Source organism: Lampetra fluviatilis, chromosome 46, assembly GCF_964198595.1.
Source record: "Lampetra fluviatilis chromosome 46, kcLamFluv1.1, whole genome shotgun sequence".
NCBI classification, from domain to species: Eukaryota; Metazoa; Chordata; class Hyperoartia; order Petromyzontiformes; family Petromyzontidae; genus Lampetra; species Lampetra fluviatilis.
This window is the reverse complement of record NC_136320.1, coordinates 4553887-4815954: the sequence shown is the minus strand read 5'-3', so window position 1 is coordinate 4815954 and position 262068 is coordinate 4553887. Positions and strand designations below refer to the sequence as shown.

General features: G+C 48.8%; 6 protein-coding genes and 1 long non-coding RNA gene across 12 annotated transcripts; 4 read left to right on the top strand and 3 right to left on the bottom strand.

Moving 5' to 3' along the window:
- Nucleotides 1-3125: 3125 nt before the first annotated feature.
- On the top strand, nucleotides 3126-25084 carry LOC144947694 (bone morphogenetic protein receptor type-1B-like). 2 transcript variants are annotated; one of them, XM_078876991.1, is made up of 14 exons: nucleotides 3126-3381; nucleotides 4891-5012; nucleotides 5935-6028; nucleotides 7204-7282; nucleotides 11139-11223; nucleotides 12669-12723; nucleotides 13335-13391; nucleotides 14295-14481; nucleotides 14761-14882; nucleotides 17168-17343; nucleotides 18430-18611; nucleotides 20818-20951; nucleotides 21329-21427; nucleotides 22645-25084. In XM_078876991.1, the coding sequence occupies exons 1-14, from the start codon at nucleotides 3349-3351 to the stop codon at nucleotides 22789-22791; spliced, it is 1572 nt and encodes a 523-aa protein (XP_078733117.1). In that variant the 5' UTR covers nucleotides 3126-3348; the 3' UTR covers nucleotides 22792-25084. The 2 variants fall into 2 exon arrangements, with proteins under 2 accessions (XP_078733117.1, XP_078733118.1); XM_078876992.1 differs by lacking the exon at nucleotides 21329-21427 and having other exon boundaries at nucleotides 3130-3381.
- A 10409-nt stretch (nucleotides 25085-35493) lies between these two features.
- Nucleotides 35494-137395, top strand: LOC144947692 (nuclear factor 1 A-type-like). The gene is made up of 12 exons (XM_078876990.1): nucleotides 35494-36055; nucleotides 59313-59423; nucleotides 59856-60387; nucleotides 102339-102407; nucleotides 105204-105278; nucleotides 106689-106800; nucleotides 107736-107851; nucleotides 110084-110197; nucleotides 111913-112163; nucleotides 112606-112945; nucleotides 116117-116214; nucleotides 123935-137395. The coding sequence occupies exons 1-12, from the start codon at nucleotides 36053-36055 to the stop codon at nucleotides 123953-123955; spliced, it is 1842 nt and encodes a 613-aa protein (XP_078733116.1). The 5' UTR covers nucleotides 35494-36052; the 3' UTR covers nucleotides 123956-137395.
- On the bottom strand, nucleotides 105383-106346 carry LOC144947703 (uncharacterized). The gene is made up of 3 exons (XR_013640086.1): nucleotides 106278-106346; nucleotides 105554-105703; nucleotides 105383-105403 (listed from the first exon to the last, which is right to left on the bottom strand). It is a non-coding gene; the product is annotated as an uncharacterized LOC144947703 (long non-coding RNA).
- Nucleotides 137396-137989: 594 nt separating the features above from the next.
- Nucleotides 137990-148166, bottom strand: CLPP (caseinolytic mitochondrial matrix peptidase proteolytic subunit). The gene is made up of 7 exons (XM_078877005.1): nucleotides 148023-148166; nucleotides 146964-147065; nucleotides 146494-146565; nucleotides 145179-145275; nucleotides 142021-142208; nucleotides 141504-141609; nucleotides 137990-140884 (listed from the first exon to the last, which is right to left on the bottom strand). Exons 1-7 carry the CDS (start codon nucleotides 148050-148052, stop codon nucleotides 140733-140735), a joined length of 747 nt encoding a protein of 248 aa, XP_078733131.1. The 5' UTR covers nucleotides 148053-148166; the 3' UTR covers nucleotides 137990-140732.
- Nucleotides 148167-150184: 2018 nt separating this feature from the next.
- On the top strand, nucleotides 150185-163052 carry LOC144947702 (guanine nucleotide-binding protein G(I)/G(S)/G(O) subunit gamma-10-like). Its single transcript, XM_078877006.1, has 2 exons — nucleotides 150185-150448; nucleotides 156920-163052. Exons 1-2 carry the CDS (start codon nucleotides 150365-150367, stop codon nucleotides 157043-157045), a joined length of 210 nt encoding a protein of 69 aa, XP_078733132.1. The 5' UTR covers nucleotides 150185-150364; the 3' UTR covers nucleotides 157046-163052.
- Nucleotides 163053-167699: 4647 nt separating this feature from the next.
- Nucleotides 167700-194397, bottom strand: LOC144947695 (uncharacterized). Of its 3 annotated transcripts, XM_078876993.1 has the most exons (8): nucleotides 194266-194397; nucleotides 180984-181163; nucleotides 179466-179621; nucleotides 178433-179005; nucleotides 177869-178045; nucleotides 176559-176661; nucleotides 173268-173393; nucleotides 167700-170591 (listed from the first exon to the last, which is right to left on the bottom strand). In XM_078876993.1, exons 1-8 carry the CDS (start codon nucleotides 194297-194299, stop codon nucleotides 170555-170557), a joined length of 1386 nt encoding a protein of 461 aa, XP_078733119.1. In that variant the 5' UTR covers nucleotides 194300-194397; the 3' UTR covers nucleotides 167700-170554. The 3 variants fall into 3 exon arrangements, with proteins under 3 accessions (XP_078733119.1, XP_078733121.1, XP_078733120.1); XM_078876995.1 differs by lacking the exon at nucleotides 173268-173393; XM_078876994.1 differs by lacking the exons at nucleotides 167700-170591; nucleotides 173268-173393 and adding an exon at nucleotides 174138-175061.
- A 17124-nt stretch (nucleotides 194398-211521) lies between these two features.
- On the top strand, nucleotides 211522-261277 carry LOC144947687 (AP-3 complex subunit delta-1-like). 3 transcript variants are annotated; one of them, XM_078876964.1, is made up of 33 exons: nucleotides 211522-211762; nucleotides 215074-215169; nucleotides 215895-215975; nucleotides 221003-221083; nucleotides 221689-221796; nucleotides 223325-223454; nucleotides 224024-224163; nucleotides 224611-224684; nucleotides 225153-225202; nucleotides 226460-226509; nucleotides 226908-226956; nucleotides 227829-227974; nucleotides 229459-229607; nucleotides 230677-230907; nucleotides 232165-232480; nucleotides 233797-233942; nucleotides 234426-234573; nucleotides 235543-235614; nucleotides 236187-236259; nucleotides 236942-237165; nucleotides 238845-238924; nucleotides 240407-240605; nucleotides 241114-241230; nucleotides 243501-243560; nucleotides 243713-243796; nucleotides 245033-245200; nucleotides 246531-246578; nucleotides 247632-247821; nucleotides 248981-249069; nucleotides 250100-250185; nucleotides 250874-250995; nucleotides 251770-251852; nucleotides 252014-261277. In XM_078876964.1, the coding sequence occupies exons 1-33, from the start codon at nucleotides 211667-211669 to the stop codon at nucleotides 252107-252109; spliced, it is 3882 nt and encodes a 1293-aa protein (XP_078733090.1). In that variant the 5' UTR covers nucleotides 211522-211666; the 3' UTR covers nucleotides 252110-261277. The 3 variants fall into 3 exon arrangements, with proteins under 3 accessions (XP_078733090.1, XP_078733089.1, XP_078733091.1); XM_078876963.1 differs by having other exon boundaries at nucleotides 236927-237165; XM_078876965.1 differs by lacking the exon at nucleotides 243501-243560 and having other exon boundaries at nucleotides 236927-237165.
- Nucleotides 261278-262068: the final 791 nt, after the last annotated feature.

The following is a 262068-nucleotide window of genomic DNA, read 5'->3' as shown; positions in this document are numbered from 1 at the left end:
ATCTTGAAGGCTGCGTTCACCGCTCAACATCTGCCCAATGGAAACGTGTGTTCACGTGTGTGTTCACGTGTGTGTTCACGTGTGTGTTCACGTGTGTGTTCACGTGTTCGTGTGTGTGTTCAAATGTGTGTTCGCGTGTGTGTTCACGTATGTGTCCACGTGTGTGTGCTTGTGTGTGCAGGTGGGTGTTCACGTGTGTGTTCACGTGTGTGTTCACATGTGTGTGTCCACGTGTGTGTTCACGTGTGTTCACATGTGTGTGTCCACGTGTGTTCACGTGTGTGTTCACGTGTTCACGTGTGTGTTCACGTGTGTGTGCACGTGTGTGTCCACGTGTGTGTTCATGCACCGACCTTCCGTTGCTTCTCTCCGGTGGTTTCAAGTGAAAGGATCGTCAGGGTGGTCAAATCGTCAATCTCTCTTCGTCGTTGTTGTCTTTGCTTTTAAGAGGACGGCCACTCCCCAGAATGTTCGCCTGCTGCTGCTGCTGCTGCCCAGTATTCTGATGTAAGGCGGTGCAGACAAACATGCCTTCTAAGTGTCGGTTACTGGAAGATGCATGTAATAAACATTTTACTGTAAAAATAAAGACATTTATAACGTGACGTATGTGTCTGGATTACGTGTGTAGTGTGTTAGGCAATGGATAATCGTGTAAAGCAAGTATGAACCCATAAGCAAAATTGCTGTGGATTTATACTGAAGGTAAAGCTGAACACATTCGTCAATAACACTGCCTTCGAGTTTCAGTCGATTCCATTTGTTACACACGGAGTGGTCCCGTTGTGCATCGACACGACAACAACGAAAGCTCAAAAGGAAAACCTCGAAATCGTGCAGAATGAGTGCAAGGTCCTTCAGAAACGTCGCACAACGAACGAGGCATTCATCGAACTGTCGTCAAACGAAACACGATTGAGACAAAACAAAAAACGAGGTGCAAATGCAGTGAATTAGCAAGATGCGCCAGGAAGTGTGTTGGGTTCAGGCGCCAGGCAGCGCTGCGTGTTGGTCTCGTGGTGATGTAAAGAGGGGGGGTGAAGGGAGGCACCCAATGGGGAATTGCAGCAACGCGAAAACACCTTTTGACCAAAACAACGTTTTAGCTAATATAACTTTAGTAGGATTAAGGGGGGGGAATTAAAACAAGAATGGCACTTGCCAGCGTTTCTTGTAAGGCACTGGTGTTGTTGATGGATGGGTTGGAGTTCTATTTTTCGATTTAAAGCTTTCGTGACTGCAGGGATTCATCTTCTTGGTTCTTTCGGTAAAGTCACATAGAAGGGAAATAATAAAATAATAAAACATTTACATAATAAAATATAATTCTCACGACGTTTCGGCCACAACGCAAGCAGCCTTCCTCAGGTGAAGAACAGGTCTGTCGGAAAGACAGCGTCATTCAACCATATAACCCCATGTAGTATTAAAAATGTTGAGCTTACTTTCCCAAAGTTTTAGCTCTGAGAATTGAGAATGTGGCTTTTCGATGAGCACGGTTGGCTACGTACGGCGCGAAAGAAGTTCACCGTGCACACACAATGCAGGCGATGTTCTGTATTCAGAGTGCGTGGGGGCACGCTGCCGCCCGGGGTGTGGACGACAAGAGGGCTCTTGAAGAGCCGTCTCGGACATTATCTCATGACACCCACCGAGAACACAATTGGGGTAAAATTGTGGCACACGACAGAATCTATTGTTTCGTATCTCACGCATTCAATGAACGATTGAACAATAATTTTGTCTTCTTAATTTTACCAGGTGAGGCCCACTTGCCTATGTAGCTCTTATTTTTCAGAAGCGAGCTGGACATCACAGATGATGGCCCAACAAAGTGGCTTAGCAGCCAAATACTCTAACCGCGTGATGTTGATTCTAAATGTGGAGGGGCAAACCGTAGGACCCGGACACACGCGAGTTGAGTTCTTGTTTCACGTAGTGGGTCCTCACCAACGCCGAATGCGTCTCACGCACAAACACACACGCACATACAAAGATAAAGACAAAGATCCCCCATATAGCCCTAACAGACTGTAGGGGCAAGTGCTGTTAGCGAGCACCTATGAAGGCCGCAACGGTACACGATGGGTTGGGTGGCCAGCACCACGCCCGACCGCCTTTGTCTCCCTAGTGGTGATGTTTACACACCGCACCAGGTACTCATTTGACACACTCACACACGCAAGCACACACACACACGCAAGACAAAGATCCCCCGTATAGCCTGAACAGACTGTGGGGACAAGTGCTGTTATCACCTATGAAGTCCGGCACGGTACACGAGTGGGTGGGTGGCCAGCCCCACGCCCGACCGCCTTTGTCTTTCCAGTGACGATGTTTTTTACACACCGCACTAGGTACTCATTTGAGGCTGAGTCGACCTAGGGGAGGCCCAAGACCGGTTCAGATAACCGTCACCGGCGTTGGCCGTGAGCGGGAATCGAACTCGTGTGGCCGGGTTCATAGCGCAGCGTAGCGCTAACCGCTGCGCCACCGCTCCCAGACATCGTGACGTTCGTCTCGCGCACAACGCCACAGCCGAGGCGGTCGTGTGTTCACGTGTGTGTTCACGTGTGTGTTTTCATGTGTGTGGTGTTGGGCTGGGCCCTGCACCCCCCCCAACTCGCCGTAAGTTCACTCCCCCGAACGGTGCGAATCATCGTCACGGTGGCTTCCCACACGACTATCGCTCTACTGCCCACCCCCCCTCCCCCCCACTGTCTGAGAGGATTTGGAACAAAACATCGGTCGTGGGATTTGGCCAAATAACCTCCATGCAGAACAGTCCTGACAATGATTTGAGATAAATACATGACATAGCTATTGTTGTTCATGTTGTTGTTGATGCAACTTTGGGGGCAGTGCCAGGCTCGGTGCGCTGGCGTTGTTATAATTACATAGGGCTACGAATGATGAATTACTTGGACACTGATCTCTAGATTAATAATAAGTGTCTAAGCGAAGAGGCCGCAGTATCCCGGAGTTCCTGACAACTTACTCCTCCAACTTACTCCGAACAAAAATGTTGCCCGGACCCCGTGTTGCCCGGTCAAGAATGCACAACACTGCCTCCCCTTCCCTTGCAACCTTATCTGTCTCAACGCCCACACCACCACCACCACCTGCAGCACAAGCAGCAATTCAAGGCCACTTCGTGCTCAGCCACACAGCCGCACGGTTCGGCTTCTTCAGCATCGCAGCCGTCGTCTTTCCACCCCCCGAGTTCCTCCGCTGAGCCGCGGTTGGCCCACGTACGGTGCGATAGAAGTTCAACACGCGCGCGCGCGTAACGCGAGCAAGGTGGGGAGCGGCACCGCAGTCGAGACTGGAGCAGCGAGCGTCGTGGCGATGTCTGCTCCTCCTGGCGGCGCCATTCACAGGGTGAGCCGTCTTTGTGTCCGACCTGACCGCCTTTGTCTTCTTCTGATCGCGTGTTCGTGTGCTCATCACCGTCATCAGCCATGATATATCCACTGCAGGCTGGAGACCTCCCCAAGCCATCGCCCGTGTCTCATAGTCGTTCTTTGCGAATTCGGTACGAAAATAAAAAATCAATATTTCACGAGCAGCAATGTGAGACGGTGGCGGGCCTGAAAGAGCCGCGGGTTGTCGACCCCTGGTCTAGCCCCCTGCGTATTAGCCGATTCCATCGCTCCATCTCCACCGTGGACGTTCACTCGGGGCGTTTCCTTCTCCCTCGTTGTGCTGCCACTCCGGCGCTGGTCTCGACGATCTTCGCGTCTCGTCACGTGCCTTGACCCAGCCCGATCACCTCCCTTGACGCCCGGCAATTTAACGTCCAAATCAATGTCCACGTAGGATTTTCTCTGCGTGTAAATGTGTCCCTTCTGTTTGTCCCAAGGCCTCATTCCCAGTACACCTCCGATTAGCATGGTTGGGCTACGCACGGTGCGAAAGAAGTCAACACTTCATGCGTGCGTACAGGGTTGGCTACAAATACCCTTTGCATAAAAACAAAGAATCATGGGACCTCTAATGTCGCCATCCTCCACTCTCAGCACGCACGTGGATTCATGCCCAAGCTCTCCTCGGCAGATTATTCCAAATGGATGGCTTCAAAACCTCATTCCTCGTGCCTTTCACCACGCAGTTACACCAACAGGTTTCAATACAATCTGTAAAAGGTCTGAGAGAGAGAGAAATAAAAACAACCCCATCATCAGGCTGGGGAAAACCCCACAAAACGTTTCAAATAAAAAAAACACGCGGCCTCTGTGCATTGTGCAGCAAAGTCGAGGTCAGCGGTCCCTCTCCTGCCCTCGTCTTGTGTCACACGTCGACTTATATCTGAGCAAACCGGACTGAAGTTGTCCATCTCTGCATCGCCGCTGCCTGTGGCACCAGTCGGTCACATTGGCTCAGATGTCCCAATCAGAATATTGACGCAGCAGGACTGAGGCTCTTGTTCACTGATGCCCGGTAGTTTGATGGTGGCCTCCTGTGACGAGCGGACCGACAAACAAGGCGTGGGTCGCCGATGTGGCCACCGGTTTGATTTCAACTTGTTCTCGTAGATCACGACTCACCCACATCTCGAACACCACCATCACGAGCGTCCTCTCTCACCCCCACCCACTACCCCCCCACTACCCCCCCACCCCACCCCCCCCCCACTACCCCCCCCCACCCCACCCACTACCCCCCCCCACTACTCACCCACTACTCACCCACTACCCCCCCCACTACTCACCCACTACTCACCCACTACCCCCCCCCACTACTCACCCACTACCCACCCACTACCCCCCCCCACTACCCCCCACACCCCCACCCACTACTCACCCACTACCCCCCCCACACCCCCCCACTACCCCCCCCCCCCCACACCCCCCCACTACCGCCCCCCCCCTCTGCCTTTATCTCCACCAGTCCGGCGAGAAATCCTTGAGTCTCTTCGTCATCCAGCTGACTTTGTCCCTCGTCGGCGGCCTCAGACAAGTCGAACGGACGTGCAACTGCACCGTCGGCGGCTGCGTCAACAACGCGTGCCGGTACGTCACGTGACGGTACAACACGTGCCGGTACGACACGTGCCGGTACAGCACATTGCCTGTAGAACACGGGCCGGTACATCACGTGACGGTACAGCACGTGCCGGTACGACACGTGTCGGTACATCACGTGACAGTACAACACGTGCCGGTACGACACGTGCCGGTACAGCACGTGCCTGCAGAACACGTGCCGGTACATCACGTGCCAGTACGTCATGTGCCGGTACAGCACGTGCCGGTACGACACGTGCCGGTACGACACGTGACGGTACATCACGTGATGGTGCGGTCGGGTCCGGGGGCTCCTCTCGAGCGCGTGTGAATTTGCACGCAATGTTTGTGAATCCGCATACGGTGGTGAACTTGAGAATGTGTGGATCAATTGGAGCGCCGTTGCACCGCTGGTTACAAGAGAAACTCGATTTATATTTGGCTCAATAATAACACGATCGGTTCCTGCTGCTGCTGTTGGGGGTAAGCAGGAGTGGAATCAGAACGGACGGCTTCGCTCGCTGTGCTTTTGGCTCGGTGTGTCAGGGCGAGAGGGTTCGAATCCCAACCGGGGCGCATTTCCGTGTGAACTTTGTCGGTTCTCCCCCCTGTTATGTGTGGGTCTCCTCTGGGGTTCTACGATTTCATGGCATAGCTTACAAACAAATGTCGAAATATATACACACAATGTAATTGGTATTGGCCAAACATACCAATGCTGAGAGATGACATCGGAAATTGACTCCACTGGGATGACACAACGCGAAATCAACTTGGCACGACCCTCGTGAGAGCTGCGTCGAGTGGAGGCGGCTCTTGTACCCGCAGTGGCGTTTGCGAGCAGTTGCAGGGCTGCGCCTTCACCTTTGGACGTCACGCCTCCCCACCGCCCACCCACTCACTCCCTTTGTTCCCATCGCGATCGCAGCACCAACAACAGCTGCTACGCGTTCAAGAAATGGACCGATGACCAGTTGGATACAGAATTTGGATGCACAATGGACAACGAGATTCGCTGTTGGGTAAGGACGCCTCAAACGACTTCAACACACGACTTAACGACAACAAGATGGGATTACACATATATACACGGTGTATTAGGCGACGTTCTGGGCAATGGACCTTCTGCAGGAGGAGTGCCGTTGTCCTTCCCCCACGCAGTTCGGCACCACAACGTACTTGTACACGCGCAGCGTTTGACTTCTTTCGTGCGCGCGTGCCATCGCTGTTCCAGGAAGACGACGTCTTTAGCCACTTGGATCGGGTCAAGTCCACGAAAATGGAAATTCGTGCAAATTATTTGCCAATTGGCAGGTCACGTGCCGCACAATCGGACACATTGACAGGCCGTGAACTTGAGCACGGCACGGCAAACGTACAACTCGAACTCGTAGCAACGCTCTTCTTTTCACGCGTGATGCACAGCTGGCAAACGATGTTATCGCTCGTGCGTGTGTGTGGATGTAGGGGGCATTTGTCTCGGGGCTCTGTGCAAACTACCGCTGGTCTGCGATTACTGATTATAATCAAAGAGGACGACGACTTGCCTATATAAGGTGCTTCATTAATGAAGTTCCTCTACAATGCGAAGAGGCTTTGCATCACATCTCAACCGCCCTGGCTGCTGTCGAGCCTAGGGGCACCCCCGTTGGCAGCTGCAACTTGGCGGCACGAGGAGTGAACACAGCATGCCAAGCGGCGTTCTGGCCCCGTGCCCCTAGTGGACATCTGTGAGGAAAGAGCTTCACAAGTTCAAGTTCAAGTTAATTTATTTGGCTCATCACAGCTCATCGGATTCCTCCGGCTGCAGCATAAACACAGATTCGGATTTCGAAATCCGAATAAGGGGCGGTGCCGAAATTTGTCCGTGTTTTTTTCTGACTGACAGTGAATGTTTTAGTTTTTCTGATTGACAGTGAATATTTGTGTTTTTCTGACTGGCAGTGAATATTGTTAGTTTTTCTGATTGAGAGTGAGTTTTTTTTCTGATTGAGAGTGAATATTTTTAGTTTTTCTGACTGACAGTGAATATTTTTGTTTTTCTGGTTGACAGTGAATATTTTTAGTTTTTCTGAGTGACAGTGAATATTTTTAGTTTTTCTGACTGACAGTGAATATTTTGTATTTTTTTTCTGATTGGCAGTGAATATTTTTGTATTTTTTTCTGATTGACAGTGATTTTTTTTTGTTCTGGCAGAGTGGATCGTTCCTGTGCTGCTTTAATAGAGATTATTGCAATGAAGGGCTGAACCCAAAGGCCCCTAAACGTCCCACAGGTGAGACTTTTCAATCTCCAACGTTGCATCTTCACAGTGCACTGTCCTGCACCTTATACTTCTTTCACTCGCCGCACGTAGCCAACCGCGCCAATCGGAGGAAGGACAACAAACTAAAAACACAAATCAGTTCTAAAGAAATTCGTTTTCATTCTTGGAATAAATCCTCGTCTAAGAATGTGGTCACGCGCACGAAAGTACGGGACAGTAAAGGCAAAGGCCCAGCCATGAAATTGCTTGCTCACGCCCATGCTGGCAGAAGGGAATTACCACCAGACCCCTCTGGCGAGCCACCTTTACAAATGTAACTTTGGTCTACTCTTCCACGCTGGCCAGACATCTTGAGAGAGGCGGGAATGCCCGCAGCTTACCCCCCCCCACCCCCCACCGTCGTACATTTCCACCTGCCAGTCAACTTGACTCTTGTGGTGTGCCAAATCGAGGCCGACCGAAATTCAGTTTTGGTTTCGGCGCCGAAAGTTGGCAAATGGCCTCTTGCGGCATAGTTTCGGTTTCGGCCGAAAGTACATTTTTTACTTTCGGTTTCGGCTGAAACCAGAAATTCAGTTTCGGTCGGCCTCTAGTACCACATGTGTGCTGCTGGGTGGTAGGCAGAGGCAGTGGGGGGTGGATTTAACCAATTTACCCCCCTCCCCCCGTGTTTCAACTGCTGCGCCGTGTGAGCTGAAAACGACCTGTAGATTACTCCGTGAAGAAGGCCTCCATAGCTCATCGGATTCCTGCATTATGAATAAAGATCCTGATTGGGTCCAGCACGTTCGCCGTTTCACTACGGCCGGCATCCGCAGCAGGCGATCAACGGCAGCACTGCACCTTTACCGCTGCCTGCCGCACAGCTGTCAGCCCAGACGGTTCACCCCGTAGTCTTGTGCTGGGAAATCGAGTTTTTAGGTCCATTCAGCGTAAAGCCGTTTCAATACGGGCAAAAAAAGAGTCTATTTGTTTGTGTTTCTCTCCTTGTGGTGATACTTTGTAGGACGAACGTGAAGATTTATAAGGGCACGGGGTGACCAATACGGTCTGACTTGTAGAAGAATCGGTTTTACCCTTCCTGGCGATAAAACAGGAGGTGCTAGTGTTTTTGTTGTTTTTGTTATTTTCTTTGAACCTATCTCCGTGACTTTACCAAAAGACCCAAAGAATATGTGCTAAGATGTTCAAACACCAAACAGAAACCGTTTGCAATAAATCAAGTTACTGCATTAAGCACACACACGGTGCTTGTGATGAACATGCAAACAGAACACGCGCTGGTAACAGATTGCCAGACAGGGTGAGACCGATTCTTATCCTTTGATACTGGCATGAAAGGTCCCATGTTGAAGGTCTGAATTGGTCTGTAACAAAGTAGGGCACTGATAAGGGGTTGACAGGCATGTAGTAGTGTAATGTATAGTGTAGTGTATATTAGTGTAGTGTAAAATGTAATGTATAGTGTAGTGTATATTAGTGTAGTGTAAAATGTAGTGTATATTAGTGTAGTGTATAATGTAGTGTATATTAGTGTAGTGTATAGTGTAGTGTATATTAGTGTAGTGTAAAATGTAGTGTATATTAGTGTAGTATATAATGTAGTGTATATTAGTGTAGTGTATAATGTAGTGTATATTAGTGTAGTGTAAAATGTAGTGTATATTAGTGTAGTGTAAAATGTAGTGTATATTAGTGTAGTATATAATGTAGTGTATATTAGTGTAGTGTATAGTGTAGTGTATATTAGTGTAGTGTATAATGTAGTGTATATTAGTGTAGTGTATAGTGTAGTGTATATTAGTGTAGTGTATAATGTAGTGTATATTAGTGTAGTGTATAGTGTAGTGTATATTAGTGTAGTGTATAATGTAGTGTATATTAGTGTAGTGTATAGTGTAGTGTATATTAGTGTAGTATATAATGTAGTGTATATTAGTGTAGTGTATAATGTAGTGTATATTAGTGTAGTGTATAGTGTAGTGTATATTAGTGTAGTATATAATGTAGTGTATATTAGTGTAGTGTATAGTGTAGTGTATATTAGTGTAGTATAAAATGTAGTGTATATTAGTGTAGTATATAATGTAGTGTATATTAGTGTAGTGTATAGTGTAGTGTATATTAGTGTAGTGTAAAATGTAGTGTATATTAGTGTAGTATATAATGTAGTGTATATTAGTGTAGTGTATAATGTAGTGTATATTAGTGTAGTGTATAATGTAGTGTATATTAGTGTAGTGTAAAATGTAGTGTATATTAGTGTAGTATATAATGTATAGGATGAACGTTGAGATGTATAAGGGTCACGGGGTGACCAACAGGGTCTGAATTGGTCTGTAATAATGTAGGGTATACTGATAACAGGTTGATAGCTATGTAGTGGTGAGTGTAGTCGTGAGTGTACTAGTGGTGAGTGTACTAGTGGTGAGTGTACTGGTGGTGAATGTAGTGGTGAGTGTAGTGGTGAGTGTACTAGTGGTGAGTGTAGTGGTGAGTGTACTAGTGGTGAGTGTAGTGGTGAGTGTACTAGTGGTGAGTGTAGTGGTGAGTGGTGAGTGTAGTGGTGGTAAGTGTAGTGGTGAGTGTAGTGGTGAGTGTACTAGCGGTGAGTGTAGTGGTGAGTGTACTAGTGGTGAGTGTACTAGTGGTGAGTGTAGTGGTGAGTGTAGTGGTGAGTGTACTAGTGGTGAGTGTAGTGGTGAGTGTACTAGTGGTGAATGTAGTGGTGAGTGTACTAGTGGTGAGTGTAGTGGTGAGTGTACTAGTGGTGAGTGTAGTGGTGAGTGGTGAGTGTAGTGGTGGTAAGTGTAGTGGTGAGTGTAGTGGTGAGTGTACTAGCGGTGAGTGTAGTGGTGAGTGTACTAGTGGTGAGTGTACTAGTGGTGAGTGTAGTGGTGAGTGTAGTGGTGAGTGTACTAGTGGTGAGTGTAGTGGTGAGTGTAGTGGTGAGTGTACTAGTGGTGAGTGTAGTGGTGAGTGTACTAGTGGTGAGTGTAGTGGTGAGTGTACTAGTGGTGAGTGTAGTGGTGAGTGGTGAGTGTAGTGGTGGTAAGTGTAGTGGTGAGTGTAGTGGTGAGTGTACTAGCGGTGAGTGTAGTGGTGAGTGTACTAGTGGTGAGTGTACTAGTGGTGAGTGTAGTGGTGAGTGTAGTGGTGAGTGTACTAGTGGTGAGTGTAGTGGTGAGTGTAGTGGTGAGTGTACTAGTGGTGAATGTAGTGGTGAGTGTACTAGTGGTGAGTGTAGTGGTGAGTGTACTAGTGGTGAGTGTAGTGGTGAGTGGTGAGTGTAGTGGTGGTAAGTGTAGTGGTGAGTGTAGTGGTGAATGTACTAGCGGTGAGTGTAGTGGTGAGTGTACTAGTGGTGAGTGTACTAGTGGTGAGTGTAGTGGTGAGTGTAGTGGTGAGTGTACTAGTGGTGAGTGTAGTGGTGAGTGTAGTGGTGAGTGTACTAGTGGTGAGTGGTGAGTGTAGTGGTGAGTGTAGTGGTGTGTGTAGTGGTGAGTGGTGAGTGTAGTGGTGAGTGTAGTGGTGAGTGTTTGTGTTTTTCCTTGTGGTGATATGACTTTGTAGGATGAACGTTGCGATGTATAAGGGTCACGGGGTGACCAGCGAGGTCTGACTTGGTCTGTAGTAAGGTAGGGGGCACTGATCAAGTGTTGACGGCTGTGCTGCTGCGTGTTTATTCTCCGGGTGGCCAACGTAGCGAACGTTTTGAGTCTCGTCCGACGAAACCGGTTCGAATGCGCGCCGACACCTCGCGGGCAGACGCTGGAGTTCACGATCCGAGTGCGCCGTTCAAAGCAAAGTGCGCGCACGCGATCCGTCGACGCGCGCGATCCATCGACGCACACTTGTGTTGCAGACGGCGGCGAGCGCGGATCGACGATGAGATACGTCTTGATCACCATTATCCTGTTCACCATGGGACTCGTTGCGCTGTTGTGCAGGTACGGGTCATCATCATCATCGTGGGCATCTGCGTGGGTAGGGGTGCACTGTGGGGTGGGTGTGTGCTGGCCACCCACCCCCTCGTGCGCCGTGCCGGGCTGCACAGGTGCTGCTCGCTAACAGCACTTGCCCCAACAGTCTGTTACAGGCTACACGGGGGATCTTTGTCTTTGTGTGGCAGCTTTAAGCGACCGGCAGGGAGCCCAGGCCACAAGGAGGGGCACCCGAATCGGCAGATGAATGAAGTGCAAACATGTTCAGGAACATAATTCACAAACAAATGATTTGATTCCAACAAATGAACCATAAACGACAAAATATTTTTTATAAAACATTGCTGCAAATGAAAAAAAATATCTTTCCCAAAAATACGCAACAGCGTAAAATGCAGTATCCGCTCCCGGTGTGTGCGTGTGTCACTGAACAGCACCAGGCTGGTTTGATAACTGTCATGCGCATGAAAGCAACACGCACGATAACCTAATTGCGAGTAGTGTGCCTTTAAATGTTTTTGTTTTATTGCCACCGTCAATTACGCGGTGCAACCAAAATAACAGAAAACGTCGTTATAGCCGAACATGTTATTGTATGCAATGGCGGAGCCAGGATTGTCAGGTGGGGGGGGGCAACCCCTCCAGCAATGAAAAAATGATAGGAGTTGTTAGTAAGTAAGGAGTTGTTAGTTAGTAAGTAAGGAGTTGTTAGTAAGTAAAGAGTTGAAACTAACGATTTAAAACAGTCTGCCTCAGCAGCAGACCATGCTTTCCCACCTGATGATGGACGCTTGTGTTGCGCCCGAAACGTCGTGATTTATTTTATTTTATACCCACGTGACTTTACCGAAAAAACCAAAGAGTAAGGACTTGTCCCTTGCTTGTTATTCGTCGCGTGTGCGGCGATGGCGCCAGCCATCGATCGAGGGTCGAATTCGAACCGGATTGTGTGATTGGCATCGCGCTCTCTGAAGGTGCTGGATGACTTCAGGGAAGTCGTGTGCTGTATACGCAACTGCGCACAATTCTGTGAGTCACTTATAACCGCTTTGCCGTTACTTATTGCCAATTATGGACTCAGACTATTGTCCTATCATCTCATAGAGTCCCTTGCACGTAAAAAATATGCTACAAAGTGGCAGTGGGGGTCCCAAAATGCCGATGTATTACTAATAAACCCCAATGATCCGATCGAAATTAGGGATTTCGATCGGATCATTGGGGGGGGGGCACGTGCCCCCCACCCCCCACTGCTCGTCTGTGGTTCCTCCTCGCGCCTCTGAGCGTGAGCGTATCCCCTAACAAATCATCGTTAATTACCCCTTCCTATTACTATGTTATTAATGCAATGTAATAGGCCGTATGTGAATACTGCTTAGGCCACGCGTCTTTACGGTTTGTTTTCTTCATCATTTGTGTTGTTGTTTAATCAATTGTGTTGTTGTTTTCAGCCTGACATGGTCCAGACTCAGCAGCAACGACGTCCAGCGGTGTGGACGACAAATGGTGCTGAGAGACGCATTTCACCACTTTTACGCAATATCATTCACAATAGAGGTTTTTTTGGGTTAGATCGCGAAAAGATGTATAAATGTGTCGTTAAACCCGCCACCACCCGACACAGCCAACTAGTAAGGGTTGTCACGTAAACAGAACGTGCCACTTAGTCACTAGTACAGCACAGCGGTGTGTTTGAGAGCCAAGCCACAACATTTACAATTTGAGTACGACGTTTCAACAGTAATTGCAAACGAGCATCGTCAGGCGAACAGCCAAATCTGGCAACCCTTACTAGTTGGCTGTGTCGGGTGGTGGCGGGTTTAACGACACATTTATATATTTACGCGATCTAACCAAAAAAAAACCTACCAAATATATTACGGACGATATTGTTAAGTATCAGCAGCAGCAGCAGCGGCGGCAACAACAATCGTTGTTTGTTTTTAGCGATCGCGCCACACAAATCACGACGTTGGGTTGAAGCGCAACGCCGTCCGGCCGACTTCGCCTGCGAATGTCGTGAGATGAAAAAAAACCAAAAAATATTTCCGGATGAAATTTGTTGGCGTCTCGATGTTTTTTGTCTGTTGCTGTTGTCCCCTCTTCATCCGTTCAAGGAGCTCCTTCACATCGAGCAGCAATTCCCTAACGCGAATGAGAAGCACGCCGAGAGGGTGAGAGACAGTTTAACACGTGCGAGGCTTTCGCGACCAATATTGTTCATAATCAGCGATTTTTGGGTTTAGATCGCGTTATTTATAAATGTGTCGTAACCCTCCACCACCCGACACGGCCAATCAGTAAAAAAGTGTCACGTTGACAAAAGACAAATTAGTTCACTGCTTTAGTCCACCGGTGTGTTGAAGCGTGAAACCACAACATTTACAATTTGAGTACGACGTTTCGCTGGTAATTGCATCCAGCATCATCGGGCAATTCGCCAGAATGGTGAGGCTCTGCTGTGTCATCGCAGTCAAACTTTCCTCGTCCGCCACTCCTGTTACCCGCGGCTGTTGCCATTCGCGGCAGCTGCGAACAACTCTGATTATAATCATCATCATCCGCGAACATTTTTACTTTTTTATTTTATCCACGGTTATCCGCGATTTTCCCCGATGATGCGTAGCTAAGCAGCTTACCAATGCTCGCGACTGTTCTGTGGATAAGCTACTACTTATGTAGTAGCTACTACTACATAAGTAGTAGTAGCTACTTCTACACATGTAGTAGCTACGGGCTCCGCACTTTCAAGGGCCCCGCGCTAAATACTTTCAAGCTATCAATTCCGGTTCAGTGATTCCGCACTTGCTATATTACTATAGTACTATACCGCCTTCTACTTTTATGAACGACTGGGTGTTTAAGGTTAGCGAATTGTCGTATTATCTGGCTGTATAGCAAATTAAAAAATACAATTGACTATGCAAGTAAAAAAATGTGTGTTTTAGTATTTGTGTGTTTTTTATTTAGGGCCCCTTTATAACAACGCATGCTACAGGCCCCGCACTAGCTGAATCTTTGTGTGGAGCTTCGTCTCGGTTTGCAACGTTGCCCGTCCTGTCTCCCGCACGGCGCAGAAGTCGCTGCTGAACGAGGTGCAGCTGGGAACGAGGTTGGCCGTGGGCGGATTTGGCCAAGTGTCGCGCGCGGTGTGGAGGGACCGGGCGGTGGCCGCCAAGATGATCTTGAGCAAAGACGAAGCGAGCTTCCTGTGGGAGCTCGACATGTACAAGACCCACCTGCAGAGCCATCCCAACGTGCTGGGTGCGCGCGCGTGGATGTATAACCCCGCTCGCTTCAAATTGCTGTCGCGAAAATTCCCTGTTGATTTGGCGACGTTAAGGAATTGGAAACCCCTAAATTGGCACCACCTCAGTTAATGCCGACAAGCGAACATGTATATCGCCTGGGATCATGGGAACGAATTCCCGTAAGACTGTTTGCCTTCGTCTCTCCCACTGCCCACTCACCACCCACGTGTGCATGGTGTGTGCCGTCCTGTGCATATGTACTTGCGCGACTCTCCCCCCCCCCTACCGCCAGCGTGCCTGGGTTCAGACACGTACGGGTGGCCTGACTGCACAGCCCACTACATCATCACGGAGCTACATCCAGCCGGTTCCTTGTACGACTTTCTGCTCGCTCAGAGCGTCCAACTCTCCCAGGTAAGGAGATGTGCATCGCGTCGGCGCCATTAACGAGACACACACGTGGTTGCATTTTGCATCGGCCTTCACCGACGATATGGAGGGATACTCATACTTTTAGGTTTTTTTCGGTAAAGTCACGTAGGTAAAAAAAACAATTTAAATTAATAAAAGTACAATTAAAAATCACGACGTTTCGGAGGCAACACAAGCTTCCGTCATCAGGTGGAACCGTCACAGCACGATTGCTGTATCAAGTAAAGGGAAATTCCAGGAGACCCGACCTTGTATCGTGGCATCTCTTGAGGAAGGCCAGCGTCTCGAGGAGCTGTGACTTCTTGTCTCGTTGTCTGTTAAAAACTCTAACAGATCGGTGGAATTCCTCCCCGTAGTGGGTATTAATTCTAGATTTGAAGCTTTCGTGACTGCAAGGATTCATACTCTTAGGTTTTTTCGGTAAAGTCACGCACTTTTATTAATTTAAATTTAATTTTTTACCTACGTGACTTTACCGAAAAAACCTAAGAGTATGAATCCTTGCAGTCACGAAAGCTTCAAATCTAGAATTAGATATGGAGGGAGATGAAAATTAAAAAATGCACAAAGAAGTGTCGAGACGTGCACGCTAGGAATTAAACTGCGCACCTGTGCAGGCTCTAGGCACAATTCAAACTGCTGGGGAGAGAGTCAGAGAAGCCTGGGCAGGGATGGGTCGAAGCAAAAGATTCTTGGCGGCTGCTCAAGAATAAAAGTGGAGTGGCAGCCAAGAATCTGAACCAGAAACTTTGTTCAGACTGAAGGAATCCGATGAGCTATGAAGCTCTTTTTCGCACGTGTCCAGATGTCCAGTAGCCAGGGAGTGGCGTCATCTGGTCCAACACCATGTGAGACTAGGCTCTAAGAAAAGCTGTCTCGGGTGTGGACCAATCAATTTCAAGGACAGTGCATGCATTGTCAGAGTTGTCTTTTTGTTTGCATTTTGACCGCAAGTGTTGTGGTTAATGCAAACATGATCCCTTGTGTAAAGGTGTCAGTTGTGTTGCCAGGTAAAAGGGTAAAAAACCTACTACTACTGGGCCTTAACTTGTAAAATAAAAATAAAATAGTTGAGTTTATCGTCACAGAATCGCGAGAGATGGCCGTGGCTTTGAAAGACATTCATCCAGCAGTGGATTGCCCATGGCGGATGATAATGATGGTGACATCAAATCGGTGCCATGTAATGTATCAGGCTGGCAAGTTATGCGTTGATTTATAAAATCAAAGTTGTGTTTGAGCTACAACAATGCATAGATTAACTCTCCAACACACCGGTGGGCTGAAATAGTAACTAATTGGCGTTTTTTGTTTACGTGACAAATCCATTACTAATTGTTTTTAATATCCATTAAAATCGTACTAAAACATGTAGTTTTAGATTTTAAAGGCGTAACAAATAACAACATCCGGTAGGTCTCCGCATGATGTCCCCCCCACCCCCCACCAATTGGAAGCAATTTAAATTCAGCCCAACAAATCGTCGCCTCGAAGCACCCAATCGCGAGCGTGCGCGTCCAACACGATCCGCCGTCGATCTCCGTCGCCGCTCGGCGCCCCAGAAGCCACCGCGACGGCTCCGTTGAGCACGGCGGACACCGCACGCACGAGGGCTTTCACCTCTCAAGGTGCCCCCCATCATTCTCACGATGCGCACGGCACGGCGCAGTCGCACGCCACGAGTTTTCAAACGCCACGCCCGGGAGTTCGAACCGGCCACCTCCGGGTTTATGCTTTTGAATCCACAAATTTTCGAGTCGCAAAGGCAAAGAGTCAATGAAGAGGATGGCAGGGCCCAGCCTGGCCGGTGGTGGCGCGTGCGTGAAATCGAGCACTGTGGTGGGCAGTGGTGAGTCAAGACACACGTTTGTGAGACCCCCCCCCCCACCTCTGGTTCATTGAGGGTGCCACATACCCTAGCTTTCCTAGAGAAACAAAAGAAGTCAGCCCAACAAATATGTCGATTCCATCTGCTCCATCTGCTCCATCTGCACGCAACGAATTCCTCCGGTCGCTCCGGTTTCCTCCCACGCACACATATATATATAAGCAATAATCACTTGGTCGATAAGAACTTAATATACAGAGGACCGCAGAGCTTGGAGGTGGACAGAGGAGGGGAGGGGGGGGGTGTTTGTCTGCCTTCGTCCGCGTCATTCTCCCTCTTCGAGACGAGGCGAAGAAGTGTGTGGCGCGCTCCAAGTCGAAATGATGAAAGTGTTCACGTCTCGTCTTTGAGTTGCATTCCGTGTTGTTCCTGCGTGCAGGCGATGGTGCTCTCCCACTCGCTGTTGAACGGCCTGAGACACCTGCACACGAGCATCGCGGGACACATACCCAAACCTTCCGTCGCGCACCGAGACCTGAAGAGCAAGAACGTGTTGGTGAAGAGCAACGGGGAGTGCTGCGTGGCGGACTTTGGACTCTCTGCGTATCACGAGAGGTGACTTGAACGTTTAGCGTCCACCTACTTCTCTCTCGCCTCTCCCCAGCCCCCCCTCCTCCTCTCTCTTTCCTCCCCGTGTCTCTCGCTGCCATCACCAATGTGATGCTGACAGGAAGCAGCCGGAGCTATGCACCTTTGAATCTCGATTGAAATCTAGATTTCTTTAGAGCTGCTGCTTGTCGTCGTCGTGATTAGTTTTGTTGTGCTTACCCCCCGCACCTCCGATTAGCGCGCTTGGTCACGTACGGTGCGAAAGAAGCTCACCTTGACAGACATTGTCTGATTGACGTGCAACATTTAGACGAGCAGTGACAGGCGTTTGTCTATGCTGCTGCTGCTACTGCTGCTGTAGCACCATTCACGCAAACTTCATCTTGCCACGCTGCACATTAGGGCACGTACATAGATCAAGGCATGTGCAGACAATTAAGTGAATGTTTAATAAAAAAAAAACTAAACGTGCGGACAGATGGAGTCCACGTGATGCTGTGAGGTAGCGCTGCCTTCTGGCAAGCCACAGGAGATGGCTCACACAGGAGCGGAGTTCAGAATCTGAATATTTATTAATCCTGGAGAAACCCGATGAGCTGTGAAGCTCTTTTTCACAACATCTGTGTGGTGATCCACCGCCTTTGCAATGAACTAAAATGTGTTTTATTTCACCAGGTAAGGCCCACCGAGCTATGCAGATCGTTTTTTAGAAGCGACCTGGTCGCAAATCATAGCTCAACGAAGTGGCTTTTCATCACGTGGAAATGAATAGCAGACAAACACTCTCAACGAATGTTTCTAAATGTGGAGAGAGGACCCGAAGAAAAATCCACGCGATCACGGGGAGAGAGACACCGCAAACTCCAAATATACAGCAGTAGGCGTCAGGGTAGGGATCAAACCGACGACCTCCTGTGTACCAGGCGAGGTCGTCAACATCTCAGAGCCACCGTGGGTTGTAGTCGACGTGCAGCAGCATGCCCCGCCACTGTCTCCACAAGTTGCTGTCATCGTATTCTAGAATTGCTGCTGCTGTTGTTGTTCGTTTGTGTGTTCTGACATCAATCCATCCGCGTGAAACTGCGTTCGAAGTTCTGAACAGAGGGCGTTCATCCCGACGAAGAGCGAGCTGTCGGGAACGCGCCGGTACGCGCCTCCTGAACTCCTGAGCGGCGCGCTGAAGCACGGCGGCCCCATCGCGGCGTACACGCGCGGGGACATCTACAGCCTGGCTCTGGTGCTGTGGGAGATCGCGAGATGCACCGACCTGCCGGGTTTGTCGAAACACGCGCGCATGGCCTGCAGGCAGAGAAGCGCACGCACGCGCACGCACGCACGCGCGCGCACGCACGCGCACGCACGCGCCAAGATGCCCTCCACGTGAAACAGCGAGCACCCTCCCTGTCCACATTCCACTCCTCCCTCAAGAAGACCTCGGCCTCTTCTCTCTGGGCCCCATCCATCCCTCCATCCCTAGGCACCCACTGGAATTCCTGGACGCACTAAACCTCCCTCCCCCATACCACATCCCTCTCGTAAACTTTGTGAAGCGCCTTGGATAAAGGCGCTTTATAAATTTAAGATAAAAGAACTGGGAAAACATTTTCACACGGATGGATTGATTTTGCCAACTTTAACGTGACATTGCGGGCCAGAGGGATGTCCCAATACTCCGACACACAGCGCCAGCTTTCGTGCCATGCACGTGTGTAAACATGTGTAAACATGTGTAGTAAACATGTGTAAACCATGTGACGCACCGTCCAATTTGCACGGTTGGCTACGTGCGGTGCGAAAGAAGTTCAACATACACGAACATGCATGGCAGGCCCCGCAAACCCCACCGGGCCTGCAGTCCACGAGCGTGCACGTGATATTCTTCTGAGCCATGTTCCCGTCCGTATGCACGCACGGCTATTTGCAGAGTGTGTGGAAGTGTATGAGCACGTGTCCATGTTCTTTGGGTCTTTCGGTAAAGTCACGTAGATAGGTTGAAAATAATAAAAATAACGTGAAAATAATCATGATCGAAACGTCGTAGTTTTTTGTTAGTTTTATTTTATTTTTATTAATTTGAACCTATCTACGTGACTTTACCGAAAGACCCAAGGAGTATTATTTTGCTGTTAAATGTTCAAATCACCAAATTAATGAACTCTAACGCCATCTCCTGCACGGAAGATGGCGGTACACGCCGCGTCTGCAGAATGGTGACCACGTGGGGGCTTCTCCAGGTGACCTCACTGCCAAGTTAAAATTCTCCCACACACGTGGACTTGGGCAAACATCCCGATGCGTCGGGTGGAGGAGGGTATACGAAAATAACCGAGTGAATATTCACGTACGGTATCAATATACGTAAGCGACGACATGAATATCGTTGAATGTGAATACGCCTTGTATAAAGTTGACGCATTTGCTGTCTGGCATGACATCTGTCGTCAGATATCAGTCTCCACTAATACAGCACAATTAGCACGGTTGGCTACGTACGGTGCGAAAGAAGTTCTACGTACACACATCTAATCTATATTTATAGAGTGCCTTCAACGCTAGGCGCTCAGCATAGCTTACAAAGCGATGACAGAATAGAGTGATTTAGATGACAGGGGCGTGCTGCAAGGATAGGAATGAGTGACAGCGATAGAGGGGTGCTTAGGAATGACGAAGGGGTAGGGGAGGGATGGGAAGGAGTGGAGGGGCGAGGGGAGGAGAAGAGAATGGGCGAGAAATAAGAGGTGAGTCAAATTAAAATAAAATAATCGCATTTTCGAACTTGAAACATCGGTTTCCGTAGCCAATACAATGACCCATATTTATTTTTTTGGGTTGGGCCACGTGGTAGCTCTTTACCACAGGGAGTCTACTCGACTTCTGAGTTCACAACCTGATGAGGCTCAAAGTCGTCTTAGCTCAAACGCCGTCGCACTCTGATGTTAAATTACGTCATGAAAGGGTGGCACGGTGGCTAGGAGATGTTAACTACCTCGCCCGGTATACAGCAGGTCGTGGGTTCGATCTGAACCGTGCCGCCTGCTGTATATGTGGAGTCTGCAGTGTCTCTCTCCCAGTGGTCTCGTGCCTTTGTCTCCGAGTCCTCCGGGTTTTACCTCGACATTTAGAATCAACATCACGCGTTTAGAGTATTTGGCTGCTGTACATTTCCACGTGATAAGCCGCTTCGTTGGGCTATCATTTGTGTCCAGTTCGCTTCTGAAATAAAGAGTTACACAGCTCAGTGGGCCTTACCTGATAAAATAAAAAAAAATTGTTTCGTTTTAAGTTTAACTTCTTAAGTCACCAGTGTGGGGCTTTATTGGTCAGAACATGACCAATGCTGTACTTTGGCACGGTATAAATGATACCCCGGTAAACGTGACAATCTTGTCAGGTGGTGGAGGGTCCCTGACGCGACGATTGGCGTAGACCCTACGCTGTGGCCTCACTCATCGTGGCGTTGACTGCGCGTCGCGCGTGCAGGCCGCCCCGCAGACGGATACCAGGTGCCGTACGGCGGCCTCGTCTCAGAGATGCCCACGCTGGAGGAGATGGCTCAAGTGGTGCACGTGCAGGGACAGCGGCCCACCTTGAGTCCCCATTGGCTGTCGCACCCGGTGAGACACAGACTCCACATCGACACACAGCCACTGTGACGGGAGTGGGTGCTAGAAGAAGACCCGCTACTCCGATGAGGAGTCCCTGCCCCGCCAGGAGTGCATATTTGTTCCCCTTCCCAATATTTGTACCCTGTTACTTTTATTACAAGGTGATGTTTATGTTGCATTTCCCAAATACTGTAAAGCCTTCACTTTACGACCACCTTTATAACTTATCGTGTAGATTTTCGCAGACAGTATTTTGATTCATAATCGATTTCAGGGTTAAGCCATCCAATGATCTGGCCAAATTATTGTCGTAAGAACCTCCAATGCCCAACATAGCTGAACAGAATAAATTGCTGCCATGTACAAGTGTCTTGTTATCGTTTCAGCTCAACAGTGGAGAACGAATTTCACAACCGAAATGTAGCAAAGAGACACGCTACGTTGCACTTGAAGCTGCGTCAAGCATCTTCAGGAAAATCCAGGAAGTCAGGATAACTGTGTCACCTGACCCGGGCTTCTAACTTGTTTACGAAACAATTGATGAGTCTACTTTCAGTCTCCGTTTCACTTTGTCATCCCACTAGTTTGATCTTCACCACTTTGGCCGAACCAATGTAGTTTTATCTTCGTCCTTTCCTGGGCGGTAACTAACCATAGCCAACCCGAACCGTAACCCGAATGCTAAAGGGTTTCATAATGGTTGGAACAAATGTTCATTCCCATGGGGATAGGTGGGGGAGAACAAATGTTCATTGGTAGGAATGTATATCTATCTAGCTAGCTTTTTTGGAATTAGGAATGAGTTTTGCATGAAAAAAATTTTGGATATTGGATTTTGGGCCGAATTTTTTATTTATTTAATGTTTTCGGATTTAAATTAATTAACTGTAATCGTCGGTGCGCTAGATTTAATACTCATAATAATAATTTTTGTATAATATAAGTAATTATAATAGATTTTTTAACGTAAAGTTTCATATGTGAAAAATATATAATTTGTCTGTGTGTTCTGGCAATTCGCCCGATGATGCTGGATGTAATTACCAGCGAAACGTCGTACTACTCAAATAGTAAATGTTGTGGATTCACTCTCCAGCACACCGGTGGGCTGAAGTAGTAACTAATTGGCGTTTTGTTTACGTGACAAATCCCTTACTGATTGGCCGTGTCAGGTGGTGGAGGGTGACGACACGTTTATACTTACACGATCGAACCCAAAAACCTTTATTATGAAGAATATTGGTCGCGAAAGCCTACGTGTTAGATCCATTATATTTCGCATTTACATAGTGCCCTTTTGAGGGCGCTTTAAATTGCAATCCGACGGCGTTCGGCGAGGAAGGGGATGGAATGGATGGAGGGACAGCGGCTGGGAATGGAGCTGATGTTGGTGCAGCAGCTGGAGATGGATTCTCGCATCGTGAGACCATGATGAGGCCTTCACCCAGCAGTGAATAGACCATGGCTTATACAGATGATGACTTAGACGATGTGCCGTCCGGTACGTGTACTTTCAGATACAGCAGTGCGCGCTGTATTTTGTTTAATTATTACAAGGGCGAACTTAATCCGCGACAGGAAATATCATCATATTAGAGGTCATCCTAATGCCTCACTTTACAGAAGTCGTGGAAACTGCAATGACAAATCAGTGAGTGCCCTTAATATCTTGCCATTGTTGCGCGTGTGTGCACGCGCGCAGATTCTGATCGACTTTGCTCGCACCATGACCAAGTGCTGGACGGCCGCTGCGCATCTCAGGCCAAGTGCCAACGAGGCCCTCAGCGCCATAAACGTCTTGAAGCTCAGAAGCGGCGTGCAGTCGCCAGCGCCGAGCCCCTCCGCGTGACGAGCCGGTTGCGGAAAGAAAATGAAAAACAGCGGAACTCCGTTCCAATCCCCGTTGATGTTGAGCGCTTGCGCGCAGGCTTTGGATCGATTGCGCTGGCGCGGGGCACCCCCCGAACGATGGGAGGAAAGGGCCGCGTGGTTCCATTGATCTGCGCGGAAAAAATAATCGCGGATTTTGCAGGAGAATCGCGGCACGTGGCCAGCGGTCAAAGTAATCCACGGTAAATTCGCGGATTGCAAAGTTGCGGTTGTTTTTGTAACCACCAAACGGCGCAAATCTGTCGTGTAGGTCTATGGTAAAGGATGATTTAGACTTCAGATCAAAGTTTTTAAAAAATGTATCACCTGAACAAATTACGTGAGCACAGCTCGTCTGCTTTACGCAAACCAACAAAAAGATTGATCGTCGTAAACTTGACCTCTGCGGTCCCCCTGCAGCTCAACTCCTGCAGCTCCACATTCGGGATGCACACGTCTACGGATCGTGGTCTGTGCTCGACAGAATGTTCTTAATCTGCCGCGGCGTGCTGCGGATTGAGGGAGCGACAGAATGTGTGAATTGCAGGCTTTCGTGGATTATTAGAGCGAGGGTTCGTGGAGTTCTGCTGTGTAACGATATAAGTAACTGAAGCGAGTATTTGATTGTAAATGTCGTGACTTTGCTCTCCAAAACACCGGTTAGTGCTGTACTAGTGACGAATTGGCACGTTCTGTTTACGTGACAACCCTTACTAGTTGGCTGTGTCGGGTGGTGGTGGGTTTAACGACACATTTATATTTACGCGATCTAACCCAAAAAAAGCCTCTATTATGGATTAATATTTCACTGCGCAGGTTTTCACCATTTTGCTGTACACCTCTCCAATATTTCCCGGTTGTGCCGCGTGTTTTTCGGCGTGATATTCGATGCTTCATTCCACTTACTAGAAGCTTCTTCAAGAACATAATTCAGTTCCTGTAGAAGCTCCCCGTACATGGATTAAAACTGAATTAATTTCCTGAATAAACTCCCAGTGTGTGGAACAAATCGTCAGATATCATGCCGAACAGCGCTCGATACAACCAGAGAGCTTTAACTATTATTTAGAATTCTGTTATGGTATGCAGTCACATTACAAATGTAACACCTGTATAAACACGATATACATGCACACATTTACATAGCCGCATATCTGCACTGCCAGTGCATTATATGATAAACACAAGGACCGCACATGTTCATTTATATATGCTCTACGGCATTTACAAAATATGATATGTGCCAATTAAAACACACGTCCCTGCTATGTAGTCAGGGTGAGCTTTAGGTTATAGCCAAGATTATAGTGATAGCTGAGATTATGGTGAGAGCTGAGATGGAATCCAGGTCTGGTTGGTGTTAAACCGACTTTGGTCAGTGTTAAATCTGCAAATGGTCAGTGATAAAATCGAATATATAATTGTCTTATGATAATCTAGATGTGATCAACGGTACCTGTATCAATACAAATATTACATTACTATACACTACTGTACACTACACTATATACCACTACACGATACAATACTACACTAGACACGACTATATATTGCTATACACTACGACACTATACACTACTATACACTACTACACTATACACTACTACACTATACACTACTATAAACTACACTACTACACTACTAAATACTACTATACACGACTACACGATACACTGCACTATACACTACTATACACTACACTATACACTACTATACATTACTATACACTACTACACTATACACTACTACACTATACATTGCTATACACTACTACACTATATACTGCTATACACTACACTATACGCCACTATAAACTACACTATACACTACTATATATTACTATACACTATTACACGATACACTACACTATACACATCTATACACTACTATTCATTACTATACACTACTACACTATGCACTACACTATACACTACACAGACTCCAGCTCTTCCTGGGGAATTCGCAGTCGTTCCCAGGCCACCAGCGACATCGTCTCACCGCCAGCGGCGTGTCCTGGGCCAATACCGCACTCAGAAAACATTATTTAGGGGCAAACATTTTTACTTTTAGATTTGAAGCTTTCGTGACTGCAAGGATTCATATTCTTAGGTTTTTTCGGTAAAGTCACGTAGGTAAAACATCAAAATTAATAAAAAATAAAATAAAGATCACAACGTTTCGGAGGCAACACAAGTCTCCGTCATCAGGTGGGACCGTCACAGCCAGATTAGCTGCATCAAGTGAGGCAATGATTCAAGATGTAATCCCTTAAAAGCGAGTTGAGGGGGGAGGAGAGGGAGGGGGGAGCTCATCAGAATGTGGTAGCCAATGAATGGAACGTATCGGGAGGGAGGGGGGGGCGGGGCCAAAAGGGTGGGCGACGGCATGGACGCGGTTGTGCGCAAGCGACAAACTGCTGCACACGCCAACGCATTGGACAGAGAGGGGGGGAGGGGGAGGCCTGATACACATGATAGAAAAGAACGGAAATGCCCATGTTTATACCAATGCTGGCTGAACAATGAAGAGATTACTGTTAAACACTGGGGATGTTAACACTCGGTAAAGTAAAGTAAAATAGTGCCTGTCAGATAAGATGGTCCAAAAAAGTGTAATTAAGTCTTTTTTGCGTGGTTGATAACATCTTTCCAATGATTACTAAGTTTGTACCCATCATCACGGTTGAAATTATGTCTGTGTTTGTATATTTGTATGGCTTCGTGTACAAACCTTTGATGGTAGCCAGGAGGTTTGCAGAGAACCTTGGTCTCGGAAAAGACAATTTCATGTGAGCAACTCGGGTTGGGTTTTTTAACCCAACCCTGAGAAACAAATTGTCTCATATTCTTTGGTTCTTTCGGTAAAGTCACGTAGATAGAAAATAATAATAAAAAGGTAAAAAAAAAACCACGACATTTCGATCAAAACACAAGCGACCGTCCTCAGGTGAACAAACACAGCTGGTGGGGCCATTGAGAGAAACATCGCGAGAGAGCTGCTTGAGCCAAATGCAGAGCCACCGCAACTAAAGGGTTTATATCTGTGCCAAACACAACACAAATATTACATAACGCTGCAAATTCCCCCGGAAAATGTGTTATGTTGAAATGTATTCCCACAAAGAACACAACACAAACCCAATAAACATGCAGCGTGGGACGAACGTTGGCATGTGGTTGGAAGCAACGTTAGCCGAACGTTCAATATTTACTGGTGAAGGAGCTACACAGCTACCGGCACACATACTGCGTAGTCTAATTTGTGTACGTGCAACTAGACACATCTGAAAGCAATATTTTACAATTTGGGCACCCACTAACTGTGGAGGGCAAATTGTATTTGTTTTTTTTACATTTTAAACCTAGGCCTCATCACCCTTTATTTTGTGACGTTGGGATTTTTAGATGTAGTGCTTTAGATTGTTTTTTATTCTGTGGGGAGCCTGTTGAATCCTGATTGTGTTAAACGACATTTTGCTTGCTTGGTGGTCGTATGAGTGAATGCGACTGGTTGTTGTGAGTTTGTTCATGTTTTTTTTGGTAATGACATTGATTTGGGCTAAGCGATGTCAACTTGTGATGCAGCATCCTGTCATACTGCGTAATAGTGGTACATCCTTGATGGTTTCAGTCACCATGCATTCACGTCTCTGCAATTAGTGTATTGTAACTCTCACAGGTGTTGAGCCTCGTGTCAACTCACTTCATTCCACTCGACAAAGGTCACTATGAACATTGGAATGGTTACGTTGAATGACAATAGCCTGTAGCCCTAGTGTCATGGTGAGGTCATTCGAAGGAGGTTTAATTGAAGGAGGATAGCACTAAAGTCCTCGGTGTAAAATACACGACCTGCCACTGACTTGGAGTAGGGCCCCATTGTGCCTAGAAGGGTTAGGGTGATCGTCACATGACAGGTCACATAGCTGACATAATAAAATCATAAATGTAGCACGCGTTTTCTTGCTGATCGAACCTCGCATTTGTATCCGCTTGTGTTTGTGTTTATTGCTGCTTATAGTCTGAATAAACGTCACTTGAAAGCGCTTCATCTGCTGTTCAATCAACTCAAGTCTGCGCGAGTCTTCTAATCATTGCAGCTTTACACTCCGCACGTAACGCCTCTAACACACGTGCCAGCAGTAACCAGATCATTTCATATGACCATCTGTTGTTATTATTATTACTACGACAACGGCCCTTCTTCCTAGCACATGGCCATTGGGCTGCCTCCATCATGTGCTATGAAGGTCCATTGCCCGAAACGTCGCCTATTATATATTTTAACTTTTGAGTGTTTTTGTTGTTAATTGTGCTTGTGCACCGCTGTTAACCCAGCAGCAGCATCATATAATTAGTTTACAGTGTTGTGCCTGTTTACCCTGGAAAGCCTGAGACTCAAGACTCTTTTTCAGGAGGGTCCTGCCAAGTTTTAGCAGGAAGGGGGGGGGCGAAGTTGCAATGCATAATCCCAATTGAGTATTTTGGAGGTATGTAGTTTAGCATTGGGATGTTTGGCAAATATCTGAATGACTCTGTCTTCTCGACAGACCTGTTCTCCACCTGAGGACGGCTGCTTGCGTTGTGGCCGAAACGTCGTGAGAATTATTTTATTATGTTTTATTTTTTTTATTTATTTTTTTCCATTCTACGTGACTTTACCGAAAGAACCAAGAAGATCTTAACACCTCCTGTTTTATTGCCAGAAAGGGTAAAAATACTCTTTTTTTCATGAGAAATACTTGACGTGCGGAGAGACGAGTATGTTCATGTGCAGCAATACCCCGGCTCTCACGTCGGGGATGCGTTGCTGAATGGGGCGATTTACAGGTGGGGTAGGCGGTGGTGGTGGTGGTGGCGGTGGTGGTGGCGGTGGTGGTTGTGGTGGCGGTGGTGGTGGTGGTGGCGGTGGTGGTGGTGGCGGTGGTGGTGGGGTAGGTGGTGGTGGTGGCGGTGATGGTGGTGGTGGTGGTGGCGGTGATGGTGGTGGCGGTGGTGGTTGTTGTGGCGGTGGTGGTGGCGGTGGTGGCGGTGGCGGTGGTGGCGGCAGTGGTGGCGGTGATGGTGGCAGTGGTGGTGGTGGCGGTGATGGTGGCGGTGGTGGTGGTGGTGGCGGTGGTGGTGGGGTAGGTGGTGGCGGTGGTGGCGGTGGTGGTGGTGGTGGCGGTGGTGGTTGTGGTGGTGGTGGTGGTGGCGGTGGTGGTGGTGGCGGTGGTGGTGGGGTAGGTGGTGGTGGTGGCGGTGATGGTGGTGGTGGTGGCGGTGATGGTGGTGGCGGTGGTGGTTGTTGTGGCGGTGGTGGTGGTGGTGGCGGTGGCGGTGGTGGCGATGGCGGTGGTGGCGGTGGCGGTGGTGGCGGCGGTGGTGGCGGTGATGGTGGCAGTGGTGGTGTTGGCGGTGATGGTGGCGGTGGTGGTGGTGGTGGCGGTGGTGGTGGGGTAGGTGGTGGCGGTGGTGGCGGTGGTGGCGGTGGTGGTGGTGGTGGCGGTGGTGGTTGTGGTGGCGGTGGTGGTGGTGGTGGCGGTGGTGGTGGTGGCGGTGGTGGTGGGGTAGGTGGTGGTGGTGGCGGTGATGTGGGCGGTGGTGGTGGTGGCGGTGGTGGTGGCGGCGTAGGCTGAGAGGCGACAGATAATGAGGACGGACGGACGACGATGCCGTCAGCGACGTGAGCGTGGGGTTGAGGCGACGCAAATCACGAGCTAGTAGCGGTGATAACAATAACAGAGTAAGGACTTGTTTGTGAAACGATGTAAAAGGGGGGAGACGTATCGGGGTATTTCTGTACTTATAGGGTAGTTCCTCGGTTAACAGTGACATCGGTTCACGGTTCTTCGGTGAACGTTTTGCTTCCCCGATGGTTGACATTGTGACTAACGGTCACGTGTTCACGCTGTGCACGTGGTGGCGCCAATTTCGGCCAATCGGAGCGCTTGTAAAGCGGGGCTTGAGCTGCGCCCTCAGCCAATCAGCGTTTCGACCTCGACTGGCTTTGTCGAACATTATACAATTTATCTTTTGCCAGTGGAAACAGCTTTTCTGTTGTGCAGACTCAGTGATTTTGTTTATTTACTAATTGCTCCACTTATAAGTGAATTCGATCGACAGTTATTTCGCCTCACGGCAGTTTTCGTGGAATTATTTTTTTAAAGCAACGTGAACCCAAAGACTATTGTCCTGTACTTAATATATTCCCCACAAAAGATGCCGATTGATGACTTTGAGTTATCCCGACTCCCACCACAAGGCGGAGACCGCGGGCTTCAAGTTCACGGTCACGGGCATTACGAGATCAGAGCGAAAACGCGTTTATTTGTTCGTACAAGGCGATGAAATTGGTTGGTGAGGGTTGGGTTTTTATTGCCTGCAGATCGCACCAACCCAGCCGACTGCGTAATTACCTCGCCTGGTACGCAGGAGGTCTGTGTCTCTCTCTCTCTCATCATCATCACGATGGCTAGGAGATGTTGACTACCTCGCCTGGTACACAGGAGGTCTGTGTCTCTCTCATCATCATCACGGTCGCTAGGAGATGTTAACTACCTCGCCTGGTACACAGGAGGTCTGTGTCTCTTTCTCATCATCATCACGGTGGCTAGGAGATGTTAACTACCTCGCCTGGTACACAGGAAGTCTGTGTCTATCTCTCTCTCATCATCATCACGGTGGATATGAGATGTTAACTACCTCGCCTGGTATACAGGAGGTCTGTGTCTCTCTCTCTCTCATCATCATCACGGTGGATATGAGATGTTAACTACCTCGCCTGGTATACAGGAGGTCGTGAGTTCTATCTCGACCCTGACGCCTGCTGCTGTATATTTGGAGTTTGCGTGTCTCTCTCCCTACCCCTGGTTGTGTAGTTTTTTCTCCGCGTCCTCCGGGTTTTCCCCTCCACATTTAGAAGCGTGCCTTTAGAGTATTTGGCTGCTATAAGTTTCCACGTGATAAGCCACTTCGTTGAGCTATCATTTGTGGCCAAGTCACTTCTGAATAAGAGCTACATAACTTGGCAGGCCTCACCTGGATAACAAAAATAGCCATAGTAGCACCTAAACCTCAAGGTGTCTTACGTTAAAGTGTTGTGATAGTCGTGTTGTGTTTCTTGTGTATTTTCCGTAACAGTGGAATTCCGATAAATGTTAATTGGCCGTATAGGTACAGGGTGATCCATTAAACCGGCGACCCCGTCAATCTCTTAACGACCCATTTGAGAGATTTTTAGTCTCAGCCAGTGACTGCACGATTGTTCAAAGCTATTCTGGACGAAGTGTTACGTAGATTTGTTTTTTTGTTCAACACATTTCAAACGAGTGCATTCAGATTTGGTGGCTTTGCAATGAAGTGCTTCGTCCGTAAGTTTGTGATCATTACTTTAATGGGGGCTATCTATAACATGGCTCTCACCCTGCACAATAATTCATGTCCCTTTCCCCGCATCATGATGCACAACTCCGTGCAAACTCGGTGCAATCGATACTGCCCACGAAATCTCCCTGCCGGCATCTTGCGGCAACGTCCATTTACGCTAAGCGAGGCGCTTCGTGCGAATGACATTTTGGAGAAAGAAAGACAAACACATGCCCAGAGCTCGTGGGTTATGTAACGCTTTGCAACACGCGGTTTTATTCTTGGGGGTATTTAAATCTCGCAGTACCGGGCGAGCGACGGGAAAGCTGTCAACGCAACCCATTGGGTTGTTTATTTATATTTTAACCCGTAGTAGCCTTTCGCTAACAATATCCATAATATAGTTGTTGTTTTTTTTTGGGGGGGGGGGGGTTCAATCGCGTAAATATAAATGTGTCGTTAAACCCACACTGGTGTGTTGGAGAGCAAATCCATGGGTTTGCACTGGTAACGAATTGCCACGTTCAGTTTTCGCGACAAACCTCACTGATTGGCTGCGTCGGGTGGTTGGTGGGTTTAACGACACATTTAAATATTTACGCGATATAACACAAAAAACACACCTTTATATTGTGGATGTTTTGTTGTTGTTGCAAATACTGCGCCGTCCTCGTTTTGTCATCCCCAGACCTCCCAACTTATTTGGGGGGGGGGGGGCAATGCTTTTGTTTGATAAATGTGGCCGGCTCGATTCTCATTTCGGTAAGTTAATATCACCCGGGTCTACTCCACACCGCTGTACGTGTCTTCCAGCAAGTGTGATTGACTTGTTTGCACTGCGTGTATGTTTGAACACGACACACACACATTGGTCCATCACCGGTGCAGGCCACGCAGTATCTGTATGATGCAGTACAGCAAGTAGGTCGCGTTTAGAGTATTTGGCTACTATCAATTGTCCACTTGATAAGCCACTTCGTTGACCAATCGTTTGTGGCCGGGTCGCTTCTTAAAAAAAAAACAGCTAAGTAGCTCAGTGGGGCCTTACCTGGTAAAATCAAATTAAAATTTGAGTTTTTAGGGTTTTTCCCCGAGTCCGAAGCCTCACGCCGAATGTCCACATCACCCTGAGCGCGACTAATGTCTGCCACATCTCACAAGCTAAGCATGCGTTGAACCTGGCGAGTCCTTGGATGGGCTACCACCGTGCACGATGGACGGGTTCGTCACTGCCGTGCCACTCAGTGCCAGATTATCCTGATAGCAACAGTAGCAGCTACTACATATGTAATAACTACTACATGTGTAGTAGCTACTACTACATAAGTAGTAGTAGCTACTACGCTACTACATAGTAGCATAGAAGCTACTACAAGGGACCCGCGCTAAATGCTTTCAAGCTATAAATTCCGGTTCAGTAATTCTGCACTTGCTCTATTACTATAGTACTACACCGCCTTCAACTTTTTTGAACGAGTGGGTGTTTAAGGTTAGCGATTTGTCGTATTATCTGGCCGTATAGCAAATAAAACAAATACAATTACTTAACTATGCAATTAAAAACTATTTGTTTTAATATTTGTGTTTTTTTATTTAGGGCTCCTTTATAACATCACATGTTACAGGCCCCGCACTAGTTGAATCCGGCACTGGTGCTGTTCAGCAGCAGACGTGGGCACATTCCGTTATTGTTCTCACTGCAATGCACTTTGCCAGCGTGGTGAAGTATGGTCAATGTTGTTACCACCACCCCCACCAAGACCAGCCCTCGGCGGAGTAGCCAGATGACTTCAATCCACAAGTTGCTTGCTACTCGTGGCGTTACCAATGTTACACACAACCGTTGTCTCCAGGTTATAAGAAGTCTCAAGTTCAAGTTCATTTATTAGGTATAGCCATGTGAGCCATTTGGCTCTTGAATCGGGTGCAACCGCAACAAACAAAAAACATGAACAAAAAAACATCTTAAAGTGAATATGTGACTGAGTGCAAACAGAAAATCCAAAAAAAGACAGCAAAAGATTGCAGAAAAAGCACCGTACACCAACGCTGTGTGCAAAGATCCCAGTGGGATGCAAGTCAAACAACAACAACCACAAGACAACTTAGATTAAGGCCATCAGTCTAACTCTGTACTACAACAAACAAACATGGCCAAACCAAACAACTTTTCGAAAATCACCAAAATAAAGCCATAAAAGCAATGAAACAGTGGTCATAGGAACTGTGACCAAATTTTCACAATAAACGACGTAAAAACATGTACCACCAAACCCTGCAGCCATAGTTGGCTGCATGAGTCACTCCACAACAGTAGGAGCATCAGTCGGAGTATCAACATTTTTCAATGCACCTTTAAGATCAGCACACTAAATCAAAACACAGATCATACTTTGCAGCGATCATCCGGAGCGAAACATTGTATTTTAGGCCACTAAATTGCAGTGGCAGCTAAGGGTGTAAACTCCTCTAGAGCAGTTTTGAGTGAAGATCTCATAGGTAGTGATTCAAGTTGCAGTTTATTGGCAATAGCATTCCAGACCCTGGGGGCATCAATAGCAAAGGCCCTTCCTCCAGTATTTGTACGGCAATAGGGAATGTGAAGCGGTAAATGAGCGAAGACCTTAGGTCAAATTTGTTCTTTGAAACAGAGAGGAGATCCAGCAGGTAATCTGCGGATTTTTTTGTAAGTACATCATGAATAAATAAGATCTGATGCACAAGCCGTCGAACATTGAGAGATGTTCAGTTTGATCCAATGTAGAGATCACTGTGGAGAGTCCTATATGGGCAGTTCAATGCAAATCTTAAGGCCGAGTGATACATTGAGTCAAGCTTCTTCAGTACAGTACTTGGGGCTGATTTATACACAATGTCACAGTAATCAAGTAGAGGCAGTATGCTAGCTTTTATCAATTCCAAACGGAACATAGGGGGGAAGCAGTGCTTGTGTCGATACAGAAAACCAATTTTTATTTTTGTCTTTTTACCAATATAATCAATGTCTCATAGTATTTGTGTGAATTAAATTACACAAACATTATAAGACTCCCTCTCCTCCCCCAACCAACACTTGTTTACATTTAATTAAAGTGCTGAAGGGGCATTAAGTGCGTCCTAAAATCCGGAAAATACGTCGTAGCTTATTTACTCAACAACAACCCGGCAATGTTTCCTGGATGGAGTCTTGCAAAGTTGAGTGGTTGCTTCAATCTCATTCAGGATGCAATTGTTGAGTCGTCCCACTCTGCGGATTCTAGGGGGAGGGGGCGGGATGGGGGGGAGGGTGCGGGGGGATAGGGGAGGTGGGGGGGATGGGGGAGGGAGAGGGTGTGGGGGGGATGGGGGAGGGAGTGGGGGGATGGGGGAGGTGGGGGTGGGGGAGGGAGTGGGGGGATGGGGGAGGGATTGAGGGAGGGTGCGGGGGGATAGGGAAGGTGGGGGGGATGGGGGAGGGAATGGGGGGATGGGGGAGGTGGGGGGGATGGGGGAGGGAGTGGGGGGATGAGGGAGGGAGTGGGAGGGAAGGGGGAGGGTGTGGGGGGATGGGGGAGGGAGTGGGGGATGGGGGAGGGAGTGAGGGAGGGTGTGGGGGGGGTGAGGGAGGGAGGGAAGGGGGTGGGGAGGGGGTGGGGAGGGTGCGGCGGAGTAATCAATAATAGTAATTTATGTTCCCACTGTAGTGTGCAAGCTATGTGCGTGTCTGGGCTATTGAATCGGAAGCCCATTCATTGCGTCTGTGTTATACACAGTCTGTGTGTTATATACACACAGTCTGTGTGTGTGTTATACACACACACAGTCTGTGTGTTAGTGTGACTGTGTTATACACAGTGTGTGTGTGAGGGGGTGGGTGGCCAGCACCACGCCCAGCGGCGATGTTGACACACCGCACCAGGTACTCATTTGAGGCTGAGTCGACCTAGGGGATGCCCAGGACCGGTTCGAACTCGGGTCGCCAGGTTCGTAGCGCAGCGTAGCGCTGACCACTACACTACTGCTCCCCACTGGGTGAAACACACGGAGACACACAGGGTGTAAGACACACACACAGTGAGACACACTCAGGGTGAGACACACAGGGTGTGACACACAGGGTGTGACACACACACAGGGTGACACACACACACGCACAGTGAGACACACACACAGTGAGACACACGCACAGTGAGACACACACACAGTGAGACACACGCACAGTGAGACACACACACAGGGTGAGAGACACAGGGTGTGTGACACACACAAGATACTGTACACACACAAGGTACTGTACACACAATGTACTGTACGCACAAGGAACTGTACACACAAGGAACTGTACACACACAAGGTACTGTACACACACAAGGTACTATACACACAAAGTACTGTACACACAATGTACTGTACATACACACAAGGTACTGTACACACACAAGGTACTGCACACACAATACTGTACACACACTAGGTACTGTACATACACACAAGGTATTGTACACACAATACTGTACACACACTAGGTACTGTACATACACACTAGGTACTGTACACACAATACTGTACACACACTAGGTACTGTACATACACACTAGGTACTGTACACACAAGGTACTGTACACACACAAGGTATACAAAGGCAAAGATCCCCCGTGTAACCTTCACAGACTGTTGGGCCAAGAGCTGTCAGCGAGCACCTATTGAGGCCGGGCACGACACACGAGGGGGTGGGTGGCCAGCACCACGCCCGGCCGCCTTTGTCTCCCCAGTGACGATGTTTTAGACGCCACACCGGGTACTCGTTTGAGGCCGAGTCGACCTAGGGGGAGGGCTGCTGCCCGGGGTCCGTAGCGGCGCCGCAGTGCGGCAACCACTGCGCCACCGCTCCACCGAAGCAAAGACAAAGATCCCCCGTGTAGCCCTGACAGACTGCTGGGGCAAGTGCTGTTAGCGAGCAGCGGGACACGGACACACAGAGAGAGACACGTGGGGAGAGCGTGGGGGGTGGAGAGGGGAGAGGGGACAGAGAGAGAGAGAGTGTGTGAGAGTGTGTGAGAGAGAGTGTGTGGGCGAGTGTGTGTGAGTGTATGAGAGAGAGCGTGGGGGGGGGAGAGTGTGAGAGAGAGAGGGGAGAGAGTGTGGGGGGAGAGGGGATGGAGAGAGTGTGTGATAGAGAGAGAGTGAGTGTGTGGGGGAGTGTATGAGAGTGTGTGTATGATAGAGAGTGTGGGGGAGAGTGTATGTGGGGGGGGAGAGTGTGTGTGGGGGGGGAGAGAGTGTGATAGAGAGAGAGAGCGTGTGTGAGAGTGCGTGTATGATACAGAGTGTGGGGGAGAGAGTGTGAGAGAGAGAGAGTGTGTGTGAGAGAGTGTGTATGTATGAGAGAGTGTGGGGGAGAGGGGAGAGAGTGGAGGGGGGCGTGGCGTCAGCCTCAGCTTCGACAGCATTTGGGCACCGTCTCTGGCAGGGCTCCCACCCCCCCCAGTGTCACAGACACTGAGACACACACAGACAGCCACAGACACTGAGACACAGACACTGAGACCACTGCTGCTGCTCACGTCGTGATGGGCCACTGCTGCACGCTGACACACAACGTGGGCTACCACATACATGGCACACGCGTGTAGTCGTAGCTAACACACACACTGACACGCGTCGTGGGCTACTACATACATGACACAGCACGTGTAACAGCAGCACACACGTGTCACAGCAGCACACACGTGTCACAGCAGCACACACACGTGTCACAGCACACACACACGTGTGTAACAGCACACACACACACGTGTGTGTAACAACACTCGCACACGACGCATGTTTATAAAGTTGCACGCAACTTGCCAGCTGTCACGGGAGACTAAATGAAGTCAAGGGCGCAAGCTGTTCCCCAGGACTAACTACACGGCTATGGTACGTGCTGTGTGTGTGTGTACACTGGCTGTGTGTAGTGTGCTGTGTGTGTGTGTGTACACAGGCTGTGTATTGTGTGTAGTGTGTGTGTCAGCTATGCCGTGTGTTGGTGATGTGTGTACACGGGCTGTGTAGTGTGTGTAGTGTGTGTGTGATAGCTACCCCGTGTGATGATGATGTGTGTACACTGTATTGTGTGTAGTGTGCTGTGTGTGTGTGTGTCAGCTATGCCACGTGTTGGTGATGTGTGTACACAGGCTATGATTGTGTGTAGTGTGTGTGTGATAGCTACTCCGTGTGTTGATGCTGTGTGTACACGGGCTGTGTGTAATATGCTGTGTGTGTGTCAGCTCTGCCATGTGTTGATGATGTGTGTACACTGGCTGTGTGTAGTGTGTGCTGTGTGTGTGTGTCAGCTATGCCATGTGTTGGTGATGTGTGTACACAGGCTATGTATTGTGTAGTGTGCTGTGTGTGTGTCAGCTATGACATGTGTTGCTGATGTGTGTACACTGGCTGTATATTATGTGTGCTGTGTGTGTGTGTTAGCTATGCCATGTGTTGGTGATGTGTGTACACAGGCTATGTATTGTGTGTAGTGTGCTGTGTGTGTGTCAGCTATGCCGTGTGTTGGTGATGTGTGTACACAGGCTATGTATTGTGTATAGTGTGCTGTGTGTGTGTGTCAGCTATGCCGTGTGTTGGTGATGTGACTGCAGGCGGTGTGCTATGTATAGCAGCAGTATGTCTAGACTGGATTGCGTATTCTGTGCTGTGTCAGATATAAATTCCATGCCTTAATCATGTTTACGACTGGCTGTAGATAATGTATAATGTGCTGTGTGTGTCAGCTATGCCCTGTTAATACTATGGCTATACACAGGCTATTTATATTGTACTTTGATAGCTGCCCCGTGTGTTGATGATGTGTGTTAACTTTACAGTGTTACACGATACGTTCAGCTGTATTCTCTACCTATGTATTGTTGGGTGCTGGCTATGTGGTTAACTACACAACGTGTTGTTGTATTGTGTCCAGTTCACATTGATCAGCTGTGTACACGAGCCAGTGCTGTTATCTATCCTGTGTTAGTCCCCGTGTACCAGCTACGTGTGTTATACTATGTTAATCTGTGTGCTGCTATGTTCAGTATCCTGGTTATGTGGTGCTGTTGTTAGCTGTGTCACATTCAGATCTAGTTACCGGCTGCGTGCTATATATACACACTGTTTAGTGCGTTTCATTTGTTCTGGCTGTGTGTGTTATAGCTACAGTATACAGTGGCTGTGTGTGTTATAGCTACAGTATATAGTGGCTGTGTGTGTTATAGCTACAGTGTGTAGTAGCTGTGTGTGTTATAGCTACAGTATACAGTGGCTGTGTGTGTTATAGCTACAGTGTATAGTGGCTGTGTGTGTTATAGCTACAGTGTATAGTAGCTGTGTGTGTTATAGCTACAGTGTATAGTAGCTGTGTGTGTTATAGCTACAGTGTATAGTGGCTGTGTGTGTTATAGCTACAGTATATAGTGGCTGTGTGTGTTATAGCTACAGTATATAGTAGCTGTGTGTGTTATAGCTACAGTGTATAGTAGCTGTGTGTGTTATAGCTACAGTATATAGTGGCTGTGTGTGTTATAGCTACAGTATATAGTAGCTGTATGTGTTATAGCTACAGTGTATAGTAGCTGTGTGTGTTATAGCTACAGTATATAGTGGCTGTGTGTGTTATAGCTACAGTGTGTAGTAGCTGTGTGTGTTATAGCTACAGTATATAGTGGCTGTGTGTGTTATAGCTACAGTATATAGTGGCTGTGTGTGCTATAGCTACAGTGTATAGTAGCTGTGTGTGTTATAGCTACAGTATATAGTGGCTGTGTGTGTTATAGCTACAGTATATAGTGGCTGTGTGTGCTATAGCTACAGTGTATAGTAGCTGTGTGTGTTATAGCTACAGTATATAGTGGCTGTGTGTGTTATAGCTACAGTATATAGTGGCTGTGTGTGTTATAGCTACAGTGTGTAGTAGCTGTGTGTGTTATAGCTACAGTATATAGTGGCTGTGTGTGTTATAGCTACAGTATATAGTGGCTGTGTGTGCTATAGCTACAGTGTATAGTGGCTGTGTGTGTTATAGCTACAGTATACAGTGGCTGTGTGTGTTATAGCTACAGTGTGTAGTAGCTGTGTGTGTTATAGCTACAGTGTACAGTGGCTGTGTATGTTATAGTTATAGTGTATAGTGGCTGTGTGTGTTATAGCTACAGTATATAGTGGCTGTGTGTTATAGCTACAGTATATAGTGGCTGTGTGTGTTATAGCTACAGTATATAGGGGCTGTGTGTGTTATAGCTACAGTGTATAGTGGCTGTGTGTGTTATAGCTACAGTATATAGTGGCTGTGTGTGTTATAGCTACAGTATATAGGAGCTGTGTGTGTTATAGCTACAGTGTATAGTAGTTGTGTGTGTTATAGCTACAGTATATAGTAGCTCTGTGTGTTATAGCTACAGTATACAGTGGCTGTGTGTGTTATAGCTACAGTATATAGTGGCTGTGTGTGTTATAGCTACAGTGTATAGTGGCTGTGTGTGTTATAGCTACAGTATATAGTAGCTCTGTGTGTTATAGCTACAGTATACAGTGGCTGTGTGTGTTATAGCTACAGTATATAGTGGCTGTGTGTGTTATAGCTACAGTGTATAGTGGCTGTGTGTGTTATAGCTACAGTGTGTAGTAGCTGTGTGTGTTATAGCTACAGTATATAGTAGCTCTGTGTGTTATAGCTACAGTATACAGTGGCTGTGTGTGTTATAGCTACAGTATATAGTGGCTGTGTGTGTTATAGCTACAGTATATAGTAGCTCTGTGTGTTATAGCTACAGTATACAGTGGCTGTGTGTGTTATAGCTACAGTATATAGTGGCTGTGTGTGTTATAACTACAGTGTGTAGTAGCTGTGTGTGTTATAGCTACAGTATATAGTAGCTCTGTGTGTTATAGCTACAGTGTGTAGTAGCTGTGTGTGTTATAGCTACAGTGTATAGTGGCTGTGTGTGTTATAGCTACAGTGTGTAGTAGCTGTGTGTGTTATAGCTACAGTGTATAGTAGCTGTGTGTGTTATAACTACAGTGTGTAGTAGCTGTGTGTGTTATAGCTACAGTGTGTAGTAGCTGTGTGTGTTATAGCTACAGTGTGTAGTAGCTGTGTGTGTTATAGCTACAGTGTATAGTGGCTGTGTGTGTTATAACTACAGTGTGTAGTAGCTGTGTGTGTTATAGCTACAGTGTATAGTAGCTGTGTGTGTTATAGCTACAGTGTGTAGTAGCTGTGTGTGTTATAGCTACAGTGTATAGTGGCTGTGTGTGTTATAGCTACAGTGTGTAGTAGCTGTGTGTGTTATAGCTACAGTGTATAGTGGCTGTGTGTGTTATAACTACAGTGTGTAGTAGCTGTGTGTGTTATAGCTACAGTGTATAGTAGCTGTGTGTGTTATAGCTACAGTGTATAGTAGCTGTGTGTTTGACACCGAGACCTTCAGTGCTATCCTCCCACAATTAAACCGCCTACGAATAACCTCACCATGACACTAGGGCTACACGCTGTTGTCATTCAACGTAACCATTCCCATGTTCACAGTGAGAGTCACCTTTGTCGAGTGAAATAAAGTGATTTAACACGAGGCTCAACACCTGTGAGAGTTACAATACACTAATTGCAGAGGCATGAATACATGGTGCTGCTGTGTGTAGTGTTAACTGTGTGTAGTGTTAACTGTGTGTGTGTGCTGTGTGTAGTGTTAACTGTGTGTGCTGTGTGTAGTGTTAACTGTGTGTGTGTACTGTGTGTAGTGTTAACTGTGTGTGTGTACTGTGTGTAGTGTTAACTGTGTGTGTGTACTGTGTGTAGTGTTAACTGTGTGTGTGTGCTGTGTGTAGTGTTAACTGTGTGTGTGTGCTGTGTGTAGTGTTAACTGTGTGTGTGTACTGTGTGTAGTGTTAACTGTGTGTGTGTGCTGTGTGTAGTGTTAACTGTGTGTGTGTGCTGTGTGTAGTGGTAACTGTGTGTGTGTGCTGTGTGTAGTGGTAACTGTGTGTGTGTGCTGTGTGTAGTGGTAACTGTGTGTGTGTGCTGTGTGTAGTGTTAACTGTGTGTGTGCTGTGTGTAGTGTTAACTGTGTGTGTGTGCTGTGTGTAGTGGTAATTGTGTGTGTGTGCTGTGTGTAGTGGTAACTGTGTGTGTGTGCTGTGTGTAGTGGTAACTGTGTGTGTGTGCTGTGTGTAGTGGTAACTGTGTGTGTGTGCTGTGTGTAGTGGTAACTGTGTGTGTGTGCTGTGTGTAGTGTTAACTGTGTGTGTGCTGTGTGTAGTGTTAACTGTGTGTGTGTGTGCTGTGTGTACTGGTAACTGTGTGTGTGTGCTGTGTGTAGTGGTAACTGTGTGTGTGCTGTGTGTACTGTTAACTGTGTGTGTGCTGTGTGTAGTGTTAACTGTGTGTGTGCTGTGTGTAGTGTTAACTGTGTGTGTGCTATGTGTAGTGGTAACTGTGTGTGTGTGCTGTGTGTAGTGTTAACTGTGTGTGTGTGCTGTGTGTAGTGTTAACTGTGTGTGTACTGTGTGTAGTGTTAACTGTGTGTGTGCTATGTGTAGTGGTAACTGTGTGTGTGTGCTGTGTGTAGTGTTAACTGTGTGTGTGCTGTGTGTAGTGTTAACTGTGTGTGATGCTGTGTGTAGTGTTAACTGTGTGTGTGTGCTGTGTGTAGTGTTAACTGTGTGTGTGTACTGTGTGTAGTGTTAACTGTGTGTGTGTACTGTGTGTAGTGTTAACTGTGTGTAGTGTTAACTGTGTGTGTGTGTGCTGTGTGTAGTGGTAACTGTGTGTGTGTGCTGTGTGTAGTGTTAACTGTGTGTGTGCTGTGTGTAGTGTTAACTGTGTGTGTGTGCTGTGTGTAGTGGTAACTGTGTGTGTGTGCTGTGTGTAGTGTTAACTGTGTGTGTGTACTGTGTGTAGTGTTAACTGTGTGTGCACTGTGTGTAGTGTTAACTGTGTGTGTGCTGTGTGTAGTGCTAACTGTGTGTGATGCTGTGTGTAGTGTTAACTGTGTGTGTGCTGTGTGTAGTGTTAACTGTGTGTGATGCTGTGTGTAGTGTTAACTGTGTGTGTGTGCTGTGTGTAGTGTTAACTGTGTGTGTGTGCTGTGTGTAGTGTTAACTGTGTGTGTACTGTGTGTAGTGTTAACTGTGTGTGCTGTGTGTAGTGTTAATGTGTGTGTATTGTGTGTAGTGTTAACTGTGTGTGTACTGTGTGTAGTGTTAACTGTGTGTGTGCTGTGTGTAGTGTTAACTGTGTGTGTGTGCTGTGTGTAGTGTTAACTGTGTGTGTGCTGTGTGTAGTGTTAACTGTGTGTGTGCTGTGTGTAGTGTTAACTGTGTGTGTGTACTGTGTGTAGTGTTAACTGTGTGTGTGTGCTGTGTGTAGTGTTAACTGTGTGTGCTGTGTGTAGTGGTAACTGTGTGTGTGCTGTGTGTAGTGGTAACTGTGTGTGCTGTGTGTAGTGGTAACTGTGTGTGTGCTGTGTGTAGTGGTAACTGTGTGTGCTGTGTGTAGTGGTAACTGTGTGTGCTGTGTGTAGTGTTAACTGTGTGTGCTGTGTGTAGTGTTAACTGTGTGTGCTGTGTGTAATGTTAACTGTGTGTGTGCTGTGTGTAGTGTTAACTGTGTGTGTGCTGTGTGTAGTGTTAACTGTGTGTGTGCTGTGTGTAGTGTTAACTGTGTGTGTGCTGTGTGTAGTGTTAACTGTGTGTGTGTGCTGTGTGTAGTGTTAACTGTGTGTGCTGTGTGTAGTGTTAACTGTGTGTGTGCTGTGTGTAGTGTTAACTGTGTGTGTGCTGTGTGTAATGTTAACTGTGTGTGTGCTGTGTGTAGTGTTAACTGTGTGTGCTGTGTGTAGTGTTATGTGTGTGTGCTGTGTGTAGTGTTAACTGTGTGTGTGCTGTGTGTAGTGTTAACTGTGTGTGTGCTGTGTGTAGTGTTAACTGTGTGTGTGCTGTGTGTAGTGTTAACTGTGTGTGTGCTGTGTGTAGTGTTAACTGTGTGTGTGTGCTGTGTGTAGTGTTAACTGTGTGTACTGTGTGTAGTGTTAACTGTGTGCTGTGTGTAGTGTTAACTGTGTGTAGTGGTAACTGTGTGTGTGCTGTGTGTAGTGTTAACTGTGTGTGTGTGCTGTGTGTAGTGTTAACTGTGTGTGATGCTGTGTGTAGTGTTAACTGTGTGTGATGCTGTGTGTAGTGTTAACTGTGTGTGTGCTGTGTGTAGTGGTAACTGTGTGTGTGTGCTGTGTGTAGTGTTAACTGTGTGTGATGCTGTGTGTAGTGTTAACTGTGTGTGTGCTGTGTGTAGTGTTAACTGTGTGTGTGCTGTGTGTAGTGGTAACTGTGTGTGTGTGCTGTGTGTAGTGTTAACTGTGTGTGATGCTGTGTGTAGTGTTAACTGTGTGTGTGTGCTGTGTGTAGTGTTAACTGTGTGTGTGCTGTGTGTAGTGTTAACTGTGTGTGTGCTGTGTGTAGTGGTAACTGTGTGTGTGTGTGCTGTGTGTAGTGTTAACTGTGTGTGATGCTGTGTGTAGTGCTAACTGTGTGTGATGCTGTGTGTAGTGTTAACTGTGTGTGTGCTGTGTGTAGTGGTAACTGTGTGTGTGCTGTGTGTAGTGATAACTGTGTGTGATGCTGTGTGTAGTGCTAACTGTGTGTGATGCTGTGTGTAGTGTTAACTGTGTGTGTGCTGTGTGTAGTGTTAACTGTGTGTGTGCTGTGTGTAGTGCTAACTGTGTGTGTGCTGTGTGTAGTGCTAACTGTGTGTGATGCTGTGTGTAGTGTTAACTGTGTGTGTGCTGTGTGTAGTGTTAACTGTGTGTGTGCTGTGTGTAGTGTTAACTGTGTGTGTGCTGTGTGTAGTGCTAACTGTGTGTGTGCTGTGTGTAGTGCTAACTGTGTGTGTGCTGTGTGTAGTGTTAACTGTGTGTGTGCTGTGTGTAGTGTTAACTGTGTGTGTGCTGTGTGTAGTGCTAACTGTGTGTGTGCTGTGTGTAGTGTTAACTTTGTGCTGCTATTTGTCGTAAAGTTGTTGTGCTGGGAAGTTCAACACGCTGGCTGTACAGATTATGAATAGGAGCAGAATATATCCACTGAATGTCCACATACAGTTGTTCAGCATGCTATGCATTCATTGCAGTTAGCCTACAACGATACCTTTACAGTATCGTCATAGTCAGCCATGGGTTTTCCCTCCAGATTTAGACTCAACATCAAGCGCTTAGGGTATTTGGCTGCTATGATAAGCCACTTTGTTGAGCTATCATTTGTGGCTAGGTCACTTTTAAAAAAGAGCTATACAGCTCAGTGGAGCCATACCTAGTAAAATGAAAAATTGTAAAGTTTTATTTTGTTATATTTTTGTAGATGTCCCATGTTTCTGAAACTTTCCATAGCAGGTAGTAGTAGCGGAATGAGCTCAATAAACAACTTCTTCCTTGTGAACATTGGTTTGCTACTTTTCACAATCAAGTTGAACTTTTCCAAAGCACTCCCCGGTAAACATTGAATGTCGGGACCAACGTTGCTCCAACGTTCCCTACCACGTGAGAACGTTTGGCAAACGTCGATCTAACGATTTCAACCGCATGCCAACGCTGGGCAAACCTTTACCGAGTCCCAACCTGCCAGAGTCCACCAATTTATTGTCTTATCACCGCTGCCAGGACAGCCTTCAATTCGCTTGCTCAGGTTCACACTTTATCACTCTGATGAACACGTAGCCTTTCGCGACCAATATCACCCATGGGTTAGATTCATTATGAACACATTGCTCTCTCCGCTGTTGCATGCCGGGTTTGTGTTCCACCAAGATAGTCAAAACTCCGTTTGTTTTGCCAACTTGCTGTATGTGACCTCTTTGGCTTTTTAACCCCCCCATGATTTATCCCGAGCCCGACTTTTGATGAGGTTACAGGAGTATAGCTGGTTCATCACCGTTGCACGTTCGTACATCGTAGGGATTGTCACAAGCCAAATCTCGGGTGATTGGAGGTCTTCTCCATTCACACGTTGCGTGCATTTATTTCGCCCATCCAGTTTTGGGGAAAATGTTTTTTCATGCCGCTGCGCCAATAAGTTTGGCAAAAGCGTGCCACGTGGCTTCATCGACTTCCCCTTTTAATCTGCACGCCCGTGCTTCCTGCATGTAATCTTAGAGTCTACAGATACACTGTACGCATCTATCGCGATGTATATGTGAAGCGTATACCACCAAAAAACTTTATAAAAAAAAATAGAGGACATTTCCAGCAAAGTTGCTAAACAATTGAAGTGTCCATCTGTCGGAGGGAGAAATTGAAAACACAACAATTTATATGCACGTGTGTCTGTGCCAGTGTATATGAGTCTCTGTGTGAGTGTATGGGTCTATGTACGAGTGTACGGATCTCTGTTTCAGTTGATGGGTCTCTGTGAGTGTATGGGTCTCTGTTTGAGTGTATGGGTGGGTCTCTGTGTGAGTTGATGGGTCTCTGAGTGTATGGGTTTATGTACTAGTGTATATGAGTCTCTGTGCGAGTGTATGTGTCTTTGTGTGAGTTGATAGGTCTCTGTGAGTGTATGGGTCTCTGTTTGAGTGTATGGATTTCTGCGTGAGTTTATGGGCCTCTGTGAGTGTATGGGTTTAGGTACGAGTGTACGGATCTCTGTTTGAGTTTATGGGTCTCTTTGAGTTGATGGGTTTCTGTGCGAGTGCTATTAAAAGCAGACTGGCATCAATGTGATGGACTACCTCTTGAACATGGAGCGTTGGGCCACCGTTGTTCCAATGGTTCCCAACCAGCGTTGTGGCCCAATATTGACATGTGTTTACTGGGCAAAGAGGCAGACGGAGTTCCTGACGGAATAGCTGATCTTGATATTGAAAAGCAACGCAGCTTTGTGTCTAAAGAATAACGAGTTTAAATCGATGCGGTCCACCTTTCTATGGGAGACTGGTCAGAAATACTGAGATATGGATAACAAAGAAGATGGAACAGCAGCCGAACAAACGTGCGCACAGAGAGAAGTGCCGTGCAGGTACTGCGTGTAGGGATGCACGCTTTGGAATTTCGCTGAGATGAAGAGGAAATTCTAGATTTGAAGCTTTCGTGACTGCAAGGATTCATACTCTTAGTTCTTTCGGTAAAGTCACGTAGGTAAAAAATGAAATCAAAATTAATAAAATCAAAATCACATTTTTATTTTATTAATTTTGATTTCATTTTTTACCTACGTGACTTTACCGAAAGAACTAAGAGTATGAAGATGAACGCGTGGATTCGAGAAGGTTACTCGGGCGAGCGGTGAGTGGCAGGGAACGGCGTAGAGGAGAGTGATAGAGAGAACACGTCCGTCGGGGAGATGGAGCGATGAAATCAGGTGGCGTGGCGTCGGTGCCGGTTGGATTTGTTCACATCGCAGGATTGCGAGAGATGACAGCGGCGGATAGATCATGATTGATTATGATTGATCATGGTTGATCATGATTGATCATGACTGATTATGTATAGATTTATGTAGATGTATATATGTTTATGTAGCATGTGGCGTGCGCTACTACCCGTGCTCGCCCGTCTGTGTTGTGTTTGCTATGTCGAGTTTATGTTTCCACACAGGCTATGTGTGCATTGTACGCTACATAGGCATGGCACGTGCTGTGTGTTATAAGCTATGTTAAGTACATTGGCTGTGTACATGTAATTCCTCTACATAAAGTGCATTGGTTAGCACAGTACGCTTTCACTGGTCGTGTGCTATTTATGTGCTATGAAGTAGAACGTGCAAACAAGGTGCTTATTGTGTAATATATGCTATGCAAGTGATATGTATCGGCAATGCTCGATGGCCTGACTATATGCTGTAGACTATTTACTTCACGTTACTTTGTGCTGTGTGCGGTGCGCGTTGCCCATATGCTACGCGCTGGCTGTGTGTGCTTCACGCAGTTCGCTGTCCTGGATGTGCCGGCTGTGTACGAGGTGCACTGCTCGATACACACCGTCAGCTGTGCTCGTGGACAACCGTGTGCCGCTTGGTATAAGTGATACGACCTGGCTACGTTGATGCTGTCTGTTGTCCGTCTGAGGTGTGCTTCACGTTAGGCTCCGTCTACGTGTGCCGGCTGTGCCAGGTTGGCTTCGCAGCTCCAAGGTGTCACACGCTGCTGTGCTCTGACTTGGCTTGCACGCTCTTCGCGAGGACGCTTGAGTGGAGATCAACACGGCGGCGGCGTTCACGCGCTCCGCTAATTGGGGTTGCTCAAATCGGGTTTTATTTTGCATTGCCGCTAACCGATTTGAAAAACAACCCGGTTACCGGATTCCTGCTCGCGTACTAACGTCCACAGCGATGAACGCCGCGAGTTTACATTTGAGAACGACAAGTGAAGGGAGCCTCCGTAGTGGGGTTAACGGTTCGCGTCCTGGACCAGCAAATCGAAGGTCGCCGGTTCGATTCCATCTCCCCCGGCAGGACGGCTGAGACGATGGTGCAAGGTGGTTGTCTTCTTAGGTTTTTTCGGTAAAGTCACGTAGGTAAAAAAATTAAATTAATAAAATTAAAATAAAATAAAAATCACGACGTTTCGGTGGCAACACAAGCTTCCGTCTTCAGGTGGAACCATCACAGCACGATAGCTGTATCAAGTGAAGTAAAATAAAAAATAAATTAAAATCAAGTGACTCACTTGATACAGCTATCGTGCTGTGACGGTTCCACCTGAAGACGGAAGCTTGTGTTGCCTCCGAAACGTCGTGATTTTTATTTTACTTTTATTAATTTTAATTTTTTACCTACGTGACTTTACAGAAAAAACCTAAGAATATGAATCCTTGCAGTCACGAAAGCTTCAAATCTAGAATCAAGGTTGTCTTCTTTTAAATCCCCCACACGGCCTCCCGTCCACCCAGCCGTGTAATTGGGTGCACGGCGGTCAGCCGATCGGCAGGTCGTGTGCGGAGGAGTTCAGTGCGGCGGGCATCCCGCACCTCCGACTAGCACGGGTTTTAGTTTTATTTGGGTGCAATTGTGAACAATAGCCATGTCACACATCAGTACATCTGATCGGCATATCCTTTGGTCCGCTGCAGCGCAAAGACTCGGTTCCTACAAGGCGTGTGGCGAGGTTAGGAGATGCTCCTTGTGCGAGCTCGGCATTTGAGGGCCTGAAGACCAGAATCGGTGATCTCGCCGACAATGTGTTCAGGGAGGCAGTTACGTATCCCGACAGCAGAGTGAAGCGATCTTTTGGTTGGTTACGTACGGTGCGAAAGAAGTTTGACATACATCTATACGTACACGCCGCCTTCGACCGAGACGTCCAGTCAGCGTGGAAGAGTAGACCAAACACCCCCTATTATAATTCCCACGAGTGGAGGCTCTTCCGCCAGCAGTGATGCGAGTGAGCAATTGCAGGGCTGCGCCTTTTACCGTTAAACTGAGAAACGAAGATAAATGCACCACGCGGTGACGACGTGTACGTGTGTACGTTGAACTTTTTTGGCACCATACGTAGCTAACCGTGCTAATCGGAGGTGCAGAATTATCATCATGATTGTGTGCTGTACGTTGAACTTCTTTCGCACCGTACGTAGCTAACCGTGCTAATCGGAGGTGCAGAATTATCATCATGATTGTGTGCTGTACGTTGAACTTCTTTCGCACCGTACGTAGCTAACCGTGCTAATCGGAGGTGCCGCCGTGTCGTTTGTGCGATTGCGCGTGCCAATCGGTGCATTCCCGACGGAGGTGATTTGCGGCTCATGAACTTTATCTTAGAACCGGTAATCGATTCCGAGAACGGTTACTGGATTACCAGTTGTCGTGCGACAACACTGCTATTGTACGTATTGTTGTCTGGCCGCTTGCTGCTGCTGCTATGTTGGCAGTGATGCACAAGCACAGTTAACAACAACAATTAGGTGACAGCCAACGTTTCAGGCAATGGCTCTTCTTCATAGCGAAGACATTCACGAATGCCTCTTTTTCACCACTTGCTTTGCAGAGGGGACATTGCCCGTCATGTCGCCAGTTGTATATATATATTTTTTAACTCCGCACGCTGTTATTGGCGAATGCGTTGAGTTTTTTACTTTTTTGCATGTTGCTGATGTCGTATAAATCCAAACTGGAATTGTAAAAATTCGGACTTGCAAGCTGTGCGCTGCGTGAGGAAATGCGGGCCAGATATGTGCCGCAGATGAAGAGTTTTGTTTGTTAAAAACGGCTTTATGTCCGTAGTGTTACGCTCGTGCTGTTTACTACGTTGCAGTTGATGCTCCGTTAAATGTGGCTGTGTGATCAGCTATGTTTGCCGTGGGTGAGTCGCCCAATGTGGTTGGGTATTAAATACTGAAAGGGCATAATTTATGTTGAACCGATTGTAAGGTTCCTTCTAGATTTGAAGTTTTCGTGACTGCAAGGATCCATGTTCTTGGTTCTTTCGGTAAAGTCACATAGGTAAAAAAAATAAAAGATAAAAAAATTATAAATTTAAATCACGACGTTTCGGGCGCAACACAAGCGTCCGTCATCAGGTGGTGACAACCACAGCAAGAACATCGCTGAAGTAGGCAAAGATTGTAAGGTGTGACGGTTACCCACTCTTTACCCCACCAGCATAGAAAATGTTCTGTACGACCATTTTACCTTTGAGGAGTGTCTGGCGCATGCAGTATCTCAAAGTTTTGCTCACCCCGACTGGGAATCGAACCTAATTTAGCGAGTGTCCCTTCTCCCCTATTATCTTCTCTCGTAGTATAGTCGTAGCTTGTTGAAAAATAGCACGCTGGATTTGTGTGCACGAAGATAACGTTGTAATTTAGTGCATGCCACCATCTATGACCGTGGTCCCATCAAATATATGGACAGTTGATGAATAAAAAATGGAACAAAAAAAATCTGAGAAGTTCACAGAGAACGATCCCAGCAGACGTGAAACGTTGGGTCAGCGTTGCTCGTCTGCTGTGATGAAGGGAATCTCGCTCAGAATTACACTCATCACGCGGATTGGGGAACGAGTAGAAATGGGAGACGTTACGTTTACTGGCCGTAGCATACGTGTGCTCGGGCAGGGCTCCATTGTGGCTGGAATATGGGTCAGGGTGACAAGCACATGCCCAGCAACGGAAATGTAGCCCTAAGAGAGGAGGAATACCACGGGAATGGGTGTCCTCTGTTGGGGCATGCCTGTAATCCGTATCTGTGGGGGCCAGGCTCGGTGGATCACACAAACGTTGTGAATGTCCCTTGCCGCTGACATTGAGGTGGCATCCACCCCCGGCTTGCCAGGAGATGCCGGTCGAGATCGATGTGGACTCCACTTGTGTCGTCTGTGTGGGGTAGAGTGGTGTCCCCTTGCACGCGTGGCGTCTCTCCGGGCGCTCCGGTTTCCTAGCACACGCAAAACACTCATCAGTTGGCCGATAATGTCTTCTTATGTAGAGGATCGCAGAGATTGGGGGGAGAATTCGGTACCGGCTCACAGGCTGCCTGCCAATGCATGTGTGTTGAACTTCTTTCGCACCGTACGTAGCCAACCGTGCTAATTGGAGGTGCGGGGGAAGGACAACAAACTAAACACAACGAGCAGTTCTAAAGAAATGAGTTTGTCAATGTAGATGATTTAAAAGTGCGAAGCTCCAGTGGCTTCTTAATGTCTAAACGAAGAGCGTTCCAGACGGCCGCAGAAGCGCATTTGAAAGCGCGCGATGCAGTGAACGTTTTTGTTTGATGGTTAGCTAACAGACACTGCGAGGATGACTGGAGATCGCGTCGTGTTTATGCTGCTTCTTTGACGAGATCAGCAAGTTATCGTGGTTCATTTGTGGCAAGCACTTTGTGTGTAATGAGTGCAGCCTCATAATGTATTCGTTCGGCAAACCGAAATCCAATGCAGCTGAGCGAGCACTGGACGGACACATTCGGATCTCGCAGTACCCGTCGTCACGGTGCGTGCCAAATTATGTTTTTGTACACGCTGCAGCTTGCAAATGTTTTTTTCCGGACATCCCGTAGAGTAGCGAGTTGCAATAATCGAGCCTTGTCGATTTCGTGCTACACGCCACAGTGTTGGCTATGTCTCGACTCACTCGTGGTCGAATGCGTTGCCGAGCCCTGACGTGAAAATTGCAGGTCCTGACTATGTTGTGCGCGCGGTGATTAAACGACACATTCTGGTCGAGCGTGGTGCCGAGGCTCTTTAGATGAGTGGAAAAATGAATCGTTTCCCGGTTTGCCTGTGGTTCCACGCGTCTCCGAGCCCGGTCTCTCTCTCTTTTCGGGAGTGAGCGAGTAGTTGTGTGCGGTGCGTTGCGAGTCGATGCTACAGCTCCCGTGCAAGACATAAGATGGGTCAGTTTAACACGTAGGCCTTTCGCGACCAATATTCTTCATAGTAAAGGTTTTTGGGTTAGATCGCGTAAGTATAAATGTGTCGTAACCCTCCACCACCCGACACGGCCAATTAGCAGAGGTGTGGACTCGAGTCATGTGACTTGGACTCGAGTCAGACTCGAGTCATGAATTTGATGACTTGCGACTCGACTTGGACTTGCATAACAATGACTTTGTCCCACCTATGAGATGTGGACTCGAGTCATGTGACTTGGACTCGAGTCAGACTCGAGTCATGAATTTGATGACTTGCGACTCGACTTGGACTTGCATAACAATGACTTTGTCCCACCTCTGCCAATTAGTAAGGGATTTGCCACGTAAACAAAACGCCAATTAGTTTACTACTTCAGCCCACCGGTGTGTTCTGGCAAATCGCCCGATGATGCTGGATGTAATTACCAGCGAAACGTTACGGTACTCAAAATGTAAATGTTGTGGATTTACTCTCCAAAACACCGGTGGGTTGAAGTAGTAACTGGTCATCAGCAAAAGAAAATAACGCTTTCGTCAATAACGCTGTGATCTTAAAGGAGAACAAAATAAAATGTAGGTGAAGGGCAACGTTTCAGGCAATTGCCCTTCTTCATAGCACGTGATGAAGGCGACACAATGGCCATGCGCTAGGAATAAGGACCATTGTAATCATGGACACTCATATATTCATATTCTTTGGATCTTTCGGTAAAGCCACGTAGACAGAAAAAATAACAAAAGGCTTTTTCCTGAAGACGACCGCTTATTGAAACGTCGATAGTTTTTGTTATTTTTTCTGTCTACGTGGTTTTACCGAAAGACCCAAAGAATATGAATTCCTGCAGTCACGAAAGCTTTAATTAAAGATTTACTCATATATTCATTTACTGTGTGGCCGATTGCTGTGCTATGAAAAAGGGCCACTGCATGAAACGTCACCTCTCAAATGCTTTTATTAAAATGCTACAGTGTTATTGATTAATGTTGGGGATATTTATTTATTAATTGTGCTTGTGAACCACTGCCATACGTTTTTTTTGGGTTAGATCGTGTCACTATAAATGTGTCATATTCTTGGTTCTTTCGGTAAAGTCACGTAGAAAGGAAATAATAAAATAATACAAATATAAAACAATAAAATTATCACGACGTTTCGATTGCAACACAAGCAATCATCATCAGGTGTCAAATCCACAGCAAGAAAATTTGAAAAAAGTGGCGGTTTTTCAAATTCTTGCTGTGATTTCACACCTGATGATGATTGCTTGTGTTGCAGTCGAAACGTCGTGAGAATTTGTATTGTTTTATATTTGTATTATTTTATTATTTCCCTTCTACGTGACTTTACCGAAAGAACGAAGAATATGAATCCTTACAGTCACGAAAGCTTTAAATCAAAAAATATAAATGTATCGTTAAACCCTCCACCACCCGACACAGCCAGGTGTGCTGTACTAGTAACGAGTTGGCCACATTCTGTGTACGTGCCAACCCTCACTAGTTGGCTGCGTCGGGTGGTGGCGGGTTTAACGACACATTTATATTTACGCGATCCATCCCCCAAAAAAACTCTTATGGATTAATATTGCTCGCGAAAGCCACTACGCATTAAACTCACCACTGCCACCGCAGCATGAACCAAATCATTTGGTTATCGGTTCGGTCCTTGCATTTTAAACGATTCCACACGACTCCCGTGACTTACTGTAACACCGAATCGCCCTGAGCGCATCTGAAGCTAAGCATCATGTTGAGCCTGCTGGACTCGCTTGGAATGCGAGCCGCACAGCGACACCAACCAGGTGGCCCTCGGTTCGAGCTGTGATGATGCGGCCAGCAAAAGAGCAAAACATCGGCGGATTCCTGAATCTATCCGTGCGGCAGGCCAAGCGCACATCACTCGTATGCCGCTATTTTCTCCGGGTTCTCCAGTTTCCTCCGAAGCAAAACCGAACGCTCGTTCATTCAATACACCAAATATCCAAATTTAGGACTCATCTGAAAAAGTCTTGACGACTTTAGTGAGGCTTTCTTGGTGTAAATAAGAGCATTATACCATCACTGCAGCGCTGTACTACGTTCCAGTCTGCTGAGCTGATGAAGAGTGACCCTCCTGTTGCGTCGTGTGTGTGTGTTGTGCTATCGTGTACAGTACTGTACTGAATTCACATAAACTAGCGATGGGCGTTGTGCAGCGGTGTGTATTTGTGTATCTTGGGCTGCAGCACAGATTGGTGGAGCAGCAGGCCTCTAAATCATGAGATGGTGCGATGGGTTCAACTTTGCGCCACGATCATCATCATCATCACAACCACCACCGCCGTTATCCCTGTGGAGTCTGTGAAATGATCACCATCTGGTGAGGCTGCAACGTTCTGTGCGAGGACATCAATAGCGGTTGTCACGTGGAGAGATTTGTGTCCTGGCAAAAGGGATGTGGAGTCTCCACCACTGTTCCATTGGGCAATCAAAGGAGAAAAGCATCTCCCAGCACTCATTTGCACGTATGTACGTTGAACTTCTTTCGCGCGCTGTACGTTGCCAAACGTAGCTAATCGGGAGGTGCAGCATAGGGATACACTTTTGGCTGGACGTGAGTTCTAAAACATGTTACTTTGATAAGTCCCAGCTTGGCCATCAGTCATCATCTGCCGCTTCCGTCAGCTCATTAGCGACGATTGGGCTGAATTAATTTCCGCTGTGGTTCTTCTTTGTTGAAGCCAGTATCACCGCTTTTGTTCAATCTCAATACTTTATCTTTAAAGATATTTTACCCCTGCATCTATTCTTCCCATATTCATATTTTATCCTCTTCCAAGTGCAGCATCGCCATGTACGAGATCCCGTCCGAGCTCATTCTTGTAGCGTGTTCGAATCGACAGCAGTCTTCATTCCTTGACTTTGTCCAATAAGTTTGTGTTTACTTTTCATCAGTTTGTTATACAGAACCCCTGTTCTTTACGATGATGTGTGGGATATTGTTATCCGTTAGGCTATCTGCAATTGTACTCCTCTTAACCGTGGGATAAAATTATGTGGATAAATCCCCGGATAATGGGATGAATTTGTTATCCACGAAAACATTGTGAGTATTAGATAACCGCTTTGCTGTGCATTGTGGATAAAATTGCGGATAACTGCGGATGAAAGCAAGAAATGTGGACGTGGATAATAGGAGTTTTCGCAGACCATACATCTGTCACGGACAATAGGAGTTGTAGGTAATAGGGCCGTGGATTTGGGTTCTCCTGTATTTAAAATTCCTGTCCGGCCATCGATGATTAACACTTTCGTTAATGTCCAGCAGCTCAGCCAGAATACATTTTGTCAACAACAAAAAACACACGGCAGACTGACGCGGATTGCAACATCTTTCGTGGGGTCTGGTGATACGGCGCGAAATCCCGCGTGTAGCCGCACATCGTCGTTTGGGAGGGTGGCAGCTCAGGGAATTTGCGATGGCACGTCACTGAGCCATTATGTAATGTTGCAACGTGGGCTCTGCTTTCCGTAGGAGTTCCTGGACATGGTTTTGTTGAAAATAGTTTTGGCGGTGTGGCATTGAGCCAGTAGTGCAACGTGGTGGGGTGGGGGGGGTATGTGCTGTAATATGTGAAAATGTAAGCGTTGACGAAAATATGGTTTGACCGACAAATACAAGCAGGGGAGAACTGGAACTAAAAAAAGTCCTGTAATTTTTTTTCTCCCGAAATTGAAAATACTGGCCGAGAATGTATTGCAGAGCTGAAGCATATTTATTCGGTGATAACTTCGTTGGCAGTTGTGCAAAAAGCACAAATAATAAAATAAACACACTCGGCACATTTATCAATGACACTGGCCATAAAAAGAATAAGTGTAGAGCAGGCAATAATTAGGGGAATGGCTCTTCACAGCACAGAGGGAGAGGTAGGGTGGATAGGAGTTGAAGACACAACTTTTGCATACCAGGGTGCCCCGAGATAAGAATTAAATTATATTTCCTGGTATAAATTGCAGGAACTGACGGTCGCCTGTGAGTTTTTTTAAACAGAAAAAAATCTGTTTGAAACCTCTGGACGGCACCAGATCAAACCCCGACTGTGTGCTGGTTAAGTGCCGTTCAAGACCCCAAACCCTTGCAGAAAATCGTCCGCATTGTGAACTGGCGTCGAATGTCAAAAGTATGACTGCAGTAAAGTCAAGACGTCTGAACGACGCGGTTGTAAGCTCGCGACGAGTCTCGGGTCGAGTCTCGGGTCATGTCCCACGTGGTGGTTCTGAGACACAAGTTGGAAATTCCACGTTCCTATGGTGGAATCCGTATATTCATGGGACGACAACATGCGTCGACTGGCCATCAACTCGCTGTGCATCGGTGCTTGCTAAATCCCTGCCAGGGAGGTGGTAGGGGGATCACGACGACGATGATGATGATAGTGATCAGGTGAATCAACCCTGGCCGGAATATGAATTCACAATCTCGTGACTGTGAGCTTTGTGAGCTGAGCTAGAGTACAGTATATCCCGGCCATTAGCGTACACATTACACAGTATTCATTACGCATACTGTAAGCTCGCATGGTTTGTGCAGTGCTTTGTGCGCGTGCGTGCGTGTTGCATATCTGTGTCGCATCTGCGTGTGCTCCAGGGCGTTATGAAATGCAAGTTGTTACGTGTTTATGGAAATGTCTGAAGCTGGCACAACCAAACAAAGGCGACTCTTACGAAGACGCCGTTGCGACGGAGCTTTAAGACGCTGTACAACACCGTAGCCTGCCACAATGAGGAAATGATGAAAAGTAACTTTTTTTCTCCAAACTTTTGATCGATGGGCGAGAGTTGCACGGAACCGTCTAGAACATTCCCACGATTGCCCTGGGCACCGAACTTCATGGAATTGGCATTTTTTATTACGATCGGTTTTTACAAAAACAAAAAAAAATTCTACAAAATGGCGCCATGAGCATCATTTCTGCCTGTTGGGGGGGGGGGTAGCTTCGTGTAGTGGTGGTGTAACATCCTCTCCTGTGCTGTGATACTGCAATGATGGGAGTACAGTCATCGGCATCGATATTTAATATCTCGGCAAGCCCGAACGTTTGCTATCGCGCTCTCCGTTGAGTCTAGCCCATCACAAATACACGCTTACCAACAACATAGTTGGCTGCTTGGAACAACACCGGTTTCAATCCGTTTGCAAAATTGGCTCGGACTCGAGGAAACATCCAGCTGCTCTGTTCCTAAACATCTTTACCGATGTGGAATGCCCAATGCTGCAGCTCATTTGGAAAGGGTCTTTGGCTTCATTCGACATTAACGTGTCTCTTTCCTCCACCACCGTGTGAGTCATAAATCAGGAACATTAATAAAGAATTTTGAAGTGAAGTCTTGAAAAGAAAAGGTAGGAACGTGAATGGAAAAGTATTTTGGAATCTCAGATTTTTGCAAATGTGCAGTTGTTCATTGGATTGAGGAGGTTTTGGTCCAGATGAGAAAAACGAAAGTACATTTTTACGTTAAACTATTTTACTAACTGAAATCAATCGTCACGCACTTTGTTTGGCGAGACATTTAAATTCCAGCAAAATATGGTACATTATATATATACCTAATTATTGTTACAACAATGCTTGTTTACCCACGTAAGTGTCACCGAGCCTGACGATGATCTTTCAGCAGGGTCCTGCCAAGTTTGCATGGTCAGAGCCACTGATATCGCGGTCCGTCTTTCACTTGAGTCGTTTGCAGGACATTTATTTCTTCCAAATTTGACAAATGTGGCCAGTGATGGTCTACTATTGCAGAATGACTTCACGGGATCTTGGAACGTCCACTGTATATCAGGCGACGCATATTTTTGATATTGTGTTCGTTGAACTTCTTTCACGCCGTACGTAGCCATTTTACCGGTTAACATACCGGCAGGATTAATCGCGTGGGCAGACTAGGCCCGAGCACATGCATGTCCAGCTAGGCCCCACGCTAAAGCTTGAACACGTTCACGACCAACTAGGCCCGACTCAGGCCCTGCAGTGTGTGAGGTTAACTAGGCCCCGATGGCCATCCACACAGTTATCGTGAACTAACGTTATACTCTGTGTACAATGAAAAGTTAGCGAACGTGTATGTGCACCTAACAGTTTTCGACTAGTCATGACTAGGCCCACAGATAGAGCAACCTCCTTTGCCACTCAATAACTAAGGACCACAACCCACGTTGTGACTTTTGTACCGTTTTACATACTTGACATTACCATGATAAAATGTTGCTAATAATTACTATTCTATCTTTAACAAACGTAGATTCATGCTATACCTTAAAACCTCTTCATTCGTGGATTTATCTATTGCGAAATTTGAATTCTCTTGGCGATTGTGTATTTGTATACCAGTTTACATTTCACCCCTTTTTAAATCCTTTATATTAAGTTCGCTTGCTTGCGTGCTTGCTTGCTTGCGTGCTTGCTTGCTTAGGACCGTGCAAATCTTTCGCTCGTTTTTTAACCCACTTCCCGTGATCCAATCGAGCTGACATTTTCCACACAGACTCGTTGTGCGAGACAATGAATGTTCGTTAAATTTTTTAAAAAATTTTGTACACTTTTTAGGCAAAAAAAAATTATTTTACATTTATTCAAATACAACTCATTCATGGCTTTGGCTGAACGTCACAGTGTAGGAGCCCAGAGCGTAACCCCTCCACAGGCCGTGGCGGAGTAGCGCAGTTGGTAGCGCCCTCGCTTCCCATGCCAAAGGTCGTGGGATCGATCCCCGCGTCCTCCACAGGCGAATATATTTTTAAATCCTTTATATTAAGTTCGCTTGCTTGCTTAGGACCGTGCAAATCTTTCGCTCGTTTTTTAACCCACTTCTCGTGATCCAATCGAGCTGACATTTTCCACACAGACTCGTTGTGTGTGACAATTAATTTTCGTGAAATTTTTTTCCCAAAATTTGACACTGTTTAGGGAAAACAAATTAAATATTTAATTACCAATTGCTTAATACTGGCAATCATCTGACCCATAGGTGGCAGCCACACATATAAAGGATTTATAGTGAAAAACTTTGTTTTTACGGGTTTACTTGTTCCTTCCTACTTAGCGATTTGGCAGCGGCGCATCGTGGGGGGACGGCCACTTGCACAGTCCAGCAGTGGATTGTTGGCCACGGTGTGCGATCCACAATGGTGAAGGTTTTATTGTTCAAGTGCCACGGCCTTTTTGTGCTTTTTGTGCCTCGTGTTGTGTGCGGTGGGTTTTTACTCATTCATTTCGGTCATAGGGTTTAAGCGTCAGAAAGGGCAGTGATGAGTTTCAGATCAAAAAGAAGAGTTGTTGGATAGACTTGCTCGTGGCGGTCGTGCGTCCGCTGCTGGACCAACATTACCAGTCGACAGATTTATCAAGAAAAGCGAAGAGGTAAATTGGGAAAGTGTGGCGCGGGCGAGTGCACCGATGTCTGCCAAAGTAGCATCATCATTGTCACATCATCGTCATCATCCTCCAAGGTAAATCAAACTTCCTAATTTACGGTATAATCTGTTGATCTGTTCTGTTGTATTATTTGTGTTTTATTATATATATGTGTGTTGTTGTACAATTTAAATAACCATGTGGATGTTATTTATGTGTGTCATAACAGGACTAATGTTATGAAACATTTTCATTTTATCCCCGTATGTTCAGTCGGACACGGGAACCTAACCCCCTTGTTCCCACGTAAACACGGTACAGGTAGTCCCCGACTTACGACGGGGTCGTCGTAACGCATCTCGATCGTAAGTCGAGGACTACCTGTACCTCCTTTCGCGTATTCTCCTTCCGCGCAGACTTCCAGGAACAGAACCCCACCAGGATGTAGAGGACTTGCCGTACAAGCTAGACGTGTGATTTGCGTTACTCTGGAATTACGGACGGCTATAGATTAGAATTCAAATATCCAAGATCCTTTGTGCTCACAGTGTCACCTTCCACGTGACACTGATCTGTGGGTCACGTGACACCCTCGCGCACCACGTGACTCTGACCTGCAGGTCACCACGGTGGCGAGATGTTACAGCTGCCTCGCGGATTTTTCCCCGGGTCCGCCTGTTTTTCCCTCCACATTTAGAATCAACATCTTGAACTATGGCTTGTAGCCAGGTCGCTACTCAAAAAGGAGCCGTTATGTAGCCCAGTGGGCCTTACCTGGTAAAATACAATCTTTCATAGTTGGAGTCACATGTCCCCTCTCCACGTAGTGTGTCTGGAGGAAAGGATGGGCATTAAAGTACTGCTCCCTCTGCCTGAATGCAATCGTAACTCGGCGCTGTACACGCCCACTATAGTACGCTTACGCGAGTGATTATTGTAATTGATCCTGAGATCGACAACATATATTTGCGATCCATCTGTGGATCGGGGTCCACACATTGACCACATTTGCAAACGGTGCACGCTCCCTGCCATGACGTGGATAAAAAATGGGAATAATAAAAGGTGTGTGTGTTGAACTTCTTTCGCATCATACGTAGCCAACCGTGCTAATCGGAGGTGCGGGGGAAGGAAAAAAACAACACAAAAAGCAGTTCTAAAGAAATTAGTTTAGAATTTAGCTTTTAAAGTGCATAGCTCCAGTGGCTTCCTAATATCGGAAGGAAGAGCGTTCCAGACGGCCGCAGAAGCGCATTTGAAAGCGCGGCGTGATGCGGTGACCTTCGTCTTTGTTGGATGGCTGCTGTGGAGTTCGCGTGATGATGGTTCATGCTCCTTGATGAGATCAGCGAGGTGTTGTGGTTCATTTGTGGCGAGCAATTTGTGTGTAATTAGCGCGACCTTATCTATTCGTTCAGCAACTGGAAGCCAATGCAGCTCGGCGAGCACCGGACGGACATGGTCGGATCTTGCAGTACCCATCGCGGATCTTGCAGTACCCCTCTGGGGTTGTGATAGGCTGCTATAAGGTAAAGAGAATACAGTCTACAGCTGCAGCCTGGTAATTATTGCATGCTTGTGTGTTGGCAGATGTGCCTCCAATATAGAGAGTTCTAGAGAGCTGCTCTGGAAGGTATTTGGCCTACTCTTCCACACTGGCCATGTGTCTCGGGAGAGGTACGAGTACCCACATTGTACCCCACTACACAGGACCTGCCGATCGACTAACTGCACTGTTAACCGCTCATGCTGCTCGGGCGACCGATGCGTGGAGATTCAAGAAACCTTGACCGCTGTTCCAACAGCTGCGCCGGCAGATCGAACCGGCGACCGCCGCGTTGCAAAGTCCATCGTCCTCGACACTACACCGCCGCGGCCGCATCCCGACCCTCGCGTCGATCGCCCTAACTCGCCGTCCCCGGCACCCTTCTCCTCCCCTCCCCTCCCCCGCGCCGCCGCAGGACGAGTTCCACCCGTTCATCGAGGCGCTGCTGCCGCACGTGCGCGCCTTCTCCTACATCTGGTTCAACCTGCAGGCGCGCAAGCGCAAGTACTTCAAGAAGCACGAGAAGCGCATGTCGCGCGAGGAGGAGCGCGCCGCCAAGGAAGAGCTCCTCGCCGAGAAGGGCGACGTCAAGCAGAAGTGGGCCTCCCGCCTGCTCGCCAAGCTGCGCAAGGACATCCGTCCCGAGTGCCGCGAGGACTTCGTGCTCACCGTCACCGGCAAGAAGCCGCCCTGCTGCGTGCTCTCCAACCCCGACCAGAAGGGCAAGATCCGGCGCATCGACTGCCTGCGCCAGGCCGACAAGGTGTGGCGCCTCGACCTCGTCATGGTGATCCTCTTCCGCGGCGTGCCGCTCGAGAGCACGGACGGCGAGCGGCTCGTGCGCTCGCCGATGTGCGAGCACTCGGGGCTGTGCGTGCAGCCGCACCACATCGGCGTCTCGGTCAAGGAGCTCGACCTCTTCCTGGCATTCTACATGCGCGAGCAGGGTGAGAGGCGCGTGTGTGTGCGGTGCGTGCGTGCGTGTGTACGTGCGTGTGTGCGTGTGCGGGCGCACGTTGTCTGCGTGTGTGTGTGTGTGTGTTTGCAGGAGCGGTAGTGTCGCGGTTAGCGCGCTGCCCTACGAACCATTCCTGGGCCTCCCCTAAGTCGACTCAGCCTCAAATGAGTACCTGGTGTATTGTGTAAACATCGCCACTGGGGAGACAAATGCGGCCGGGCGTGGTGCCACCCACCCCCTCGTGTACACTGATGGCCTTCTTAGGTGCTTGCGAACAGCACTTACCCAAAACAGCCTGTTAAGGCTACATGATAGATCTTTGTCTTTGTGTGCAAGCGAGTGTACCCTTATTGGGTGTAGCAGTGGAATAGTGCTTATCTCACTGCGCTACAAACCAGGCGTTCCCTCATTGTTTGATTCCTGACCACAGCTTACTTCAGGAGTGTTCATTTGAACAGATTCTAGGCCCTCCCCGAGGTTGACCTGGTGTCGTCCCGGCCTTCACAGGCGCTCGCTAACAGCACTTGCCACAACAGCCAGAAATGGCTACATGGGAAATCTGTGTGCGTGACGTTTGTGGAACAGTGGGGGGGGGGGGCGCAGGTGCTGCATCTGCTAGTGATCTCGGGCGGTTAACCCGTAACACCTGGGCCTATTCTGTGACCTCCCGTCAGTGGGCCTTCCACACTTCACGTGATAGCCTCAAAGTGGCATGTGCTATGTAGTGATGTCACCTTCGCTTAGTGGCGAATGGCGGCTATTGTTGTTGCTGTTGCTGTGTGTATGCGTATACATGTTGTGGTTTGTAGAGAGAGATGGTGTTACATTTCTCGAATGGATCAACATCGGCATAATTTAATTTTGTCTTAGGCCTTCTCTAGGCTGACTCGATATCAGTTGAGGTATTGAGGTACCTTGTGTGGTGCTAAATCAGTAGCACTGGGAAAACAAAGGCGGCCAGGCATGGTGCTCGCCACACTACAACCTCATGCGCCATACCCGCCTTAATGTAGGAGCTAACCAACATCACCTTCCCCAAAGCGATCTGTGTCACTACACGGAGGCTCTTCGTCTAATTTGTGTGGTTGATTAGCGCATTGGGCTGCAAGACGCTCGCAACCTGCATTCACTTTGATTCCTTCTCGTGCACATCACGAGTGCCTGGTGTGGTGTGGTGTGGGCACCATCGCCTGGAGCGAGTGCCTGGTGTGGTGTGGGTACCATCACCTGGAGTGAGTATCTGGTGTGGTGTGGGTACCATCGCCTGGACCGAGTACCTGGTGTGGTGTGGTGTGGGCACCATCGCCTGGAGCGAGTGCCTGGTGTGGTGTGGGTACCATCGCCTGGAGTGAGTATCTGGTGTGGTGTGGTGTGACCACCATCACCTGGTGTGGTGTGGGCACCATCACCTGGTGTGGTGTGGGCACCATCGCCTGGAGTGAGTACCTGTTGTGGTGTGGTGTGACCACCATCACCTGGTGTGGTGTGTGCACCATTGCCTGGAGTGAGTACCTGGTGTGGTGTGACCACCATCACCTGGTGTGGTGTGTGCACCATCGCCTGGAGTGAGTGCCTGTTGTGGTGTGGCGTGGGCACCATCGCCTGGAGTGGTGTGTGCACCATTGCCTGGAGTGAGTACCTGATGTGGTGTGGGCACCATCGCCGCCAAGGAGATGAAAGCAGGCAGTTGTGCGTATGGTGCTGGCCCCATCTGTCTGCTGTTTCAACCTGAGTGGATGCTCGCCAACGGACGGCACTTGCAGCAGCAGCGCACGCCGGCTATCAGCGGTGGGATTCTTTGATCCCTGTGTGTGTGTGCACGTCTCCAACTTTCGCACGAACTTAAGACGCCCAGCGTCCTGTTTTGCCGTTGTAAACAATCGATCATTGTACCTTAACTCCGCTGCGTAATCCCAGAAAAAAACCCAGAAATGATTGCGTGACGGGTTTTAGTAATTATGTCGCTTAATTACAGCAATTACAGCCGTCGGTGAGAATACACGTGAAATGCATGCGAAGTCTGAAGCAATTTGAAATACGCTGGGACCCTTTTCAAACTTGACCGTGACACATTTAGCAGGGACTTTGGATGCGATTAACAGGCGGTAGACGGCCAGGGCTCCAACGACGCGTGAGCGCGAGCCGGTGCGTGCGTCTTCGACACGGGGGGCCGACCGTGTCGTGTTGCAGTCTCAACAAAGCTGCACTGCAACGCTGACCGCACGCAGCATGGGTTCGATCCCTAGTCTCGGGCAAACGAGCAACGCCAACCAGAAGGGCATCCGAAGCCAACCCGGCGGTCTCAGCTGCAATGACTCGTCCTAAAACGAGTAACGTAAACCGCGTTCGGTCCGTTGACGGCGGCGGAGTCTATTGTGGTGGTGGTGGTGATGCGAGGACTTTGTTCACCCCGGCTGGCGACTTGGACCCACAATCGCAGAGTGAGAGGCCCGACGTAGAGAGCAATGACCGAACCTTCATAAGTTACACCCAGCGCGGTTCACCGTTGTTCCAAGGCCGTAACCCCCACTCGCCAGGCGCAACTCCATGCGTCCCTCCTCGAAGCCGCGTGCCCCCCGCAAGGCGCGCGTCTCCCCCACGTCTCCTGCCAGCCATGGTGCGGGTCTCCCACGTAGCGCTCGAACGACCTCCCCGCGTGACCCCTCCTACAACGCGCGGATGAAAGGGGCCGAGTGGAAAAGTCTTCCTGTTATGTGCATTTCAAGCGTTTCATCGCAACTCGGGGAGAAGCGGAGTTAACTCCCCAGAAGTGTCGGCGCAGTGTTCTCCCGCCCACGTTTGTCCGAGGCTGTCCACGCCAACGAAAGGAGACATTTTCGGTCCGTGCCAAATTGCCAAACGGCACAGCGTGGTATTTGAGCAGCAGCTGTCCGAGACGGATGATCGGAATTGTCATGACGGGAAAAGATAAGCAGTCCGGAAGAGAATTTCTTGGCGAATGAGCGTTTGGGGGTACGGCGAGGCAGAGGGAGGGTTGTGCCAGGTAGGACGCGTTCGGTGCTGGAAGAGGTGGAAGGGGGGCAGTTAACGAGACGGCTGTTTGAGTGGTCCCAACGAGTCCGGCGACCAGGGCAAGAGCTAAGAGCACATGGTGGGAGACTTCTTCTTTGTTACGGCCGCCGACGTAGACGCAAAGCAACGACGACAATTTCACGTGGAGGTGGTCAAGCCGGGCGACCGCGTCGGCAGTGGGAGGAGGTTGTTGCCGCCGTGATGCGTCCTTCGTCAGAACTCATCTTGGAGTTCGCCGTTTGTCGATTGTGCGGCAGCTGCAGGGATGTGACGGAGGGGAGGACGCGTTGGGACCGATGGCGCGCGGTGCTGTGTCCATACGGCGACGTGTTTTATTATTGGGCGAATAATAGGATCCACACTTAGTATGTACGCGTGTTGAACTTCTTTTGCGCCGTACGTAGCCAATGCGCTAAACGGAGGTGCGGGGGAAGGACGGCAAACTGAACACAAGAAGCGGTTCTCAACAAAATTGAGTTTTCAATCTCGAGTTGAAAGTGCACGGCTCCAGTGGCTTCCTAATATCGGAACGGAGCTTCCCACATCCATCACGGACGCCGTCCCACGGGAATCTCCATCGAGCACACCGACTCTAAACGTTCGCACACACACGTGTGTGCCGTGAAGAAGGGCCAATTCACGAAACGTCGTCTGTTGTATTTTATTTATTCCTTTTGAAGGCTGCAACGTTACTGATGAACGTCTTGTGTTGCTTGTGCGTCGCTGCCAACGCAGCAGCAGCAAGATCACCGTATAATTTGTTTAACACGCTTACCTACTGTGCTGTGTGTTCGTGAGCCATATGCCAATTTTCACCCCGTAACTCTTCAGCCAATTAACGATCTCACTCGCCCACCCCCTCGTTCAACGGAATTCCCGCGTTTTGAATCTTTGTCTTACCGCAGGTTTTGTCTTACCGCAAGTTTTCGAGCAATTCTTGGGGGAGGTTATCGGGAGGTAAATAAATAAACAGCGAAATAATTATTGGAAATTTGTTTTCAGTTCTCTCAAACCCTTCAAACGGTCCCCATAACAACAACAAAAACCTCCCAAAAAACCGCGACTCCCTAATTGTAGTTAATTTAAAACAAGCAATTGAGCGCGCGCTGGCATCGACGGAGATCACGGTGATTATGCCGCCGCGTTGACGTGGAAGGGGCTGCTGCTGCATGGACGGGATTAGGGCACCCCGCTCCCATGTGCCCGGCCTAGTTCATCGCTTGCAAACAAAGACAAAGATGTCCCCCGTAGCCTTCACAGACTGTTGGGGGCAAGTGCCGTTAGCGAGCAGCACCTCCGAAGGCTGTGGCACACGAGGGGGTGGGGTGGCCAGCACCATTCGCCCGGCCGCCTTTGTCTCCCCAGTGGCGATGTTTTCTACACACCGCACGAGGTACTCGTTTGAGGCCGAGTCGATCTAGGGGCACACCCAAGACCGATCCAAATAATTGTCACCGGTGTTGTCAGGAATCGAACTCTGGTCACCGTCCTAACCGTTGCACCGCCACTCCCCGCACACGCACACACGCACCCTCGTGTTTTGACAATGCCAACTCGTTCCATTGCGGTTTCACGTGAACGCACGGCGCTTGCGTGCGCGAGGTTGGTGACGTAAAAAAAGACGAGCAAGGAACAATAATTAATCCCAAGTTTTATAAAAAATATATATTTTATTTCGCGCGTGGGCGTGCGCGCGCGTGTGTGCACTGCGGTTAATCACTCAGGGCCTGTGTGGGTGATGGTGGAATGTTTGACGGAGAGTGATGTGTAAACGCTTGGTTGCAGTATTTCCACGGTTATTATATCACTTTCAGCAGCGTTTAAATTCCTGTTCTGTTAACATGTAGGCTTTTGAGACCAATATCATCCATAATATAGAATTTTTTTTGGGTTAGATCACGTAAATATATAAATGTGTCGTTGAACCCGCCACCACCCAACACGGCCAATAGTAAGGGTTATCACGTGAATAGAACGTGCCAATTCGTCACTCGGACAGCGCACCGCGTGTTGGAGAACACATCCTCAACATTTACAATCTGAGCACGACGTAGTTACTGGCGAAGCGTCGTCCTCGGATTGTAAACGTCGTGGATTTGCCCTCCTGTTGTTCTGTCTGGCGTCGTACGCGGCAACGCGCACGAGATGAATCCACGCTCGATTCCGTGGCTCGTGGCAGACGTTCCCTCAAAGCCCGTTTGAAAAATCAGAAGCGCCGCGCTCGCGCGTGCGCACGTACACAACAGGCTCCGTGATTTCTTGGAATGAGGTCACACACGGCTTTGACAGCCACTGGTGATGTGGTGGGGTGGAAGGCCCTAAGCAGGAATGATGTTGGGGTTGGGAGGGAGGCCGGTGGGGGGGGGGGTACCGGTAGGCCGGCCAGCTCCTTCAATGGATAAACTCCTCGTGAGATGACTGAAGAGATGAAGGAAAAATAGATCGAGATGCAGTGAGATGAGATGAGAGCCACAGGGGTGTGGTGGAATGAGAGAGATGTGGGCGATGTGTGTGTGTGTGTACGGTTTGACGCGTAGTAGTCGTAGTAGTAGTACGTTTTCGCGACCAATATCCATCGTAATAAAGGTTTTTATGGGTGAGTATAAATGTGTCGTTAACTCACCACCACCGGACACTGCCAATCAGTAATGGTTGTCACGTCAACAAAACGTGCCAATTGGTTACTAGTACAGCCCACCGGTGTGTTGGAGAGTAAATCCACAATATTTACAATTTGAGTACTGTGACGTTTCGCTGGTAATTAGATCCAGCATCATCGGGCGAATATGCCAGACAATTCTGGCAAAATACATGCCGTATGTTAGTACGTCTTTCGCATCGTACGTAGCCAAACGTGCCAATCGGAGGTGCGGGGTGATATTATAGAGAGATGCGGACAACGTAGAGACGATGTTCACGTTAATTGGCACATAGTGGCTTGTTTTTATGTGTATTAGGTTCTGAGTTCGAGCTGATTTTTGGTTTTCGCCCTTTGAATCCGTGGGGCCCCTTGAGCTGCTTGGGGGGGGTCCGAAGCTTCGCTTCGTTCACTCATGGCGAGCGCAACTGCTGCTCGCAGCGTTGCCAAGGTCGGTGCTGTGCAATGCAACATTCTACGATGGCCAGCGTCCGGTTTCCCGTGGCAAAGGTGTGGACGGAGTCAACGATTGTAACCGATTTCAGCTGATAGTCCACCGTATTTGTCTTGCTCAGGTGGCCAGTCTGTCACCGTTAAATCGTTCGCATCCGCCGCTGGATGAAGACATTCCCACGCCGTTGATGTCTCGTGGTCCCAACGATCAGTCTCACTCGAGCGCTTGAACCCATCTCCGTCGTCGCGGCGATGGTCCGCTCGGGAGATGGTTCGCTCGGAGGATGGTCCGCTCGGAGGATGGTCCACTCGGGGGATGGTCCGCTCGGAGGATGGTCCACTCGGCCGATGGTCCGCTTGGGAGATGGTCCACTCGGGAGGTGGTCCACTCGGCCGATGGTCCGCTCGGGAGATGGTCCACTCGGGGGGTGGTCCGCCCGGAGGATGATCCACTCGGGAGATGGTCCACTCGGGAGGTGGTCCACTCGGAGGATGGTCCGCCCGGAGGATGGTCCACTCGGGAGGTGGTCCACTCGGGAGGTGGTCCGCTTGGGAGATGGTCCGCCCGGGGGATGGTCCACTCGGGGGGTGGTCCGCCCGGAGGATGATCCACTCGGGAGATGGTCCACTCGGGGGGTGGTCCACTCGGAGGATGGTCCGCCCGGAGGATGGTCCACTCGGGAGGTGGTCCACTCGGGAGGTGGTCCGCTTGGGAGATGGTCCGCCCGGGGGATGGTCCACTCGGGCTCATTGTTCTCCTTTGACCGCCGTCCCTTCGTCCTGGCGAGACGCGTCGCGTCCTGCCCAGGCACGCGAACTTCCTTTGCCAGTCGCCACGACGTCTCCTCTCACTTGCGTTTGTTCCCCTTGGTGCACGTGCTGCTCTGTGCCGTGTGGCACACGGCGGCACGTAGATGCGCGTACAATAACAAAAGCACTCGGGTCTTCGTGCATCGTGCAAAACAACCATCGTCAGTTCCAGAAGGAGTGCAATCGCGGTCCTCTTGTTCCAAAGGTCACCGTCAACATTTTTTTGAGCAGATGTGACCGAGCCGACAGGCAGCAGCGATCCGGTGATCGTCACCCGCGGACCGGTTTCGTCCTTATTAAGGCTCGTCAGCGTAGTCCGGTCACCAATGCTCACTGCTGCAAAGTCGGCCTCTGGGAAGCACATTGCGTGGAGTGCCCCGCATCCACGCCACGGGGCTCATGGGCTTTGGCTCCGTGTGCGTCTCGGCGTGATTCCGAGCGCGCACGTGCGCGCGTTTGCCCGTTGCGTGCGAGCCGATGTTTTGGGCTGGGGCGGCTGGGCGTGCAGGGAGAATGGGGGGGACAGGCTCCCGGGGCTCCACGCCGCCCGACGCTGAACTGCAGTCGCGGCGGCCGAAGCGAAACGCTGCGCGCGATCTTCTAGCCGTGTTGACCGGGTGTCCTCCCCCGCCGGCGATTCGACGGATTGTCACGGATTTGGCCGGAGATTCTAATCCAAGGATTGATGATGATTTTTTTTCCGTCTCATTACCCTCTCTCCTTGCGGGTTTTTTTTTACTTGCCGATTTTTTTTGTCCGCTCCGTCGAGTTTATTTTTTTGTGTGTGTTAAGTTCGCATGCAGATTCGCTTGAGGAGTCGCGCGTTGACACTCTCCGAAGCCGATTCGGTGATCCACGCGGGGCACGGGGCCTCGGCAGTCGATGTCGATCGATGGCCTGATGCGTCGCTACACTTCTGCCGTTTCCCTGCAGTGGTGTGCTGCGGCTCTGCGGCTAAACGCAAATCATCACCGGGCGGCCAGGGGTCAATCCACCGCTGGATGGAGGCCACCCCTAGCCGCCATCCGCCACGGTTCTGTCATTCAACAATCCGCCTTGCGTGTGCATGCGAGCCGATTTCAATGCTCCCGTCCGTTCGGTGGATGTGGTCTCGAACGCGGTCCATTCTTAGGCTCACGTCGCTATTCTTGAACCGTAGGGAATCGTCCCTTCTCGTGACGCTTCGTATCCAAGCCCGCTCGCTCTGCTCGATCGTTTGAATTCCTGTGTGTGTGTCGTTCACCTGCGTGTGTGTTCTATAATTCCTGTGTGCGTGCCGTTCACCTGCGTGTGTGTTCTATAACCCACGCGTTACGCTGCCCGTCCATCAGCATAGTCCCAAGCGTGTGCATCCCTCTGCGCGTGCTGCTTTGCGCAATTCTTTAGTTGATTAAACGGTCATCCCTCGTTGTACGGGAACTGGAACGTAACTTCGACGTAGGTTACGCTAGATTAGTTTTTTCCGGAATGTTGAATCTCCAAATTGTAATTTTTTGGAGGGGAAAAAAAAATCGAACGACGCACAGTCTTCGTCGTTATGACATTTCACGCCGCTCCACGCGGTCCGCAACTGTACACGCTGTTCAGACTGTCCACACACTCTCCTGGTTCCCCCATGCTCTCCGTGCAGCGCAAGCCGGGCTCAGTTTTGGTCCGGGTCCTTTGTGTTGCCCACTGCTGCTGCTGCTGCAGCAGCGTGCAGGATTCCACGACTTTTTCAACATTTTTACTGCAGTCAAAGTCAAGATGTCTGGAAGGATGCCATTAAGTGCAAGCGATAGCAGAAGTGCACATGGCGATCACCGGTGTCTGGCATGTATGGCGCAGTGTTTTTATGTCGCGACTTATTTTAGTGTTATTAAAATGTTAGCTTTCGCGACCAATATCATCCATAATGCAGGTGTATTGGGTTAGATTGCATAAATATATAACCGTGTCGTTAAACCCACCACCACCCGGCACAGCCAAATTAGTAAGGTTTGTCACGTCAACTAATTGGCATGTTCTGTTTACGTGGCAAACCGTACTGAATCACCTGCGTGATGCCGGCCTGAAGCGTGACGTGTCGCTGTCGCCAATTAAATACCCGGCGAAAGACAAAACTGCGCGTTTGGGAAGCGTTGTTACAGAGCACCATGCGTGTGCATGGTTGTTCTTCAACGCTTCGAGGGTTTCCCCTTCTGTGTTTAGTGCGGGGGGGGGGAGCGGTGGTGCAGCGGTTAGCGCGCTGCGCTACGGCAAGATGGGATTCTAATCCTGCTCACGGCCACCACCAACACCGGTGACGATTATCGGAGCCGGTGCTGGGCCTCCCCTAGGTTGACTCGGCCTTAAATGAGTACCTGGTGCGGTGTGTAGACATTGCCAGGAGGGAGACAAAGGCGGCCGGGCGTGGTGCTGGCCACCCCTTGCGCGCCACAGTGCCGGCCTTCATAGGTGCTGCTCGCTGACAGCACTTGCCCCGGAAGTCTGTTTAGGCTACACGAGGGATCTTTGTCTTTGGTTTGGCAAGGCGATGGGGGTTACGGATATTTTTATTTTTATTATTTATTAAACTTATAGATTTTTTTTTATTCCTGACCGCTCGTGTGCCCCTGGACGGGAGGTGAGGGGCAGCCTTTTGTTGATGTTCCTCGGCATTGTCAGCCTCGCCTCGTAGGGGGCTTCCTGCCTTCGGGGGAGGCAGGATGTGGAGGTGGGGAGGGGAAAGCAGCGAATTACAATTTGCAGGAGACGAGGTGGCTGCTTGATGGCCTCAAGCTCCGCGGCTTGATGTTGAAGCGAACGTGAAAGAGGCAGCGAGGCCTTTGTTGTCGCGGGCCCTGTCGAGGTGCGGAGGAGTGCCGTGTGGCGAGCGTCATTCAGGCCCCGATTGTTACAGCTCCTCGGGTTGTCGTCCTCCGGGAGAAAATAAAAAAAAACTGGAAAATGACGGAGGTGGCTAAGTGGCTTAGGAGCTCCTTAGCGGTTCGATGACCCGGAGTTTTTATTTACATCGTGGGAGGAGGCGGTGGCGGTGCAGTGGTTAATGCACTGCGCTCTCAACCCGGCGATCTTGGTCCAATTGGCGTTCACGGCTAACATCGGTGGCAAGTAGCGATACATGAACTGCCCCCCCCCCCCCCACCGGCTTCACCGACGTGTGCTAGCCGGCACGGTGAAGTATGGTCATACAACCCCCCGCGCCCCCCCGTGGCCAACTTGATGTGGGGAGGCGTTCATCCAGCAGCGGACAGACAGCTGGCTGCGATCTGTTATTTTGCATCACGCCCCTTGGTCGAGGTGTGATCTCCAAAACTTCGGCCTACGGTCTCCCGAGCATTGCTCGCACCTGTCGGTGCGCGTGGGGCAGCGGCAATACATTCCACGTTCCCATGGCAGGGTCTCAGTCCATCTGTAAGAGGGGCGACCGAGTGTTACGTTCCTGACGGGTGGCGCAGGTTCACCGGCTGCCGATAATGTTTTACTGATTCCAGTGTGAGGGGGAGGGGCAATGGATGTGCCGAGTCCCCAGCTCCCGGCAGGGATGTGAACTTGTGCTCGTGAGCGGGGAAGCCCCCCCCCCCCACATCTCTCCTCCAACCGAGGCTCTGCCCCTGCCAAGGGAGGCCGCTGGGAGAACGCACGGAAAAATCACAGCCACGAGGGGTATGGGAAATAACATTGGCACCAACAGCAGCTTGGTTAAATGTGCAAATGTACAAGGTAAATATGCACATTGCCAAATTCTAAATGGGTGTTTTATAATTGAATAACGCGGTGTACATTGCTGTACGAGTTAATTAATCTCCAAGACACCGTTGAACATCAACACGTGCGCATGTACAGCTGGATTCGTCGATTCGCTGCTGGATGAGGCCCTTCTCCGTCCGTGCCTTGCGGCGTGCTGTGCGAGACTTGGCCGACCGCACCCATCAACGCTGGTCAGGGCGGGTTGGCAAGGTCGGGGAGGCGATTCGATTGCTCGCACCGTTGAAGGCGGAAGGTCTTTCCACGTCGACCCGCCGTGTGCGGGGAGGGGGGTGGACGTACCCACACTTGACCCCACCGCGGGTGGGGTCAAGCCGTTCAGCGGCACTGGGGTGTCACTCGTCGATGCTGCTGCTGCTGCGTGGACAGAGGTGGTGGTGGGAGAATTCAGGAACCTGGCTCTCATTGTTTTCCACTGCCGTGCCAGGGCAGGGGATCGAACTCCGCGACCCGCTGGATTGCAAGTCCAGCATCCCGAACACGGTTGAGAGCTGAATAAGTTTGGAGCGGAATGTTTTATTTGGATGAACAGTTATTCTTGCCTGTGTATCAACAACTCCGAATGCAATAAAACATTTTTGTCAGTCATCGATTCTTCGCAGCAAAGTTAAACATTAATTTTTGTGCACGTGTATGCATGTTTGTGTGTAAGTATGTGTCAGTGTATGTATGTGCTGGTGTATTTCTGAGTACGTACACGCTATCTCTGCATGTATGATTGCGTGCGTATGCTTGCATGTGTATGTATCGGCGTGGGGAGTGGTGGTGTAGAGGTTAGCGCTACGCTGCGCTACGAACCCGGCGACACGGGTTCCATTTGCCGCTCACGGTCAACACCGGTGATGATGATCTGAACCGGTCCTGGGTCTCCCCTAGGTCGACTCAGCCTCAAATGAGTACCTGATGCAGTGTGTAAACATCGCCACTGGGGAGACAAAGGGGGCCGGGCGTGGTGCTGGCCACCTACCCCCTCGTGCGCAGTGCCGGCTATCATAGGTGCTGCTCGCTAACAGCACCTGCCCCAACAGTCTGTTCAGGATATATTGGAGATCTTTGTCTTTGTGTATTTATCAGTGCTAGTGTGTGCATACTTATGATTGTGTGTCTAAGTGTACATGTGTGTGTGTGCACGTGTGTCTGGATCCGTGTTGTTTATACACCGTCACGCGCACATACGCTTTACCCCGTCCCTGGAAAGCATTACTTGGCTATCCGCCAAAATCACTAAGCTCTTTCTGCAAGTTGGAAAAAAAATTAATAAAAATAAAACATAAAATGGGCCCTTACCGCAACTTAGCTCTTCATCTGCTAAATTAAACCATTCCTCTCTGGAAAATGTCAGGTTTTCGGATGCCAGATTTACACTTCAGATAACAAAATGTTAGACGCTTGGTTTCAGATGTTTTGTCCAGAGATGTCTGCATGTTATCTAACCAATCCCAAAATTCCAGATTTCAGATACAAGGCCCTCTGCCTGCGAGATGATCCACACCAGATGGCAGGTTTTGTTTCGTTGCAATAACAAGTTCCAGATTTCAATTTTCGAGGCACCGCACAGTACAGTAGATTGTTTGTAATATTGATAAAGTGTCTTGTTGATGAAACGTAGGAGCACCCATCTCGACTGCTGGTCCTCGACTATCTGGTGGGAGTTCCGTATTCCCATGATGTGGGTCAGGCTGCCCATGAAGGGGGCCTGCTGTTGACGTCCTACGTTGTCTACGTTATGGTATTCATTCCGTCTAACCTCGAGGAATGATGGGTAAAGTTGCCTGCCATCTCGTCACGGTGATAAAGTTCTATGATTGCAGTGCCACTCGGTGGCTCAATAGTTCAGTTTAGGGACGCGCTCGCGATAATCCAAAAATGTAGCCCTAGGCGTGAAATTTTGGGATGATCCGAATTGGCTTTTGATTGATCTGAAAAGAGGAAGTGATGTCACCGACGGGATGCCACTTCCGTGGCTTTTCCCGCCAGAAAGCGGTCACCTCCACGTGTGACGTCGCCGCCGTTAGCACGGAGACACTTCACATTCGTAGGCGATTTGGGGGACGTGCGGCAGCAATCGACTAAGAGGTGAAACCACCACTGTTGTCCTTGACAAACCTTCAATCCGAAAAGTTGAAAAGGCAAAACTCATCCCCCAGTCAGGCGTCGTTCGTCTCTCCGTGGCAGCGCCCCGCTCCCCGTTGTCTGTAACATGGCCATCGTCACCACTGCGGTGTTGAGTCGACCCCCGGCTTCTGAGAGACACCAAGAGGGCCCACAACCTCCCTCGCCCGGCTTTCGAGTGACACTCACCCCCCCCGCCTTGGCTCCCGCGTCTCAAAGTCACGGTCATTTGTGTCCGTGAAAAATATTGTGCGCATTGTAAACCGCACGATTATTATTAGTGTAATATCCAAATCCAGACGAAACATATATTTACTATAAGTTGTTTGTATGGATCTTGATTTGAAGCTTTCGTGACTGCAGGAATCCAGACGTTTCCATCGCAACGCAAGCAATCGTCATCAGGTGAGACCACTCCAGCAAGAGACGACTACTTCAGTAGTTGTTTTCTTGCGGTACCTGATGACGATTGCGTTGCGATGGAAACGTCGTGATCTATTGTTTTTTCTACCTACGTGACTTTACCGAACGAACCACAGAGTATGTTTGTATGGATGTGACGTTAAATTAATTTTGTACGGTACGTAGCCAACCGTGCTACTCGGAGGGGAAGGATAACAGACTAAACACAAAAAGCAAATGACTATATTCAAGCGTGGCCTTCAAATAATTCTGAATGTCGAATGTGACCGATGATGCAAACACAAGTGCTGCACGTTGACCTGTGGCCGGTAGCATTGCACATCGCTGAACAAAAGCCAGCCATCTTAAATAAACACGGCGCCTGTGGTTCTCCCTTGATATGAAACTAATTTCAAAATCTGGCGCAAACATGTTTCGATGTTGTCGGCATTCTATCGATCGTTCCGACATTGCACACACAATGCCGTCCTCTGAAAGTCGGCCAAGAGTGGGCGGACAAAGTAAAAACAAAAATTGAGAATTTAATTGAAACCGAAGCTGAGTGATTACTGGATTTAAAATCCAAACATTGGTGCGCCTCAAGGGTTAAGAGGACCCAAAGCTTTGCCACTACAGTAGAGACGGCATCTGACCGGGACCTCTGGAGGGCCCACAACATCCATTTAGCTCGACTTTACGTTTTCGCGGAATCGCGGAAGTGTTTGTTTTAGCGAAAATAAAAACCTTGGCTTTCTGCGCCACTGTACGCGTTCAAGGCGCTTCACGTATGTTACTGTGCCGTGTCTGGCCAGTTGGCCGTGTTGATGTTCGCGGCCATGGTTTTTTTTGTAAGTTTGATTACATTTGTACCGCGGTGTTTAATTTTGCACCTGCGTTTTTTTTTGGTGTGTGTGGCTTAAAAGACGATTGTTATTGTACGATTTCGCAAAAAGACTTTCCATGGAAAGCACGGCATTACAGATTCTCGCCATGAGACCTTTCAACCTAAATATTTCACATAGCAATGCACTGTACCGCAATATTTCATAATTTACTGCCCACAACGAGCTGCACTTCTGAAGTGGCTTTGCAGGCATAAAAGGCCGCTAACCGTTTAACCAAAAAGGTTATTCCATTTTTTAAACGATTTCCAACCAGAGTTGAAAGCGTTAATGCATCGGCTCTGTCCATTTGTCTGTAGCCATGGTGGCGGGGGGGGGGGGGGACGATGGAATATAAGTTAAATTTAATTCTGGAGTTGTCTTGCTATTGGGAACCTACGCTATATGTAACAACGGGCAAATCGATTTCGGGGTTGCTTAAAACCTGGCGATAAAAACCCAGCGATAATTAATGAAAAAGCCTTTACGGCCAAGGCGATGTTATCGCCTAATGCTCCATGACATCATGTGCCCTGCGATGTTGTCTCCTTGTGCCACGGTTATTGCCATTAGTATAATCACATCCGAGAACACGCGTTCGAAAGCGTTACGATATTCCACGCGCGTGCGTGAATTTTCCTCCTCGTCCAATACGCCTCGGCAACTTTTCGCTCTCTGGAAACGAAAGGGCACCACCGTGGAGCTGCGATGCGAGGACGTTGCCGACGGACAATTTTTATATTTCAAGGTCACAAGCGGAAGTTCCCGAACAATTCTCCGACCTAACGAGCGCCGGGACAACCCGATGCCAACACTGACCAGCTGACCAGCTGACCGGCCATTGTGGCCACGTGTGGTGCTGTGGACGGTGCCTTTGCAAAGCACTGCGTGTGCCAACGCTGCATCAAAGACATTCCCACCGCCCCTTCTGGTCGTGTTCCCCAACAAGGTGCTTCAAATTTACCGTGCAGAAGAACTCACATTATTCGCGACCCTATTACCTGCACCGGTGGAGCCAGTTGGGGGGGCGGGGTGGCACGTGCCCCCCCAATAATCCGATCGAAATCCCTAATTTCAATCGGATCATTGGGGTTTATTGGTATCAAATCGGCATTTTGCGACCCCCACTGCCACTGTGTAACATATTATTGCGTGCCAGGGACTCTATGAGATGATAGGACAATAGTCTGAGTCCATAATTGGCAATAAGTAACGGCAAAGCGGTTATAAGTGAATCAGAATTGTGCGCAGTTGCGTATACAGTACACGACTTCCCTGAAGGCATTCACCTTCAGCAAGAGCGATGCCAATCACACAATGCGGTTCGAATTCGACCCTCGATCGATGGCTGCGCCATCGCCGCACACGCGTCGAATAACAAGCAAGGGACAAGTCCTTACTTACTCACAACTCCTCTATCATTTTTTATTGCTGGAGGGGTTGCCCCCCCATCTGAAAATCCTGGCTCCGCCATTGATTACCTGTGACTCCTATTATCCACAGGGAGCTGTCGGTCCATAAAAACAACTGCTATTATCCACACCCTGTTTCTTCCTGTTAGCTGTGATTTATCCATGGGTTTTCCCATCCTGCTTTGCAGGAATGGCTTCCTATTATCCGCAAATGCTTCACTGGTTAGAGTCAACGTGGCAAATTCATCCTGTTACCCGCAGCCCTCTGTGATTAGTTTTTCATTCTTTCTCGCGGATTAATTATTGGAGTAAATTTGCCGGTAACATTGCGGATAATCGAATCTGCTCTGTTTGTCCCACACCATCACTGGGGTGTCTTTTAACGCACCGGAGTTGGAATATTTTGCTGTCACAGGAATTTCTATCCAGAGTCGCGTTTGAATGCGATTGAGTGGCCCAATTTGGCGCTGTGTGGATGTCGTTTTTCGTGTGGTTGGCTAGGCCGGTGCATGGTCCGGTTGTGGCGGCAATGTCTTCATCCCGGTAGATTCCTTGCGAGCGTTTGTTTTTGGTGAAGCTATGCTTTGATATAATTGTATTTCGATCCAGTATTATTATTTGTATCGTTATACAATGCTGCGAACGGAGTACTTTAGTCGCATGCTGAGCTTCCCGTAGCGGCAGTTCAAACAAAGGGGGGAAGTTTCTTAGAGCACCCACAGCCGCCTCTTGTCCAGCCAATGGCGCGAATGATGACACCACATTCATAATAAACGTTTTTTTGGGTGAGATCGCGTTATTTATAAATGTGTCGTAAACCCTCCACCACCCGACACAGCCAATCAGCAAAAAAGTGTCACGTTGACAAAAGACAAATAGTTCACTGCTTTAGCCCACCAGTGTGTTGAAGCGTGAAACCACAACATTTACAATTTTTGAGTAGCACGACGTTCCGCTGGTAATTGCATCCAGCATCATCGGGCAGGCAATTCGCCAGAATGGTGAGGCTCTACAATTATAAATAACGCGATCTAACCCGAAATAGTTTATTATGAATAATACTGGTCGCGAATGCCTCCGTGTTAAACTGATGACACCGCAGTTGGCACATCGGCAGGTCCAACGTGTTGGTGGGGTCGAGTGTGGGCACTCGCTTCTCTTCCGGGGCGGCCTGGGCAGCGTGGAAGTGTGGGGGTAAATTCCTTATAGAGGCATTCTCTCGCGCTCCATCTCGTTGAGGCTCTTGTGCCTGCAATGGCACGTCACAATCAGGATTTGTATGCATGCTGGGGGAATCCAATGAGCTCTTCTTCACAATTGCAGGGTTGCAACCTTTACCGTACCATCTACGCTGCATTCTTCACGACGGAGACGTACAGCGCGGCTGATCGTTTGTCATTAACACGTTTGTGTCGGGACATTAGCGCGCGTTTCAATTCGCTCATCCATTAACCCACCCCGAGCCGACCCGTAGACCACACTGGGAACCGTTGCCAACCTCGCAAATTCAGCGGAGGCGTCGGAGACGTCCTTTCTGCTACTCCCACGAAGCTCTCCGCTGGCTCTCGGACCTCGACATGGACAGAGGCCACGCGAGAGAAGCTATCAAGCCGAGCCCTCGCAAATCAGCGGTGCAGCGGTGATATTTCTCCCCGTGCCCGTACCATGATGATGATTATTATTATTGTTGCACATGCTTGGGGTCCCAAAGCGTCACCTGCGTTTGGTTAGCGCGCACCGCTATCAAGTTTGGGTTTTTTTTGCGAGCGTTTGATGTTCCCACCGGTGCACGTTCCATCGCTTGCAGGTGAATTTTTCGCATATTGAAGTCACCGGAGAGCTTTTTCCTCTGGGTTATGCGGCGCAGCATGCGCATGCAGTTGCGGTCGGGAGCATGTTGAGGCAATTACGACACAAACTTTACACTGTGTGTGTTTTTAGTAAATGTCTTAAACACACTTTTTCTGCCACGGTGGTGAGATGTTAACTACCTCGACCGGTATGCAGGACGTCGTGGAGTTTTTCTTCAGGTCCTCCGGTTTTTCCTTCCATATTTAGAGTCAACATCATGCGTATAGAGTATTTGGCTGCTATATATGTCCACCTGATAAGCCACTTCGTTGTCGAAGAGAGGCCAGTGAGATTGAGTGAATAAAGTACAACAGTAGTTGGAGATAGAAATGTAGATCATCGTCATCATCATCAGCCGTGATCGATCCACTAATGGTTGAAGGCCTCCCAAAGAAAGCCACCACAGTGTGCGATTCAACAATCTGTCTCGCTCGTTGTTCACACGCGAGCTGAGTAAACCTCGCTCCCATCTTCACGGCGCGCGTCCCACTTTGCGTCGGTGAAGAAAGGAAGAGCAACGCACGGATTTAGGGAGCGTAGAGTATCGTAAGTTACAAGAGACGTCATATCGAGCGTGAACACGAGCGAGTGCCCTTGGGCGGAGGGGCAACGCAGCATTACCAGTGGCGGCTAGCGGTTGAGACTAATGAGGGAGTGACAGTCAAAGGAAAGGAGCCACTCCCGAGAGGGCATCCAAAGTAAGATAGCGCTCCCCAATTAGCTCGCTCGAAAATAACATCAGATAAGCGTGTAACGAAGCATTGATCGATACGTTAAAATAGATTTGTATCCCCCCCACCCCCCCGGCCACCACCCCTCTTTCCCCTATTGTTCCTCTTCCCTTGCCTTCCTTTCGCCATGTCAAGACCGACGCTCCCGCCGCTGCTCGCAGTGCCGACGGCTCGAGGGGGGCAGTGAGCCACAATCAATCCTGTTCTCTTTCCCAGAGCGCCACTGAGTTCGGACTCTGATTCGTGGAATTTCAGTAGCTCCCCCCCACCCCGTCCCTTATTTACGGCTCGTGCCTTCTAACCGGGCTCTCGTTGAATACAAAAATAAACGAAGCTTGTTGTGCTCGCGATATGTGCATCATGGAATCAAGCGCTTAAGAATTGATCTTGGTACAGTTCTTAGAAATTATGGTAATTAAATGCAAATTGTATCGGAAGGTTATAGTTCGGCGAATGGAACAAATGAAACTGTACCGAGGTGATGAAAAGATGAAATCTAGCATTGGATATTTTCTCGACTGAATCTTTACAGGTCATGCAATCACTCGGGGTTCGAATCGTCACACGCCCGATATTTAGTAAGGAGTAACTGATGAAAGTATCACGGCGATATGTATAGTTTCGCGATAATGGCTTTCTGATCAGGTGTCACGGTTGTAAGATCTTTTTAATTGCTCTGCCACACTGGAGTTTCAATCACAGATGGGTGGGAGTTCAACTCGGCTCATCGTCCATCAAGGGTCCGCAAGCTGAGTACAGCTTTGAGGAAGGTCAGCGTTGTGGTCCTGTGGAGAGACCGACTCGCCTACTAGGCCCGACTGAACTCGTCCATATTCTTAGGTTTTTTCTGTAAAGTCACGTAGGTAAAAAATTAAAATTAATAAAAGTAAAATAAAAATAAAATAAAAATAACGACGTTTCGGAGGCAACACAAGCTTCCGTCGTCAGGTGGAACAGTCACAGCTATCGTGCTGTGACTGTTCCACCTGAAGACGTAAGCTTGTGTTGCCTCCGAAACGTCGTGATTTTTATTTTATTTTTATTTTACTTTTATTAATTTTAATTTTTTACCTACGTGACTTTACCGAAAAAACCTAAGAATATCAATCCTTGCAGTCACGAAAGCTTCAAATCTAGAATGAACTCGTCCAGTTCCACGCACCACTCTTTCTGGGCGTGTGCGCCCAGGATGCGGCAGAAATCTGTCAATCCCACATCGGTCTCCTCGGCCATCTTCGAACCCACAGATAACACTGGTCAACAAAAAAAAAAAATTCTGGCCTGGACTTTTGCAACTGTTTTAATCTGATTTCAGGGTGCTGATTCCAAATCTGATCTCAGATTTGCTCTATCACATCTCATTTTTATGCTATCGGCAAACCCCATTTTCATTGATTTTACCCGAAATTAACTCTGTCACTTATGATTGCAAGTTGTTGCGAGTCAGTGACTGCTTTAGTGTTAAAATATGGTGCTGTATTTTTAGGATAGTGTTTATAATATCATTTTATGTAGATATCCACATTTATTTAATATTTTTCTTCTGCAGTTTTTATTGAAAATGCAATATTTGATATCTCAAAAACCTGATGTGATAGACAAAAACGGATGCCAGATTTGGAATCAGCACCACAAAATTACCTTAAGACCGTTGGAATACCTTATGCCAGAAAAAGTGTGTTGACCAGTGTAATCGAACTTTCCTATGGTAGACAATCATACTCGATTGTGAAGGGTTAGCCTATGATATGATGGCTGAAAATTCAACTGGCTAAATCTTTGGTAAAAAAAAACGTTTCTGGAATCCCCTTGTCACTGATCCAGAACTTGATTCCCCTCCCTTCTCTCCCCCTCCTTATTTCCCTCTTCAATCAAGGCACAGAGCTTACTCGCACATGGACCTCACTTTGAGCTTTCTTGCTCTCTCATTATATTTGCAGTTTATTTTTTAAATTCACGTGTGTTTAGTTGACGACCGATAAAAAAACTGATGGGCCACTTTGTTGAGCTATCATTTGTGGCCAGGTCGCTTCTGAGAAACAAGTTGATACCTCAGTGGGCTTGGCCTGGTAGGATGGGAATGGTTTAGTTTTATTTTGTGTTTGTGTGATTTGTTTACCTTTCTTGTACTGTGCACTCCTGTTGTGTGTTTGTACTGCTCGTTGTGGTAACGTGCTTACCCCATGCCCCTACTGGACATCTGAAAAAGAGCTTCATAGCTTATCGGATTCCTCCTCCAGTATAAATACAGATTCTGATTCTGACCTCGTTTGTTTGTTATGCAATATTCCTTCAGAGGAGGGGGGGACCTCCGTTCTCTGCAATGTTGGTGTGTTTGTCTTCGTCGTTGTTTCTGTAGTCGCGCACCGCGGATCTGCCTCGTAAAATAGCCGGAGCGAGCGACTAAACGGGGATCATCCGTGTGTGTAACAAATGAAATCAACTCGTGAGAATGTGGAATTTCCACAGTTGGCTCACGGCTGTCGATTGAGATAAGCCACCACCCCACCGCTCGTCGTTTGCCACCGTGGCGAGCGCGAGAGAGAGACTTTCACAACTATCCCGGGGTGCACACCGAGGCGGGTTATGAATGGCCGTGTGTGACGGCCGCTCAAGAATGCGGCCGCTGCGTTCACGCCGCGCGGGGATTTCCTGCCGCCGTGTTGCCACGAGGCCGTGCGGACAAACTCGGCTCCCGTCGTACAGACGTGGCACCGGGATACGTTTTAAATAGCGGCGTCGGGGCCCCTTTCACACGCGGCAACACCAAAATAATTTCACCGTCGTTTCTCGTTTCCCTCTAGCGTGGGTGCCGCTGTGTGCTGTAACAGTACGCGCTGGGTTCTTTTACAGCAGCAGCAGCACGGAGTCCCGGGAGGGAGCGGCGGTGGCGCAGGGCGCATTCATCAGATAGAGAGGGAGCAGTCAGCACCACGGCCACTGTACACTCGGCCGAGTGTGCATTCTGTACACGCCGCGGGAACGCGCGTGCACACGGAGCGCACGCGTGTGGATCGTGTTGTTGTGTAAAGCGGCGGGCGGAGAAAACTGCCCGGCAAAAGGCGATCGCAGTTTTACCCTCATTCATAATTGCTCGTATTTTGGTTTAGGTCGTGTAAATAAAACGTGTGTCGTAAAACCCTCCTCCACCCGACGCGGCCAATTGACGAAAGTTATCGCGAGATTCAAACGTGCCGAAGGTATAAATCGCGTCAGTGTGCCGGTGTTGTGAAGATTTGTGCAAGTTCATCCTGTTTCCCACGTCTTGCATGACGGTTTTCTCCCCGGAAATTCCGTCAAAACCGCCGATTATCCGCTAATTTTTTCAGATCAAGGTTAATCGGCGTATTCATCCTCTTATCCGCAGTGTTGTCTCATGGTTCTAAAATTTGCGGATGAGAAGATCTGTGATGATCGTGTGCCCCGACATCGCCGTGGATAAGAGAGGTTCTACGAGAGGTTCTACGAGAGGTTCTACGAGAGGTTCTACGAGAGGTTCTACGAGAGGTTCTACGAGAGGTTCTACGAGAGGTTCTACGACTGCCTTGCCCGCCGCCGCTTACCCAGTAAACGTGGAACGTTGGGCCAAAGTCGGTCCCACAAGTTTCAACCACATGCCAACGTCGAGTCAACGTTGGCATGTTCACTGGCTATTTTATCACGGGTGGTGGGGGGGTGGAATTCTTCACTTTAATAACATTATTTACCATCACGTATGTCTAACTAAGCACGCACATACTTGTTCCAATGATTAAATCATCGATGCGCACTGCAATAATATCCCTGCGTTTTATGTTTGGGCAGTGAGAGGTCGTGCCGCATGCAGCGACTTGGAGAAGGGCTGGTCACAACATCGAGTTAATGGCTCGCGCAAGTCTTGGCGATGCCTACGGGCATTCCGTTTGTTTTTAAATCAAGTGACTAAAACAGGACAAAAGTTGGGAGCAATCCGACCAAGTGGAAATCTCAGACCTCCCGGGCTGTCGAGCTGTAGGGAGTTGGCGATGGTTTTTCGCCATTTACCAGCCACTACTCTTCACGTTGTAAATTCAAAGTTGTTCTCCGATGTGTGATGTAACAAACTAAATGGACGGGTAATATTTTACTTATTTCGTTTCTTAAATTCTCCACGACGACGCCGGTGATTGCCACCGTAGTGCAACGGAATTTATGTCTCCGTACGTAAATGCCGTGCTGTCCTCTAAATGCTGAAGTCCTCCGTCGTGGGTTGATGGACGTGAGCTGAATGATACCGTTTCTATTTCTACAAGTGACATGTTTATGGCTAGGAGCCATTTACCCAGTAGAGGAGAGCTCATAGCCATTGTAGGACTGTACTTTAGCAAATAAGACGCGGTCTTTTTGTTTAAACCGTAGGCCTATGAAATACTCTGTTCTGCCTATGCACACAGGCGTTTGATTCGATTTTACAGCCACTGACATTTGTGGTACATGTTTCAATGGGCGGTGATAGGGCCACACAGATGGCTTCTTCGTTCAACTGATGCCATCAACAGCAGTCCCCTTTCCCAGTAAACATGCCAACGTCGGCCCAACGTCGGCTCAACGTTGGTCTAACATTGGCCCAGCGTTGGCCAACTGGGTGTAATGTCCACTTCACGGCAGATGCGCCGCGACTTTGGTGATTTCCCAATGGGAATGTGCGTTGGGGTGGTAGGTTCATTGGCGGTGCATTGCGTCGTGAACTCCACAGCAAAGTGGCTCAGGTGACCGACAGAGATGACTCGGCAGCCCACTGAAGTCACTTCAGAAGCAAGGCACCCAGTCCGTTAAGACGCGCACGGCACATGCTGTACATTGCTGTGCATTGCTGTACTAGACAGCGCGAGTCGTTGTATTCTCTCATCACGGCACTTGGGTGGAAGTTTGCGATGCACACCTGGGCACACACACACGTGTATAGGGGAGCGGTGGTGCTACAAACCCGGCCACCCGGGTTCGATTCCCGCTCGCGGCCAACACCCGGTGACGATTATTATCTGAACCGGTCCTGGGCCTCCCCTAGGTCGACTCGGCCTCAAAATGGGTACCAGGTGCCGTGTGTAAACATCGCCGCTAGGGGAGACAAAGGCGGCCGGGCGTGGTGTCGGCCACCCATCCCCTCTTAGTGTGCCTTGCCGGCCTTCACAAGCGCCGCTCGCTAACAGCACTTGCTCCAACAGTTTCCAAAGGCTACACACATGCACACGTGTGTACACATGCACACGTACACATGCACACGTACACATGCACACGTACACACGTGTGCATGTGTACACGTGCAAGCCGGCTATGGGTGCGCGTGCTGGTCTACATCTGTGTGTGTGTTCGTTCTTGCACGTCCGTGGGCGCGTATGTGTGTGCGTGTGTGCGTGTATGTATGTGTGTGTGTATGTGTGTGTGTATGTGCGTGTGTCAAGTGTAGAACCGGGGGGGGGGGGGTGAACAAGGAAGGCCATTGTGAAGTGTCTTGGTGCCTCGGCCCTCCCCCCCTCCTGCCTCCGTCTGCTTTCCTCTCTGTGGCCCCACTACTGTACACAGCCCCCACCACTCCGCCCCCCCCCACCACTCCCCCCACCACTCCCCCCCACCACCACCACTCCCCCACCACTACTCCCCCCACTCCCCCCACCACCACTCTCCCACTACTCCCCCCACCACCACTCCCCCACCACTCCCCCCACCACCACTCCCCCACTACCACCACCACGTCTACTCCCCCACTACTCCCACCACTCCCCCACTACCACCACCACCACTACTCCCACCACCACCACTACTCCCCCACTACTCCCACCACTCCCCCCACCACCATTCCCCCACTACCACCACCACCACTACTCCCCCCACTACTCCCACCACCACCACTACTCCCACCACCACCTTTACCACTACTCCCCCCACTACTCCCACCACCACCACTACTCCCACCACCACCAACTTTGTGCTTCCCATAACCCTAACCCCACCCCTCTGCGCCTCCCTTCCCCCACCGCCAGCAGCAGGCCCGGCAACACACACAGGTGTCTGGCTGTCTCGCGCCAGTGATACATTGTGAGTCTGCTGCTGTAGGGCGGGCGAGTGTGTGTGTGTCGGTGTGTGTGTGTCAGTCTGTGTGTCAGTCTGTGTGTGTGTGTGTCTGTGTGTGTGTCTGTGTGTGTGTCAGAGTGTGTGTGTCAGTGTATGTTTGTCAATGTGTGTGTGTCAGTGTGTGTGTCAGTGTGTGTGTGTCAGTGTGTGCGTGTCAGTGTGTGCTTGTCAGTGTGTGCGTCAGTGTTTGTGTCTGTGTGTGTCATGTATGGGATTGTATTTACGCTTGCGGTTTTTTTTTCTCTCCCCTTCTTCAATAACTGTGTGTGTCTGTGTGTCTGTGTGTGTATGTGTCTTTGTATGTCTGTGTGTGTGTGTATGTGTGTGTGTCTGTGTGTGTGGGCAGCGGTAGTGTAGTGGTTAGCGCTACGCTGCGCTATGAACGCTCCGACCCAAGTTCAATTCTCACTCACGGCCAACATCGGTGACGATTATCTGAACCGGTCCTGGGCCCTCCTCCCCTAGGTCTACTCGGCCTCAAAAGAGTAGCTGGTGCGGCGGTGTGTAAAAATCGCCACTGGGGAGACAAAGGCGGCCGGGCGTGGTGCTGGTCCCACCCCTCGTGTGCCACAGCGCCTGCCTTCATAGGTGCCCGCTAACAGCACTTGCCCCGACATGTCTGCCCGAACTCTTTCGGGTGGATCTTTGTCTTTGTGTGCATGAAATGTGTTGGCGTGCGGTTTTTTTTTCGGTTTAATTTGCATTCTTTCGCCAGATGCGAGAGGAGAGCCCTCGATCGAGTCTCACGCAATTGGCTGTGCGTGTGTGTCTCACGCTGTCGCGAGAGACGACTTCCCACCGATCACTCCTCCTGTCTGTCCTCTCACTCGCTGGGGGAAGCTGGGGAGGAGGGGGGGGTGGAACGTTGTGGATGGAGGCTGCAATGCAGCAGAAATCCATTGTTGTTGTACCCTACTCAGGCGACACGCATCTATGGCCTCCCAGGACTTCAACTTCACCAACGACCCTCCAGTTCGGCACTGGCACAACCACCACGATTGCATCCCTGAGTAATCCCCGGTCAAGGTGAAACCCAGTAAAAAGTGGGCTACCTGTTTTTGTTTTCGGCCAACTCCGAGGATTTGTTGGGCTCGGTCATTCAGATGACCCGATTCGCCGTGCAACTTTTTATTTAGCCCCACGACTTGTTCGGATGAAAATGTGCTCTGAAGAAGGGTCATTTGCCGAAACGACGCCCGTCGTAATTTTTCGTCTCCCCTTTTAAAGGCCGCGTAGCGTTGTTGATGAATGCGTTCAGTTGCTTTGTCTCTCTCTTTTTTAAATCCGGAATAGGCTGAATGGGATCAAAGTCCCATAACCTTCACAGCAACGTTTGGTCTGCTTTCCTAGAATACACTTTGAAGACATTTCTCGTGAGAAAGTGGCATTGTGTGGGTTTTTTTGTCACGGACTTTTAACGTTTGCAGCTGTAATGCCTTCTAAATGCTCGGCACTGTAAATTGGTGGCTATTTTATTATAATGGGTTCCTCCTCTCGCTTCACCTTGGACAGAAGCCAAGCATTTGAAATTCAGAGAGAGAGAGTGGTAACCCGAGCAGAGCTTTTTCTAACCAAGAGAGTTTTCGAAGCCTTTGCTTAAAAGAATTCCACATATTTTACATCAGTGGGATTAACATAACAGCCTCGTTGGATTCAACCGAGGGCCCCATCTGTGCGCGACACTCGAATGTGCCGCTTGTGTTCGCGCCCCAATGTCACCACCAGTGGGATGCGGAGGGGGGAACTTCCGCCACATGGGTCGACCAGCGCATTAAAATCTGTTGTTGTTGCGTCGTATTTCTATGCTCCCCGAGTCTCTGCTGCAAAGTGGATTGACATCAGGAGGTGTAACAAACTCTTTGGTTCTTTCGGTAAAAGTCACGTGGGTATAAAATAAAATAAATTAAATCACGACGTTTCTGTCGCAACACAAGCAATCATCATCAGGTGGGAAAACCACAGCAAATCTAGATTTAGGTGTAACTGGTCCGGCAGTGTTCTCCAGGAGGAATCCTATTGTCCGCGTCGGTATGGGATTCTGTTATCTGTCATCTGCGGGGTTTTCCACAAATTTTACTCCACCGCTCGTCAGCGGGTGGCAAGGGGAGGGGGAACTGCCGAGGGATGTTTCTGGATGACAGGAATAAAGCGCCACGGGTAACGGGAGCTTTCGCGGACAGGCCGTACGGCTCGCTTGGATCTGCGGATAATCGGGGTGAGGCTTACGAGGAGTTCTTCTCCGCTCTCTCGTGATTGGCCTGCCACGCTGTCGTGGCAACGGGTGTCTTACCCGTGGCGATGTGGAGGGATGAACTCTGGCGTTCATGTGGTCCCCGCGGGTCATCGCGCGTGTGTCTGTGTTGCGTGTTGTTTTTTAATCCTCCACTTGTATGAGATACGAAAATACAAATTGTGGATGATAGGATGAATTTGCCTACTCGGCAGCGGGGACGCTGCGTTGCTTTAGCGTTGTCCAGGGCGGTGGTGGGGGGGACGTCTTGTGACCCCTAAATTAATTGACCCTTCACATGTCCCCCCCCTCCCTCCCCTTGCATGTTCATTTCTGTTTTAAATGAAGCTTACTTTGAAAATATTAATGAAATGGTGGGGGGGGGGAGAGTCACAAGACATCTGGACCACTCTATTTTAGCGTAACCATGACAGCATCACCATGCCAGTTTGAGTTGTGCACCGGGGGAGAAATGTTTGCCGACGGTACGCGGTCAGTCTACGATGCATTTCGTCTCTTCGGGGGGGCGGGGAATACAGATGATTAGAACCAAACAAGAGGTTATTCCGGATAAATGGATTTTCCCGTGGGCCATTTTTTGTTTGTTTGTTCGCGCGCCACAGCAGATAAGCGTGGCTCCATTGGTGGCTGAAAAGCCGTGACACCCGTAGAGACCAGGAGACAACGCATCATGCCGGACGGACAATCTGCAGTACTTGTGGATTGTGCGCATCGGTTCCATACAGACACCTTACCGCAGTGTCGTCAATACTGGTGTGGGGGGGTGAGACGCACAAATCCATCTCGGCGTTCGCTCGGACCTCCGCCAGGTCGCGGCGTGGACCTTCGCCAGGTCGCGGCGTGGACCTTCGCCAGGTCGCGGCGTGGACCTTGCAACAACAAAAAAGTGAAGCCACCGCTTGCGGAGAGCCGTTGTCATTGTAACCACAGCGCGGATCCTCCAGGAAAACAAACAAAAAGCGACGGACGAAAAGCTTGCGTTTACACCTCCGGTTGTTGTTGTTTTTCTTCTTCGAAGGCAAAAAAAATAGGATTGGGCCAAAGCGGAGCACGGGATGGGGAAACAAACCAGCGTCTTCCATCCTTCATACTCCACGGTGCTGTGGCGCTTTGAGCACCGGGGAGAGAGATTGGCTTCTGTTGTCCACTTGAATGCGGTGGGACAGCAGCAGCAGCAGCGGCTGCGGCAGCAGGAGCAGGAGTGCACATTGCCTCTTGCGTGTGTGTGTCTGTGTGTCTGTGGGTGTGTGTGGGGAGCGGTGGTGTAGTGGTTAGCGCTACGCCGTGCTACGAACCCGGCGACCCGGTTTCGATTCCCGCTCACGGCCAACACCCGTGACGATTATTTGAACCGGATCTGGGCCTCCCCTACGTCGACTCGGCCTCAAATGAGTACCTGGTGCGGTGTGTAAACATCGCACACTATGGAGACAAAGGCGGCCGGGCGTGGTGCTGGCCACTCACCACCGTGCTATTCGCTAACAGCACTTGCCCGGGTAGGCTGTGAAGGATACACGGGGGATCTTTGTCTTTGTTTTGTTTTGCTTTGCGTGCGTTTCCCCTCGTTGCTGCCCCCGGTCGAATTGAAAGCGGCGCGTCCACGCGCTTCGACTTTGGAAGTTCTCCGCGGGTTAGATCGCTTACATCCGGTTGTTTGGATCGGTGTAAGTGGTTTGGGAGGATAGCGATAGGGAGCGGGGGCATCTTGCGGAAGTTTTGGGGTGTAGGTGGTAAAGTGGGCCGCATTGTGCATTGCGGTAAATCACCTGGGTCCTGAGTAAATCGATTATAGGGAAGTGCTTCGTGGAAATTTATACCACGGGGAAAGGGAGAGAGTGGCCTTTGTGTGTGGGCATCGGGTAATTAGCGCTTTTAGTCGACTAAATATTTTAGAAACTGAGCATGTGTTGTACGTGTGTATGTTGAACTTCTTTCGCACAGTACGTAGCCAACCGTGCTAATCGTTGGTGTGGGGAAGCAAAAAAAACTCAACACAAAGAGGAGTTTGAAAGAAATGAGTTTTCAATCGAGATGATGATTCGAAAGCGCCACTCCACAATACCCGAAGCGTCTGACCCATTCCTCTTATCTGAAGACAATCGCCGTCAGGGGGAGTTGAGTGGCAAATTTATCGTATCATATTTTTATTGCGAGGCTATGAGTCACCCAGATGTGGTCTTCTGAAAGCCTGAAGTGGTGGAAAATGACTCCTATTTTCACATTGACACCTGGGTAGTCCCAATGCCGCCTGCTATTATCACATTTACCCCTGGGTATGCACAAAGGCCCATATCCTATTATCACGTTCACCCACGGGTATCCACCATGCCAACCATATCAACGCAGGTAAGAGGAATTCAGCTCTTATCTGCACATCATCATGAGCCTGTGTGCCAAGCACACGCATCACCTAAGCTATCTCGGCTTAAAATAAGCTGTACAGTGTCAAAAAACAGCAAAAATGGAAGGACAAAGGTGGTTGTGTGCATGATGCTGGCACCACCACCATCATTATCATTTCATCTGCCATGCTGGCTTTGATTCCAGCGAACAACAATTCAAGCATCAGTCTAAAATAAAAAAAATTAATTCGAGCCATTCTTAATTCACCAGGAGACAAAGGCGTCCCCACGTCTTCTCGCTCGTCCGGTTATTTGACCATACTTCACCCGTGTGGGTCATCGCCGGTTTTCAGGCGGTCCGGGGGATTATCGCTCGCTGTCGTCGGGAATCAAATTCAGGCCGTTGGGTTCCTAGCCGAGCGTGTGCTGACCACCGTACCACCGCTGTTGTGCCGTGGGAATGATTTTGATCGTGGTAGCAGCCAAGGTGGCCCATGACGGATATTCCATGCGGCGAAATTCTTCGCATTCGCCATCCACATTCCCCACTCTCCCTATTACCGGTGACTCCCCCCCCCGCCCGCCCCCAACGAATCAATCCGCTGACATTACTGTTATCCGTGAAAAAGTAATCCTATTATCCGCCCCGTGGGTTTTTTTACCCAACCCAAATTCACTCGGACATCATCACCACGTCATTCATCCTGTTGTCCACACTAGATCGCGGATTCACGGATCCTGTTATCCGCTAGGGTTGCACGCAATGTGACTCCCACTTATTGACGAGGAAAAAAGACTGCGGATATTATGAATTTCCCCATTTACTCGATTGACCCGTGAAACACTGCAGGGATAATGGGTCGCCGTTCACGCAGTGGACAAGGGGTAACAATCACGAATGACAATGAGAGCAAGAATGGGGGAGTGGACATTTTCGGTTCCTGAGGATAATCGGAGCCCCGCGGGGTAACACGACCGCGGTTGAGTGGCGGTCTCCTGGAATAGACTCCACTCGCCCTGCGGTGCTCCCCATCTCGGCGCTCCTGCGAGGGTTCACACTAAAGTCACTTCGCTTTTCACTCCGTCCTCCGTGTTCCAGCCGTGTCGACCGCACAAGGCTGGCTGCGTACGGTGCGAAAGAAGTTCAACGTACACACACGCAGTGGCGTATACAGAACTCCTTTTATCCGCGAGCCGGTTTCCCGGGACTCCGATTATAGGATCTGTGAAAGCTCTGATTAATTATACACCGCCCCGTTTCCTCCGACTGGAATGCACAGTGAAGTGGCTGCCGTGCGGTCGCGATTTTTTCCCGCGGATGGGAGGAGTCCCGTCGCAAATGCATCCTATGATTATTATTATCTGCAGGTCATCCCTTTGTTTTCCTTCTGAGATAAAGAGTGAAATCTCGGATGATAGGATCCGTGATATTGATCTCCCGTATCACCGCGGACAAGAGGGGAGTGCCTCTCCCGCACTGCGGCAGTGCAATGCGTGTTTAGATGAGACCCGAGAAAAAAAAGGCTTGTCAGTAACGCTGTGGCCTCAACTTCGACAAAAAATATGGGCGACGTTTTGGGTCATGTTCCTTTCATAGCACAGCAAAGGCTGTGGCCTGAAACGTCACCTGTTTTATATATTTTTCCTTTTTAAGGCCACGGTGTTCATTGAAGAACGTCTGGAGCGTGTTTGTACATTCATGAATATTGCAGCGCGTCGTAGATTATGGGCCCGGATCAATCCGTCGTTGTGTTGAAGAAGGCCTCCCCTGTCAGCGGCGACGGCGGCAATGGAAGTCCATTGACTCTGCACGGTGTGAGTTAGTGAAGGGGGATGCGCGCGGCCGATTCGCACAACGCCGGCCAGTGCTGTGGGTGGCTCTGTCCAGGAATTGAACTGTGGTTAATAGTGCAGGGCGTCAACCAATGCGCGCCACCGTTATGTTGAACTTCTTTCGCGCCGTACGTAGCCAACCGTGCGAAGCCAACCGTGCGAATCGGAAGTGCGGGAAATGATGTGTGGGTGTCCATGCGGTATTGGTGCTTTTTTTATAGAACAAGTGAGACATTTTATTTCTTTAAGCGCTGTCAAATTATATTACATTTGTTGTACATTGCAGCAGAGTATTTGTTTATTCTGGGCATGGCATATAATGCAGCACAGAAGCCGGATTTCACGTGTTTATCTGGTGGAGTGTTTGTCTTGTATGAGCCTCAGCGCACTGCGCTACGAACCCGGCGACCCCAGATCAGTTCCCAATGGCAGCGACGGATTTCTGTGCCGGTTCTCCGGGCCTCCGTTAGGTCGGCTCAGCCTCAAATGAGGACCTGGTGCGGCGTGTAAATATCAGCACTGGGGAGACGAAGGCGGCCGGGCGTGGTGCTGGCCACCCACCCCCTCGTGTGCCGTGCCGGCCCTCGTGGTTACGAACAACAGCAACAACAGCAGCCGCCATTCGCCGCTAAGTGGTGGTGACGTCACCACGGCGCCCGTGCCAGGCCAGGTGCACTTTGAGGCCACGTGAAGTGTCGAAGGCCTCGCTGACAGGAGGAGGTCACGGGACAGACCCAGCAGGTGCCGTGGGTTGGCTGATCGAGATGACTGGCAGAACAGCACTTGCCCCACGGTCTGGCAAGGCTGCACGGGGGGACCTTTGTCGTAGTGAGTTGTGCGCGTGTTGTTTACCTCCATCCACTACACTCCCAACAACTCGCTCTTGCTGTTGAACCACGACACTGGTACCGATCTGTCTGATGCTGGCGTGGACTCAAGGTTAACGACAACCCACACGTGAATCACTACGGGCTGCTGGAGGCTTGGCTTGTGAGATGGCAGTACTGCACAACAGCGGATTATTGAATCTACCCGTGCGGCACTCTTGCGAGTCGCACTCCTGGTGTCCAGTGTCCGTCGCACATGAAGCCGTGAGTGGCATTGCCCCGTCAACATAGGACGCTGGGCCGGTGTTGGTCCAGGTGCCAACGTTGACCAAACGTTGGCAGGTTTTACTGGGTGGCCAAACATGGCGATGCAGGACCCTGCTGCAAACATCTTGAGATTCGGTTCAGCGCGTCGTAGTAGTCGGCTTACGTGACCAATATTATCGGTAATAAAGGTTTTGTTTGGGTTCGATCACGTAAATATAAACGTGTCGTTAAACCCGCCACCGCCCGACATAGGCAATTTGTAAGGTTTGTCACGTAAAAAATGTGCACGTTCTGTTTACGTAACAACCCTTACTAATGGGCTGTGTTCGTGGTGCCAGCTAACGACGTATTTATGCGACCTAACCCAAAAACAACCTTTGTTGGGGTTCTTGAGATTCACACAAGTCAGACTTTCATCCTCACTGGTTGTGTGGACACTCGAGTGCCGAGCCGTGGCTGTGTGGTCCGCGTCAGCCTTGATCGCCGCTCGCTAATGTCCTGTGGCAAGAGCAAAGGCACGGGGACTTATTCAGGCGACACGGAAAATCGTGTCCCAGTAAATTTCCAACGTTGGGACGACATTGGGCCAACATTGGTAGCCCCCCCCCCCCCAACGTTGGTGCCCCCCCCCCCAACATTGGTGCCCCCCCCCCAACGTTGGTGCCCCCCCCAACGTTGGTGCCCCCCCCCAACGTTGGTGCCCCCCCCCAACGTTGGTGCCCCCCCCCCAACGTTGGTGCCCCCCCCCAACGTTGGTGCCCCCCCCCAACATTGGTGCTCCCCCCCCCCAACGTTGGTGCCCCCCCCCCCCAACGTTGGTGCCCCCCCCAACGTTGGTGCCCCCCCCCAACGTTGGTGCTCCCCCCCCCAACGTTGGTGCCCCCCCCCCAACGTTGGTGCCCCCCCCCAACGTTGGTGCCCCCCCCAACGTTGGTGCCCCCCCCCCAACGTTGGTGCCCCCCCCCCCAACGTTGGTGCCCCCCCCCCCAACGTTGGTGCCCCCCCCCAACGTTGGTGCCCCCCCCCCAACGTTGGTGCCCCCCCCCCCAACGTTGGTGCCCCCCCCCCAACGTTGGTGCCCCCCCCCCCCAACGTTGGTGCCCCCCCCCCCAACGTTGGTGCCCCCCCCAACGTTGGTGCCCCCCCCCCCCAACGTTGGTGCCCCCCCCCCAACGTTGGTGCCCCCCCCCAACGTTGGTGCCCCCCCCCCAACGTTGGTGCCCCCCCCCCAACGTTGGTGCCCCCCCCCAACGTTGGTGCCCCCCCCAACGTTGGTGCTCCCCCCCCCAACGTTGGTGCCCCCCCCCCCAACGTTGGTGCCCCCCCCCAACGTTGGTGCCCCCCCCCCCAACGTTGGTGCCCCCCCCCCAACGTTGGTGCCCCCCCCCCAACGTTGGTGCCCCCCCCCCCAACGTTGGTGCCCCCCCCCAACGTTGGTGCCCCCCCCCCAACGTTGGTGCCCCCCCCCCCAACGTTGGTGCCCCCCCCAACGTTGGTGCCCCCCCCCCCCAACGTTGGTGCCCCCCCCCCAACGTTGGTGCCCCCCCCCCCAACGTTGGTGCCCCCCCCCAACGTTGGTGCCCCCCCCCCCAACGTTGGTGCCCCCCCCAACGTTGGTGCCCCCCCCCCCAACGTTGGTGCCCCCCCCCAACGTTGGTGCCCCCCCCAACGTTGGTGCCCCCCCCCCAACGTTGTTGCTCCCCCCCCCAACGTTGGTGCCCCCCCCCCCAACGTTGGTGCCCCCCCCCCCAACGTTGGTGCCCCCCCCCCCAACGTTGGTGCCCCCCAACATGTTCCGTCTTTACCGGGGGGGGGGGGGGAGAATGCAAGAATAAGAAAACAAACGGCCCAGCAAGTGGAGTTGGTTCCACGCTCCTTGTAAACGTCGTCTACAAGTGCGTCCCGCCACGGGGCGAGACAATCAACAACGCTCGCCACGCTCGCTGTGCGCTTGTGGTTCAGATTTCCCGCTCGCGGCCAACATCGTCGAGCGATATATCCGAACCTGTCCTGGGCCCTCCCCTAGGTCGACTCGGCCTCAAATGAGAACCTGGTGCGGTGTGCGGTAAACATCGCCGCCGGGGAGACAAAGGCGGCCGGGCGTGGTGCTGGCCACCAATCCCTCTCGTGTGCCACAGTGCCGGCCTTCGTAGGTGCTCGCTGACAGCACTTGCCCCTGCAGTCTGTGAAGGCTGTACGGGGGATCTTTGTCAGATTGCATAGCAGACCTCACACTAACACTCGATGTATTCTCTGCATGTGTGTGTGTGCATGTATGTGAATTCTTGCGTTGGCGCGTGTGTTTGTATCTGGCATGGGGCCAGTGCATTCCATTTGTCAGAGTTATTTATTTGCCCCTATAGAATTTTATCCAGTAATTAAACATGTTGCCTTGCTTTGTGCAGGTATTTTAATGTTGTAAAACCTGAAGGAGCTCATAACATCACTGCTCTGTACAGTACACTTGACTCTTTCTGTGTGTGTGTGTGCGCATACACAAAACATTGTGTTTCATTTGTTGTGTTTTTACACGGTGGGTTTTGTTGTACGTGTTTGTTCTTGTGTATGTACGGCGAGGCAGTTGGATCGCGTTAAATGTTTATACTTTATATAAAAAGCGGTTATACTACCGTATAACTCGTTACAAAGGAGAACTCCTCTTATACGCAGAGTTATCCGCGATTTACTCATATCCGTGATTTTACTTTTCGTATTCGTGATGTAAACTAAAACTAAAAAACGCAACTATTTTTTATTTTACCGGGTAAGGCCCACTAAACTGTGTGGCTCTTGTTCAGAAGCTACCTGACTCACAAATTGTAGCTCAACGAAGTGGCTTATCACGTGCGAATTTATAGCAGCCAAATACTCTAAACGCGTGATGTCGATTCTTCACGTGGAGGGAAAAACCGGAGGATCCGGAGAAAAATCCACGCGATCACAGGGAGAGACATCAAAACTCCAAATATAAAGCAGGCGTCAGGGTCGGGATCGAATCCGCGACCTCCTGTATACCAGGCGAGGTAGTTAACATCTCTTAGCCACCGTGGTGATGATGAGAGAGAGACACGCAAACTCCAAATATACAGCAGCAGGCGTCAGGGTCGGGATCGAATCCGGCGATCTCCTGTATACCAGGCAAGTTAGTAAACATCTCACCACCGTGGCAACCCCCGCGGATAAGAGGATGAATTTGTTTCGCAACTTTCTCTTATCCGCGGAAAAATCGTGAGTATTAGAAAGCCGTTTCGCTGTGCATTGTGGGTAAAACAACGAATAACCACGGATAATCAGAAGAAATAATGTATTGCCCTACCCATAGTGCCTCACTTCATCTCTGCACCCACGAGGAGCAGCTGCGGAGTGGGTTTAAGCCAGGCTTCAAGTGGAAAAAATATATACAGGGACCAAATTGGTCAGTTCAAAGTTCGAGAATAGAGCAGTGTTACTACCGTCTAACTAGCATCTCACATTCAAGGACAAAGCTCTTCCGAGAACATCCATGGTTCAATGAAATGGCTCCTGGAGTTCATTATGTCCCACTTGTACCTGCGCGGCACGTCCACACGAGACTGGGAATTCTTCTGTGCGAGTCTCATGGCCTTCCGGCTACAATGGAGGCTGCTGTACTTCAGGGTCTGGTTTCTCATCTTCTTGATATGTTTCCTTCTCCATATATGTCATTATCTTCTCTCTTTCCATCTGAAATGAAGACTAGTGAATGGGGACTTTTATCCTGACGATCAGTGCCCTATTCACCTGGGTTTTTCATGAGATGGATGTCTGGGTTTGTTGGTGTTCATGCCGTGTGAACTAAACTATACCATAAACTATTTTTATTTTACCAGGTAAGGCCCACTGAGCCATATAACCCGGCCACAAATAATAGCTCCACGAAGTGGCTAATTACGTGGAAATGTATAGCAGCCAATACTCGTGATGTTGATTCTTCATGTGGAGGCAAAAACCGGAGGGCCCAGAGAAAAAGCTACACAAACACGGGGAAAACACGTACACTCCAAATCTACAGGCATCAGGGTCTGGATCGAACGCACGACCGCCTGCATACCAGGCGAGGGAGTTAACAGCTCGCCACTGTCGTGGCCCTGTATGAGTATGTCCCAACTGAATAGACCGACTCATTCATAGCTGGTTATTTTCATGGCCAGCTTCTGTGCAAGTGTCAAGGACTGCATCACTGAGCCGAACACACAATGACTTATTCCTCACACTGATCCAAAATGTAGTGCCCCCAATTTCGAATTTTAGACTTTTGATTCAAGAATTGGGGACTCAACCCAAATACACAAATACACACACGTGCATGCACATACACAAAGACAATGATGCTTCCCAATAGCCTTTAGCAGAGTAATTGGGCAGGTGCTGCTCACGTGCACCTATGAAGCCTGGCACGGCACACGAGGGGGTGGGTGGCTAACACCACGCCCGGCCGCCTTTGTCTCCCCGGTGCTGATGTATGTAAAAAGATGGTCAACACCAGTGACGTTTATCTGAACCGGTCATCGGCCTCCTCTAGGTCGACTGCCTCAAATGACTACCTGATGCGGTGTGTAAACATCGCCACTGGGGAGACAAAGGCGGCCGGGAGTGGTGCTGGCCCCCCACCCCCTCGTGTGCCATTGCCGGCCTTCATAGATGCTCGCTAACAGCACTTGCTCCTACAGTCTGTTTAGGCTATACGGGGGATCTTTGTCTTTGTTGTGTATCTACGTGCGTCTTTATGCGCGTGTGTGTGACTGTTTCGGTGTGGGTTCATCTGCTTGCGTGCCTGCGTGTTATTACATAATAGGCCGGTACCTCTTGCCAATGTTCACGCCTTGTTGTCAGTCAGCGCGAGTCAATACGTGGCAGGCATTACCATCATCATCATCGTCGTCTGCTCATCTTGCCGAGCCAGGGGATAGCCGATGTAACACGGAGTGGGCTTTCGCGACTAATCTTATCCATGGAGGTTTTTTCTGGGTTGGATCGCGTAAATGTAAATGTGTCGTTAACCCACCACCACCCGACACGGCCAATTCGTAAGTTTTGTCGCGTGAACAGAACGTGCCGATGAGTTACCGCTTCGGCACACCGGCTGTGTGTGTGTTGGAGAGTAAACCCACCGCAACGTTTACCATTCCAGTACTGTGACGTTTCGCCGGCGTTTACAACAACAGCGACCAGCCTCGTCAGGCGATCCGCCAGGCGATAAGCCCGCCTCATGAGCGGCGTGGAGCAACGGCCTTGACACCACAGTCTCCGAGTCCGGTCAGGGGACCACTCGTGAAAGATGGGCCACCACCGCGGCCTGCCACTGATCGCGACCCCGCGACATGTGGGTTGTTTGGTCACTTTAGCCCCGAGGTGCGGAGGAGGTTCGGCTGCAGGCATTCGGAAGCTCGCTTGCATGATCCATCTTGGCTTTAATCAGGCTGGATTGTGTGAGGGGCTCACACAGATGCTTGAAAGTTCTGGATGCAGTCCAATCGGCAAGTTCCTGCGGCTGGTGAGCATGGGACATGTAGCCCGGATACTGAGGAACGGCATGCCCAAACAGCTCCTGTTTGGCCAGATAGAGGGTTATAAATGGGCATGGCACAGATTGAAAATGAGATGTGCTAACCCGGGAGATGTGCGAACTTACTGACGACTTTCACGAGCATTGTCACGATTGGCCTCTGTGGAGGAGGCTCGTGATGGACGCTACTTGGGAGTTAGAGGCAATCGCCCTCCAGCAACAAAGGTGGATGGAGGAGCGACGCTCACCAATGAGTGGAGCCGCCGGGTGGCACCTAGGCATAACGGGTAGCGCAGGTGATACATCTGCCAGTTGTCTCAGTCAACCCATAACACGTGGCTCTGTCCTGTGACCTCCTGCCATCGAGCCTTTGACACTTCACGCGATTTTAAAGTAGACCCAACGCGGTACAAGTGGCGTGGTGAAGTCACCGCCACTTGGTGGCGAATGGCGTCTGTTATTGTCGGTGTTGTTGTTGGTGTGTGTTTGTCTTTGCTTTGTACGTCGGTGCGGTGGGTGGCAAGGCTGTAGCAGTCCCAAAATGTTTGGAGAGAGCAGATTCGAGGCGCGTTATCCGCGAGTAGCTCGCTCGCCCCGTAAGCACAGCGACGATGTTTAGGGTTAGGCGCACAAAGAAAATAAGATAACGATCAGCTCCCTTTTAGCGTGGGGTCAGTGGCAGGGTCAAGTGCCGCGCGCGAGCCCCAATCCCCCTGGCGGGTGAGAGGGCCGAGGAGTCAGCCGCACACCCTCACGGCCACTCGGGGAAAACCTCTCGCGACGTCCGCGCACCTTTGCTCGGAGCGCCCGGCCCCCGCTGAGTCAGTCTCGAGGAAGTCGTCGCTGGCTACTCGCGTCACTTCGAGCACCCAGCGGTGGTTGGGTCATCTTCCAAACGGGGGGGGGGGGGGGGGTTCTTAATGGCTGCGTCAGAGTCAGGCTTTTTAAAAGTTCAGTTCGTTGATGGCCCTCGGCCCGCTTACGCACCCACGGATGCGCAAACGCGTCGTAACGTTTTGGCTTTATGCTTATTTCTAACCTTGTTCAGCTCTTAAGATCCAATTCAGAACATTAGCGTGAAGTGAGCCCAGCTACGTGTCTGTACATTTATGCAGCTTCGTCGAGAACATATGGTAAGTTCGATCAATGCCCCAGGGGGGGTTGGGTGGAGGGGATACTGTACGTGCAACGTTTCTCGAATGGAGAAATGAGAGGAAAATGATGGAAAGGTAACGGAAGAACGGAACCGAGGGGGGTCGTGAGAGATGAGGGTGGGGGGGGGCTACATCAGGGCCTCGACGCTGCACGCAGCGGCGTCTGTTTTCACAGGGGGCGGCGGGGAGAGGGGAGGAGAAGCGGGTCAGAGTGGGGGTGGCTGCCACACGCAGAAGTCACGAGATTTAAGGGAGACTTGAGCTCATTTCCATGTAGAGGCCGCGGAGATTGTAGAGGTGAGAGGGGAGGGATTCCAAGTGGGGGTGGCCACACGCAGAAGTCACGAGATTTCCAGGCACCCTTGAGCTGATCTAGATTTAGAGATAATTCATAAACCTGGAATGTAATTTCTAGGTAGTGGAATTGGAATATGTGGGTGATGTCGACACGATTATGGGGGTGGGTGAGGAGTAGGGGACGCGGGGAGGTGAGGGAGGTGAGGGAGACGGGGAGGTGAGAGACACTGGGAGGGGGTCATCTGATAGTTTGCGTAACTACTGTCATGCCTATTGCTGGAAAATAAAATAAAAATCAGTTTCAAATATGGGCCTCCAAAAGTGACGGCAGAGGTTGATTGGTTTTACTCACAGGCCAGCTCAGCCTACGGTTCTAAATCGCGTCGAGTCTCATGGTAAATACTTACACATGCAGATAAAAACCCTCAATACATTAGCCATTAATACCGTGGCCTTAATAGGAGATATATGGCCCTTAATTTTAGCACAGTTATGTGAGATGAGGAAGGGGCATTGCCTGAAACGTTGACTATTCGATATTTAATTTTAGGGCTGAATATTTGACGAACGCATTTTGTGTTGATTAGTATTTGTGCTCGTGCACCACTGCCAACGCAGCAGCAGCAGCACTCACCAAATGATTTGTTACAAATATCCGATTGCCATCATCGTGAGTGTGCCACCACAGCCGGTGGAGAGCCGTCTGCGCGCACTGCAGAGGTCGCAAACGGGTTTTGATTCCTTACTCTACCCGTACCCCTACCCGGCCGGGTACAGGTAGGGTACGGGTATCGGGTACCTGATTGCGACCTCTGGGATGAAGCCATGTTGCAGGCGCGGGTGGGTTGATTCTAGGAACTTGAATTGTGAGAAGAGACAAGGCGTTGGGAAATGAGTGACAAACGGTGACTCACCAGTGACTCACGGTCTACCCGTACCCGTACCCGGCCGCACCAGGGTCGCAAACGGCTACCCGTACCCGGCCGGGTACGGGTAGCCGGGTATCGGGTAGGGTACGGGTATCGGGTACCCGGTTGCGACCTCTGACGCACTGATATGTGGGGCGTGGGGGGGGGACCTATGTCATGGATCCTATTATCCGCGATTTTACTTCGCTTATCCGCGGGCTTAATACATCACAGATGAGCCCAAGGGTCATAGGATTAGCTTGCCGTGTGGCTGCTCTCGTCCGTAGATGCATCGCGGATAATGGGAGTATCGACATACCGTCTCGTAGACGTGTTAGCAAGCCGAAACGCGATGCATTGTGGGTAAAATTGTGGACAATCACGGATAATGGGGAGAAATAGAGCGGAAGATAAGAGGAGTTTTTCAGACCCTTTATCAGCCACGGAGAATAGGAGTCGCGGGTTATAGGGCATGGATAAAAGGAGCTATCCTTTATACTGATGCTTATGCGTACACAAAGACAAAGCTTACCGTGTAGCCTTAACCGGCTGTTGGGGTAAGTGCTGTTAGCGAGCAGCACCTATGAAGGCCGGCACGGCACACGCGAGGGGGTGGGCGTCCAGCACCACGCTCGGCCGCCTTTGTCTCCCCAGTGGCGATGTTTACACACCGCACCAGGTACTCATTTGAGGCCTCGTCGACCTAGAAAAGGCCCAGGACCGGTTCAGATAATCATCAATGGTGTTGGCCGTGAATGGGAATCGAACTTAGGTCGCTGGGTTTGTAGTACAGCACGCTAACCGCTGCACCACCACTCGTGCACACACAGACACGCAGACACGCTAAGCCCTCGCTCCGATATCCCTTTGTCTGTTTTTATGAAATGCCTCTTGGTTGTGCCCAATGTACGAATGTTTCATTTTTCACCCAGTTTTTTTCAGTTATTTAATTGTGCGTGCATGCGTTTGTGGGGAGCGGTAGGGTAGAGTTGGCATACTCTTTGGATCTTTCGGTAAAGTCACGTAGGTCGAAAAATAATAGATCACGACGTTTCGCTCGCAGCACAGGCAATCGTCTTCAGGTGAGAGTTAGCAAACTTCGCTCTGAAGCCGGCCACCTGAGGTTCGATTCCTGCTCTTGACCAACAACAGTGGTGAATGTTTAAACCGGTCCTGGGCCTCTTCTAGATCGACTAAGAATTAAATGACGACAGTATCTGCTGTGGCCTGTAAATATTATCATGAGGAGACAAAGGCGGCCGGGCCTGCTGTTGGTCACCCGTCCCCTCATGTGCCTTGCTGGACTTAATAGGCGGTCGCTGACAGCGCTTGCCCCAACAGCAATATGTTTAGAACCTAAATGCCAATGTTGAGGTCTGCCAGCCACGACAGGGCTTCAGGAGAGAGTTTTTTTCTTCTTGGTTCTTTCGGTAAAGTCACGTAGAAGGGAAATACAAAAATAATAAAAGTAAAACATAATAAAATAATTCTTACGACGTTTCGGCCACAACGCAAGCAGCCGTCCTCAGGTGAAGAACAGGTCTGTCGGAAAGACAGCGTCTGAATGTCTTTCTGACAGACCTGTTCTTCACCTGAGGACGGCTGCTTGCGTTGTGGCCGAAACGTCGTAAGAATTATTTTATTATGTTTTATTTTTATTATTTTATTATTTCCCTTCTACGTGACTTTACCGAAAGAACCAAGAAGATGAATCCCTGCAGTCACGAAAGCTTTAAATCGAAAAAGAGAGAGTTTTTGTTTACTTTTTCTATTCTTCCATTGAAGGAGCCTTTCACAGCATTAAGTAAGGGGGCTGTACTTGGCGTGGTAATTAGTGCATTGCGCAATCAACCCAGCAACCTGAATTCGATTCCCAGTGGCGGCCTACATCTGAACTGGTCTTGGTCCTCCCCTAGGTCGACTCAGCCTTGAATGAGCGCCTGGTGCTGTGCGTGAACGTCAGCACTGTGGAGACAAAGGCGGCCGGGCGTGGTGCCGTCTATCCCACACCCTCTGCCATGACGATATCACGTGCCAGATGCGCGCGCCCCTCCTTCAGCCAGCAACGGGGAAACATTTTCACCAGGGAATAATCATGGTCACGACTCCCATCTAAACGTTTATGGTGTCTCCTCCGTGAATCTCTCTCTCACCCAGACGCCAGAGAGTAATTCCTGCAGTCACGAAAGCTCCAAATTAAGTTTTATCCCACACCCCTTCGCGTCCCACAGTGCCCGCCCTTCGTAGGTGCTGCTCGCTAACAGCGCTTGCCCCAACGGTCTGTTGAAGGCGATACGGGGGGCGGGGGGGAGCTTTTGTCTCTTTGTGCTTGTGTGTGTGCGTGACTCCATGTGTCTGGTTTGTGTCCGTCTAGCGGAGTCGCGGCACCTCGGAGCGAGTCCCGGAAGGAGGGAGGGCGACATGAAGGGCCCCATGGAAAACGGTAAATTGGTTTGCCCGTTTGAATAAGCGTAACAAACCCTTGTTAGTTGTCCTCGCCCCCCCCCGCACCTACGATTGGTACGGCGCGAAAGACGTTCGCCGCACGTGTACGTACGTGGGATGCTGCGGCGGCGTCAACGCGAGAACGCCGGACTCGCAATCCGGAGGTCCGCCCAGCAGCGGCGTAGACCTGCACGCCGCAGTTAGTCGAGCGGCGGGGCAAAGTGTGGGTGCTCACGCCTCCTTTCAAGACGTCCGGCCGGCGTGGATGAGTAGGCCAAAATACCCTCCTGAGCTCACTCGCTCGCGTGGGAGTTCTTCCGCCAGCAGGGGCACGTCGCAAAAAAGTGTGCGGGACTGCACCTTTACCTTCGCATTTATCGCAGTTGTGTGCCGTGACGATATCACGTGCCAGATGCGCGCGCCCCTCCTTCAGCCGGCAACGGGGAAACGTTTTCACCAGGGAATAATCATGGTCACGACTCCCATCTAGACGTTTATGGTGTCTCCTCCGTGGATCTCTCTCTCTCACCCGGATGCCAGACAGCGACTCCTTGCTGTGTGCGACTGCCACCTTATTCTAAGGCCATCAAAAGCTGTCGGCCCAAATTCGCCGAGGATTAAATTTCACGCTGTCTCGTATTTGTTTTGTGCCGTCAGTGGTGACCAGGCTGAGATCATTCAACTCGCCACAGTTGAGAACCCAGTTTAATCACGGGCGTCCGAAGCCCACTTTCAAAACCCAGGAGCTTGGCGGTCTTGGCCCAGTGTATCTGACGCAGCCATGACCATCCACCTAGCCGTGCTGCCGACTCTGATGCATCGCTGTAATATACTTACAGTCGCTTAAACCTTTTAGTTTCATAACCGAGTGAATAAGTCACGGTGGCAAGTCTGTTTTGGACAGAAACTTGTTAGCAAATGGTTTCACAAACGTTTGCAAACATGAACACGCGTACATTGCATAAAAACACGATGTGCTTGGAATCGCTCGTGATATCAGGAGTTGAGGGGGGGGGGGTGTTTTGACGCACTGCACTGTGAGCCAGGCAACCTGAGTTCAGTTCCTAATCTCACGGCTCACATCAGTGGCGAGTAATTGGGATCCTCGGATGGAGGAATGCGCATTATAAATTATTATATCTGAACCGGTCATGGTCCCGCCATTCTCCCCACTTCCACCAACCTGCACTGACCAGCGTGGTGAGGTCTGGTCCAACCACCGTCATGACGGACATGGGATGGGGAAGCTTTCAGCTTTCTATCATTCTTATCTGGAATGGCCCATACAGGATTTTATTTTTTTTAAAGCGGCTTTGATAAATCAGAATCTTTATTTAGACTGTAAGAATCCGATGAGCTATGAAGCTCTTTGTAGGTGCTGGTCAGAAAGTCACAACAACAAACATAACAAAAAAAACAATAGGAGTGCAAAGTATACGAAAGCTAAGCGAGTCACTAAATATTAAAAATATATATAAAGTGTCTCAGGAAGTTAATGTTTATGCCGCAGCTCTGAAAACCAACGCAGTTGAATTCCTGGGTGCCAGCAAGCGTTGCCACCTGTGAGCTTACACACAGAAACGGGGCACATCGTGAGAAGGAGACAAATCATCGCACGTGATGCATTTATTGTTATTGCTAGTATTATGATTGTGAACGACGCAAATGATAAAATCCACGAAAGGACGGAAAATATTCCCAGGACAGCAGCAACCTCTTATAACGATCCTGGGAAAACAGGTGGCAACGCCGGCCCGCCCGCCCGCCTTAGTCAATCCTCGAGTTGAAGAGGGTATTACATTTGCATGGCGAATAATGGTTTAGGGCCCCAGCCATCAACAATAGCACAAAGAAACTCATTGTATTGAGACAATGACCTTGGTTTTACACTCACTGTGGGCAAGCCCATCTTTGAGAGCTTAATAAGCACGGAGCAAAACACACAGCTCAGCTCAGCTGTGTGGTTTAGCATTTGGACAACCGGTTAGGGGTGTAATCCGTTCATCACAAACGTACAATTTAATAAATTGTCTTTTAAGGGGGTAGGCGCAATGTAAAGATATAAAAATAAACTGTAGCTAATATTTCAAAGGTTGTCGGTTCAATGCCATCTCTTGGCAGGGCAGGCAACAGAATAGTTTTTTTAATTACCCCCTCCGCCCGCCCCCTCCCCAACCCAAAACAATTTAATTGGTGGAGGAAAGTGTGGGTAGCTCGCTGCTTTTCCACGCCATGTGGCCAATGTGAACTAGTGGGTTGAATGATCCTTTGGGAGGTCTGTCTAGAGCTCCTTCCAGCGGGGGGCCCTTCCTGCAAGCAGTGGCGTGAGCGAGCAATTTCAGGGCTGCGCCTTCACCAAACCGCCCACAGTGCGCACACTGTCATGAAATCTCAGAAGCTAAGCCGGTTTCAGCCTGGATATTGCTATAAATGCTTAAAAATGTGTTAGAGGCTGCTGCTGCTGCCGGGCAGAAAAATCAATGGCTGAGCTGTATGATGCTGCAACGCCTATCTTACGCTTCCCATCTTCACCAACCCGCTCTGACCAGCGCGGTGAAGTACAGTCAAATAACCACCCCCCCCCCCACTTCCCGTGACTCGCGTGGATGTGGGGAGGCCTTCATCCAGCAGTGGATGGACACGGGGCCTCTTTGCGCGTGTAACGCCGCATTCCTTTAATCGACGTGTCGTAAAAAAAAGTTGAGAAATGGGGGGGAGGGAGGGAGGGGCAGGGAGGCAGGGATTTTTTTAATTTCTTGGCCGAGATCTAACGCCAGCTGTGTCGGATTTTCAGGGCACCTGGGCCTCAGCGATCTCTTCACGACATCTGGGGTCTTTGACGTCATGGAGCTCGTTCAAGTCTCCAAGAGTGAGTGTGTCGGTGATGGTGGCCGAGCCGTCCGTGTGCTGCTGCAGCCCCCGTTGCCGCCGGCGACCCCCGCCTGCCCGCCAGCCCGCCCGCCTGCCCGCCAGCCCGCCCTCCTGCCCCCGCCGCTGCGTTAAAAATTAATAACGGCAAAGACAAAGGGGGGTGTGCGACAATGGCGCGTAGTCATGGGGTCTCCACGGCCGACTGTGCAAAGTGTACGGGGTGTAAGCCTTTAATTATAGCGCGCGCGTGCGTGCGTGCGTGCGCGCGCATACATCACGGGGAGCGGGGAGCGCGCCGGGCGACGGCGGACGAACGCCGCGACCCCGAGTTCCCGTTGCCGGCCACGGCTGCCGACGTCGGGTGGCGGAGCGACGTCAAAAGCGATCCTCGTCCTACCCTGGGTCGGCTCGGCCTCAGTTGCGCTGCGAAGAAGCGTCGGGGAGACGAGAGATGCTCGCTCGCTCGCCCGCGGGACTGGCCCCCCACAGCGGTCTCGAGAGAGGTGGCCGTACGCGGGCGACGTTTTGTCTTTCCCGCATGTCCGTGTGCGTGCACGTTCGTACACGTTTGTGCCACAGTGCCCGTGCGCCTCAGCGCGTGCGCGTGTTCACGAGCGTGCGCTCCGGACCCGGCGGCACGAGTACGATTCCCGCTCACGGCCAACACCAGTTATGATTGTCTGAACCGGTCCTGGGTCTTCCCTAGGTCCACTCGGCCTCAAATGAGCACCTGGTGCGGTGTGTAAACATCGCGGCCTGGCGTGATGCTGGCCACCCACCCCTTCGTGCGCCGGCCTTCGTAGGTGCGACTCGCTAGCAGCACTTGCCCCAACAGTCTATTAAGGCTACACGGGGGAGCTTTGTCTTTGTATCGTGAGAGCCGTTGCACAGTGGTTAATTCACTGCATTATGATCCCATCATCGCGAGTTTCAACTCCCAGTCGCGTAAAAATATCAGCGGTTGTCACGGGCTGTCTGCGATTGTTCCGCACCTTACCTGTGTCGACAACGTGGCCTTTACGAGTACCCGGTGCAGTGTTTGTGTGTTTGAGCACCAACATCGCCAGACGTAGACACGAGCCACGCACTCCCATCGTGCGCCGCCATGCTGACCGTGACAGCTGCTTGCTGCCGGCGCTAGGGGCGAGCGCCGACCAACGAGGGGTCTCTCTCGACGTGCGCACGTGTTTCTGCGTCTTTCCGCATCTCCATTAAGCCTCTGTGTGTGCGTGTGTGTGGTTGCGTTGTCCATGATTTTGTCTCTTGTTGTGTTCTTCTCTTTGTGCCCGTCTCGTCTCTGTTTGACATTTGTGTCTCTTTCTCTGTGTATGTTTCTCTCTTCCTATCCACGTCTGTCCTTGTGCATGTCTGCCTGCTCCATGCGTCTCTCCCCACGCTCTCCACGCAGCTCCCATCGCGTCAGTCGGAGTGACTGGCTTCAGTCTGCCCACAGGCATGGAGGCCCCGTCCTTCCTGGCCTCCATGGCACAGGTCCGGCCAACGCACCTGGGTCCCAGCAGGTGCCTTCTTAACTCCCACACCTCACACCACACACACACCTACACACACCACACACCACACCTATACATACACACCACACACACACCTACACACACCACACCTATACATACACACTACACACACCTACACACATACCTACACACCACACACACCTACACACACCACACACACACCTCACACCACACACATACCTACACATACCAACACACACCTACACACACCACAAGCTCGCATGTGTTCGTGTGTGTGCACGCATTGTGGGGAGGAGCTGTGTAGTGGTTATCGCAATGCGCCACAAACTCGCACACCCGAGTTTGATTTATACTCACAGCCAACATCGGTGACGAATATTTGAACCAGTCCTGCGCTTCCTCTAGGTCGACTCAGCCTTGAATTAATACCTGGCGCAGTGTCTAAATGTCATCACCGGATCGACAAAGTCGGCCGGGCACGGTGCTGGCCACACGACTCAATTGTGTCCCGTGCCGGCCTCCGTAGCTGCTTGCTAGCGGCACTTGCCCCTCATAGTCCGTTAAAGGCTACACGAGGGAGCCATGACTTTACCTATGAGGCTGTGTGTGGAGGTGTGTTGCAGTGTGTAGAGGGGAGCGGTTCTGTAGCGTTCAGCGCTACGCTGCGCTACGCTGCACTACGAACCTGGCGACCCGAGTTTGATCCCCGCTCACGGCCAACGCCGGTGACGATCATTTGAACGGGTCCTGGGTCTACCTTAGGTCGACTCAGCCTCAAATGAGTCCCTGGTGCGATGTTTAAACATTGCCACGAAGGAGACAAAGGCGGCCGGGCGTGGTGCTGGCCACTCCCCCCCCACCCCTCGTATGCCGTGCCGGCCTTCATAGGTGCTGTTCGCTAACGGCACTTGCCCCAACAGTCTGTTAAGGCTACACGGGCGGGTCTTTGTCTTTGTATGCAGCGTGATGCAACACAAAGGCTCACCGATGGAGGAGATGGAGAGCCCCGGGGAGGAGTTCTACAGCCAGGAGCGCTCATCCACAGGCAGTGCCCACTCGGGGACGTGGCACAGCGAGGGTTCGTATCGGGAGCGGGATCCTGGGGCCTGAGATCGCGGGATGTCTGAAGCATGCTGGGGTTAGGGTGGTCTTGCGGTGCGAGGGCGAGCTGGGAAACGAACGGCTGGATCCATTTCTGCCGGATGGGAAGGCCGCGCTGTCAGTTGGTGGTCTCGGTAAATCGACCCGCGGCGTGTTCAACGTTCAGCCCTTTTTGAGCCGTTTGTCTGGACAGGGCTGACTGAGAGGACTCTGCGTCGTGCATTGTGGTGGTCGCATGGGCACGCATCCCACGCTGTCGTCCCGCTCTTCGTGAGCGTGTTCTTAAGTTCCGAGCAAAAACTCCCAGTTGTTGTGGGGGGGGGGGATCGGCTGCTCGGATCTTGTTCCTCCACGTGCTTATCTTATTTAATATTTTCATATTCATCTCATGTTTCGTCTTATTCTATCATATTTATCTTATTTTGTCAGATTCATCTTATTTAATCTTGTTTTATCACGTGCTCATCTTATTCCTCCACGTGCTTCCATTGTGTCTGCCTCTTGCCGAGTCACATCCACTCCTCTCGTGTCTCATTCCACCGCATCCTTCCCACCACACCCTCAGTTCTCCCTCAACTCCTTCTGCCTTGCGCCGGCATCTGCCCGGCCCCTTCTCCATTGCGTGGTTTTGGTTCAAAGAACCACAGCAATGGCTGCGCGAGTAATCGCTTTGTGATGTCCTCTGCAGAAGCAGGTGAAATCCATTTTGATATCCCGTTGTCTTTTTGGACAAGTGAGAGCATCTCTGATGTCCGTGGTGAAGCTGTGATTTGTTGAGCTGTCACTTGAGGTGGGCCAGGTCGCTTCTGAAAAACAAGTTGATACCTCAGTGGGCTTTGCCTGGTAGGATGGGGATGGTTTAGCGGTTGTATTTGTTTGTGTTTGGGTGATTTGTTTACCTTGCTTGTACTTGGCACTGCTATCGTGTTTTTGTACTGCTTGTTGTTGTAACGTTCTTACCCCAAGCCCCTACTGGACATCTGTTAAAAAGAGGTTTATAGCGCATCGGATTCCTCCAGTCTAAATAAATATTCTGATTCTGATAAAACGCCAGCATCGTCAGTGTTAAGAGTCCATCCAGAAAATCTGGGGCAGTGTTCATCTTCCATTTACAGCTTTGAACTAGTGAGGGGAATTCCACGTTCCTGTGGCGGGGGCGAGTTTGCCCATAGTATGACCCCTTATAGACTTCTCACAAAGCGTTGCTCGGTTTATTCACCCCAGAGGGGGTGGCGTTGACCCCCTGGCTGACGTTCGAACTCACAACCTTCCCCTTGCAAGGCGCAGACTCTTAACCACGGCACTACTCAGGCACTTGCACACAGAGAAAGAGAGAGACAGCTGTTATTGGTTTTTCATTTGACCCATGAAGAAGTGATGCTGCTGTCAGTGTTGTTTCTGCACTTATCTCTTTACTCGATGGGAGTCTAACTACAAGGTGTAACATTGTGAATGTGGCTCTAAATTACAGATGATGACAACTCACTGAGCCTCCTGGAACATCAAATTAATGTTTGCTAAATAGGTTTTAACAAAAACAGCTGTTTTCTGTACATCCCCTCGTGTGCCGTGCCGGCCTTAACATAGGTGCTCGCTAAAAGCACTTGCCCCAACAGTATGTTAAAGGCTACACGGGGGATCTTTGTTTTTTGTCTCTATGTGGACGAAAGTCGTGGCACTGCGATTAGCGCACTGCAACACACCTGGCAATGTGGCACCCCGAGTTCACATCCTGGCCACGGCTTAATATGAGCGATGAATATCAGAACTGCTCCTGGACCTCCTCGATGTTGACTCAGCCTTAAAACGAGTACCTGTTGCAGTGTGCGAAACATCACCACTCGGTAACACTGGCCACCCCTCACAGAACCATGCTAGCAATCAGCGATACTCGCCAACAGCATGCTGCCCCAACAAAATTCGAGCTGTGTTTGTGTGTGCATGTGTAGGGGGGGGGGCAGTAGTGTAGTGGTTAGGGTACTGCGCTACGAACCCGGCGACCAGGGTTCGATTCCCGCTCACGGCAAACATCAATGCTGAATATTGAAACTACTCGAATGAGTTCCTGGTGTGGTGTGTGAACATCAGCACTGGGGAGACAAAGACGGCTGGGCATGGTGTGGGGAACCCACCCATGCCGTGTCGGCCTTTGCAGGTGCAGGGGGGATCTTCGTACGTGGTAATAATCATGACACGTGTGTGGCTGCAGAAATGGGCTCCCCAAGCATGAAGAAAGCAGAGAAATGCACGTTCAGCCCCACCTCGCCTCAGCAGCCGTCGCTCTTCACCCAGCATCACAGGCCCGTCATCACCGCACCTCGCGGTGAGCCTCGGTTCAGTCTGTTGCTCCGTCTCCTGAAGTCCCAGCGTGTCCATTACCGTCACCACAAGTCATCAATTTAGTCTGGCAAATATTTGGTAGCGCTGCCGCCGCCGCTGTTACTTTGGCAGTGACTCAACACATTCATCAATAAAATAAGAGGTAATGATTCAGGTTCCTGGGACTTGTATAAGCGCTAAGCACTAATAAATGTGCGTTCCGAGTATTTGGCTGCTATACGTTTCCACGTGATAAGCAACTTGAGCTATAGTTTGTGGCCAGGTCGCTTCTGAAAAGGGCTACACAGTAGCTCAGTGTGCTTTACCTGGTAAAATAAATAAATAACAACCCCTCCTGAAAAAGAGTAATATGACTCATGGTGGCTGTCCTTGATAAATACGTTTTTAAAAGTTGAAATAAGCAATTCATAGCCGATCGCGTAGGGTCAATTCCCAAAATATCACGAGTGAGATTATCATGTGCAGCACGAGACTGTTACCCACAGGGATACGAGGCAGCACCCAAGCTAGCTGACCTGTCAAATCATTTTTATTGCAGTCCTTATTTATCTGTGGCTTTTATCTTTCGGTTCTCTGGTTTCCTCCTGTACGTCGGATTCTGTCCTTGCATATAGGCACATTTATTCAGGGGCTAAATGCCAATGTTGAAGCCTGCTGGTCACAATACGGCTTGCGTCGTGTTGCTATTCCTCCGTTAAAGGAGCATGGATGACAGTGGTTTACTGTAGGGCCCATGCTTTGGCTTGCCTGGCCACAATCCCACGAAATGTGGCCTGTCTTGAATGCCTCTCTGCATTTCTGCGTACCTCTGTGTCTCTTTGGGTTTCCTAAATGGTCCACAGTTTGGTGTGCATAGCCACAATCGCACCGTAGCCTGCCCTTACATTCACGAAGGAGACGTGCGTATCGGCCTGTCGATGTTATGATGCGGTTGGTGGTTACACCGCCCGTGTCTTCGAGGAAGATTGTCAAAGCGAGAGGAGGTGCGTTATTTGGGTTTCGAAGGAGGCGTTTATTCTGGACACGCAAGACGTGTGGTGACTGCTGGCGGGCGTAGCACCCCCATTCACCACCGCACCGGCTCGCTTTGTCTGACCCGCCCTGTGGTCCTCTCGTCGTCATGAGCGCCGCTTCTCCGCCGCACACACACACATACACGCTGTCTCTTACACACACGCACACGCTGTCTCTTACATACATACACACACTGTCTCTTACACACACACACGCACCGTCTCTTACACACACACATCGTCTCTTATACACACGCACACATGCTGCCTTTGACACACACTCACACACGCTGCCTTTGACACACACACACACGCTGTCTCTTACACACACACACACACACGTCGTCTCTTACACAGGCCATCTCTGACACACACACGCCCCGCAAACACACGCACACACACACCCCGCACACACACATACACACGCTGTCTCTTACACACACGCCGTCTCTTACACACACACATCGTTTCTCTTACACCCACAGGCCGTCTCTGACACACACACGCCCTGCAAACACACGCACACACACACCCCGCACACACACCCCGCACACACACATACACACGCTGTCTCTTACACACACACCGTCTCTTACACATACACCGTATCTTCCGCGCACACACACACAGTCTCTTACGCAAGCACGCGTCCTCTCGTCCGTGCCTCCCTCCCCCCTCCCGACAGCTGGCAGGCAGCACTCCCAGCCCCTCCACCTGGCGCCGCCGGCTCCCATGCAGCAGCAGATGAGCGCCCTCCCACCTGTACCGCCGGGGCCGCCCTACTTCTCGCACCCGGCTATCCGCTACTCCCCGCACGGCGGTGGCGGCGGCGGCTCCCACGCCCCGCACCCCACGCACGACATCCTCAAGGACTTCGGGCAGATGATCTGCGCGGAGGCGAGCGGGCAGCTCATGGGGCAAGGCCCCTACGGCGCCGTACGTAGCCGCCGGCTGGGGGGGAGTGCGCGTGCCCACGCGTGTTGAGATGCGCCCTCGTTTGGCTTAAGGGACAAACGCTCAACCTGTCCACATACATACCTACCTGAGCTGGCCTACCTGTCTGTTTACCTGCCTTCTGACCTGCTTAACTAAATACCTACCTGCCTGTTTGCCAACCTACATACCTCCCTGCCTGTTGTCTGCACACTTACGGACATTTCCCACATACGTACAACTTTTAACATTGCCAACGGCCAAATTGGTGTTCGTAACTGCCCCTCCACCCTACAATGCTTTCCCATGTCTCTCTTTAAAAAGGAGTAATAAATCTCGGTGGGCTTTCACTTGGTTACATAATGGCGACCGACCTAATTTGCATATAGATGTACACACAAAACCAGACAGCAGAACTGCAAAATGGCTTCTGTTTATCTTTCAGGCGAGCGGAGGTCTGGAGCTGCAAGGGCTAGGCCGCGTTTCCCCGGGCTCTCCCCATGGGCACAGCCCCACGGGGGGAGGGGCCGGTCACCATGGCTACCTGCCCCCCCACTCTGCCCTGCTGCCACCAATGCCCCCACCGGCAGGAGCCATGCCCCGGCCCGTGCCCCTCAATATATCTGGGCCCCCCGGAGTCGGCGGAGGAGGAGGGGGTGGCGGCGGCGGTGGCGGCGGCGGCGGTGGTGGCGGTGAGGGAGAAGATGGGGCAGCACAAAGCCCGGCTCGGTCGACGCATCAGGGGCACGGAGAGACTGGCCTCGGGTCGCCAACATCTCCCTCGGGTGAGCTGGGGACATCGGCAGGCAGGGATTTCATAATCAGAATCGTTATTGAGACTGCAGCAGGAATCCGAAGAGCTATGAAGCTCTTTTTCGCAGATGTCCAGTAGGGGCACGGAGTCAGAACGTTACAACAACAAGCAGTACAAAAACACGAGGGCAGATTATAGGAAAGGTTAACAAACCACTTTAAAAAATATACAAGTAAAACTAAGCTATTTTTATCTTACCAGGTAGAACCCACTTGGCTATTCGCTTATTTTTCAGAAGTGCTCTGGCCACAAATGTTCGCGCAACGAAGTGGCTTATCACGTTGGAAATGTATCGCAGCAAAATAATCTCAATGATCTAAATGCATGTTTCTAAAATGTTGAATTGGATGTTTGAACGGAAGAAAGATGGCAGCGTGAGATCTGGAAACTCCTCCTCCGCGAGCCAGTCTCATTTCCTGGGCAATAAGCGTTTTTGTTTTGTGAGAGAAATCTGTTAAAATTCTATCCACTCGGTTTTTATTTTTTAATAAGATTATATCTCCCTCATGAGTTATGGTTCAATCTCTCACCCGAAGGGATAGCATTGTGTATTACCAATCATTAACCTCCTGTTTGCTGCTATCATGCAAACCATTGCTTTTATGATATCAGCAATATATTTTTACGCTGTTTTTTATTCCAATTCTTTTTTTTCCTCACGAATCGAGTTATGCTAAACAGTACTCATCTTGTGAAAATCGTTCCATACAGGGCTTAGAGAATATTAGTAACAGCTGCTGCTGCGGCCACACAGAAGCACACACGGCGTCCACCTAAAACACTTCGCGTTTTTTTCCCCACCGCGTTTCAAAAGCGGGGGAGGGGGGAGTCTTCTTAGGTCCGACCTGCTCCAACCGCCACGTTCAACGCTTTTTTGGTGGCCAATCGCAGGCAGGCAGTCACAAGTAGCACGTGACCAGACACACACTCTCCAGTCACGTGGCTGTGAGAGGTGACATGGCTTCGTTGGAGCCACCTTGATGTCAGTCACAGAACACGTGCGATGGATGAGCAAAAGAATAATCTGCCATCGGTGAAGCGCCTACTTTTAGGCAAATGAAATGATATTTGACAATATACATTGTTTAGCTGCTAATTAAAACTACCCTAAAATAGTAGATAAGCAGACAACATGTCTCCCTCATATATGTCTCTCCACGTGTAAAAAACTTGATTTTTTTTGTTGCTTTGGCCATGTAATTATCTGCCAAAATGTATGTCACAAGACCATCCCACTACCTGACGCAGCCAAACAAATTAAATTGTCTCACGTGTGTGTATTTGACGTGCTATTCATTATTGTTTCAGCTCGGTTATATTAGAAGAACAATTCTCACAATCGAATTTAGCCATTTGATATGTTTTGCATGCAACTGCGTCAAGCATCTTCAGGACAAGATTCAGGAAGTCGGAAAAGAATCCAAATAATATTGGCTGGGAAAATCTATTTGTCTCGTTCATAAAGCTTCAGTGTTTTCAGACAGCACGGTGCACGCAGCTTATGTACGTAACAGGATGGTTGGGGGGGGGGTACACAGCCTAGGTATGTATTTGCAAGATACTAGATTAATTTTTCTTGGGTCGCGTTTTCCTCTTTGCTCAATGAATGAAGGTAGCAATTTGTATTTCTGGGCATGACGGCACATGTCTGTAAGTCAACACTTGGGAGGTGGAGTTTGCGGGTCGTGCAAATTCGCCATGGAGACATTCGGGACCTACTGGGCCGTGAGGTGGCCTGGAGATGTCAGTTCGCTAAGTCGGTTCGTGACCAGTCGATGTAGAGCTTAGCGTTACTGCGTCATGTGCGTGGGTGTATTCTGGGTTACCGTCGTATGCTCCCGCATGCAAAGCCCTCCTTACAAAGTAATGGGATAAACATATAAATGGAAAACGCCGCCTGAAAAAAGATATTGGACTGTGGCTTTTTTCAGACAAACAAATGGTTCGGCCAAATAACGGGGTTGTGTCAGCCCTAAGTGTTACCCATTCAAGTGGGCGTGACTCCCATCATGCAAAGCAATTCCGTATTCTTACTGATGGTGAAAATATTAATCACGAGGGTGTGAGGTTGATGATGTTATTTTTAATTGATGGTCATTATTCTTATTAATTATTGAAAACGAATATGTTATCTGGCTGGGTTTTGCTGTCGATAGATCGCTTGGGGTGCGGTGGGGAAGGGTACGTGTTCAAGTCCTGCCTGCGGCACGCTCGGCCCATCTGTCTAGGCTGGACAATCGATAGTCAATAAAAAAAAATCGGTGCCACGTGGTGATAAGTCAGCAGAGTGTTGTCCCACAGAGACACTGGTCCTGGGTTATAACAAATAATAATGTTCGGCTCTTTTTTAATCCACTGCTAGATGAAGGCCTCCCCGCATCAGGGGGGTTCTACCATACTTCACCATCCTGGTCAGAGCTGGTTGGTAAAGAGAGGGAGCTAAAGTTCGTGGAAATGACCATAGTCTGGAATTTAACTCGGGTGGCATGGGTACATGGTGAAGTACGTGAACCACTGTGCCACCACTCAACCGTCCCCCCCACACCTCCGGCCATATACGAATGTGGAATTTCAGCCACTGGCTTAAAACCACCAATGCAGATAAGCACTGCTCAGTGCTGTCTTGAGTTCACTGAGTTATTTAGCTTTTTTAATTGTTCAGGGTGATTCCGGTGGTGGTTATGTTCATGTTTTTTAAGGATGAAAATTCTGATAAGGATGATAATACTAATGATAGTCACATTGCTGTGTTTTTTAGGATTGCGATACTCTTTAATGATAGCGACCTTGATATTTTTAATACTGGTGTTACCAATGTTAGTGGTGATTGCGTTTTATATATGTTGAACTTCTTTCACACCATACATAGCCAGCCGTGCTAATCGAACGTGCGGGGGAAGGACAGGTAAACACAAAAAGCTGTTCTGAAGAAACGAGTTTTCAACTTAGACTTAAAAGGGCATAGCTCCAGTGGCTTCTTAATATCGGAAGAGCGTTCCAGACGGCCGCAGAAGCGCGTCTGAAGGCGCACGATGCAGTGACCCTCTTTGTTCGATGGTTAGCCAAAAGTCGCTGCGAGGATGACCGTAGATTGCATGATGGCGGAGATGTTACTAACGACGATGATGTGTTCACGCTGCAGGTTCCAGGGACCCGGGTAGTCCTCCTTCAAGTCGCTCCTTCGTCAACCTGGGGACAGGCCGTGAACCAACGTACATCAATCTGCAGCCGCAAACGCAGGTACATTCATCAGGCGACAATGCGTCTGTGCTTGCACGTGCGTCCATGTGTCCGTGTGTCTCGTGTTTTCGAGCGGCAGTGTAGCGGTTAGCACAGCGCTACGAACCTGGCGGCCCGAGTTCGATTTCCGCTCATGGCCAACATCGGTGACGAATATCGGAACCGGTCCTGGGCCTCCCCTAGGTCGACTCAGCCTCAAATGAGCACCTGGTGCAATGTGTAAACATCGCCATTAAGGGAGCCATAGGCGGCCGGGCGTGGTGCTGGCCACCCCACCCCCTCATGTGCCGTGTCGGCCTTCATAGGTGCTTGCTAACAGCGCTTGCCTCAACAGCCTAAGGCTATACGGGGAGGGTCTGTCTTTGTTTTTAAGCAGTGGTGTGGCAGCGATTAGTGCACTGCGCTACAAGCCTAGAGACATGAGTTAGATTCCTGCTAACGGCCAACTCCAGTGACGATTATCTGGAAGGGTCCTGGGCCTCTGTTAGGTCGACTGAGCCTCAAATGACTACCTGGTGGTGCAATGTGTAAAGATCGCTATTATGGAGGTGAAGGTGGTCATGCAAGGTACTGGCCACCCACCCCCTCGTGTGCAGTGCAGGCCTTCATCGGTGCTTGCTAAGAGCACTTGCCCCAACAGTCTGTTAAGGCTATATGGGGGATATTTATCTTTGCTCGTGTGTGCAGGTATGTGTTTGTAAGCGAGTGCATAATCACCTGATATATCTTCTGCTATATATGTCTGAAAGTCAGTTGAGAGTCTTATGTAAGTCGATGAAGATAAGGGTGACTTGAATTTCTCACGAAGGCTGTAAGGTCACAGTTATGTAATGGCTGTGTTTTTGTTAGGTTTAAAGTTTCCACTGCTCTGCAAGAGTTGCGCGTGGTACCTTCGACTCGTGACATGACACCAACACCGACAGCACAATCGGGATAACGTTGCGGGAAAAGTCACAGTTGATTTAATAAGTGTTAAGTTTGCATCCATACACAAATAACCCTTCTAAACTTGCTGTATTAGCAGCTCTGTCTGTGGCTTATTACTCTGCTAAGATATTGCGATCCTTGATTTTATACCTGGCCATGATGCATGCATTACACTGACATCTGATATCTGAACCTTTTCTGGGTTTCCCCAAGGTTTACTAAGCCCGAAATGTGTGGTATGTGTAGCCATGACCGCCAGCTTGATAGACTAGTAACTGGTTGTGACCCCATCACTACGCTGGATTTAATCGTTGCTCGCTAACAGCACTTGCTGTCTATCCAGGCTAAATGGATCTTTGCATGTGTCGTATTTGAGTCCTACATTACACAATGTGTGCGTGTACGTGTGTGCTGCACATGGTAGTGCAGCGGTTAGCATGCCGCGCTAGGAGCCTGGCGATCCGAGTTCGATACCCGCTCACGGCCAACACCGGTGACGATTATCTGAACCGGTCCTGGGCCTCCCCTAGGTCGACTCAGCCTCAAATGAGTACCTGGTGCGATGTGTATACATCGCCACTGGGGAGACAAAGGCGGCCGGACGTGGTGCTGGCCACCTACCCCCTCGTGTACCGTTTTGGCCTTCATAGGTGCTCACAAACAGCACTTGCCCCAACAGTCTGTTAATGCTATACGGGGGATCTTTGTCCTTGTGCTGCACATATTGTTGATGTAAATAAATAACGATAGTCTGATCAAATCAAGGCAGCCATCCAAGCTGACTGACTTTTGGTCATTTTGAGCCTCGGGAATTTCAGCTGCATCTTAAGGATGCTGTTTATGCTTCAGGCTTGCCTCTGAGTAGCCCGTGTTGACACTCGATTGCTGAATGCACAGAAAGGGAGGGAAATAAGCTTGTGGTTAACCGTACTTCATCTTCGCTTGTACAGCACTAAAACACAGGGGCATTTGGGATAATCACTTGGAAGGTACAGCCAGGAGGATTAACCGGCGTAACTTTAACATCTGACGTTTTCGAGTTCAAATGTTGAAATGAATATTGCTTTGTGGGACGTTAACGTCCATGGGAATCATATTCTTGGTTCTTTCGGTAAAGTCACGTAGAAGGGAAATAATAAAATAATATAAATATAAAACAATACAAATTCTCACGTTTCGACTGCAACACAAGCAATCATCGTCAGGTGTTAAATCCACAGCAATAATTTTTTCTTATTTCCCTTCTACGTGACTTTACCGAAAGAATCAAGAATATGAATCCCTGCAGTCACGAAAGCTTTAAATCAAAATTTAGCCATGGGAATGTGGAGTTTCCAAACACCGAGCAGATGCGAGTACCACGTGAGCTGTCAGTTTGGGCAGGGAGACACTTTGACCTCATCACGTGACACTGCTCGCGAGCAGGAGGCTGGCTGGCAATGCCACAATGTCTGGTGGCAATCATCGACGTGAAAAACAAAACCGGGGGGCAAATTTTGCCCACGTCTCAACAACAAATATATAACTGGCGACGTTTCGTGCAAGGACCCTTCTTCATAGAAGCATTCGATGAAGCCACTTGCGTGGAAGGAATGATCTGGAAGAATGATCTCGTTGAGCAGTGGATGAAATGCAATTTCCCTTTGGAGATGAAACCAAACCGCCCGTGCGTTTATTAATTGTCTCTATTGTATATTTAACACAACAAGAAGCAACAGCAAAGTCGTTGTTGTGTTGCTATCCACAGCTGCTGCCTGCACTGCACCCCAACAGGCGAGGCTTGTGGACTGCCCCTTGACAAAAAAAATCAAACAACTTTCAGAGACCGTACCATTGTCGACTTGGATGGGGGTGGGAATTACTCAAGCGCTGATACTATTAATGTACAGTATTAGCAGCGTTCCCTGTAAATACGCCGCGTTGCTTAATGTACGAAACATTTACGGCGGGGTTATTCCTCGTCGTGAGTAGCTCAGGGAGTTTTTTCTACGTGGAACTTGGTGTCAAGTGTCAAACAAAAACTTTGATGGGCGGGTTTCGTGGGGGCTGCGATTCGGATGATCCACATCCACGCACACACGGGGGGGGCAACCAGTGGGGGGGGGGGGGGTGCCAACCAGTGGGGGGGGGCAACCAGTGGGGGGGCAACCAGTGGAGGGGGGGCAACCAGTGGGGGGACAACCAGTGGGGGGGGGCAACCAATGGGGGGGGGCAACCAGTGGGGGGGCAACCAGTGGGGGGGGCAACCAGTGGGGGGGGCAACCAGTGGGGGGGGCAACCAGTGGGGGGGGGCAACCAGTGGGGGGGCAACCAGTGGGGGGGCAACCAGTGGGGGGGGGGGCAACCAGTGGGGGGGGCAACCAGTGGGGGGGCAACCAGTGGGGGGGGGGGGCAACCAGTGGGGGGGCAACCAGTGGGGGGGGGCAACCAGTGGCGGGGGCAACCAATGGGGGGGGCAACCAGTGGGGGGGGGGGCAACCAGTGGGGGGGGGGCAACCAGTGGGGGGATGATTCCCTCCCCCCAACCAACCCCCCCACACCGTTGGCCGAGTTGGTAGGCGCCACCACCACCATCAATAACGCGGCACAAGGGGGGAGTGAGCGCGCCTCTCGGCCATGCATCACCCGCTGTCACCGAGGGCTTTCTCCTCTCTCCCAGAGCCCTCCATACATTCATTATTTAGTTAGTTTGATGCGACTATTTAGCTACCCCCCCCCCCTTATTGTCTACAACATTCTAATTTGCTGTAATGCGTGTCTTCTCTGTCATTGTGTCGTCTTTCCAACCCCCTTCCAAGTAAGTTACAGTACATTCGTTGAGGTAGAATGTATTTGAAACGAAAGAATGTTGTAATAACCGCAAAACAACATTTCACTGACTAAACTTGTATCTTCAGCCAATGTTTTTGTTCGTGTATTTAAACAGGCGCAATAACTTATGTATGGTGAACTTCTTTCGCACCGTACGTAGTCAATCTGAGTTGCGGGAAAGGACATCAAAACTCTAAACACCACTTATAGGCATCTTTAAGCGCAATTTTTAATAAAAACCAATTCGGTTGTATAAATGTTTAACATCATCCAAATCTGCCCCTCACGAAGTACAAACTTTCGCAAACTTAACGTTGACTGCTACTGCTTGAGGGGAGGGGGGAGGGGCCTCGCGGGCGTTTTGGCGCGAGGCGGGGGGCGGGGCTCGCGGCAGTCACGTCCCTGCCGTCTCGTTGCCACGGGCAACCAGACGTGATGTCATCACCCCTTGAACTTGAACTTGCGTGGGGGTGGGTGAGTGGGTGGGGCCTCTGGCTCAGCACAGACCCGAGCAATCGCCCCTCCGCGGACGGAGAGAGCGCCGGTTGGTGGTGGCGGGAGTGAGGGTGGGGAGGGTGAGGGTGGGGGAGTGGGGGAGTGAGGGTGGGGAGAGTGAAGGGGGGGGGAGAGTGAGGGTGGGGGAGTGAGGGTGGGGGGAGTGAGGGTGGGGGAGTAAGGGTGGGGGTAGCGGGAGTGAGGGTGGGGGGAGTGAGGGAAGGGGGAGTGGGGGAGTGAGGGTGGGGGGAGTGGGGGAGAGTGAGAGTGGGGGGGAGAGTGAGGGTGGGGGAGTGAGGATGGGGGGAGTGAGGGTGGGGAGAGTGAGGGTGGAGGTAGCGGGAGTGAGGGTGGGGGGAGTGTGAGGGTAGGGGGAGTGGGGGAGTGAGGGTGGGGGGAGTGGGGGAGAGTGAGGGTGGGGGGGAGAGTGAGGGTGGGGGAGTGAGGATGGGGGGAGTGAGGGTGGGGAGAGTGAGGGTGGGGGTAGCGGGAGTGAGGGTGGGGGGAGTGTGAGGGTAGGGGGAGTGGGGGAGTGAGGGTGGGGGGAGTGAGGGTGGGGAGAGTGGGGGAGTGAGGGTGGGGGGAGTGAGGGTGGGGAGAGTGGGGGAGTGAGGGTGGGGGGAGTGAGGGGGGGGTAATGCTGCAGAGGGTGGAGGCACGCAAGACCGCAGACAAGAGTAGTCGCTGACCGAGCGAGATTTTTGGAGACTTGATTTTAATTGAAGAGAAAACGAATCGGGTTAACGCGTAAGTAGTCGGCTTTCGCGACCAATGTTAATCATAGTAAAGGCCTTTTTCGGGGGGTTAGATTGCGTACAAATAAATGTATCGTAAAACCTGCCACCAATTGGTAAGATAAACTGGCCAATCCCCTGATGAAGCTGGTTGTAATCACCACGCGAATTGTTTAAACGTTTGCTGAACTAGTAACGAATTGGCACGTTTTGTTTACTTGACAAACCTTACTAATTGGCTGTGTCGGGTGGTAGCGGATTTAACGACACATTTATATTTACGCGATCCAACACAAAAAAAACCCTCTTATGGAAAGAAAAAAAATTACATGATGCGTTGTATGTATGTTGAACTTCTTTTGCACCGTACGTAGCCAACCGTGCTAATCGGAGGTGCGTTGGAAGGACAACAAACTAAACACAAAAGCAGTTCTAAAGAAGGTAGTTTTCAATCGAGGAGAAATCACTTTTCAATCTATAGAAATCAGTTCTTCTCTTAGCTTTTGTTATTTTTGTGCAAGTCGTATCATGTTGATGCACTGCCATGCCATGGGAAACTTCACTTAGTTACATGGTTTTTTTCTTTGCTGCAGCCCGCTTTTATCAGGTGTAACCAGGTTACCAGGGCCTCGCAACGAAAATGATAATTTATTGCCCGGTGGGACTTACCTGTGGCCAAAATTAACCCTAAACTGATCCTCGTCTCTTTTTTAGAAGGCTGCGAGTGTGGTTGTGGTTGTGGGTGGCATAGGGGGGCGGTTTCCCTTGAGTTGGCCACTAGGCGAAAAGCAACCATTGACCCACTTTATTTGCATCTCTGATGTTTGCTTGAGGAATTTTAAGAACCGCGATGCCCTCTGGTGGCTGTCGTGTCGCATTTATATTTGTGGTGTCACGCCTGAAACCAGTTAGATTGTGAGTCGAACACGTTTTCTTTGGTCTATTTCATGCCACATGGCACCATAATTGGCTTAGAGTTGCGAATAATTAAAATTGGGTAACGCAGAATCTGGTGATTCTGCTGCTGGATTGGCAGCGGTACACAAATTACAACAACAAAACCCAACACATTCGTCAATAAAAATACTTAAAATTAAATATTTATTTATAATAGGCGACGTTTCGGGCAATGATCCTTCATAGCATATCAATTATATCCATCCATATTATTTGAGGGCACTGGTGTTGTGTTAAATAGTTGCCAAAATAATTCTACTTTAAATAAAATGGATGTTTACACTCAATGTATAGACATTTGTATACCCTGTGAGTAAGTAGAATGAGGTTTTTTAAAATAACCTATACTATTTTAAATAAAAAGTGAATTCGAAACCCCAGAATGTGTCACGATAGTTTTTTCCGACCTTTTTGGCTAAATGTTCAAATGCTTTTGTCATTATCTTCCCGAGGTAGCCTCATGGAGCAGAGCGTCCTCTCAGATTTGCGGGGCTTCTCCGAGCAATACACTTTACTCGCGCGAGCGGAACGACATTTCTAAACGGAGGTGGTCAAACGTCCCAAGCGGGTAAAGGTGCATGCCACTTCTGGCAGAAAGGCTTCCACTAGAACAAGCTCTCGAGCCCCTCTCGAGGGTATTTGGTCTACTACTCCATAGTCAGACGTCTTGGAAGAGAGTGGGGGAGTACCCACACTTTACCCCACCACACGCGGCCAGCCTTATAGACGGTGTGTGTACGTTGAACTTCTTTTTTTACTTCTTTCGCACCGTACGTAACCAATCGTGCTAATCGGAGGTGCGGATATACCACTGAGTATAAATAGACGATCACTCAAAAATGCTCTGGAGGAGTCGTACAACCATAGCTGCCACTGCTATCCTGTGGCCTGAAATAAAAAAACATAGCTATAGATGACCGACGTATGAACTTATTATGTATTTTGATTATAGTGCGCTGCTACTATTGTTAATCCGGCTGTTATGGATTGACTTATGCAGCTAGCGAAGGATGCTGGGTTTAGTGATGTGTGTTGTGTGTGTCGCTATTGTAAACTTTTAATCACATTTGTTGGGAAAACTGTTACGTTGTTTATATAGCATTGTTTTAATAAGTAAGGGGCTTGGTTTGGCCCGATTTTTTTATTTAGTATAGATTTATACTTAAAATTTTGATCTGTATTGTAATATGATTGTTATTGAGATAAAACATCGAAATGGAATTTTTTGCACTTTTTGTACGCAGCATGGACGGGTGGTGCTTTTTCTGTAGAAATGTTATTGTTTACGTATGTGATGTTTAGATTTGTGTACAATGAATTTTAGGTGTATCTTGTAATTGTATTGTTTGTTGCGGTTGAACCCAAATCAAAAGCCGAATGGCTCACAGGATAAATCCTAATAAATGAAACTGAAACTGAGATAACCAATTATATTGCTGCGTGGACAGACAAATGGGTGCCCTTTTACACCTCTGAGTGGACAGAGGCACGGAGAGGATTTTAGGGACGTGATTCATTGTTTCAACGACCGTGCCGGCAAATGGAATCTTGGGATTGTAAGTCCAGTGTTGTTGTATGGTTGTCCCATGGAAACAGCTCTCCACTATAGGAGAACATCTCTAGCTCATAACCAGCAATGAAACATATGGGGTGAACTTGCCCTCACTCCATCTCAGGCCTTCTTGGCTGAAGGCTTGAATGGCTCATAATAAATTGCGACGACGACGACGACGACGTGTAAATGTTTGGAGTAATGTTTTGTCAATGTTTATCTCGTCCTCCCTCTCCCGCTGCAGCAGTCCTGGTATTTAGGTTGAAGCCTTCATCATTTTCCTGTTACGAAGTCACGCAACTGCAAGTCGCCACTCACCCCAGACTTTGCGTTCGACTCGCAAAAGCGGTAAACGTAAAAGCTGGGCGTAGTTTTTTTTTTTCATTTGAAAATTTTATTCTTGTTATTTTAAATGTAACGTTCTTCCAGTCGGAGCGTTGGAATGGAGAACTGACCATCAAATAAGAACTGAGATCGACCGAGCTCTGTAACGGAGGTTTGGGTGTCGTACAGATCGTCAAGATTGTCCCGAGAGTGTGCCCACAATGGGTTGTTGGTGGCAGCCAGTGTTTCGCGAGAGAATTTGCTGACCACCCCCTCCCTCGCCCCCCCCCACCAAGTGAGTGAAAGAACGGCCTCTCAATGTCTCCACGGGCAGTCGTGGGGGGGGGGGGAGGCATCGTTCTGCAGAGCTGGCAGATTCGACAAGAGGATGAAGGAGAGACAAAGGTGGTGGTAGTGACAGAGAGGTCTGGTTTGTTGAATTTTCTTTTTTACTATACGTATAAGTGCGAGTTTGTAGAATTACCTTAGGATTTACGGTGGGAATTTTTTTTTTAAATCGATTTTATTTTGAATGACCAGAAATTAGATCAAATTGTGTTATTTTTTTGTTCCGCATTCGCACACACGTTCACGCACGCGCGCACACACATATACAAACGCACGAAACACCTAGTGCTTTCCATTGCACTTAACAAGTGTCCACACTTGCATGCACCTAGGAAATGGTAAAAGCTCAACAATTGTCAGAATTGTCCAATTACTATCATTATTCTCTTGAGCCTTTTTATATCTCGCAGCACTCACACTTGTACGAACGAGCATGAGAGCCTTTTATTAGCATGAGTTGTCAACGTGGCGTACAGGTAGCAGGTGTTAAAGGTAGAGTTTTAACAAAAAAGATTCGCAAAAAAACACGTTAGCCGACTAAATTATTTACTCTAACTCGCTGCGGAGCATTACAAAATGTAATACTGTACTACGTCAGAATTCCTCTGAGAATATACAGACTCTTCACGCATGCAATTCAGTGAATCGGGTCAAGTTGATGGGTCGCGTAAGCATGGGAGTCTTGATTCTCCGATTATAGCGAGAGCCGTGGTTATATACACGAGATACACCCCATTTCTGGGCAATATTCTGTCGTAGGCAGTACGCAGGCGTGTTCGCAATGGGCTGTCTCTGCAGAGTGCAAGTGTTTGTCTCATTTGCGAGGCTTTTCTCTCTCGGCACTCTGGACTTTTCTTACACACAAACAAAGATACTTTGCTTCGATATCCGAATAACAAGACAGCTCCGCAAAATTTGCCTTTGAGACTCGAGCACTCTGGAATTCAAATATTTCTAAATTTTCAATCTTCGTTTGCGATTTGTGCATCAGCCCGATTGCGAAAATACGCAGCCGCAAATCAAGTCTGTTGGCAGAATATACTGCTAATATTCAAAGGATCTATAAACGGTCGATGTAATGACCAGTTGCTGATTGGATGAACACATTTACTCGTATTTGATTGGTCGACTGCCGCGTGCTTTTACTACGCGATTGGTCCGTTGTTTTTCGTTTCTGGTTGGTTGGTTCCAGCTAGCTCGGCTTCAGTTTTTGCTGCCCTCTTGCTTGGGGCTGTCACGTGCCGATTGGCTGAATCTTCGCCGCTGCTGCTGCTGATTGGCTATCTCGCTCGTTGATAATGTGATCCGTGTTTGTGACCTTGGCTCCGCTAAAAATTATACACGAAATTGTTGCCTCCGACGCAACGGCACTATAGCGACCTTCTCATAATTATAGTGGCAGCAGTTTCATAGAAATGATCTTCGGAGACAAGTGCAATGAGGTTTAGCGTTTTGTTATGGTTATTATCATTCGTGAAAAAAGGTTCATAAAAATACTCGTGATAACATAACAACAAGCGAATGGTATACATTGAAATGTGGCCTGTTCATAGGTGGCAGAAAAAGTAGCAGGTTAAAAATGAAAACTATATATTTGTAAGTAGCGCGAAAAAAGTAATAATTTTTTAGCGCCAAAAGTGTTCAACAGTCCAAAAGCCCCTGGACTCTAAAACGGAGGTTTATTTATGATATAAAACAAATGTCATGGACATGGAGCTAAATATCGGTGAATTGATTTTCAAACAGAAATATAAAATTGTGAATTCTTCCCTCTAATGTAAAACACTATGCGCTCAGACCATTGTAACACCATGCTATAGAACGTGTATGTATATACGGTGCGTAGTGTGCGTGTCATTTTCACGGGGCAGTACATAATTGTGCACAAGAATACACTACAAGCAGTATAACAATAGCACTTATTAAGGATGATCTGAAAGTTTTAAACAAAAAAAATATATATACACAGTATAACTCTTTTTTTTTAACTATATTTAGCAACAGGTCTGTTTACATGTTGTGGAAATTTAAAAAAGAAAAGTGTAATGGGTAAAAATTACAACTTTTTCACGGTTTAATTCTGTTGCCCTGCATATGATTGAACCTAAATGCACTAATTTCTAATGCATATGTTATGGATGGGAAAACATTGCAGCTATGGATGGGAGTAGTGGATTGTCGCAGGTTCTGGTGTGACTCGCAGCTTAATTAAGTCAGTGTTTTGTCGTTAATGGGGCGACACGCTCCCAGTGTTGGCGTGATGGTAAGAGAGAGAGAGAGATTAGTGGTGCCAGTGGGGCGAATGGGACTCTGGCTGTTTTGTTGGCTGCTTCCAAGTGCTTTTATCTACGTAAAAATACCCCCCCCCTCCCCCCCCCATTTGCAAAAAATGGTCCGGTCCACTCGTAAAAACACTGAGCACCCGCAGTGCAGGAACGTACCACTTATCGAAAAGTTTTGAGAACGGGATGTTGAAAAGCTGCAACGACTGAGTGTGGGTTAATGTGTGTACGTGTGTTGAACTTCTTTCGCGCCGTACGTAACCAAACCGTGCTAATCGGCGGTGTCCACTCGTGGGAAGTCTAGGGAGTCCCTCTAGAGGGTATTTGGCCTACTCTTCTACACTTATATGAACAATATGCAAATGTGAGACATCCAAAGTGAAGACAACATCCGGCTGGGTCAGAGCACTTCACTTAAAATGAGAAGGTTGAGAATTTAAATACCGGTCAGGTTTCGGTTCGGCCCATTGGCCTTCTGGGGTCAATACAATTCGTACCATATTGCATTGTGGGTGTATGTTGACAGCAGAGGGCAGTGCAACAAAATCCACTGCTTTTTAATGTACCATGCTCCACTCTCTGTGCTCTTAATGTTCACCAAGCCGCAGCGTGGTGAAGTACGGTTAAGCAACCTCCACGACCCATGGCCATTCTGTGGACATACTGGTCCTCTCCATGGGAAGGTGGAATTTTCACCATTAACAGAAGACCACCCCGTTGCTTGTTTGAGGTGGGAGACACCTGCACTTGAGACTGAGGCAAACATCAGTTTCTGTGAAGCTCTTCCCACATCCCGATCTCAAATGGCTTTCCCTGCCCCCTAATACTGTAATCACGCAGCGCATGACTGCGCGCGCACACACGTGCCGTATGTGCGCACATTTACAACCGTAGTATGCACACGTGTGCACGCGTAAACCGGGCTCTGAAAATCGGGGTTCACGTGTGCTGATTTTGCAGGGATTCGCAGATTCAAAAGTGCGTTCTTACTTTGAGGTTGCTGGCGATTGCGGACCGTTGACAACCCGACGTAAACTGATCCCATCTTGAAACTGAACAATTTTTTACCCCATTGTCCACCCGGCGGCCATGCTCAGGGGTCGGCGACTTGCAGCTCTGAAGCCGCGCGCGGTGCCTCTTGTAAGGACTCCAGTGCGGCTCTTGAAATTCTAAAAGAATGGCTCTTCTTGTTTCTTTGGTGGCTGACCCCTGGCCATGTTGAACCACGTTGTTTTTCCACTGCAGAAGTCGAGCCGTGCCGCTGACGTCACGCGCAATGAACGCGATGTTAGCCCCGTCTCCCGGCGCCGCTTGGCCCCAAGCCAGATTCAGATGTCTCGTGAGGCCAGGCTTCCGCAGTTTGGAAAAACCACACATACCGTGAAGGCCCTGCGGTGGCTCAGCTCGGATGTTCCAGTGGAACAAGGGTGTTAGGTGCCGCTATGAATCAGTTGAATTCGCTTTGGAGAATTTAGTAAAAGTAACAAATGTACGGCTCAGGCATGAATCGAAAATGAGACCGAGCGTGTGAGTACCGATGCCTTGCTCCCATGTCCAAAAGAAACCTCTCACGTGGACATATAGTTTTCATCTTACTCGATACCCAGGATTGATTGAGCAGCTGAAGCTCTTGGCTGAGGGCTCAAGTCACAACTGGAAGGATGCGAGTTTGCATGTCAGGAGTGGGTCAACTGAAGCCCATCATCCCTACGGGGGTTGATGGGAACGAACACGAATTTGTCGGTTTGTTAACAGTGGTTGTATCATGGATAGACTGGTCCTCGGCATCAGAATGTGGAATTTCCACCTCGAATTCATTTAAATCAACAGAGATGAGTATTGCCCAGTGTGCATTGAAATACGAATACCCTTTAACCCTTTATCATAACTGCAAATTAAATCCTAATGTTTTTAACATAATCACTTGTAACTCTATCTGATAATGCTAACCATTAATTATGGAACACATTGGGATGAAGTTCGTCACCCACAATAACGAGTGGGTGACCTATTTCAATCTCCACATCTCTCAAGAGCGAAAGTGCGATCGTGAAAGAGTTTGTAACTATTTCCAGTCTACGTCGGGTTGCTGCACATGGAATCACCGTGCAGTTAGGTTGCACGCCCTGACCGTGACCCCGACGTGAACCCGGTTCAACCCCTGTGCCCACCTCCGTGGAGCTGCCCGTCTGCTCTGAACAAAGAGGCCTTGCGCTGTGGTTAGCGGAATTGTCATCGTCAAAATGTGTCCGAGAGTTTAAATCCCGATTGACTTTTGGCGGTTGTTGTTTGTGGCAGTGTTCTGTGGCCAGGCTTTCCCTTTTACTTTTTTAAAAATCTCCTTCTGTAATTCGCTCACACGTTTTGCCTGGCAACCTGGCAGTGATGTAACAAAAATTCGGTTCAATGCAAATCGTTCGTCCTTTATCTAACCAGCTGGAAGCTCTTTGAGATGCATTGTGTCCATTGGGACCTGCAAAGGGAAATCTGGGGAGGAAATCTCGTGATTAATATGGACGGAACAATTCTGCCCATTCCACACTACAGTTTGATGACTTGTCAAGATTTGGGGTCACGATTCCATTCACAAATGGGGTGGTTTTTCTTTAGCTCGCCATTGTGGTGCCTGTAGATTCTATAGTTCTATAAAAACGAGTGGCATACATGAATCACAAACAATTGATCATCACATGCACGATTCAACGCATGCATTGTGAGCGTAAAACATAATTTTAATTGGCATCGTTACCTAATAGTTTTTCATTTGAGAAAGCTATTAAGTTTCAATAATTTGGACGACGGTAACAATAATTTCTACCGCGCAATGACTGTATGAATATCAGAAACCACAGAATCTTTAACACCTGCTTTACAGCAGACAGAAATGCTTTGTTAACTCCGAAGTGAAATAAGCGGCCAGTTTTAACGTGAATAGAACCCTGAAGTCTGCGCAAATTGGCCCTATCAGCATGAATGTTAATGATCGTTTCCCTCGACTGCGATTGCGGTGTATTATTTCCTGGGCACGTTAGTCTCTCCCATTCGCAAAACTGCCAATGAAAGAAATTGGCCAAACATTTCTTAATCCTCGTGAAAGGGAGTCTTGAGACTCGGCAAGCCTTTCCTGGGTAGATAAAGGACTTATTATAGCATTTCTTTTTTTTTGCCTCGTACAACGTTTGGCCAAAACGCCTGCTAATCCCAATGAGCCTTTACTGTGACAGATGTGTAAAATGTGCCTTCAAGCCAACAGCAATAATGAGTAAGGTTTTCGCGGTTGTGCTCTATAGCTCTCCGATGTGTGTTTTGGGTTGGTCCGCACGCGTCAATGGGCACGACGTTCGCCGATTCGGTCCCTGAAGAGGCTGCTAGCACGCGGAGCGAAACGTCTGACATCAAATGCCGAAACGGCACGTGGCGTGACCTTGAAAAGCACTTCTGAGAGCGATGAGTCATCATTCTTCCGTAGCCCGTTAATAAAGTCACGAATTCATTCACAACTCATTCAGTTCTTCAAAGCTCTGCATCGCCAAGCGGTGTGGATTTTTTTTGTTTTTTGTTATTTTGCTTTTTAAAAAGAGCAACTTTGTCTTGTAAAAGAATTTTTTTTTATTTACAAAAAAATCAAACTTAGCGTGTTTGTCTCACCGTTATTACTGTTGTTATGCTTAATGTTCAAATCTGACACGCACCAAGGCAGCTTTATATTGAGCCTCCTTAAACTGTATATTCAGGTCTAATATATTCAGTTGAAAAGACCTTTGTCAGTAAATGTAGCTTATCTTTTGTGGCCTTAGCTTAATGCTTCTATGCGATTTGACAAGAGCAAAGTAAAAAGAGGATAGAGAGACACCACTGTGAATTGTGGGCTGTGCGTGTGTGTGTATCTCTTTGGCAAACCATCGCGACCATCATCATTATGCAGTGACGGTCTCACATCGCCTCGTGAAGAAGAAGAAGAACTCTTTCTTTATTTTCCATTGCAAACGGTCGGTTTTTTCTTTTTTGCGACAGAAATTGTTTTTGGCGCCTTAATACTTAACGCTGGGAAGTAACGCAAATTGTATTGACGTTCAACACGAGTAAACATAACAAGCCGGCGATTCTTAACAGCGGCTCGTCGAATTGTCGTCTTGCGTCAGTACTCTTTGTGCCTTGGTCAGCGAGCTAATCTAATATGCAAAAACTATACGGGTATAATGGATCCCTCGCTAATGTACGGTTTGAGGTTTACAGCGCTGTTGCTTTGTTAAAAAGAAGAAAGCTCGCAGTGTAAGTCTCGCGCGATCCACGCTCGCTCACGCATGATGCCCCCCCCCCCCCCGCTTCCCCGGTGATGCACCCCAACAGCGCCAGTGGTTTGTGGGGGGCTATCGCTCCTCCGTACCGCTTACCCCTGGGTTCACGCTCAACCAGGTCGCACGTTCAAACCGCTCGCAAATTCCTTGTCGCAGGGACGGGCAGTCCAAAGAGGTTTTGAGAACGGGATATTGAACTTTTGCAAACGTATATAGTTTTTTTTTCTTTCCAAAATGCTTACCAGTAACATCAGTGCGCTTTACTGTATTGTATGATGAGTACTTTAACATGGTGCTTATATGTGTTCATAACATGAGGTCAGTGTGATTGTTTTTATTTTATTTTAATATCTTCTTCTCAAAGTAGTTTTGACTGTCCGTTCATTTGTGCGTTTTGGCAGCGTTTTCCAAAAGCTGTGATGTGAAAAAATCGTAACGCAACGCGCAGAAGCTTCAACAGTTTATACAATTTAACACGGGCTTTCGCGACCAATATCATCCATAATAGAGGTTTTTTTTCGGTTAGATCGCGTAAATATATAAACGTGTCGTAAAAAGTTCACGTGACAACCCTTACTAGTTGGCTGTGCCGGTTGATGGTGGGTTTTAACGACACTTTTATATATTTACCCGATCTAACCCCAAAAAAACTCTAATTTGGAAGATTATACAATTACCGTATCTTCCAAAATGTAAAACCCAGGTTTATTGCTTATTATTTATGAACCTTTGATCGCACCAACTTATGAAAGAAAAAATAATTCAGCCAAATTTAGAGATAAAAGTACAGCTTGGCCTAAGTGTGTTTTGGCCACTTTAATTGGCAAATAAAACGTCTCACGTTTTATTTGTTTTAAGATGTATCTCAAGTCAGGATGTTAAATCTGATAGGACAGAAGTAAGCGTTTAACTTTATGCATTTCCCAAATGCAATTAATACAAACATGTTACTTTAACATTATATAATTGAATGGTAACTGCTATTGCTGGGTGATGCATGCTTATTGTCCAGCAACCTTTGAGGCAATGTCCGTGGATCATAGAAACGTGGAATTGTACGAGATGTCCAACTGAAGGGGAGAGCACGGTGATGTCTGTGTGAGACAGAGGTCGCAACCGGGTACCCGATACCCGTACCCTACCCGATACCCGGCTACCCGTACCCGGCCAGGTACGGCTACCCGTTTGCGACCCGTGAGTCACTGGTGAGTAACCGTTTGTCACTCATTTCGGGTAGGGTACGGGTACGGGTAGGGAACGGGTACCCGTACCCGGCCGGGTACGGGTACCCATTTGCGACCCTGGTGCGGCCGGGTACGGGTAAGGAATCAAAACCCGTTTGCGACCTCTGGTGTGAGACAGTACAGCAAGTGGGTGTCTGACAGACCATCTCTAAAGCAGAGTTGTGTGTTCTTCACACTCCGTATGAACTTCTCTGACCACTGCAGTTTCCACCCATGCACAAACCATACTCAAAAAACTAATTGGCCAAATTTTTTTCAAACAGGACGCTGTTTAAAAAAATAAAAGTGTATCGAGGCTTGTAATCCAGTGGTATCATTTATGCAGATAACCCTCACCGAATCTCGATATGCTTTTTTCAAAAGAGACATGCATATTTCATTGGGTTGTTCGGCCGATTTCGTTTTAGTGGAGTGTGTTTTTTAACGTGGAGGAAAAGGAGTGGCAAGAGACGACACGCACGCCAGAAGTGTTCCTGAATCCACTTGCTGTACTGCCATCTCCTCGTCGCTTCACGACCATGCTGGTTTGAGGGCTCTAAGAGGTCTGCGTGGTCCATCAGAGCCGCTGCCTTCGAGGCGGATGCCACCACTCCTGCCTTTGTGAGAATATCCCTCGGTACGCCACGAATGCGTGCTTCGCGTGAGCAAGCTAAACTGGGTTTTACGTTGTAAATTGGCTCAGACGCGGCGTCATGCTGAGTGGAGCGTGTGTCCTGCTTGTGTTGAATCTAGCGCCTGACCCCTAACCCCCCCTGGCACGTGTTATGTGCACGGTCAAAGCAATACAATAATATTATCCGCAAGTGCGCTGTGAACAATATCTTTGCAAGTGTCTTAAATAAAAGAAGAAGAAAAAAACTAAATACGAAACAAAAAAAAAGGAAAAAAATCCAACCGACAGCTGTATTCACCAAAGGACAAGATCAAAGATGTATAAATCGCGCAGTGCCTGAGTATTTCATTTACACAGCCCTTGACACGCGTTTGTTAAACAACTGTCAACTCGTGTGTACAACTCGAATGCTTTGTTTTAACCACAATGTTTTGCAATGACACTGGAAGGTGGGCAGCTGTTGATGACGCTCTCGCGGTGGATTTATGTTGTTGTTGTTTTTTGTTTTGTTTGAATGTTTCACACTGGAGCGGCGGAGAGGCGTGAGTGGCACTCGGGATAGACGCGCTGTCCTCTGCGTGTTTTTCCTACTGGACGTGGTTTGTACGCCCGATGCAATCTTCCAACCGTGAGGACAGGGCTAGGGGGAGCCACGTAACCACTGAACCACTCACGCGCGCAAGACACCAATCTGTAGGGCGACAACGTGCTTCTCCATGGGACAGTGCAGCAAGTTGGTAGCTAACCTATCCGTCTCACGTTGTGAGTTGACCTCCCCCTGGGTTTAGGTTCTCTTCTGCAGGCAGGGAATTGGCCAAACATCACAAGCCAGGGGCCTACTGAAAAATTGTTGTGGGACACGATGCAAATGTCCTCATGTACACAAAGGGCATTTATCGTTTACACAAATCTATATTTGGAATATCAAGTTAATCCAACGGTTTAAAGTTGGTATTTTCGCAATGGGGTTGACAGACAATGGGCAAGTCATGTTGCTAATCCTTGTGGCAAGCAGTGTTTAGTCAACACTTCGTGTGAGAAATTAGAAGTTAATAAAACAGTGTACACCATTGTCTCCTGGAATGCAACGTATGCCTCCCTACCACACTGCAGGTCATAATGTTATTTTCATAAGCTTGTTTAAATGTGTACAAAAACAATACAGCTTGCAAGCACTGCCCGGTTTTAGGAAATGTGTTTTTTGTTACGATCCAGGCGTCTCTCCCGGGTCTCTTCCGGCACTGGGAGGCTTGGTGGCGCCGCAAGAGAACACTTTCAAAGTTGGGGTGATCTGTGACGATCTAAACGATGAGTGTATCCTCGCTTTGCGAAGCAACGTGAGAATTGCCGTTTTGCATTTAAGCCACTTTTGCGAAATGTACCCTCCCCTTCATACAGCATGCACCCCAGACGCTGAGAGGGTCAGTGTTAAAAGGTCGCAGCTCTGAACATGGACAATGTGTGTTGTTTTAGTGACGTATTCAAACAAAATGTAAAACTATAATTTGTTTTCAAACTGTTTTTTCTTTTCTTTTTTTTTGCATACAAGTTTTACCATCGTGAACACAAAAAGCGATTGATGATGATGATGATGGCAATCGGTGTTTGCCATTGAGGTTCGGTATCTTCCTAATTCGCATGACGCGTGTAATTTGTAAGCTAACTGTATTGGCCCATTTTAATGCCGGGCCTCTTATGGCATGTGCTGCACTTTGCACACCTTAACAAATGGTAAAGCGTTCTTTTAGTTTCCTTTCAAAGGGCTGGCATATCGAGCGATGTGGCTCCTTTATAACGGCCTGATTGTGCAGGCCCCAATGATTACTTTATTAATAACGGCGGAGGGATATTGGTCTCTCCCGCCTCTTCCATCCACGCCATAACACACATGAGTGTATATTTACGCAACAAAACATAATCCTGGTAACCAGGGCACCAAACTTTTGCAATTTGAAATGCCTGCGTGTTGGTATCACTGAGGGTTGTTCCGGTGTTGTGTCCAGTAAACATTTTATAATTGGAGTAAGGGCATCAGAGAAAAATTGGCATTTAATTGATGTTTTATTTGAGCTATTCGTATTATTTTTAATTCTCAATATCCTCTTACACAACTGGCTATGGGCCACTTTAAATGAAATATTCTCAACATGATTGGAGACGACTGAAGGTAACTCCAGAAGCACAGGAGTTCCAGTTTCACCTCCCACAGATGTCCTCCGACATGCCAGGTAGCTGTGCTGGCCATGACTTCGATAGCGTGAAAAATTGGGATATAATTGGTGATTAAAATGCAAAACGATAAAAATCGAATTCCTCAAAGTTGGTTTAGCTTCAAGAACCTAAGCGTGCATTTTCCTGGCATTACAATTTGATCATCACTGCACCAGACAACATCTCTTATGTTTGCACATCATGTTTAATGGTGTTTCTTTTAGAATAAGAAAAATGTAGCACTTGCCTGTTGGGTCACATAATAATAAAAATAAGAGCTATGCACCAAGACATCTGTCCGGCGTGGAAGAGTAGGCCAAAACACCCTCTCCAGGGGTGGTTCTCTTAGAGTTCCGTCGAGTGGAGACCCTTCCATCAGAACTGCCGAGCTTGCTATTGCGGGGCTGCACTTTTACCTCTTTCATGCACCATTTGATCTCGCGGACCCCAATTGCTTTGGCGCTGTCTTGTCAGTAGAGCCAAAGCTTCTACAGAAGCAGTCACCCATTTAACTTGCTGCATTGTCAGTTCTTCGTAGCATGGATGATCATCAGGACCGTGGACTGACGGTAGTTACAACGCCGAATGTTTAGTTCAGGATCACACAAGCTTCATAGCAACATTATCTCATTTTTGTTACACATCTTGTCTGTTAACTGGATAATGGAGAAAGCTGCATCATGGAGGGAACTACAGACACGACAATTCGGAGTCTGTAGAACCCCCACAACACTTCCCGGACCGAGCAGCGAGTGGCTGCCACGTTCTTTCACAGTTACAAAAGTCACTCGCAGGAAAGCACTTTTCTACGGAAGATTAAATGATGTGCACTGAGCAAATAATTTGAGCAGCAAGAACGTGTGCTTTCGGAGATCAAATAGTCGGGACATTGATGAGGTGACCATGTAGAATACAAAGTTTCAAGATCAGTCGTTGCTTTGTCTTGTCAGGCTACATCATTTTGCAATTGCCCGGTTAAGTCTCAATGCAGGAAACATTCGAAAACAAGAGCGTGGCACTTAAAACACTTAAGGATTTCATATCTGAACATTAGCTTTTTGACAACTGTGTAAACATTTTTTGTATTACCATGTTTGATAAAAAAAAATAATGCATTGGCTTAACATTGTCGAACTTTTGAAGACAATACAAAGTATCATGTGCGTTGCTCTAATAATAAACACATTTGTAGATGTTGCATCGGTATCCATTTGAGAAACTAAAGTCAATCATTTTTGTTCAGTGGGTGTTTTGTTAAGGATATGATCACGAGCCGTATCAAAACCTAAATCATTGGCCCATTGAAGCTCAATTGAATCATGCAACTGGATACATCACTGGAAATAACCCTTTTAAAAAAATATATAAATTAATTTCAGCGGCAGATATCAAATTGTCAAAACAATGAGCCGTGTTTATTTTAAATCTTTTGATAGTATTCGTCATGTGTATGGAATGTTGCGTGCAAGTTTGTGTGTCTCTTAATGCACTGCAAATGCAGATTCCGCGGCCCCGATGTTAAGCACTTAAGGCGAAAATGCTATTTTTGTCAATGTTGTTTTTACGAGTGGACCGTCATATCTAATATGAAGCCACTTTGGTGTTTCTCATCCCACGCGTCACAGACGCATCGTGGGCACGCGGCAGCGCGCGCTTTCAGCACATTTTAGTGTGGCCTGGGTTGTCGGGCCCAAAATTTACAACGGATAAAATACATAGAAAGTACTATTAATGTGTGCGCTAATGTTTTTAATTATATTTTTTGCGCTAATATGTTTAATGCTGCAGTCCATTACGTGTATAATTAACATAAAATGATTTTTTTTGAGAATTAAAAGTTTAAGGTAATGGATTTTTTTCCTGCCCAGCTTATTTGTTAAAATATTTTATTTTGCCGGTATTATTCGTATATACACGTGTTTGTCTTTGAAATATTGAAAAACATTGCCTAAAATGTCACCTTATGCTATCGCAAGTCAGTACCGTTCGGTGCCACTAAGGCTATTTTAAACGCAAACATAACCGAGTAATTGCACATTCATTTTAGGTTATTTAATTTGGGCAGAAGTCAGTTCGCCGATATTGAGCCAATTTTTAATTAAATTTAAACATTGCGTGGCACTGCAAAAAATAATAATTCTTAATTGTAATTTCCACTTATGACACGAGCAATCACACACTGGTTGATTTAAACATTTTCTGAATGTTGTATTCAATGTTTTGCTCTATTACCATTTTTATTCTCGATTATATTTTCACCTTGTATTCCTTACGTGGTTTTTTTTTCCTGCTGTACGTCGCATTTTTTTGCGTTGTATTTGGGAACATTGTTTGAGTTAAACTCTCTGTTTCTACAATTTGTGCAAATAAAAGGCACTATATTTCCATCGTGGCCGCACTCGTGTTTGCGAATGTGCTAGGGGGGATGTCCAGCGTTGGGAAGGGCCACAAGGGGGGGGGGGGGGGGCGACCCCTCTCCCCCTGTTCGTTCGGAATCACGAGAATCCTCGCAGGGAAACTCCATTCCATGGCTGGTTCCGTCACCAGGATGAGTCGACCCCGCTATCGACGAACACGGACCTCGTTTGACTGATAAAGGCGCTTCAAGTTGGACAATTTGGAAAACAGATTCGGTTTTTGGGTCACATCACGTCCGTGTCGTCAACCCTCCACCACCCAACACAGCCAATTAGTGCTCACCTGTAAGAGTTATAAACACCAACTTTTTATGAATTGGAGGGTTTACGATCTGACCAAAAGGTGTATCATAACCGGACTATGTCCCGCAAAAGCCTGCATGTTAAATTTGGAGAGAAACGACTTAAACGCGTTTTAAATCTCACTGGATTATGCAGTGTTGATTTGTTTTGCTGTACGTACATTGCTGTATCGTGCAGTATAAATTGCAAATGCATTGTCCTGGATTGTCATGTTTTATTGCTTGAAGAAGTGATCGTCAGCGGGCTTACCAAAAGTTCTGAGTTCCATTTGCTACATTTTTCACATTTCATGATTTGTATACATATCGACCGATTAGCATGTTTATGTATCTGCACAATACCCACCTAATAATTGCGTGTGCGAAAACTCCTACACTTTGCCGATCCCAATGATCGAGTTATAAACTTGCAGAGTTTTTGTGAGCCAAGTTTGATGACAACAGAGCCACGCTGCTTATCCGCTTTACCATTTTACAATATCGTGGTGCGTGACAATTGATTCCTCTTTCAAAACCATACACTATATTACCACCAATCTATATTTGAAGTTTAATCTAGATTTGAAGTTTTTATTACCACCGAAGACGCGAGTTCCACACTGCTTGCTCCCACGCAGTTATTTATTACAACTCAATCTCAACAGGCTTTCCATTATCAAAATAGCGCAATCGGTTCAAGCCCACATTCTGGCCTGCACCACAGTAAACCATTGAGCTCCTGTACACACAGACACACACTTCCCATTTTATATACATATCACAAAGATTGTGTTGTTATATTGTTGGCTGTGGAGCAAAGATGGGCCAAGTCAACCTCCAACCAAGATGTGAGCTTGCAACCTTCCGACAAAAACCTTAAATCAAGGGTGGGGAACATTTTCCCTACCGAGGACCGAATAGAATTACAGAATATTCGTATTAAATACCTTTTGAGAACCACGCTCGCACTATACTAAATGTGGACCTTCTTTCGCACCGTACGTAACCATCCGTGCTAATCAGAGGTGCATACACGCACACCTTGGCTTTATTCAATGACTTTAAAAATAATCAACGATCGAACGCGTACACTCGCCAAGAATAAAACATTGCCCTATAAGTGTGGCTAAGATCCCTGCAATTACCAAAAAACATAATTTCCATGTCGTTTAGAAGTAGCGGGTCTCATGTGGCTGTGGGCCATGTGACATGAAGTCGCAAGCCACAATCACGTTCCAGCACCCCGCCTTTCGCGATGCAATGCCAGGTGCTTCTTATCAGTGTGACGTTGTGATGTACCGTTGTGCAAGCAGTGTCGCGCAAAGCTGAAGTGAAATGGCGCAACGAAGTCTGCACGTTCTGCAAGGGGCGGCGTTCCACGTAAAACTCTGCAAATCTGTCACTCGTTTTTATCACGAGAGTTGCACATTACAGTGGATGTCCTCTAGACCCAACAGGCCACTCGAAACCAGGCAAGAGATCTCGGCAGAGAATTGTGGCCTGTTCGTCGAAAACCAAACATACAAGGGCATTGTAGATTTTTCTTTAAAACCATACACATCAAGAAAAGTTTAATAACTTTGTAAAGCTAGATCAATCCAATTTTATTACGAATCATTAATATTTGCAATTAACCTTTTATTTAATGCCAATTCTTTGCCATGCCGACCTGGTTAATCTCACGTGACCCCATCCAACCATTGGGCCAGTGATTACATATTCGACATGAAAAATATAAACAATGATTTTGAACAAAAGCTGCACGTTACGGACGCAAACCGCGACCTTTATTCATGCAACGGTGAAACAACGCAACACGTGGACGTTCTTGTAAAACAAGGTAGTGGCACAGCGCTGCAATTGCTTTGCTCACGCCGCTGCTGCCGGAAGAGCCTTCCACGTTGACCCAACGAGGCGAGAAGTGGGAGTCCCCACACGCGACATTCAGGGTAGCGCGGTGGCTACGAGATGTTAACTCCCTCGCCTGGCACACAGGAGGTCCTGGGCTCGATCCCGACCATGACGCCTGCTGCTGTATATTTGGAGTTAGCGTGTCTCTCTCCCCGTGGTCGCGTGGATTTTTCTCCGGGTCCGTCGGTTTTTCCCTCCACATTCGGAACCGCCACACGTTGAAGAGTATTTGGCTGCAATAAACTTCCACGTGATAAGCCACTTCGTTGAGCTATAGTGTGTGACAGCCAGGTCGCTTTGAAGAAGAGCTGTATATCGCTCAGTCGGGCCTTACCTAGAAAAATAAGTGGAGTTATCCCAACGCAGGCGACCGGCTGATTGACTTAACCGAGGCGTAACTGTTTATTATATTAGCTGGTTGGACAGGGGTAGAGTGGGGGGAGAGATTTAAACAAAACTTTCTTAATTGTTTCAACTGCCACGCCGGAAGATGGAATCGAACCGGTGACCTCTGGATTGCAGTGCATGTCCCAGTGGTGTGGTCACCATGTGGCAGCACTCTCAAACAATGCTGCGGGTTACCACAACTCAGAATTCACGGCCCCATTTCAATCCACTGCTGGATGTAGGGCTCCTGACACGTGTCGGTCACAGAGGTTGTGTGAACATACTTCACCATGCTGGTCAGTGCGGGTTGGGAAGCAACAACATTGCACAATTATTGCAACCAATAACTTCAGCTTTAAATCGCAGTCTTGTATGCTGTGTGACTTAGTGCTTACATTTTTTAAGAAAAGTATTGTATGCTAAGTTGGGTTGAATATTAATGAACTGAATAGTGAGGAGTCGTGACACTGCAGCGTAGAGTTGTGTGACACTGCAGGGAGGCGTTGTGATACTACAGCGTGGAGTTGTGACACTGCAGGGAGGCGTTGTGATACTACAGCGTGGAGTTGTGACACTGCAGGAAGGCGTTGTGACACTGCAGGGAGACGTTGTGATACTGCAGCGCGGCATTGCGACCCACTGCAGCAGTGATGATGCAGTGTAACGCAGCGTCGCACGACACCGCCCGTCAAGCGGCGTCGTGCCACACCGCACCGGCGCCGTGGCTCAGGGCTCGGGTTTGTCGTCCGCGCCCTCCTTGCTGATGAGCTGGGGTTCGTCCTCGCCGTCGGGGGGAGGGTGCACCAGCACCTTGTCGATCAGACCAAACTCCTGCGCCTCGATGGGGCTCATGTACCGGTCGCGCTCCATCACTTGCTCTGCGACCACGCGACGCCATTCGGTCAGAAACAACACCAAACAAAAGCAAAGGGGGCGATGAGATTGCTCGGCTTTGGCGCATTCGCCAATCGCTGCAGAGGTTCACGGTTCGAATTCAGCGACTGCCCCGATTTAACACTGCGGCTGCATGAACAGGAAATTTGCTACGCCCCGTGAGCTTCACTCGCACAGTGGACATTCAAGCTCCTGCGACGTCACCCGCAACTGTAGGATACCGTTCTGCTGTGGTGTCATTGTCCCAAATATGAAACGAATTAAACTGCAAATAATGAAATTGGAATATACAAAGCAACCATCGCCCCCTTCTGAATCAACTTTGAAGGGCAGGTGTCAACTGTGCAACCAAGGGGGAAGGCGTAATGGAGGCGACGACCTTGTTAAGAGGTGTCTGAAGGAAGTGTTGACCGTGCACCGAGAGGGAGATGTCCCGCCAAACGGCGACGATGAGAAGCTCGCAGCAGTCTTAGGAGGTTAAAAAGCCGATCGAAAACAGTTTTGGAAATCTGGCCGAGGGAAGCAACGGCGAGGTGCGGCGGTCTCTCGGTGACCTCTGAGGTCAATCCGATGACGTGAGGCGGTGCGATCGGCCTCTCTCACCGAGCACGCCGATTGGCTGCCGCGTGTGCTTGGCGTAAATGCCGTTGATCTGCCGCTTGAGTTTCTGGATTTCTTCCGCCTGGATCGCGATGTCGGTGGCTTGGCCCTGGTGAGAACAAACGCGGCACCCGCCTCCATCAACGAGCAGAGCAGAGCAGTTCGCGTGGCCGAGCAAAAGCGCATATACTGCTCGTAGCAGAGGTTTGTGGCTCAAGCCCAGCGGCCACCCTGGCTAATGCTGCGGTTGTATTAACCAAAACTCGTACGTCTCGCCTCGGCGGGCGTGTTACGTGTGTCTTGTGGCACGACGCGTCACGAGTCGTGAAATGTCACGCGTAGCACGCATTGAGGCTGGACGTGTCACGAGTCAAGGCATTACACGCGTAGCGTGTGTTGGGGCTGCACGTGTCACGAGTCAAGGCATTACACATGTAGCGTGTGTTGGGGCTGCACGTGTCACGAGTCACGTAGCGTGTAGTGCCCTGTCCTGTGTGCTGTGCGCACTGCGACGACGTACATACGCGCCCCCGGACGGCTGGTGGATCATGAGGCGTGAGTTGGGCAGCGAGTGGCGCATGCCGTGCGTTCCGGCCGCCAGCAGCAGGGAGCCCATGCTGGCCGCCTGGCCCACGCACCACGTGCTGATGGGGTTCAGGATGTATTGCATGGTGTCGTAGATTGCCAGGCCGGCCGTCACCATTCCCCCTGCGCGGCACAGCACACGACGCCCATGTTGTCTGCGAGTCTCGTGACGCGCGTGCGTCGACTGCCCGAGGGAGCGGTGGTGCAGTGGTTGGTGCGCTCCGCTACGAACCCGGGGCGACCTCGGTTCAATTCTCGGCCGTGGCTAACATCGCCGGCGATTATGTGAACCGGTGGAGAGGGCCTCACTTAGGTCAACTCATCCTTAAATTAGTACCAGGTGCGATGTGTAAATGCCAATTCTGAGCATACGAAGGTAGGCGGGCATGGTTCTGGCCACACCATACCGTCATCGTATGCCGTGCCGGTCTCTATAAGTGCTAACAGTCTGAAGGACTACAGAGGAATCTTTAACCATTACTTGTAAGCGCCTTCTTGAAAGCATTTCTCAAACGCGTATCTGCAAAACACTGCCCGTTAAATTGTCGATAAACGTTTAATGAATGTATAACGGCGCAAAACGGGTGTGTGCCGGCCTGTAGCACTGATACACACACACACACACGCTCACCATCGCACTGACATATGTCATGTGATCAAATGTACACCATTGATCCGAGTTGCATTGAGCCAGGAAATGAAAATGCAAAGCAAAACGCTGCGTGCAGCCGCGACAGACTGCTGTGTCCGCCAACCTTAAGCCTCTTTGCAAAAGTGACTCGTCTCAATGGGCTCTCTCACCTTGCTAGCAAGTCAATGCGTGTATGTGAAAGGCAACCCAAAACACAAAAGAGCTATTGCAGATATACTCCGTCGTTTGTGACGGGCTGTCTGGTATGATTACAAAGCAATGTCAATGGATAAAAAAATAATCCAGTCACAATAACATGGTCGCCGTGGTGGCTACGAAATGTTATCTCCCTCGCCTGGTATGCAGGAGGTCGTGGGTTCAATCCCAACCATGACACCTGCTGCTGTATAGTTGGCGTTTGCACGTCCCCCCCTGTGGTCGGGTGAATTTTTCTCCGGGTCCTCCGGATTTTCCACTCCACATTTACAATCAACACGCGTTTAGAGTATACGGCTGCTATACATTTACACACAATAAGCCACTTCGTTGAGCTATCATTTGTGGCCAGGTCGTTTCTGAAAAAGGGCTACATTGCTCAGTGGGGCCTTACCTGGTAAAATGAGAACTAGTTTAGTTTTTAGTAAAAGTTTCACGTTGCAATAGCACGACGATGGCGCCCTCTCGTGTTACCGAGGCAGAATCACTGCCGGAGCATTTCACCGGTGCCAGCCAGCCAGCCATATTAAGTACGCGCGTCACAACGCATTGATTCATCGCTTAAAATGGATTTTGACATGAAAATACACGCATTAAATTGTCAGAATAAACATACGCAGCCACTTAAGACGGGATAAATTCACTACAATAGAAAAAAAAAACATCCATTTCATTTTTACCGTGGCCCCAAAATTCCTGACAATTCGTGAAATTTGCGAGGAGGGCGAATGGTTGCGTGTGTTACGTCACACTCACGACGGCCTCGTGGGAGTTTCAGAGCTGGACCGGCGCATGGCTGAACGTAAATAATACTGGTAGGAACCTCCTGGTTCCACCAGCCCACAGGGGATTATTGTGTCCGTCCGTCTGTCGTGCATCCAAAAAAGGGAGGGGTGGGGCTGGGTGTGGAGTTGGGGAGGGGCTGGGTGGGGAGGGGCTGGGTGGAGAGGGAGGGGCTGGGTGGGGAGGGGCTGGGTGCGGAGGGGAGGGTGGGGAGGGTGGGGCTGGGTGGGGAGGCGCTGGTCACCCCGTGGTGCCCTTATAAAACTCAACGTTTAACCTACTCACGTCGGCTTGTGCCCACCCTCACGGTCGGCCATATTTGCGGAATACACCACACCGCCGTTGACCCTGGCCATTGACCGAGCAACCTAACGTTCCTACCAGCTCCCTCCGCAGGAATGTGTTAATCTCAAAAGTAATTTGAGATATTTAGTTGCAGTTCTTTGAGCCAACTGGTGTGTGTCAGCAGTCGCTCACCGAACCCATCACCCATCATATTATTCAATTGACAGGAGAAGACTGAGAGTGCTGCAGTAACCTTGATAACAAGGTTAAATGGCACCGAAGTACGTGCAAGACATTGTTTGTCCTGGGCTGTCCAACAAGAGCCTCCAGTATTTTTACGTTGTGTAGGGCAGCCCAGGACACATAGCCAAAGTATATCTCTACAAGGGTTATTTAGAATATTCATTTAAGTGGTGTGGACCCTATGCGACCTGTGGGCTGTATTCGGCCTCAGACTTTCTTTCCCAAGGGTCTGTCATTTTCCTTTCATACGGTCCACAGCCAAACATCACCTACCACTTTTGACACGGCCCTCAAACAATATTTATTCATCACTCCAAGCATCTGAGCATCACTCATCGCGTACCAGAGGCCGAAAACTTCTGACCTGGCAACGCCGTTTCAATTTGTTTGCGTGCACTCGGCCAATTCTGTCACCGCAATGGCCTCCTTATGCCCGGTCGTATTGTATTTCTTGCGTCGCTGCTGAACAACGGTAAGGTGTGCTGCTGCAATGTGCGGTCCCGAAAAAGTGATTTGAACGTCCCAATTTGGGTCCCCAGACAGGAAACGGATCCGCAGCGCGGCTTGAAGGGTTCACGGTCACCCGCCCGGCCGGACTTCTGAGAAGGTCCGCTTGGCGCGTGCCGGCTCCCCCTGCCGTTCTGCCTTTATCCCTCATGGTCGCCTCTCGGTACTAAAACCGCCGCTGCTCTTGCTCGTAGTCCCCACGTGTGTGGGGCAGCGAGCACCATCTCCTCCCCGTCTACGCGCCCAGGAGTAGTGAGTACCGAGGCCGGGCATGAGTCCGCGGAGTTTTTATACCCCCCCCCCCACTCCCCCGCCTTGTTGCGGTCTGTACCTTGTACTGAGCTCTTGTTTGTTGCAAATAAAAACAATGAAATGAAAGAGCGATCGCGGTCACCATCCACGCGCCCGTGCGTTTGTCCCGCACACACCTGGGCTGTTGATGTACATGTGGATGGGCTTCTTGTTGCTCTCCGACTGCAGGAAGAGGAGCTGGGCCACCACGAGGCTCGCCACCGTGTCGTCAATCTGGGGCCGCGCAGTCAACCCCCACCACCACCGCGCCGTCAGCGTACCGCGCCGAGAAAGCCGTGCCGCCAGGCCGGCAGCGTACATCGATGAGGTCTCTCGCCGAAGGCCAGCGCAAGGGCGGGCGCGGTGACACGGCCGAGCCGCTCGATTGCCGAAGTTCGCGGTTCGAACCTAGCGGCTGCCCTGGTTAATACTGAAGGTGTAAAGGTGCTATAGGAGTACCCGCGTGCGCACCCTGCCAATTGACTAAGTGCACGTGTATTATCCAAAACACGCCATCTGTTTCTCAGCGGACGTTAACGATCTCGTGACGTCATTTTAAAAGCGAGATTAGGTTGTGCGTGCAGGCGTCACGATCCAAATTATAATTACGAGCAAATTACTTAATTGTGTAAAAACCACGACACAACATTGGCCCCTGCTGGCAGACTATAGTCGCCTGTGAAACATAGCTTCAAGTTAGCCTTGCGCGATAATAACAAATGATTATTTTTCAATGAAAGTCAATTTGTCTCTGTCCTAATGAGCGATGTGGCGGTGATTATTTATCTCGGTGGTCTCAAGACGATGGTTGAACAACTCATTCCAACGACGGGAGTGCATTCCTCAATCAGACAACCAGTACTGTCTACAAAGCGATCATTATTTTATCAACCGCAGAGGGATAATGGGCCAGTTGATATGCCCAGCCGAGATTTGAACTCGTAACTATTAAAACCAAACTAAAACATTTTTTTATTTTACCAGGAAAGGACCACTAAGCTGTATAGCTCATTTTTCAGATGCGACCTGACCACAAATAATAGCTCAACAAAGTGACTTATCACGTGGAAATTCATACCAGCCAAATACTCTAAACGCGTGCTGATTCTAAATGTGGAGGGAAAAACCCGGAGGACCAGGAGCAAAATCCACGCAACCATGGGGAGAGAGACACGCCAACTCCAAATATAAAGCAGGCGTCAGGGTTGGGATTGAAACCACGACCTCCTTCATTCCAGGGGAGGGCGTTAACATCTCGCCACCATGAAAATACTGGACATCTTTAAACAAGAGCTTGATAGCTCATCGGATTCCGCGAGTTTAAATAAAGATTCTGATTCCGAGTCAAATTCTCTTAACAAAACACGTGAACTCAAATCGCTAAAAAGGTGATGCTTGACGTCCTGTTAGTAAAATGCTCTTTGTTTGTCCCGAGTGAAGGCGATTGCTCACCGGCCCCATCACGCAGATGATTCTCTCCCTCAGCAAGCGTGAGTAGATGTCGTAGGCCCTCTCCCCACGTCCCTTCGAGGCGACAAACACATCACAACATGCTTAGTACAGCAGATGACAGTGCCATCCACTTCCGGTTTGCGAGTCAATCTCTCCGACCAGAGCGTCGCCCAGCCAGGCATTCAATTACACTGTCACAGCTAAAACATGCTCGTACACCTCTTTTTATCGATTCACTTTTGGATGAGGACCATACTTCGTGCTGGTTGCATATCCTTATCAGAGTTGTTTCTTTTTGTTTGCATTTTGACTGCTTGTGTTGTGGGTATTGCAAACATGACCACTTGTACAAAGGTGTCAGTTTTTGTACCAGTTGAAAGGCTAAAAACCTATTACTATACTTGGCCATCTGTTCACCGACCGATTGCTCACAAATGGGTGAATGTGCCCCGCAAGCGCTGTGGTCTCACGGTCTGCTCGATGACGATGGGCACGAGTGGACTGCAGTGCCGTGCCGATAATCGCAGGTCGCGATGTAAGGGGAGCAGTCCTCCCACAGCACGCACCAGACTCTGTGCGGAAAAACAACAACAACGCATTTGAAAACCAAGACTTCATCGCAGCCAACGCAGACTCATCTTGACATTTCTTCCTTCCTTCTGCCAGATTCCGCTGCTGTTACTCAGTCGGATGCTGTTACAAAGCCGGCAGAACCTGGATGAAATGTTGGTGGATGCCCAGCACACACGCGTTTGATGATTTGTTTGAGAGTTTATTCCGACAGTTTAAAAAATCTGGTGTGGTGGAGGTAGTGACCGTGGGCGGTGAGAATATAAACATCTCACAGACCAGAGCCCCCCGGCTGTGACTGTCACCAACCCTGGGAAGGGTGGCACAGGCGGGTTTCTTACAATCGGGTTTAATTGTCTTTTGATATTAAACCCGATCATCTGAGATTGGGAGAAATCCGGTTTAATTGGTTCTAATTGCGGCATCCGAGCGGAACTTCTCAACGATGGGCTTCATCCATTCCAAGCGAAGGAACTCACTGGCAGTGCCCACGATTGTGGAGAAGAAACTCGTGTTCATCAAGACCAACCTGCCCGCCGCATCTACGACTACCCCGTGACCGACGGGCCCCGAGTACGATAGCATCACCGACGAGGAAGCAGCCTGAGCCTTGGATCAGAGTTTCGTATTCATCAAACCAGGTTTTAACTCCCCGAAATCGGGTTTAATTGTATTAAAGAAAAAAACCCGATGCCTGCCGCTGGAAAAATCGGGTTTTTTTCCACCCATGAACCCTGGGCAGTTGCATAACAATCAGCATCCCAGCAAAGTCCTCATCTCAGCAAAGTCCCCATCCCAGTGTCGTGGTCTTAGTTTGGCTCCATGAGAGCCGCGGAGTGAAGCGCCCGTTCACCCGGCGTTTTAAACACTTTAACCTTCACCCACATCAAGACAAACTCAGCGTTAATTTATCGCATACACATTATAAGAAACAACAACAAACGCACGGGGAAACGAACCTGAACGCGCGAGAAAGCCTGGAAGCGCATGTTTGAATGAATTAAGAGCGGGCAAGAAGTGTCACGTCTCTTGATGTGTCCCCAAGTCTCTGCCTCTTCGCCACCAACACCACCTCCACCACCACATGTGGCAGCTGCTGCAGTGGGGCCACTGAGCTCAAGTCCGCCATCTTGGTAGGGGGAACTACTTTTACTCTTGGTAGATGGGGACTATATTCTTTCTAGATTTGAAGCTTTCGTGACTGCAAGAATTCATAGTCTTAGGTTTTTTTTCGGTAAAGTCACGTAGAAAAATAATAAATAATCGAAATACTATTATTCTATTTATATTATTATTAAGAATAGAAATATTTATTTTATTATTATTTATATGATTTTTATTATTTCTTTTTTACCTACGTGACTTTACCGAAAAAACCTAAGACTACATTCTTGGTTCTTTCGGTAAAGAAAGAACCAAGAGTATGGATCCTTGCAGTCATGAAAACTTCAAGTCTCTAAAGATGGGGACTACCTTTACACTTGGTAGTGAGGAACTACTTTTACTCTCCGCAATGGCGGCGTCGTCGTCATCGGCGCGTGCTGCGGCGTTCCACCGCTCGTGCATTAATCTCAACGGGAAGATTCCCTTACCAATATGGCCGCCGTGTTTACAAGCGCGATGTCGTGTCAAGCGCGTTCACGACGCGCGACTGATATAAACTTTATTAATTTATAAACATCGTCGTGCGTCTGTCGATAAGACGTTCAAAACACCACATGGGTACATTGTGCAAAAGGCGTGGAGCCTTCAGTAAACCACACACGTTTTGTGGTAAAAAAAAAACATGCAAAACACATTGTCCTGCGGAGGGAGCTGGTAGGAACACGTTGGGTTGCTCGGTCAATGGCCTGCAGGGTCAACGGCGGCGTGGTGTATTCCGCAAATATGCCCGACTGTGAGGGCGGGCACAGGCCGGCGTGAGTAGGTTAAACGTTGAGTTTTATAAGGGCACCACGGGGTGACCAGCCCCTCCCCACCCAGCCCCACCCCTCCCACGCCCCACCCAGCCCCACCCAGCCCATCCCCACCCTCCCCATTCAGCCCCTCCCCACCCTCCCCTCCCCACCCAGCCCCTCCCTGCACGACGGACGGACGGACACAATAATCCCCTGTGGGCTGGTGTAACCAGGAGGTTCCTACCAGTATAATTATTGTAATAATTATTTTTTCGTAACAATGAAATAATTATTATCGTAACAATGAAATAATAATTATTGTAATAATTAAATTATTATTCTTGGTTCGTTCGGTAAAGTCACGTAGAAGGGAAATAATCACACAGCTGATGATCACACCTGATGATGATTGCTTGTGTTGCAATCGAAACGTCGTGAGAATTTTATTTTATTTATTTTATTATTTCCCTTCTACGTGACTTTACCGAAAGAACCAAGAATATGAATCCCTGCAGTCACGAAAGCTTTAAATCGAAATGAAATTATTGTAACAATGAAATTATACTTTTTGTGATAAATAGTAATTATTGTAACAATGAAATAATAATTGTCATAATGAAATTATATTGTATCAATGAAATAACAATTTTGTGACAAATAAGAATTCTTGTAAAAATTAAATTACTATTGTAACAATGAAATTATTCTTTTTTGTGACAATAAAACAATGATTGTAATCATTAAATAATTATTGTACCAATGCAATTATTCTTCTTCTTGGTTATTTCGGTAGTCACGTAGAAGGGAAATAATAAATTAATAAAAATAAAACATAATAAAATACAATTCTCACGACGTTTCGGCCACAACGCAAGCAGCCGCCCTCAGGTGGAGAACAGGTCTGTCGGAAAGACAGCGTCTGAATGAATCAAACGTCGTGATAATTGTATTTAATGATGTTTTATTTTTATTATTTTATTATTATTTCCCTTCTACGTGACTTTACCGAAAGAACCAAGACGATGAATCTCTGCAGTCACGAAAGCTTTAAATCGAAATTATTATTTTTGTGACTTTTTTTTTGTATAACAATGAAATCAGGCGAGCGCGCAGGACACCCACCCCTCCCACCCCGTCTCAGCGCCGGCGCTCCCTCTCCGTGTGGTTGGGGTCCTAGCGCGTGCTGTGCGCGTGGCGATGACGCAGACACCCCCCCGCCCGCCCCGCCCCCCCGCCCCCGCCATTGGTGACAGAGACGCGGCTTCCTCCCCCGTCTTCCTCCTGGCGCGGCTTCTCGTCGCCAAATCTCCGCGCGAGAAAATAATTCAACAAAGAAACTTCGCCACACTCCGCCGACACCTCACACCGCGAGCAGGTCTATCGTCGCAGTCGTCGTCGCCGCCATGTCGAGCAGCATGATGAACATCTCCAGCATGCGACGTCTCGTCGAGCAGCTCCGGGTGGAGGCGAACCTCGAGAGAATAAAGGTCCCTTTACACCCCCCCTCCCTCTCTCTCTACCCCCTCAGTCTACCCCCTTAGACCCCCCCCCATACCCCCTTAGACCCCCCCTCTCTCTACCCCCTTAGACCCCCCCTCTCTCTACCCCCTCTACCCCCCCCCTCTACCCCCTTAGACCCCCCTCTCTCTCTACCCCCTTAGACCCCCCCCTCTCTACCCCCCCCTCTACCCCCTTAGACCCCCCCCCTCTCTACCCCCTTCGACCCCCCCCACCCCCCTCTCTCTACCCCCTTAGACCCCCCTCTCTCTCTACCCCCTTAGACCCCCCCCTCTCTCTACCCCCCCTCTACCCCCTTAGACCCCCCTCTTTCTCTACCCCCCTTAGACCCCCCCTCTCTACCCCCCCCTCTACCCCCTTAGACCCCCCCCCCATACCCCCTTAGACCCCCCTCTCTCTCTACCCCCTTAGACCCCCCCCTCTCTACCCCCCCCTCTACCCCCTTAGACCCCCCCCCCTCTCTACCCCCTTCGACCCCCCCCACCCCCCTCTCTCTACCCCCTTAGACCCCCCTTTCTCTCTACCCCCTTAGACCCCCCCTCTCTCTACCCCCCCCTCTACCCCCTTAGACCCCCCCTCTCTACCCCCTTAGACCCCCCCCTCTCTACCCCCTTCGACCCCCCCCACCCTCCTCTCTCTACCCCTAGACCCCCCCTCTACTCCCTCTACCCCCCCCCCCCTCTACCCCCTTACCCCCCCATCTCTACCCACTTAGACCCCCCCCTCTCTACCCCCTTACACCCCCCCCCCTCTACCCCCCCTCTACCCCCTTAGACCCCCCCCTCTCTACCCCCTTTTGTCTATATCGTTTAACGGTTGGGCTACGTACGGTGCGAAAGAAGTTCATCACGAGGAGATTAGCCATGTTCTATTGGCGGTGGGGCAGTCTTCATGAGCTCTCACATCCTCCACCCCACCTCGCTGCTATTTTATATTCCGTGCGTTGCCTATTCAGGCCGCGGTGTTGTTATTGACGGACGAGTTTGTTGTTATTTGTAGCACACGATGCCAGTGCTGCCAGTGGCGCATCGCCTGGTACACAGGAGGTCTGTGTGTCTCTCTCTCACCATCATCACGGTGGCTATGAGATGTTAACTACCTCGCCTGGTACACAGGAGGTCTGTGTCTCTCTCTCTCACCATCATCACGGTGGCTATGAGATGTTAACTACCTCGCCTGGTCTTCAGGAGGTCTGTGTCTCTCTCTCATCATCATCACGGTGGCTATGAGATGTTGACTACCTCGCCCTGGTACACAGGAGGTCTGTGTCTTTCTCTCACCATCATCACGGTGGCTATGAGATGTTGACTACCTCGCCTGATATACAGGAGGTCTGAGTCTCTCTCTCACCATCATCACGGTGGCTATGAGATGTTGACTACCTCGCCTGGTACGCAGGAGGTCGTGGGTTTGATCCCGACCCCGACGCCTGCTGCTGTATACTCTTTGGTTCTTTCGGTAAAGTCACGTATAGAGAGAAAATAATAAATTAAATACTAGCATACGACGTTTCGATTGCAACACAAGCAATCATCATCAGGTATGAATGAAATAGAAAACAAACCTAGTAAACTTAGAAACACAATGCGATACAACACAGAGAGTCGGCTAACACAACAGTCAACACCCCGCCTGGTTGATTACGTTCTTCCAGAGAATGCTACATTTGAGAGAGAGAGATAAAACACAGAACCGGAGACACAGACAGACACACAAGCAGAGAGAGATAACACAGAGACACACAGAGAGAGACACACACACATTGGTGTGTGTGTCTCTCTCTCTCCACGTGGTCTCGTGGATTTTTCACCGGGTCCTCCGGTTTTGCCCTCCACATTTAGAATCAACATCACTACGCGTTTAGTCATTTTCTGCTGTAGATTTGATAAGCAACTTCCTTCATCTATCACTTGTCGCCAAGATGCTTCTGGAAAACAAACTCTCTCGCTGGTTCTGCAGTTCCACTACTGGATTATTTTTTCCGCCTGAGGACGACCACTTGTGTTGCGATCGAAACATCGTGACATTATTTTTTGTTTTATTTTATTCTTTTTCTACCTAAGTGACTTTACCGAAAGAACCAAAGAGTATGGAAAAGAGCTGTTTAGCTCAGTTGGGACTTACCTGGTAAAATAAATTATAACTTTGCTTTTCCTTGCTCACGCCGCTGCTTGTGAGAAGCCTTTTAGCTGAATAAGTGAACTCTAGCGGCTGTTAGTGGTCTACGCTTCCATGTTCACCGGATTCGTCTTTGATGAGGTTACAGATTCAGCCGAAATTGGAATCCTGTGATGTCTGGGGGTGGAACCACTCTCAGTTTCTACCCAACTGCATTCACTGCACTCACTCGCTAAATCGCTCCTCAGTCACTCGCTGATTCACTCCTCCACTCACTCGCTGATTCACTCCTCCAGTCACTCGCTGATTTACTTCTCCAGCCACTCGCTGATTCACTCCTCAGTCACTCGCTGATTCACTCCTCCAGCCACTCGCTGATTCACTCCTCCACTCACTCGCTTATTCACTCCTCCAGCCACTCGCTGATTCACTCCTCAGTCACTCGCTGATTCACTCCTCCAGCCACTCGCTGATTCACTCCTCAGTCACTCGCTGATTCACTCCTCCAGCCACTCGCTGATTCACTCACTCAGTCACTCGCTGATTCACTCCTCCAGCCACTCGCTTATTCACTCCTCCAGCCACTCGCTGATTCACTCCTCAGTCACTCGCTGATTCACTCCTCCAGCCACTCGCTGATTCACTCACTCAGTCACTCGCTGATTCACTCCTCCAGCCACTCGCTTATTCACTCCTCCAGCCACTCGCTGATTCACTCCTCAGTCACTCGCTGATTCACTCCTCCAGCCACTCGCTGATTCACTCCTCCAGCCACTCGCTGATTCACTCCTCCACTCACTCGCTGATTCACTCCTCAGTCACTCGCTGATTCACTCCTCCACTCACTCGCTGATTCACTCCTCAGTCACTCGCTGATTCACTCACTCAGTCACTCGCTGATTCACTCCTCAGCCACTCGCTGATTCACTCCTCCACTCACTCGCTGATTCACTCCTCCACTCACTCGCTGATTCACTCACTCAGTCACTCGCTGATTCACTCCTCCAGCCACTCGCTTATTCACTCCTCCAGCCACTCGCTGATTCACTCCTCAGTCACTCGCTGATTCACTCCTCCACTCACTCGCTGATTCACTCACTCAGTCACTCGCTGATTCACTCCTCCACTCACTCGCTGATTCACTCAGTCACTCGCTGATTCACTCAGCCACTCGCTGATTCACTCCTCAGCCACTCGCTGATTCACTCAGTCACTCGCTGATTCACTCAGTCACTCGCTGATTCACCCAGCCACTCGCTCACCGGCGATCAGTCGCCCCCCCATCACTCTTCTCGCGCTACTACCGCCCTGGTCACCGTCGCCGTGAACTTGACGCATCGATCCCTCCCACCACGCTTCGCTCCGCACTTCCAACAGCCACAAACTGCGCAGGTCACCACCACAACCCCCTCACCGCAGCTCCCAGAATGCCTTGCTCTTCTTTGCGGGCACCGCTCCATTTGGGAATGTGTCCCTCCCATCGTCTCTTTTATTGTATTTCTCACCAAGCTCCTAACAACCTTTGCTGAGTTTCGATTTAAAGCTTTCGTGACTGCAGGGATTCATCTTCTTGGTTCTTTCGATAAAGTCACGTAGAAGGGAAATAATAAAAATAAAACAATAAAATAATTTTCACGACGTTTTGGACGCTGTCTCATTCAGACTCTGTCTTCCCGACGGACCTGTTCTTCACCTGAGGACGGCTGCTTGCGTTGTGGCCGAAACGTCGTGAGAATTGTATTTAACAATGTTTTATTTTTTTTATTTTAATATTTCCCTTCTACGTGACTTTACCGAAAAGAACCAAGAAGATGAACCTCGCTGAGTTGAAGCAACTTGCCAACCGTTACGTATTACAACCTTCACAGCGCTCTTTGTTGCTGCCCATTTGACATTTCGGGGGGGGGGGTCTGGTCAAAACAGCGCGACTCAATAAAACCCATTCCTCAGCAGGTCCCCGCAGTTGACATTGTGACCTCTCGCCAGTGACGACAGCCGGTAACCCGGGAGTCGCGAACAAGCGGTGGCTGATGAGATAACACCCAGCGTGTTGCAACCTGTCCCCGTGGGCCAATGGGTTTGTGTAAATACTAACTGTGTACGTGTAGAGACGGACACGAGAGGGCACATTGTCTCATCTATTTGGTTATTTATATTCTGCACAATGACGCCCGTGGTTATTTTGTTTCTCGTGAGGCGAGTGATCGAACTACAGTCTCTCAGTGGCATTGGTGCGGCGGAGAAGGAAGAAAAGAATCTTACAAATATTTGAGTGCTTTAGAATGTAAATGCATTTTTCTTAATGCATCGTTATATCTTGATGCCTATCATTCAGCCACTAAGAATTCCCAAATATATTATTTATTATTTGGGAATGCTGCTGCTTTCGCAGTGGTGCACAAATAACAAAACACTCGAACCACATTCGTCAATAGCCCTGCCTGTACCTTTCCTGTATAAAGGAGTGTTATTGACAAATGCGTTGAGTTTAATATATCGCTGATAATCATCAGTCTTTTCCTTTTGAACCCAGACAAAAGCCATTTAGTATTGGAATACAATAATCAGCAAAGCAGACGAGTCGTACTATTGGATGCATGCATCAATTTCTGTGTGCGCGCATCCTGTGTGCAGTGTGCACACGGTTGCTTGTGTTGCGTGCATGCCGCCCTGTGTGTGGTGCTTGTGATGTTTGTGTGCTGCGTGTGCACTTGTGGTGTACCTCCTGCCTTCTTGTGCCGAGCAAATCCTATACACTCGCTGTGTGTGCGTGCTGTGTGTATTTGTTTTGCACTGGTCTGTGTGCGTGCTGTGTGTATATCCTGCAGGTGTGTGTGCTGTGCTTGTTCCTCTGTTCTGCCTGCATGTAGCGTGCCCCGTTCTTGTTAGCTTTGCTTTAATTATATATCTATTTTCCGTTGACGTTTCGTGTGTTCTGTCTCTCTGTCATACACCTTAGTTCTTATTAGGAGCGTTCTGTTTATATGCCACGTACTGTTCAGTCACAATACACCCCGCCTGTTGTGTGTGTGTCACTCACCCCGCCTGTTGTGTGTGTGTCACTCACCCCGCCTGCTGTCTGTGTGTCACTCACCCCGCCTGCTGTCTGTGTGTCACTCACCCCGCCTGCTGTCTGTGTGTCACTCACCCCGCCTGCTGTCTGTGTGTCACTCACCCCGCCTGTTGTCTGTGTGTCACTCACCCCGTCTGCTGTCTGTGTGTCACTCACCCTGCCTGTTGTCTGTGTGTCACACACCCCGCCTGTTGTGTGTGTGTCACACACCCCGCCTGTTGTCTGTGTGTCACTCACCCCGCCTGTTGTCTGTGTGTCACACACCCCGCCTGCTGTCTGTGTGTCACTCACCCCGCCTGCTGTCTGTGTGTCACTCACCCCGCCTGCTGTCTGTGTGTCACTCACCCCGCCTGTTGTCTGTGTGTCACTCACCCCGCCTGCTGTCTGTGTGTCACTCACCCCGCCTGTTGTCTGTGTGTCACTCACCCCGTCTGCTGTCTGTGTGTCACTCACCCCGCTTGTTGTCTGTGTGTCACTCACCCCGTCTGCTGTCTGTGTGTCACTCACCCTGCCTGTTGTCTGTGTGTCACACACCCCGCCTGTTGTGTGTGTGACACACACCCCGCCTGTTGTCTGTGTGTCACTCACCCCGCCTGCTGTCTGTGTGTCACTCACCCCGCCTGCTGTGTCACTCACCCCGCCTGTTGTCTGTGTGTCACACACCCCGCCTGTTGTGTGTGTGACACACACCCCGCCTGTTGTCTGTGTGTCACTCACCCCGCCTGCTGTCTGTGTGTCACTCACCCCGCCTGCTGTGTGTCACTCAACCCGCCTGTTGTTTGTGTGTCACTCACCCCGCCTGTCTGTGTGTCACTCACCCCGCCTGTTGTCTGTGTGTCACACATCTCGCCTGCTGTGTCACTCACCCCGCCTGTTGTCTGTGTGTCACACACCCCGCCTGTTGTGTGTGTGACACACACCCCGCCTGTTGTCTGTGTCACTCACCCCGCCTGCTGTCTGTGTCACTCACCCCGCCTGTTGTCTGTGTGTCACACTCCCCGCCTGTCTGTGTGTCACTCACCCCGCCTGTTGTCTGTGTGTCACTCACCCCGCCTGTTGTCTGTGTGTCACTCACCCCGCCTGTTGTCTGTGTGTCACACTCCCCGCCTGTCTGTGTGTCACTCACCCCGCCTGCTGTCTGTGTGTCACACCCCCCCCGCTCGCGTGCTGCCGCCTTGCGTTTCAGCGCCAACACGTCCTGCCTGTAATCCCGCCTCTCTCCCCCCCCCCCATGCCGCGCCTGCTGCAGGTGTCGCAGGCGTCCGCGGAGCTGCAGCAGTTCTGCGTGGAGCACGCCTGCAAGGACGCACTGCTCATCGGCGTCCCCGGCGGCACGAATCCGTTCCGCGATCCCCGCTCCTGCTCGCTGCTGTAGCCCAGCGGACCGCCCCCCCTGTCCCCTCTCCTCCCCCCCCCCTGAGTCATTTGCTCAGGACTCCGCTATCGGTCTCTCCCCTCCCTCCTCGTCTCAAAAGAAAACACGGACCGAGCTTCCGAGTGCGAAATCCAACATCCGTGCTCGCAGTCGTTTTTCCTTCTTTTTCTTTTTGTATAATTCGGGCCGAGTTTTGACAGCGACGCGTGCCCGAGTCGCAATGATATTTTCTGGTGTTAATTGACGGCCAAACTGGTGGTGGGGGGGGGGTCTCTATGGGGTACGGGCGGAGTGACGTGCCGGAGTAATTTCTCCAAGCGCTCGCTCACGCGGCGATGTCACGTCTTTTTGTTTTGTGCCCCCCTCGCCGTGGAGTGCACGCTCGCCCGTCGCGTGTTTGCCTGAAAACAAGTGTGTCACTCTCCGGCGCAGGTCTTCTCAAACGATCTCTAACCGAATGCATTCTTTCAAATTGAATAACAGCTTCGATATACAAGTTTTATCGTGGTTTTGCGAGGGTGCTAATTAGAGCGTTGTGCCTGATTATCGGCTTCATTGGGTGGATCGGTAGCCAAGTGGTGGTAACATCACTTGGACAACGATCCATCTGGTCACTTCTGCAGGCAGTTAGAATAAGCCCCTGTCCGTGAAGAACCCCGCAACGGCGTCTTGCACAATGCTAAGCCATCGTGCGCCAGTGTCGCTGACCCACCGTCATTCCCGCCATGACCACTGTTGACTTCCTTCAGAGTGCTTCTCGTTTTTATCAACGCCAAAGGTAATGATCGGCGACATTTTTCCACCCCGCCGGACCTTCTAACCACATCCCCTTTCCACTGTGAATTGAGCATTCTGACCACACCACCGTCAAGCCAAATGTTTGAAAATTATCCCCGACTAAATTGAAAATAACGTCTCCATTCATTTATCTTTAATAGTTACCTTGAAAAGGAGGTCTCGTCAGCGCCAGTGGTGTCTTAGTTGTGGTTAAATTAAGGACAATTTCTAAGCAAATAATTTATTGTGGAAATCTTGCTCCGATTCCCAGCTATCATAACTTGGTTAAATAATCAAAAGCCTGTCATACTAAACACACTTGTTTTCACGCTTATTTTATACACGTATATATATTCACGCAAATATATACATATACACACACACACGCGCACTTACATTCCATCTGGGATGTTGCCCAGAGCAGTAGCGCATAAATGTAGCAATGAATCTGTGCAACATTCAGATTTAGATCGGTGTAAATCGAGATGATATGTAGTGTGCATAACCAGTTTACGTCTTACCAGTCTGCCTTCCGTAGGCTTTCTATAACCCTGCCCTTGACGGCTCCTGCGATGGTTTTTCAACGCTTGGAAGTGACAAGGCCCTCTCGTCATCCAAGGCGCAGCTCAGACAGCGTAGAGCATCTTATACTGTCGATGATCGCGTACAGTTTTTCATCCCCAGTGACTCGTGGACCGTGTTATGGGTGGTCGTTTTGCCTGTGTCGAGACCCCAATAGATACAAAAAAAAATAGACATTTCACGTATTTGTGTTGAATGTGGGATGCCTGCGAAGCCTCTCCCTGCGGCCCCATGGAAGGCGTCTAAACGTGAATCTAAGCCTCGCGTTGTTTGATCAGTCGCTCATCCGAAGGCGACGGCCGTGAGGGCCTTGCGAGAAATTTGCGATCATCGGCTCGACCCCTTGCGCTCACGTCCTTTCTTCACGGTCACCTGGGACCAACTTTGTGCCAAATATAGCCCCCCACCCCCCCCCCCCTCAGCCGTGCGATTACACTTAGGCCTTGTTTCCCACTGCACGTTGAGTCGTGTACCGTACCAGAGCTGTACAACAGAGGGCAAGCCCACCCTCTTGTTGAAATCATAATAGTACTGCTGCTGCTGCTGTGTGCCACGCCACCTCTTGTACCCTGGACACAGTCGCGATGTCAGGGGCTTCAGCACTGCAGCGCGAGTAGCGATGTAACGTTTCACCTCCTACGGTTTGGTTCGTTAGACAACGTGTGTCCGTGCAGTGCATGCTTTAATGGATGCGCGCGGTATGCACGGACGTGCAGCATTTTCCACAAAACCAATTACATACAACGTGTACGCGAATGAATAATGATAGGTGCTTTCATGCACAATTTAGAGCACGCACCACGATTGTAGGAATCAGCTTTGACAGGCGGATCGTTACATTCCTCGGCGATGTGCTCACGTCCGCGATGTCACGTTCCTGCACTCCCCATCATCGTCTACAATCCTGCCCAGTGAAGGTCCATGTCGTCCTGGGCTTGGATTCTGGGCCGTGAGGGTGTAGGAGGACGGGGTGAGTGGGCGGGAGGGTGGAGAGCGAGGGGAGGAGGAGTGGAACAACGCGCGTGGATTGTCGTAGTAGACGACTTGGCTCGGCTCGGCTCCGTTCTGGACCTGTACCAGTACTGTTTGGCCACTGCCGGACTAAGCTAGTGCGGGGCCTGTAGCATATGCTATAAAGGGGTCCTAAATTAAAGAAAAATACACATTAAAACAGGTTTTTATAGAGCAAGTGCAGAATCGCTGAACCCGAATTGATAGCTTGAAAGCATTTGGCGCGGAGCCCTTGAAAGTGCATGGCCTGTAGCATATGTGGCTACTTTTGCAACTAGGATAATCCGGCACTGCGTTTGACCCTGATACAGCTGGTTGTGGAAACATGGGCCCTAACTCCTGGTGGTGCCTGATAGTATTGGATTGTACCACACAGTACTCTGCATTGCCCAACAGTATGATATGGTATCACATAGTACTAGATGGTGGTTCTCCGTCTTAGATGGTACATATAGTACCAGTGGACTGGTACCACGTTGTACTGAGTGGTACCTGATAATACTGAATTGGGTTTATCACGTAGTCCCGGATCATGATCGAATAGTATTGGATGGAACTGCGTAATATCAAGCAGTGTTTGTGTTAGATTATGCCGCTGGGTGTTAGATTGTGGTGATTGTCTTGAATAATTGGTGCCACTGTACCACATAGTGCCGGATGGTGCCTAACAGTATTAGATGGTATCACGTACTGCAGCACTTGGATGGAACCGCGGGGAATGTAACGATTCTCCCCGTCCCCGATGCAATGAATTGTCACGCACGTTTTGATGCATGCATCCTGAGCATAAGAACTAACCCCTCGGGGAATCGTTACATCCCCTGGTGGTTACCACACGGTGCGTACATCGTATTGGTTGGTATCTTATTCTGTAAGAACCACACGATGCCTGATAGTATTGAATGGTAACCGCACGGTACCAGACGGTGCCTCACGGTATGGAGGAGTACCACCACGTCGTACCACAATGGTGCCTGTTGGGGGAAAAAAATTGAGCGGTTACGCAACGTCGCACCCATCCGTCGGCTCTTCGGAGCGACGAGTGGCGGCGGTTGGTGCCAACAACGGCCGTTGTAGAGATCCCATTGGGTTGTGGATGTGTGCCGGGTGGGACTAAATGAGGGGCGAGCATGCGTTGGTAGGGTGTAGGATTGTTGTCTTGAACCTCGGCGGCGTGTGCCGTCCACCTGCCTCGCAGGGAGATCATTCCCAGTTCATCTTCTACCTCCCCCCCCCATTTATATAATTTTTGGTTGTGCCTTCTTTGTTTAAAAATACTAATAATTGCATCTTACCTTAATTGCTATTTTATAGCCCAAGTGTGATATGTTAATTATATTAATAAGGGTGGCTTCAGGTTAGGTTTGGTTTGGTTACATAGAGGAGTTTATTTAATTTTTGCGAGTGCTTTGCTAAAATCGCATTTTTGTAACATGCGCAGCTCGGTGGGAACGCACGACGTTTTTAGCATTTGTCTTAACGATGCAAAATAGTTTTTATTTTTAATTGCATACGTCTTGACATTTCTTCAAGTACCACCGCTTTACGATTCTTAACCCCGTACGGCACCGGCCCGGGCTCGATAACGCAGCACTGGGACATCGCGACCGGCACCTTCCCACCGTCCGCACGCTGCGTGCCACCCCGCAGCGCTCCGTAGCTCGTTGGGCCGCGGCGCGGCGACCCGCACGGTGCCACGCGCTCGCTCCCTGCCACGCGCTCGCTCCCTGCCACGCGCTCGCTCCCTGCCACGCGCTCGCTCCCTGCCACGCGCTCGCTCCCTGCCACGCGCTCGCTCCGTGCCACCTCGACACGAAGCCGCCTCGACACCCTACTGAGCCCGGGCGGGGAGCGAGCCCCCGACGCCGCGTGGAGCAGCCCCGTTTCCCGCGACGCGTCTTTCCCTTTTCCGGTTTTCTCGACGCACAGGAACCGCATTGTCTTCAGGCGGTTACTGTCCGAGTTGGCGGTGGGGGGGGGTTCACCGCACTCCACAGACGGATTGATCTGGCGCCCCCCAGGGCTTCGACGTTTGTGACGCGGCGGATCGATCGGACGGGCCCCGCGCGCTGCACCGGCGATGGGATCATCGACGCCTGTGCAGGTTGCGCACGGCTGCGTGCTCAGGTGATAGAAACATTAATCCTTCGCCCGAGAAAGCTCCTCTGCATCACAATAGTTGTTTTCGGCAGGCTCCTGCCACTGCATCCGTTGCCAAATTGACGCCTTGCATTCTTGAGTATCGCATGAATCGATCCATGTGTGGTCTCGTCACAAACGCTTCCGTGACTTAATACGTGACTGGCACCCTCGTGTGCTCGCTCTGTTGGGTAGATCTGCATATTAAACCATCTGCATTTGGTAGATCTGCATATTAAACCATCTGCATTTGGTAGATCTGCATATTAAACCATCTGCATTTGGTAGATCTGCATATTAAACCATCTGCATTTGGTAGATCTGCATATTAAACCATCTGCATTTGGTAAATCTGCATATTCAACCATCTGCATTTGGTAAATATACTCTGGTGCTGGGCTATAATTGCCCACTTGAAAATTAGCTGTTTGTCGCTGGAGGAATCTAAAGCTTGTACACAGTGGTAAATCGTTTTCCTAAACCTTTTTGTTATCCTTGGCAGTCGTGCTGGGACACAGACAAGTCACGTTCTGCTGTTCTGGTCTATGCCAAGCCTCATTGCTTGGCTGTTGGGTTGTGCTGCTCGTTCTCACTTGCAAGGTGACTAGCGCTGGGTTTCGAATTCGGTTTCTCGCTAAATGTAAGTGGTTAATTTGAGTAAGAAGAAATGCAAGGTTGATATGGATAGACGTTTTTTCCATACCTGTGTGAAAATTTTATCCTATTCAAGACCAAGAAAAATCTACGTTTTTTTCTTCAAAGTAATGATTAACTTATATAAAACCGAACGAGGAATCTTTTATTTTTTAATTGATTCACAAACGTGGACTCATTTCTCCTACTTGGAATTGGAAACTCGGCGAAACTCTTGAAATTGCATCGTTAAGACGAAACCATCGCATCACGTGCACTGCGCTTGCCTAGTCCGCTGGGATGTGACTGCATTTGGGCGTAGAAAGTCAAATTTATAATTCAGCGGTCGTTTGAATTGCTTACAGAATAATAAGAATAATGAGGCACCTCCGCTGAATTTTAATACAGAATCCTTGCCCCTTTTTACTAACCGTCGACTACATTGAGTAGTTCCTCCATCCTTGAGTCGTGGGATTTGTTAACGATGTGCTAACTTAAAACTGAAACCTCATCGGGTTATTTTGTATCTACTGTATTAGAATTCCCATGTGTACCGTGTACCATTTCGTGCGGAGCCAGGATAGGGCGAACGTGATTCCTAGTAAATCGGAATGTACTTCGCATCTCGTTGAAATTCGAGCAATCCCAATTCCAGTATTTTGTGTATTTTTCTTTGGCGCATTTTTGTGTAAAGGAAAGAACACGAGCATGGTTAAGTGCACATTCGTTCGAGCAGCTCCATGAAACTATGGCTTAGCTATCCTGTTCGGGAGGTTTTTTTGAGAATCGTGAATGTGTGTGCGTGTTTGCTACTAGTACCCGTATTATTAATATGTCGTGAGATAATAAATACAAAACTAAACTACCCCTTGTCGTTAGGTTTTTTTTAGCTTGCAACTACTGGTGATCGATGCTAGTTGTTTTTTGGGGAAGGTGACGTAGTTTTATGTGCCAAAAATTACTCTGAGTAACCGTCACCCACCCCAAAATATGATCAAGTTTACACCGATATGGTGATACGTGGCCAACGTATCGATTCAATTCTGGCCGATCAAGTCTGCTCATCGGCGGTGGCTTTGAGACTTGTCACGACTGCAGTTCAACCTCGACGTACGGCGACGTTTTTACTACGGCTGCTCTGAGCTTCATCGGGTAATGGACTCGGGAAACACATTCCTGCGGAGGGAGCTGGTAGAAATGTTGGGTTGCTCGGTCAATGGCCAGGGTCAACGGCGGCGTGGTGTATCCCGCAAATATGGCCGACTGAGGGCGGGCACAAGCCGGCGTGAGTAGGTTTAACGTTGAGTTTTATAAGGGCACCATGGGGTGACCAGCCCCTCCCCACCCAGCCGCTCCCCACCCAGCCCCTCCCTACCCTCCCCACCCAGCCCCACCCAGCCCCTCCCTGCACGACGGACACAATAATCCCCTGTGGGCTGGTGTAACCAGGAGGTTCCTACCAGTATAAAGTTTGCTGCCTGACGAAGATCCAAGCGGTTTGAGCGAACCGTCGTCCCACGTTGATGTTGAACTCGTGGGGGGGTCACGAGACAACCTCTGAAGCCACCGCTGAGGAGGAGCCTTATCGATTTTGATCGATACGAAGACCACGTGGAAATAATATCTTACCTATGAACGTGAAAATATTTTCCATGGCAAGAATTTTTGTCGTAAAACTACCGCGTGGCACCAACCCAAAAACAAATATTGATCGTTGTATTGGCTACGGCAATGCACGTTTTAAGTGTACTACTGTTATAGAGCATAACAGTTTCAAATGTATAACAGGGAAGGTTCGTATATTTCTCGTCATCAAAGTTAAACCATAGCACTTGAAGGTTTGCGGTTCATCCCACTGCCTATTGGTGGATGCAATGTGTGCCACTCTAGGAAGTGAAGTGGTCATCCTTTGTGGAGTGCGGCTTGTTCATGGCAGGTCTAATTCAGCAAATAGAGCACCGGCTTTACAATTAGGAATGAGTGCACATCCCAGCCAGGGTATATCATCGTTCATGATCCTCACAATCATCAGTCGCCAACAATATCGTCATCGCAAGTGATGCTGCGTCGTTAAGTAAACCTAACGTTGGTGTCCTCGCCATTCGAATGTTGTAATTTTCACAAATGGGATAAGCGCCAATGAGAAATAAGCGCCACCAAGCATTTGTTCAAACACTAACACGCACCATTACGAAGTTTGATATCTTAAAAACAAACTTGAACATTCTTATATATTAGCACTTTTTTATTGTTTTGCTTTAAAACGTACAAAAAACATACAATCAATAATAATACTTTATTTGACAGGCGCATTGCGTTGGCACGTGACCCAGAGTGTACATCCATCGTGGAGACGGAGCGAAGAGCTAAACCCGTGTACCAGTGCAGGGCGCATTGAAACATCCCAGAGTCGTGAGAGTGGTGGTGGTTTGGGGAGGCTTTTCATCCAGCAGTGGGTTGTCCACGGCTGATGATCAAACCAGCAACTGGCATGTGGGGTTGTGGTTAGAACACTTCACTGAGGATGGTTGCGTGTTCAAATCTCGGCTCATAATCTCCCGTGGCATGTAAAAATGGGCACTACTTTGTGGATTGTTAGCCAGCAGTGGTTGTGATTTGTATAGACTAGCCCTGGCCATGGGAATGTGGAATTTCACTGGCTTGGAGTGCTGCCCCACTGAAGAGGGAAACACTTTGACGGTCGCGTCAGCTGACAGAAGTGAGCGAAGTGACTCAAAACTTACCAAACTCACCTGCCATTAGGTGAGCAGTGGACAAAACGGCAACACACAGAAGCAAGCCAATGGGACTCACAGTCGAGTACCGTGAAGCGCTATCCAATCGGAGAAGAATACCGAGTACCCGTGCAGACATTTCACAATAAAAAAACAATTACAACGTAGGGGTTAAAAAAGAAAGAAAGCGAACAACATCTCTTTAGGTACAAAAATAACACGAGTAAAATCACACAATTCTGACATGTGGAATACCACGCGGCAAACGCTGTTAAGCGTTGCAGGCTCGAACACGGCTCACGATCTCCATCCTTCGTAACGTACCCGAGGATCATTTGGACAATGGGGGTCACTAAATAAACAACTCACATATCCGTGGGACACCTCCCCCCCCCCACCACCAGTATCAAAACATGAAAAAAATGTGTTTACCCTTTCTGGAAATGAAACAGGATGTTCAAACGCCAAATAGACACCTACCAAGGCAACAAGTCTGCATTAACCACATGTACAGTGAGGGAAAAAAGTATTTGATCCCCTGCTGATTTTGTACGTTTGCCCACTGACAAAGAAATGATCAGTCTATAATTTTAATGGTAGGTTTATTTGAACAGTGAGAGACAGAACAACAACAACAACATCCAGAAAAACGCATGTCAAAAATGTTATAAATTGATTTGCATTTTAATGAGGGAAATAAGTATTTGACCCCCTCTCAATCAGAAAGATTTCTGGCTCCCAGGTGTCTTTTATACAGGTAACGAGCTGAGATTAGGAGCACAACACTCTTAGTGCTCATTTCCCTCATTAAAATGCAAATCAATTTATAACATTTTTGACATGCGTTTTTCTGGATTTTGTTATTCTGTCTCTCACTATTCAAATAAACCTACCATTAAAATTATAGACTGATCATTTCTTTGTCAGTGGGCAATCGTACAAAATCAGCCGGGGATCAAATACGTTCTTCCCTCGCTGTACTTGTTGCAAAACATGCATACAAAAAACACGCTCTGATAACAATGCACATGCATTGTGTTTGACACTGATTTGGCCTACAACAGAGACAGCCGTCTGTGTGGCGTTGTCTCACCAGTGTTGGACCAGAGAAACGCAAAAGGCGAATAGCACAGAGGCATGTCGACTTGCCAAGGGTGTCTACCAGGCGTTTGAACATCTTGACACATGTTGTATTGTCAGAAAGAGTAAAACCGATGCTTATTCTTTTTCATCAAATACAACTCCGTTAAATGCAACTGTCATGTCACAAGTCTCGCCTCGGATACTTGACCGACACCAACTCGAAAAAGCACCCCCCACTTTTGACCAACGTGCAAACACACGCACACCGTACCTTCTTACCACGCCTCACTACACACAGAACACACACACACCCTACCACGACTCACTACACACACACACCCTACCACGACTCACTACACACATACACCTTACCATGCCTCAATACGTACAGAACACACACACACCCCGTACCTCGCCACAATACATACAGCACACACACACACCACGCCTCACTACACACAGCACACACACACACACCACGCCTCACTACACACGGCACACACACACCCTACCACGTACCTCGCCTCACTCTGCTCTCGCCTTGCACTGAAGCTCACGGCAGAGCTCTACGCAGCAGCGTCACTCAAAATCTGCTTCCGACATCAAAGGTCTCGAACTGTTCCAGTCTCATGTCACTATACACTACATTACTATACACTACACTACTATACACTACACTATACACTACACTACTATACACTACACTACTTTACACTACACTACTATACACTACACTATACACTACACTACTATACACTACACTATACACTACACTATACACTACACTATACACTACTACACTACACTATACACTACTACACTATACACTACACTACTATACACTACACTACTATACACTACACTATACACTACACTACTATACACTACACTACACTACTATACACTACACTATACACTACACTATACACTACTACACTACACTATACACTACTACACTATACACTACTACACTATACACTACACTATATACTACACTACCATAACTACACTACTATACACAACTATACATTATACACTACACTATACACTACACTACTACACTATACACTACACTATACACTACTACACTATACACTACACTACTACACTACACTATACACTACTATACACTACTATACACTATACACTACACTACTACACTACACTATACACTACACTACTATACACTACACTATACGCTACACTATACACTACTACACTACACTATACACTACACTATACGCTACACTATACGCTACACTATACACTACTACACTATACACTACACTATACACTACACTATACACTATACACTACCACACTATACAATACACTATACACTACACTATACACTACTACACTATACAATACACTATACACTACACTATACACTACTACACTACTACACTACACTATACACTACACTATACACTACACTATACACTACACTATACACTACACTATACACTACACTATTCGCTACACTGTTACAGCCTCCCGTCGGTTCTCTGCTGTCGCCCCATCGGCGTGGAGCTCTCTCCACTCTCTCATCCCCTTCTCATCCCCTTCAACATCCGCAACAACATCAAACGCACTCCGACGACGACGTTCAGGAAACACCTCAAGGCCTCTCTCTGCCCGCCTGCCTGGGCCAGGGCTTCCGAGCAGCCCCGAGATTTGGCTCCGCGTCTCCGAGTTGCCGAGTTGCCTGCAACATTTGGCGACCTGTAAATATCCTCATCATTACAGGGCGCTTCCAAAAAAATGTTCACTCTTCCGAGAAATTGCAACAACAACACCGCGAGAAATTTGAGGCTGAGTCGACCTAGGGAGAGGACCAGGGACCGGTTCAAGATAATCGTCACCGGTGTTGGCCGTGAGCGGGAATCGAACCCGTGTCGCCGGGCGCGCTAACCGCTGCACCACCGCTCCCCACGCACGCGCGCGTTGACAGCGGCTTCTCAGGGTTCAGGGCTCCCCACTTCGCTGCCCGACGACGTTCCCCGTGAGCTTGACGATGGGGGCTGTCGCTGCTGGAATGGGTTTAGCCTGACCCCTTGTGCTGCGCATATTACAGGGCGCTTCAATAAAATGTTAACACTTCTGAGAATTTGCAACAACAACTTCTTGGTTCTTTCGGTAAAGTCACGTAGAAGGGAAATAATTAAATAATAAAACATTATAAAATAATTCTCACGACGTTTCGGCCACAATGCAAGCAGCCGTCCTCAGGTGAAGACCAGGTCTGTCGGGGAGACAGCGTCTGAAATGTATTATTTCCCTTCTACGTTACCGAAAGAACCAAGAAGATGAATCCCTGCAGTCACGAAAGCTTTAAATCGAAAAAAAAACATGAGAAATATGCCTCCTCCGGGCTCTGGAGACCACCTGGAGAAGATTCCAGGCAACGCGTTGTCAATGCTGGCGAACGAGTGGAGACTCTGACTTTTTGAAGCTATTAACATCACATTTGTCATCGTGTGACAGTGTATCATCCATTAAAAACGAGAGTCCCATATAAGTGTTAACATTTTTTTGAAGCACCCTGTACTATTGTTACTACTCAGCCACGTGGTGTGTTGGGGCTGTCCGTGCCAGCAGTGGCCCATGGGGTGAAGAAGCACGGCGTGGCTACTGAGGACGACGGTCTGGGGTGGAGACTCATTACGGAGTGACAGCTCAGGGGGGGGGGGGGTGGAGATGATGGAGCGGTGAAACGAAGTTCGTGGCCAGGCGCGTCGATGGTTGTTCAACGGCGAGACCGAGGGAGTTGGCAACAGCTTGGGGAGGCCTTCATCCAGCAGTGGATTGATAATGGATGAAGATGATGATGACGATGATGGTGGCGATGTTGGCATCGCTGCCAAGCCATTTGATTTACGCCGTGTTTTTGTGCAGGGAAATTCAGTTTGTACGTCCATACGGCGTACAGACGTTTCAATTTCGTGCAATTTTTTTTTTATTTTTTTTTGGTCTATTTGTATTTCTCCCTTGTGATGGGATTTTGTAGGATGAACCTTGAGATTTCTAAGGGTCACGGGGTGACCGATACGGCGTGAATCGGTCTGTGATAAGGTGGCGCACTGATAAGGGGTTGTGCCCGTATTGAAACAGCTGTATGCCGGATGGACCTCTGCACAAGAATACGGGGTTGGTTGCAACATCGTACCTGCACAGTCACCTATACATACACGCACACACGGGGCTGAGCTCACGTTAAGGGGGAGAGTGGTGAGAATGGCTTGGAGAGCCCGTGCCCCATTGACGTGCAGGGACAGAAATAGCGGGCGCAGGCCACCGGGGTCGTGGCACAGAGCGGCAAGCCACACGACATCAGACACGCGCGCATCACTTTCACTGGCTGGGTAAGGCAGACAGACAGCCGTGTTACAATCACTCATCCCCGCTCGCCCGGAGACGTTCTTTGACGATTTGTGAAACGATCTGGCGTCCCGATCCCACGTCTCGTTTCGCGTTGCCTCTCCGCCTGTCCCGTTTGCACATTTTCGTTCGCTGCCGTAACAAACAAGACGTACGACTTCTACCATGCAACGTGCAACGAGCATGTTGCGTGCGATGGAACGTTCTCGCCGTGGCACGGTTAGATTTGTTGTGTCACCGTGCGCAAAAATAATTGATGAGTCGCCTCCGCGGATCGAATGCATCCCCCGCTGCGTGCGGGTTTCTCGGTCACATGCCTCTCCGATCTCCGTCATAGAGGTTTGTCTTTTTTGCGTGGAGTTTATAACGCGTAAGGATCAACGCCACTACCACCCGAACACAGCCAATTGACAAGGTTTGCCACGTAAACACAACGTGGCAAATGGTGACTACTCCAGCACAGCGGTGTGTTGGAGAGTAAACCCACGACGACGTTTACGTTTCGAGTGCCGTGACGTTTCGCCGGTAATTTCAACAACAACCAGCATCATCAGGCGACAGCCAGAGTTGTATATTTTATATTTACGTGATCTAACCCCCCAAAAAACCTCTATTATGGATAATATTAGTCGCGAAAGCTTGCTACGTGCAGCAGTATTGTTGAGCATTGCGATAGTTTGGCCAATATCAGTTAATTATTTTTGTTTTATCTATGGGATGAAACCACAAGGAACTGTGACGATTCGCTGCTGGCGAAAAGGCCCTCCACATTACCCGGCTAATCTGGAGCGGTCATTTTGTGTGGCTCTTCCACGCACGCCAGGCCGCACGGCGGACGGCGCGGAAGAGGTGGGAGTCGGTACCCACACTTTACCCCACCACCACCACCACCACCACCACGTGCGCTGTACTCCACCCGTAAACGTTTTAATAATATAAACATCTTTGCAAAGCGTCGCTGCCGGACGATGAATCCCTGTCCAGTGTGCCGTAGTTAGCGGGGGCTCACTTTTGTATGCGTCTCTTTTTTTGTTTGATGCGGCAGAAGGGAAATCTGAAAAGGAATTTTTTTTGGGGAAGGGGGGGGGGTGGCGGGGGAGGGTGGGAGATGCAGCTGTCGGGAAGAGATCACCAACGCGATCCTTGGGAACGCAGAGGTCTCGAGCCGTCACAGCTCCGTGGACTGCACTTGCTTCTTGAGTTTCCTGCGAGATCGCGCGGCACCACAGAACAGCGGCGTCACAGCGGTGGCAGCGCACAGCGGTCCATCCCGCCCGTCACGGTGGCGAGGTGTTACCTGGCGAGGTGTTACCTGGCGAGGTGTTACCCCCCTCGCCAGGTAAGGGCTCCGCTGGGCTGCGGAGCTCCGATAGCGGCCTGGCTGTCACAAAATGATGGCTCAACGAGGTTGGCCTATCATCATCGTGCGGGAATTCATGGCGGCCGAATATTCTAAACGCGTGATGTTGATTCTCAACGCGGAGGGAAGAAACCGGAGGAGCCGGAGAAAAATCGACGCTGACCACGGGGGAGAACATGCAAACTCCAAATATGCCGGTGTCTAGGTCGGGATCGAACCCACGACTTCCTGCATACGAGGCCAGGTGGTTAACACCTCGCAACCGTGGTGCCCTCAGCATCAAACGAGTACCTCGTGTGTCAAACATCGCCACTAGGGAGACAGAAGGTGGCTGGGCGTAGTGCTGGCCACCCACCCCCTTCAGTTGGTGCTACTCACAAACAGCACTCGCCCCACCAGTCCCCCTCCTTAACCTCCCTCCGTTCCTCTCTTGAAGCCTCACCTCTTCTCTATCGTCCATTCTCTTCCCTCCCCTCGCCCCTCCACCCCTCCCCATCCCTCCCCCGGAGCCCTTTCGTGACCCCCTAAGCACCCCCCTATCGCTGCTGCCACTCGTTCCCCGTTCCGCCGTAAGTCGTCCCCTGACAACGGCACCACTCCGCTCCGTGTCACCGTTTTTGTGAACCGTGTCAAGCGCCTTGAGTGAAGGCGCTCTGTAAATTTAGATTGCACTTTATTAGAATAATTCTGCGATGGCTTATTCGAGGTGCCTTCGTGTTTTGTTGTTGTTAGCACTGCCCCTTTACGGAGCATGAGGCTGCACGTCTCATCGCAGCGTCTTGGACCTGCCCAGAGCTCCACTTAGATGCATCGTCGGTGGGTTTTTTTTGTTGCCACGTCAACCCACGTGACCTTAGCTACAATCGGAACAATTGTTTTTTGTTATTGTTGTTGTTGTTTGTGAATCCAGTTGTCCGTAACGTTTTTTTTAATTGTTACAAATGCCGGCGTGAACACTGGCACCACGCAAAGCTGCAACGTGCAGACTCCCCAGGGGTGCACGAGTGAGATGGCAAAGCGATGTGGTATTTTTAGCGTGCCGAGCCCCGGATTTGTTTCCCACGCCAACACCGTAGAATTATTGGACTCCTGTGAGTCGAGTCCGTCACGAGTGCGCCCATCGCGCGCGCACGCACGCACGGTGAACTCTTTGCAACAACACCGCGTCAGGTCTGCTGCGAACGAAACACGCCACCGGCGTGAAACGAAAGCAGCACGGAGACCTCCGCAGTGGAGACGGAGCGATTTCATCGGATTAGCGGCAGCTTGAGAAGGCCTTCATCCAGCAGTGGAGAGGTCATGGCTGAAGATGACGACGGCGGTGTGATCACCAAAGTAAGCCGGCTGCTGTGAAGTGGACATTACAGACACAATGGTACGGCACGTGCAAGCTCGCTGGCCATTGTGTACGCATGCACTTTGAACTTACTTCGCACCGTACGTAGCCAACCGCGCTAATCGGAGGTGCGGGGAAAGGACAACAAACTAATTACGTAAAGCAGTTCTAATGAAATGAGTTTGTCAATCTAGATGATGATTTAAAAGTGAGTAGCTCCAGTGGCGTCTTAATATCAGACGGAAGAGCGTTCCAGACGGCCGCAGAAGCGCATCTGAAAGCGCCGCTTTGTAGGTGAGCGTCTTTGTTCGGTGGCTTTGTCGCGTCTCACATCCCAAGATAGAGACGTGGGGGAGACTTTCTGCTCATACGAGCTCATCTCCATTGCTGAGCCCGGAGCCAAACGTGGACACTCCACATTCCCATGGCAGGGGCAGGTTGATTCGTGGGACAAGCCACGTTTTCCTGCCCACAAAGTGCCGCTCAATGTATTGGTCGCAGAGGGAAGTTGGGCCGTGTTGACTCCTAATTGTTATTGTCCACATCGTAATCTTACATCCGGCCAGATTCAAATACTTCTCGAGAAGTCGATAAACCGATAAACCGTCGCGATATGAACGCTGGCTATTGTGTCTCTCTATAATGACCCTAAACGAACTTCTATATACGCAAAAAAAAACCTCAACACACCCGTCAATAAATGGCTGCGAGGCCTTAAAAGGAAAGAAATGACCGTTCTGTACCGCGAGGGCTGCTTTACGTGCCACGAGGAAGGCTCGCTTCCTGGCATGCCCCCTATTGTTTGTCTTTCCCTTCGAGGCCACGGCGGTGTTGACGATTTGTGCCCCGTTGTTTTTGTCATTCGTGTACCACTGCCAACGCAGCAACAGCAGCATAATAATACTTTTTTTTTATAAACAATGTGTAGTTTCATTCACGCGAATAGCGTCCCATAACGCTGGACATTAATTACACACACGAGGACCAAATTCACACTGCCAAGCATCGTTGAGTGTCCCCGCTCGGTGTGACGATGTCGGTTTCCGCGGGCACACTGCACATGGCACCCCGACGCGCGCTCAGGTGGTGCCCGCGCCACTTAGCGATGGCCCAGGTCAGGGGTCAGAGCGGAGGGAGCCACGGGGTCTGGGGTCTGGGCTGGGGGGGTTGGGGGTGCTGCCCTACCCATGCAACGACGGCGCTTTCCAGACCCGGCTCGACGAGGCGGCGGCGACGGCGGCAGCGGTGCCGCTGGGGAAAGCGAGCTTTCGCGACGACTCTACGTCGTACCTGTTGCCTTCAGGACATCTCCTGGCTCGCACGGGCACGCGGGCACGGGCACGCACGCACGCACGGGCACGCACACACGGGCACGCACGCACACACAATAGGTGTGGAGCGGTGAGCAGGATCGCTCGTGGCCGGTGTTAGTTGGCGGGGGGTGGGTTTAGTCCGGGTTATTCGATGAGTTTAGCTCGGTGGGTTTAGTTTGGCGATGGTATTGGGTCAGTGTCGGAAGTGCGGCTGGGTTGTTGTGGTCAGGCTGAGCGTTGGGGGTTGCCACGATGTCGGTTTTTGTCGAGATTGGGCGGCGGCGGCCGAGACATTTCTGGACGTGAGAGTCGTCGCTACGTCTGTTTCCCTTAACTCCGCCAGGGAATACCACTTAGCGTCTTGTTTTTTGTCCCCTGATTTACGGTTGAGAGTTCTCCGACTGGAGTCTACCCCCAAATAACCCCGCCGTGAGTTTTTTAATAATTGCAGCTTCGTGACGCGCGTGGCGTCAGAAAACGTCGTGCAACCACAGCGCCGTAAATTTATCCAGAAAACAAAGCGCTCATTCAATGGATACTTATTAGATGTTTAATTGGCGTACTTTATTTTTATTACGGTTAAAAGGTTAAGTATTTAATGACGATTCCTGATTTATATTTTGGGTTTGGCCACGCAACGGCCCAGCCCAAGACACGTGTCATCGAGGGCATCCGCCGCTCAACACAACCAAACGATCGACCCCCCTCCTCCCCGTCTTGAGATCCGCCCCCCGTCTCCCGAGTTCTCGCCTGGGCGAAACTAAAACCAGCATGATGATGCGCGTCAGGTGTACGAGCGTTTCACAACGCCACCGATCGGTTGACGATTTCGGCTCACCGGTGAAGTCGAAGAAGAAATTTCTCACGACTAAATGGAGAGCGCGAATCGAGCGACGGTTCGAAACCTGCGTCAAACTCCAGCGTCGGGACAACGACGTCGCCGGGACGTTGATTTGTCTCGCGCGTCGAGCGGTGAACGGTAACTGACGGCAAAGGCCGAGCCCAAAATAATCGACGACGAGTCGGGAAAATTTGACCGGCGAAAAAAAGTTCGCGCTGCGCCGACCGGGGCACGAGGATTCATTGCCGAACGGACGGCACGGCGCCTCCGATTAGCTCGGTCGGCTACGTACGGCGCGAAAGAAGTTCAACGCACGCGCGTGCGTACGATACATCCCAGCGTCGCGTTATCGCGGCAGCCCCCAAGGTCATTCGTCCGTCGGCTTTTGTCAAAACGAAGTTTCTCGTTGAGCTCAGTCGTCGCTCGCCCAGTTAGTCGAGGTTAGTTGGACCCTCTACGATGGTCCGAGTTAAAGCCGGGTTAGTCGCTACGTAGAGACAGGCTGGGTTCATTAACCCGCGTTAGCGTCCGAGCTGCTGCTGCTGCTGCTGTGCAAGCTTTGTGCTGTGAGAGCACTCGGCGTGGGCTGTCCGTGATGGACGTCGTTGCCTCCGTCCACCCAAGCCGACTTTAAGGCGCCCGCATCATGCGGTGCGGATTCGCTGGGCGTGCTGGTGCTCAAAGAGCCGGACTGAGGTGCCGCGAAAGCCCTCTGCGAGAAGAACCACGACGCTTTTGTGTTCCCATGAAGTGTTTCGGTGTTTGTCTTACGCATGCCACGGGATGTCACATGCAGCATGCACGCGTGCACACTTGTGCGCATAACTGTTGAGCACAACACATTGTACGCAAGTTAACACATAGGCACGTCGGCACCGGTGCAACGCACGCAAATAGAACGTCACGGATATCCCTTCATTGCCTCCTACGCCGTAGGGGCAAGTGCTGTTAGCGAGCACCCATGGATACGGGTGTGAAAGACTTGGCCGAGATCACACCTGGACACCTTTGTCTTCCTAGTACCGATCGTCGTACTGATGTTAGCCATGACTCTGGGGTCGGATTCATAGTGCAGGGCACTAATCACCACTCCACTGCCCGTCACAAATGAATCTGCACTGCCAGCGAAACTCTGGCAACCAGAGGAAAAGATCCCCCGTATAGCCTCAACAGACTGTAGGGGCAAGTGCTGTTAGCGAGCCTTTGTCTCCCCATTGTTGATGTTTGGGCACCGCACCAGGTACTCATTTCAGACTGAGTCGACCTCGGGGAGGCCCAGGACCAGTTAAGATAATCGTCACCGATCTTGACTGTGATCGGGACTCGAACTTGAGTCTCCGAGTTGGAGGCACAGTGCACTGACTACTGCACCACCGCTCCCCATTATGCACACGCGCACACACACACACGCACGGCATCACGCTAATACGCACGTGCGCGCACAGCCTCCTAACTAATAGAAATTCATTGAAGTTGGTGTTTCTTGCCATTCGTGTAGCGCAAGGCTGTCACGAGGGCGCTGCGTTTCACAGACACGCGGTGTGCGGTAGTCTCCCAGTAGGGGGGCGACGTCGCTGCTCCGCGTCATCGAATCCAGGGAACTTTTGGCGTCATTTTCCAAATTTTGACAAAAACCTGAACCGCGACAGCGGAGCGCGTTTGGGGCCTACTCGTTTAGAATGCCATCAGGGGGCCTTTTAACGCACGGCGCGGCGGTGCGCAGTCAGGGTTTATGCCGGACACGGCCGCGCTATTAACCCATAGCGGCCTGCAGGATTCGAACCGCGAGCTCCTGCAACAGGTGGCGGACGCGCTCCCACCAGGCCCTCTCGGCCCTCTCGGCCACCGTTACCGCCCCCACGATACAGGGCGCCACAGGCGGTGAGACGTTAACTACCTCGCCTGGTATACACGAGGTTGTGGGTTCGATCCCGACCGTGACGCCTGCTGCTGTATATTCGGAGTTTGCATGTTCTCCCCGTGGTCGCGTGGAATTTTCTCCGGTTTTTCCCTCAAAGTTTAGAATCAACGTCACGCGGCGTTTAGAGTATTTGGCTGCTGTACATTTCCACGCAGCGATGATGATAAGCCACCTTCCTTGGTAAAATAAAAAAAGTTTTAGTTTAGTTAAAATCCACAAATGATCAGGTTTATTGGAAGTCAGGAACGTTTATATTAAAAATTTCCACAAATTATATTCCAGTCTTTCCATCGCCGTGACGGGATTTCAATTCGCATTCCAAATTCCCAGAGTGTGCAGTCGAGTTAGTTTAGCTTCAGCACAGACTCCCTCGGGCGCGTGCGGTGGAGGCGATCCCTCACCTTTTCTTGAGGAACACGAGCCCGGCTACGGCCGACGCAGCAGCGGCGACGACGAGCGCCAAGACGCCGGCCACTTTAGCGCCGCTCGGTGATTTCCGCGCACCTGTGGGAAGAGCGTCCCCCCCCGCCCCGACACGTGAGGCCAAGCCGGCTTCCATTCCCCCGCCCACCACCCACTCCCGATGGCTGCATCTGCGATGGTTCCAACAAAAAATGTTGATTCACAGCCCTCTGCTGTCAATCCACCGCTGGGGGACGAGGCCACGACGCCATCGCGTCGGTCACGTGACTGGTCAAAAGGAAGGGTCGAAACTTTGCTCACCGCCGGTGTGAGGGAATTTTAGACATCCAAAGAGTATGGATTCCTGCAGTCACGAAAGATTCTTTCGCAGCGTACGTAGCCAATGGTGCTAATCGGAGGTGCGGGGGGAGGACAACAAACTAAACACAAAAGCAGTTCGCAACAAATTAGTTTTCAATCTCGATGATGATTTAAAAGAGCACAGCTCCAGTGGCTTCCTAATATCAGAAGGAAGAGCGTTCCAGACGGCCGCAGAAGCGCATCTGAAAGCGCAGCGCGATGATGCGGTGACCACCGCCTTTGTTCGATGGTTACCCAAAAGCCACTGCTGCTGCGAGGATGACCGGGGTTCACGTGATGGTTCATGCTCCATGGCGAGATCAGTAGCGAGGTAATGAGTGAGACGTGAATTCCCTGGGTGTACCTGTGCACATGACGTGAATTCCCTGAGTGTACCTGTGCACATGACGTGAATTCCCTGGGTGTACCTGAGCACAAGACGTGAATTCCCTGGGTGTACTTGTGCACATAACGTGAATTCCCTGGGTGTACCTGTGCACATGACGTGAATTCCCTGGGTGTACCTGTGCACATGACGTGAATTCCCTGAGTGTACCTGTGCACATGACGTGAATTCCCTGAGTGTACCTGAGCACAAGACGTGAATTCCCTGGGTGTACTTGTGCACATAACGTGAATTCCCTGGGTGTACCTGTGCACATGACGTGAATTCCCTGGGTGTACCTGTGCACATGACGTGAATTCCCTGGGTGTACCTGTGCACATGACGTGAATTATTCCCTGGGTGTACCTGTGCACATGACGTGAATTCCCTGGGTGTACCTGAGCACATGACGTGAATTCCCTGGGTGTACCTGTGCACATGACGTGAATTCCCTGGGTGTACCTGTGCACATGACGTGAATTATTTCCTGGGTGTACCTGTGCACATGACGTGAATTCCCTGGGTGTACCTGTGCACATGACGTGAATTATTCCCTGGGTGTACCTGAGCACAAGAACGGCTGTCCTTGCCAGGTCCCATTTGTGCTGCACACGAGGCTCCACTGTCCGACCTGCGCCTCCGGTTCATCGATGCATCTGTAGTGAGCGGTGGCACCAGGTCCCTTGCCCACTTGCTTCACGCGCGTCCCGTTCAGCTCGGGGGGCGCGTTGCAGTCCAGGTCTACGCAGCGGAGGGGCGGTATAGAAGCACACACACACAGGCAAAGATCCCCCATATAGTGTTTAACAGGCTGTTGGGGCAAGTGCTGTTACCGAGCAGCACCTATGAAGACCGGCACGGCGACACGCAAGGGGGCCAGCATCACGCCCGGCCGTCTTTGATGAGCACCTTATGGCAACTTTGTCATAACAATAATAATTTAAGACATTTGGCATTCGCACCGTTCTGACGGCGCAGGTCTATCGTCGCAAAGGAAGGCGATGCCGTCTCCGCCGCTACTGTATTTCACATCGGACTCTGCCGCGTGTGATGCCATTTGAGTTATTGTACCAAATGCAGCAAATAACGTTTGGGTTCGGGGACGAATTTACGACGGCCTAAGGGCACCTGTGAGTGACGCATCCACCATCGCCGCCCCCTTGTCTGTCGGACTCAAGGAAGGCTTGGTGGTCGCTTGTGTGGCGGGTCGTGGCGGGAAGATTGATGGTCTGGTTGTTGGAGGCCTCGTGGTTGGAGGCCTTGTTGATGGAGGCATTGTTGATGGAGGCATTGTTGATGGAGGCATTGTTGATGGAGGCATTGTTGATGGAGGCATTGTTGTTGGAGGCATTGTTGTTGGAGGCATTGTTGATGGAGGCATTGTTGATGGAGGCCTCGTGGTTGGAGGCCTCGTTGATGGAGGCATTGTTGATGGAGTCATTGTTGATGGAGTCATTGTTGATGGAGGCCTTGTCGTTGGAGGCCTTGTAGTTTGAGGCCTTGTCGATGGAGGCCTTGTGGTTGGAGGCTGCAACGTAGCCACGCGGACGCAGAACGTTCCGTCCCGCCCGGGCTGGAAGGGCTCTGTGCCGTTGGTGGCCACGTATCCGTCCAGGCAGCGGCACGCAAAGGCCCCTGGCCGGTTCTCGCATGAGGCTCCGGCACCGCATGCCGTGGTTCCCCCAGCGCACTCGTCCACATCTGCGGGGCGCACAGCAGCATCGCACAGCATCGGATCAGCGCCGTAGCGCGGGCGGGGTGGATGGGCCACGGTGGCTAGGAGATGTGAACTACCTCGCCTGGTATACAGGAGGTCGTGGGTTCACTCCCGATCCTGACGACAGTGAGAGACCCGTAAGAGAAATTGACTCTCCGCAAAAGTGGATTGTTCCACCAACGGCTCAGGGAAGGGAACTAAAACCAAAGGAAGGAAAAAAATAGAATAACCAGGGTGGCCGCTGGTGTCGAACCGCTGCAACACTGCAACGCGAGCTGAACGCGCGACCGCTTGGCCGTGCGGTGGCGGCGTGGAACGTGGATTGCGAATTTTCCACCAATGGCTCGGGGAAGGGAACTGAAACTAAGAGAGGAAGAGATTAGCCAGGGTGGCCGCCTGGCTCGAACCGCGTGGATGACGACGGTGGTAGGGCACGAGCCTCGCCTGCGCACGTCGTTCCATCGTTGGGCTCGAAGTCGCGCTTGCCGCTGGACGGGAGGTAGCCCGCGGCGCAGCGGCAGTAGAAGCTGCCGAAGGTGTTGAAGCAGCTGGTGCCCGTGCCGCACAGCATCTCCACGTCAAGCCGGCACTCGTCGTTGTCTGTGTGGGGTCGTGGCGGGGCGTGGGGGGGGTTCACGCACGGACAGGGTCAAGGATGGGTCGGGGGGTGGAGTGGGAGGGGGGTGCCCAAATGACCAAAGCGCCCAGATTGTGTCCCGCATCGGATGGGGCCGCCGCGGTGGCGAGACGTTAACTCCCTCGACTGGTACGCAGGAGATCGTGAGTTCGATCCCGACCCTGACTTCTCCTGCTGTGTATTTGGAGGGTGCGTGTTCTCCCCGTGGTCGCGAGGATTTCACCCCGAGCCTTCCAGTTTTTCCCTCCACATTTAGAATCGACATCACGCGTTCGGAGCATTTGGCCGCTGTAAATTTCCGCATGACGATAGGCCACTTCGTTGAACTATCATTTGTGATAACCAGGTCGCTTGTGAAAAAGAGCTATACATAGCTCAGTGGGGGCATTACCTGGTGAAATACCAAAAAATATGTGTCAGAAGCCAACAGGAAGGACTCGGCGTGGCAAAACCAGTGACACGGGAGGATCACCGTTGAGAATGTGTTACCCATTGGAAGCCTCTGCCTGAATCACGTGGGATGCACCCTGTCTCGTCAAATCTCAACAGCTAAGCGAGGGTTGAGCCCGGATAGTGCTTGGATGGGTACCGACCGCGCGTCCGTATAACACGTGGTACAGGCCTTGTGGAATAGACAGAGGGCAGTGCCTTGCCACGCAGTCAGTCAGACAGCTCCCCACGATCAGTCAGACAGCTCCCCACAGTCAGACAGCTCTCCACAATCAGTCAGACAGCTCCCCACAATCAGTCAGACAGCTCCCCCACGATCAGTCAGACAGCTCCCCCACGATTAGTCAGACAGCTCCCCCACGATCAGTCTACAGCTCCATCACAATCAGTCAGACACCTCCCCCCCAATCAGCCAGACAGCTCCATCACGATCAGTCAGACAGCTCCCCACAATCAGTCAGACAGTTCCCCCACAATCAGTCAGACAGCTCCATCACGATCAGTCAGACAGCTCCCCCACAATCAGTCAGACAGCACCCCACAATCAGTCAGCTCCCCACAATCAGTCAGACAGCTCCCCCACAATCAGTCAGACAGCTCCCCCACAATCAGTCAGACAGCACCCCACAATCAGTCAGCTCCCCACAATCAGTCAGACAGCTCCCCACAATCAGTCAGCTCCCCACAATCAGTCAGACAGCTCCATCACGATCAGTCAGACAGCTCCCCACAATCAGTCAGACAGCTCCCCCACGATCAGTCAGCTCCCCACAATCAGTCAGACAGCTCCCCCACAATCAGTCAGACAGCTCCATCACGATCAGCCAGGAAGACGAAGTGGAATCACAAGCACGACCGCCGGGCTTTCGCGTCACCTCGGCAGGCGCTCTTCCCGTTCCCGGAGAGGCCCTTGTTGCAGACGCACTTGAGGGCCTCGTCCTTGGTCATGCACGTGGCGTTCACGTGGCAGCTGCCGCACACGTCAGGCTCCTGCGTCGTCTCGTCGTCGTCGTCGTAATTGTAGTCTGGAGCGGCGGAGCACCACGACACCAACACTGTGGGAGGTTCGGGAGAAAGAGAGATGCGGAAGGAGGAGTGGTGGGGGGCAAAACATCGATTTGGTGACATTACAATGGCACGTGTCTATGAATTTACGAGGTGTCTGTAACGTGATGCTGGCACTGTGGCGCAATGGTTAGTTGGTGCCGCTGTTGACGGTGGCGGTGGTACAAGCACAATAAACAACAACAACTCAACACACTCGTCAGAAACACTGCGACGTTTCTGGGAATGGCCCTTCTTCGTTAGCACATCAACCGAGAGGCGGGAGAGGGATTAAGGGCTGGTGACTGCACTTCACACCGCGGGGCATGATGGAAAGTCAATGTAACACATGTAATAAAGTCAATGTAACACATGTAATAATGTCAATGTAATACATGTGTAGTGGTGATACGCGCTGGGTGTATATGTCGTGTGCCAGCGCGTATGTACGGGTGTGTGTGTGGTGACGCGCGCTGACGGGGAGGAGCAGGCGTCAGTGCGCGGGTGGGGGTAGTGCTGCTGATTGGCTGTGTGCCGGTGACGCGCCCAGAGGGAGTGATCGGGTAGCAGCGCGGTGTGATTGGTCGGGGAGTGGAAACACGCGCTGAGCGGAACCGGATCGTAGGGATAGCGCGTGGGGATTGGGTAACTGAGGAGCGGTGCCGACGTTGAGGTCCGCATCCGCTCCGTCTCCCGGGAAGAAGGGGTATATAAGGTGATGCACAGAGGAGCAGGGGCAGAAGTGGAACCATCTAAGAATGAAGACGAAGGTGCAGAGATAGAGCCCGGAGAGGAGAGTAATGGAGAGTAATGGAGAGTAGAGGAGAGTAAGGTATAAGTGTGTAGCCAGCGAGAGAGAACGGTCTACACGAGCTGAGTAATGTATAGTGTGTAGCCAGCGAGAGAGAACGGTCTACACGAGCTGAGTAATGTATAGTGTGTAGCCAGCGAGAGAGAATGGTCTACACGAGCTGAGTAATGTATAGTGTGTAGCCAGCGAGAGAGAACGGTCTACACGAGCTGAGTAATGTATAGTGTGTAGCCAGCGAGAGAGAACGGTCTACACGAGCTGAGTAATGTATAGTGTGTAGCCAGCGAGAGAGAACGGTCTACACGAGCCGAGTATGCATACGGTGTAGCCAGAGAGAGAGGAAGGTCTACACGAGCCGAGTATGCGTACGGTGTAGCCAGAGAGAGAGATGCAAAGTCTACACGAGGCGAGTGGAGAGTGTAGCAGAGGCGCAGAGTCTACACGAGGCGAGAGAGGAGTGTAGCCGAGGCGCGGAGTCTACACGAGGCACAGAGAGCCAGCAGCACAGAATCCAGAGTCAAGAGAAGCGCATTGTGAAGAAGAGAGGCCACGCGTTGTATTGTTACAAGTCAAGATTTAATAAAAGAAGTGTGTTCCCGTCAAGGAGTTTCCTGCCGTCATTTTCCAATACTTCACATGTAATAAAGTCAATGTAATACATGTAATAAAGTCAATGTAACACATGTAATAAAGTCAATGTAATACATGTAATAAAGTAAATGTAATACATGTAATAAAGTCAATGTAATACATGTAATAAAGTCAATGTAACACATGTAATAAAGTCAATGTAACACATGTAATAAAGTCAATGTAACACACAAGACGTCTTCTGGTGAGCGACTTTTCACTCGGAATAACAAATTGACACTAATTGATAGGCATGCGAATAGTTGGAGGTTGGGGTGTGTTGTGGTGGAGGTTGTGGAGGTTGTGGTGTGGTGGAGGTTGGGGTGTGGTGGAGGTTGGGGTGTGGTGGAGGTTGTGGTGTGGTGTGGTGGAGGTTGTGGTGGAGGTTGTGGTGGGGTGTGCTGGAGGTTGGGGTGTGGTGGAGGTTGGGGTGTGGTGTGGTGGAGGTTGTGGTGTGGTGGAGGTTGGGGTGTGGTGGAGGTTGTGGTGTGGTGGAGGTCGGGGTGTGGTGTGGTGGAGGTTGTGGTGTGGTGGAGGTTGTGGTGTGGTGGAGGTTGGGGTGTGGTGGAGGTTGTGGAGGTTGTGGTGTGGTGTGGTGGAGGTTGTGGTGTGGTGGAGGTTGTGGTGTGGTGGAGGTTGTGGTGTGGTGGAGGTTGTGGTGTGGTGTGGTGGAGGTTGTGGTGGAGGTTGTGGTGGGGTGTGCTGGAGGTTGCGGGGTGGTGGAGATTAGGGTGTAGTGTGGTGGAGCAGACAGTACAACAAAGAAACAAACAAACGGAACACAAGAGAGAGAATAATGGGCAAGGAAGTGAGACAATGCAAATAAATTATTATTCAAACAAGTCCGATTTATCGAGATTGGGCACGGCATCAAACACAACAGTCCCAGACCACAGCAAGATAACAACCGCGCAGCAGGAGCCCCTCGTTAACACCGCTGCCCTCTGCAACAGGAGAGATTTTGATGGCCAGGCTGTGGAGGTCCAATTACATTGGCAAGGTGATATCCATTGCCGCGCAAGACAGAGCGAGAGAGGCTTCTTTCTCGTGGGAAATATAAACTTTACATTCTCTGCACTTATTAGCTTCAGACTCGTCCATAATACAGTTTTTTTGGGGGCGTTCGATCGCGATCTAACCTAATAACGCGATCTAACCCCCCATAAAAGTGTATTATGGATGATATTGGTCACGAAAGCCGACGTGTTAAACTTCCGACACTTGTTGGACAGGCTAGGACACACGACCCAGGCTCATATCTACAAGATAAAGCGATCGCGTCATTACTCCTTGGTTCTTTCGGTAAAGTCACGTGGGTAGAAATAAAATGAAAGAAATCACGACGTTTCAGACGCAACAAAAGCGTCCGTCATCACTATTTTTTGCCTGATGACGTACGCTTGTGTTGCGATCGAAACGCCGTAATTTGTTTTATTTTATTTCTACCTACGTGACTTTACCGAAAGAACCAAAGAGTATGGATTCCTGCAGTCACGAAAGCTTCAAATCAAGATTGTTGATCTTGCGGTCAAGGCTTCCTTCCCCCAGGCACCGTGCTAAACTAACCTATAAACTAAACGATGTCAAATCAAGATTAAACGATGTTTTATCTCACAAGGTACGGGCCCACTGAGTTACGTGGCTTTTTCTCAGAAGCGACCTGGTGATCGCAAATGATAGCTCAGCGAAGTGGCTTATCATCACGTGGACATTTATATCGGCCAAACACTCTAAACGCGTAGTGGTGTTGATTGTAAATGTGGAGGGGAAAACCGGAGGACCCGGAGAAAAATCCACGCGGCCACGGGGAGAGAGAGAGACACGCAAACCCCAAATGTACAACAGCAGCAGGCGGGCCCCCCCACGACCTGCGGGTCGTGGTGGCTTTTGACCGTCACCTGTGCCGGTCAATCGGGGATGACGCGCGGTGCACGGGTGGATATTGCTGCACCACCCTCTGCTGATGTGTGCGTGTGTGCGCACGTGTGTTGAACTTCTCTCGCACCGTACGTAGCCAACCCGCGCTAACCGGAGGTGCAGAATTATCATCGTGATTTATATACCCTATGTTGAACTTCTTTCGCACCGTACGTAGCCAACCCGTGCTAACCGGAGGTTCGAGGGAAAGACAACAACGACAACACTAAACACTCAGCCGCAGACCCGCAAACACCTTTTACCAGCCTGGCACGCCACGTGACTGTAGCTATGTGACTGTGTCGTTAAACCCGCCACCACCCGACCCAGCCGGTCAGTGAAGGGTTTAGTCACGTCAACAGAACGTACCCATTCGTTACGAGTGCCGCACACCGGCTGTATGCTGGAGAGCAAATCCACAGCATTGGACGTACGCGACCTAACCCAGAGCAGCTGTATTGTGGATGATGGTGGTCGCGAAAGTCCCCTTCTGCGTGTTAAACCGGCGCTCTTTGTGCGCTGTCGCTGGTTTTTAAGGGGGCGCACAGAGACGTAAGGAGCACACCACCAACAATTACTCTCTTGCCATGTGCACCACACTAACAACCACCACCACCCCCATCATGCATTTCGTGAAGAGGTGCACTGTGTTTACATCATGAGGCCTCCTTTGCCAGTAGCAAAATATAATAATAGTTTTTTTTACCCTTTTTTCTGGCAACAAAGGACAATGTTATACATTATCAGAGTGTGTTTTTGTTTGCATTCTGACTGCAAGTATTGTGGTTAATGCAAACATGATTCCTTGTAAGGAGGTTTCAGTTTTGTTGCCAGAAAAAAAGGGTAAAAAAACTATTATAGGTGCACTGTGGCCCGTCTTGTCTTGGGTCACCACCACAATTCATTTGAGCAAAATGTGGCACGCACTGACAACACCAGCAGCAGCAGCAGCCATAGACCACTGGTGGACGGGTTCCACCCCAAGCAAGACTCATCGGCACACCGTAGCCACCATAGCCCATCATAGCTCACCATAGCCCACCATAGCCCATCATAGCCCATCATAGCCCACCATAGCCCATCATAGCCCATCATAGCCCACCATAGCCCATCATAGCCCATCATAACCCACCATAGCCCACCATAGCCCATCATAGCCCATCATAGCCCATCATAGCCCATCATAGCCCACCATAGCCCATCATAGCCCATCATAGCCCACCATGGCCCATCATAGCCCATCATAGCCCACCATAGCCCACCGTAACCCACCGTAGCCCATCATAGCCCATCATAGCCCATCATAGCCCACCATAGCCCATCATAGCCCACCATAGCCCACCATAGCCCATCATAGCTCACCATAGCCCATCATAGCCCATCATAGCCCACCATAGCCCATCATAGCCCATCATAGCCCACCATAGCCCACCATAGCCCACCGTAGCCCATTATAGCCCATAATAGCCCATCATAGCCCACCATAGCCCATCATAGCCCACCATAGCCCACCATAGCCCATCATAGCCCACCATAGCCCATCATAGCCCATCATAGCCCACCATAGCCCATCATAGCCCACCGGAGCCCACCGGAGCCCACCATAGCCCATCATAGCCATCATAGCCCACCGGAGCCCATCATAGCCCATCATAGCCCATCATAGCCCACCATAGCCCACCGATGCTCACTGCTGCCCTCCGTCAACCGGAGCGCGTGGTGCCCTCCCAGTCGCGTCGGCCGCGTTGCCGCAGCAACCAAATCGGAGGTAGCCCCCCCCTCCATCCCCCCCTGCCCCCCTTTTATCCCCCCCCACCCCCCCACCACGGGGGGCTTTGCCTCCTTGACAACTGCAGCGGCCACAGGTTTGACAAAGAGGCGCCCAGGGCAGGAATGTGGCTTCCCAGCGCCTCCTCGGCCTCCTCGTCGCTGCTGCTGCTGCTGCTGAGAAGGCGAATGAATAAGCGGGTGGTGGTGGTAGTGGTGGTAGTGGTGGTGGTGGTAGTGGTGGTGGTAGTGGTGGTAGTGGTGGTAGTGGTAGTGGTGGTGGTAGTGGTGGTAGTGGTGGTGGTAGTGGTGGTAGTGGTGGTGGTAGTGGTGGTAGTGGTAGTGGTGGTAGTGGTGGTAGTGGTAGTGGTGGTAGTGGTGGTGGTGGTAGTGGTGGTAGTGGTAGTGGTGGTAGTGGTAGTGGTGGTAGTGGTAGTGGTGGTAGTGGTGGTGGTAGTGGTAGTAGTGGTGGTGGTAGTGGTGGTAGTGGTAGTGGTGGTAGTGGTAGAGGTGGTAGTGGTGGTGGTAGTGGTGGTGGTAGAGGTGGTAGTGGTGGTGGTGGTAGTAGTGGTAGTGGTGGTAGTGGTGGTGGTAGTGGTGGTAGTGGTGGTGGTAGTGGTAGTGGTGGTAGTGGTAGTGGTGGTAGTGGTGGTGGTAGTGGTGGTGGTAGTGGTAGTGGTGGTGGTAGTGGTGGTAGTGGTGGTAGTGGTGGTGGCGGTGATGGTAGTGGTGGTGGTGGTAGTGGTGGTGGTAGTGGTGGTAGTGGTGGTGGTAGTGGTAGTAGTGGTGGTAGTGGTAGTGGTGGTGGTAGTGGTGGTAGTGGTGGTAGTGGTGGTAGTTGTGGTGGTAGTGGTGGTGGTAGTGGTGGTAGTGGTGGTAGTTATGGTGGTAGTGGTGGTGGTAGTGGTGGTGGTGGTAGTAGTGGTGGTAGTGGTGGTGGTAGTGGTGGTGGTGATAGTGGTGGTGGTAGTAGTGGTATTGGTGGTAGTGGTGGTGGTGGTGGTAGTGGTGGTGGTAGAGGTGGTGGTAGTGGTAGTTGTGGTAGTGGTGCTGGTAGTGGTGGTGGTAGTGGTGGTGGTGGTAGTGGTGGTAGTGGTGGTGGTAGTGGTGGTAGTAGTGGTAGTGGTGGTGGTAGTAGTGGTGGTAGTGGTAGTAGGTGGTAGTAGTGGTAGTGGTGGTGGTAGTGGTGGTGGTAGTGGTGGTGGCTCTCGCTGGATTCCAACGTTGGCGTAGACCGTTTCCCCCCTCGCACGATTGCTCCGGTCTCCTCCCAGAAGTATAAAACACACGAATTAATTAGCCGATGACATCTTCGTGTACAGGGGTGCTTCAATAAAAATGTTCACACTTCCGAGAAATTGCAACAACAACACCGCGAGAAATGTTCCTCCTCCGGGCTCTGGAGACCACCTCGAGAAGATTCCAGGCAACGCGTTGACAACGACGATGGCGAATGAGTGGGAGAGACTCTTTGACTGTTTGAAGCTATTGTGGGGATATGTTAATTACCTCGCTTTTATACAACGAGGTCGTGGGGGTTCCATCCCGACCCTGACGCCTGCTGCTGTATATCTGGAATTTGCGCGTCTCTCTCATAATCATCGCGGTGGCTATGAGATGTTAACTACCTCTCCTGGTCTACAGGAGGTCGTGGGTTCGATCCTGACCCTGACGCCTGCTGCTGTATATTTGGAGTTTGCGTGTCTCCCCCTCCCCCCCCCCGTGGTTGCGTGGATTTGTCTCCGGGTCCTCTCTTCTTCACAAGCGACCTGTGCCACAACTGATAGCTCGACAAAGTGGCTTATCACGTGGACATGTAGAGCGGTCAAATGCTCCAAACGCGTGACGTCGATTCTAAACGTGGAGGGGAAAACCGGAGGACCCGGAGAAAAATCCACACGACCACGGAAAGAGAGACACGCAAACTCCAATTATACAGCAGGCGTCAGGGCCGGGATCGAACCCACGAACTCCTGCATACCAGGCGAGGTAGTTAACATATCCTAGCCACCACGGTGGCACCCAGCCAGCCAAACAAACAAACAACATAGCTCTGTGTCTACGCAAGCGACTGGTCACTCTCTCTGTGTGCGGACACGCTGGGCCGCACGGAGCTCTCGGTGGCTTTATCGGGGCACTTCAGCCATCCACCCTGGCCACGTGCCAGCCTCGTTTGGGCGCCTGTTGTTGACCTTTAAAGATGAAGCCGTCACCACGCATCGAAAGCCGCCACCAGCCGTCACCGCTGGACCCACAGCTGGGCCAATGTAAAGGGGGGAGAAGGCAGGAGAGGGGGCCCTGCTTTTTTGGCAATCCTCGTTTGAGTCGTGCCTAGCGGGGCAGCCGTCACATGTGAATCAGCCGTCACCTGTGAATCAGCGGGCACCTGTGAATCAGCCGGGGTGCTGTAATTGTTAGCTCGACCCTCTCGGAACGCTCACCGGTGACCGCAACAGAACGATCAAAGGTAAAACGGCGTGACAATTCGGCCCTTCACTCAAGCGAAGCGTGCGCCAATCTGTGCCGAGTGAAATGTCCGTGATGCCACGCGACGCGACGTGGCGAGGCCGAGGATGGCCCTCCGCGCGTGGCCACAAGTCGGTTTCAAACACCCGCCGGTGATGTCAAAGGGTCGTTTTCATGACATCGCCTTCATGGGGTCCAATTTCTGACGCGAAATGGCCCAATGCACTCTGAGAATTTGGAATGCGAATGTAATTCCATTCACGGCGATGGCAAGGCTGGAATATAATTTGTAGCACGTTTTGAATATCAATATTCCTGACTTCCAATAAACCTCATATAGCTAGATAATTTGTGGATGTTAACAAAACGAAACTATTTCTTATTTTACCAGGTAAGGCCCACTGAGCTATGTAGCTCTTTTTTCAGAAGTGACCTGGACACGGATGATAGCTCAACGAAGTGGCGTATCACGTGGAAATGTACAGCAGCCAAATACTCTAAATGCACGTTTCTAAATGTGGAGGTAAAAACCGGACGACCCAGAGAAAAATCAAAGCGACTGCGGGGAAAGAGAGACACGCAAAATATACAGCAGGCGTCAGGGTCGGGATCGGGATCGAACCCACGACGTCCTCCATACCAGGCGACATCGTTGACACGCAAAATATACAGCAGGCGTCAGGGTCGGGATCGAACCCACGACCTCCTGCATACCAAGCGACATCGTTAACATCTCGCTAACATGATGGTAGGGATACTGAGATCAATGATCCAACCGCCGTACGTGAATATCTCCTTGCGGGAGAAACAAAACAGCGCTGAATATAATAATAATGTCAGCGTGTAACGCGCGGTATTCGCTCGCGTTGAAAGAGAGAGGACGACTCAGAGGCGCAAGGAGTAGGAACCTCAGACGGTGAGCCGGGTCAAGATTCCTCATCAAGCTCCGCAGTCCTTGATGTATGAATCAGAATCAGAATATTTCTTTATACTGCAGGAATTCGATTAGCTATATAGCTCTGTTGAACTACCTCGCCTGGTGTGCAGGAGGTCGTGGGTTCGATCCCAACCCTGACGCCTGCTGCTGTTTATTTGGAGTTTGCAGTGTCTTTCTCTCTCATAAGCATCGCGGTGGCTATGAGATGTTAACTACCTCTCCTGGTATACAGGAGGTCGTGGGTTCGATCCCGACCCTGACGCCTGCTGCTGTATATTTGGAGTTTGCGTGTCTCTCTCCCCGTGGTTCCGTGGATTTTTCTCCGGATTATCCGGGTTTTCCCTCCACATTTAGAAACATGCCTTGAGAGTGTTTGGCTGCTACAATTTTCCACATGATGAGCTATTTTGTTGAGTTGTCATTTGTGATGTGCCAGGTCGCTTCTGAAAAAGAGTTACAGAGCTCAGTGGGCCTTACCTGGTAAAATAAAAAAATTGTTTGTGTTTTTAGTTTTCTTTTTCAGAAGCGACCTGGCCACAATTTAATTATAGCTCGACAAAGTCGCTTACGATGTGGAAATTCACAGCAGCCAATTTCTGTTAAATATTTTAATCAATTAAAAGTACACATCTTTATAATTGAAACAAATTTCGAATTTCAAAGACGGAGTGAAAACTTGAGTGAGGGTTGCTGCTGGCTTAACAAATTAATTATCTCCAGAGTCTCCGAGTCTTGGTTAGACCCCACCCCTTAGCCGCCCACCCTCGCCATCACAGCAGCCGCGTCTAGACCACTGCGATAATTCACTGTGGGCACAATCATCCACCATCACGCTGCGGTGGCACGTTCCCATTCCCACGGGCCTGGAATAATCACACCCGCGTGTGTGTGCGTGTGTGTGTGCGTCCACGTGTGTGTGTGTGTGTGCGTCCACGTGCGTGTGTGTGTGCGTCCACGTGTGTGTGTGTGCGTCCACGTGTGTGTGTGCGTCCACGTGTGTGTGTGTGCGTCCACGTGTGTGTGTGCGTCCACGTGTGTGTGTGCGTCCACGTGTGTGTGTGTGCGTCCACGTGTGTGTGTGTGTGCGTCCACGTGTGTGTGTGTGTCCACGTGTGTGTGGGGGGGGAGGGGGTAGTGTAGTAGCGGTTAGCTCGATGCGCTGTGAACCCCGCGACCCGAGTTCGATTCCCGCTCAAGGCGAATAATTAGTGATGATTATATGAACAGTTACTGAGCCTCCCCTAGGTCGATTCAGACTTAAATAAGTAGCTGGTGGAATGTGTAAACATTTGCACTTGGGGAGACAAAATGCCTGCTGTTGTGCTTTGTCGGCCTTCAAATGCTACACGGGGGATCTTTGTCTTCGTCGCCTGCGTGTACGTTGTGTAGTCTGGCCCAGTGGTTCACGCCCCCCCCCACTGCATTCTTCAACTCCTGGGCCCATGAACAACGCCGAGCGGGCAATGCGAATGTGAACCCAGCCTGGGTCTGCCCCTCCCCACCGGTTCCACTCGGCTCACGACGATCGCGCGCGCGGCCGTGACGAGAGGAACGTCCGGCACCTTGAGGACGACGCTGCGTGAGCGGCCTGGGGGGGGGGGGCGAGTGGGGGGCGAGTGGGGGGCGAGTGGGGGGCGAGTGGGGGGCGAGTGGGGGGCGAGTGGGGGGCGAGTGGGGGGCGAGTGGGGGGCGAGTGGGGGGCGCGCCCATGAGGTTCGTAAACAAAACCTCCTCGGGGTTGTCGCTCTGCTTGGGGTTCTGGTGAGATAAGGGTGCGGTCAAGCCTCGGACTTTTTAGCAAGTAAATAGAAACAACAACAAGAAGTGAAAACACCGCGGCTCTCCGATGTGTTTTCGGGTCGTGCCGCATGGGCACGATTTTGTCCGACGGTTCGCTCCACGTGCTGGGGCAGCTTTTTCAGGAACTGGACATGGCACGTGTGAATGAACACTGAACGTTGTGCTGAGCTATTTCTTTATAATCTCTTTCTATTCATATCGAAATTGCACACAGGAACTGGATGTCCACGTACGTACAAGAAGCTCACAGTGCGTGGCGCGAAACGTCGAACGAAATGAACGATGAACATCTTAACGGTGCTTGCTTACGATCATAATCTTACTTTATTTATTCAGGCGACTCACACTCAGCTATGAGACTCGTGTTCAGTCGGATCCCACATTGAGTTGTGTGTTGGGATGTTTGCAACCAATAAACAACGAGTGTTCTTGTCACTGGGAGAATAGCGGATCACTCCAGTCGCGTGAGGGAGCAACACAATATCCCCCGCACAGATGTAAACAGGTGGCGACTAATCATTCATTATCAGTCCACTTGCAGCCTTCTTCTGGGGGCGGTGGGGGGGGCGTATGGCAACTCCACGATGCACCCTCTACGGGTCGGGAGTTCCACAAAGCGCGCGCCGCTGATCCACCAACCCTGACCCCCAGGGAGATGCGGGTCACGAGACTACGTGCGTGGATAAGGCGCCAGCGCGCAGCTTTTGACTTGGCTCTCTGACCCGTAGGCGTCGTCGTTGTCGCCGTGTACTGGGGAACGATGTGGCTCTCTTGTGCTGCTGCGTTGAAGCGCAGTTGCGCCATCCGCTAGCACTGCGCAACAAGCCCGCTCCGCAGTGTTTACGAGGCGCATCTCGTCTGATCGACAGCAGCGATAGGGCGCGCTCTCTCTCTCTCTGTGTCAGCTACAGGGTTATCTGTCTCTCAGCTGCAGGGATCTCTCTCTCGATCAGCTACAGGGCTCTTCCGACTGTCTTCCAACCCCCGGTGAATGGAACAAAGAACGGCGCGAGATGGTTTATCTTAAAATATCGTGCGTAAAAATAACGTAACATTAACATTTAGAGTGAACATCAACAGGCGCGAATTGGTAAAACGAAATATGTAAATGGTCTATTCTTACAAGGAGATTATATTTAGAAGTATATTATTAAACTGTCATTGACTAGACGTACAGTAACACCTTCACTTGGCTCTGTGGACAGACTGCCCCCCCCCCTCCAGCCATGGCAATGTGGAATTTCCACCAGAACCCTCAGGCAAGTAGTAGTCAAAGGGAGTGATGAACGTCACTCCGACGCCTATTTCAAAATTGTGACAATTCTGCTCATTTAACGTTGAGAAACAATGCACGTGAACGGGACACAGTACAAATGCTCGTGGAGTAAAGACCATTGCACCTTGAACACGTGAATGGGAAATCGGAGGCCCGCGTGCCGCATGCTGTGAAGAATACACCACGCAGCAGAGGTGGGACAAAGTCATTGTTATGCAAGTCCAAGTCGAGTCGCAAGTCATCAAATTCATGACTCGAGTCTGACTCGAGTCCAAGTCACATGACTCGAGTCCACATCTCAGAGGTGGGACAAAGTCATTGTTATGCAAGTCCAAGTCGAGTCGCAAGTCATCAAATTCATGACTCGAGTCTGACTCGAGTCCAAGTCACATGACTCGAGTCCACACCTCTGCCACGCAGCGGTCTCACAAAGTCTCATCGTCAAATGTGGTGGCGGGGTTTCGCGTTGCGTGGGGGTTTTTAAAAATAAAAATAAAAATGTTACGCAACTTCTACAAGCGGGAGATGTCCTGCCGCCGGACGCGTTTCCTGGCACTCATCTCTGTCGGCGGGTCCTGGACCACTTGGGTCGACATTCCACGTTCACGTGGCAGGGGCCAAGTATGTCCGCTAAACAACATCTCACAAATGTGCTAACTCGCCCGTTTTTGTTTACAAGGTTCGCGTGGGGAGCTCGAAAGCGGCTGACAGCGCCACTCAGAAACCGCGTCTCTCAACAGACGCGTGCCTCGGGGCGGACAAACGGGGTGCTTCAAAAACATGTTAACACTGATTTGGGACTATCATTTTTAATGTTAAAACAACTGATAATAAACCTACACTGTAACGTTATAACAAATGTGATGTCAATAGCTTCAAACAGTCAAAGAGTCTGCTCGTGTTCGCCATCGTTGTCAACGCATGCCTGGAATCTTCTCCAGGTCGTCTCCAGAGCCCGGAGGAGGCTCATTTCTTGCAATTTCTCAGAAGTGTTAACATGTTATTGAAGCACGCTGTAAGATGCGCAGCACAAGGGGTCAGGCTAAACCCATTCCAGCAGCGACAGCCCCCATCGTCAAGCTCACGGGGAACGACGTCGGGCAGCGAAGTGGGGAGCCCTGAACCCTGAGAAGCCGCTGTCAACGCGCGCGTGGGGAGCGGTGGTGCAGCGGTTAGTGCGCCCGGCGACACGGGTTCGATTCCCGCTCACGGCCAACACCGGTGACGATTATCTGAACCGGTCCTGGGCCTCCCCCTAGGTCGACTCAGCCTCAAATGAACACCGGCTACGATTATCTGTTTAAACCTCGCCACTGGGGAGACAAATGCGGCCGAGCGCAACAACACCCACCCACTTGGTGTGCAGTGCCCGGCCCTTTAATCGGCGCTACCCGCTAACGGCCCTGGCCCCGAACAGCCCCGCAAAGCCCACACACGGGGGGGGGGGGGGTGAGGGGTCTCTTCGCCGCCGACTCTGAGCCACTCGCACGCGGCGGCGGCACCACTCACCGATCACCACGAGAAGCACCACCACGTTCCGCATGCTGCTGGCGGTCGGCTGGCGTCCAGCTCGCACAGAGAGGAGGGCAAACTCGGGCGAGTGACAACCCCCGGGCTCCGGTGGCTGGAAATGAGCGTCGGCTTTCCTCCCTCCCCCCCCTCCTGAGATGGGCGAGGGGCACGGGGGGAGAGGAGGAGGAGGAGGCGAGAGGAGCGAGTGGGGGGTTGGGTGTCGCTACGGGCACAGGGGGTGGGGGGGGGCTGCCGTGAGGGTTGCGCGCTTTGCCCCGTGAGCTTCTGCTCTGCGCGAGCGTTGCTCTGTCGTGAGTCGACTGGCCCTCGGCACGTGAATGTGGAGTGTCCGTCACAGGCTCAGGACCCGACGGTGGCGGGCTCAAGCAAATGGGGCGGTGGCCGCATCGCGCGGCGCTTTAAGACGCGCTTCTGCGGCCGTCTGGAACGCTCCTCCCCTCCGATGTTGGGAAGCCACTGGAGCGATGCTGCACTTTTAAATCATCATTTAGATTGACGAACTCGATTCTTTAGAGCTGACTTGGTTGTGTTTAGTTTGTCTGTTCTTTCCCCTTCCCTGCCGCATCTCCGATGAGCGCGGTTGGCTACGTACAGTGCAAAAGAAGTTCAACACAGTTTCAGTTTCATTTATTTGGTATAGCCCTGCGAGCCATTCGGCTCTTGAATCGGGTGAGGAGTTGTATACCCCTAGCTGCCACTGCAATTGAGTGGCCTAAAATACAATGTTTCGCTCCGGATGATCGCTGCAAAGTATGATCTGTGTTTTGATTTAGTGTGCTGATCTTAAAGGTGCATTGAAAAATGTTGATACTCCGACTGATGCTCATGCTGTTGTGGAGTGACTCATGCAGCCAGCTATGGCTGCAGGGTTTGGTGGTACATGTTTTTACGTCGTTTATTGTGAAAATTCGGTCACAGTTCCTATGACCACTGTTTCATTGCTTTTATGGCTTTATTTTGGTGATTTTCGAAAAGTTTTTTGGTTTGGCATTGTTTGTTTGTTGTAGTACAGAGTTAGACTGATGGCCTTAATCTAAGTTGTCTTGTGGTTGTTGTTGTTAGACTTGAATCCCACTGGGGTTTTTGTACACAGTGTTGGTGTACGGTGCTTTTCTGCAATATTTCTTGGATTTTCTGTTTGCACATAGTCACTTTAAGATGTTTTCTTGTTCATGTTTTTGTTTTTTGTTTATTGCGGTTGCACCCGATTCAAGAGCCGAATGGCTCACAGGGCTATACCTAATAAATTTACTTGAACTTGAACCGCAACAAACAAAAACATGAACAAGAAACATCTTAAAGTAACTATACGCAAACAGAAAAATCCAGGAAAAAACTGAAAAGTCTTCCAGAAAAAGCGCCGTATATCAACGCTGTGTGCAAACATTCCAGTGGGATGCAAGTCAAACAATAACAACCACAAGACAACTTAGATTAAAGTTATCAGTCTAACTCTGTACTACAACAAACAAACATGGCTAAACCAAAACATTTTCGAAATCACAAAAAAAGCTATAAAAGCAATGTAGCAGTGATCATATGAACTGTGATTGCAATTTTACAATAAACGATATACTACATAACATGTACTACCAAACTTTACAGCCATAGCTGGCTACATGAGTAACTCCACAACAGTAAGAGTATCAGTAGGAGTATCGCATTTTTTTTGCGTAACAGCACCCAAGCGCTTATCCCTGACTCGACGCCCGCCTTAGATTCCGATGTCGAGGGGAAGGGACGGCGAGATGGGTGGGCACGTTCCGGCTGATTCGGTCGTAAGTCACGTGGCCGCGTTGTTGTACCTCGAAGGACAGTGGAGCGCTATCCGCTTCCCTGCCTTCAGCAACGAACGTTGACCAGCGTGGTGAAGTATGGTCAGAAAAGTCGACGCGTGTGGGTATCGCCCTCATCCACAACAACAACAACAGACTCTCACTCTACACACAGGCCTTGCGTTAGGGGCTACAGTCTCTGATTGTGAAGACCCTGACAACAACACACAGATCAACACACACAGTGCTTCTTCTTCTTGGTTCTTTCGGTAAAGTCACGTAGAATGGAAATAATAAAATAATAAAAATAAAACATAATTAAATAATTCTCACGACGTTTCGGCCACAACGCCAGCAGCCGTCCTCAGGTGAAGAACAACTCTATCTTATCGACAGACCTGTTCTTCATCTGAGGACGGCTGCTTGCGTTGTGGCCAAAACGTCGTGAGAATTATTTAATTATGTTTTATTTTTATTATTTTATTATTTCCATTCTACGTGACTTTACCGAAAGAACCAAGAAGATGAATCTCTGCAGTCACGAAAGCTTTAAATCGAAACACACAGTGCTGTATAATTGGCCACCTGCAATGCTGTAGCAGAGTGGGGTCTTCTTCTCAGCCTGGGGTGCCAGCACCCTCTGCGGGTGCGAGACGTGTCCAGGTTATTTTTTGAAGGTAAATAATCGGAAACACAAATTAGGTACGGGCACATGAAGTACAACTCACTATGATAATTGTTTTTTACCCTTTTATCTGGCAACAAAACTGACACCTTTTTTACAAGGAGTCATGTTTGCATAGACCACAATACCTGCAGTCATAATGCAAACAAAAAACATAACTCTGATAATGTATGCACTGTCCTTGAAGTTTCAACTTCAAGGACAGTGCACACATTATCAGAGTTATATTTTTTACTGGCAAATGAGGTTCCAATGGTACAACTCACTTTCTTTCATCAATACCTTTGTGTGTATTAACATGATAAGAAGGGGTGCAAGGCTGCATGCAGTAAATGTTAAGAACCACGATGGTATAAACCCTGCTAACTAAACCCGGAGCATGGCCGTGCGTGCGTGCTACTGCCAGCTGGATGCCGACATTACCATCGTTATTTGTTCGTTTTTACTTCCACTTACCTTGAAGCTTTACAATTCGTATACACCACAGAACAACAACTACACACTCAGAACTGAAATCACCAAGCTGAGTAACAACAAATAGTGTTTGGCATTACACATTGGTGGTGGTAAAGCAATAAAGGAAAGAAATTGAATCAGTCCCGGGCCCCCCACAATAAAGAAACGTGCGTTTAGGTTATTGCGACTATTTTGCTGCTGCAAATTTCCAAATGATATCAGCCGCTCTGTTCAGCGATCAATTGCAGCCAGGTCGCTTCTGAAAAATAAGCAAACAGCTCAGTGGGCTTTACCTGGTAAGATTAAAACAAAAAACTTTTTTTGTAGTGGTTTTTTTTAATTGAGTGATTTGTTTAGCTTTCCTATACTTTGCACTCCCATCGTGTTTTTTGTGCCGTTGTTGTTGTAACGTTCTGACCCGCCCCCTACTGGACATCTGTGAAAGAAAAAGAGCTTTACAGCTCATCGGATTCCTCCTGTTTAATTCTGCCCCCCTCCCCCCTTTGTACAATCTTGAAGCTGCCAACGGAGCCGGACATGTCCCGAGACTTGGCTTGAGTAGGCAATGCGTGTTTCACGGCGCACATGCACGCATGCCTGTGATCCAATGATGGTGGAGGCAGGGTCGGTGGATCACACAGAGATGATGCTCACGAGGCACGCGTTCACGGGGTAATGAGGTGGTTCGCTGTGTGGAGGCGGGACACAGCAAGTCGGCTCGTGGCAGTGTACCTGAGTGGAGTTGGAGTCTCGCCCTCTCGCAGACATTGTATGTACGTTTCTTCTGGGCAATACAATTCCTCTCACGTGTGTTTAATAAGCTCAAATGTTCAGCCCCTTTATTGATTCCACTGCTGGATGAAGACATCTCACATCGAGTCGGTCTGACCAAACCACGCTGGTGAGTGCGGGGTAAACTGGTCTATAATCTAAACTATTTTTTTTATTTTACCAGGTAAGGCCCACTGATCTATATTGCTCTTTTTCAGAGGCGACCTGGCCACAAATGATTGCTCAACGAAGTGGCGTATCGTGTGGAAATGTAGAGCGGCCATACACTCTAAACGCTGCGGATACTCTAAACGCACGATTCTAAATGTGGAGGGAAAACCCGGAGGACCTGGAGAAAAATCCACGCAAACCACGGGGAGAACACGCAAACTCCAAAATATACAGGCCTCAGGGTCGGGATCGGGATCGAATCCACGACCTCCTGTATATCAGGCGAGGTAGTTAACATCTCATAGCCACCGTGGGTTGGTGAAGGGATGGGCCCAGGACTGGTTTAGATATCACTCGTCACTGACGTTGTCTGTACTTGGCAATAGCCCCACTCAGCCATCCCACACCATTCACAACATGCATCGAATACTGCAAGAGAGCTTTGGTCAAACATACCAAAGTAGTGCCCTCATGCCAATGTGACTCACTGAGATGTTTTACTTGTAAACGTATACATATGCTATCAGTGTTACTCGAGGATACGCCTGGCCCTGCCGTGAAAATGTAATTTCCATCACTGGCTCGGGACCAGCAGAGGAAGTGACAATTGTCCAACGCCCATTGGAATTTTATGTCACAATAAGAAAAGTCAAAAGCCTTCCCAGCTCAAATGAGTAATAAGGCAGTGCCATCCCCATGGGGAGCCATGAAGCGTGGTGAAAATTCCACACTCCCATAGCCGAAGTCATTATCTCCACAGATGACCACTGTTCACTGATACTAATCCTGTTGATCCCAGAATAATAATAATAATACGTCGACTGATTTATGAACACAGGTTGCTGTTTGTATGCATGCGTCTTCTTGCGTAAACATGTTTTATGTGCTTTGTTTATGTGCCTTTCTATTGTGGCCATTGTCCTATCTTACGTGTTTGTTTATACCCCTGTGTTTACCAGTTTCTCTCGATTGGTGAAAATTATTAAGAGGAATAAAAAAAAATCGCGTGCGCAACATTTAAAAAAGGGAAACCTCCGTCTGCGTTGGTAAGAGGGATGTGTCTCCAACTGGCCAGCAGGGTCCTGCACGAGCACTGCAGTGACCCTACAGGATGCCTCTATCGCAAGAGGCCACCTGAGCCAGCACCCTGGACAGGAGGCATCGGACTCATCAGATTTTCCTGCATCGCTCTACTGACGTTCATCTTCGGTAAGTCGCCACTGCCATTCCTCGCCTCCTACCTGTGACTCACACAACTTCCCACACCTCACCGCCATGCTCCCACGCCGCCTTCATTTCTTCAGAAGAAAGAAGACGACCGATTGTGTTGCGATCGAAACGTCATCGTTTTTTGTTATTTTTTGTTATTTTATTTTAACCTATCTACATGGCTTTACCGAAATACCCAAGAATAAGAAAGAGCCAGTTTCCTGCCCCGAGTGGAGGACCCTCCACCCCTCAGTGACTGGAGTCAGAACACGCCCACCGGACAGCCCTGAGCATGTATGATGGGGTGCCGCGGTGGCGAGATGTTAACTGCCTCGCCTGGTGTGCAGGAAGGCGTGGGTTCGATCCATACCCTGACGCCTGCTGTATATTTGGAGTTTGCGTGTTTCTCTCCCCGTGGCCGCGTGGATTTTTCTCCGGATCCTCTGGTTTTTCTCTCCACATTTAGAATCAACACCACGCGTTTAGAGTATTTGGCTGCTATAAATTTCCACACGATGATAAGCCAACTTCGTTGAGCTTGTGGCCAGGCCACTTCTGAAAAAGAAGCTAACAAATCAGTGGGCTTCACCTGGTGAACAAAAATAATAGTTTAATGTTATTTGTATCCTTTGAATGAAGTGATTGGTTTACTTTTTGATTTAAAGCTTTCGTGACTGCAGGGATTCATCTTCTTGGTTCTTTCGGTAAAGTCACCAGGTCTGTCGAGGACGGCTGCTTGCGTTGTGGCCGAAACGTCGTGAGAATTATTTTATTATGTTTTATTTTTATTATTTTATTACTTCCCTTCTACGTGACTTTACCGAAAGAATCAAGAAGATGATTTGTTTACCTTTCCTATACTTTGCACTCCTATCGTGTTGTTGTACTGTTTGTTGTTGTAACCTTTTGACTCGCTCCAGCTGTACATCTGTGAAAAAGAGCTTTATAACTCATCGGATCCCTCCAGTATGAACACATATTCTGATTCTGTCCATTACCGACATCACCGAGGAATTCTATTGTCCGTAGAGTTCTATTGTGGGTAGAGTTATATTGTGTCGTAGAGTTCTATTGTACAAAGGGTTCTATTGTATCGTAGGGTTCTATTGTATCGTAGAGTTCTATTGTGTCGTAGAGTTCTATTGTAGGTAGAGTTCTATTGTGTCGTAGAGTTCTATTGTGTGTTAAAGATGTCACAAATGGACTTGCTGTACTGCGCACGTGACGGGCCGCCTTGCAACCCACCAGAATGGGGGTGTCGCAGCACAACATCGATCTCTGCACGAGCCACCAACCCCACCTCCCAAGTGACACAGCGCAGGCCCCGCGTACCAGAGTCGGGACTTCAGTGGCAGTGCACCACGTGGAAACCCAGGCACGTGGGAGGTTGTAGGCTGGTACCGGCTCGGTCTCATGGAATGTGAGAAACTCTCAACTTTACAAACTGCAGCAGCGCGCAGCATTCCTCGCAGGGGAAACTCGCCGAGACGCCGCGGATTGAGCATTTTATTAGGGGGTCGCCTCCTCCATAACGGGGGGGGGGGGAGAATGAATTCACGATTACGTTGTCCCTAGAAGAGGGGGCAAACTACACGCAACTGCGTCATCTTGAGTGGTGTGTTACCGCGCACCTGGCAAACGTTGAGAGTTTGAATCATTACACTGGTCAACAAAAAAAGAAAAAAAAATTCTGGCCTGGACTTTTGCAGCTGTTTTAGATTAATTTTAGGGTGCTAATTCCAAATCTGATCTCAGATTTGCTCTATCACATAATTTTTTTGCTATCGGCATACCCCATTTTCATTGATTTTACCCGAAATTAACTCTGTCACTGGTGATTGCAAGTTGTTGCGAGTCAGTGACTGCTTTAGTGTTAAAATATGGTGCTGTATTTTTAGGATAGTGTGTTTATAATATCATTTTATGTAGATATCCACATTTATTTAATATTTTTCTTCCGCAGTTTTGATTGAAAATGCAATATTTGATATCTCAAAAACCTGATGTGATAGACAAAAACTGATGCCAGATTTGGAATCAGCACCCCAAAATTACATTAAAACCGTTGGAATACCTTATGCCAGAAAAAGTGTGTTGATCAGTGTTATTGATCATTGTTGTCCGAAGGAGACTTAAACAGTTTTTTTTCTTCTGTTTAACACGTAGTAGGCTTTCACGACCAATATCATCCATAATACAGGTTAGATCGCGTAAATATATAAATGTGTCGTTTAACCCGCCACCACCCGACACAGCCAATTAGTAAGGTTTGTCACGTAAACAGAACGTGCCAATTCGTTACTGGTGCACCACTACCCCGGTGTGTTGGAGAGCAAAGCCACAACATTTACAATCACGACCCCTACCCTCATCACAACCCCTACCCCCATCACTACCCCAATCGCTATCACTATACCTATCACTTCCACGACCCCCATCACTGTCCCTATCACGATCACTGCCCCCAGCATTACCCCTATCACTACCCTCTATTAAACTAAACTATTTAAATCAACGATTGGCATGGCTTTTTTTCAAAGGCGACGTGGCCCACACAAATGACAGCTCACCGCACGTGGCTTCATCATCGCTTGGAAATGTCCAGCAGTAGCCAAAATTCATCAGAATTCTAAATATGAGCACGTTGGAAAGCTGCAGTAGGTCGCGAGAGGTCCGATGTGGGGGGAGGAGAGGGGGGGGAGATGGAAGCTGAAAGGGCGAGGGAATGCGGGTTTGGGGAGAATGAGCGAGATGAGTTCTGGCGACAGAAATTCCCCGACAACAACGCGCACAGCAGGGCGGCTGGTGCCGAGGATTCGACCGACTCAAGCCCAACTCGGGTTTGTGGTTTGCGGTGAACGATTTCTCTCTATGGCGACTGCGTTGTGTGTTTATGGGGTGAACGCCGCTTACCACTTGATGCTGCTGCTGATAATTATATTTTTTTGTTGAACGTTTTTACTCAACTATTAAACTGTTTTATTGTTTTTATTTTATTTTACCAGGTAAGGCCCGCTGAGCTCTCTATGTATCTCGTTTTCAGAAGCGGCACGGGTATCAAATTGTATCTCAACAAAGTGGCTTATCATCACGTTAGAAATGTATAGCAGCCAAATAGTCTAAACGCGTAGTGACGTTGATTCTAAATGTAAAGGGAAAAACCGGAGGACCCGGAGAAAAATCCACAAGACCACAGGGAGAGAGACACGCAAACTCCAAATAAACAGCAGCAGGCGTCAAGGTCGGGATCGAACCAACGACCTCCTGTACACCAGGCGAGGCAGTTAACATCTTGCTACCCTGACTACAAGTATTTCCATCTAATGTAATTTGCAAAACATGGTGGATAAAATGATGTTAGAATGCAAGATCATAACAATGGAGATCATCATTTAAGTACAAAGCAGTGACACCAACATTCGGCAGGTGTTGTATCATCATTGTTAGGTCGCACGATTGGAGTACGCAGAATATTCGTCACACAGATACACAGAAAAAGAAGAGCACAGGGAAGATATATTTCTAGACAATGGGATCTAGAGTATATTGAAAAGAAGGAATGATTGATTACGAGAATGAGAATACCGCAGTGCTACACGTGGTTCTGTTCTCCCGTTGGGACGTGAAAGCTGGACAACGACAAAGAAGCGACAAAGTGAACGAGATGCAACAGTGGAGAGAGTGGCTTTGAAGAAGAAGGATGTTAAGCATCTCACAGACAGACAACATAAGTAATATAAAAATGTAATATGAAAATAATATGAAACACATTTTATAAGTAATATGAAAATAAGTCATGAAATAAGTAATGTAAAAAATGTAATAAAATAAAAAAATAAGTAATATAGTTATATCAAATTTTATTTTACGGAAAGCGGCAGGTACTATACAGGACAATTAACAAGAATAATGAAAGATGGAAAAGTTCGATTTCTTTTTGACACGTAACGAGAAAACTAGAGATTGAATATAAATGCGTTTTGACTGGGAAAGTTACCAGTACAACAAGAAGCCGGGGGGGAAATAAGCGAATAAAGTGACGTGAGCAGTGTGAACAACTAGGATGCAACTGGAAGGAGAATCTTCTGCAGTGTTCTTGAGTGATATCGTGGGCAGAGCTAAACGGAAGGAAATCCATGACCGCTGAGAAAGGACACGACACACACACAGACAGAACTAGAGAGAGAGAGGCATTGCCATCAAACAATTGCGTGAATACTCTCACAGTAGAACATCACTGTGTGTGTTTAGTTTGTTGTCTTTCCAGATTAGCAAGGTTGGCTACGTACGGTGCTAAAGAAGTTCAAGGTACGTACATCACACGAGGGAGAGTGCAAGCAACTTAGGGACCAGGGAAAAGAATGCAATGGACGTTCCGATATCAAATGTTGTTAATATGACGTTAGTCCCAATGCCCTAACCCCGCTAGTCTGGAGATCCTGACCCCCAACTCCACCACACGCCCCTTGCCGATCTTGGCCCGCTCGCGATAAAATCCGTATCAAGCTCATGCACACGTGCCCAGTGTTACTGTTGCCTAGCAACGTGCACGGTGTTACTGTTGCCTAGCAACGTGCACAGTGTTACTGTTGCCTAGCAACGTGCACAGTGTTACTGTTGCCTAGCAACGTGCACAGTGTTACTGTTGCCTAGCAACGTGCACAGTGTTACTGTTGCTTAGCAACGTGCACATTGTTACTGCTGCCTAGCAACGTGCAAATTGTTACTGCTGCCTAGGAACGTGCACAGTGTTACTGCTGCCTAGCAACATGTGTGTGTGCGTGTCCGCATGTGTGCACGCGTGTCCGTGTGCACTACGATCCCGGCCACGCGAGTATCGATTCATATCCATGGATAAAATCAGTGTAAAGTGGTGTCTAAACCCGTCCTGAACTTCCGTTATTTCAACTCAGTCTTCATGCCTTGGGATGCGGTGCAAATACTGAGCACTGGGCGCTGACCACCCCAACCCATCAAAGTGCTGTGATGACCTCTCACGAGGGGCTCGCTAGCGGCACTTACCCCTTTAGGTATGTAAAGCTACATGGGTTATTTCTAGATTTGAAGCTTTCGTGACTGCAAGGATTCATACTCTTAGTTCTTTCGGTAAAGTCACGTAGGTAAAAAATGAAATTAAAATGAATAAAAATAAAACAATAAAATCACGACGTTTCTGAGGCAACACATGTCTCCGTCATCAGGTGGGACCGTCACAGCCAGATTTGATGCAGCAAAACGTCGTGATTTTATTGTTTCATTTTTATTAATTTTAATTTCATTTTTTACCTACGTGACTTTACCGAAATAACTAAGAGTATACATGGGTTATCTTTGTCTCTGCATTTATGTGCGTATCTGACCTTAATGTCTTGTTCTTGGGGCTTTTCCTACGAAACACCTGACGGTTTTAAGTCATGAATTTTCTGGGTTAAGGGGTCGCACTTTAGTTCGTATTCATGACATGAACGGATTTACTTTCGGAACTCTGTCTGCTAGTAGCCCATCCACCTCGTGTCCAAAGAACGAGCGTGCAGGGTCAGGTCACAGAAGCAGCGTTGAAGTCGCGCCAGAAGGTCGTGGGGGCATCTCTGGGGAGGTTGCCATTCGCCTTGACACCGGCGGACCGCGTGGATCGATGCCCCCCTCTCTCCCTACCCTGCCCCCGAGTTCCCATGGTCGCACCCCCTTCTGGGAAAGGGTGCGGCAGCGTTGTGTTTTTGGACAGACACAGCCGTGCCACGCGTGTGTGTGTTGGGGGGGGGGGGGGCTCTCTTGCACGACGGCCAAGGAGGGGCACTGCGTGAACATTTGAGTTGCCCAGTTTTTGGGAAACGCAGCAGCAGCAGCAGCTATAGCGGTAGGGGCTTTCGCGACCAATCTTTTCCATAATGGAGTTGGTTTTTTTGGGGGGGAGGTGGGTGTTAGATCGCGTAAATATATAAATGTGTCGTTAAACCCGACACCACCCGACACAGCCAACTCGGAAGGTTTGTCACGTAAACAGAACGTGCCATTTAGTTACTTAATTTAGAAACATTCGTTTAGATTATTTGGCAACTATTAATTCCCACGTGCGATGCTGATGATGATATCAGCCGCTTTCGTGAGCTATCGTGGTGTGGCTATGTCGCCTCTGAAAAATAACTGATATTTCAGTGGGTATGACCCGGTAAAATAAAATCGTTAAATTCTAGATTTGAAGCTTTCGTGACTGCAAGGAATCATATTCTTAGGTTTTTTCGGTAAAGTCACGTAGGTAAAAAATGAAATTAAAATTAATAAATGTAAAATAAAATAAAAATCACGACGTTTCGGAGGCAACACAAGCTTCCGTTTTCAGGTGGAACCGTCACAGCACGATTGCTGTATCGTTAAAGCTTAAGCATCACCATTCAATTGATTGTACACTCGCCACGCTATTTATTTAAGCGTCTGAATTCGTTCCCCTTGGTGAGTGGGTCCCCGCCAAGTTTCCTACCCCCTTGTCCACGACTCACTTGCCCATGGGTTTTCTATGTGGTGAAGTCCACTGAGGGCCATCTGATAACACACACACACTATGGAAAAGCAACAAAAACAATCCAGCATGTCCAGGGTTATATTATTAACTGCAAAAATAAACGGTGGACTATGCTTCCTGAAAAACAGTTCGTGGAATTAGACCTCACGCATATTTTTGAATGTAGATATTTCCTTTCGCGATTAAGAAATTCTTTGGTGATGCTGCTATGAAGAAGGGCCGTTATAATTATGTATTGTTTGATTTAAGGCCACGGTGTTATTGACGAATGTGTTGAGGGTTTTTTTTGTTTGTTAGTGATGATATTCATCTTGTTATCATTGAACCGTTTTTGGGGTGAAACATAAACTGTCAGATTTGGTTGCTTGCATCTCGAATCTTGCACTCTGGAGGTGGAGTTTGTGTGTCGTGATGATATCACGTTGGTTCTAGACACACAAAATTATTACCTTTTCATCTTAACCGTGAAAGTTTAGTCAAGTCTTGGGTTGTGGTCTTAATGTAGTCGTTCTCATAGTCGAGTCGACTAAACCAGTAAAACATTTAGTCACTGTTATTAAATGTTGGTGTGATGGGAAACTATTTTTTCCCACCCCAATATCATAACTGCCGGGCGGTGGTGGCTGTGCACGCCAATAATTCAGCGCTGTCGAGGTGTGGGTGGGTGGGTGGATATCCGCACAGATGTTGTGAAAGTCTCTTCACGTGGGCGCCAAGTAAGTGTCATACCCTGGCTTTGCCAGAAGAGGGTGGTCCGGCAAAAATGTGGACTCCACCTGTGTCCGATGGCACCTTAATATACAGAGGACCGCAGAGCTTGGGAAATTCTTGGCACCCGCTCGCCACGTGACCAATTCGTTTTCCGCTTGCGTGAATGTGTGTACGTACGTAGCCAACCGTGATAATCGGAGGTGTGGGGAAAGGACAACAAACAAAACACAAAAAACTGTTCTAAGAAATTTAGTTTTCAAACTAGATGGTTTAAAAGTGCACAGCTCCAGTGGATCCTAATACCGTATCAGAAGCAAGGGCGTTCCAGACGGCCGCTAGAAGCGCATCTGAAAGCGCCGCGAGATGCGTTGAGCGCCGTCTTTCTCCTCGCGCCTCTGCGTCGTCTCTCTCATCGAGAGTGAGGGCAAATCCTGTGCAGTGGCGTGTCACAAGTTGACATTATTATTATGATTATGTTCAGTGAACTAATCCTATGTAGCCAATAGCCATGTTCGGTATTGCTCGGCGTACTGCAGTCTCGAATGAGGTTACTGAATTATCTTTTATTCAGACTGCTGTGGTTAACTCTATCTCGTCAGTCGGTCTCGCGCCTTGCGTCTTGGTGGGTGGGCAGTTGTTGTGGTCATCAACACGCTTCACGATGTTCGTCCACTCAAGTCATCGCTGACTAAAATACAATACAAAATAAAATAGTTTGAACTATTTTCGTCTCAAGTTAGTTATTAAAATTCCCACCGGCCTAACCTATCTATCGTACGATATACATATACTGTACATACACACCTGTCAATGACGTTTGGAGAAGGACAATTTGATTTCATCAAAGAGCTTAAAATATGGACTTTGTTTTACCCAGTGTGAAAAGCATAACAGCAAGATGAATAGATATCGACGTTCCGATTGTTATCAGTGGGATCATGATCGATGTCAGCACATCGATGTATGGGAACCAAGGCATCGCTGTTACTGATATATCTGATATATTTATGTTTATTTTATCCATAGGATAACAAACGAGGACATGTCCCCCATATAGCTCTAACGGACTGTTGGGGCAAGTGCTGTAGCATCTACGCAAGCCAGCACGGCACACGAGGGGGTGGGGTGGCAATCCGTACACAGCTGCTCACTTGAGGCTGAGTCGACCTAGGGCAGGGGTCAGCAACCTGTTCTTGACTGACTGCCTCGTGGCGTTATTCACGAAGGGGCCATCACCGAGTCTCGGGTTCACCACAAGTGCGTTGCGGCTCGTGAACGCTTGAGGGTGGTTTTGTTTTATACCGAATGCGAAAGAAACTGCCCTCCCTGTTCCTTTGATTGCCGACGCCCTCACCTCGGAGGTGTTCGGGACCGGTTCCGATAATCGTCACTGGTGTTTGGTGATGGTCGTGAATGGGAATCGAACTCGAGTGAGCGGGATCTGTCGCGCGGCGTGCCAACTTCTGCGCCACCGCTCCCCACACCCGGAGCACAGCAAACGCCCCGATTAACGCCTCTCCCCCCCGCCCCGTTTAACGTCGTTTGGCAAACACGTCGTCGCTTTACGATGAACACCGCTACGAGCTAATTTGTAGTCGGCTCAACCCCACGCTTAGGGGCCGTCCATAAATGACGTCACGCGATTTTGGACGATTTTTGACCCCCTCCCTCCTCGTCACACGGCGTCACAATAAGTTTAGACCCCCCCTCAAATATGACGTCACAAAGCTCTGCCCCCCCCCCCGCAAATCCATATTTCCATTTTGAAATGAAACATGCTTAAAATCGCTTTAAACTATTGTCATTGTAGTGCGTATTTAATGTGGTGCTGCCCTCTGATGTTATAGGAGAAAACATTTATTAAAAGTCTATTTAATTAAGTAGAACGTGTTGTCTATATTTATTTAAAGTTGCGCATTTTGATGTGAAGTCACATTTCTCAAACCCCCCCCTCCCTCGTCACACAACGTCACAAATGTCTGACTCCCCACCCCCCCCTAGGTGCGTGACGTCATTTATGGACGGCCCCTAAAATTCGTCGCTGACTCACCGCGGTCGTGTGTCCTGTTTCTCGTCGCTGTCACCTCTCAGCCCTCGCCTCCTCCACCTCCCCCCCGTGCACGGACTGCTTCTAGAGAGAAATGTACCGCGTGGTAGAGTGCAGTGTGGTTTGGCTGCTGCAGCTCCTTACTATTAAAATTCCTTCCCTTTATTACTGCTAACCCTACTTCCTCCCTTTATTACTGCTAATCCTACATAATACACGAGCATAATATGACTTTGAGACCCCCCCCACCTCCTACACATTCCACAAGTAGTGACTAATCCCATATCTGCATTTTCCATAAATATGCTAAATTTATCTGTTGATATGCAAATTCATTTGTCAAGGCGCCCTTCCTCCTCTAACCCAGCTTAAATATACGCTGCCAAGCCTGGTGGTGTTCATTCAGACGCTGTCTTTCCGACAGACCTGTTCTTCACCTGAGAACGGCTGCTGGCGTTGTGGCAGAAACGTCGTGAGAATTGTATTTTATTATGTTTTATTTTTATAATCTTATTATTTCCCTTCTACGTGACTTTACCGAAAGAACCAAGAATATGAATCCCTGCAGTCACAAAAGCTTTAAATGTTCTGCCATTGTGACCAGACGCAACGCCAATCGACCCCACGTGACACAACAACACATCACTGCTCGATCCCTGTACAGCGTCCATCCGAATCTGAATAGATGTCCACTAACCCTGAATTGATGAATCCACCGGTACACGTGGTCTACTGTGCTAGTCACGTGAGTCTATTATGAGCTCTATCCATGGTCATCGTTAACTCCATTGATAATTAATATTACGTGTCATTCATTACATTAAGCCCATACCTGCTACACTTTCATTGACGTCGTCACACCTTTCAGGAACGCATCCCCGACGTTAACCGGGTTATTACCTTACAAGCACACACACACACACCTGTGTGCGCTTCTGAGCATCTTTGGCCGTCCGTTGTTTTTAGTTGCCTCCACTATTTCTGGGTTTGCAAGTCACGCGCACACAGATTCACCTGGAGCGGGCGAGCACGTTGGGAGAGTGAACAGCCCTCCGTTATTGCATTACGTTAACGACTGCGCCTTCATTCAATAATGCATCACGGCAGGACGCACAGCCCGTGTCAAATCACAGGCGTGGGTTTCCATCACGAACCTCATTACATTAGAAAACGAGAAAAATATCTCTCGAAATCCACGTTGATACAACACAACTTCTGCCACTATATAAAAAAAACAAAACTAATTGGGGACATTAAAACAGGACAGGCATGAGATTTTGAGCTCTCGTAAATTATGAAGATACATCATGCAAATTGCATAACTTGACGTGTCAACTTTTTTTTTCAGTTCTCCATAAGTTTTAATATCGCGGTGGCTAAGCACAGGGACAAATTGCCCGAAGACATCAAGCGGCCAACAATTATTTAGGGTTCTATGAGATGAGTGTAAATGTAGTTATTGAATTTAGAGGCAATAACTTGGAGAAACAGACGATGGGGAGGGAAGCCTAAAGTGTAGTGTCAGGGAAAGGAGCACGGAGATACATGCTTTCACCTGGAGTATACTGGGGGGACACAGCATGGACAACACGCTTCACGATGTTCGTCCACTCAAGTCATCGCTGACTAAAATACAATACAAATTAAAATAGTTTGAACTATTTTCGTCTCAAGTTAGTTATTAAAATTCCCACCGGCCTAACCTATCTATCGTACGATATACATATACCCCGTGTAATCTTCTTGGTTCTTTCGGTAAAGTCACGTAGAAGGGAAATAATAAAATAATAAAAATAAAACATAATAAAATAATTCTCACGACGTTTCGGCCACAACGCAAGCAGCCGTCCTCAGGTGAAGAACAGGTCTGTCGGGAAGACAGCGTCAAGATTTGTAACCAATTGTCACGTTTTAAGTGACAAACCTTACTGATTGGCTGTGTCGGGTGGTGGCGGGTTTAACGACACGTTTATATTAACGCAATCTAACCCAATATTGTTGTCGTATTATTATGGAATCTAAACGCATGTTTTATACATCTGACAAATGTGGCTCCTGAACCGTATCGCTGCTGCCACCATGCGTAAAACCCGGAACGTATCACTTCTTTGCCGAGTAAATCCCCGGGTGCAATTCCCATTCGATGTCGTTACTTGTTTTGTTTGTTGCAGATTTTAATGTGTCGTCTCTGATTGTCAGCCTGACGTGGTTGTTATGGCAACTCCGGTGGGGGGGGGTAGGGGGTGTAGTGGTCAGCGCTATGCTGCGCTACGAACCCGGCGACAAACACCGGTGACTATTATCTGAACAGGTCCTGGGCCTCCCCTAGGTTGACTCAGCCTCAAATGAGTACCTGGTGCGATGTGTAAACATCGCCACTGGGGAGACAAATGCGGCCGGGCGTGGTGTTGGCCACCCAACCCCTCGTGTACCGTGCCGGCCTTCACAGGTGCTGCTACTCGCTAACAGCACTTGCCCCTACAGTCTGTTACAGGCTACACGGGGGATTCTAGATTTTAAGCTTTCGTGACTGCAAGGATTCATACTCTAAGGTTTTTTTTCCGGTAAAGTCACGTAGGTAAAGAAACAAATAATAAAATAAATATTTTAAATAATAGAAAAAATTATAGAAATAAAATATTAGAAATAAAATAATAAATCATTTTTTTACCTACGTGACTTTACCGAAAAAACCTAAGAGTACACGGGGGATCTTTGTCTTTGTTTGGGGGAGAGGGATGGTGGTGGTGGGGGTGGCTGGTTGTAGTGGGGGGTGGGAGGGGGGATGGGGGGTAGTGGGAGGGGGGGTCGTGGGGTGGGAGGGGGGGTCGTGGGGTGGGAGGGGGGGTCGTGACGTCACGCGCGACGCCATTTTATTCCGCCCTGACATAGCGGGCCCCGCTTAACAGCAGCGTGAGCCGCTGCCGCCGGCTGCTTCTGCTGCTGCTGTTGGTGGTGGTGACGGTGGTGGTGGACGCAACGCCGCGGACTCATCGCGACTCTCCCCCGGGGGAACCGCCGCAGCAGCAGCCATGGCGCTCAAGATCGTCAAGGGGAGCCTGGATCGCATGTTCGACAAGAACCTGCAGGATTTAGTGCGCGGCATTCGCAATCACAAGGAAGAGGAGGTGAGGCGCTGGGCCCTTGACACCCCCCCCCCATCACCACCCCCCCCCCGGCGAGACGCCACCTCGCACGGTTGGGGCTTTCAGGAAATGTCGGAGGCTGTCGCTACGGCCTAGCGGGACTCCCTGAGGATGCGATCGCCCCCGGTGTGTTTGTGCTCGTGCTAACGTCATGTGCAATGTTTACAGTCATCAAAGTGATTGTTTTTGTGTAGTTGCCCCTCCCCGCCTCTGTCTAATGATGCGGCTGTCGTTTGTGGGTTTTATTTCGTGTTTTTGTGGTCCCGACAGCGCTTGCCTGCGAGAGTATTTGCTTATTAATGGAGCTGTCAACGAAGTCTCCACTCGCTTTGTACCGTTGCCAATAATGCGGTGTCATTTGGTTCTTAAATAATCTCGTTGTGATACAGCTGCGGCTATACTCTACGCACAGTCGCGTTTGTAGAATATGCAATATAATGAGCGTGTGGTTGCAATACGACGTGTACTGTACACACGCCCACAATGTACTAAAGCATACTACTGCGTATATTGTCTATGATCACATTTAGTTATAGTGGCAGGTTGCCAAATCTGCCTCTAAATGCTACACAGAATCTTGATACCGCATATACGGGGAGTGGCGATCTAAGGAATACGTACAGGCAGTATTATATTATGTCAGCTTAATGTGGGTGATAGCAATTTATAATTTGGTTACACATTCTACAACGTGCTATATATTTGTTAGTTGCATTTGTTAATAAGCTGATTCATCCAGTGTACCATATATTTGATGCTCGTGTTTTATAACCACAGTGAACGGTGTATACTACATGTGGTATAATGCAGTCGAGTTTCTGATCTGTCACTACCCATTGCTATCAACTCCCATATCGTGTGTGTTTTTGTGCGCACGCGTTTATATCCACAAAGGAATTGGTCACACATGAAGCCCACCCTATATCGTATTAAGACTCAATTGCGTCTTCCATGGGTTAAACATAATTTGATATGTATTAAACAGTGATTAATTGGCATTGAATATTTTCCAGAGGCCCCGGGACATCTCCGGTTTTAATTAGGCCCTGGTTTTAACAATGTGCAGTACGTATTACAGTATGCAGATATGATGATGCTTTGTGTTGGTTAAGGCGTGTGTGTGGTAAATACATGGGAGAATATAAGTACTGTATTGTATAGGAAGTACAATGCCAGATTGAGACACTTTTCGCCACCTGGAGCCGAGCAGCCTGATGGAAGTGCTGGACGGTCAAATCGCCCGCACCACACAACGGCGTGAGCAGGCCCTCATCCTTCAGTGGATTGGCAAAGGGCTGTAGATGCATACGGTTAGATGTAGTAGAACATTTGTGCACCATGCAAACGTGTAGTCTCTTATTCAGCTGCTTAAGCTTTTTCTGAACCAGTGGCTGAATTATATAATTTATTTGCAAAAAAAATTTCTCAGCTATTGCCCACTCATGTGTAACTTCTGGGACTGACATGCTGCATTTGATGGAGAGAGGGCGACCCTTGTGTGTGAATTCCACGTGTCGTCTTCACCCCCACCACTCACACGTGTGATTGACTCGGCTGTCATTCCCTCCAGCCGAGCGAGCTTCTTTCATACTCACGAGCACACGATTTAGGGATTCAACTTCGCCACTCTGTGGGGGCCATAGAGTACAGCTGCTTACTGATTGTAATAAAAACAATGTTTCTTTTGCATTCTTAAACTACGTATAGCAATTTGTTCTTGAGAAACACGTTTATATATATTTTTAGTTAAAGATAACTCACAAGGCAATGGCTCAAAACGTTCATATTTTATTAGGTGCAACGTATACAGTTTAACACGTAGACTTTCCTGACCAATATCAATGAACGAAACACGAGGATTTCTCCAAATCTGACTGTCCGCTTGATGAAGCTAGTTGTAATTACTGACGAAACGTCGTACTCTGTAAGTGTTTTGGATTTGCTCTCCAACACACCAGTGTACTGTACTAGTAACGAATTGGCACGTTCTGTTTACGTGACAAACCTTACTAGCTGGCGGTGTCGGGTGGTGGCAGGTTTAACGACACATTTATATATTTACGCGATCTAACCCAAAAAACCTATATTATGGATGTATTTATACAGTTTACTGTATACACTTGCCAATCCAATTAAAGCAATTGAATTTTGTATGCAACGTAGCACGTTTTATCCTGCACACTACAACTCAATTTGGGGCTTCATATCCTCAATAAATATCTGGATTCACACATACAATGTGTTTCTTTATTGGACATTAATATTTTACCTGATCCCAGCCAAGTTCATTATTTGCTGCATTCGTTGGCAGTCTTACACAAACACAGTTAACAAAGAGCTCAGCACATTTGTTTATAACACATTTTATATCATATCTATGCGTTATGAAAAAGGGCCAATGCCCGAAACGTCACACGTTATATTTTTTCGTGGTAAGGCCGGTTCATTGATGAATGTGTCCGGGATAAGAAATTTACCCACTTCATTCAGAATGCAATATATTTATCATCCATCATCAAGATGCATTTCCACACACTCTTGTCTGAGAAAGCTGGAGAGAAGCATTCATGTAACTGTCCATCCACCTGAACTACAGTACAATTAACATCCCAATATAAATGTTATGGGTAAGTACAATTTATCCCTATACCCTAGCTGTTTGTATGTGTCTTCGAATTCCATCGGTAGTTATTTAAATCTGAACCTCAGACTGGACCTCCCACAAGTGCACCTCAGTCTAGTGTGCTGTGTGATCATCACAACTCGAAATGAAGGCAGCCGGCCATGTGAGTTCCTGACCACATCAACAACCCCGTTATACTTTGCCAGAGCAAAGTTCATCAACAGCGATTTTTTTTTCACTGAGTAATGCTTTGGCATAGCTTCCCACGCACATTCAGATCATTGTGAGTTCAGTACCCCATTGAGGCTCAATGAAGGCCATCATCTTTCCCACGTAAAAAACAATAATAAGTGCGAATCATAACGGACACAAAATGTATTCGTCATTTTACTCGCACAAGTCAGAGATGCGGGGCAAATCCTGTTGGTTCATGAGGACCGCTTTGTGGGAAGGCAGCAGTGGTTGTCATGTGGAGACACTGTCCCCTACATTAGATTTGCATCATCGCAAACACTGGCTGAGGACCATCATTTGGAGATGAGCACCTCTCATCACCTATTTGAGTGGGGAGGGGGGGGGCATGTGTGGACTTTGAACGGGCACCTGCTCCTACAGTCTGTAGTGCTGAAAGGGGATGCTTTTGTGTGTTTACGTGTGCGTGTGTTTGCAGGCAAAGTTCGTCGCTCAGTGCATCGAGGAGATTAAGCACGAATTGAAGCAGGACAACATCAATGTGAAGGGGAACGCAGTGGCAAAGCTTGCCTACGTACGTAGCGTGCATGTGCCAAAGATGAAAATGCACCGCCCTCGCTGGAGATTGTTCTTTGGTTTCGTGGCCTGGTTTATTTAACGTCAGTCAATCAAACTGTCTCCCCCCCCCCTGAAACGGGCAATGGGCTGGCGCTTATCTATTTTGGCAGGCCTAAGCCACTGGAGGAAATTACACATTACTGTGACAGTCCAGTCTCTTCCGTTGGCTTCCCACAGTGGTACTAATTCGATTTTTTCCTGGAGGGAGATTAGGATTGGTCAACTCCCAACTTGTTTGAAAGAGGCAGCCTTTTGATTTTGAGTTTCACACGAGCCATCGTGCCACACGTCCATTTTAATGAGGAAATGAAAATGCTTCTTAAATGTAATCATCTCAGCAAGCTCTTCAATTGATGTATATTTTAATTATTGCAATTTCATATTATAACTAACATTTGAATGCCATTTGCGAAATTGCATTTTTATTTGACAGTAATTTTGTCTGCATTTTCATAAATGCATAATAACATATCTTGCACTGGATATTCATGAAAACAAGTGGGATCTCTGTCAATAAATTCATTGAAATGTAATTCACTGGTCACAAGTGAACATGCTTCACACCACAGGGCCCAATTTTGTAAATGAGTCCTTTTTTACGCATTGCAATGAAACACTGCACACAGACAACGCAGTCACTAACTTGCGGACTTTCCCCCACTCTCTGCATTCGTCATGCAGCTCCAGATGCTGGGATATGATGTGAGCTGGGGCGCTTTCAACATCATCGAAGTCATGAGTTCAGGAAAATTCACGCACAAGGTACTGCACGCCTGTCTCCCGGTGACGTAACCAGTTGGAAACCTTAAACCTTGTATATAGTTAATGTTTGATCTTAATGGGTGGATTATCCGGGTTGTGGATTAACCGTGCTCATTTGCGCCCTTTTGCTTGCACGCTGGTTTACTCTTTGGCTGATTCTCTCCGAGAGAACCAGTATCTCGGTCACCACGTGACTGGAAATTCTGTTGGCCAGTAAACCATTTAAGAAGCAATAAAAACGGATGACACATTCTGTCTTCAGGCCCCATTCTGTGTGTTAAAAATAAATGTGTTTCTGTAGCCTGCTGTATATGTGTTTCGTGGTGTTATTATATTATCTGGCCCATCCCTCCGCCCATTACCTTGGACACATCTTGAGTTGACTGTGTGCACAGCTAAACAAGTTGACATTGTGAAGCCACACCTGTTATCCAGCTCTCTGGATGAAAGGGTTGGTGAATCTCCCAAACCTTCTGGCTGTCAAGTTGGCCAATAGATTGCGGGAGAGGAAGTGAATTCGTGACCTTGTCTGTTTTTAAATCAACGAGTGTTAGCCGTCTTTATTGTGGGTTTCACTGGGTTAATAGGGTTTTCACCGCATGAAAAGCACTTCTCGAAAATAAATTTGATAAACATCTCAACCCAGAAGCTTCGTGAAAAAAGAGGCTTCAGGCTTATCGAGATTATATTGGAGAATGAACCTTATTATTGAATTGGATTTACTTTTTTTGGGGTTGATTGCTCCTTATCTGAGAAAAATGGGGCTAAAGTGGCTATGCATTTGGTGATTATACTTCATGTTTACATTAGTTTATTAACATAACATTGTCACAAATCACCTTATTTATGCTTTGTATATTTATTTCAGTTCACAGAGCCAGACTAAAGCACCCTCAGGATTATTGTTCTTCATTCACAATTCCTGAGATTCAAATAGCGTGACTGGGTACATTCATAATAGTTTCTAAGGTTCACTGCCAGCCAAGTCACCGGTGCTGTGTTTACTTTGCTGTATTTTGCTTGCTAATAGTCTCTAGACAATTTTAGATGTTTTTTTTGGGCTGAGTTTGCCTAGGATAGGTCCACACCAGCTACACCTACAAAGTGCCATTGGCAGCTCATGATGTGCATGACTCATGGATATAGCTGGAGAGGTTATCGAGTGGCTTTGCTGTCCAGCCTGCAACTGCTCCACTCATGATAAATAGCCAGAGTAGGCAGCATATGACATAGTGACTAATGGTTATGTATAGTCTACGTAAAAATTTTTTTATTTTGGAATACAATTCTCATCAATCGAACTGGTAAATGTCAATTTAATATTTGCAGTGTGTGACTTGGCAGGATGAATGGATTGTGCAGTGTGCATGCTCTCCGGCATTTGCTGTTATAAATAAGGCCCCGTCGTAATGTCAATGAAAGCAGTACAAGGGAAAGCATTTATCTTTGATCAGCTCTGGTGTGGTGCTACACAAGGGACCAATACATTTCCCCAGCATTGTGGCAAATGACTCGCAAGCACCGACTCTAATATAACTCCATTCCGGACGGCTCGTTGAGCCATTCCAGATTTTGGTTTTCATCCGGCTCTAATCGACGGTGGGTAAAGAGAGGAAAATGCAGAAACGCTTGCGTATTTCTGTGCACACCGGTGTGTCAAGTCCCAGATGTGCTGCAGTGTTTTCTAATTGACCCAGACAATAAGGCACAGACAATGAAGTAAAATAATTAACCGATATCTATAAAAAACTATTAAATAGATACCTAAACATTGAAATGAAACCGTTTGCAGACACACGCAGACAGCTAAATTAAACCATTAACATACACTTAAATCAAATTCATTAACAAATATATACACAGACTTCAACATTAATACATTAAATAGACAAATAGGCATTGACATGTACACAGGAGATCGGCACAGAAATTCAAATAAAACCATGGAATAAATAGACAGCCAAACTAACATGCACTTACTAATTAAACACACAGACACGCAACAGCTGATTAATCCACTGCTGTTCGAAGGGTCCACAGTGATATTTTGGTATGGTGTGCCACGATCGGCGAGCACGGGAGAAAGCGTGCCGTGGAATGAGAGCGTTTAAGAAGCACTCCTCTGGAGGACCGCCCCACCTCCATCCACACCGATAACAGAGAACTGGCTGTGCCTCTGACTGTTATCTTCTCATCACTGGCCATGCAGAGACTTTTTCTTCTTCTTGATATATCCATTTTTATTTTGCTGCTCTTGATTGATTGTGGGAAGGGCCTGTCCTTGCAGCAGAGCCCTGCGCTTAGCATACATACTGGGTGCCACGGCGGCGAGATGTTAACTATCTCGCCTGGTATGCAGGAAGTCGTGGGTTCGATCCCAACCCTGACACCTGTATATTTTGAGTTTGTATGTCTCTCCCCGTGGTCGCGTGGATCTTTCTCCGTGTCCTCCTGTTTTTCCATCCACATTTACACACATGCGTTTACAATATTTGTCTGCTATACATTTCCTCATGGCAAGCCACTTTGTTGAGCTATCATTTGTGGCCAGGTCGCTTCTGAATAAGAGCTATATAAGAGCTATATAGCTCAGTGGTCCTTACCTGGTTTAAAAAAATAAATATATGGACTATTCCCAGTGTTTGGACACGGACTATCGCATGCAACTTGCTCACCCGCCCCTACTGGACATTTGTGAAAAATAGCTTGATAGCTCATAGGATTCCTCCAGTCCAAATACATATTCTGATTCTGATGTTCTATGTTTGGAGGGTCCAGCAGGCCCCACTGATGGACCCTGTGCTTAGCTGAAGTGGTGTCTGGCGGCTGCACCCCATACAGGAGCTGGTTGAGGCCCAGCTGGAAGGCTGCCTTATCAGCAACCTCGTAGGTCCCCTCCCCTCCCCGCGTGTATCCACGGACTTCATGGCCAGCTCGAGTGGACATCCAGAGACCCCTCATGGGCACCTTAGCGAGGGGAGCCCGGGCAGTAGCATGCTGCAGGGAACATTGGCGATAGTAAGGACAATGAAGTGTGTGCCCTCCGCCACCGCGTTGTGCTGACACTTCTGTGAGCCGTGTGGGAGGTGGCCAGTACCCCTTTCCATATATAGTGTCGGGGAAGACGAGCGGCGTAGCATGCTGTGCAATTTCGCCCCGGGGCCACTCAAGCGACGCTCCTGGGCGCGTGCAATTGCCTGATGGTCTGCGGTGAAGCTGGCGGGCTTGCCGAAGCAGGCCCAGTGCAGGCGTGGGAGGTTCTGGCTCCACTGGGTTTGATGACCGCTGCGGTTGAGGCGGTTGAGCACTGCTGTACACGCGCATCCACTTGGGTGGCGTCTGCTGGCCCAGTGGCACCCTCATTCTCCACGCCTTTGTTTCAGCAGTCCGTAATAAAATCTCAATTGACGGATAGAGGAGAGCCAAGCCACAACATTTATAATCGGAGTACTCGGATTGTAAATGTTGTGGCTTGGCTCTCCAACACACCGGTGTGCTGTATTAGCGACTAATTGGCACGTTCTGTTTACGTGACAACCCTTACTAGTTGGCTGTGTCGGGTGGTGGCGGGTTTTAACGACACATTTATATATTTACGCGATCTAACCCAAAAAACGTATGGATGATATAGGTCGCAAAAGCCTAAGTGTTAAACTGGATAGAGGACATCGCTGCAGGGTACACCACTTGGGCAATTCCCATCCAGACCTAGTAATGAGACAGCTGCCAACAAGTGGGGTTGGGGGCTCACCTGGAGGGGGTTCCTATTCAGGGGCAGTTGAATAGCAGCGGCTGCAGCTGACGCTGATACAGAGTGGGTGTTGATCCATATAAACTGTTTAGACAAATTTTTTTTTGCCAGGCAAGGCCCCACTGAGCTATGTAGCTCTTTTTCAGAAGCGACCTGGCCACAAATGGCAGCTCAATGAAGTGGCTTATCACGTGGGCATTTATTGCAGCCAAATACTCGCACGTTGATTCTAAATGTGGAGGGAAAAACTGGAGTGTAAACGGAGAAAAATCCAAATGACCACTCCAAAGATACAGGCGTCAGGGTTGGCATTGTTCCCACCACCTCCTCCATACCTTGGCACCCCAACACCATGACTGAAGCCATGATAAACCACCAGAGGTTTGAGCAGTTTGAGTGTTTGATACAGATGGCCTGGGGAATTGCAACATGGGGTGTCTCCCAGTCCTCCGTCTACATCGCAAGGGCCTCTGCAACTGGGCCGCAGGCTGTTTCAGTTTGAGCTGATTGGGTCTGGTGGAGTGGGAGCAGCACCTGGAGGCTAGCGAGCAGATATATGGCCAGGAGAGGGGTTCTGGCTCTAAATATCTACATGCAGTGGTGACTTTGTAATTTTTTTTGCTCAGAATGTGCACATTTGTAAGACTGCCACCTGGGCTAGTGCCCCATGCATTTATAGGAAGGGCATTGTCGTCTTACTTCGTAATTTGATTTTGTATTGACTGTTGGAACTGCCCGGCTGTACAATAGATGGATTTTTGTCGACCGTTCCAGCAACATGGCTTACTTAGTAGGTTAAGTTTCCTCTGTGCACATCTGAGAATGATATGACTTATGGGGGTAGCAGGAGAGGGGGTGTGGGTGTTCATGAAGTCAGGCGGGTGAAGGGAGTAAACCCAGGGATATGAAAGTGACCGGCAAGTCTTCTGGGTGTCGGCCGTGAGTTCTTTCACCCCAAAGTTGCCTTGATGTTAACGTACTTTGACCAGTCTCACTTTTTGCACCAAGTATAGAAACGAGTCGCCAGCTCACCGCGTGGTTTCCTTCCTATTTGTCTGTGGTTCCTCGTGCCTCCTTGAGTTGTTCCCTCTATTCAAGAGTCGTTCCCTCTATTCAAGAGTGAGTGACTACTGTGCGCTGTACAAGATGCAATTATTGTCTTTTTATTTTGTATCTCTCAATCATAAAATGGTACCAATAAACATTGACATTTTTTGCAGCATATCTCAAAAGCATGTGCTTCTCTGTCCGCTGTTCTCTGTGCTCATCTCCATAGAGGGTGGGATATTTGGCTGCATCTCAGTCATTCCATGAGGGCACCGACGTGCTCATGCTCACCACCAACATGATCCGCAAGGTGAGGAATGATCGCTATGAAGCTGCTGTGCTTGGGACGCTCGCCACACTCGCCACATTTAGACACACACACACGCAACACTTACCACGGATGAACCGATAATCACACTTGACGCGCTAACCGCCGACGGCAAACTTGTTTAATTGTGAAGTCACTTGGGGCAATTTCCAAGGTAGAAGCTGATCTCATGTGAGGATCAAAAAGTTGGACCCCTTGGAGCTTGGCGTGTTCAAGGAGGATATTACCATATATATAAAAGTACCTTGCACATAATTAACTATTCCGTGTGTCTTGGGCTGTTAGTTTGAAGCCTTGGTTAGTGCAAACAAACATTTAAAATCATGGTCGTGAGCACGATTGTTACTTCACTGCAGTGCTGTACTAGAGAGTATGCAAGCGATGACCAGTGCTCCCGAGTAAATGTATCTTTCTAGCGGTGACTATAACGATCTTGAGTTAATGTATTTATCTCATGTTGTATAAAGGCACGATAGACACAATGTCACGCACATCCTGGCTCTATTTTGTACTCTTAACACTCCACCGTACAGCTCTGTAGCGACTGCGACGGTGATTTTTAATTGGACTCGTTGATTCATCGGCAGGACCTGAACAGCCAGAATCAGTACGACGCGGGCGTGGCCCTCACCGGTGTGTCCTGCTTCATCACGCCCGACCTGGCCCGTGACCTCGCCAATGACCTCATGACCTTGGTAAGTATCAGCGTTTGGGTGCCGGTCTCAGCTTGCGTCAAGTTTTTAAAGTCACGATTGTCACCCGTACTGTGAGGTGACACAGGATCGCGATAGATTAAGCGCCTTGGATCAAGGCGCTATGTTAATCCTCATAAGATAAGATTGCAACAGCTTGGGGTGGGGGTGGAGGGGTGCCCTAATCCAACAGTGTATTGATCTTGGCTAATAATGATGAAGACAGGGTGGCTCTTATGATTATAGCACAAAACTAGCGGCATTTGTTCACACACCCTTAATCCAGAACTTTACATTTTTGTGCCCTACACCGCTGGCAAATGAGGCTATCCTGGTCTTGAGTAGTCACCTGGTTAAGCAAAAATAAACTTTAACTCAAGGGATCAGTGTGGTTTACACAGCTGGAAGTAGAGAAAGCCGGTTCACGAATCTATCTTGGCTCTAGATTTGAAGCTTTCGTGACTGCAAGGATTCATACTCTTAGGTTTTTTCTGTAAAGTCACGTAGATGAAAATAAAATAATAAAAATGATAATAGAAATATTGTATTTCTATTATCATTTTGATAATTTTATAATTTTTATTATTTATTTTTACCTACGTGACTTTACCGAAAAAACCTAAGTACTATCTTGGCTCGTTTGTACGTGTTAAACTTGCCTACCCCAACTCACTTTTCGTCGAAATTAACCAAACACCCCTTTGCAGGACCAGCCTGGAAACTACCTCTTGAGGCTCACCGAGGCTTGTTGTGGACACAAAACAATTGGAAAAATGTCCGTTAAATTCCAGCCGAGGACTGACTCGGCCAACATTTTGTTTCGGCTCAATAAATTGATTACCACTTTTAGAGACTGGTTCCGTACCAACGAAATGTGAACTTTCCACTGTTGACTTGCATTCGCCGATGGAGTTGAGCGGCGCTCTTGAATTTGAAGGAGGCTTGTTCATTCAACTGTTCAACCGTAGTGTGGTCTTAACCCGGTACCAAATGAGTTTATTACCAACACTCACTGTTATATGCACTCACCGTCAAACATGTTATCATCATGTGGAATTTTTTTTATTTACAGACATTACAAAACAGAACACATGGGCTTTAAGTGATTTACGGGTGTGTGTGAATTAGCATGTGTCTGTGAGTGGGGGAGCGGTAATGTAGCGGTTAGCGCGCCGTATTATGAACCAGAGTTCGATTCCTGCTCACGGCCAACACCAGTGATGATTATCTGAACTGGTCCTGGGCCTCCCCTAGGTCTACTCAACCTCAAATGAGTACCTGGTGTGTAAACTTTGCCACTGGGGTGACAAAGGCGGCCGGGTGTGGTGCTGGTCAACCACCCCGTCGTGTGCCGTGCCGGCCTTCATAGGTGCTCACTAACAGCACTTGTCTCAACAGTCTGTTAAAGCTATACTGGGGAATATTTGATCTTTGTTGACTGTGCATGTGTGGACTTCATTGTCATGCTTGTGAATGTGTGGACCCTAATGTGTGCTTGTGAATGTTTGATGTGTGTATGCGTGCATGCCAGATGTCCTCAACACGCCCATACGTACGCAAAAAGGCTGTGCTCATCATGTACAAGGTGTTCCTAAAGTACCCCGAGTCGCTGCGCCCTGCATTCCCACGCCTCAAGGAGAAGCTAGAGGATCCAGACCCAGGTATGGCCCCTAACATCGTAATGTCAGCTGCCAGTAGAGATCAGTGCTGCCCAATTGTTATTTAAGCAGTGAGACAGTGGCACTGATCAAACCATGATCTCTGTTTCCTATATTTAATTTCAATGTTTGTGCTATTTGGCATTATCAGAAAGTGAAGTCATATATTTTTGAAGCTTTCATCGGTAACAGAGTACAGCCCCGAATATAACATCACAGAACTGCCTCCTAAGTATTTACACAACATTTACAAATTATAAATTGCATTTATGAATTGTAAATGTTGTGGATTTACTCTCCAACACACTGGTGGGCTGAGGTAGTGACTAACTGGTGCGTTTTGTTTACGTGGCAAAACTTCCTGGCTATGTCAGTTGGTGGAGGGTTACGACACATTTATAACTACGCGATCTAACACAAAAACCCTTATTACGAGTAATATTGGTCGCGAAAGCCTCCGTGTTAAACAGAATCAGGCCTGTTTGTTTATTGGGTTGCATCTTTCCCTGAAGTTGCTAAAAGCACTTTCCCCAACAGTGTTAAGGCTATACGGGGGATCTTTGCCTTTGCAGGCGTGCAATCGGCAGCTGTAAATGTGATCTGCGAGCTGGCACGGAGAAACCCAAAGAACTACCTATCGCTGGCACCTCTCTTCTTCAAGCTCATGACGTCCTCCACAAACAACTGGGTCCTCATCAAGATCATCAAGCTGGTGAGGAGACTTGAGGGGCCCGCGGATGTGACACCTTTGACCTTTGGCATCTTATCATCATCAATCTTTAATCATGCATTTTTCATAATCACCATCATAAATGTGTCATTCAGTTAACCTTATTATAAGCATCATGATTATAAGCATTATATAATTATCATTCACGTATTTGTTTATCATCCATCATTATCATCATACAAAAATATAACGTTTAAACAAAACAAAATGCAGATGCCACTATCATACATTTATTCAACATCAATACAATGGCATCACAGGAGGAACAGAGCGCACTCATCACGCCTAGCCAAGATTTTGATGCTTTTCTTCTGAACGCCGCTTCAAAGACTTGCCCCGTACGGCTGCTGAGATGGAGCCTTGGGTATGTGTCGACATGAAAAGAGAATGTTGTGGCGTGTGTGTGTGTGCGCGTGCTCTCCGCTGTAGTTTGGAGCGCTCACGCCACTCGAACCCCGTCTGGGCAAGAAACTCATCGAGCCGTTGACGAACCTCATCCACAGGTTCGTGGCAAACATGCTGCGGTTTGGATTCGCAAAGCGTCTTTTAGGTGCCATTGTTTCTCCAGGCCCTGCAGGGAAAAGACAGGCATTTTGAGGTTATTGGGAAAAGGAGGGATGTTAGTTTGAAAGCAAAGGTGGAAGTTACGAATTAAAGGATACATTCACGGAGGGGGGGAATAAGACATTTGGGTAAATGCACCATTGACCAGGCATACTGTTAATGGCACAGACTGTACAAGTCTGTTCTCCTGTAGCGCAGTAGTTCTGTTCCTGAAGAACACCGCATTATGGGAAAAATCGCGTCACAATAAATAATATGCAATATAGGGTAAAGCACAGTCCGCGCGAGATGCGTACGCAGGCTGAAGATTGAGGCACGTGGGTAACGTGGAGATGAAACAATGAATATTCATCCTCTGAAAGTACGTAAGGCTAAAAACGATTTTTTTTCTTTGTGTGGACATGCAGCACATCCGCAATGTCCCTGCTGTACGAGTGCGTCAACACTGTCATTGCTGGTAAGAGAATATGCTCGCGTCACTTCTTTATAGCAGTCAGACGAGATGCCAATGACCTTCAGGCTTGATTTATATCACATTTGTTCTGTACATCACAAAGGGAAGAAACTTCTTTCTGGAAAGGAATGAGCAGAGCCTCACACCGCGATAGCCAGGGCTGTCCAAACTGCAGCCCATGGGACGTATTCGGCCTATGAGGCCCATCTTATCTGTCCCATGGTACCATTTAAAAGTATTGTTAAAACAGCTGACCCGCAGCTTTAAGGAGGCCACATGCGTTATCGCTTTACTGTACATCTCTTCTCATTTGTTGTTTAATCTTTCTCATATCTTTTCGAGCACTCTTCTAAGTACATCTTTGTCATCTCTTATAGCACGGTGTTAAATAAATCTATCTTTTGTGTTTCTCATTTCCGGTCTCGTATCTCCTCGCAAAATATGTCTGCAATCTCCTCCTGTGCTCTTCCAAATACATTTATCCTGTAACTCGATTCTACATCTCTTATAAATAATCTCTCCTAAACAATCCACTCGCTTACAGCTTTCCTCTGAATATATCTGTCCTTTTTTGCTATCGTATCTCTCTGAGAGCGCTTATGAAAACACTTACTTTGTCAGGAACGTTCTGCCAAGTTTGCACAAGACAGGCAAATGTTGCCACATGTAACCCCAATTGAGTAATTTGCATGACATTTTTTTAGGATTGGGATGTTTGGCCAATACGAGTTGCATTGTATGGTTCTTGTAAATTATTATTTGTCATCTCTGTCATATGTAAGTTATTTATTTTCTGTGTCACACAGCTCTCAGCGTGCTAATTAATCTGGCCTTTGTAGATGGATAATTGGATGATACTCTCATATTTGAGAAAATGTTTAAATTTAGCTTCGAGCTTGACTGAGTACTTGAGTTTAATATTCAAGTAATTATTCATCAATTCATGTTATTATGCTCACAATACATCACTTTAATCTTGCAAGTATAATACTATGATTATGATGATGATTAATGATAATTTATATGTAATTTATACAATGATATCCCTTCAGCCAAACTGAATGAGACAGTACAATCAAAGCAGATGGTACAAATGAGTCTTATTACCAAAACAAAAAAGATACAATATTTGAGTCAAACAGTGAACCTAAATTGTTACATATATATCCACATGCTATGTAAGAACCAGCCCTCTGTACCAGCCACCTTTCATTGACAGTGTTTTTTTATCTGACACTGGCTCCTCCCTTCCATTGACAGTTCTCATCTCGCTGTCATCTGGGATGCCTGACCACAGTGCAAGCATACAGGTATTGGTGTCACGGGGTCTACAATCGCCCATGACCACATCACACAATGCACCTGATCTCGTCAGACAGCGAAAGCTATGCAGGCTTTGAGCCTGGAACGTGCTCGGACAACAGGTTGTTAGTATGCTGTGGTGCTACGTAGTGCGTGACCGAGACAGTGCAGAAAAATCCATTGTTCTGTATTTCTATACATCCATGTCTATGCTCTCTGCCTCAATCAACACCGAGCATGTTTGTATCAGCGCACACATCTTTAGGTTCTGTTTGTTTGGCCCACTCTGTTGTGGATTTCGCAATGCCTCGATGGCGTCTTGACTGACCATCGCGTACCGCACACGCGGCCCACGTACGGCCCCCTCCTTACTCGTGCGATTCCTGCACGCGCGTGAACCCCACAGCTCTGCGTCCAGAAGCTGCGCATTCTCATCGAAGACTCGGATCAGAACCGTGAGTGCCTCCCGCCCAGGGGATTATGCCCCCTTCTGTGGTTTGTGTGGTGCAGCAGCATGCAGATTGTTGGGCTTCTCGTACAGAGTGCAGCACTGCTCTGTAAAGCTATCGCCTTTATGTTGTAGAGGTGGTGCTTAGGTTTCTTTGTGGCCATTGCAATACGATTGTTAATTTAATCAAGTCGGTAAGTCCTGTCCTTTATTATGGAAAGTGCATTTAATATTTACCAACGAGCTATTGCGGCTTTTTGAAACGGTATAATCTAAATAGTATAGTATATAAATAGTATTTAAGCAAGATAAAACATTAGTGAGTTTTGGACTTCTGATTTTACCAACTCAAACAAAGTAATTGTTTGGCTCAGTGAGTTTCTAATAATTGTTCTTCATAGGCCAAACAAAAGAAAGACGACTTCTCTTGAGGCTCATCAGCGGGGGTGTGACCTGTGTAGTTTTGTTTCTGTATCATATTTTGTTCAGCTCTATAAAATTGCGTCTTATCATTTTTAGCTGTTCAATGTAACATCCTGTAATTTACAACGCTTGTTTTCAGTTCTGTAGAACTGATCATTGTTTGAAAGCACTCCTGTTTGAATGCAGTGCTGCTATTTGTGTTTCTGTATAACTGTACGTGTTGTGTTGTCACGTGTAACTCTGGGCAATATTGCCAAGTAATCTTGTATGCGATTGCCATGTAACCCAGTGTACTATGTATTGTCAATGTAACACTCGGGTTCTCTTACATTTGTATACTGTGTGTTGTGTTGCTTTGTAACTCTTGACGTTTATCCGTGCAATTCTGGGTGCTGAGTTTCCATCTAACCCCACGTTGTCACTTGACTCCATGTGCCATGTTCACGTTCCTTCCAGTGAAGTACCTGGGGCTGCTAGCCATGTCCAAGATCCTGCGCACTCACCCCAAGTCCGTGCAGTCCCACAAGGACCTCATTCTGCAGTGCCTCGATGATAAGGATGAGTCGATCCGGTTGCGATCGCTCGACCTGCTCTACGGCATGGTGCGCCTCCCGACCCACAACACCATCCGTGCATCTGCTCGTCTGCGTCCGTGTGTCTGTCGCATTCCCAGCTTCGGTTGGTTACGTACGGTGCAAAAAAAAGTTCAACATCCGTTTAACACGTAGGCTTTCGCGACCGATATTATTCATCATAAAGGTTTTTGGGTTTTATTGCGTAAGTATAAATGTGTCGTAACCCTCCACCCGACACAGCCAGTAAGGTTTGTCAGGTAAACAACGTGCCAATTAGTTACTACTTCAATATACGGGGTTTGCTCACATAGCTGAGAAGGGATTACATGGGGACTTGAGAAGAGGTGGATAGATGTGGTAACAGCAGATGCCATGGCTGAGTGGACTTGTCTGTAGTTGCCACCACTAGTATTAGACTCAGCCTCTTGTGTGGAGGAGGCTTGTGAAAGACGACCAGGTGGCTGGCAGCAGCCATCCTTTGCTTATTGCAGGAGGTGGAGGTTTGACTTTCGCAACCTTGAGCAGAGCGTCAGGCGGCTACAACACAGTGGGTTGGCATGGTAGAGAGTGCAAGTGGTTAATTTCTTGATGAAAAATATGAATAGATTTTACCTTTTGGCAATATAACAGGAGGTGTAAAGATGTTCAAACACCAATTATAAACCTTTGCAAGGCATCAAGTCTGCATTAACCACATGTACTTGTGGCAAACATTCAAACAGACATGCTCTGATAGTAGTGTATGCATTGTCTTTGAAACCGATGGGGCGGCACCAGACACAGCCTTCTTTTATGGCCTTGTCTCACCAGTGTTAGACCAGAGAACGCCAAAAGGCGTAATTTTTATAAGCCCGATAACGCTGGGGGGGGGGGTCTCTCCACCCACCGGTGTGTGAGGCCTTCAACCACTCCCACGCGGCCCCAAATTAAACCTAACCTAGCACAGTCGTCATGACAACCGATAAATTCAAGGGGTACTGTTTTTCATACTGTGCACGATAAACTCAAATGTGAACAAAAAGGGACGAGTCTGCTGTGTGCTGGCACCACGAGACAGGCGTCGTGCGTGGGAGGCGCAGTTCAAAATAAACGATGACGATGACGTTTGCTACCCGGTAGAGACGGGGGCCTGCGGTGAGCCTCCCCGATTTTTTTTTTAAAATCCTTTATATTAAGTTCACTTGCTTGCTTGCGCGCTTACGACCGTGCAAATCTTTCGGTCGTTTTTTAACCCACTTCCCGTGATCCAATCGAGCTGACATTTTGCACACAGACTCGTTGTGCGTGACAATTTATTTTCGTGGAAATTTTTTTCCATAACTTTACACTTTATAGGACATTTTTTTTTATATTTAATTACCAATTGCTTAATGGTGGCAGGCAATCATCTGACCCATAGGTGGCAGCCATCTCAAGCCAGAGGACGAGAGGACTCGCCACCACGCATTTAAAGGATTTATAGTGAAAAACTTTGTTTTTACGGGTTAATTTTTTACACATCTCGCGTGCAGGTGTCCAAGAAGAACCTGATGGAGATCGTGAAGAGGCTGATGGTCCACATGGATAAGGCGGAGGGCACGACCTACCGCGACGAGCTGCTCACCAAGATCATCGACATCTGCAGTCAGTCCAACTACCAGCACGTCACCAACTTTGAGTGGTCAGTGAGGACAGCGCTCTCCATAGATCCTCACTTTGCCTGCCTTGCTTGGTCATCCGGTTATGTACAAACCTGATATCATGGGACTCCGAGGCAGGTTCCATTAGGGGCTCACGCCAAGTTTATTAAGGGCTTACGCCGAACCAAAACCACCCTAGCCTATAACTCCCCATGGGACAGGGAATTGTGATCCCTACAACCCTGGCTAACTCGGCTCTACTCCCTGCCCCGAGCAGAGTAGCCTACCCCGAGTCCCCACTCCTACCCCCGACGAACCCCGGTTACATCCTGGGTCCCCCTTTAAATACCCCCCCCACCCGGGGGACATGACATCACCGTCCCCCAAGGTCCGCCTGACGTCACGTTCTGCGACGCCACTCTCTCAGAGGGCGAGCGTGACGTGACGTCACCCACTACTCCTCTACAAAAGTATGAAAAATCTGAATAGGTTTTATCCTTTCTGGAAATGAAACGGGTGTTAAGATGTTCAAACACCCGATAGTTACCTTTTGGAAATAGATGCCTTTGAAGGATACCTTTCGCAAGGAAAGAAGGCGGTCTCTGGTGTAGCCCAATTTATTTCAAAGACAATGCGTTTATAAGTATATAATTATCGGAGCATTTGTTTGCATGTTCACCACAAGTGCGTGTGGTTAATGCACACATTGATTGGTGTTTGAACATCTTAACACCTGTTTTATTGCTAGAAAGGGTAAAACCTCTTATTATTTTTCAAACAAACAATATTTTGGCCGATTTGTTTTCGGATCTAGCTCCTTGTAATAAGGCGGTCAATCATCCCTTGTCAGTCCCTCCCGAGCCGATGGTGACGATTCCACATTTCCATCGCAGGAGTTAATCTATCCATAGGATGGCGGTTGTCGACTAACCACGATATGGAGCTGGTTTTAGTAACTCCAGATGGATGATGGACTGAATTCACTCTTAATAGAGGTTTAAACTTAAACTCGTGAGTTGAACCTCGCTGGTAATTTTTTAGCCCCCCTCCGGTTGTATGACCGCCGCCGTTATCACCCGTGGCCCCCTGTGCCCCCCCCGTGCCCCCAAGGTACGTGAGCATCCTGGTGGAGCTGACTCGCCTGGAGGGCACCCGCCACGGCCACCTCATCGCCGAGCAGGTGCTGGACGTGGCGATCCGCGTGCGCGCCATCCGCGCCTTCGGGGTGCGCCAGATGGCGCTGCTGCTCGACAACGTGCACGTGCCCGCCAGCAACGGGCAGCGCAACGGCATCTGCGAGGTCCTGTACGCAGCCGCATGGATCTGCGGAGAGTTCTGCCAGTACGTGCGACGCACCATTTACATACGCGTCGCAGGGGTGATGAGGTTTTCCTCGTCCCCCCCGCCCTCTGCGATCGCAGTTATTGTAGAAGCTGAATATAAGCACCCCCTCGGAGCAGGTCAAAGAGATGCTGCAGTGGTGAGATGTTATCTGCCTCGCCTGGCTTGCAGGAGGTCGTGGGTTCGATCCCGACCCTTGACGCCTGCTGTATATTTGGAGTTTGCGTGTCTCTCTCCCTGTGTCGGGTGGATTGTCCGGGTCCTCCGGTTTTTTCGTCCACATTCAGAAGCATTTGGCTGCTATAAGTTCCATATGATAAACCGCTTCGTTGCGCTATTAGTTTTGGCCAGGTTGCTTCTGAAAAATAGCTATATAGTTCAGTGGGCCTTACCTGGTGAAATAAAGAGTTTATTGCTCTAAGCATCCTTATTTCCAGCTTCTACTGTACCAGCATTGTGTCTTTACCACTTGCCACTTTAATTGGCAGTGTCCCAGGTTGATGCGGGTTTGAGTGAATATGTATTGTGCAAGCGTGTGAGTGGTGATTAGTGGGGAGCGGTAGTGTAGCGGTTAGCGCGCTGCGCTATGAACCTGCCGATCCGGGTTCGATTTCCGTTCACGGCCAACGCCAGTGACGATTATCTGAACCGATCCTGGTCCTCCCCGAGGTCGATTCAGCCTCAAATGAGTACCTGCTGCGGTGTGTAATCATTACCACTAGGAAGACAAAGGCGGCAGGGCGTGGTGCTGGCCATCCACCCCTTCGTGTGCCCTGCCGGCCTTCATAGATACTCACTAACAGCGCTTGTCCCAACAATCGGTTACAGCTGTATGGGGGATCTTTGTCTTGTTTTTGTTGTGATTACACCCATTCCTGTTTGTGTGTTAGTTGTGTATTTTGTGCATCTGTAAGAATGTGCAATGTAGGTGTGTGTTGTGCATTGTAAACAAGTGGCATATGGTAGCTGAACCTGTCCTGGGCTTCCCCTGGGTTTCTCAGCGTTAAATGAGCACCTGGTGCGATTTGTCATCTTCAGCACTGGGGAGACAAATGCAACAGAGCGGAATTTCTAGCCACATCTTCCGCTTGCCCATCCTGACGGTCTTAATGTGTTCTTGATCAGAACGTACCACAAGGCTATACGTACGGGGTGGGGAATCTTTTGTTATTGTTATTATTATATGCACTGTTTGTTGTGTTTGCCTGTGACGCGCATGTGTTACGTACGCGTGCGTGCGTGCACCACGTTTTGCAGGCACCTGGAGGAACCGCGCGTCACCCTGGAGGCCATGCTGCGTCCCCGCGTGTGCAGCCTGCCCGGCCACATCCAGGCCATGTACGTGCACAACAGCATGAAGCTTTACGCCAGCATGCTGACCAGCGCCGGCTCGGCCTCCGCCTCTGGTGGAGGAGGAGCAGGGGGAAGCGCTGGCGGCGCTGCCGCCGAGGTTGCCGGCGGAGACGCGGAAGAGGGCGGCACCACGGGTGGCGTCATCGAGGAGGTGACGGCGCTTCTGCTTGAGCGGCTGCCGCAGTTCGTGCAGAGCGGTGACCTGGAGGTGCAGGAGCGGGTGAGCACGGGTCTGCGGACGGGGGGGGGGGGGGTGGTAAGGGTTTGGCTACGCGCTAAGCGCCGAAGAGGATGAAGCAGACACTGTTTCCTCCACCACCGATTAGCATGGTTGGGTCAGTATCGTGCGAAGGAAGTACGTATGGTATTGTGTGTATATTGCACTTCTATCGCACCTCATGCAGCCAACTGTGCTAATCAGAGGTGCGGAGGAAGGACAACACAAAAATCAGTTCTAAGGAAATTAGTTTTCCAAGTTCTAAAGAAATTAGTATTAACAGGTAAGAGTCGGAGTCTCACTGCACAACCAAAAATGGGAACAGCACTCCTCTGTATTGGTGTTACTATGGCATTGGTGGAAATTCTGCATTGAAATAGTGGGTCATTGTCTCTATAGAGCAACTGTGCACACAGCCTTCCACAAAGAGGCACTCGTTCTCAACGAATTGATCAAATATCCCGTTATGGGGTTCTACTGCAGAAGAGTTGTGAGACCGAGTGTTGTTTGTATATAGATAAAGGACTTGCTCTTATAGCTGACTTTTTGGCATTGTAGCAGAGTACTGCTACAGGTGGTTGCCAGCAGCAAATTTTGTCGGTGGCTTCAGTCGCACCGTCGTCACTTCTTATTAGAAATCTAAATGAGCACCGCTCTTTGGGAAGTCAACGGTGTTTTTCTCAGTACGATTAGCCCCTGCTGCAGGAATTTGCGTTTTCCATCATTGGCCTATTAAATTACCACCAATGGAGATGAGTGTTGCCCAATGTTCATTTGATATTTTTTGAAATGGTTCTGATTAATTATTTTCTTTGAACGCTTGGAAATTGGTGAGATTTATGATGCTTTATTTCAGTGTATTCCAGGATTTTTTTACTTATGATGTCTGTACCATGGTTAAGAACTGGTTAAATTAACTGAGCAGCAACGAGAGACATTGTATCTATTTACTTTAACATCCCAGCTGTGCTCTGTCACATGCCATTAGGCGAAGAATCGTCCTTTGTGAACTTGATCACTAATGTGCCAGGGAAAACTCTCGGTTAAACTACTTCCGGGGTCAATTCCCTAGGCCACCCTTACCCAACGTTAGGCAGCATTCGTTCCTGCTACGTGAAGAGTGACTGGCCACTTCTCAGTTACCTTCTTCCCATGTCACTTTCATCCCTACCACCGTCACCTCTCTACCACCATCACCGTCACTTCCCTACCACCGTCACTTCCCTACCACCGTCACTTTCATCCCTACCACCATCACTGTCACCTCCCTACCACCGTCACTGTCACTTCCCTACCACCGTCACCGTGCCCCCCCGCAGGCGTCGTGTGCGCTGCAGCTCGTGCGCTACGTGCAGAAGCTGCAGGGCAGGGACGTCGATGTGACGGAGGAGCTCAGTGCCCTCTTCAGCGGGGAGCTCAACCCCGTTGCACCCAAGGCTCAGAGGAAGGTGCCCGTCCCAGACGGGTGAGGGCACTTCTGGGGCACCGCATACACATGCTGCACGCACACGTGTGTCCGCAACAGATTGATGGGGGCAGGTGATATTTGAGAGCATCTACTGCTAAGTCCGACACAACACGCGACGGGTGGTATGGAGCAGTGTGAAGCTGGGGGGGGCCACCTTTGTCTCCTCGATGCTGATGTTTACGTACAGCACCGGATACTCGTGTCAGGCTAAGTTGACCTAGGGGAGGCTCGGCACCGGTTCAGATAACACTTAGCACTAATTTTAACTAAGCTAAACTTGTTATTTTTACCAGGTAAGGCCCGCTGAGCTATAAAGCTCTTCTTCAGAAGCGAGCTGGCTCACAAATGATAGCTCGACGAAAGTGGCTTATCGCGTGTACAATTATAGCAGCCAAATACTCTGAACGCACGTTTCTAATCCACGGAAGGGATCTCAGTTCGTGATGGGTGGGCGGTGGGGTGGTTTTTGTGACCGTTCAGGTTGGACCTGGAGGCCTGGATCAACGAGCCCGAGCCGGAGAGCTCATCCGACGAGGAACAGGGCGGCAACACCTCCATGTTCGTCAAGGAGGACGCAGATCCCTGCAAGCCCCGGCAGGCCGACCTCAAGCCTGAGGAGGTTGCCAAGGTACTCGGCGTGGTCAAGGGGAGGATACAGCTTCAGGGGCCTGGCACGGCTTTACCAAGACAATACAAACAAATAGCCTCACATCGACGTAATGGCACGTTAAACACGTCAAGATCAAGGGGTTGTTACTTACGGCCAATGCCACTGATGCCACCTCGCGTTGCAATCCCGTTCTCATTATCACCTTTAGTCCATGGGCCAGAGCAGGAATTGTCCCTTCTAAAGTAGTACCCATTTATTTTTTGGCTAATAAGGGTGAATTACTACATAACCCACATTTCAAATGGCTGTCACAACATTTACTATTATTAGCCACAAAAATATATTAGAACCATTAAAGTTGTCACCTCTGGTTGGTAGCGAAAGGAGAATATCTGATTTGGGCTCATCGACTACTTCTGCCCTTTGGGGCTTCCTCCTGGTCTCACCGACCTCGTGGTGCAACTCCGTTGCCAGCCTCGGGAACCTCGCTTATTCCATCCATCCCCGAGGCAGGCCCCAACCACTGCATCCTCCTCTTCCCGATTGCGTACACTCCTAGATTTGAAGTTTTCGTGACTGCAAGGATTCATACTCTTTGGTTTTTTTGATAAAGTCACATAGGTAAAAAAAAATTTTAAAATGAAATTTTTTTTAATTTGTTTTTCATTTATTTAATTTTTTTACCTTCGTGACTTCACCGAAAAAACCAAAGAGTATGCATACACTCCGCTTTACTGTGACATTCTATTACAAACTTACAAGTTGCTCATCCCTATCCTACCTTTAAATAATTTAGAACGATGTATAATGTTTCTCAACACGGTGACAACATTCTCTTAGTCTTTAAAATTGAATAAAAAAATCTAGTAAATAAAGAGGCGACTTAAAAGCAATCGCGTTTTGCCTCTTAAAGTCAACATTCATAAAAAGATGAAAAATCGCTTGGCAGAATAAGTGCTGGGATTCATGGTGCTCTTGTGTCTGCAGATGAGAGAGCAGAGAAGAAAGGATCAGGAAAGCAATCCCTACTACATCAAGAGCTCCCCATCTCGAAGAAAGGTATTGCCAATTACGATTATTAAAAGGGTTGCCATTTAATCAAGAGCATTGTTTTGTCCATGCTATGCCTCAGAAGCCAGCTTGAAAAGTAAAAGACCGTTACTCTCATTTGAATGACTATGACTCTTCACTGAAATGGAAAATGAAAAAAGAAAGATTGCTTTGTAAATTTTGCAATGAAAACATTGAAATGAAAATAGCAATGATAAAAAAACTTGAAAAAAAATGCATTGACATACTGGGTGTCATGATATGGTAATGCTTTACTGCATGACAATTTATTTCTGTTATCGAAGCATAATGTGATAACCTCTCTTATGTCGACTCACCCTTAAATAAATAGATTGTATGTAATATATAAAGACGTATGTGGGTTTGGTGACGCCTCTACCAAGATCGCGATATCATCGTGGCCAGCGTGAGTGCCACGATGCCTCGTCAAGGCTTTGAATCTCTCCCGCCCTTGCACATGTGTTCAATACCGGTCTTAATAGGTGCTTGCGAATAATAATAATACTTGGCCGTGAATAACACTTCGCCTCTGAGGCTGAATGGTATGTGTTTGTCTACAGCAGGAACCATTGCCTGGGGTAGACCACATCCCAGTGGTGCAGATAGATCTCACTGTGCCACTCAAGGTGCCAGGTATGCTTCTGTGTTGTCTGTCGATGCAGCATTCGTGTGTATCACTTGCAGTATGCCAGACTTAAAAGTCTGCAGGGCTTTAATGCGATCAATAGGTGACAGCTTTGTCAGCAGGGCTGTGGGCCTATTTGTATGGACTTTTGCGTGTGTAGGTTTTCCCTGGGTACTCTGGATACCTCTCACATGAAAACAAAATTAATAAGTAGCCAATATCTCACCTCCACCTAAAAAAGTAAATGTTTTTTACACACTTCATGTTAACCATAAGGCCATCTGAGAGTGAGCGTAATTTCAGCAGCGTTGGTTCAAATCAGTACATGCAAACTTTGGACCAGATTCGACATACAGCGTCTCATCAGCAGGGTCAGGCTTGCTTGAATCATTGTTGGTGAATCCTATCACACCCAGTGTGACACGAGCTCCGTTTCCCAAGGCCTGGTGTGTGGATATTTTTTTAATCAAATAAATTCGATACAAAAAGGTATTCAAATATGTATTTAATCTCAGGAAATATATAGAGTAATCAATTATTTAAATGATCGAGAGTTGTAGCTCTAGATGTACAAAATAGGCCACAGGGTTAGAGCGTCCGACTCTTATTCGGAAATTCAAATCACGGCCAGAGGCCGTGGATATCGAGTAACAATCGGCGCGCGCGTGCGCGCAGGTATCCCGCTCTCAGACCAGTACCTGCGCATGGAGGAGGAGCGCCGAAAGAAGCAGCGCGAAGAGCGCGAGAAGAAAAAAAAGAAGAAGATGAAGGAGGAGGCTGGCAGTGGCGGCGGAGGAGGAGGGGAGCAGGGCAAGCGCAGCCGACGGCGGAGGAAGGGGTCGGCGCACACGGAGAGCGAGGAGGACATCGCGCCGGCGCACACGGTCGACATCGTCACGGAGGAGATGCCCGAGGTGCACGAGCCGCGACACGCGGAGGTCGCGTGGCACCAGCGGTAGCGCGTTCGCCGCTTGTGCCAGAGGTTCGAGGTCCTAGCCCGGCAGGCTGTGCCCCCTGATTGCCACGGTCGTGTGCGTTGACTATGGAATATACAGGGTGCTTAATTTTTTTTTTTTAACTGGAATGGGATTCGTTTTTAATGGAAAAAAACGGATAATACACTGTAACATGATAACAAATGTCATGTTAATAGCTTTAAAAAGTCAGTCTCCACTTGTTCGCCATCATTGTCACCACGTGCCTGGAATCTTCTCGAGGTGGTCTCCAGAGCCCAGAGGCACATTTCTTGTAGTATTTTAGAAAAATCTCTGAAGTGTTAAAAAAATTAAGCACCCTGTTGCACAGGGGGGATGGTGTCGTGGATGAAGGCCTCATGGTCAAATTATTTCAAAGAGCATTTAAATGTAATCTTGTGTGGAGATGTAAGCGGTGTCCCTATGTTGAATGCCACGTATCATTGAGTGGTCGCAAAGATGATTTCCCAGGACGTCAACTTTTACGAACTTTTCTGCACCGTTTGACATGAGGAAGTCAAGGATTGATGAGTGATCTGGGTTTCTTTTTACATTAGGACGGGTCCGTTAACAGGTGAGCTGGGATAGGTTGAATTCTATGTAGGTATGCACATTGAACGTCTTTCGCACAATACAAACAAAACAAAAAGCAGTTCTATAGAAAAACAGGAGGCCTGTGGCGCCAGTGTCATGGCAATAGCATTGTGATATAAGAAAAGGCACGAATACCAAATGTACTTATTTACTATTACATAATATCGCTGTGATAAGGGGGTTATAGACTTTGTCATTTGGTCTGTCTGTTGAACGCGCAGCGATTGCATCTCGGAGTGCCGCACTCTCACTCGCGTGCTTTAGGAAATCTTGTCGCGGGTTTCGTGCAAGTTGCGTAAACCCCTTCAATGAACGTCTATTTTTGCTATTTAAATTTGTAAAAAGGAGAGAGTGTACATGCGACGGTTGTACGTTCTGAGTAGAACCTGGCAGGAAGGCAGCGCAGACACAGTCGTAGTCCAAAAAGGGGATGTTGCGTCTGGCACATGCGCAGGATAAAGGGGGTCAGGGTCGGTAACGAATGGAAAACTTCATTAGACCTCCTTTGCCAGTACCAAAATATAATAATAGGGTTTTTCCCCTTTTTTCTGGGAACAATATGTGCATTAACCACAATACTTGTGGTCAAAAAAAAACTCTGATAATATATGAATTGTCCTTGAAACTGATAGGTCCGCATCATAGACGGCTTTCTGGTGTGGACCAATCAGTTTCAAGGACAATGCATATATTATCAGTGGTTTTTTTTGCATTTTGACCACAAGTATTGTGGTTAATGCACACCTGATTCCTTGTAAAAAGGTTTCAATGGAAAACTGTTTAGGCTTATTTTGCTGCGTCTTGTTTTCCTCGGTTGTATCGCGATTGTGCTGTCGATGTCGTGTCAAGAGACGAATATTCGCACTGGTGTGCGAGAGTCCTGAAATGATTCTTCTTATGACGTGACACCGATGAGGGGTTTGTAAAGACATTAAAGAAAGTTGACCTTGCTGTGTTAGAATACGCGATGTGCCGTGATGCGTGTTGCAACTTTTGTGTTGTTGGTGTTGTGCCGTTTGCATCAGGACGCACTGCCGAGTGATGATGATGACAAGAAATATGACCCCAACGACCCCTACAGAGCCCTGGACATTGATCTGGACAAGTGAGTGTTGTGGAGATGAGTTGGCGGTTCTTGCTTGTATGGGGTCATTGAAACCCCAATTGTGTAATTTGTTTCAGGAGCCACATTGGTTAAAACTGTGCTGTATCATAAATACAGATGCAAGTGTGCAGCTGTGCTTGTACATATGCACGTGTGTGTGTGTTCCTGGTGGGGAGCGGTTGTGTAGCGGTTAGTGCAATCCGTTACTAACCCAGCGACCCGAGTTCCATCCCGCTTACGGTCAACACCAGTGATGAGTATTTGAACCTGTTATGGGCCTTTCCTAGGTCGACTCAGCCTCAAGTGAGTACCTGGTGTGGTGTGTAGACATCGCCACTGGGGGGACAAAGGCAGCCGGGTGTGGCGCTGGCCACCCACCCCCTCGTGTGCAGTGCCGGCCTTCATCGGTGCTCGCGAACAGCACTTGCCCCAACAGCCTCAAAAACTACACATGTTCCTGGGAGTGATAGTGCTGCAATTATGTCACTATTTGCACACTGCAGTATGAACCTGATTGCCTGATTTCTATTTCCAGATATTGATAACAGCAGCATCTGTGAACATACTCTGGGTCATAAATGAGTACCTGGTGAAGTGTGTAAACAGCAGCACGAGAGAGACAAAGGCAGTCAGGCTTCTTGCTGGTCATACCAACTTCTATTGTGTATCATGTCGACCTTAGTAAATTGCCCACGAACAGCTCTTTTCCCTATGTTCTAAAGGCCATATGGTGGGAGGGGAGGGGAATCTTTGTATCTAATTCTAGTAATGTAATAGATTGTAACTGGGTCTGTCCCATGACCTGCCATTGGGCCTGGCACAAGCGGCACGGTGATATGGCCGCCACTTAGTAGCAAGCAGTTGGAAGCTGCTGTGTGTGGGAGTAACATGGGAGCACTCTGCACAGGACGCCACGGTCCCCATAACCCGGTTTGAATTTCAGACAGTCGCATTTGGTACATGTCGTGTAGACGGCTTCTTATTTATTAAGAGCACACTGGGCGATACATTTATGTAACGCAGCTACACATAGCCGACCCTATCACACTACCCCATCGTCGGCGTCCAACTACGCAGCTGCCCGACTAGCGCAGTGACGGCGACGGTGAGAGCCTACTACGGCACATTAACAGAGACCAAGAATGGTGCTGGCTATATCACCACCCATCCTTAGTAGGCATTTAATAATGTACCCCCTCCACAGCTTCATAGATTGGGGTCATGACCCTGTATGTGAAATATTCTGTATGTGAAAGTTCGGATTTGTGAATGTGTTCAGAAAATGATTCACCGTGTACAAATATTGAACTGGGTGTGGGCGGTTACTCGATCAGGGCGGATATATGGCAATCCGATGTGCGATAATGTGCAATGGTTACATCCTATTAACAGGCGGGTTGCCAAAAGCACTGGCCCCGGGAGCCTGTACGTCTGTCTGAAGTAAGGGGCGTTTGTCCACGTGGTGTGTGTGCGCGAATCAAGACCCCTGCAGGTAGAGAAACCGGTGACCCCACGACCCCCGCAGCCCTCGCCCGGCCTGAAGGGAACCTCCTCGCCTCCCGGAGGAGCGGAGCAAGAGAGGAATGAGCAGGGAACGCCCCCCACTAAACCCACTCACAAGCCCCGCAAAGAGAAGGGGAGGGAGAAGGAGAAGAACAAGAAGAAAGCCAAGAAAGATAAGGTACCGACACATCACGATTAGTATTATTGATGTTGTTGTTGCAGCACACCGGGAAATACAGCACTGGTGGCAAAGGGGTTGGTGGGTCGCGTAAAGCATGAAACTCCTAAACCCACTGGGCTGCGAAGTGGCTAAAAGACGGTCACTGCGTCGCGCGCTTACGGTGTGGGGAGCGGTAGTGTAGCGGGTAGCACGCTGCGCTACGAACCTGGCGACCCGAGTTCGATTGCCGTTCACGGCCAATACTCAGTGATGATTATCTAAACTTGTCCTGGGCCTCTCCGAGGTCGACTCGGCCTCATGAGTACCTGGTGCGGTGCGTAAACATCCCGACAGGAGAGACAAAGGCGGTGGGGCGTGGTGCGGGTCACCCACCCTTCATGTATGTACCAGTGCCGGCCTGCATAGGTTGCTCGCTAACAGCACTTGCCCCAACAGTCTGTTAAGGCTTCACGGGGGATCTTTGTATCTGGCGTGGTGTTATGCATTGTGGGTCTGTCACTTGCAGAAAGAGAAGCGATGCGAGGAGGGTGCTGTGGGCGGTGCGGCCGTGGTGGTGGCCGGTGAGGGTGAGGAGACGCCAGGGGCAGCCTCACCCCAGTCTCAACAGCCCAGCGAGCCCAGCGTGAGAACATCATCATTAGCACCGTGATCATCGTCATAATAAATGATGATGTGAATGAATGATAATTCACGGTCGTTTTTCAGTCCACTCGTGGATGAAGGTCTGCCCGCGTCGCGTCGGTCATGGGGGTTTTATGACCATGCCATGCGAGTAAAAGACGGGTTTGTTTAACCGTATCTGACTACACAGTGCAGGTTTGGTGAAGGACAATGCCCAGGCATCAGTTCGGATGTCATTTGCCACTGAATTTATCCATGGCCGTGAATATAACTCGGATCTCTGGTGCTCATTGCAGTGATGCTCTCCCCCCACCAACCCCCTGCCCTGTCATCATTGTCATCATCACTTTGTCATTAAAATAATAACACTAACACAATCTTTGTGTTCCTGGGTAGTAAGTGTTCATTCGTAATTGCTTATGCCTAAAAAGTATAGAAAATGCCTATTATTCCCTACAAACTTTGCTTCTGTGACCAGGACAGTGATATTTCAAAATTTTACGATTTTCAATGAGAAAATGGGCGAATGTGTCTTTTCGTTCACATAAAGTCAGAAAAAAACTATATGAATCAAAATTCATATGTATTAAAACTAAAGTAATAAAAAAAATACTACTTACAATTGTACTGTAAATCACTTTCACGAATCAGCCCCCATATGTAGTCTCCCATCATGTTCTCGTTACACCGTCCTTGGTAGCGGCGTTCAAAGTCCAGTATATCCTGGTGGAAGCGCTCGCTTTGCTCCTCCGAGTACGCTCCCATGTTCTCCTTGAATTTATCAAGATTAGCATCAAGGATATGAACTTTGAGGGACATCCTACCGCACTAAGCATTTGTGACTGATCAGTCCACAAAGGAATGGAGCCGTTTCACAGTTATCTTAACACTACATCAGTGTTGCCTGTCGGTCGGTCACATTTGCTCAAATATTATTCTGATGGTTAACCTAAGACGACAGGACCAGAATGCACTTCTTCAGGAAATGCTGATGGTTTTTGCATATGCAAAGATGTTGTGTGCTATCTATGCGATGTTGTGTGTTGTATGAAACTCATGACAGCACGCTTCACCTCATTAGCACAGCCCAGGTATGCATCTCCAAATTAAAAGCTGATAGGACGAGACAAAAATGTCTTCAACAACAAAACAAGGATCCTGGTATGCTTTGCAGGTGCAGATTACATCACCATTTCTGCTCTTTTTTTGTATATATCATTATGATATCCACCAGCTCACTAATAATGCCGATGTCAGCACAGGTGGGAAGATAGGGAACTTTTTTTCCAATTATTTCAATGTTACCTGCCAAGTCGTGTAACCGAACCAATAACCGGCACAGGATTTTATCACTTAAATAATTGATCGCCCAGCTCTTAAAGGAATCGTAACAGGAATCTCGAGTCTCTGCTGATTTTGAGCTGGTGCCTATCACAAGGCTGCGTGCAGAATATGCGCAGGACAACCGATGCCATCATGATCATGCTGAATGCTTCGATTCCTGTTATGATTTTCTGTTAAAGCTCCCCTTTTGCATACATATATTATTTGATTCAAGCCTTACACATCTCTGGCTTTTTGAATTCCCTTTTCAGCTCCGGAAAGTGCTTGATTTAAAAGATGAAGGCGCTTGGTTTTTTAAGTTGTTTCTTTAAACATCGGCTTGAGAGGCACAACCTACTGGCAGGGCCGAGTTAAGGTCCTTGTAGGCCCTAGGCACTTGTGTTTCGTAGGCCTTCCGTGATGCATTTCTACAGTAGTCCTGCTGCCCCTTGTTACTCCCGCCTCTGTCGCTCGCTTGTTTCGTGCCTACTTCATCCAGCCACTGGACAGATGTCGTTACTGATACGTTCATTATTTAGTCTGTGCCCTCATTCGATGGGAGCGTGCTGTGTGCTGCAGAAAAGCAGATTTGATTTGAAATAATTGAAAAAAACAAACCAAGGTAAGCCTAAAAATACAAGCGATAATGTTTTCAACAATTTTTTACTATGATTGTCGTCATATCGGATGACGCAGCTTTCAAAAGGGATTCTGTTCATTTTCATTGGTAACAAAAAAAACATGGTCAAAATTGTTTCCGTCGGCCCTTCAGTTTTCGTAGGCCCTAGAAGCAGTGCCCACTGTGCCTATTGAATAATACGGCCCTGTCTATTGGTGATGCTGCTGCCCTCCCAACTGTGCTCACGGGGCCTGTCCCCCCATCTCACCGCCCTTCCATTCGCTCGCTTTCACAACCTCCTTCCACCCTCCTATGCTCTGCTTCTGCAGGTCGATGACCTAGACTTCTGGCTGTCGGTTTCTGACGCGCCACCTCCCTCCAAATCCAAGGTCTGTGGGGACACCGCCCCCCCCCCCCCCCCTGCTTTTTGTTAAAACAGCCGTCGTTTTGTCGGCCTTAATTTGGCGCTCTTTCGGCAACCCGCTCACCGGCGTGTCGCTCTCCTCACTGAGTGGCCACCTGGCGCCGTGTCTTTCAACAGTACGAGCCGATCGGAAGCGCGTTGTCACCAGCTGGTCCGGACGAACAGAGCACAGAGGAGGTGGACACAGTCAAGCCTGATAAGGTACACTATATAAAAGCTTATAGATCTTTATATATGTACGTAGCCAACCATGATAATCGGAGGTGTGGGGGAAGGACAAACACCAAAAGCAGTTTAGCTTATCATGAAATAATCTATAAAAAAATGTCTTGTTTACTCAAGACAACCTCACTCCGTATCGAGCGACTTTCAGGCTGGTCCTGCCAAGTTCTCGCAGTCGGGGTTGATGTTGCTGTGTGTAATCCCAATCAAGTAATTTGTAGGTGCTTATTTTTAGCTTTGGGCTGATTTGACCAATACCAGTTACATTCCGTGAGTTTTTGTTTAGCTGTGGGAGAACCAGAAAACACGGAGGCAACCCATGCAGAAAATGGGGAGACCATAAAAATGTCATACGGAAAAGCTCCCAAGTCGAAAATCAAACCTGGGCACCTTTTTGCTGTGAGGCACAAAGTGTTACCACTACAAGTGTTACCGCTGTGCCACCATGACGCCCACATGACCAGTCTCATCATTTAGCAAGAGTTGAGCCACCGTAGTCTGGATGGGTGACCACCATGCACAGATTGTTACAGGCTTTCAGGGCTACATAGTCGCCAGCAGAGGAAAGTACAACTCAGTGCGTTGTTGTACTGAACTTCTGTGCTCCCCACATCCTCCCTGTCGTTGCCAACCCCATACTGACCAGCGTGGCGAATGATGGTCAACCAACCCCCACTCACCTCAAATTCTAACGACAATAACATTGCCAGTCTCTCCATTGACCTCTCAATAAATAGTACAGTAATACCCCTGTTCATGTCGGGTGGGGGGGGGGTGTGTTCCCGAAAAGGTGCAACTACGAAGATCAAAACAATGACGTCAATCGGAGCGATTTACAAGGGTGAGGTAGTTGGTGGTGAAGGCTGGGAGGTGACGGATGACAAGAAAGGACGGACGATGCCATCGGTGACGCGAGTGTGTGGGTTGAGGCGACGCAAATCATCGGTCGCGGTATTCATAATAATAGAGCGACGACGTATTTGCGAAACGATATTAAAGGGGGAGACGTAAATCAAGGTATTACTGTACTGGTTTTAATGACTCTTAAAGGAAGATAAGGTTTTTTCATCCCGCCCCCAGGATTTGAAATTTCCCGATTGTGACTCCAACTTAAGCGCCACCTGACGGGGATGAATTGAGGACGGAGTCTAAAAATAAATCGCGCAAAGATAAATTAGCCGGAAAGCTCATTCAGGATGCACCGTGTCCCTACAGAAAAGCTCGAAACACAAGAAGGACAAGAAACACAAGAAGGACAAGGAGGAGGAGGTGGTGGCGGCAGACAGGAAGAAGGACAAGAAGAAGAAGAAAGGGAAGACCAAGGGTGGCTCCGGTGACGAAGCACCCAAGGAAAATGGGGCAGCCGAGAGCCTCGTACTGCCGGTAAAGGTCTTGCACATGCTGTGCACCTACGGAGCAGCAGCGGCCACGTGTGACGCGATGCGTGGCATCGCGGTCACTGTGCCGGCTGGTGTGACGGCTGCACCAGACGGTTGCGTGCAGCATCACACGTAGTCACGTGGTCAGCTCTCGGTCAATATGGTTCGGTTGTTTGTAACAAAAACTGGCTACAGTACAACATTAAAACAATATACATGCACAGTATGCTGACACCTGAGGTATATTGACGTACACGGTATGTCGACACTGCATATGTACACATGTACAAACACTTGATAATTCACTTTTGTAAATCCCACCAATTGTATCATATTTAGCCCAGCAACGTATGACCCTGCACTCCGCTTGTGATTCGCCGTTGCATCGTGCCTCGTGGAGGCACTGTTGCACGCAACATTCACGCTGCATTTGGTGGTGTAGCGGGCTGAGTTTGTATGCTAATGCATGAATTAATATCACAATTAGGACAGTGGCTTTCGTTATTAGGAAGCAACCGTTTCAATACGGGCGATTTTTTTTTTTACTTGTCTTTGTGTACCTCCTTTGTGATGAGACTTTGTAAGATGAACGTTGAGATATATAAGGGCACGCGGTGACCCATAAGGTTTGAATTTGTCTGTAATAGGGTAGGGCACTGATAAGCGGTTGAAAGGTATGAATACACATCCTATATTTTCACGTATAAAATACTGTATAAGCTTATAGTTTATTTTGCTGTGACTGCCTTGAAAATACAGTTTATAAATGCATTAGCAGTGCTGTACAATCATAAATAAAAAAAAAACTCACATTTCATGTGAATTCTGACATTAAACAGAAACCAATATGCGCCAACGTGTGCGGTAATAGCTATTCTTTAGAGCATGGGCAAAGCAGCCCGATTGACCGAATTATAAATTCGTGAATTATTGCTACCCAATATCTGCTTTGAAACATTTCTCGGGTAAATATCCTTGAGATACCAGTTCCTTTCAACACCGGAACAAAATATTTCTTAAAAACATCCCGAACCCTGCAAAGCTTTATGTTGTTATTCATATTCTTGGTTCTTTCGGTAAAGTCACGTAGAAGGGAAACAATAAAATATAAACAATACAATTCTCACGACGTTTCGATTGAAACACAATCAATCATCATGTGTGAAAACCACAGCCACGGCTCTGGTGACTTTACCGAAAGAACCAAGAATATGAATCCCTGCGGTCACGAAAGCTTTAAATCAAAACTGTATGTTGTTGTTGTAAATATCGACGTTGTTACCGGTATACATATGTTAAGTATTGTGCCCGACTGCTGTCCGGTGATTTTCCAGGTCATGTCCAACTACAAGCTGCTCGCAGAAAATGAGCATCTAAAAATCGTAAGTGATCACAGCTTTATCAAAGTGCCAAACTCTCGTGTGGTGGTGCACTCCTGTCCGTCTGGTGTTTCTGTAGCTAGGATATTGTCACCTACAACGCATTTATCAGACTTTCCCACTGTGCGCAGTGAGCAAGAGATGGCAGTGCAGCCAGATGGGTTCTTAGACTCGGCCGTGCCAGCCTTGCTGCAGTGTTAATCCCCCCTCGTTTGTGTGGGTTTTCTCCTGGCAACTCCTGTTTTCGTTCTATACGCAAAACAGTCGTATACAATGGATCTGGCTTAACTTCCTCCTATTTATGATCCTTCTGAAAGAGTCTTGAAGCTTATCAATACATGTATGGTATTAAACTATAAAACGATATTCTTTGGGTCTTTACCGAAAGACCCAAAGAATATTAATTCCTGCAGTCACGAAAGCTTTAAGTCAAGATTTAAAACTATTTTATTTTATAAATTTTACCAGGTAAGGCCCACTGAGCTATGTAGCTCAACAAAGTGGCTTATCACGTGGAAATCTATAGCAGCCAAATACTCTAAACGCATGTTTCTCAATGTGGAGGGAAAAACCGGAGGACCCTGAGAAAAATTAACTGCAAGTATCTTAGCCACACTCATCAATTAGCATCACGGTGTTTGTAATTGTAAGCACTTGCTGCCAGAGATATTTGAAAGTATTTTTTGGGCTTGGGTAGGAAAAGATTCTGCACTGTTTAAATGAGAGACAGATCCTTGGGTTGTGTGTGTGCCAGTACTTAGTTTGTTTAAGAAATGTATCACACAAAGCGTTTGCATTTCTTATCCTCTGCATGCATCCCAATGACGTAAATTGTTTAAGCAACATGCTGCGTAATTTTTGCATCCTGGTGTGTTCCATACCCACCCCAGTAATATAATTTAAGTAACATCCAAAGCTTGTTCAGCATTTACATCTTGGTGCATTTACATAATTGATCCCAGTATCGGGCCCTCTGAGCATGCTCTGTCCAGTTTCAACGCACGACGTCGTGTATTTCACCTCCCCTTTCCACACTCTGCTCCCCCGCATTTGCAGACGTACGACATTCGCGGGAACCCGACGGAGAGCGGGCAAGTGCTGGTGCCCATGCTGCTTGAGAACCGCTGCAGCGCACAACTCAAGGCCATGGAGTTCAACGTCCTGGACTCCATCAACATGCGGCTGGTCCGTCCGGCAAGCGCCTCCAGCCACGACGGCATTGCCGTGCCCTTCCAGCTGCCTCCTGGTACTACGGATTGCCGCTCGGCAGGAATGTGGCCATGTCACCCGGAGCGTTGGCCTGGCCTAGCGCAAGGGGTCGGCAACCTGCGGCTCTTTAAGGACTGCTTGTTGACGTTATTTATTAAGGGACCACCGTCTGGTATATTCACGTGCGTTGTGGCTCTTGAAATATTTAGTTTTGTTACCAAAACTAAATATTGGTTGCCGACTCCTGGCTTAGCTCGTTGCAGAGGTTCAGGGGTCAAATCCGGTGGCCTCCCTGGTTATTCCTGCGGGTATTTTAACCATAATCTCCACTTCACAGTGGATGTTAAATATCCCGTGGACGTCTTTCTTGAGAGTAGGCCATTGTGTGGCAATACCGTGGTTGAAATCTGCCAAATGTCGAACATTATCCGCAAACTAATCAGTTGCAATGCTTGGGCACTTGTTGTAACTGGTTCTGGCTGCCTTCCAATCCTGCCTGCGATTTCCCACGGCTCCGTTCGAAAATGTGCTCGTTACAAATTCCACAGCGCTGTACGATGCAGCTTTCAACGAATGAGGCTGTACAAAATAACGTGGAAATTAAATTCGTAGCAGCCAAATACTCTAAAAGCATGTTTCTAAATGTGGAGGGAAAAACCGGAGGACCCGGAGAAAAATCCACTACCACGGGGAAAGAGACATGCACACGCCAAATACAGAGGCATCGTCGGGCGAGGTAGTTAAAATTTGCTAGCCACTGCAGACAACAGTGGCAGCACAGTGTTGCATATTTTATTTGTTGTCATGTTTTGGGGTCATGATTAAATTCAACTTTTTTTTTATTAAACTGCGATGTTCCTATTATCTGTTATGTTTTGTTATATTCATTCCATTAGCCTGTCGATATCATGCGCATGAAGGTTCCATGAATGTGCATGTATATGTTGAATTTATTTTGCACCGTATGTAGCCAAACGTGCTAATCGAAGGTGCGTGCACGTAGCCAACCGTAAAGGTTCCACACAAACAATAATAGATTCCTGCACGCGTGATTCATTAAACGCGTTACAGAGTGGAAAGAATCGATTATTATTGTCGATTGAACGAACGATTCGTGGCGTGCCCAGTGCGCGTGCAGCTGCCGGCGAGAGCAGCGGGTTTTGGCTCATGTCGCGTTGCCGTGTCGGTCTGCGCAGGCGTGTCCAACGAGACGCACTTCGCCTTCACCGTCGAGAGCATCGTCAATCCGCAGAAGCTCAAGGGGACGCTCACGTACATGGTCATGGTGAGTGCGGCTCCATCGCCAGGCCGTGGGCAGTGTGGGAAACTTAAATCTGATTCAAGGAAAACTATTTGAACAATTTTTTTTCATGTTTATCCGGTAAGGCCGGATAAACTGAGCTTACATAGCTCTTTTTCAGAAGCGACATGGTCACAAATGGTAGCTCAACCAAGTGGCTTATTGTGTGGACATTTATAGCGGGCAAATACTTTTAAATGCATGTTGACTCTAAATGTGGAGGGAAAATATCCGACCACGGGAAGAACATGCAAACTCCAAAATATACAGCAGGTGTCTCGAGTCGCGATCGAACCCACGACCTGTATAACAGGCGAGGTAGTTGACATCTCGCCACCGTGGCACCCCAATAATACCATGGCAGGGATCAGACTTATTTGTTGAGACAATCTTCTATCATTAGCAGTGAGTAATAACACCAGCTAAGCCATATTTTATCCACCCTGAAGGGATGATGATTATAATATTCGTGGCAGTGGTTATGATGATGATGGCAGGAATGATTCGTGATACTGATGTATACACGAGCTGTAACCCAGGCATGTTAATTTTAAATAACGGCAACAAAATCACACTTGTATCATTCAACACTTAAGCTTCTGAATATATTTTTTTATTAAAAGGTTTGAAAGGCCGCCATTGCCAAGTGCAATGATGCACCTCTGTTATCCTTTCACCTGAAGGTCAGGCTTTAATTTATACCCACAAATGCCTCTACTGGGTGCCAAGAATCACTTTCAGGAGGGTGGTACATTGTGATGATCCGTCATCTCCTAGTGGAGTATATTTAAGTGAGTACCTGGACTAAAAGCGTGCAGGCATAGAAGGTGATAGCACTCAAATATGCCGCACAGATAAGCCGTGGACATATTTGCCATTTCAGCTTTTACATAGGCCAACTTGTGCCCACAAAGTCACATGACCATGATGAGCTTTTGCGTAATCCGCAAACCCCTCCAGCAAAGAGACGGATGGCTGCAAGTGTGCTGACTCGGATTGTATTTTACTCCCACAGTCGAATGAGATCTTGTCTCATGAGAAGTTGGACTTTGCACTGCAGTTCACGTGTACCTCCTACCTCCTCGCCAGTCCCTGTTTCAGGTGAGATTCGGGTCTGAGGGGTGCGTTCCTACATCTCGTGGCAATAGGTTCATTGTGGCAGCTGCCTTGTCATGCAAAGCAAGTCGATCGCAAATCAAGATAAATGTGTAAATCGTCAATACTAATGATATTATTAGCAGGGAGATATGGGAGAGGTCTGTACAGAAGCGATAGAAGAGAGATGTTCAAAAGAGCCATCGGAGGGATGCACGAGGATGAAAGCACACGTGTTGCTGTGCTCACTCGAGCCAAGCTGGAGTTCACTCACCAGACCTGCATCTCCGTGCATCTCTCTACGATATAGCACAAACGCTGACCAGTTTGCTTATTAAGCTGTGCGGTTGCTATGACCTACCCATCCATAAGTTAGCCCACCCTAGATTGCATCCACTGCACAAACCATGACAGGTGCGGATGCATGATGCACAAATATAGAATGTAAAACTCTCCAGTGTGTGCGGCTGTGGTCGTCCAGACCAAGACAGTACAACGTTTATAACGACGCAATGCCCTGATCCACAAATACGAAGAAGACGTCATCACAGCAATGATACACTCCGCTACTGCTCTTGACGCGGTTGTCTGGCTTGACCACCTGAAAGTAAAGTTGTAGTTGTTGCTCTGCAGCTACATCAGCAGTCGTACGAAAGTCCATGTCACTTATATCTGTGCGTGTGTGTGGTCCCAGTGACATGTTTGCGGAGCTGATAGGCAAGGGAGAGCTGGCTGCGAGCTCTGTGAAGGTGAGCGACGTGGAGCTGCCCTTCCCCGTGCTGCTCGCCAAGATCTGCTTCCACCACCACTTCTCTGGTACGCATGCACAACGACAAAGATCCCCCGCGTGTAGCCTTAATAGGCGGATGTATGCGTTAACTTCTTTTGCACCATACGTAGCCAACCAGGCTAATCGGAGGTGCCGGGGAAGGACAACAAACTGAACACAAAAAGCAGTTGTAAAGAAATGAGTTTTCAATTTTGATGAGGATTTAAAAATGCATCGCTCTAGTGGCTTCCTCATATCGGAAGGACTATTGTCCCAGACCGCCGCAGAAGCGCATCTGAAAGCGCGCGATGTGGTGACCATCTTTGTTCGATGGTTAGCCAAAAGCCGCTGCGAGGATGACAGGAGTTGTGATTGATGATGGTTTATGCTCCTCAACAAGATCAGCAAGGTATTGTGGTTAATTTGTGGCAAGCGCTTTGTGTAATGAGTGCAACATTATAGCAAGTGTTGTCAGCGGGTAGCACCTATGAAGGACGGCACTTCACACAAGGGGGTGGGTGGCCACTACCACTCCTGGCCATCTAAGTCTCCCCAGTGCTTGTGTGTACACACCGCACCACTTACTCCTTCAACGCTGGACACTACAACATCAACAACCGCCATTCGCCACTAAGTGGTGATGTCACCACGGTGCTTGTGCCAGGCGATGTGTTGGACACAAACACACATACGTACACTCCCATTCATGTACGTGCCTACGCATGTATACACACACGATAAAAATGCATACCCTCCCCTTTGCTGATCGCTGCTTGTTCCCACCGCATCCCACGAACACGTGCCTGTGCTTCTCCACGCAGTGGTGGAGCACATTGGCTCGTGCGCCTCCCTCTACAGCCGCTCCATCCAAGAGCACCCCGTCTGTCTGCTGCTCAAGCTGCTGGTAAGGTCACCGTACAGCTGCTCGCTGAGCCCATCTCACTCAACTTTGATCGAAACTGCCTTGCTCGGGATGTTCCGTGTGCTACCGTCGTCTCGCCAGTATCGCCGCATCGTCTTCGTGTCTCCCTTTGTACCTCTTCCCGCGACGTCCGTCAATGGCAGGATGAGCGGACGATATCTATGGACGGCAAGAGCAGCGACTCCTCGCTGCTTTCCTTCGTCATGGACGAGGTGAAGCAGACGCTGAGGTCCCCGTGAGGAGGGTGGCTCCTCCCGGACCTCCGTCGCCACGGCCACCTTAGCCCGCCCGCCCACCTTCTCGGCACGCACGCACGCCCGCCTGCCCGCTCGCCCGCCCGCCTGCCCAGGTCACACTGCCGGCGATAACCACGATGAACTGCGTCGGCGAAATCATTCGCCTCGTTTAGGATCCGGCCTAGAGAGGGGCGGGGGGGTACTTTTATTTCTAAACTTCGAGTAACGCAGTCGATTCCAGTCACAGCCTCCCTTGTGATGTGTCCAGTTTGAGCTGTGTACTGCTCTGTGCGGTCTGTGTGTGTGTGCGCGTGTGTGCGTGGGGCTGCCTTTGCTGTCTTAAACTTTTAACTGGGAAAAAAAACGTTGTGCAATTGGAAGGATTCACCCCTTGGTTGCTGTGTTACCCAGGCTGTCAGTTTCCGTAAGGCTCACCAGGGCCGAGTATCATTGCGATCCTTTCACAATACACAACATGCGTTGATTAGTAGCCTGCAAAGTTTAATTATTTTACATTCTTTCAAACGCTGTTTAGTTTATTGCCGTTGTTTGTATAGTTTCGATTTGCATTTGAGTCGTAATGTATTTTATTCCTTAATGTAGGAGGGTGCTGCAGTGAATGTTGCGTTTAGATTTATGCCGTTACCCGTGAAGTGTTCTTTTTGTCGCTGCTGCTGCTGCTGCCGTTAAGTTTGCGTTTTAAAGGGCCTTTTGCTGGCTGTTGAAACAGTATTTTTCCTAGCCGAATTGGCTACGACTGGGCTTTGTGAGCTGTTTTGTAAATATACATACAAAATCAGTTAATCGGCTGAAATTAATGACGAGGTTACATTTGCAATTCTTGTGGTCAGTGCTGTGAAAAATGATGGCTTCTCATAGTCATGTAGCCACCAGATTATGTACATTTTTCGGAGGGGTGTGGTACTGCATTGGGAACAAGATATTGAAAGTTAATTTATCGACACTATTTAATTCATGTTTGACTATGGTCTGCCCTAACATCGGTGCACTTACTGTATTACACGCTGAATACAATGAAGATTAGACTTCATTTTATTAATCAGCATGACTGCCTACCCAAATATCTTGTTCTCAAAACGAACTGCCTGCCGTGTCTGTTACCATTGGCAAACTGAGAAAATATTATTGATTTGTTGATCATCAGTGTGCAAAGAGGATTGAAATGAAAAGTTTGAAATGGTTTAACAAGAATAATTTCATTTTATAGAGCGTCATTCATGAAATTGCATCCTGCAACGCTGCACATCAATTATATCCAGCTTCATACAAAAAAATACAAAAGTAAAACCCCACTACTTTGCAAGAAAAAAAATGAATACATAAAATAGGAGAAAAAATGCGCGTAACAAGAAAAAATCATCGCAGATGAAATAAATTTAAGTAAATAGATCTGCTGTCTCCATACCCCAGACCACAATCCCAACATTTCTCCGGATTTTGGAGAACCTTCACTCCGTAGAGTGAATATCACACCGAGGAGGCAACGTATCAAATGTAGTCTACATCTCGATTGTCACAGTGATAGTGCCCTGATGGCCACTTTCACACCGATCGTTGGAACTTTACAATCACCTGGCTAAGCATGACACCAATTCTAAAACCTCAATGCACGCAAAAAAATGTCACTGTAAACATCCAATTATGCTGTGGGTATCACTGCACGACGTGTTATTGGCAAGCAAATATCATGTGACATTGCATGCGTCTTCCTTGCTCTGTATCGCCACTTTTCTAAGTTAAACTCCCTCGATGCAAAGTGATCATACGCACATTGCACAGTGCATGCAGTAGTCCATGGTGAATGTGTCCTTCATTCTAACTTAAATCTTAACTCTGTCTTTATTAAATAGCCACCACCCCTTAAGTTCGATATTTTTAATTGGAATCTCCTGCCGTAATTACTCGTAATTTAATCTACGTAGAACAATAATTTGGTGCCTCTAAAATGCAGAAGCTGCACAGTACTGAGTGTTTATAGGTGGCAGATTTTTGTTGTAGTATGGCACGCCCCTGGTTTTTGTTGCCACATGTACGTACGAGAGCCACCCTCCCATTTGTTTAGTTTGAAGTCGGCGCTGTCCAACGCTTGGAGGCTGAGAAGGTGGGGTGGGGGGGGGCAGCTGCTGCTGGAGCAGAACTCAAATTGACTTCTTGGAAGAAAAAAAAATACCACACGAGGCAAGTGGTTAGCGATCCGGACTGCGAATGTCGTGGCAATTGAGAGCTGCCGAAGCATTTGCGGTGTGTGGCCCTGCTTAATTGAGCGTGGGGTGACATCGCCCCCATGAGAGGTCCCGAGTCTGTTGTGGAAATTTTGCATGTCCATGGCGTTGGGCCATTAATTTGAAAGGATGACCACTGTTAACTTCCTGCAAAGTGATGGTAATCATTGTTGGCGAAGCCAAGTAATTTTTAAATTGTCATCTGCGTGACTAACACACGTGAAATTGTTGTACAGTTAGATAAATGTACGCACCAATGAGGGTGGAGAGTGTCACTTATCTATAAGGTGATTTAAAGATTGGTAGTAGAGTAGTTTATGAAGTAGTGTGTACTTCAGTCGTGGTACTCATTTGAATGACCCCATGCAGTTGATGGGCTGAGTCAAGCCCTGACTGGGATTTGAGCCAACAAATTCCTTATCTCCACCATGTGAATGTAGAATTTCCACCACTGGTTCAGTGCCACCAGTGCTGCCCCATTGCTCGGTTTGAGCCGGGAGACACTTTAGATTTTTTAAAACAATTTGCAAAGCCATTTTTTGGCGTGGCGTTTGAATAGCCGTGTGCAAGTGTTTTGTGATTTGTTTTTTTCTTCCTGCAACACAGTTTCATTTCTATTTTTGTGGTGGTGCGGTTGTACATGCGTTGAGTTTACAAAGGCGCCTTTTCTTAGCGGGGAGTTGCCCTCATGCTGCAATGGTTCTGCTGGTGTACATAGGAGCCGTGAAGTGCGACCACTGATCCGTTTATTTACCTGTAGCCCCGTAGCCTCCCCTGACGGCCACTCCAGCTGATACGTCCTCCTCGTGCATGCGCGAATGAACGCACATTGACATGGACACAGGCACGCTCACTTTAGTCTGGTCATCTGTGCATCGGGTGATTTCATTTGAAGCACATTAATTAGCCACGTGTAAAAATAATATTGTTTTTCTGTAAAAAAATAGTATATAATCGTAAAAAACATCCTGTAGGATTTTGGCAATTGAGTGAACAGTACATCACTGAGTTTCCAATTAGAAGTAGGAGAAAATGTCCTGTTTTTTTCAAACCGTACTTGTTGTTTCCCTTCCCAGTTCTATATCAATTGTATTTGCATCCTCTCAAGAGACGAGACGACCTCGCAAACGCCCGCTTCTAAATTCGCTACAAGAGGCCTCTGCACTGAGCGGTGACGCATTTCACGAGTTCCGCAAAGAGCGCCGCATGTAAATTGACGTTGAGAATGTTTTATATAGCTAGAGCTGGGTTATGCAGTGATTCATGGTTGATTTTCGGGGTACATCCTTCAGCTCTCAGCTGAGCATAGACAATTAACAATGGTGTCACATGAACAAACATGCCATTTTACTACTGCTTCAGTGCAATTGTTAAATGTTGTGGATTGCCGAAGCAGTAATAAATTAAAACTTTTGTTGGCGTGACAACTTTATCAATTGGCTGTGTCAGCTGGAGGAAGGTGGACGACGCACATTTTACTCGCACGATCTGACCCAGAAATCAATTGTGAATCATGATGTTGGTCGCAAAAAGCCTCAACAGAATTAACAAATTAACTGGCGAAAAAAAATGTAGCGTCCGTCATTGGTCCTTGTGATCCCAGCCCGTCTGGCTCAGTGTTAGAGCCCCTTGAGCCACACAGCCATCTCAATTTAAACCAGTAACACATTTTATTTCACATTTGCTGCATTCTAAATGTATTGATTTAAAAACGCAATTATTTTCGCTCGTCTTGACCAGGATTATTATTTTCCACGGAGGTATATATTTTTCCGTGCTTACAATTGATTTTACAAACTCTATCTGAATGTACAAGTACAGCCCAATTGGCAAGTTGGTCCATTGATGGACGAGGGCCGCCCACCACCGTGTTGGTCATTTGACCGTACTTCACCACACCGGTCAGTGTGGGTATAAGTTTACACAGATAATCCCGTTTAAAACAGGATAGGGCCAAGCACAGAGTCTTAGTAATGGGGAGCCTATCCGATGATGTTATTGACGGAGACAATTTGAAATCAATCGTTTAAGTAGTTGCAAATAGTTGATTGCCGAATTTGAGAAACTTATGCATCTTAGCCTTTCCAACATGACAGCGTTGATCCACAGTGTCATACTCTTTAGACACATCGTGGAAGTCCAGGGTATTGAGTACCGCAAAGGCTTGGGACTCTAACACTTGGTCCAGTTTGAGGCCAAACAACCGGTTGGCTTAGCGAGTTTCCAAGCTGTGTTTCTGGAGTGGATGAGCTGGGCAGTTTGTGGCTTGAGCCAGGGGAGTTTGCGGTTCCCCCGGGCTCTCGACTTGCTCAAGGAGCGTCTGTTTGTCAACCATAGAGAGGAAGGTCTTTCAGAAGAGCGGTGTTCAGCACGGGAATCTTGCAGACGTAAGGTCGGTCACAATTAGCGATGTCGTGGATGAAGGCCTGATGGTCACATTATTTCAAAGAGCATTTAAATGTCATCTTGTGTGGAGATGTAAGCGGCATCCTATGTTGAATGCTACGTATCATTGAGTGGTCACACAGATGATTTCACAGGACGTCAACTTTTTAAAACTTTTCTGGAGCGTTTGACATGAAGAAATCAAGGATTGCCGAGTGATCTAGGTTTATTTTTTTATATTAGGACGGGTCGGTAAACAGGTGAGCTGGGATATGTTGAATTCTATGTACGTATGTACGTTGAACTTCTTTTGCACCCTACGTAGCCAACCGTGCGAGTCAGAGGTGTGGAGGAAGCACGACAAACTAAACACAAAAAAGAAATGAGTTTCCAATCTAAATTTAAAAGCGCATAGCTCCAGCTTCTTCCTAATCAAAATCCTTAGTTAGACTGGATTAATCCTAACAACAGAAGGAAGAGTTCCAGACGCACATCTGAAAGTGCACGATACAGTGGCCGTCTTTGTTCAATCGTGAGCGCAAAGCCGCTGCGAGGACTGGCCGGAGTTTGCCCGATGGTTCATGCTCCATGACTAGATCAGCAAAGTATTGCGATGCATTTGTGGCAAGAGCACTCTGCGTGTAATGAGCGCTAAAGCCTAAAGAGGGAACAGGCCAGCTAAAAAAAAGCATTGGGGACCACAGACGTTGTACCGCGTTGTGTTCTTGCCCCCTTCTGCATCACGCGGCTGGTTGAGATGACTGGACAGCTTCAAGAAGGGGTAACGCGAGAGTGGGTCGTGCGACGGCAACACTTCATCCAAAGGTCGCCCTTCCGGGTAGATCTAGTTTCCCGGCAAAGCCGGAGCAGGAGCCGCCACGCCTGCCCACACTCCGCAAAACGCCTCCCTGCTCAATCCCCCTGTAGATAGCATTGAGCAAACAAACAAGGGGGGGGGGGGGGTTTCTGCCCCCCTCTAAGCCTCTGCCCAAAGTGGGGAACATCGACATTGAAAACGTGAGCAGATGGCAATGATGAATTTTGCTGAATTGTTCTCGGTTGTCTGCAGCAGTTGTTTGGTCACCTGTCCAGGCACTGTTCAAGCTCAACCCTGCATAGCTTCTGAGATCTAACGAGATAGCGCGCATTTTGAGCGATATGGTCATTGGTGGTTTTATTCAAACATTTCTATTAGTGGAGCAAAGCAACTAATTTGAAACGTATGCATGGATGTTGAACTTCTTTCACACCGTTATGTAGCAAACCGTGCCCATCGGAGGTGCAGAAACGCAGTGCTTGTGATGCGTACACCAGCTGTGTTAGATCTTGCTGCCAAAATGTAAACTTTTAAAAGTAAATTTTTTTCCTCTTCAGTACTGTTTTTAGAGCCCACCGAGAGTGTGAATTTGGGGAGAGCTGTAGCAATCCGGCCCAGTCCAGATGAGACTTTAGTATTTAAGCACGCCTGTGTGCAATGTGTCGCTCGGTAGATAATGATGTGGTTGTACGCAAGTTGATTGTACCAGTTAGATTTTAATGGCCGATGAAAAATACCCCTGTAACCGCATCATCATATGACCCAGCAATATAATGATAAACTAAAGCTTCATTTTATAACGTACCCTTAATATGTGATAAACAGAAGGAAAAATAAGGCTAGTTATTTATTTAAAGATAACTGTTCTGTTGCTTTGTCTTAGATATTTTGTTGTTACCGATTGCACATTTAATTATATTTGTCATGTTATTTTTACGATCGTTAGGTTATTCCGTCTGAAGTAAATGGACGCTAAAAGTGCAAGACGCTTGTGTGTGCGCTCAGCGCATTGCACTTTGTGACTTGTGGGTCTGTCGATGGTTTCCGAAGGCTTGACTTGGCAAGTACCAGGCCCTGCTCTTTAAGTGTTCCGCTTTATCAGCCTTTTGGGGTGGGAGGAAGAAAAAGGCGCACACACGGTACGTTCCAGTTCACCCTGGAAAAAGGTGGGGGGGGGGAAGGAATTGTGTTTTTGTTTCCCATTGACGTTGCTTACATAATCGCCTGTTCTTTTGTTCAATCCCAGGTTCCGCGTGTACTGGTGTGTGTCCTCAGATTGTGAGGAGTGGTGGTTGGAGTGGTTTTGCGCAATGCTCTACAATACCAATGACCAGGGATTTCGATACCAGGCCTGATGCACAACCCCATTGGCAGTTGGTAGTAAACCCTATCCTGGGACTTCCCGGTGAGTACCTGGCCTTCCTCGGTGAGTACCGAGTACTCACCGGGAAGAGCCGGGAGTACTTGGCGAGTGTTAACATCGACGCTGGGAAGACAACGATAGCTGGCTCTGCATGGCGCTGGCTATACCACCTCGTTGCATTTAGCCTCGCTATTTGCGAGGCTAAACGTGTGATTTTAGTTTTCTCCCTTTGTGATGCTGGCTGCTGCTCATATACAAGCCGCTCGCATAGTAACTTTAGAAAGCGGCTGTGCCTTCGTTTTAAGTTGATGTTTCACAGAGCGGTCTTTGAGCCAGGATATCACCGAGTTCATATTAGACACTCACAGACAGACTGTTCTAGGAGACAGCCTTCCTCTCCACGGTGGCGAGATGTTATCTCCCTCGCCTGGTATACAGGAACGCAAGTTTGATTCTGACGCTGACGAAACCTGTATGTTAGGAGTTTGCATGTTCTCCCTGTGGTTGCGTGGATTTTTCTCCGGGTTCTCTTCGGTTTTTCCTTCCATATTTAGAAACATACGTTTAGAGTATTTGGCTGCTATAAATTGCCACTTCATTGAGCTATCAATTGTGGCCAGATCGCTTCTGAAAAAGAGCTATATTGCTGAGTGGGCCTTACCTGGTAAAATAAAAAGTTTTGAGAGTAAATTAGTTTCCTACCAGGCTCCATTAGCAATGGCTTTTATGGATTCGAGTTTATTTTCTACTTCTGTCTACTGTTCTTTTTACAACCTAAATTTTTGGTCAAGTAGTGTCCTGTCGATTGTAGCATTGCATTTGTTTAAAATGTTAATCCTTGCCTAGCTCTTTTTATTGAAGGTCATGTGAACCTCTTGGGCCCCCCCCCGGCCGCTTTTCAATTCTCTCCCCATGACGCCGAGAATTTCCCAAACCAAAGCGAACGCTTACTCTCCTAGCGAGACATTCCGATCAGCGCAGTGAATTTTAAAACCCTTTACCCCCTTGCACCCTCCCCTTCCCCACGAGCCACATTTACCAACCTCCTTCGGAAAACACCGGTTGCGATGGCAGCGCGCGTTGCTGTCAGAGTGCTGTCGCAATTGGCCATGGGAGGGGAAGGCAAGGACACTTGGCTTGCCGGCTAACGATCGTCGCAACGCAGCTTTTGGCACAAAGTACGCCCCTTTTCCCCTCGCTAGCACCAAAATCCCAAGGCCTCGGCTGCACAGTTGTCAACTTCTTTGTGACTCTTCGGACATCTTGTGCTGTTGTCGTAGTTCCCTCAATCTTGCTCATGGATCCCGAGGCAAGGGATATAAGCGGAGCTGGGGTTGGCGGTCGGTGAGCATGGATGACGGATGGTTCCGGAATGTTCATCCGTCTCTACGTCCTGGATTTGCCCACAACCACATCCGTGGTAGCTCCACTGCTGTCAGATATTCCCTGTGAAGGCTCTCTGGGGCAAATATTTATTTCCCTATTTATTATCTGGAACACACATCAGCTCTTTATCCTTGCATGGGTGCGTTCGAGTTTATTTGTTGCTCCGCAGATGACGATTTTCTTTTCCTTTGCCACGTTTCCACTGGCGGCGGGGGATGCCCCCCATCACGCGCAAGTGCATCTTCTCTGCTTCCAGGCTTCAGGTCGTTGCTGCCTGAAGCCTGGGCGTGGTGGACGTGCATAGTCAGACACTTGGGGTGGGGCAGTTGGGTGCTGTCTGCTGGGCTGCGAGGTGGCCAGGAGATGGAAATACGTGCGGTATTAACCTCGGGTCTTTCTCGGGCAATCCAATTTTATCCCACGTGCAAAATGTACTCGTTTAGAAAGTGGCCAAACTTGAAAACGCAAGACCAGTCCAGAAGTGAGTTTGCTCGAATAAAAGGACATCGTTCTTCTGGCTCGCTGCCTTCCAGCATCACTCTTGTTTCACCGGGTGCTGAGGATCCATCGATTGCTTTTACAGCTTTTATAAATCGAGCCACTCGGTGCACAACCTACATTGCCTGCTCCTGGCATGCCTGGTCATGGAGCGAGCGGGCCGAGGAGTTGCATCCACGGTCATGCGGTTGATGCCACCGCCTCAAAGACTGGGATTATCGCAAAGACACACGTCGCGTTGTCGCTTGGGGTTTCGCCTTGAATGCCGTGCGTTCATCCATTCCCTCCCCTCTCGGCTGCCTCCAGCCAGCCAACCGTCCCCTCCATGGCACTGCCCTGGTGGTCATCAGTAGTTGTGGTGAGAAGTATTTACCCAGTTTTGCGTACGATATTAATTTGACCTTGCATTCCAAGACATATACAATAGCCGTGGGCAGAGCTGCAAATGTGAACAATAAAGAGTTGAATGTGTGTGTACACTTCTGTTTGCTTGCATTTGCTTTATTTCTACACTTTTTCCTCGACGCACTTCCGATCGCTTCCCCAAGCACCTCCGATGAGCACGGTTGCCTGCGTACCGTGCGAAAGAAGTCCAATGTGCCGATGGTGTTGGCTTGAGAACCAAAACTCTCAGTCTGAAGATTGAGGGAAACTCCCCAGTCAAAGCTTGACAAGGTCCATCGTCCCTCCAGGGTCTTTAAAATAGTTTCTACTGCAATTATTGACAGATTTTGGAATAAAAAAAAAAATACGGTTTTGTATGTCGTTATGTACATGATATACCTATGTTAAGGCCGGGCGGTGGTGGCTACGCAGGTGGCCTGCAATTCAACGGCAACGGCGAGGGTTGATGGATCGCACAAACGTTCCCTTGGGCATTGAGGAGGTGCCACACCTTGGCTTGCCAGGAAAAGGCAGGACAACAAGTGTGGGCTAAACCCCACCTGTTCCATCTGTGTGGGATAGTGTTTTTCCCCCCTCGTGTGAATGGGTATTTTCCGGGTGCTCCAATTTTAATCCAACATAACACTCAGGATAAGAATAGGTTTTACTCTTTCTGGCAATAAAACAGTTGTGTTAAGATGTTAAAAACATCACACCGAAACCTTTTGCAAGGAATCATGTCTGCATTAACCACATACTTGTGGTGAACATGCATAAAAAAACACATGCTCTGATAGTATCCCTGTTTTATTGCTAGAAAGGGTAAAACATATTCTCATATTTTGATACTGGCGAAGAAGGTCCCATGATTAATTGGCTGGTAACA

Bases quoted from the DNA above. Each gene is read 5' to 3' on its own strand.
- LOC144947694 (XM_078876991.1), top strand. From the start codon at position 3,349: ATGTCTGCTCCTCCTGGCGGCGCCATTCACAGG. The intron at 14,482-14,760 runs GTGCGCGCGCGT...CCCTACCGCCAG, and splicing joins GAGCCATCCCAACGTGCTGG to CGTGCCTGGGTTCAGACACG. The intron at 21,428-22,644 runs GTCAGGATAACT...GCACGCGCGCAG, and splicing joins TCTTCAGGAAAATCCAGGAA to ATTCTGATCGACTTTGCTCG.
- LOC144947692 (XM_078876990.1), top strand. The intron at 107,852-110,083 runs GTTCGTATCGGG...GTGTGGCTGCAG, and splicing joins GGGGACGTGGCACAGCGAGG to AAATGGGCTCCCCAAGCATG. The intron at 112,164-112,605 runs GTACGTAGCCGC...TTTATCTTTCAG, and splicing joins GGCAAGGCCCCTACGGCGCC to GCGAGCGGAGGTCTGGAGCT.
- CLPP (XM_078877005.1), bottom strand. From the start codon at position 148,052: ATGCGCTTCCAGGCTTTCTCGCGCGTTCAG. The intron at 146,566-146,963 runs GTGAGACCACAG...GTCGCCTCGAAG, and splicing joins CCATCGTCATCGAGCAGACC to GGACGTGGGGAGAGGGCCTA. The intron at 140,885-141,503 runs GTGAGAGAGGCC...GCGTGGTCGCAG, and splicing joins GCAGCCAATCGGCGTGCTCG to AGCAAGTGATGGAGCGCGAC.
- LOC144947702 (XM_078877006.1), top strand. From the start codon at position 150,365: ATGTCGAGCAGCATGATGAACATCTCCAGCATGCGACGTCTCGTCGAG. The intron at 150,449-156,919 runs GTCCCTTTACAC...CGCCTGCTGCAG, and splicing joins CGAACCTCGAGAGAATAAAG to GTGTCGCAGGCGTCCGCGGA.
- LOC144947695 (XM_078876993.1), bottom strand. From the start codon at position 194,299: ATGCGGAACGTGGTGGTGCTTCTCGTGGTGATCG. The intron at 178,046-178,432 runs GTGCCCTTAGGC...TCCGCTGCGTAG, and splicing joins GGTGGATGCGTCACTCACAG to ACCTGGACTGCAACGCGCCC. The intron at 173,394-176,558 runs GTGAGGGATCGC...CGTGCGAGCCAG, and splicing joins CTCGTGTTCCTCAAGAAAAG to GAGATGTCCTGAAGGCAACA.
- LOC144947687 (XM_078876963.1), top strand. From the start codon at position 211,667: ATGGCGCTCAAGATCGTCAAGGGGAGCCTGGATCGCATGTTCGACAAG. The intron at 225,203-226,459 runs GTAAGAGAATAT...TTCCATTGACAG, and splicing joins CGTCAACACTGTCATTGCTG to TTCTCATCTCGCTGTCATCT. The intron at 232,481-233,796 runs GTGAGCACGGGT...GCCCCCCCGCAG, and splicing joins ACCTGGAGGTGCAGGAGCGG to GCGTCGTGTGCGCTGCAGCT.